The 241,958-nt window shown below is 41.8% G+C and overlaps 4 protein-coding genes across 6 annotated transcripts; 2 read left to right on the top strand and 2 right to left on the bottom strand.

Annotated features, from left to right (window-relative positions):
* Positions 1-23,591: 23,591 nt before the first annotated feature.
* On the bottom strand, positions 23,592-217,650 carry LOC119650888 (arf-GAP domain and FG repeat-containing protein 1). Of its 3 annotated transcripts, XM_038054082.1 has the most exons (7): positions 216,922-217,650; positions 62,930-63,216; positions 62,216-62,488; positions 51,311-51,631; positions 33,913-34,089; positions 33,242-33,603; positions 23,592-24,927 (listed from the first exon to the last, which is right to left on the bottom strand). In XM_038054082.1, the coding sequence occupies exons 1-7, from the start codon at positions 217,092-217,094 to the stop codon at positions 24,889-24,891; spliced, it is 1,632 nt and encodes a 543-aa protein (XP_037910010.1). In that variant the 5' UTR covers positions 217,095-217,650; the 3' UTR covers positions 23,592-24,888. The 3 variants fall into 3 exon arrangements, with proteins under 3 accessions (XP_037910010.1, XP_037909996.1, XP_037910003.1); XM_038054068.1 differs by having other exon boundaries at positions 62,216-63,216; XM_038054075.1 differs by lacking the exon at positions 51,311-51,631 and having other exon boundaries at positions 62,216-63,216.
* Positions 217,651-223,689: 6,039 nt separating this feature from the next.
* LOC119660466 lies at positions 223,690-224,190 on the top strand. Its single transcript, XM_038069039.1, has one exon. It carries the CDS (start codon positions 223,767-223,769, stop codon positions 224,154-224,156), a length of 390 nt encoding a protein of 129 aa, XP_037924967.1. The 5' UTR covers positions 223,690-223,766; the 3' UTR covers positions 224,157-224,190.
* A 5,950-nt stretch (positions 224,191-230,140) lies between these two features.
* On the bottom strand, positions 230,141-230,851 carry LOC119654969 (60S acidic ribosomal protein P1). Its single transcript, XM_038060632.1, has 2 exons — positions 230,653-230,851; positions 230,141-230,476 (listed from the first exon to the last, which is right to left on the bottom strand). Exons 1-2 carry the CDS (start codon positions 230,722-230,724, stop codon positions 230,213-230,215), a joined length of 336 nt encoding a protein of 111 aa, XP_037916560.1. The 5' UTR covers positions 230,725-230,851; the 3' UTR covers positions 230,141-230,212.
* A 5,640-nt stretch (positions 230,852-236,491) lies between these two features.
* LOC119661320 (F-box-like/WD repeat-containing protein TBL1XR1) lies at positions 236,492-238,576 on the top strand. The gene is made up of 4 exons (XM_038070615.1): positions 236,492-236,712; positions 236,802-237,412; positions 237,587-237,931; positions 237,994-238,576. Exons 1-4 carry the CDS (start codon positions 236,655-236,657, stop codon positions 238,492-238,494), a joined length of 1,515 nt encoding a protein of 504 aa, XP_037926543.1. The 5' UTR covers positions 236,492-236,654; the 3' UTR covers positions 238,495-238,576.
* Positions 238,577-241,958: the final 3,382 nt, after the last annotated feature.

Genomic DNA, 241,958 nt, shown 5'->3' with positions numbered 1-241,958 from the left:
AAAGGAATGAACAAATCATTGCTAGAACAAATTGGGAAAACGCAAAACAAAATATAAAGCCAGTCAAGCATGCCATTGAAATGGAAAACTCATAACGATGCTTGAGGTAAAATATTTCCAAAGTCATGTGCAAAAAAATCCTACCGAAAGTAGCCGATAATGGCAAATACATACATATTTTTTTTTTTGTGTAATATCTCGTTAATTCTGAAGAATTAAATTCTCTGTTGCTTTTATTTTGCCATAATTCGAATTCGTAATGTCCCAGATAAATATGTAGTATAAACTTAAACGAAATAATTTGACGATTTTGCATATTTCTCTCTATTGCATATTATTATCGCTGGCAGTTGAGCACTGAACAGTGGCGTTTCCTTTTTCGTCTATTTTTTCCTGATGTATTTTTTTTCTCGGAAGTGGCGTAGGTGAATGCGTTTACGCACAGAGTGTTGGACTCCCGCAACTGTACCCTGTCGGACTACCAACTAAACATCTCCCTGTTATCAGAGAACTAGCTTGGAACCGTTTGACACATAACTTCGGGCTTGCTTTTCCGGCTTTGGAAGCCTTCAATTCAGCGAATCCTTTTCACCAACGGGAAGGGAGTTGTTAGTTCAGGGAACCCTTTGTCATCCGGTCCCTCCGCCGGTCGAGTTCAATCTTCTTCGCCCGAACATAATGCGCAACAAGTCTCCATCTGCCACCGCCCTTTAGCATCTCTCTGACAATGTTGTCTGGAGAGAGCTCCCCTGTGTCTGCATAAAGCTGCTAACAAAAGCCGCCCCACCTTTTGCAAGAGAAACAAGGTGTGTTCAGTGTCGTGCGGCACTCCATTGCAGAATACACAACCAGGGGATTCCGCCTTCTCAATCCTGTGCAGGTAAGACTGAAAACCTCCATGCCCGCTTAGAAGTTGAGTAAGGAAGTAATCAATCTCACCATGCGTTCGGTTCAGCTACGGGTCTAAATTGTCGATGAGCATCGCAGTCCATGTGCCCCTTGGCTGATTTTGCAAAGAAAGTCGCCGGTCGGGCAATCACCTCACCACACTCCGTCGATCACCATCACGCCCGGTTCGGAAACAATGCGATAAGCAGACGCCACTCGCAAAGCTCCTCGTTTCTACACTTGAGCAAGGCACTTACGATGCACCTTCATTTCAAGGGAATCAGCCCATACTTCCGCACCATAGAACAGAACCGACTACGTTGCTTCCATAAGGAGACGTGTAGATATAGGGCCTCAACATTTCATACGCTATTAGCCGACTCAAGCTGAAGCCCTGTCCGCTGCTGCTTTGATTTGCTCGAAGAAGTTCATCTTCTCTATAGTCAACTCGCCGATCGATGTGGGATGCAGGGTCGGGATTCTCCTTCTGGTCAAGATGACTACTTCGGTTTTTTCCAGTGCAAGGCTGAAACCATGAGCAGTTATCCATCCGCTTACATATCGCATCAATATTTCAAGCCTGCTTTGCGCCTGTTCAACACTGCGTCCGGCAACAAGTGCCACAAAGTCATCAGCATGACCGACAGGCGCGACTCTTCTGGCATATCGAGTTTGAGCAGACTATCGTAGGAAGCGTTCTAGAGGTCCGGCCCTAGGATGGATCCCTGTGCTACTCCCGACGTAATTCCTATCCTCCTCCGGCCCTCTAGCGTCTCATAGAGCAGGGAGCGGTCTTTCAGATAATCTCTCGATATCCACAAGAGATAGCTTGGCACGTGGAATGAGATTTCTAAACGCGTCCATACGAAATTGAAGGCATTTTTGACATCACTATCCGTCGAGATCGGTGGCTGTGTGCCTCGATTCGATGAACCGCATCTACGACCTCCATAATAGCATCCACTATGGATCTCCCTGTTCTGAACCTGAATTGCTTTGGGGATAAGTCCTCGGCAGCGCGGATTGCTTCAACGAGTCTACTCCTGATAAACTTCACCAGCACTTTCCGGGCCGTGTCAAGCATACACAGCGGTCGGTATGCAGACGGGAGCTCCGGGTCTCCTTTACCCTTGCTGCAAGTCTTCCAGCGATAAGGAAAAATGCCCTCCTTCAAGTTAGCGTTGAACGCCTCTAGCAGCAAGTCTGACCGTTGGCGGAACAGAAGTTTATAAACTTCCGTCGGGATGCCATCAGGACCTGGCGCCTTTTTGTTTTTCATAGTGAGAACCACTTCTTCGAGCTCCTCTCTCATTGTGAAAAGGCGGCAATGCTCGACGTTTTCCGCGCTATTATCATCAACCCGTACAAGAATGCCTAGGGAATAATGTCCCTACAATGTGGTCGCCACTTTATATATAGGGTTTTCGCAGAACCCCGATTTTCCAGGTGACAAGTATATACCTTAGTCCCCACGGGTCCTCATTCACCTCGTTGACCAGGTTCTGCCAATCACGAAATTTGCTTTTATTTATCGCGCTGCGAAGTCTCCTTTTCGCTGATCTATACTATGCCTTTATGGTACACGCGAACAAGGGCATGTAAACGTTGTGGCAAACGGCGGAGCTTATGACATTCCCTCCTCAGGTCGGCAATTTCTGGCGTCCACTAGTACATAGAAGGCCTATCGCTGCTGGGGTCTCTTCGGTGCATGGAGACCTCACACGCCGTTGTTATCAAGTTCATCAGTAAATTTACGACGGTGTCAGCTCTGGCTTCTCTTCAGTGACGAATAAATCTTTTGCCTGATGTTGTATTAATTTATATCCGAACATTTTTTACTGTGCGTGATTCTACCAAGGCTTTGTAATTTGTTGTTTTTGTGATCGGTCCATATTTATAGTTGTAGTTAATGAAATTCCGAGAAGTTAAACTTGAGCACATGTCACATGTGCACACTCGCACGGTCCTTTTTGAACCGATTAATTGGGAGATTACAAATAAAACTCTGCCGAGAATAGCACAGCGGCACTAGTTTAGACTGAATACTTGAAGAAGATTGGAGGCTCACTAGAACGTCAGGAATTCAGTCCATCTGGTCATACCCCCGCACTTCTGGTTCTTTGTACGCTCCTTCCGCTGCTGCTATTATTGCCAATTCTCGCCTCTTCCATTTATTCTTCTTTTCCTTCGCTCTATTCCTTTGGTCCAACATAGACGATCCTTCCATAGCACTTCTCCCATTTCTCTTTTAAATCCTGCTTTGTGGAATCTCTTATTGACAGTTCTAATGTACACTTTGGTTGTAATCCTGACGACCTGCCAAATCTATTCTTTAAAAAATGTCAACCTCACATTTCCTTTCCCCTTTCTTCTACATTTAACAAGAGTTTGTCCAAGGGTATCCAGACAAGTGAAAGGAGGCTCATATCATCTCTTTACACAAAAAAAAGTGATGCTACACTGGCCGTAAACTACCGCCCAATATCTGTCCTTTCCTCGATCTCCAAACTTTTCGAGAAGTCTGTAAAAGGACACGTTGTGAAGAAACAGCACGGATTTCAATCGAAGTAATCAGCAATCACTAATTTGCTTGAGATTATTCACTTTGAGCTTTTAATTCCTTTGACCATTCTCTCCTTAGCAAACTCCGATAGTACGGCTTCCGGTGAAATGTTCTCTCCTGGTTGCGATCGTATGTGCAGTCTCCTTCAATGGTTCCATCTCGACTGCTTTCTTTCATTTATCCGGGGTCCGCCAAGGATCCATTCTTGTTCGGTCCCTATTTTCATTCTTTACAAATTATCCGCCTTATTTACTTGTCTTCTACATGGCGACGATCTAAAACTATTTTCTGTCGCTGATTCCCCTCCCTGGATATGGTGTTCCTATCACGATTATGACTGCCATGCCATAGAGTGAATTCAAAGGAAGTTCTCTCGTTTTCTTTTCTTCAAAAGAAGCTTCCCTACACATTTTATCCTGGTCGCCAAATTTTCCTTAATATGGTATTTCTACAATGCCGAAGAACTTTGACAGACGCTTGCATCCTGTTCAAGCCTTTTAACGGTCTGATAGACTGTGCAATAGTCGCCGAGATATGTGACCGTGAATCGTTTTATAACATTCGCACCCTTAGAGTTTTCAAGGTTCCTTTCGCGGACCTTTGGTGTTACTTTTATTCTCCTCCTGAATGCTTCGTGACTATAACCGCAGATTGGTCCTTCAGCTTCATCTTTTGCCTGATTTAAAAATAAGGTTATGATGGTTCAAAACCGGGGTTGACTGGTTTCGATCGCTTTCGCCATTTTGCTCGGCCAAAGGCCTGATCTGGATGAAGTTGCGAAGCTTTCCAATCATCATCCAGTGCATCAAGTCATCGTTGTTTCAACCGAGCTTCCTATCGTTTCCTATCGACTTCGATGTTCACATCAATCTTGGCAAGTGAATTCTCGTTAGCGCGAGTTCCATTCCCTACCAACGACAACTGCTCGAAATATTCTTCCCATCTGCCCTTCGCGCCGTGTCGACCAGCAAGCAAAATACAGTTCTTACCATTAACGCAACCGAAGTGTTCAATATCTTGTGTGCATTAGTGTCGACTTTTAACAAGTTGATACAGATCTCCCTCACCGCCCCGAGTGTTGATTTTATCGAGAATAATTATCGCTTTCTTTGTTTCCCGGTTGGCATTCATGTAAATTTGCCAATTGGCCAGTGTTTTATCGACGAGAAACTTATGGTAAAGGCGTTTCTTCTGACGGATTTTTATTTACACATAGTCATTCCAAAGCCAAGTGTCTAGGTTGATCGACCGCTTACCAGGCTTGGTGACCCTATATCACGATTCTTCGACATTCGCAATAATTGGCAATTTCGTAAGTAAGATCATTTCTTCTTTTTTCTTACAAAATCGCCCCCATTTGATTTGCAGCAAATCAGTGCGCTCGTCGCCCTCTTTAAGCGATTTCTTGATTCGCTAGACGGCAATCAGCGGCCGATGTTGAGGTGATAAAATACCGGCGTTTTATTATATTGCCGATTTACCGTTTTCTGTTCCCACTATAAAACGTAGAAAGATAAGACAATCGTTTGATAAACTGTAGTTAAATAAGTTTGATCGAATGCTGGAAAGTTATTACCGCGTTGGATCCTTCAATCTTCCTCATGAAAGCAATGTTTTCATAAACAAATTGCTGTAAACGGTTCAGTCATGATGCCATTTACATACACCAACAGCTTAATTCCATCACGACGAAAGTATTTAAAAAAACCTGGAAAGAGTAATCATCGAATAATTTGAAAAAATAAAAATTCGACCCCAAACTAAACCACCATGTTCCCACTATCGTTCTTAAAATTCGCCATTAAATAAAGTAAGTGACGGCGCTATTCTAGAGGTCAACGTTCAAATTTGGTACAAGTAGAATAACAAACTAGTAGAGCTCACTTCTGTCCGACTGAATAAGTTCCGACCAATACAATACTTTTGCGTCCAAAATACAAGCAGACCTACGATGGTCCGGATCATCATCAAAACGATGGTGTGTTTGAACGCGCAATTTTCATTAGGTCGTCTTGGATTCTGCGAACCGCTCGATCTTCATCAGTAGTTAATGGTCAAGGATGACCAAGTCGATCAGAGTTATGAGTATTTGAATGTCCGTTGCTCCAGGCCGCTTTTTTGAAACTTATTTGAAATAATTAAGACTTGTCTTTTTCTATTTGCTAGTGATGGTTATTGGTCATGCAAAAACCGATATTTCGGGAACCACTTGTTCCCTTCATGAGTGCTAACAAGAATCTTGCTATTTTTGAAGTCCATGTACGCCATAACTTAAAATCTACTGTGCCAATCGTTTTGAAATTTTCCACAGTACTGCTTCTGCCATTTTTTCACCGAATTAACCCCCACCTCCAATACCCAAGATTCACAACATTTTTAGAAGAAATAATCAGATTTTTTGAACTGGTGATAGGTATCTTCCTTCTTAAACGAGAAGGAATGTGTTAACAAGAAAGAAAAGAAGACGATAAAGCAGACCGAGGAATTGTTCGTGTTCACTTTTACACCAAATTTAAGTATCGTTTGCCAGTGAATTTTAAATTGATAAAAAACTATATTTCTTCCTAAGTTTTCCATAAAAAAAGAAACTTAAGGGAGTCATCCTGTGTGAAGGCCATTTTTTCAGAATTTTTTTGTGAAGAACTGGATGAAGATACATATATGAATTTTTGACCATATATTTACCAATGTCTTGAGCATGCCTAGTAATCCAGCCCGATAGCGCACTTCGTTATTGAAATACAGAGCAATTTATATACCCATCTCCAAAAAAGGTGTTTTCCTGCTGCTACGCTAGAGCGCCCTCTAGATCATCTTAAAGAAAAAATTTAAACAGCATTTTAAAGTGCGGCCTTAACCACAGTCCGTAAACTAGGATTATTAAAAAATATTAAAAGTTAAATTTTTGGCGCTTTGTCATTTTTTTTTTTGTAAATTTTGGTGTTTTTTCAAAGCTTCTTTAATGAATACAAAAAAACTACTGAATGAATCGCAATTATCCTAGTTTGCGGACCGTAGAAATATGTTCTGAATAAGTCGTGAAAATTTCAAAGAATTTCGTTGGATAGATTTTGGGCTATGGCGGCAGCCGATTTTCAAGATGCAGTTTCGAGAAAAACGCATTTAAAAAGTTGAATGTGGTTTTGAACCATAAAATCTTAACTGACCATTAATCTGCTATACCTAGTCCATAAACCTTAGGTTTTTTGAAGAAACACATGTACAGCCTTGGCTTCAACTCTTATGGTTTTAGCGAAGTCATTCGAACGTCATTTGGACCGATAAATACGAGCTTTATTATGGCGATTGACATAAATCTGGCATGTGACTTCATCACGTGTTTAACACTATAATTTCCGAACGACTCCTAGACATAATATCTAAATCCATATCTAGATATAATTGATGTCAGAAAAAAAATCGATTCCTCGAATCCAACATACGGGATGACCCCCTTAAGAAATTACTATTAAACTAAACTCAGAAGAAAACAATTAAACCCATTCTCTTGATATCATATGTTTAAAACGGTTTCAAAGAAATTGGATTTTTCAGGGAATCAACTACCTTAACGATTTCAATAAGATTCTCCGTTGCAAGGTAATACGCTGGAAACTTACCATGCAGTCACAATGTGAAGGGCTGTCAAATCTCTTAAGGGGCGAAACCACATTAGGAGGTTTTCAGAATCGGCTTTGGTCATTGCATTGTTAGCTTAACTAACCCAGAATACGCGGCGGAAATTTCAAAGCGAAATTTGTAGTCCTTTGGATTTTATTAGCATAGAATCGAGCGATTATCAGGTACAAGCTCAGGGTCCACTGCCCGGAAAGTAGTCGGTTTATGTCCTTACGAAACCTTGTAGCGACATGTAAATAGTGTATTCATAAATACTTCGCGTCAGTCCCACGAAAAATGCACTCGAGATGGCGCGCGTACTCATATTCGCAAAAAGAGACGACCAGCACCTTATCCATGTACACGAACCGGAAGTCCAAGTTTCGTAGAACAGAATGGATGATCTGAGTGTAATTACGCGGTATTTCTAGCGATTAATTATTAGAAATAATAGAAACTTGTTTTTCCTATTCACTGGTGTTGATTTTTATTTGCAAATAACGATATTTCGGGAACCACTTGTTCCCTTCATCAGTGCTAACAAGTTCTTGATAAGCAAGTTTTTATTATTTCTAAGAATGGATGAATCTCTGGAATATTTGTGTTGCATTGAACAGGTTGAAAGTTATCCTGGTGGACTCGAAGAGTCCGAAACGTGTGCAAATAGTCGTTTTCGGGTGTTACAGGGATATGTTGATACACCTTGGCCAAATCCAAGATCGTGAAAACACGGCAGCTAGTAAGGTAGTGCCCAAAGTCATGGATGAGTGGAATAGAGTATCGGTCGGGAATTGTCCGAGCAATCAGACGCCTGTAATGTCCGCAAGGTCTCCATTCGCCATTAGGCTTAGGGACCATGTAGAGTGGTGCAGATTAACAACTATTGGAAGGTCTACATACACCCTTTCATGAGATCTTCAAAGTCTTTCTTTGCAACAGCCAGCTTCTGAGGTGACAGGGGGCGCACCTTTGAGAAAATACGGGAGCCGGTAGTGTTGATGTGGTGCTGCACATCGTACTACGAGTGCAGTTGTATTTTGTTCGTAACTAAGAGTGATAAATGTCTTCATATCTGAAAAGGGATTTTTCAAACAACTTTTTTTCAGATGCGCTTTTCTCAAAATGACATTTTTCACATTTGCGGAAGTTCTAGCTTAGAAAGCAATGAATCGATTATTAGGGAATTTGGAGGTATAATTTTCCTCAAAATTATGAAGGATATGAATATTTGGAATGAAATCATATTTTTAAGGGTATTTTTTGCATAATTAGTGGAAAAAAGTGGTAAAAATGGAAATATGTTTTTTGAACACCTTTAAAATGTAAGTTAGTGATGTGAAATTAAAAGCTTTTTGATTTCAGATAAAAACTATCACTACACATCCCACCGTTGGAGAACTCTAGTTACAACCTTCAGCGGAAAATTGTGGTGTAATTCTTTCATTTTTGGTTCACATTTTTCAAAAAATTATACGGAAAATGACTAATATAATCTCCAAATTTGATTGAATTCCAACTAATTCTTCCCACTAAAAAAATCTCAAAAAAGTACGTAAAAAAGGCTTTCTAATGTCGTTTCCCTCCTTAAGGGTATGGTCTAACCATCAAGTACATAGTGTAACGATCAACGCTTTAAAGAACACCTAAAATAGATTGTCCATCCAATGGCCTTTTATTCAAAAAACAAATACAAACACGTTAACTGGCCGATGTCTTCCAATTATACAATAAGACTGTGTCGTCAGTGCTTCAAAAGGATCACTTACTCTCGTATTGATAGAAAACTGAAGCCTACCATCAGGTACTCTAATTTTCTAAGTAGTTGGTAAATTGTCTCAGTAGCTAGTAACTGTCTTCACATACCATCAATTCAGTCTTATTTTTCATCATCAAAGGATACTTCTTTCGAAGAAAATTCCGTATAAAAAATACTCAAGGATAATGTAACAATTTTATAGTCTTAAAAGAATCGACAATTTTGTAAAATAAACCCGCATAATGCCGAGCAGGAAGGAAAGCATTCACTTAGTTTTTTATAAACAAATCGTAGATAAATTTCTGATAAACATGAACCAAGTCGCCGATAAATGATTTCACTTATAAAACATATTTTTCAATCATAGTAAATTTAACTTTATCATAATTCGTTATGGATCAGATGGGGAAAACGAGAAAAAAAAAATGGAAAATGGAAATGAATGGGAACATGTATGTATTGCTTGCGTTTATACAAAGTTACGGATGAGATTTATTTTTAAGTCGCATAGATACATTGGAATAGATAAAAGAAATGCAAGAACAAGATATGAATGGAAGACTTGAATTTATTATTTTCTGTGAAAATAATTTGTTTCTGAAAGAAAGAACAAAGTTTATGGGTTTCGAATAATGTGCATTGGAGAACTTTTGTATATGTATGCTGTGTTAATTTTTAATGAGAAAATATACAAAAATCATGCTTTTTAATTGTACAATTAATGGAGAATTAGAGGTAAAAATATATCATATTCACATAACGCACACGTCATAGATTTAATACTGAATGCTTTAGTATGGTCTGATGGGTTGGGCTGCTTTTATTAGTTTCGTTTAGAAAAATACGTTTTATTCAGTGATCAATTCAAAAGAGGGAAAAGACGAAAGAGTTAAGTCTCATTTACGAATTGTATCAAATGATTTACCCCGAACTTGATAAAGTAAAATCGATTTACTCTAAAAAAAAGAATTTATTGTGGATATTGTCTGAAAAAAGGACACTGAGAGGATGAAACCAACAGTTCACTGCCTCGCAGCACTAATATTTAGATAACTGATAGCTAAAAGATGAAGAAAAACACACTAGCGTCCTTACATGAGACCTATACCTCAAAATGGAAGTCCTCCTATATTTGCAAAAGATAGGTCGTGGTTGGTGGAAGTACCTAGGAATTCGACGGTAATAACGCCGACGTAACTTACATGTGGAACCGAACCTCTCACAAACTAAACGTATGCAACTGAAGGAAAGGAGAAAACCAGAAAGAAAGCTGCCACGACGGACTGTATTTTATCTCGATACTTTCCCCAGCTCTAGACGCAACGAAGGTTCCCCCTACCTTGGCATCTCTAATTTTGTCCATTATCTTTGTGTAAAACAAAACCTTATTAATATCGATTTACTGCCTGTCTATCACACGCATTTTCCTCCGAAGCCAAATTTGCTGGGAACTGGGCACGCCTACGTATACAATTAAATCGTTCTACGTGGAATTTAAGGGTCTTTATGCATGCAAAAGGGGGGTGTAATTTCTTTTTCATTGAATATAGTTATGCGAGGTATCAAATGAAAGGTCTCGATTAGTACTTTTCAAAGCTGGTCTCAGGTCTCACATTGAATGCACAAGGAGGAGGCTGGGGGCTGAAAAATGGTCATTTTGTTCAAGGACTCATTCTCAAAACCTACCCAACCGGAAAATCTGCAAAATCATGAAGCTGCCACTATACGGTGTTTTGGCTCCGAAATACTCTCTACACCAATATCTATTCAAATAAAGGTCATGGCAGTATTTTACTATAATTTTTAATAATTAACTGCAAAATCCCAATCCCAAAACCCCACAGTTGAAAAGTCGGATTAGGTAGTAGAATTTCAACCAACTGTAGCTGGTATGAAAATTATTTTGTTAGTCAAAATATCAGGTTCAGGACACATGTCCCATCAAAATATAAGAGCACTTATGCCAATTTCACAGAAGTCCAACTTTCTAATGCCTAATCACCCTAGGCCAGTAGTTGGGTGGACTTGAAGAGGATGTTGCCTCATGCATTGACATCTGCATCGCGGACCACTTTTTCCAGGGCCAGGTTAAAGAGGACGCATGATAGGGCATCCCCTTGTCTTAGACTGTTGATGTCGAATGCTCACGAGAGTGATCCTGCTGCTTTTATCTGGCCTCGCACATTGGTCATTGTCAGGCTAGTCAGTCTTATGGGATATCGAATTCCCTAATGGCCGTATACAGTTTTACCCTGAATTTGCTATCATAGGCGGGCTTAAAGTCAATGAAAAGATTGTGCAACTGATGTCTACATTCCAACAGTTTCTCCATCGTTTGCCGCACAGAGAAAATCTGATCTGTTGCTAATATGCCTGGAGTGAAGCCTCTTTGGTATGGTCCAATTATGTTCTGAGCATGTGGGGCTATCCGGAAGGATAGGAAGAATGTTGAAGTAATCCCCTCTTTTATTGTGGCTTATATTGAAGGGAATGGTCAGATTGCATCAACCGTCTGAATAAATAACGCAGTCCCGGTCCAGAAGAGGCATTCATCACGTTGGTTGCAGTTAAAACCGTTGAGCTGAATGATGCTTCCTAAGGCAAATGTAATACGCAATCAAGGAGGCAAAAGGTGACGGGTACCCTACAATCAGTGGCTAAGGCTAAGGAAAATAACGAAAACTTAAAAATAAAGACCAACATTTCCAGCCCGGGAAATATGTATTATGCTGGGCTACTTAAATAGATGAAAGCTGATCCTCTAAAAGCCTGGAAGGGGAGAATGTGAGGACAATCTAGAAGAACCAAAATGGGAACTCACGCTAGAAATGGATGAACAACACGATTCTGAAGGCTTCTTCAGATAAATATAGAATCTGCTTGGTCAGGATGCGGCGGTAAATGCTCAAATGTATGAGATATCCTTTCAGAAATACCCACATAGCAGTCTTAACAACAAGGTTTACTTGAGGTGTTGATTGTCAGTCAGGAGTTCGCACTGTGTCACACTAGTCACCATTTCTCTAACAGCATTTGCTGGGCGTTTTAAAGTTGAATGAGACAGTCCGTCACCCGTTTGGTGGTCACGATATACCACTATATAGGACCTAGCGTGGCAATCTACGCACCGTCGTATTGAACATCTGGAAATTGGTGTGAATTACGACAATTTCTTACAAGTCCAATATACGGAAACATTTGGGCAGGGTCTAGATGCTTTATGCTGTTCGTATTAGATGGAATCCAAAGGATGACCTTTAGGTTAACTGGTGACGAGGCTATTGCATCAACAGCTTGTTCCCTGGAATCGAAATATCTACCCTAACTCCTCATACAGTAGTCATGTTGGACCTCTAATTTTCCTTCCATGTTGCCCATTGATGGTTGTTTAACTACACCTGAAAATTTCTCGATGAAAAATATAATCCTTTACATGGTATGTTAAAAGTTGATACTCTGAGCTGTGGGCCGCCCTGACGAGAAGGAGGTGGAAAGGGAATCCCCCTGGGCCGGAGTTTTCTCAGGGGCTCAGAATAAAAATTTCAATGAAAAAAAAAGGATAATATGAGAAATTCGCATTATTTTCACCCAGTACCCGTATAATTTTCACTCCGGGCTCCATTTTTCCACATAATTTTCTCTCTTTGGCCCTAAGGTCCTCTTTTGGAAAGATAGAGTGCAACGATTCACATCCTTTTTCCTTCCTTAGCCTTTAACGGGATTCGCTTGAGTATAACGTCTCATTATTGTGCTAATAATTAGATTATAACACTGGTGCTAAAAGGAGGAAACAACATTTCCCTGTTTTCCTTTAAAGATTAGCTTTACCTTGAATAACCGATTTATTGTTCATTAAAATGGCTACATCATTTTCACAGTTCTTATGGGGATGAGTTGATAGAGAAAAACGGACTTCATATCAGATGCTGCCAGGCCTGACGAAAGAGGGATAGAAAGGGGTTGACTCCGACCAGTTCAGAGTATTTTGAGCACTCCTTCTATTTCGGAGTTTTAAAAATGTAGGTTGGAAAGATGAAACCCGCTTATGGAGTGAATGGCATTGTTCTAAGTTGAGTTTCAACGGAAATCTTTCCATATGTGCAAAAAGGAGCTGAAAATGTTTTCCTCGAATACGCATCCTCAAAAACTTTAGATGGAATAAGGGAATAGCGGGAGGTATAGTTTTCACCTCGAATTTTCTGTATAATTTTTACTTCGAGGATATTATACCGTGACCCTTCCAAACCAAAACAAATCGGAATATCGGAAGCTCGGGGCTTCAGGTAAAATGTTTTGTGTTCATCTTAAGTGAACAGCTCGCTATGAATGTTTTCCATTTTGAGCCCTATCTCCCCTATGTTTTACGCAATATATGTAATGAGCCCAGTTTCGAAAAGTACTGTAGCCCTTTCATTTGATACTCCACATGACCATGGGGAGCCACCTTTAAACTTAACCCAAAATGGGGCTTCATATAAAGGGGCACACAGACTATATATTCTCAGCAAATTTCGTAACAAACGGTTTAGCTGTTTCTGAGTAAATCGGGTGTGACAGACAGACGCACAGACAGATATTAAATAGATTTTAATAAGGTTTTGTTTTACACAAAACCTTAAAAAGATCCATTTTTCACTCTATATGACAGACGAGTAGGATCTATCCAATGTCATATAACCTTTGTGTAGTGCTAGTTTCTCTCCCCTTCCTTAGTCCCTGAAGTTATAAAATATGCAAACTTTTTCCAGAAAATTGTGTCAGAATACGGCATTTCTTTAACTGGAAATGTTAAGGAGATCCTTTTTAGAAAAACTCAATCTACCTACTTCATTTTTTTCAGAATTCCATATAACATAACGTTCGCACGACGGTAAAGCATTTTCTTACCTAGATATCGATAATTCCAGAACAATAAAAAAGCATTAGGTTCTGCGTAGGACCTTGCAAGTTGTTGAATATACTCTTATGTATACTTGCTAAGTTAACCAATATTATATGCCTTTCCAACCAGAGGGAAAGATATCCTTCGCAAGGTGTTTGGCATGCTGAACAACAGATTCGGTGGATAAGATCTATTTTCAACGCCGGGCTAGGGTATGGGATGGATATTTCTTGTCCTTCACAGATAAGTGTTCTGTACTCGAGTATCACAAAGGACGGGTAACTTTCTATTTGTTGCCCTTCATTGAAGGTATCAGCTGGGAGCAGAAGGAATCTGATTTTATCGCGTCCACTGAACAAGATGATCGGAGCGCACTTTACACCTTTATAAGGAGTTTATTCTTGACTCTCAATGGGACCTTACTCATTAAAAACTAAAAAAAAAACAACACCGTTTCCTTTACTAAAAATTTTTATTGGTTGCAAATGTTAATATTTCAGCGACTACTTATCGCTTCCATCAATGCTTGGGTTTGAATGGTAAAAGAAATCCAAAATTGTTCTATTCATAGTCATTTTTTATACTCACTCTCTCAGTCACTCTGTTATAATTGTACCTATGAATGCATCTGCTGATGAATTTGACGAATCAGGAGTAACCGTTGCCTTGGTTGCTGTTAAGAAATTCATTTTTTGGTGTCTAGAAATTTGCAGAATTTCGGTTACATCTAACTTCCTCGTATCTCTTACGTACTTCACCAACCTTACGTTCTCCCTGGTAATCTTGTCATTATTTAGGACGATATATTCCAGTACCTTCGATCTGAAGACTGTTGCACTCTCTTTTTCCGCCAACTGTGCATCCTTCAGATGTTCACGTGTTTAGACGTCCCTTTTGTTTGTCTGATGTATATTTTTCTGGAATCGGTGCAGAAAACTTCGTATATCCGGGACTAGTCCATTTGGTCGATTAGATCCTTAGTCAATCCTAGAAAGATTTTGAGCTGGCTTTTCCTTGTTCTCCGACTTTTCGTTTTAACAAAAGGGAAATTTCGTTGAATTCCAAAGTTATTTTCCATCTAAGCTGTTGATCCGGAGTCAGCTTGGTGAGCGTCTGCCGTTGAAGGGACCTCTTTCGTTTGCTGATCAGGCTGTTGATGGTCTGGTCGATGTTTCCATTCAGTTTTGCGATCTCAAAAATATGCTCCGTTTTTTCATCACACCCTCGGAGGAAATGGGAAGCGTTGGATCATGTGGTTGAAAGAGGCGTCTTTGTGCGGTTCGCAGTGCTGGGGATAACTCGTTTGGTGACCGTCGGTTTCCTGTAGATCTCCTGGTCTAATTTCTTTTGCTTCCTCCTCAACAGAACGTCCAAGACAGGTAGGCCTTACTCGTATTTTCATTAACAATTAGCTCGTGCCAAAAACGTTGTTTGTTTTGATTGATTACAAGGTGAACCTCTATCTTCATTCCTTCATGTTCCACTAACCCAACAATTTTACTTCACTTTGGAATTTCATGTTTAGCGGAATTTTTCAAAATCTATGGTAATTCTTATATAAACCTACAACCAGGATCGTAGAGAGAATCGGGATAAAAATTATGTGAACCTCTAAAGTTGTAAAATCAATGCCTAAAGCATCCTTAGGCGTTTAGTGAAACTCCTGTTATCTGCGTTTTAAGAAAAATTTCGACAAATATATTTTCGTTGACCTTTGCGATACACTTGATATATCAGAACACCGATAACTTTTAGTTATCCAACACTTTTCGCTCCTGTCTGATGGCCATTAACAATTTTAATGCAAAGTTTCGTCCTCCCCTTCCACATGAACTAGGCTGAGCCATGCCACGTTTGAAGGCTTATTTTTTGAAGTGTCTTTTAGAATGAACATTCCATTCTGTTCGGATATCTGAGTGGTTAGAGCACAAGGCTGTCGTACGGAAGGTCGTGGTTCAAATCTCACTGTTGGCAATGGGATTTGTATCGTCATTTGACGTCGAATGCCAGTCGACTCAGCTGTGAATGAGTAGCTGAGTCAAATCAGGGTAATAATCTCGAGCAAGCGCAATGCTGACCACATTGCCTCCTAGAGGCTATCCTGTAGTGTACCGTTACGGTCTTGAATGAAGTGCTCTAACACACTTCAAGGCCCACCATCCAATATGGATTGTTGCGTCAACGATTATTATTATTATTCCATTCTGCATTCCAAACATTATCTTCTAAGGCCTAAAGCTTATTGCAGAAAGCAGATGAAGCTATTTCGGGCAAGGTGTTTCGAGGAAAATCCAGAACCGATTTGAAAATCACGTGGCCTAATTTTATTCAAGTCTCTACAACGCCTCTCGCCACCTCCAAGAAAATTCTGAGCCCGGGGACGATCATATCTTCCTCTCACAACTCCCAAGCAAGCTTGGGGTCCTCTCGATAACATTTGATATTCCAAAATACGAACAGTAGAGTCCGGCTCTCATTTTCTGCAACAGAATCCTTTATTCCATTTTCGAAAATTTTTCGCCCTCATTATCAGTTTTGTTGGCAAACAACCAATTCCTTGTTTACTGCCAGCAGGCTGATTTTTAGTGATACCTTTAATGCTTTACTTTAAGTATCTTTTACCAATATTTCGACCCCGTACTGCGGGAATTCAGTTCAAACTTACTTAACTAACTTACTACAAGCATACTCACCTTCAGACATACTTAAGGCTTCAATAACACAAATTCTTCCACCAGATTCCTATAATTTTCATAACAGAATTTATATTACTAAATAAATGTGAAAGCCTCACTAAATATCGACTGAAATTTTACAGGAACAAATTCATATTCAGATAATAAGACGCGCAAGGCCTCTACGAAATAACGAATAAATTATAATGAAAACAAAATTGTGCTTTAAAGATAAAATTGAACATTGTCAGCATTCGAAATGAGCGGAGGATAATGAACCGCCACGTACTCTAGCCGCACGTGGATACGTCGGTATTTTATATCAATTAATAGTATAAATGGAAAAACAATGAAAATGCATAATTATGTATTGTAATTATAATTCATGTGAGAAAATATTTATGTTAGTTCTGCTAGGGTATACTGCTTGGAAAAAGGAGATACATTTTTATGTAAATAAAAAAAGAATGAAATAAATAACGATGCAAGTTTAAATTGCGTATTTTAGTGCTATTTCCGTTTACACAGGAAGTATTGTATGGCAAGAATAGGACATGCAAAATCTTAGATATCATAGAAATTTTCATAGAAGTTTTCTGAATATAGACTTTTTATCCTTTATTTCTGTTTGTTTTCAATTATTCCATCGTTATTTTTATTAATTAATTTATCGAGATATCTTTGTGATATCAAATCATCGCAAGGCAAAATGTTAGTAGTAGAAAGAAGGTTCCATGTTAGATTCAAAGAAAAACGAAAGTGATCAACGAAAAGACCAGGACAATCTTCGTTTCGATTGTATATTTCATGACAACGGGGTTATTCGGCCAAAGAGTGTATCCTAGGTGCGTTTCTTTTTTAAACCTTACCATTTAATTTGGCAATTCATATTTTGTGAAATAAAAAGGAACAGCGATTACAGTGTACGTTCTCTACACCATCACCAGATACCACATCTTTTCTTCAGTACTTACCTAAGACAAAACACAATTATAGTTTCATCAGTTGGTGTTTTTCGGTGATTTCGTCGGCTCTGTCTTTTGAGTCTTTCAAGGATTTTCTAATAAGCTCCAAGGTTATCCATACGGATTAACTGACCTGTCAGTAGGGTGATAACAGGTGATGAGCTATAGATTTTTACTGAAGACCCTGAAGCAAAAGCGGTAGAACCAGGGACTTTTTTCTTTCCCCAAATTAAACAATGTGTTAAAAACTCTCACTGTAGAGTTGTAGAGAACATTCAAGTTTTACAGAGGATAGGTTACTACTCTGTTGTTCGAAAAAATAAAAAGTTTGGTACACAAAAATCTATCTCATTACTTTTTTATTATACCTCGTACACTTCATTCAAATGCTTTTGTAACATACACTAATATGTTACAAAATCAGTTGACAATGCTTCCGTTCGCACGGGCAAAAATACATGTTAGTGATTCTAGACACAAAAAGCGATCTTTTGCTCCAAACCTCCGTCCTGTACGGAGTTCTGTCCTGTATTGAGTTGTACGGAAATATTGTATGTAGGCCTCCTAGTGGGAGCTTGATAAGGGTCGTTGGTTACGTTCAAGCGAACAGAGACCTTCGGACCTCGGCGCGGTGTTACGTTTTGATACGGATGCTGTACTCCTTAGTTCGGTGGAGATTTAGGTAGGTTTTGCATCCACCAGTATGAACGCTGAGCTATTCACCCGGTATAGACTGGTACCGTTGTAGTTTGGTGCATCGATGCTCTGATTGTAGTCATAAAATCAATCCGTGTCTTAAGAAGATCGTGGAATTAAGTCCCCAAGATAGGTACCCATATAAAGCACAGAGACATAATTGTCAGCACAACTGCAGTCGAGGAAGCAATAAAACGAATGAAATCAAGGAAAGTAACAGGACCTGATGACATACCATCTGAGCTCTGGAAAGAGAAGTGCTGGAACCCAACATTGTGGCTCAGTGAATTCTTGAATCGGGTTATTCAGGAAGGTAGAGCACCATCTGACTAACAAGAAAGTAACACAGTTCTAATATGGAAAAAGAAAGGTAGTCCAACAGAATTGTCAAATTGCCGACCGCTCCGGTTACTTTCAAATACCATGAAGATGAAGGTATTCTTGACAACCGTACACGCTGCACGGTTACTTATGGAGAAACACCATGAGAAGCATTACCCTCTTTACGTTGCATTTCTGAATGTAGAGAAGGCGATTGACTGTGCGCCGCACGAACTCATCTGGTATGCTCTATGACAACACTTTGTGTCAGAACAACTCGTGCGCTGGATCCAACTGCTCTACCACGATCCGAAAAGTAAAGTTCGAAGTGTGGCGAAAGTATCAAAACCGTTTCGTGTCACTGTTGGTGTTCATCAAGGAGGTGCCCTAACGCCACTCCTTTTTGTGCTTGCTATGGACACTGTCACACAGGGCATCCAACGTCCAGCGCCCTATACACTGCTTTACACAAATGATGTTTCCCTAGCGTCTAATAGCAAAAATGATCTCGAGCAACTTGTCCGAAAATGGAAAAATCGCCTCATGCAACACGGTTTCAGATTGAATCTGAATAAAACTGAATTTTTGACAACCGATCCTCATGAAACAGGCACAATCACTATCAATGGCAAGACAATGAACGGCATTTTGCGGTAATGGAAATAAAGATTGGTCTGAACATCGAAGTCGATGGTAAGCGACCAAAAGGTCGACCGAAACAACGGCGGCTTGATCGCTAAATGAGGATTTGAAAGCCTCGTGATTGCATCCAGATAAGGTTTCTGATAGAACAAAGTGGCGAAACCGATCACGACGAGCCGACCTTGCTTGTGAACGGAACAACGGCTGAAGAAACAGAAAAAGATAGTTTTGATGTTATTTCTCAAATAGGAAAACAAATTAAGGTTGATTGTCCTTTAGTTTCAAATTAGTAAACACTCAAAAAATGGTTCAGTTGTTTGCAAAATCATTGAGAAAATTAAAAAAAAAAGGGTAAGCTCTAAGGCCGAGTGCAAGTTGAGACACAGGAAAGCAGGAGAAGCGATTGTCTGCGAACAGGTAGAGCAAAATTGAGGCGCAATCCTGCAGCCACTGTATCAAATAATGTACGATATCCCTGCTGATATACATATCATGAATGTTTTTTAAGTTCGAAATCTGATTCCTATTTTGAATATTGAAAAAATTGCAACGATATTCCCTACACTTTCAAGGAAATGCAAATACTAAAAAAAAAATTACAGAGAATTTATCGTTAAGGACGAATTTTCTAATGAAAAATATGAAAAGTATTATTCAGCACTCCATGAAATTCTTTTTCCATTATATGGATTCCTCCAGAATTCAACAGTTGCTAGTTTTAACTCAACGTAGGTCCCAGTCACTAGTGAAAACTGCGGCATGAGCACAAACCATCGAAGCTCACAGACGCTCACAAACGGCGTCACGTCACCTTCCGTGCGAACATTCGCTGTTATATGCATTTCCTTGTTTCACGTGACGTGACTCACGTCACCTCAGCAAGCTGCATCTCAACTAAGCGTTGATAACAAAATGAATCCAATGATAGGATCAATTTCACTCCCTTGAACCAAATTTTTTCAGTTGATATTGCTTTTTTTAACAAACAAGAAGGGTCGATACGCATTTTGTGATTGACAGAGACCTTTGTACAGTAGGATGAAACTTAATAGGATTCAAAGAACCGCGTGTGCAGGTGCTACTGGAGCTCTCTGCCCGACAGATGCTCTCAATGTACTCTTGTATCTCCTCCCCTTAGACGGACATTTTCCACGGACGCAAGTTGAACTTCACGAGAAACTTTGCTATGGACTTTCCAACCAGGGCAACGTGTTGCAAAGTTATGACTCAGTATTCTTTACTGATTGATCAAAGATGGCCTTGGAGTCGGCGCAGGGGTTTTCTCGAATACGGTCGTATGGTCTCCCAGGTTTCGCCAGTGTATTATAAATGTCATGTATTATGTAATGAACTTACATAAATAGGAGGATCAGTCGATCATCCTAAGTGCCAGAAAGCGACCTAGAGGGCAGAGCTATCCCAGAAAACTAAAAAAGTTGGCGAAATTGACCGTGAAGGTCCGCCCGCAATGATTGAAGCTCCATCAAAGTGTTCGCCAAACGTCAAAACGCCACAAATCGCAAGCTATAGCAATCACTTTTTGATCGAATCGCCCACTTTGTTTCTTGGAAGGCATCCTCTTGGATGCAACGATATCCACGAGATGTTCTGTCGCTAAGCAACTTCCTTTTCCTTCTTTTTATATCACTTCTGAAAACCGCGTCCGCCTTCGTAGAATTCAAGAAAAACCCCAACAATCGTAAGTAGACCCACAAGCACGGGCAACTGGTGTGTTTTTGAAGGTCGCTGTGCGCGGAATATTTGTTTCTGAAATGATGTAACCGCCGATGCACCTATTAACTGGCCACAAGAGCGCGCGCCATCAACTCCAAGATACAGTTATTCGTTAACACGACGGGCTCGCGCTAATTCTTAGAAAGTTGGGCGCTGCAGGAAAGCGGCACTGACGGATTTGACAACAAGTAGCTAGAATCGAATTAATATTTACCGCGAATTTCATCACAGATGGTGGAAGTATTTCACGAGTACTCGAAAAATCGAACTAATTCGCAATACGCACTGCTCCCGTCTTTGTTTCCTCCTTCAACTCCGCTTTCTTCGTATTTTTTTTATAAACGCGTAGCGAAACATTAAAACTTCGCTCGAGACGTTCAATTTGTGCCTGTAGTCCTTTTGAAACTTCATTTGAAACAATCTCACAAAGCTGACGTATTATATACAGAACTTTAAGGGCCGCCAATCCCACTGTTCTTCTCCACGCGCCGACTTTTTAACTTTTCTAATACTTTCTGGAATTTTGCTTGGAAAAGGAATCGAAATGTATCGTTGCGAATTTACGCCGCACAAACAAGGCCTTCTAGTTCCCAACTTGTCTCCAACTATCCATCAAATGCATGCGTCGAGGAAACAAGTCTCGACCGAAGTAACTTCGGATAAGATGAACGACATGTCGTGCATTCAATTGAATTCGAAACGCGGCTTTCTCACTACAATATCCCTTCTGTCAACGGCCGATCCTCCACGCGATCACTCTTCTTTTCTTCACCGTCCAAAAGACACAACGGCTGAACTGTCCTTTCCTCGCCACCGTCCAGCTGTTCTTCCCGAGAATCGCTTCGCATGCCGCAACTTTCGCCTTGAACTCTCTTGAGTTCATGTTGCAGCAGCAAGTGCGTGCGCCTACGGATGCGGCAAATCATTCCCCTCTGTCAAGATTAATTCGCCCGAACGCATTCAATAATGTGTAATCTGTGGCGAACATTGGGGTGATTGCACATTATAAAATGCATTATTTGAGCAAATTAATTCAGAAAGAGACGAATGAGATTCCATTCCCGTCGCGAAGCCACGGTCACTACAGTATTCCAAGCGGAAATACTGGCGATACTGGAAGTCTGTCGATAGCTGGAGCGAGATTCGAGCAACAAGCGTAACATAGCTATTCTGACCGACAGCCAATCGGCCATCAAGACCTTTTACTCAGCAACGACAACCTTCTAACCTGGTGGGGCAGTGCAGAGACGCGCTGAACCGTCTGGGCGGCACGCTCAAGGTCGCCCTCCTCTGGATTCCCGGGTTTAGGAACATAGAGGGAAATGAGCGGGCTGACGGATTGGCCAGGCGAGGCTTTGCTCTTGGCAGCTCTTCGGTGAATACAGTCGGTGCTTCACTGGCGGCTGTCAGGGGCGGAGTCTATTCGCACCTAGTAGCCGCGAGCCTTAGATGGCGAAGGCTTACGAGCTGTGGCAAATCAAGGAGAATTTGGCCTGTTTATAACATAGCCCGATCACGAGAGCTCCTGTGCTAGACGCGTGCAAATGCATTCAAGATTACGGCGGTCTGCACGAGGCACTAGCCCGTAGGAGATCATGCTGAAGCTGCGATGAAGGAAGGGAAACCCTCATGCACTTTTTCTGTCATTGCCCAGTTCTAGCTAGAGTTAGGCTACGAACACGGGGTAAAACATTCTTTGGGGACCTCAGAGAGATTTCTAGCTTCAGGGTGGGAGACTTGCTTTTCTTCGTGAATGCTACGGGCTCGCTCTGAAGATCCGAGCCGGCTAGACTCTGTCTCCCTGCTCTCATAACAGCAGTCACGGTCTTAGGAGTTTGTAGCATCAAAGTGGCGCACCACAGCGCTAATTGGGCTCCTCGGAGCGGCCACTCATACCTACCACCTTTATGGGGCTATACGCAAATGTTGGCGAACTTTCGCAATCAATTCCCACAACTTTTTCTTTGCAATTTAGGCTCTAACTACTAGACCTTTATGTCATTCCGCTAATAGCTGCTTTTATTAAGAAATGAAGAAGCTGTTTGACGCAATTGAATTATATTAACCAGCGTATATTTTAAAATGAAAAAAATTAAACACTTTTACAATATATCTTACTCCACAATTATTAAAAACGTTTGAGTATGTATATGTTGGTGTAAAGAGGCCGTTTTTAATACATATATATATAATTTAAGCAATAAAACGTTCGGAAAGAAAAAAAATAGATATAATATTATTAAAAAGTAACATAACCGCTAACTAGCTAACATAATATAAAAATAAAGTATACGTACATCATAATCATATTAATCACTTTCATAATTTTCTTTTCTCATATACTCGACTCTCACATTCTTTAGACGAAACGTGCACAATCCTATTATCCCCCTTATTTTGGATAAATGCCCCATGCGCAATGATGGCGCATTTACCCTTAAAATTAAAATCATTTCTACCTACTTGAGAAATAAGAGTAATATATGATGATATAAGTAGAGATTCGAAATAAAATATTTCTGCCAATTTGCAGTTATTTCACAATACAAAAAATATATTATCTCTTTGTTTTTTGCGTTATCAATCTTTTGGTAAAATATGAGGAACAATAATTTATATCTTTCAATATTTCTCGATTGCTCGGGTTTCGCGCCAATCTTACAAAAATACTAACTACGTACAAGGTGCATTTCGGAATAGAAATTTATTGAGCTGATTGAGGTTGGTGCGATGTAGGCCTTTGAAGAGTTTTGGAAAAGACAGATTTGTTAAATTATGGAGAGATTCCATTGAAAAAAGGCAGTTGCATCATAGATAATAACTGTTTGGTGTGATGATGGAGCTAATTTTTAATTTTCATATAGAAATTCATACAGTAAAAGGAAATCCTCCGCACAAGCGTTATTGAATCGTAGGACAACTATCAGGCTTGAAATCTAAATGATTTCAAGGCCTGGTAAGTAGTAGATACGATTGAATAGATTGAAGGACAACGTGATTGCATAATAACGGCTTGGAAAGAGGACGGATGAGTGTAAAAACTTTGAATGATGCCATTAAAACGAAACTAGGGTTTTGAGAAGATGATGATCTACCCACTAACGTAAAAGACTTGGGCAAATCTTTCTTCTCAAGTCCTCTAATTAACTTGATGTCTGACACTCTTGTTATCCCCAGCCATAATTGCTGTTTATTAAAACATTCAACATGAAGGGAATTCATTTGTAGGTAGCATAACAATTAAACCGAGAATGCTGCCTCTGTATGAATATTTATATGCAAAATTGTGAAGAAACCGTCTGTGAAAATTTGTATCATCAACACTCATACGACGCGAAGGCTCAATGTCTCTATTCCTGATTGAAGCTCTCGTTAAACATTTCTGCAAACTCTACAATTCAATTTACATCTGTTTGCCCTGCTCTCGCTAGAATAAATAAATATATTTTACTTTATTTTAATTTTCTCATACATTACAATACAAATTTAAGGCCAAACATAATTTTTCGAATCTGTTAGAAAATCTTTTAGAGTCGATTTCATAACAAATTTCAATTAGTTTCTTTCCTGCTTAGTTTAAATTAGATTATTTACTTTTTAGTATGTATTCAGTTATGTTTTTGGTTATATATCGATTGATTTTGTTCGAGCATGTGAAAAGTGTGCAGTAGTCCTAATCAATGGTTCAACTACCGCATTTCTAGTAATCTTTCCTAAACACCACTGAGAATCGTTTTGATTTTGAGTTATCTGGATATTGTTTTGCCGTATTTTACACGAAACTTGCTATCACTAAATCCTTGTTCACATCCCCAGTGAATTATCCAATCAATTCCTCTATTGTCCATTGACGGGCTGCTTTCTTTCTATGAACGGATCTCATGTACAATAAATTATTTTCAAACTACAAATATTTTCAAAAAATATACAACAATGTAACCTTCTCTCGGTTTGTTTCATTCGATCTGACCCCGAAGCTTTGAAAAATTGTGTAAACATCTCTTGAAATAGCAAAATAAAACAGGAAAAATATTCGCGTACTTCGTAACGATGCCACTTACTCCTATAGAAATAATTGCAAATAAAAAAGTTGAAGGTATTTATTTCCGCTAGTTTTCACAAGCTGTTCCGCTCCAGTAGTAACGTCTTCATAAAAACGGATTGTTGGAATTGCTGAGAGAGTTGACCTATAACCAGAAGAAATGTATTAGAAAGGGTTGACTGAATAACGTAATTTTATAGTGAATATTGTGAAAAAGTATTCGGTGACACCTATAAAAGGTTTAAAATAAATGCTGGCTTATATTTAATCTTAGATATATTTCAACAGAAGGATTTTCAGGGAGTTCAAAATCATTGATTTTGATGTGATGAATTTGTTCCAATGTTCCTACGTGTTTGTCAGACCATAATCTAAGCCGTCAACTGGAAATTTTGCTTTTACTTTTGGTCGACTTTCGTGAAAGATTAATTGAAATGAACAACATCTACTAAAACCTTGCAACTTGCTGTCATAACGTCCACTAAATCTATTTGGCAATTTCTAACATAATATTCTCAATGAGGCCAGACTAAAAGTAATCTTTTAGCGACTCCGTTGGGAGTGGCCGGTAATCGGGCGAACCCTACCTCGTCACTTCATTTCAAACGTATAAACTAGCAAGAAGCACCCTCGTCACGATCCCTGGTAGTCAAATCAAATCCAGTTTTATAATTAAGAAAGCAACTCACATGATCAATACCATCATGAGAAAAGCTTTCCAGGAAAAGTGGGGAAAGCAGATTTGATCAAACCCAGAAGGACGTTGAGGGCGTACTTTAACTTACTTCTGAAGATTGAAATCGGTACAAAGACACCCTGAAGAATGACATAAAATTGAATAAACGTTCATCATGGAGAGCTCTCGGGAAAAGATTAATTCACTCACAGCAACCTCGGAATTAAAGCGTATTCTGGTCAAAAAGTGTAAGCAGCAACTGGGAAACCTACGATCAGAGAGAAGGAAGCAATGAAAGCATGAAAAAACGGTAAACGATATCCTTAAGGTGCATTTCTTAGGTAGTATCCAAAGCCATATCTCTGAACTGGAAACGGTACACAGCCCTCAGCTCAAAGATTTATCTTTGGCAAAATTCGTTTCACAGACATACCTCATTTCGGCTCTGGTAGTAGAGGCAAGTCCAATACCAGCAAACTCTGAATGGGTAGTCGAGTTAAAACAGGGTAGTAAACATGGGCGAGGGCAATGTTGACCACGTTACTTCCTAACCTATCGTTACGGTCTTGAATGAAGCACTCTAATACGCTTCAAAGCATAGATCCAATTGGATTGCTACACCAACGATTTGTCGAAATCTTGGTCGGATTTTATCTAATACTAGCACTAAGTGCCAAGCAATTAGGCTCGAACGATCCAACCTTCTTAAAAATAAATATAAAAGGGCCTAGACGGCGGTGGCCGATGGTAGGTTAATGGGAGAATCCGTCAAGAACTCCTCACAACATGGAACACGTTTGCAGAATAGTGTATTTCTGCGTGGTTTGAACCAGACTATGTGAGAATCCCAGGACATCAAGAGAAGCCGTAAGAGATTTGGGTACAGTACCTTTAAGTGACAATATTATGGCAACTACAACCACCCTCTCGAGCCACCAAATTTCGCTGATTTCCCGAGCCAGTGGCTCATAGTTCACCTTCTTGTTACCATATTTCCATAAAATATTGCTATTATGGAGGATAGCAATATCAATAATATACGCGGGGTGACTCGTCTTGTCAACCAACAGCACGTCAAGCTTGTTTGGTAGTGTATGGCGTTCAGTTAGAACTTGCCGATACCAATACATGCTGTAAGCAGAACTATCAAGTTCCGCCTGCAACTCATATCGGTATACCGGGCATGTTCTTAGGATCAGTCCATGTTTGTATGTAAGGTGTTGATGAATCACCTTCTATAAAGCTTTATGCCTGTTCGTGTATTGGACCGGCGCCATAATAGTGCAGCCAGAGTGAGATGATCCAACGTCTCTGAAGGCGAACCATACATTCTGCAGTGGTCGTTTTCCACTCGCTCTTTCATTATGAGCGACCACGCCATTCTCGATGGCACACATAAATCCTTCCGTTTCAGCAGATAGGTCCCCAGCACATAGCCATCAGGTGTGCACCGTGCATTGCTTTCGATTTCCATTCAACGTTCCGCTCCTGGTCTGACTTCACCTCCCTCAGACAATTGAAAGATCGATCCTTCAAGTTAAGTGGGGCCAACCGCCATCTGCGTTACAAACAGCCAGATAGAAGCGACTCGCCTGCTCTTTGCTATTTAAAAAAACGCGTAGCATGTTAACTTGGCGGTGATATTGTGCGGCCACCTCATTACCTCCAACATCATAAGGCAGAGTCATCCGTTCCCCCGAATTTGGGTGGTGCATTTGGAATTTGGACATAGTAGTCCGTATCCGCAGCTGGACATTTTCTAAATCAGTTTTCGTCCATGACAATATTCCAAGGTGGTCAAATGGTAGTACAGGTCCCAAGCCGAAAAGTAGATTGGTATCCACGATGGAGCATAAAACCTGGGAAACGTCTGTTGAACCAAGACCAACAGCTCTACTACTAAACCCTATCTCGACCTCCACCTCCACCTCCACGTGGTCATCGCTGGGAAACGGGATAAATTGTATCAACTGGTCCTCCAGGTTGGAGTTGGGTAGGACTGACAACCCTACACGAAAAACCAAAGTCACGAAGCTACGAAAGGAGTCTCGGAAAAGATGGATTTTACAACGACGAATACGGCAACGAAAACGGAATAACGATTTGGGAATTTTCTCATGGCACGTGCGCTCCCTTTACAGACCAAATGCTGCTTAGCAGATAGCCGATACTTTGTCCCAATATAAGGCTGATGTAACACCGTTGCAAGAGATGCGTTGGGCAGGGATCAGTTTCCTACAGAAGAGCCACTACCATATATTATAGTGGCCATGGAATAAATCAGTGGTCGAAGTAGGTTTCTTAGTCAACCAAAAAATGAAAAATGTCAGAACATATAGGGCCAATATAGACTTGGACCACTATCTCGTTGGCATGGTGCTCCGAGCTGGAACAATACCACTTCGAATAACCTTTGAAAATCAGGTGAGGGTGAATACTAAAGCCATTCACAACGCAGCCCTCCGTAGCACTTATAAGGTGGAAATGGATACCGCAATAACCGCAGCTAACAGATGTCCCGGAGATGAAGCATCAACAAATGATCTTCACAATCACCGGAAGAGCATTATCATTGATACGGCCACAAACATACTTGGCCCCTACCACAAAAAAAGTTGGAACGGGTGGTTCGACGATAAATGTAAGCTAGCAACGGAACAGAAGAATGCTGCATATCGGACAATGTTGCACTCTCAAAGAACGCATGCGCGTGTAGAGGTCTGCCTCGAACTCCGTCGCGTGGAGAAGCGACTTCACAGCAAGAAAAAGGAAGCCTGGGAGAAACAACAAGTTTGTGAACTCGAAAAGTACAGGGAATAACCCCACCAGGCATAAAAGGCGCAAGTTTTACCAACAAGTCAGCAGAATGAAGCCTTATACACCTCGATGCTCATCCTGCCGAGACAAAGAGGGAAATCAAATTTCCGGCCGTATGTGCATATTGAAGTGATGGGTTAAGTAGTTTGATGAACTGCTCAACAACCAGCACATCGACGTGTTGGAGGTCCCGCCAACTGAAGATGACGCAAAATACTGCCACCACCAAGTGTAGAAGAAACAGTCCGTGCAACTCATCGGTTTAACAACCATAAGTCGCCAGGAGCCGATGGAATTACAGCCGTATGGAGGCGACCAATTACGCCAAGCGGTTCATCAACTTATGCTCAGCGAATCAATACCTGACGATTGGCAACCAAGCATTATCTGTCTAACACATAAAAAGGGAGATATCACGCAGTGCAGCAATTATAGAAGCATCACGTTGTTGAGTACCATCTATAAGATATTCTCGTTATCTTGCTAGGTCGGATAGCCCCATACACCCAAAACATCATTAGCCCATACCAAAGAGGCTTCACTCCAGGCAAATCAGCAAAAGGTCAGATTTTCTCTCTACGGCAAGCGATGGAAAAATTGTTGGAATATGCACCATCTTTTCATCGACTTTAAGCCTGCCTATGATAGCATAGCCAGGGTCAAACTGTACGCGGCCATGAAAGTATTCGATATCCCGACGAAATTAATAACACTGACTAAGCCTTTGGGGAAGTCCAGATGAAAGCAACAGAATCACTCTCGAGGCCTTTCAACATCAATAACGGTCTAAGGCAGGAGATGCCCTATCATGCGTCCCTTTTAACTTGGCCCTGGCAAAAGTGATCCGTGATGCTGAGGTAAATGCCCATGCTGACGATATCGACATCATGGAGAGAACGACCCGAGACGTACAACCTGCCTTCATCCAAATCAAGCATGCGGCACGAGATCTTGGGCTGCACATCAATGAAGGCAAAACAAAGTCTATGGTGGCAACGTCCGCACCAAAAACCAAAGACCCAACAAAATCAAACCGCACTGGTCAAATGGGAAGAATAAAGATAGGAGACTACAACTTTGAGACTGTTGATAATTTCTCCTATCTATGGATAATTTCGTAACCTATTTAACGAAATCTATGAGTGATATCATAACCGTCTGGTTGTGGATAAAATTCGGCTCAATAGGTTGCGACGGGTGGGTCACTCAATCCGTATGGGTGAGGATGATCCAGCCAGAAAAGTCTATAAGGCCAATATCTATGGTAGAAAAAGAAGACGAGGCAGATCCTGTCTGAGATGGAACGATGGCGCAGGCCAGGACGCCAGACAGATTTTAGAGATATCGAATTGGTGGACTTCAGAGCAAAACCGAGGTGTCTGGAGTTCCTTATTAAGGCAGGCATAGATGGAAAAGAAGTCAATCTTCGCGTCGCTCGGCCTCAATAGGCGATCGCCTTGACGTCGACAGCAACCAGGAATTCTGCAACCTGATAAATAGGAGAAAAGCAGCTCAGGCTCTAGCACTTCAATATTTATCTTAACAGGTGCATTTATCAATGTGAGGAGTCGATGCTCTATGCTGTAGCCTATATTGTTGCAAAATTTTGTGATTATAGGGTGAACTTAAGGAGGGTTTTCCTGTCAATTACAAAAAAATATAGTAAAGTACTATTATTAACTTTATTTGAACAGGTATCGGTATGGAGGGTATTTCGGAGCCTAGGCACCATATAGTGACAGCCCCCTAATTTTTTTCAGATTTTTCGGTTGGGTAGTTTCTGAGAATGGGTTCGTTACAGAAATGACCACTTTCAACCCCCCGCACCCCCCATCTTTTCAACAAATGTCAAAACTAAGACTGGCTTCGCAAAGTACTAATCGGGACCTTTAATTTGATACCCCACATGACTATATTTGATAAAAAAAAAATTTACACCCTCCCTTTGCATGTATGGGGACCCCCCCTTAAATTCGTCGTAAAAGGATGTAACTCACTATATGCGTGAGCGTTCACAGTTCCCACCTTTCTACCAAATTTGGTGCCAATCGCTACAACCGTCTTCGAGAAAAATGCGTGTGACGGACAGACAGACAGACAGACAGACAGTAAACCGATTTTAATAAGGTTTTGTTTTACAAACAAAACCTTAAAAAGGCATTGATTAAATTGGAAAAAGCTATCGACGATGTTGAAAAGTAGCTAATAATGTGAAATAGTAACATAGCTTCACTCGAGCTAGATCCTGATCTACAATCCACTTTAATAAAATCGCAATTTCGAAATTGCAACGAGTAAGTTACGAAGGTTTAGCAAATTGTCCAAGAAGAGCAGTGCTCATTCTGTGTAATGATTTTGGATCCTATGCACAAGACGTGCAACGAATGCTTGTGGAAGATTTTCAACGGCAATAGGTTGATTCGTCCCACTAATTCCCCCCCGCCCTGCAGCCGAAAAAAAAACTGTGGTAGGTGGTTTCACTTTACGCTTGAAACCCGACAATAACCACGCAAATGAGGGTACTCCCGTTTGTTCAATTCGTGGAAATTTAAATAAACACAGTCTGTCGATGTAGACCTGACATCTGTGTTTCAGATTAAAAGCGAGTATTATTGGTCAACTTTATGTATTCACAATATACACACCACTCTAAACGCAGGAACTAAAACGAGCAATTTAGAACCGGAGAAAGGGGAGTTGAGGAAGACTGTAAGCATAAACAACAGGAGGAGAAGAAGAAGAGTATAAGCATTAACCTTCATGACAATCCGCAAGAGCTATCAGTGAATAGCATCTTATAACCTGCCAATAATATAGTCTAGACTTGTCTACCATTTATTTGTTAAAATGTTAGGAAAAAAACGGTCGGAAGCCGCTTCAGCTACAACGGCCAGGCCCAAGACGAGGTTACGTCGCTAAGGACATGACATGGAATTGGTATAATATCACTTGGATATTTTAATTTTTGGGATTATTGTCGAATATTATGAATAAAACAAAGATTAGAGATAATTATAAACAGCCAGATTTATTTCTGACTACCCCCAGTCCGCATTTCGATATGAAGCAAACCTAAAATAGGTCCCTTTTCTAAATGCTATGAGAGCTATAGAGAGAAATAGCGTCAAAACGAAAGCTTTTAAAACTTGTTTCTCCTGAAGTTACGCGCGAAGTCGTGCGTCTCCCCAGGAATGATCACGAATATATTTTTATTCCCTGACATAGGTTTGCGGTCAAAATCTGTCATTTTCTGATCCCAATTTTGAGAGATACTGCCGCTATGAAAAGGAAAACAACTACTTTCGCTCGAGCCAGGCTTCGTATTCGATATATTCTCTTCTTCTTTAGCCTTTGTCCCGTTCAGCAGTGAGATTTATTCATCTAGGTCGGTTTCGCCAAATCTTTTGGTCGAGAACTTGGTATGGCAGAAGTCGAGAGGGTTTTAAATCACCATCTCCTTATCAAGCTATCGTTGCCTTGGCCGACTTTTGAATCGTTTCCCATCGACTTGGATATTCAGGCCAATCTTACCTAGCAAGTTGTTTGTCATCAACATAGATTACATGGCCATACCATCGAAGACGCCTGTCCCGCCACTTCTCCACGATGTGATAAGAGAGGCGTCTTCAATATCTTGTAATCTCTGCTGATGACAACTTGACATGCCAGGATTTACAATACTGGAGACTCTGTAAGTTATTCCGGGTAGTATTCATGAATCAACCTCACTTTATCTGAACTAGTATCTCCTCAGCAAAATGAAACCGAATCTCGGTTGCTGCCGTATGTACTAGGCATGGGAATTAATACTTTTCATAAACTGGCCTAAGAAAGCTGGCTATCCACGTCTGACATTTTTCATATGATCATTCAAATTGCTGCCAAACTTTCCTAGCGGGTAAGACGCTAGGGTTTGGATTCAAATATAATCTTCAACAAATCCAATTGGATGAAAGAAAACATCCTTCTTGTGCTACTTTTCAGCTGGTCAAAATTCATCATCATCAAAGACGCAACAATGTATTCGGTCTAGGCCTGCCTTAGTTAGGAACTCCAGACATCTTGGTTTTGCGCCTAGGTCTATAAATTCAATATACCTAAAAACTGTCTTCTCTCGAATGCGGTCAACAGTTCGCAAATTTTTCTTGGTAAGGACTGGCAAGATCATTGTGAGACGTTTTGAGCAAAACAGTTTTTGTAATATGAAATAAGCTAGTCAATGTTGGTAGGGAAAAATGCAAACCCATCACTGCATTACCAATGCCATTGCAGAATACCTCATTATGTTCCCTACCTGGGGCGGTACCAAACTGTTGTATCCTTAAGTGAAAAGGTGTCAGGCTGAGAGTTTGCCTGATTATGTTCCCTACCTGGGGCGGTGCTGAACTGATGTGGTATCCTTAAGTGAAAAAGAGTCAGGTTGAGAGCTTGCCTGGTTTCAGTCGGTTCCTAGCATACCAACAGGGAATTCTGTTCTCATATTCCTAAGACGGTGAACCGTGGGATCTAAGATTGTAGGTTGAACTACTAAATTTTACTTTGCTCTCTACTAAATTTTAATTTTATCAAGTCAAAGAATACATAGTTTATGAAAAGAAAGGAGAATATCAAAAGCGATCTTTTCAAGGACTTTCTAAACCGTGAAAATGTAACTACCCATCTAATCAACTCTCAGTCACTTTATATTAAGCCTCTTTCACTTCCTTGAAGCAACCAAAATGGGATCAGATAGTAATAAAACATTTTCCTTCAACATCTCAGCTGACCTAATTTGATGAGGGTTTCAACGTTTTACGTGTCTCATAAATTTCATGATAGCAATTTCAGGTATTTCCAAGTAAATCGGCTGTGACAGAACATTGGAACTTTCCATATATGTAGCAGATTGTGTTTACGATAGAACTCTAAAAGTGAGCGGAAAACTGTTTTTACTATGCATTGTACTGTAAAATACATATATACTCACAGTAGCAAAAGGATTCTTTATGTTCGTAATAACTGCATTGCTGCCGGTAGTCATTTGTTGAGGTACATATGCAAGGCCACCGCATCCATTATTTAGAGCTCCACCGTTAGGTAGAATAGTCGTGGCATTCGAACCGCCCCCACCATATCCGTTATTATATCCTAGAAAAGATTGTTGAGTGGCAGTAAACGGTGGACTACTCGCTCCTCCAAATAGCCCGGGCTGACTGCTTGCAGCAAATACATTGGCGGCTGACGGTGTCTGAAATGGATTGCCGATTTGATGGGATTGTTGTGTAGCTGTTCCTGTAATCGCAATGGGCGTTGACTGGGTGAAAGGATTCGGTGATGCTGCTGCAGGAGCTGAAATTTGAAAATAATTTATTTATGGTTGTAAAGGAACTCGACCGAATTCGAGTTATTTAAATTGTCGAAGATTATATGCATGAAGGGCTTACTTCATAGCAGTGGAAAAATTATGCAAAAAGTTGGTTAAATTGAATTTTAAACAATGTCAATATTTTAACAAAAAGGATTTTGAATTGTTGATTTCTGTTGGTATAAAGTTGATGGGAATCTTTAAGCTAGGTATTATTACAGCTAGTGGATGTGAATCATTACAAATGTGGTGAATTTTAAAAAGTTTAAGGGAAAATAGGGACAGAACTTTACCAGGCGAATTGAATGCACTTCCATTTATCGATGTTTTACTTTCACGAAGCTGATCATCAAGATCCTTGAGAGCTGCATAACGATCAGCCGGTGGTGTGGAATTTATCGATGAATTCGAAGTAAATGTGGCACTTGATGAAAGTGAATTACTCGTTGAGTTCAACGACATCGGAAGACCTGAAAAGTGAAAGTAGAGTTGTTCATTAGAAATAATTTCAAGAATAATCAATCCTCGTAGCTTATACGACAAACAAATCTAGCTGGCATTCCACTAACAACTTAAGAACAAACAATAATGTTTCAGTCTAGGGAAACACTCATCTAGCAAACTTGGAAAGCAATTAGAGGATTGACATCGATTTTTCTTTGTCAAATACAACAAAGATGCTTTTGGCACTAAGCATTGAATACATTATTTGTTTTTAAAGGAATTTAAAGCAGAAATAAATCGAAAATAAAATCTACTCATCTCAAATAGGTAAGATTAATTCTTGAAATGATTATAGAAAAAAAAACTAAATTCAACTTCGATACTTATGCTTAACTCGCAACGGCGAATAAAAATATCATGAATATTCTCACTATATTAGTAATCAAACTTTAATAAAGTGGCCGTGGTCCAGAATGAACTATGTTTTAGCGCTAATAAAATAAAATATTTCGTTGAAGCTCTCTTAAAGTTATGGATTTCATACATAAAATTTAAGCTGCTTAAAAACGACCAAATATGATATAAATTGTACTAATACGGTCATAATTAATGAAGAAGGAAAGGACAGGATTGACACCTCCAGGAAAGGCCAAAGTAAGTGAAACTTTTGAAAAAATCATAGGATTCAAAGAGGGACCATAACGTCAATGGACATGATGAACAGTTTATCAATGAGCTACTATTGCTATTCAAGAATGTATAATTTAATGACACCAGACTGTGATTTACAACGAAAAGTGACTTTGTACAACGTGCGTTTGCTCAGATCTTGGACAATAAATAGTTCGCTGAACAACATACACAAGGTCCAACCCCCGACCCATGCTTGAATTTGTATGGTGGAAGAAAATCATTGCAGCAGTGCGCCTTTTTGACTCGATGATCTGCCCCCGTTCTACGCTTTCCAAAACTCAGCTCATTCGTTTGATTGCCTCTCCAACTTCTGCAGTGCTAACAAATGGGATTGTTTGCGGAAGTGGTGAACGAGCAACTTCCACCGTGAAATCTGCTCGAATTCTTCCCATCACCTGTCCGCCGCGGTTTGTCGGTCAGTAAGCAAAGTACCGCTATCATCATTATAGTGTGATATTACTCTGAATGGCTGAAAATTGAGGCATTTTCCCGGATTTTTTATTGAGAGAACTGCTGCTCCAAACGATTGTCTATTAAGTAAGTTATTGAGAATACAAATACTACTTTTCTTTGTACGTAGCCTCAATTAAGTAGAAGAATTGTCCTCGCTCGAAGACTTCAAAAGGTAGCGTAAGGTAGCTGCAGTGGCTTCCGGGAAGCGGCCGGCCTAATTAGGACATGCCTGCAGGATTCGAGACTCCTAGGCACGTCAGCCACGGTTTTCGCATGGTTATGGGTGGTAGCGGCAATTAAATCGAGGTGGATTGTGCAGAAACGCCTGGTGGACCGACGGAACACGGCTATTTCTTTCCTCACATGTTTATTTAGTCTTGCACTTCTGACATGCGATGCACTGTCTGGTCCAAGAATTAATGTTCTAACCAATTCGTTGCCCGAATGCCTAAGTGCGCCAGATCGTGAACGGCGTGAAATACTTCCTTTCGAAGGTGAGGTCTCGCAATATATAGTATACTGTATGTTGAGCCGAAGATAGAAAACTCCCCAAATGTGTATTTGGGATTGGTCTACAGGGTCTGAAGAACAGCGTCGTTTTCTGCGCCTCCACGATTGCCGGAAAACTGACGGTGACCGGAATTTTGTCTTCTGCAACACGTGGCAAAGCGTCAGCAACTACGTTATCTTTTCTAGACATATGTTGAATGTCGGAAGTGAACTGGCTGTTAAAGCTCACGTTTTGTCGGGCTTTTGTTTCAAAGCAAAAGTGAGTGGCTTATGGTCCGTGAACGCTGTGAATGGCCTGCCTTCAAGGGAATACCGGAAGTATTTAACTGCGAAGTACGCGACTAATAATTCACGATGATAAGTGCTTTAGTATCGTTGAAGGCGATTGAGCTCTTTGGAAAAAAATTACAAGAGCTGCCAGATTTGGTTCACTTTTTAATGAAGACGGAAATGTCTGTGGCGACGAATATGGCTAGGGATGCATTTTGCTGAGGGAATGCCAAAAGTGTAACATTCACCAGCTGGTGCTTCTAGGTCACAAACGCCTGGACAGCCTCGGGGGACCACACAATCAGACGGGGGTCTTTGGTATTCATCCCAGACAACTAGGTGTTAAGGATCGACTGATGGTGGGCGACCTCGGGTAAGAAACGACGATTGAAGTTTAAAATGACCAACAACTTTCTCAGACCCTTAATATTTTTCGAAAGCGAGAAGCTCGAAATCGCTTGCACCTTGCTTGGGTCTGGTTGGATGCCTTCAGGGGTAATCGCTGTCAATCATGTCAAAAACACGTTTTCGACATCATCGCTCTTAATGCTTTGAAAGGAAAAAGTCGAGTGATCTTACCTGAATATCAATATAAAACAACCTTTTACCTATTAGTCCTAGCACCCTGGACCATACAGATCGTCTTGCGCGTCCACAAATGCTATTCTCTCATCCTCAGCTTATTGTCTGCCTTCGCACGTGCACAATGCTGAGGCGCGATATGCATAACTCTACTCGTTTTTGGGGGATTTCGTGGCAGTAAATGAAAAGTTTTTTACCTTGGCTTTGGCTGGCTTCACTATCTGGGAGCCGTAAAGGTGACATTTCGGACCAAACTTCCAAATTATCGAATTGAAGCTGTCATCTTGACTTAGATAAGCATAAATTAGCTTGATTGCCTCAAAAACATTGATTGGCAGTTTTACTTCGTACTTGTATGAACGAAGTGTATCAAGCGCCCGAGTTCTTTAACAAGTATATGAGAACTCGACGCGCGCTGGACAGTAATCTTATCGTGGGTTTCTCAGTAGAGCGCTTATGGCTGTCGGCCCACAGAGCTTCATATCATGCCTTTTACGTCCGAGTCCTTTGTCGTCTCCTTTCCTTTTTGGACATGAATAATACAATTCTTCATTAGAAACGTTTTCATCTCTCACATTCTATGTTTTTAAGTCGCCATAGCCGTTGTAATTGACAAGTGTCGGGTAATGTTTCAGCCCGTTGAAAAATGTTTACCACAGGATCCATAGCCCAAACCGGGGATCCGGAGTAGAGAAAAACCAACCCCAGACTGTGATATTTTAAGGTAGAAGCGCCGTTCAATATGCACCGGTCGAACGAGAGCAAATACGACTTAGCCGTTTCTTTCTTCGATCCTGACATTATCCAGGAAATAACCGACATCTTCTTGAATCCTCCAGAAACCCACAGATATGCACACCTTATAACTGCGAACCTCAGCAGACTCACGGATTCATCCGACCAACAGCTCCAAAAATTTCTTACCGAGTTGGAGCAGCCCTCGCAGCTCCTCAGACAAATGCGCGAGTTGGAAGGAAGCGCCATCACGGATGACGCATTACGTGTAAAATGGTTGGACTTTCTGCTCCTACGCGTAAGAAGGCTGCTGAAGGTTTTCAAAGCCTCCAACCTCGACGAGCAGGTAACTCGCGCAGATGAACTCATCTTCATGGACCCTTCCGTCTACGTGGTCGGTGCCCGCCAGCCTCATACTTCATCCTTTGCCCAAATACACGACAACCCGATAGCCAAGGGGCTAGCAGCGATCCATCTCGACATAGCTCAACTTATCTCGCCAACTAGATAGTTGATCCAGAGTCAATTCGCCTTTTCCGCCTATCATCAAAAAAAACGCACAAGATCAAGAGGACAAAGTCTACTAAAAAGTCGTCTCAACTCTCCCGCAGCTAACCCAAGCTGATGCAAATATCATCAAATGTATGGCACCCAAGGATACAGTTGTCAGCCGCCGTGCTCTTTCAACAACAAGAGAAACTAAGGAATCCCCGGACCCAGGCGGAATAGGTCGGTGCTTATAGTCCCTGCACCCAAATCAAGTCCTTAGTAAACCCTAGATCGGTTACTTCGCTATTCACTAAATCAGTTGTTAGGAAGAAGCCTCCCCAGCGTCAGCCCCTCTCCACGTAGCCAACACCTCGCCGAACACTACACGCAATGCCGCTGAATTTAAGCCTGCGACGGCAGTTCATCGTCGCAGACGTACAATCAGCGATTATCGGCGCAAATTTCTTATTGAAGCGCGGATTGCTAATCGATATCCGAAGTAAGAGACTTTCGGGCCCATTAACTGGGCTTGCCATATTTGCCAACTTAGAATGCCCTCCTATCGCTACACCTTCAAGATTTCGGTACACGGTTCTACTCCGAGTTGAACAACTTTTGCTCATCGGTCAGCATAGCCGTCGCGCTTCCAGACTTGCCGGTGTTTCACGAAATACATACAACGGGCTTCGAGGTCTTCGAGGACGCCGGCGGACGACATATGGCAAATAACCGGCGACTACAGGCGTCCGAATGTCTGCACCACCCCGGACCATTACCATCTGCCCATCATCGAAGATGTGTTACAAGAGGCAAAAGGTAAAATCTTCTCCGTAATACGTAAAGCCTTTTACTAAATTCCTCACGCACGTGTGCCGTCGTTATGCCCTCGACTCTCAATCCAGAAATCGTCACCGAAGCCCAGGTCAGCGTTTGGATATTGACGGCCACCCCATCCTAAGCTAAACTTTGACTGGTAGCGTTAGAGCCTACCTACCGGCCACCTTATGTAAGACAGCTCTCGAGGCACTACTTACTCAAAAGTACGTCTGGCTAAGAATGCGAAAAAAATCGCACGATGGGCTCAACGATGTTAGCCGTTCCCACGCTCGAAGGTGCATCGACACAATCGCAGCGCACGAGGGTTCTTCGACACTCCAGACGCGCGGTTCGACCATATCCACGTCGACATTATCAAGCTGCCGCTAGTCCAAAAGATGCAATACTATCTAACGATCATCGAAGATTCTCCAGGATCAACGAGCTGCAACTGTCGCAAGGGCTCAATACGCGCAATGGATCTGCACCTTCGGCTCGCCACTTACGGTCACTTTAGATCAAAGAGCGTAATGAATCAGCGTTTTTATCCTAGGTGACCAAACTCCTCGGCATTAGCCGGATTCAAACAACGCCGTATCATCCGCAATCAAACTCCACTCATATGTAACCAAGACACCGCTTGGCGCAATGTATTGCCTACAGTCCTCATCGGCCTCCGAACAGCATTTAGGAAGGATCTCCAATGCACTTGGCTTTTGCTCCCACGCTTCCAGACTGCATTTTCAAATCTTTCACGTATAGGATGTGGTCTTCGCCTATTAGTTCAATAATTTGAATTCAAAAGATATCTCTCTCAGTTTAGAATGCACCTTCGTTCAGTAATTCGAGGGTTCATTCTAAAAAAGTTGACTCCCATTCTGTTGGCTTTTTCTTTTGGTGCTAGATTATTGTTCAAAGATTGAATTAATATCCTTGTTTCGCTATCGTCAAACGTTACTATATGCTCAGTCTTTGATTTTTAATTTATTTGTCCTATTTATATATCTTTTCATCATTTGAAGCTTTGATTGATTTGGTCATTATTATAGAAATTTCGTTTCGCCTACCTTGGCTTTTGTTCTGATTGAAATTTGAATCCAATTATTTTTATACCGGGAAAAGTTAGAGAAAAATATCTTCGTCGCAATCGAATTCTATATTTACGGTTGTATATTGGAACGTGCGAATTGGAATTTCATATTGCATTCTTTGAACGTATTATAAATAACACGCAAACGGAGATATTAAAATAGACTTTGACGTTGATTGTTGTTATTTATATAGCAACAATTCGCAAATCGTTAGATTATGCAGCACTTAATTGCACCTCGTATTCGATGCCGGGCGCAATTGTGCTGCCATTTTTTCAAACATGGCAATAGGATGTTTCCATTATTTGAACAAGGGTGAAGCCCTGGTATTATGTATGTAAACGTAAGGTTAAAGGCCACTTACTCCAGCATTGTAGATTTTTAACTTTTTTTCACAAGCCGATAGACTGGAAAACATAACAGAGTCTTCATTAGGTAGGACAGTAAAATAGCCTTCTAGACTTTTTGTCTTGTCAATCGCGCATTACGTTCATATATAGTTTCGCCAACAATAGGCATGGGCATCTTTTTACAGCACTCCCATTTCTTCAGTATCTTCCATCAACTTAGCAAACGTCGTTCTGACATCCCCCCCCATACTTCCTTTTCTACTCGTGATTTCCATAAAGAAATTTCTTTCATTTATCGAATGATAAAATCCTTTTTGGTCCGGAGTCCATCCGTTTTATTCACTATACCTAGGAATTTTCTTCGAATCTTCTTTGCTAAGGGAGGTTTTACTAAGTAATCAATGTGTTCATTTGTTTGTGGTAGAGTTGAACCTATTAAAATTATTAGGATTGAACCAGTTGATCAGCTCACCATTTTTTGAACTGGTAATTCTAGCCGTATTTTACGAAGCCTAGATGCCTCCTTCAGGCATAAGGGTAGGACTTATCAGGTAGTTTGTAAGAGAACCAATTAAAAATGACATTTTTTAAAAATCTACTCAACGGACGCGAAAGTCAAGTCTGAGCTGAAACCTATCGATTTCGTCCTCCGTGTTCGAAACTTGCTGCAAACTTATCACTTACGCAGTGTTAAGTCTGTTGTTATTCAAACTGAACGACAAACTTCCGTAAAATTGCAAACAATATTGAAAAGAGACCGTGTGGTTTTTCACGAAAGGAGTGGAATAGGGGATATACAGTGAGCGAAATTGAAATCCTGACACTGTCCTAAGAAATATATGTATGTATTCAGAGAGTGGGTAAATTGAGTTGTCTTTATATATAGGACAAAATAAAACCCTTACTGAGGCCCAGTTATAAGAGAAACTGTATTTTCATAGGCAACATTGATTCGCCAAATCCATGCCATCAAGAGTGAAGGTTGTTTATGATAATAAAAGTCTCCATACAGAGTATTAATTAGTCATTTTTTTTGTGTTTTTAATGTCATTATCACGATTTTGTAGCTCTGTCTGCATTTCAATTTTATACGGTTATCATTTACCCTCAGGTGGCGTATACCTCCTCAGCACACCTATGCGTCATCGTTGGCGGTTATCTGAAAACCCTTTCGGTCCCGCCCACGATTTTTTGAGATGCCTACACTCCTTCTCTACTGTTTTACACCAAGCGCCTTTGGTGCGACCCGTCGGCCATCTCGGGAACATGGATTCCACTGTATGACATAACCAGCAATGCAATTGTCACCTCTCCTTGATATGTGAGCTATCCACTTCCACTTCCGTCTTCCGATCACAGTGTGTACGTGATCTTGGTGCTGAGATAATTGCTTTTTCAGATTTTAGACAAAGCAGCGAAAGCGGATCTACCGCTGTTAATGCATTGGGTAACATCCATACGATACCAACGTCGGTAGAAGCCACGCTTCCTGGAGATACAAATTGATCAATGCTTTCTTTGCTCTGCCCAATAATACAGGAAGGTCGCGGTTCAAATCTCATTGGTGGCAGAGGGATTTGTTATCGTGACTGGATGTTGGATACCAGTCGACTCAGCTGTGAATGAGTACCTGAGTCAAAACGGGGTAATAATCTCGGGCGACCGCAATGCTAACCATATTGCCTCCTACAGTGTAATGTAGTGTACCGTTACGGTCTTGAATGAAGTGCTCCAACACATTTCAAGGCCATGATCCAACGATTATTATTTTTATTAATGCAGATAGGGAGGAGTGTGATTACCCGTCAGACTAAGAAATTCGGTTTTGTTGGTGATTGCCTTCAGTCCAACTCCCCTTGCCCCTCTTTTGTAATCCGGAGTCATTTAAACAAAGTCCATGACCCGATGAGAGAGTAACCAGATGTTATTAACGAGGTGTTTGAGGACTTCAATTTTGTCTATGAAATATCAGTTTTTTTTTGGTAATTGGCCTTCAGTAAGGGCTTTATTTTATTTATTTTTTTCGAAAATTTTCTTGGTAATGTATCCAGCGTTACGTTTTTATAAAAAAAAATACAAAATACAACACTTATATATTTCTTTACACGGTGTCCGATTTTTAATTTGGTTCATTGTATTATATATGAACACCCAATATACATATTCAATGAATGATGATCTTTGAGGATTTTTTGGAAATTCTTAATTAACATTAGAAGTTGATCCTTAAGAACATTAGGGATACCAGGGAAGAATATAGTGAACGATTTGGCGAGAACAAAGCACGGAGAAACTTAACTAGCATCATCAGTGCAATGCTTTGAATTGAAGACACGATCCACAAAGCGGCCTCTGCAACCCTCGGGGTCACCAAGCCAGGTAAGCGATGCATCAGCCAAGATACTTAGCTTTGGGATGACGATGTTCAAATGAAGGTCCATGAAAAGTAACACCTCTACCACAAGTTTCTCAAGGATAAAACGCTCGCCAATTGTCAATTTTTTTTAAGGATGCCACCCTGGAAGTAACGATACCGATCGATGTCATCCGAGCGATTCATTACCAAAATCATTACGATAAACTGGATACTCGGGATGGCCAGAAAGATCTGTATCGATTTGCCAGAAACCGAGACGATCGTACACAGCATATCAAACACTTCTGTTGCGTTAATGACAGGAACGGTACTTTGCTTACCGACCGTCGAGCAGCGACTAATAGGTGACGAGAATATTTCGAGCAGATTTCAACTGAAGAATTTGCTCATCCCCCATTTCCACAAGCATTGCCGACACTTGGAGCAACTCCACCTGCCAGCGCAACTTACACCTACATTCCGGGCAGAGCTCCTCGTAGCTCAAGGGTGGAGTTGCGCTGTAAAACTCGAGGGCCGTACTCTTTAGTTTCGGAAGAGGTGTTAGATAGGCCTTGCATCCACTGGTATGAATGCTAAGCCTGCACTCAGTGTAAATCAGTACCGCTGTGCCAGTCATAGCGGGGCTCTGATTGTGGTCTCCAAATCAATGTGTCTGAAGAGGACCGTGGAATTATGCCTGCACGGCAGGCACTCACATTAAATCCCCCAGATCTTCATTTCAGCGCAATTGAAGTCGAGGGAGCAATGAAACGAATGAAATTGAGGAAAGCAACAGGACCTGACGACATCGCATCTGAGATCTGGAAAGCGAAGAACTTGGACCTAACACTGTGTTAGGTAGACCACCATCTCACTGGCAACAAAGTACCACAGTTCCAATATGAAAAAAGAAAAGTAGTCCAACAGAATGTTTAAATTACCGTCCGATCTCGTTACTTTCCCATATCATGAAGATTTTGAACACATTCTTGACAACCGTGGAACTGCGAACTACTCACGCAATACACACTGCGCGGTTACTCATGGAGAACCACCGTGAAAAGCATCGACTCCTTTACATTGCATTTCTCGATCTAGAGAAAGCGTTTGACTGTGTGCCACACGAACTCATCTGGTATGCCCTACAACAATACTTAGTGCCAGAAGAACTCGTGTCCTGGGTTAAATTGTTCTACCAAGATTGGTCTGAACATCGAAGTCGATGGTAAGCGACCAAAAGGCCGGCAAAAACAACGGTACTTTACAAGCCTCGCGACTGCATCCAGAGCAGGCATTTGATAGAACCAAATGGCGAAAATGATCACGAGGAGCCAACCCCGCCTGTGAACAGGACAAAGGCTGAAGAAAAAGGAGAAGATATAATAGTAGATTATTATTACCGCGTCCTTAAAGAATTATTGTGCCCCTTTTACTGGTTATAGTGTACCTATTGATCATAGTATCTCAAGCAGGCATATAACCGTTAGGAACTTTAGTATGTTCCCTACTTCCAGATCTTTCAGCTTTGCATCTGGTATTAAGTGTTCTCCCAGATGTCTCGACCTACTTTACACAAGTGCCGGACACTGTCCCAGGACGTGTATAGAGGTTTCGTCCCCCTCCTCACAAAACTTGCAGGCAGTGTCCGTAGATATCCCTAGCTTCCCTAGGTTATAGTTCAGCCGACAATGACCAGTGAGAATTCCCACTATGATTCGGAGGTTCTTTTTGGTGAGGTTTAAGCAAGCAGGTTTAGTAGATGGAATTTAATATGAATGTATAAATCTGGAAGAAAAAAAGCAAATCAGAAAAAATCAAGGCATTTATTATCTTTTACTTACATTTTATTATGTAGTTATTTTAATAAAAAGGGGTCAACATATTTCTGAACAAACGGAAAACCCAAAATATATGAATTTGCCATTTGGTTTTATCCCATTTCAACGAAAACACCCATAAAAGCTATTTAAACAAGTGTTTTCCCAATTTTAATAGTGTAGTGAATCTTTAGGAAATTCTCTGACTTTAGTATACGCAAGCATTGTATTTAAGTTGACAAATTTATTTGGATATGGTTATCTTTTACTGCCTCAAAATTAGATTCAAATTTATTTTATTCCACTGTGGGTGTCACCTTGAACTTGACTTAGGTCGTCGTCCGATCTTGTGCATGCAATCTGTGCGATCATTAAATCAACTTTTGTTTTTTTTTTTAAATAAATAAAACTTTCTGGATTTTTCCAGCCGCTTGAATAAACTTTTTGTTTATGTTGAGAAGGTCATAGTGCTGAGATGTCAACGAGGTGAAAACAATTACTGATTCACGTGACAGTGCTGTGAGTAGGCTGCCAAAGGAGTCGTGAGCGTGCGATTGCACTGATTATATTATCTGGAAGAATAGTAGCTGAAAGCAATTGGAAGTGAATGGAGTACAATACAATGAAAAAACTGCCTGTCTTCAAGGTTTCATCGACTCCTCCAGATTTAGAATCCTTCAACTTGCAAAGTTCAACACGTCCTCCTTCAGCCTACACTTTGGATATTGTTGAATTGATCAAGGGAAGCCTCTTATGACTTCAAATATTCTTGAGATTGTTAAAGAAATTTCAATTAAGGATATATTTTATGAAGCATAAATTTTAAGGAGACAACCCACATATTTAGCGAGTTGAAAAAAAAAAATGTTACGCACGGATTTAGACCCGGAATTCAGGATAGAATAATAAATATCTGGAACTTTTAAAAGTTTGTATCCTTTCAGCATTCTTCGATTAGTTTAGATAGACTCAAAGAGGATATGATCTTCGAAGAATAGAACCACAATTTGGTAGCCTATAAGCTATTCGGCGAGCGATCTTTAAAATACGTTGGTACAGTACAGTTGAATAGGCAATAAATTTCAACTAAATTTCATGATGTTTAGATTATGGCCATAATTATTAGCCAGAATTAAAGTCAATTGTCTTGGAGGAGCTGGGCTTCCCAGTATTTATATTCCAAGTAAAAGATTTTGGAAGCTAGTTTCCTTTATTGGTTAATAATTATGTAAAGTAGATACAAATATAATATTTCAAGGACCAACTGTCTCCTTCCTTAATGTTTTATCTGGAAGAAGTGTTCCTCAGTGTTCTATCTAGAAGAAGGATAGCTCAGTGGTTAGAGCAGTAACCTCTCTGATGGTCGCGGTGGAATTTGTATCGTGACTTGAAGTCAGTTGACTCAGCTGTGAATGAATACCTGAGTCAAATTAGGTTAATAATTACGAGCGAGCGCAATGCTGACCACATTGGTTCATTCAGGATACTGCAATCATGTATTGTACCGTTATGGTCTTGAATGAAGTGCCCTAACATACTTCAAGGCCCTGATCCAATTGGATTGTCACGCCAACGATTATTATTATTATTACTTTGTGTAAACAACATTAACTAAAAAATTTTCAGTTATGATTGATGATCTGTGCCCATCATACGAATGTAACTATGATCCCATACTTATAGAACTGCCTGAGATGAAACAATGGCGTAGGTCAGGCCGAGAAATGGGCAAGGTTTCTTGATGCATGGACGGCGTCAGAACGTAAGCAAGTTAGTCCGAACAAAACAAATACGTGGCTGCACGCTAATTATTGGCACCCTAACTGGAAAGACCAAGGAACTCGCAAGAGCTCTTCCAAAAAGGCGCATTCATATCTGCGCTCTGCAAGAAACCCGATGGTGTGATGCAAAAAGCTGCGACAATGAACGCGAACGCGGTAAAAATGGCTATAAACTTCTCTATTTTGGTAGCCCACACACTCAATATGGTGTTGGCATTGCCATCTCAGAGGGTTTCCGTGATGCCATTAAAGAAGTCGAACGATTTGATGATCGGCTGATGAAGCTCACTATTATATCAGCTGATTGCACTATTCACTTATTCACCACATACGCACCATAGACAGGTCGATCTGATGCCGAGAAAGATGCCTTCTGGCAACTCCTCGATGAAAAAAGTTGTCACGTGCCTGCTGATGACTATATCATTATTGCCGGCGACCTCATGTAGGTGAAAAGGCAGACGGTAACAGGTGCCATGCGGGAAAGGGGTTCGGAGCGCGCAATGAGGGTGGCGAGCGTATAATCGATTTTGCGGACACCCATGACCTTGTACTTATGAATACATGGTTCACCAAACGATTGTCTCACCTTCCCACATTTTATAGAAGGAATAATAAAACCTAAATCGACTATATTCTCATAAGGCGCCGACATTTTACCACTGTCACTGATTGCAAAGCCGTTCCCTATGAGACCATCGCGCCTCAATATCGACCGTTGATTGCCGTCCTGCGAATTAAGCCACCGATAAAACAGCGTGAGGAACGCACTGGCCCGCGGCGCATTAAACGTTGGCGATTTCGTGAGAAGAAAGAAGAATGAAGTGGAACCAAATAAAAGACATCATCCACAAAGCGGCCTCTGCAACCCCCGGGGTCACCAAGTCGAGCAAGCGGTACATCAACCGAGATACTTGGCTTTGGAATGATGATCTTGAAATGAAGGTCCGTGGAAAGAAACCCCTCTACCATAAATTTCTCGACGATAAAACGTTGGCCAATTGGCAAAGTTATAAGAATGCCAACCGGGTAGCAAAGAAAGCAGCGGACCATTGCAAAAATCTTTACGATAAACTGGACACTCGGAATGGCAAGAGAGATCTGTATCAACTTGCTAAAAGCCGTAACGAACGTACACAGGATATCAAACACTTCTATTGCGTTAATGACAATAACGATACTTTGCTTACCAACCGTCGAGCCGCAACGAACAGATGGCGAGAATACTTCGAACAGATTTCAACTGAAGAATTTGTTCATCCTCCACTTCCACAATCATTGCCGACATTTGGACCAGTTCCACCTGTCAGTGTAACTGGTGCTCAGAGGTGGCGGCGAGGAAGATGGGGCGGCAACCCTATCGGCCAAACCAAAACCAAGTGGTCGAGGAAAACTTCCATAGTGGTGGCACCGGGAGACGCTGTAATCACTTTGGTTTGCCGGCCGTGATTCAGTAGGCGAATGCTCCAAAGATCTAATCAGGGCGATCAGACCCGAGTCTGCACGGGGACTCATCTGAAGTGGCAAATTGATCACGAAACCTTACCAGGCGTATATTGGTACCATGGGAACCGGGAAAGCCCCTGGACTCTCATACTTCGGGTGAACTCCCGTTGTATGTGAGTACAGCTCGGTTATTTGCGGTTGGCCCCCCTAGTGGGAGTTTCATGGTGGTTGTGGTTGTGCTCAAGCGAGAAGAGACCTTCGGGTCTCGGCGTGGTGTTGCGCTTCAACAAAGGTGCCGTACTCCTTAGTTCGGTAGAGATTTAGCTAATTCTTGCATCCACCAGTATGAATGCTAAGCCATGCACTTGGTATAGACTGGTCCCGTTGTTGCTTGTCTCAGCGGGGCTCTGATTGTGGTCACAAAATCAATCTGCGTCTGAAGAGGACCGTAGGATTAAGTCTCCACGACAAGTACCTACGCTAAACACCCAAGAGCTTAACTGTCAGTGTAACTGAAGTTGAAAGATCTGACGACATCGTATCTGAGGTCTGGAAAGCGAAGAGGTTGCACCCAACACTGTGGCTCAGTGAATTTTTTAATCGAGTTATTCAGGAAGGAAGAACACCATCTGACTGGCAAGAAAGTACTACCACTGTTCCGATATGGAAAAAAAAAAGGTAGTCCAGCAGAATGTTCAAATTACCGTCCGATCCGGTTACTTTCCCATACCATGAAAATTTTACGACAACACTTAGTGCCAGAAGAACTCGTGCGCTGAGTTCAATTGCTCTACCACGATCCGAAAAGTAAAGTTCGAAGTATGGCGGGTGTTTCAAAACCGCTTCGTGTCTCTGTTGGTGTTCATAAAGGAAGCGCATTCACACCATTCCCCTTTGTTCTTGTTATGGACACCGTCATACTGCTTTATGCAGATGATGGTTTCCTCGCATCTGATAGCAAAAATGATCTGGAACAACTTGTCCAACAAGTCGGGAAACCTAGAAGCTAGACGCTTCCGGTATGAAAGGTTTTGTGTATTTCTTTTATAAAGAGATTTGGGTGTGCATTTGTCCCATTAGCATGTAGCACGTAAAATATGCATATATTATGTGAAAATATCCACTTTTAAGTGATATTGACATTCATAGTCTTGAATTTGCAGAGGAGCGACAGTTTTGACTTAGTATATCTTTGTTAGTAATAGTGCAATTTTCACCAAATTTTGTAGATTCATGCTCTATGCTGTAGCCTATCTGGAAAATTTTGTGATTCTATTGTGAACTTAAGGGAGGTTTTCCTGTCAATTACTAAAAAATATAGTAATGCACTAGTATTAACTTTATTTGAATAGGTATCCGTATAGAGGGTATTTCGGAGCCTAGGCACCATATAGTGGCATCCCCGATTTTATTTCAGATTTTTCGCTGGGTAGTTTCTGAGAATAAGTTCGTTAAAAAAATGATCACTTTCATCCCCCCGCACTCGCCACCTTTTCAACAAATGTCAAAACTAAGACCGGCTTCGAAAAGTACCAACCGAGACCTTTAATTTGATACCCCATATGACTATATTTGATGAAAAAAAAATTTACACCCTCTTTTTGCATGTACGGGGACCCCCCTTAAATTCGAAGTAAAAGAATGTAACTCACTATATGCGTGAGCGTTCACAGTTCCCACCTTTCTACCAAATTTGGTGCCAATCGCTACAACCGTCTCTGAGAAAAATGCGTGTGACGGACAGACAGACCGTAAACCGATTTTAATAAGGTTTTGTGTTTACACAAAATCTTAAAAATGGAATGGTGGCCTCGTGCAACACGGTCTCAAATTGACTCTAAACAAACTGAGTTTTTGACGACCGATCCCCATGAAACAGGCACAATCACTGTCAGCGGTAATGATCTGCTCAGAACTGAGTGTGACGTTCCACAACTGGTGTTCTTTGTGATCGACGTATCACCGAACGTCTCAAATCTAAAATTTACTGCAATGTAGTCCGTCCTGTCGCTCTCTATTGTTCTGAGTGTTGGCCGACTATAAAAGACAATGAACGGCGTCTTGCGGTAATGGAGATGAAGATGTTGCGTTGGACTAGTGACGTGACACGTTTTGATCACATCCGAAATGAGGATTTCCGCGATCGTTATGGGGTTTAATTGATCGTGGAAAAATTGCGCAAGAGGCGTCTTCGATGGTATGGTCGCGCAATTCGTGCTAACGAAAATTCACTTGCCAAGATTGGTCAGAACATCGAAGTCGATACTAAGCAGCCAAAAGGCAAGCCGAAACAACGGTGGCTTGATACGCTGGATAGGGATTTAAAAGCCTCGAGATTGCACCCAGATCAGGCATTCGATAGAGCCAAATGGCGAAACCGATCACGACGAGCCGACCCCGCTTGTGAACCGGACAAAGGCTGAAGAAAAGGAAGATACTAGAAAACCATTCTTGGGATCTTTAAATTAAAATTGGGACCCAAATCTAATTTTTGTGGACCTCCATTGGTCTATTCCATTGAGAGCGGCCGGAGCGGTTTAGCATGAGGACCAGAACACAACTATGTCAGAACAATGTATTTCCCCTGATAAGCCACCTTTCGAGTTTAAATTTTACAGTACATGAGACGGTCTGATTTTTAAGCTGTCTGAGAATCCAATTCTTCAAACGAAGGGTTCAATTTTGGACAGATTATAATTGTAATTGAGCTTAGCTCATAAAAGTGCGTCGAACTACTTCACAAAAACGCACAAATCATAGTAAGGACGAGCTATGATCATGGGGTAGGCTGAAGAAGCTCCTGGGATAGACTGGGGCATGCTTCTGTTCACAAGTATATATGTGCAGAGAAAAGAATGTAAGAAAGCAGAACTTTAATTGACGCAACCCTAGAGTATGTGAATATGTCCTAGCTTTCACCGTTTAAACTTTTATCATACTTAAATTACCTAGCCGCAGGTACATAGAGGAAGATGGCGTATCATGCAACCTGATTTCATCAACAAATGGATAGGTAACGATGAGCAGGCAATCTAGAAGCTATTCTGCTACATTTTCTTCTGCGTTTTGAATTGTAGGACGTTGATTAGATACTCAAAATTACTTCACAAGTAGAAAGCATTTCCCTCCCTTTACTTAGTGGTAGTTGCCTGATTTGTTGAGTAGTTAAAAGCATGAAACATGTGTAATATCTTTACGTTCGTTGTTCATATATGATTTACTATGTAGGAAGAGAAGTCTGCTTTATTCTCCTGTTTTATGGGGAGTGCTTTGCCGCGAACGGGCTTCTTAAAATATTCACGATATACCAACATCCTCATATTCTGCTTCGACTCCCTGAAGACACGTGGAGTATTCAATTAAATCAGACTCTTATATTGCAAATAATTTCCTATTTGTTCGGATCTAGATCTCGAACACAAGATTATGAATAATTTATTTAATTGGAAAGGCAAAATGGCGTTACAGCATTCAATTGAAAACAAAACCAAGTCTATCTAGAACATGCTTCATTCGAAAACACTAGGAAACCAGCTTGAATAGAAATTCTGATTAAATAAAGCATCGATAACACACTATCAAAATCAAAAGAAAAACAAAAGTGAAAAGTAAAAAGTAAAAAGCATTTTCAACCAATTAGCGCCAACTTGGAATTTATCAACAAACACAAAAATCGCTCTACAAATTAATAACATGACAGCGAAGAACAACAACTGACTTCGAGGAAGAACTAAACATTTTTCACATCAATTTCTAATCAACAACTCAACTACGAGCAATTTTCAAAATGTCATTCCAACAAGAGGATGTTAACGTACGAAAACGCTACTAAACTTGTCAGTCAACCTAAAAACTTACTCCAACGACTTTGCTCGGGACTTGGTGTTGAAAAAGGCGATTGGAATTGTTGCCAAATATTCCATTGTTGTTGCTGTTGTTGGTGTTGTTGTTGTTGTTGTAAGGGCGGAGGGTAGTTAGTGAAATTGAATCCACTGATGTCGTTGAAAAAGTTACTCGTGGTTTGGACGGTAGAGTTGTTGTTATTGGACAGGGCGCTACTGTTGTTTGTACTACTAAACAGATCTGACCGATAACTGAGATTGTTTGCGAACAAGTCACTAGTGCTACTGGTGTAGTTGTTGTTGATGGTCGCATTCTCGTAAATGCTGGGCTGATAAACTGATAAATAGAATAATTAAAATTAGGGGGTGTTTTTCTCTTGACTGAAAGATGAAAGTCCTAGACCTAGTTACGGTATGTATACTTTCAGATCAATTGAATTATGAAGGATATGTAAAACAAAACCTTCAGGACCACTATTTTATCTAAGGACCGGCCTCGATTAATGAGGGAGATCTATGATTTGATTGAATAACTAATGTTTTTATAATCAATATTCGATATGGTTATTACTATTATCGCCTTTCAGTTCCGTGACTTCGGTGTTCAGCTTCAGCTAGTGTAAAGTTCAGCTTCAATTGTAACTTGAGAGTTGTCCCCGTTGTATCCCCCTAACTGAGAGTATACCTACGTCCTAGGAGGTAGCCTTGAGAAAGCCTCTTAGTGAAGAGCGAACCGTGAGTGGCCGGAACACAGTGGGAGCCAAGGTGGTTGTTATGGCCACAGTATATCTAATAGTCAGTACCCAAACTCCGCTACAAAATTAAACCCGAAAATAAGGAAGCAGAAGTGTCTTCCATTCGTAAAACGAAGGGTGGTGGAGTCCTAGTCGAACTAGGCCCGAAGATAATAAATAAAGTTACGTTCTGTGAAGCATTCAATGGGCTTCTGGGAGAAAAAGCTTTGGTTTCTAGCCTGGAACTCACGTGCTCTCTGGAAATCGGAGATCTTGACTGTCTCACAGAAAAGAACGAGGTAGAAGAGGGCATCAAACGCGAATGTTCGGAGGTAACCAATGCCGGGATTGGTATCACCTCTGTGAACTCCCGAGGCCAAAAACTCGCTGTGGTGGAAGTTGCCGGGCAATCCGCGAGGAAGCTTGTAAACAGCAGGAAAGTAAGGATTGATTGGGTAGTGTGTAGGATACGATCCGGGCCGTCCCAACCAAATGTTACAGATGTTTGGATTACGGGCACACATCTGCAACCTGTCGGGGATCTGACACAAGGGCAACATGCCGTAAATGCGGTCAGGTGGGTTATAAAGCGAACATCAGCAATGAAGGGGAAAGTTGCGTCCTATGCAGGGATCGTGGCGCGACTGATGAGATCGTTGCGCACCCTGCGGGATCTGGGCGGTGTCCAATCTTCAGAGCAGAATTGGAAAGAGCTAGGACGCGGTTAATATGATTCGCATCCTACAAGTCAATATGCATCGGAGTGCAAACGCTCACGAGTTGCTAGCGCAGTTCGCTACGGAGACCGAAACTGATTTAGTACTCATCAGTGAGTAGTACCAAAACAAGGACCCAGTTTCATTGCACTCTGATATATCAGGTACCGCAGCCGGGTTCGGGACGGCACTCTCCTTAGGGAGGCCGAGGAAACGGCTTTGTCTGGATTCGGTGTTCAAGGATAACGTTTTTTGGTGTCTATCTTACGCCGAATGAGACGATGCTGGACTTTCGACGGAGGCTTGATGCTTTGGAGGACAAAAGTGAACACCAGGAGGTTTGTCGAAACTCTTGGAACAGGTGGAGGGTACTCCTAGGGGGTTATGAACCTGATAACGCATGCCTGCGGAGCCTCCATGCCCAGGAGGGCATCGAGACGTGGCAAACCTTCTATGTATTGGTGCACACTGGAAGTCGCAGAGTTCCGGAAGGAATGTCATAGATTCCGCCGCTTAAGACAACGTCTAAACGACCGGGAGGAGGCATGTACCATAATGACGGAGTACAAATCAGTCAAAAAGAGACTCCGACTCCGCGCAATAAACAAGTGCAAAGCTCCCTGTTGGCAAGATCTGGTCGACGAGGTGAATGGGGACCCGTTGGGACTCGGTTACAAACTGGTAACCCGAAAAATCTGAGCTCTGCGGAAACCCTGTTCACTTAAGGCCAATCAGATGGACCGCATTGTAAGGGCACTATTCCCTGCGCACCCTGTATGGAATGATGACGTCGGCGTGGAGAGCACCGAAGACTGTCCACTTTTCTCTATGAAAGAGTTGGAACAGCCAGTCCTCTCTATGAAAAGCCGGAAACTGCGCTTGAACGCAGTATAAAAATGCGTCGATCACAGCAGCGCCCAGCGAAAGGTGCAGCAAGACCTAAAACACCCTGCGAAAATCCAGGATGCCTAAATAAAGAGGAAGTCTTTGAAAGTGATGTCGCTGCCGGTGCGGGGATGGCAGCTTCAGTACCCTCTAGTATTCCTGTTCCAGAAAAAGCCTAGAGAAAATCGCTAGACCTGAGCAGATGGATCTACACACAGGCCGAGTGGGAGTGCAATCCATTGTCCTTGCTAAAGCCAAAGAGGAAAGACTTATTAGGAAATGTGTGACGATGGTGAAGCGCATGTGGTCGGAAAAGTTGCTCCTTAAGAACATCAGCAAGAGCTCGAAAAACGTAATGATGGAACTGGAAGAACTGCTGGATCGCATTTACTTCCACATATGGGCAGCAGGGGAGGATGCCTAAAAGGCAGGAAAACCCCGCTTTCCGTTCATAACACTATAACCGCCACCCCGATCCCAAACAGTCCACTGCAGAACGAACTGGGGAAAAGATGTGGCCAGGTAGGTTACCAAACAAAGACTTGCGACAAAAAAATAGAATCGCGTTCTTTGCAGAGTATCCGGTTAGAGCATTGCACACACTACGGGCTCGGGGCAGTGTCCAGTCTTCAGGGCAGAACTGGAAAGTGCTAACTGCGACTGACTTGCGTCTATGTTATTTATCTTAGCTCTGGAGCATGGTATCCACAAGGGACCAGAAATAGTTAAAGTTGGCAGCGCTATATGTCAGGCGGATTCCTACTGTGAAAGATATACATATTTCTTGAACTCACTGAAATCAACGTTAGAATTAACGAAGAGAAAGTAGAATGCATGATCAATACGACAGAACCTCACAATAAACGACTTCAACTTCAACATTTAGATTAAAACAAACATGTAGCATTTCAGAAATATCGCCAAGCCATGTGACTTCGTGGATTAAGGAGGCAAATTCAATCAAAATGTATACCGTCCCGATATTCTTGAAGCCCTGGTACTTTCTTGGGTCCAGCAGCACTTTGGCGATGCAGAACAGACATTTTAACAAGACTGCATCGACTCAAAAAACGAAACAAATGCGCTGGAGGAACGCTTTCCCAAAATGAACGCCCTCTTCACCGAATCGAAATCAGATAAATGACAGTCTATGGTCGATTTCGGACACTGAAATACGGGCTTACGTTAAGCGTCACAAAGGTTTGAGGTTTCTGACGTAATCTCTCTGTGAGTGGAATCATCTATCGCTAGACGAGTTGTAGCGTACGTGCTCCGGCAGACATTCGCCTGTCTACTTGGTGAGACAGACACAGACATTTGCACAGACAGAGGTGTTTGTCTGACAGACGTTTGCCTGAAATAGATATTTACCTAACCCAGCACAAATATTTATCTGTGTGTTATCTCAGGAAAAATAAAAATTTTTCCGAGCCAAATATAGTAATAACAGTACAGTGTGGGGAATCTGGTACATGACATATGGACACCGCAAGGATTCCCAAATATGCACGAAAAACAAAGCTCAAGAAACTTGAACGGCGGGAAAACTACGAAAATGACGGGGGGATTCATTCATTCAAAAAAGTGTAAGTGATTTGCTTTAGATTAAACTATTGAAACCAAAGAAGAGGACGCTTATTAAACAAACTGAGCATTGATTGCGGATGAATCAATGAGTTTACCTTAAAAACTTGAGGGCATGGGAACGACAAGGTTTTATGTCACATTTCAATGCAATCTGAATAGGTCCCGAAGTTTCGAATCTATAGTTTTTGAAATAACGCCGTTGTTATGTGCAAGAAAGAAAAAAATGAATGATTTAAATTCATTAACTACTATCAAGGAATTATCACGGCAAAAAATACGCTTTCAATTCAATTTTAAGGAATAAACTGTTCCAAACCCCCCGTTCAGATTAAACCCATAAAATTATCTGAGTGAATATTCCATAATATCTAACAATCCTATTGAAGACAATTTGATTCTTGTCTATCAAAGCGAGAATCCATAAAACCACCTGATCAAATTGCTTTGCAGCATCACTTCGATAAATTTGCATCCAAAATGCAATAACCATAACGTTGCACTGAACAGAAGACCGTGAATATATGCATAGCCGCATGGATGTGGATCCTACAATGAAAGGCGCTATTTGCATTCATACATACTCGTACATAGCATATAATAAAGCATGAACCATGCATGCTACAGTTGAGTACCTCTCACATACTCTAAATCCGATGGAAATCACCTTTCCTGTGAATAAGGCAGGAGAGTCCAACTGTTGCTGTCACCATAATTATAGGCAACGGTTGGAACATCCTTAAAGGACAATGAGAGCAAAACTGTGATATGTATCAATCGAGAGGCTCGTTTAGTTTTCAATTAAACGAGAAATGGAGTTTTCGGCCAATTTACATGAAGCAATGTGTTGGAGGATGTTATTTAGATATCGATTTGACTGGGTGTGGAATTCGCACGATTGATTCAAAGATATTTTAAGGATTGTTTATGGCGAGTCTATCAACTTTAAAAAAAGAAGGTGAACTTATGCGAAAATATATTCCCTAATTTTTTTCTGAGATGAGAACCTGTCATATGTTTTGCCAGCTGTCTACTTCAAAGGGGCAAATTGATCCTTAGTAGAACTGTGACTTACACTTATGACCAGATATCTATCAAATGTCGGACTCATATCAGGACTTCGTTGGACTACAACCAAAATTTTAAAGTTGAATCTTTGAAGATTTGCCATGAGTCACTGGAGGGCGGAAGCCTTATGAAGTTAGATTGATAGGTGCGCTGTCCGAGGTGATTCAGCGCTGGAATAAACCAAGTTTTCCGAACTGGTATCAGGAAAACTTCCAGTTTTATTATTAAATATTACTTGATAGTGGCAAGCATGCTACAAGGATGCACCTAGATTCGAATGATTTCAATACTGATTGTACACAAGGAGAAGGTGATCATCTTCGCTAACCTACCAATTAGAAGGAATTTTTTTATATATGATAGAATCATAGGGAGAAAAACCGAGCCCGAAATGAAAATCGTGCTAGCCCGTCCGATATTTTTCGACCCCTCTTTTCGACGGCAAGGCAAGGGGATCGAGAATTGAAAAAAGGCCGCTCAAATGTGTATGATGGTGCGCCTCCGCAGGCCGGGTATCCAGAACGACGCACTCTTTTAGCAATCGAACCAATAAATACGAGCCATACGATCGAGTAGACAACAAAGATTAACATAGTGCTCCGCCCGATAAAGTCAGTGGAACTGCCCTTAGGTTTTGGCAGGCCTGCACGGTCAACTTAGGCAGTTGTCTTCAGGTAGTAGACCCTAAGCAATTCGGCTAATCACTTTGTCCATCTCTTATTTCAAATCTCGGCTAAGCACTCAACATATGGCCCAAGAGTCGCTAGGTTCCTAGCCCAGCCTAAATTTTGTACCAACGAATTGAAGCCTTGGGTAATCGCCTGTTGCAGCTCGTAACTTGGTTTTGGTGTATCAGATAGAGATACATCAATTGCTTTGTTCCCGGGGGAGCTTCATGCGCACTTGGCTTCATCTTCTAAATTTCGGGTTACATGCCTTTCCCCATGAAGTATGTGTTCTTAAGCCCCGTTTCTTCGATATCGCTAGCATACCTCAAAAACTTCTAATTTTCGTGTTTGTCTTGAGACTTATAATCTCGTAATTGCGGAGTGTCATTCTCAGCTGAGTGTTAAGTGATAATTTCTTTGTTCAATTTATTTTGAAGAATTTTGGATATTCTTTACTTTTCGCTAGACTGAAAGGACATATGATATACGACAGATGGAATGCGTAGCCAATTAGCTTAAATGAGCTGTGCCTACCCCGCCTTCAATGTTTCATCGTCACCCTGTTCTCTGATTCTTGAATTCTCACGATTCCCTTTTGTTTGTTTGTTTGATTTGGTTATCACGAAGTATAACTCTATGATCGGGAGCACTTGCCTAATGTCTCTTCTTTCAAGAATGCATCGTTTGCAGGATTTTTTTTGCGCACAAGTGACAAACTTTGGGGTTGAGATGGTACTTTACTATATATGAGCTTTACGGGTTCAATGTATGGAGTTGAATATTTTGGGGGGAAAATATTCAACAAGCAGCGGATTATTTTTGCTGTTCTGTATACTATCTATTCCTTGCATTCATATTGGTGGGCCTCTGATACATCATGAAAACCACAGAAGGAGAATTGTGTCTAAGTTGAACAGAGTTCGTGCCCATTGGGGCCGCATAATCTACCTTCCCATGTGCACACGCAGAAACGCTACACGTGTACCTTTGAGATTCTACGGAAGAATTCCTTCCCAGGATGGCCAATATTTAGTCTCAGCGTCACACTGGAGACTGAATCAAAAATACGGCCGCCACTGCTATCTCATATTTACAGAGCGCAAGATGCGTTAGCTGACTTTGACCGCCATAGATCTTTGTGGGTCCCCCCTCAACAACAAGAAATTCCCTTCATCAGGATAGATACCTCGCCGGCTACTCCATACATTCCTCCTTCGGCTGATTAGATGCCAGCGTATCTAGAAACGCTGGCGTAAGAGCGACTGCATGAAGAGTAGTCAAAGTTCAACTCTCTACTATAAGGAACAAAAAGTAGACCAACACTTATCACTTCTACTGCACAATTGCCAGCCCTTCTGAAGTTACTAGTTCATTCACAAAGCCCACTCACTGTTGGCATATCGATTAGTGTATATCATTCACTCGGAGAATATAAATTTCTCCGGCTAGCCAGTTCTCGTTGAGCGTTTTCTTCTCCAAGTGAAGATCCTCTCCCAATCCAATCTGGTGGTAAATTTCGACCAATTATGCAAGCATGTGCATATGCTGTTTGCGCATAGAGCTTTGGACTACTACCGGAAATACGCGGAATACGCGACCACGCATTGATTATACTACCAGTTTGTTGACAGCCGTCACTGGGAGTATCTGAAGACAACTCTCTGAATGCGTTTTCGGGATCCAATATTAGAGTAAAACGTCTGAGAACTAATCCGGCAGAGAAAACAGACAGGGATGCAGGGACGAGGGATGGAGAGAAGGGATGCTCTCAGAAACGTTGCGAAGAGGCTTATTGTCAAAAACACAACGGGCCACACGCCATTTCCCAGCGACGACCATGTACAAGTTAAAAAGGCATGTGCAATGCTCGGAACTGCACCTTACTCATTTGAAGGAGCTGATTTCTTGGACTGACATTAGATTCATAGAAAACGAATTTGTGGAAGTTAAGGTAGAATAAATCCATCTAAATAACAGTGGCAGAATTGTTTAGGGGAGCGTCGCAGTTTCTGCTAGTTATTGTATCGCCCTTTTTTTTCTCTCTGCGGCAAGCGATGGCACCATCTATTCATCGGATTTAAAGCCGCCTATGATAGCATAGCCAGGGTAAAACTATACACGGCCATGAGAGAATTCGGTATCCCAATGAAATTGATAAGACTGACTAGGCTGTCCCTGACCAATGTGCGAGGCCAGATAAAAGCAGCAGGTTCACTCTCAAGACCATTCGACATCAACAACGGTCTAAGACAAGGGGATACCCTATCATGAGTCCTCTTTAACCTGACCCTCGAAAAAGTGATCCGTGATGCTGAGGTAAATGCAAGAGGTACGATCCTCTTCAAGTCCACCCAACTACTGGCCTATGCTGACGATATCGATACCATGGAAAGAACGACCCGAGACGTACAAACTGCCTTCATCCAGATCGAGCAGGCGGCGCGAGATCGTGGGCTGCACATCAATGAAGGCAAGACAAAATATATGGTCGCAACGTCAGCACCAAAAACCAACCAACCAACAACATCAAACCGCACTGGTCAAACAGGAAGAATAAGGATAGGAGAATACAACTTTGAGACCGTTGACAATTTCTCCTATCTAGGGTCGAAAATCACAACCGATAACAACTACGATGATGAAATCCGCGCACGGTTGTTGTCAGCCAATAGAGCCTATTTCAGCTTACAAAGACTGTTCCGCTCGAAACGTCTCACCATAGGGTCAAAGTTCTTACTGTACAAGACAATGATCTTGCCAGTCCTCATATATTTCTCGGAGACTTGGGTTGTTAACAAGAAAAATTGCGAACTCTTAGCCGCGTTCAAGAGAAGAATCCTCCGAAGAATTTTTCGCCCCCTACATGAAGATGGATGTGAAATCTATGAGCGATACCATGACCTTCAGGTTGTGGATAAAATCCTACTCAATAGGTTACGGTGGGCGGGTCACTTAAGCCGCATGAGTGAGGATGATTCAGCCTGGAAAGTCTATAAGGGCAATATCTATGGTAGAAAAAGAAAACGAAGCAGACCCTGCCTGAGATGGAGCAATGGCGTGGGTCAGAAGGCCAGACAGCGTTTTGGGGATATCGAAATGGTAGACCTCCGCGCAAAACCAGGATGTCTGGAGTTCTTTATTAAGGCAGGCCCAGACCGGATACCGGTTATTTCGCCGTTGATAATGATGATGAAGGTAGAATAAATCCATCTACATAACAGTAGCAGAATTGTTTAGGGGAGCGTCGCCGTTTCTGCTAGAGTTATTATAACGCCCTCAAATACTAATGTGGACGTTGCACCTTATCAAGAAACTGAGGAACTCGACTGGCAGTGGAAGAAGTCAGAGCGTCCAGTTGACACACAAGCGCGGCGAACTGACTACCATAGACTTGTCACTGCCACCGATGATTTTAAGAAAACAGATGCTTTCGACTCCGAGGCCGCTGAACAAGATTGAAATAATATAAAGCGGCCAGAGAAATATTTTCAAGATAGCAGAGGTGATGATTGAATATATTCAAGAGGAATACACGCTTTCGTAAAGTAGCTGTGATCGAAGCACCTGCACCTTATCCAAAGCGCATGAGTTCGATTAGGAGAAATCGAGGGGATCGGCTGATCTGCCCAACAAGAAGGGCGGGACTTATTTTGAAGGACGTCACCGCCTATTGATTTCTTAGTTACAGCCCGAGTTTTGAGATGCTGTAGGCTTATTGGGAATGTTACGAAACAATACATTTCAAAGGAGATGTTTCTCTTAATTTATTCAAAATTAAATTGAACCAAGTAGGTCGTTACTCCAGAGATTCGCTTATTAATAATTTATTTTTTTCTTTGGTTTGTTTTTCTTGTTTATTTTTTATTTAATTTACTCAACGTAATAGTCATACAACAAAAGAGAAGTTCCATCTTCAATAACAATGGCCAGAAAACTCTGATGCAGAGAGGGGACTTCGAAGGTAGCGCTTCATTTATAACTAAGGCAGGAGAGGAATGTAATCCGTCCCCACTTTGATTTGGATAGGTCTACTTTTGTGGTTGTCCATAGCCAATAGTTATCAGTTTGCCCATCCTCTACTTAAACGTTTATTGCAGGATCCCTTTGTAAAGGAAATAGGATTAAGGGAACGCGACCATATATGATCAACCTCGATTTCTTAGAGAGTATGGAAACATCACTTATTTTTCTTGGAAGATAAACACAACATGCTTTTTGTTTAGAGTTGTCATCTTAAGATTTGATGCCATGCCAATGATACAGTATAGAGAATGATCGGTAAAGAGTATTGAACTGACACTATGAGCCAAGTCTATAAGGCCAATATCTATGGTAGAAAAAGAAGACGAGGCAGACCCTCCCTAAGATGGAGCGATGGCGTAGATCAGGGCGCCAGACAGCTATAAGGGATATCGAATTGGTGGGGGATGTCTGGAGTTCCTTATTAAGGCAGGCCTAGACCGGATACCGGTTGTTGCGCCATTGATGATGACGACTATGAGCCAAATTAGTTAGTTCTTTGGGGACTCGGCCAGCTCTTCCATAACATCGAGTAGCTTAGAACTTCCATTCATGTCAGAATGTCCGCCATTGAACAAAGTAAAAGAATAATTTAAAAAGGGCTAAACAAAGTCTGTTGAAATATTATTTTATTCTTGAACCGACAATTTGTTAATTATTTTTCAACACTTCGGAAAAATTCCCCAAGAACTAGGCAAGTACATGCCAATTTTCAAGTTCGACTACTAACCAGCTTATAAAATGCAAGAATCGAAAAATAATATTTTTGCCCCAAAATTCATAATTTTATCACCTTCAGTCACAATGACGATGATATCATGTCAAGATTTTTGTAAATTTGATTTGAATACAGTGAAGTGATTTTTTCGGAGGAAACTACCCAGACCGTTTATCACTTGCATTTTAACAATTTAAATAAATCTAAACGTATCATTGTTGTCCTTCGCTATTTCTGCTTCCTGATTAAGTGATTATTTAAAGGATAAATATGACATGATATTAAAGAAATGTAAATTAGAGTCAAGTTTGTGAATTATTCAGAGATTGTAAAATCTAGTCTAATCTTCTTAGCATGGATGACAAATTTATCTAAATTATTTCGAGTATTTAGATAGATTCAAAATATTCAGTTAGGCTGAGATAACTCACTGGGGAGCATACCTACTATGTAAACTGGAAGAAACATGTGAATATTCGAGAAAGTTGCATAATCCAGTTAATATTCATAAAAAGATAATTCCCTTACCTGCAGCATTATAGATAGACGCATGATCAAAATCTGCAAAATTAGCATTTGCGTTTGATATTGAGCTCGAATTGCTATTTCCATTCACTGTTGGTGCGGCTGCGTTGGCAGTTGTTTCGCCATTACTGAAATTGTGTCCGTTCGTTCCGTTCTGATGAATCTTAAATCCATTCAAGGAATTCGCCTGTGATTTATTAGATGCATTTGCACTGACGGCAGCACCACTGGTAACAGCATTAAAGATATTCGCTGACCCGAAATCCGCAACAAACTCTGAATCCGGTGTGAATTTATTACTTAGAAAATTCGAATTATCTGAATTCTGAACGTTGAGGCTATTCTTGTTACTTATTTGACAATTATTTAGATGATTTGTTAGAGGATTCAAGCCGCCATTTGTTAGGTGACTAGTATTAGAGTTAGTGTTGCCGCCGTTGATTACGTTATTATTGTTCTGTAGCTTATTTGCAGATGATGATGTTGAGTCGAAGAAACCATTTTCATCCGGTGTGAATTGATTTTGAAAATTATTATACCTATTTTGTTGTCGACTACTATTAGTACTACTAGAACTACTATTAATAGAATTATTAGAGAGATGCAGCGTTGACGGCGGCGCTAATGCAATATTCTTTAGATTATTCTCAGCCACTTGTTTCGAACTGTTATTGTTAAGATGAATGTTACTATTTCCATTTAAATGAATTCCATTACTCGTTCCATTTACAGTGTTTCCATTCATCGTAGGCGGTGCCTTCGTTGCAGCATTATTTGTTAACGATTTCAAAGGACTAGCAGGCTCCAAGTAATAACGTTTTCTTTCGTATTTGTCTATCATAAGCTCTCTTTGATCCTGATGAATAATTCGTTTTGGATCCCACAATCCAAGCCATGTCTTCGCGCAAACGTCATTTCCGTGCGATTTTAAGAATTCAATTTCCTCTGGCGTAAATGTTGCCATTGATATTGATTTGACACGATGGGGAGGTGTAAGGCCACGTCTGAAATAAAAAGATGGAAACAAATTTAAGGATATTGCGTATGCTACCAATAGATATGCGAAAATTCATTGGATTTAAGTCTAGATATAATATAGGTTGATACTTATATACATATGTGAAGAAGCTTTGCATCATTATGAAAATTTTCGGCACTTTAACGCTAAACTGCATGATATTAGGACACCCAAGCTTTAGCAGAGTATGGAACTATGGGCTAGAAGGAATACTGAAACAAGGCAACTAAATCAACCATTCAACTGCAGTTAATTTCCCCCTTACCTGATAGCTAAGGAGCCTAAATATTGCTCGTTCATTCCGGCCCATATCTGGGGATTTAGAGAAACACAATGGAAAAACTAAAGCGAATGTATAACGGACAATCTACACTCCACGTCCAAATGTTTTAAGTTAAACGGGCTCTAAGGAAGTGCCAAGCGATGACATTTTTGAAAAGTTTGGGTGCAAGCCCTAAGCGAGGGGTCCGTGGACCAGGAAAGAGGGAGTAGGTTGCTCCCCATTTGGTCTGGTCCAGCATTAAGTTGATGCGGACTTAGGACTCCATCATTCTCAAAAAATATTCTAAGGAAGTGTTATGAATTCAATATCGATACGCACTAGATATACTATCAATATACATACATACGATGATATAATGTTTGAATAATCATTAACGACGAACTGATCCACAGATTCAAAATTGACTCAGACCGAAAACGGGATGCAATCGGGCCATACTCTTCAACCTAGGCCTGGAGAATGTCATAAGAAAAATACCCATCGACAACGCAGCATTACTATTGTCGAACTCCAACAAAAGAGTAGGGTACGCTGATAATATATACATTGCGTCACATTCTATACCTAACGCTACAGTACATTAACCTGGAGAAAGCAGCAAAATAAGTCAGACTTGAGGGAGAGAAGAGAGAAGAGAAGGAATAGGCAAAATATGTCGATGGGGAACTATAACTTGAACAAGTCGGGAAATCGAAAGTTAGACGCTTCAGGTATGAAAGGTTTTGTGTATTTCTTTTATAAAGAGATGCATATATTATGGAAAATATATAATACATTTTCAAGTGATATTGACATTCATAGTCTTGAATTTGCAGAGAAGCGACAATTTTGACCTAGTATAACTTTGTTAGTAATAGTGTAATTTTCACCAAATTCGGCAGGATCATGCTCTATGCTATAGCCTATATTACTGCAATATATGATTTTAGGGTGAACTTAAGGGGGGTTTTCCTGTCAATTACTAAAAATTATGGTAATGTACTATTATTAACTTTATTTGATGGAGGGTATTTCGGAGCCTAGGCACCATATCGCGTCAGCCCCCTGATTTTTTTCAGATTTTTCGGTTGGGTAGTTTCTGAGAATGGGTTCGTTAAAAAAATGATCATTTTCAACTCCCCGCACTCCCCACTTTTCGAACAAATGTCAAAACTAAGACATGCATCGAGAAGTACTTATCAAGACCTTTCATTTGATACCCCACATGTGTTTACACAAAACCTTGAAAACGGAGACTATTTTATTCAGTGAACAGCTCAATCAGAATCGGAAGAATACCATGATAAAATCTAAAAATATGCACCAAAATCTCTATTTGATCTATGTTTATGCACGGATACGAGACGTTGACCTCAACGCAAAGTTTGGAATAAGCTATCTTTATGTTTAAACGAAGTACTACGATGGTGGTCTGAAAAGTTTCCGATCTAACAATGATGCATAGTTTCCTTGCAAGTTTACACATTTCTCCCAGCGATGTTCTCATCTCTTTAACCCGTCCAAATAATACTCGGCGTCTTTCTCTGCAAAATAATTGTTTACGAAGGTGTTGCCCTCCTCATGTGACGAAATTCCCTGTCCTCCGAGTGCAATTTTTGGATAAGGAGTCGCTTGGGGCTAATCTGCTGAATAAGGACAGTGATCAAGGAACCATAATTAGTAAATTTTCGCCATGGCAACAACGCATTTTCTTGATGAAACAGAATTTTTTTTTTTCGAATTTGGCCGTTTTTCCGCAATTTCTGTAATGATACGTGGTATGCTCCTGTAATGGTTTTTCCTGTTTGAAGATAATCGTAAGATAACTCCATGACTATCCCAAAAAATAGTCGCCATCACTTTCCCGACCGAACAAACAGTTTTTGCTTTCTTGGAGCCGTTTCCCCTTCGTAGTCCACTGTTTTCACTGCATTTTTCTTTCCAGCGTAATGTATCCAAATTTCATCTACAGTAATTAATCCTCGCCCAAACTGTGATTTATTGCGCATAAACCAGCGCATAACGTTCATTCGAGCAAACGCGGCACCCAACATGCGGACAGCTTTCTCATGCCTAAATCTTCATTCAGCATGTGGCAAACACATTCTTTTGATATAATCATAGCCTCTACTATCTTCCTCAGTTTAATTCGATGGTCATTTAGCACCATTTGGTGAACTTTAGCGATGTTATCGTCAGTGGTTGCAGTTTCTGGGCGTTTCGAACGTTCATCGTCTCCTAAGTTTGTACGGCCATGTTTGAATTCAGCTGCCTAAAATTTCACAGTGGTAAACGATGGTGCAGAATTCTCCTATACAGTGTCCAACTCATCTTTGATTTGGGTAGGCATATAACCTATCAAAAACAAATATTTAATGGCAGCTTGATACTCGTTTTTTTTCAATTTTCACAAAAACACTGACATCGACTCACTCAAATGATTGTCAAACAACTGCGTGTCCAAAATGGCTGAAATTTTGGTGAGTATCTGTCAAAAGATGCCGAACCACATTCCCTAACTTTTATTGACGAGTGCTGCCACCTTCACGTTGAGGTCGGAAACCTCTCAAACCACCCTCGTACTATGTCCAAAAAATAAGGCCAATTTTTTATTTAAGTTTATTTAGTTGAAGACAAAGCGCTTCCCGGCCGACCATCGACGTCAACTGACGATGTCAAGGCGCTCGGCACTCTAATGAAGTTATTGAGCAGAAGGAGAGAGTGTTGATAATAATGCATGGTCACCGTTTAAATCGAAATATTCTCGAAAACCATCATCGGACTATTTTTCTTCAGTGGAAGAAATATTCAATGACGCGTGCTATCGTTAAATGTTAACACAAAGGTCTGACAAACTCCTATTTTCGACAAGTCGGAATACCAGAAGCTGGACGCTCCAGGTATAAAGCTTTTGTGTTCGTCTTCTGTGAACAATTTCCTATGCACGTTTTTCAATTCATACATAGCTAAAAATTCAAAATATTCCTTGATGTACCCAACTCCGCCGTTCACATGTATTGACTTTATATGATGATGACATCATACGTGCTTTAGAGTGCAATAAATTTATATGAAAGCAAAACTTTGACTTTCTATAACTTTGTTAATAATAGTTGGATTTCCTTCAAGCTTTCCAAAATTGTATATTATATTATTATTTATAATGGTACCAAATTTTGTACTTATAAAATGAACTTAAGGTGGGTTTTCCTACGGATTTCTAAAATATGGTAATATGCTATGATTAACTTTATTTGAACATGTATCGAAATGGGATGTATTTTACGGTCTAGATTTTGTTTAGTCCACCATTATGATTTTTTTCAGATTTTTCGGTTTGATAGGCTTTGAGAAAGAGACCTGCTATACTTTTCGGGGCACACATTTTGGACCTTCACTGCTCAGTTTCAGAAAGTACAAATCAAGCCCATTCATATGATACACCACATAAGCATGATCTGTGAAAAAAATGTACACCCTTCTTTTTCATGTATGGAGAGCCTCAACACAAAATGGCACCACTTGCTATATGTAATATTCTCAGCAAATTTTGTAGCAATAGCCTCAACGGTTTCCGAAAAAATCTGATGTGACAGACCAACAGATAGACAGATATAGAATCGATTCTAATAAGGTTTTTTGCGCACAAAACCTAAAAAAGTAAAGTATATGTCAACAAGCCGAAGACCATTGATGAACGCAAGGCTAGCCTACGAGCCGCATTAGGTGCTGCATGAAAATTTGGCCAATGTTATTCAGAATGCTCAAGAAAAACTGATTCGCGTATTCAATGGAGATGGACGTTTAGTATAGATTGAATTCGAAATTATTTATTATGCTCATTAATCAAAATCGGTTGAAAAATATTAGAATTATTCAATATTGGAATTATGGAAGGCCTAGATGACGCCCCTGTGATTTACCAAAAAATTAAAGGGATAATTAATATAGACCCTGAAAATGCCCACACTGCGTATATAACGCATGGAACTTTGAAAGTTCACGCCAAGATCACGAACCGGGTGCTTCTGAGTCACCAAAAATTGACAATTTGGACATACCCGCAATTACTTCAGCACTTTATGCTTTTTGTGTAAACACAAAACCTTATTGCAGTGATATAGGCTATAATATAGAGCATGATCTTACCAAATTTGGTGGAAATCGCACTATTACTAACAAAGTTATAATACCTCAAATTTGTTGCTTCTTTGAAAATTGAACACTATGAATGTCAACATCACCCGAAAGTGGATACCCTCACATAATACATGGATATATTACGTGCTACGTACTAAGAAATGCACAAAATCTTTCGTGCCTGAAGCATCCAGCTTCCGGTTTCCCGACTTGTTTAGCTTTGTTTAATAGAAGATGAAGTACGGAAACTTTTAATATATCAAAGTGAAAATTTATGGCAGAAGCAATGGTTCATAATCAAATTCAAAAGCGTATAGAAATCGCAAACATACTATGTATCGATTAGGCTACAGCATACAGGGGATTTCTAAATCACTCCAAATTCGTAAGAACGCCATGGAAAAATGGTACAACTCTGAATGAGGAAACTTGAATAATAAAGGAAATAGTTGCCGGTTACCCAAATCAAAATCAGGAGATCTGAATATTAGTCCAAATCAAAGAGCCAGCTCCATCAGAGCCTCCTTATCTTAAGGTGGAAATACAGGTTCGTGCCAAATTCAAGGTTGACAATGATGCCAGTGGATGTGAAGCCTATCTTGCACCTCCGTCATCTTTGGCTTTAATCGCAGCTAGCACAAGGGAGCCAACCGTAAACAATCAAGCCAATCAATCAGAGACAGAGAGGCAGTCATTTTAATGTAGGATGAAGCCAAGGCGCTTGAAGCGATTTGTGAAGAATGGATACGTCTGTCAACTCTCCTAACTTGAAATCCGTTATAAATGTATGAGTTGAATTCAGGCAGAATATCTTTAGAGATCCTAAACTCAAAAACTAGCCAAGAGTTAATTTGAAGTATACAAGACGAATAGAATACAAGCATCAGCCTTTCGATCTCATTACCCCGTGTTCCTTGCTCGTCATGGATGTTTTCATTCGTCTTTGTGCTACCCCGCTTCTGCAGGATTATATATATACATATATATATAGAATTAAATATTTCATCGAAAATCAAAGAGAAAAAAATAAAATATACTAATATGAAAAAAAGCCTGTGCGGAAATTCAAAATTAATGAAACCTGAAGATCTGAGGAATTTTCTCGAATATTTGACGAAAATATATGGAAAACAGAAAAAAACATTTCATTTAAATTTTACACAACAAACATTAAGGGTATACGTTTTGGATTTATTTACCTTGCATACATCCAGCAAATTTCTTCATTTATACAGAATTACGTGATTAAAAATGCCCTCTCAGCAGTTAATTCGTAGAATGTTTCCTTTTATAAAATGAAGAGTGATGAATTTGCTGTTTACTGGTTCAAAGAAAATATTTACATATTAGAGGCCAGTAATTTTTGTTATCCAGCCTAAACCAACGTCATTCAACAATGAATTAGTGAGGGTTCTTTTGGCCCTTTTTACAAGCATAAAAAACGCTAACCCAGCTGACCAGGACCAGGACCTAATCGTATATAGTATAGCATGACAAGCAGCACTGAGACCCTTGATTGCCAATAAATCTGCTCCCCAATGTGATTATTCACCAAGATATTCTTTATTTCCTCCAAAATGTTCAGCCCAACTCCACTTAATATTTGTATATCCTTTTGTGAATTGTGATTCCTTATTGCAGATACCGCCCCACTCCACGGCTGACAACCGCATAATCAAATCTCCAGTTAATTTATATCGTCTAAATCGCTTGCTTTCTTTTATTATCTCGTTACATTTAATGATATAACTTTTCCATTTCAATTTCCCAACAGTAGCTCTCCTAAAGTGACTGCGTGAGTGACACTATCATCCAACGACGAGCTACTATGCTGTCAGCCTTTTATACATTTACGGCTGGATCCAGTCCAACACTGGCCTTAGCCGACACCTACCCCTTCCATAATAAATCCAAAAACCAAAGAACTTGTACAGAAAAACTTTTTCCCAGCGAACATATTGAATGAATGAACGTAAACGCAATAAAGTTTTAGAGCCCCAAGTTAACGACCTACGGTTTGTACTATAGTTGATTCGATTCCGTGGAAGCACATCTTGTATACATTTGAAAGGAAATTCAATTAGATTTCAATTTCATTTGCATGACATGAAAATTCGGTTAAGGTTTTCCGTTGTTGGATGAAATGTGGGACTATGTCGCTTCATCAATTAGAGTTAAGGTCTCCACTTCTGCTACTACATATTTTCTTTTTAAGACTATGCTCCTCGTTGAATGCATTGAAAACCCATTTTCTCAACTATTAATCTACGTAGTCCAGCACACAGTGAACCCTTATAGATAGTAGTAAGTGGACGATTAGTTACGGCAGGAGCAACTACGATGACTATCAATCTTCAGTTTGCTTCCAGATATAAACGTGGATGGGTTCCGCTAGTGGAGAAGTGCTTAAATTAACTATGACTACCCTCAGGGGTCGTTAGCGACCTTTAACGAGTCGCTTACGATACGGGGTGTGACGTCCCCGAGGTACCCGAGTAAGTAATTCTGACTCCCTAGCTGGCAGTATACCTGCGACCTAGGTAGTAGCCTCGAGAAAGCTTCTCGGTGAAGAGCGAACCGCGAATGACCGGTACACGTCGGAACACACTGGAAGTTTCCGGAGCCGTCGGCAACTCCTTGTCAGCGTCGACGGGGTGATGGGAGCGTAGCTCTGCCAAGGTGGTAGTTGTGACGTGTATCAGGAGCCAGCCCTTCGGGACCCTGGTCGGGTAGTGTGCACTGAACCGGTGTTGCCCCGAGTCAGCGTTGATCCGTCCGTGAATTCCGGGATCAGGGAACTGGGGTAGGGGCTGTGTCCCCGAGTGTACACCCGTTTCTGACTATTGCGGCCCGCTCCCTTGTGTACGATGCACTGGTTACATGGAGAATACACATACATTAATAAAAAAAATCGACGAAACAGCAACGAAGGAGGAAGTGCTAAGAGCGTTTGGGCGGAGTACAAAAATGCGACGTTCACCGCAGCGATCAGCGAAGAAGACAGTGAGGGCTGACATACCCGATGTGACACTGGGGGGCCCAAATAAACAGGAAGCCTCATCAAGTGGCACGACTGACCGTGCGGAGATGGCAACTCGAATACTTTGTAGTGCCCCTGTTCCGGAAGTAAGCTCAGTCAGAATCGCTAGTCCTGAGCACATGGGTTCGGACAGAAACCGAGTGGAAGTGCAGTCGACAGTCCTCGCTAGAGCCGAAGAGGAAAGGCTCATCAGGAAATGCACGGCAGTGGTGAAGCGTATGCGGTTGGCAACGTTCCTCCAGAGGAACGTCAGCAAAGGCGTTAAAAACGGGCTGATGGAACTAGAGGAACTATTGGACCGTATCTCCTTCTATAGGTGAACGTGGAGAGCAGCGGAAGACGATTGGAGAGCAGAAAGAGAGCTGAGGACGCTGCTTGCGTCAAACGGACCGCAGATAGCCCACTACAAGGCGAACTGGGGAAAAACAGACACAGGGCGACGTGCAAGAAGGAGACTTTATCGAAGTAGTTTCCAGCACATGCACTGAAGTGCAACCGCTCACCAGTTGCTAGCACAGTTCGCTGCGGAAGTAAATGCTGATCTACTGCTGATTAGCGAGCAATACCGAAACAAGGACCCGTCCTCATGGTATCACGATTTATCGTGTTCTTACCGAAGGCCGGAGGAACGGGTTTGTCTGGATCCAGTGTTTAGAGATAACGTTTTTTTATAGTTTACTTGACGCCGAACGAGACGATGCCGGACTTCCGGCGCCGGTTTGATACTCTGGAGAACGCCGTTTCGAGCACGGAGGGACGAATCCTGGTAGGCGGTGATTTTAACGCCAGGACTCTTGAATGGGGCATGCCTCAGTCAGACTCAAGAGGGAAACGGATTCTGTAAATGGTAGCGAGAACCGGGCTTGTAGTTTTAATCACCGGATCCAGGCCAACGTTTCGCCGCCCAGGCTGTGAAGGAAGCACTCCTGACATCACTTTTTGCGTCGGAATCTCTGGCATCATCGGTGAATGGGTGGCGAGTTCTAGAAGACTTCTCGGCAAGTGATCATTAGTACAACGCGTTCGAAGTGGTTGACGCTACTTGCCGGCAAGCACCAACGCGACGCTCTCCCTGCTTGTGGAATGTCGCGAGGGTGAACATTGAGAACTTTGTCGAAGCTCTTGCTGGAGGGCGCTCCGGGGGATGGTAGTGTCGTAGTTGACACCGTCGTAAATTCAGTGATGAACCTGATAACAACGACGTGTGAGGCTTCCATGCACGGAAGGGGTCCCAGGCGCAATAAGCCTTCTATGTATTGGTGGACGGCAAAAATTTCCGGCCTACGGAGGGAATGTCAGAAGCTCCACCGTTTGGCACATCGTTGACGTGCAAACGGAGGCCCTGCATACTATGTACCGACCAGATCGGTCGCATTGTGCATTTTTCCCCAGACACCCTGTACGGGTTGATGTAAATAGCGTGGAGAGCGTCGAGGATTGCCCCCTTTTCACAATGAGAGAGCTCTAAAAAGCAGTTCTCATTATAAAAAACAAGAAGGCGCCAGGCCCTGATGGCATCCCGGCGGAAGTTTACAAACTGGCGTTCCGTCAACGGCCAGAATTGCTGCTTGAAGTGTTGAACGCTTGCTTGAAGGAGGGCATTTTTCCTTGTCGCTGGAAAGTGGCCACACTCGCGCTGATCAGTAAGGATAAAGGAGACCCAGAGCTCCCGTCTGCATACCGACCGCTGTGTATCCTTGACACGGCCGGAAAAGTGCTCGAGAAGCTCATCAGGAGTAGACTTGCCGAAGCCATCCGGTCTGCTGGGGACTTATCCGGAAGGCAATTCTGGTTCAGAACAGGTAGATCTACAGTGGATGCTGTTATGGAGGTCGTAGATGCGGTTCATCGAGCCGAGGCACACGGATAGTGCTCCTCATAACGTTTGATGTCAGATATGTTAGGTAGAAAACTCATTTCACGTGCCAAGCTATCTCCTGCGGATATTATCTGAAAGACCGCTCCATGCTCTATAAGACGCTAGAGGGCCAAAGGAGGATGGAAATCACGTCGGGAATAGCACAGGGATCCATCCTAGGACCGAACCTCTGGAACGCTTCCTACGATAGTCTGCTGAGACTCGATATGCCCGAAGAGTTGCGCCTGGTCGGTTATGCAGACGACATTGCGGCACTTGTTGCCGGACGCACTATTGAACAGGCGCAAAGCAGACTTTGCATATTCATGCGACGGGTAAGCGGATGGATGACTGCTCACGGTTTCAGCCTTGCGCTGAAAAAAAGCGAAGTAGTCATCTTGACCAAAAGGAGAATCCCGACCTCTGGAATGCTTCCCACGATAGTCTGCTGAGACTTGATATGCCCGAAGAGTCGCGCCTGGTCGGTTATGCAGACGACATTGCGGCATTGGTTGCCGGCCGACCTGTTAAACGGGCGCAAAGCAGACTTTGCATATTCATGCGACGAGTAGGCGGAAAAAAAACCGAAGTAGTCATCTTGACCAGAAGGAGAATCCCGACCCTGCGTCCCATATCGATCGGTGAGTTGACTATAGAGTCAAAATCTGTGGTTAAATACCTTGGTTTAATGCTCGACTTGAAGGTACGCTTCTTCGAGAAAATCAGAGCAGCAGCGGACAGGGCTGCAAGTGGAGTCGCGGCCTAGAGTCGGCTAATGGCGAATGTCGGGGGCCCTATATCAACTAGGAGACGTCTCCTTATGGGAGCAACGCAGTCGGTTCTGCTCTATGGTGCGGAGGTATGGGCTGATGCCCTTGACAAGGAGATGCATCGTAAGCGCCTTGCTCAAGTGCAGAGGCTAGTGGCGTCTGCTTATCGCATCGTCTCCGAACCGGCTGTGATGGTGATCGTGGGAGTGATCCCCGTTGCCCTCCTTGCCAAGAAACGCAAAGCTGTCTACCGCCGTAAGGACGAAAACTTAAGAGAGGTGGTTGTCCGTGAAGAACGTCAACGCACCCTTGCCGAGTGGCAATTCTCTTGACAAAATGAGCTAAGGGGCAGATGGACTGTGCGGCTCATTGACACCCGTGGTTGAACAGAACGCACGGTGAGATTGATTACTTCCTTACCCAACTTCTAAATGGGCATGGAGGTTTTCAGTCTTACCTGCACAGGACCGGGAAGGCGCGATCTCCTGATTGTGCGTTCTGCAATGGAGTGGTGGACGACGCTGAGCACAATTTTTTCTCCTGCGAGAGGAGGGACGGGTTTCGTCAGCAGCTTTATGCAGACACAGGGGAGCTCTCTCCAGACAACATTGTGAGAGAGATGCTTAAGAGCGCTGGCAGCTGGAATCGTATTGTGAAGAAGATTGAACTCGACCGGCAGAGGGATCGGACGGTAAGGGGTTCCTGAACTAACAACTCCCTTCTTTCCCTCTCCTCCCGTTGGTGAAAGGAATTCCCCGACTTGAAGGCTCCCAAAGCCGGGAGAGCAGGAGGGCTAGCCCGCAGGAATGCGTCAAACGGTTCTAGGCTAGTTCTCTGATGACAGGGAGGTGTTTAGTTGGTAGTCCGACAGGGTGCTGTTGCGGGAGTCCAACACTCTGTGTGTAAACGCATTCACCTACCCTACTCCAAAAAAAAACTCTCAGGAGGTTAACTGTTATTCGTTTATAAATCGTACATTTTCCTGGATTATATACGTTGAATATTAACGTAATCCTCGATTTTACTTAAAATCAGCCACTTCGTACTAGTGAAGATACACGTATCTGATTACATTTCAATATAACTTTTGACTACCTTGTCATGACAGCTATTGTAATTCTATATGTGATTCAAGTGCGGTTATGCTGATATAGCAGAAGTTGAATATATCTTCGGGTATTACCATTTAGTAGTGTTCACTACTTAGGATATCTTTCCAGCAAATACATGCACACACATATGTACCTATGTAGTAAAACGTAAAATCTTCAATCGTACTTGATACCCGCAAAACTGAAGAGCTAAGTAAACTTTTCGCCAGTGCTCTTAGCGCTTCTTGCTTTTCGCTAACTATCTTAGATACTTTCTCCGACCTCTATTATAGTGTAGTGATGATGCTGACGATGAGTAAGTTCCTTTCACTTTTAGATGTGTTTAATCTTGTGTAAAAAAGAAGCTGATACCTATCAGATTAAATCGTTCTTCTAAAAAGTATCGCCAGAGGCGATTTAGAGTATTACGGAGTATTTTAATGATCCAACAATTGTTAGTAGAAAATTCTTTCATAAGATATCAATAAATATTGCAAGCCATGTGCGTGTGGAGAGTGATATCTTTTTCAGACATTGGTCAATGTCCGCTATTGACATTGAAAAGGCCATTTCTTAATAAATTCATTCTGATGCAGACGAAGTTGCTTTTCGATGGCAGATAAGAAATGAAAACACTTATTATCAGCAATGTGTATTTTGGACGTAATTTCAGTCATTGCTCCTCTGATAATCGTTTAATCAAGTTTTTTGAAATGTTTTTATTTACTTTTGAAAGTTAGTAAGACATTTATTCAGGTGAGGAAATGTCATTTTAAATGCATTACTTTCTACTAATCCATCAAAGAACATCACACAATGCTGATGTAGATATCAAACAACAATCAACAATCAACAAAATCCGACGAGACTGACACTGTTTGGCAGCAAAACAGACAGATATCTTTGCAGTTCCCCAGCTTGGCATGCAATCAATCAAAAAACGAATTGACTGAAAAATCTGAGTAAACAATCAAATCAAATTTTTTGATTGATTCATATTTTGTTTCCCATAATCAGCGTAAAATGCAATGTTGGATTTTTTGTGCTGTTGTGTTGTTGCTGATAAAATGGAACAATGCACTTTTTGACAGTAAAACTCCACATATTGGCATTTATCAATAACAGAAATTTAAAAAGAGGAAAGGGAAGAGGAGAAACCAGGAAGGTCGTTTTATGATTAGTATTTTTAGTTAGGTATCCCCATGCAATTGATAAGACTGGCTAGGCTGACCCTGACCAATGTGTGAGGCCAGATAAAGCCAGCAGGATCACTTTCGAGACTCATGCGTTGTCTTTAACTTTACCCTGGTGAAAGTGCAAATGTCAATGCAAAAAGCACCATCCTCTTCAAGTCCACCCAACTACTGACCAACGCTGACGATATTGGCATTATGGAAAGAAAAAACCCGAGATGTAATCTACCTTCATCTAGATCGAGCGGACGGTGCAAAATCTCGAGCTGCACATTAATGAAGGCAAGACGAAGTATATGGTGCCAACGCCAGCGCCAAAGAACAAAGAACTAACAACATCGTGCTCTGATGTGTGCTTCAGCCGCTAGCTGGAATCGCTATGCTAGAGTGGAAAAAAATCCACACATTTGTTGGCCAGAAGTCTATTGAGGCAGGATGTCTTAGGGGCTGCTCACAGGGACGGGTTCTCTCTCCGCTCTTATGGCTCTTGGTAATGGATACCCTGCTGTGGCTATCTACGCTGTTGTAGGAAGGGAAGGTTCAGGAAGCGGAGGCCAAGGGGGTAGTCCACACAAGGGAAGCTTTTCTTAAAGAAGAGGGAACGGGTGAATTTACGTTGCACATCAAGGGCAAGACAATCACAGTTACGGGAGGGAGACCAGATCACGGAGCAATATTCGAGGATATTCCTCACGAGGGAATTGAAGAGAGCTAAGGAGGGTTGGATGGAGTCAAAATTAGAGGAGGAACGAAGTATAAAGCCTGACAATTTTGCAGCTCGATTGATGACATCGAGGCAATGGGTGTCAAAGCGGAGCTTATTGTCGAATGTGATTCCGAGGTCTTGAGTGGAATTTAAGCAGGATAAGGAATGCCCGTTAAAAGAGTAGGAGAAAGAAGTGGGTGAGGATTTGAGGGAGTAGCACATAGAGTGACATTTTTTGACGTTTAGCGCTAAACCATTATTCGAGCACCAACGAACCAGAGTGTCAATGTTAGATTGAAGGGAAACACAGTCCATAGGTGACGATATAGCGGAAAACAGCTTAAGGTCGTCTGCATAGAGCAAACAGGGACAAGTAAGGAAGGGAGGAAGGTCGTTAATAAAAAATAAAAATAACAAGGGACCCAGAATAGATCCCTGTGGGACGCCAGAGGAAAGGGAGGAGGAGCGCGAAGTACAGCCATCAAAAGAGACGCGGCAGGATCGGTTAGAAAGGTAAGAGGCAAGCCATAAAACAAGTGGTATGGGAACGTTTAGAGACGAGAGTTTGGATAGAAGTATCTTGTGATTTACAGTGTCGAAGGCTTTAGCGAAGTCAGTGTAAATGGTATGCATTTCTTGCCGTGAATTTAGATATTTGGCGACAATGTTGGTAAAGTTAAGCAGATTAGGGGCAGTGTACCTACGCCTAACGAAGCCGTGTTGTTCTTTCACTATGTGTTAGCCAAAGTAGGCGGACAACCAGTCGCTGACATAGGATTTTGGAACAGGAGGAGAGGAGGAAAATGGGACGATAATTCTCGGCAAGCGTACGATCGCCACTTTTGTGTATGGGGATGATGAGAGCCTCTTTCCACAAGGCGGGAAAATGATTCTCTTCGAGGCTTTTGTTGATAATAAGAGATAGGGGAAGGGAGATGAACTTATCAGTTTTGAGCAAAAAGAGGTTTAGAAAACCATTGTAGCCAGGTCCGACATTGGCATTAAGTTTGCCAATGAGGTACTCGACAAGGATAGGGGTAAGAAGGGGAATGGTAGCCGATGCTGGGCAGGCCACATCCACTATCAGGTGGAATTCGGAGGAAGGAGGGGGAACATAGACTGACAAAAATTAGCGGCACAAATCACAAGATAGTCGGGGGGAGTTACCTGAGAAGCCAGAGAATTTAATGGACGGAGGGGATAACTGCGGGGAGTTCCGAATGTGGGACCAGAAAGGTTTCAGAGTTCCGCGCTTGAATGAATCTTCCACACTGGTCAAATATTCGTTTCTGGACTTACGTATTTAGGATTTAACCGATGAATGTAGAGATTTAAAAAAAACTAAGTCAGAATCGTTTCTAGAAGACAGGAACTTCTTCCTCGCAGCCTCTTTTTGACGTAGTTTTTTGTGAACTTCAGTGGTGGACCAGACGAGGTAAGACCGTAAGCACTTAGGAGAGGAGGGAACGTAACAAGGAAGAAGATCAGATAAAATGGTATAGAAAGTGTTGAGTGCTTGGTCACACGTAAATAGAGAGAGGAGGAGGACTCAGTTGATTGACGCCAGGGCTAAGTTTAGACCTTCAAAGTTCGCCTTAAGAAAGTTGAACTTGGTAGGCTTGCGAGCGACCGGAGAGTGGAGTCGGGATATCTGAACGTCGAACTCGAGAGGAGGATGATGGGCGTCAGGGGCAACGTAAGACGGAGCATGAAGGGATTGGGGAAGACAACGCATAGAAAGGTTAGAAAGGACAAGGTCAAGAGTGCGATCTAAGTAGTTTCTAGAAAGACGTTACAGGTGTACATGAAAGTGGATAGAGGGAGGGAGGGGTGGGTCGAGTTATTAGGAAGGCCAGGAGTAATGGGCCAGGAGAGCATAGGAAGATTAAAGTCGCGACAGAGGATGAAAGGAAGTGAGAGAAACAAACCGGTTAGGACCTCTGATAATCTGTCGAAGAAATCCTCGTACAGAGAAGGCGGGCTTAGGCAGGGAAAATATACACACGATATGATAAAGGGACATACGTTTGGAGGAAAGACACGTATGGTGACAGAATCGTAAGAGGAGGAAGGGGAGGAAAAGATGATTTCGGCGCGGAGAGAGGACGTAACAGCTATTAGGGCTCCTCCGCCAGTTGTCTTGCCAAGCGCAGCGCAGTCTTTGTCAGAACGAAAGACAGAGTAACCTTCGAAGAGCTCAGAATCTAAAATCCTGTCATCCAGCCAGGCTTCAGAAATGCAGATAACATGATGTTGGAATGCTAAGGCAGACAGTTTGAAATCCGACAGCTTGGTCCTTAGACCCCTTACATTTTGGTAAAAGAGTATATAATTGTGGAATCATTCAAGTTCGGCGAGGTAGGCGGGCGGATCGGAAATTTTCACGAAGCTTAGTCCTCTGATAAAGCTTGACGAAGACCCCCTGTGGCCAAAAGGAAGATTAGACGATAGCATCGAAGTCGTGAGGATATGTCACTTTGAAGGAAACAGCAAGAGTTATATAGACTACGGAATCGTCCATCCTCTTTAAGGGACCAAAAATTCTTCGGAGGATTCTTCTCTCGAACATGATCAAGAGCTCACAATTTTTCTTTCTAGGAACCCAAGCTCAAATGTGTTTTAAACGCCCCCCCTGTGTCTCGAGACGATTTCTTGTCAAAGGTCTTGTGATAGGTTGCATTGGTGACCGTGGATATGATCATTGATTTGGAGTAGTCATTTGGTTTACGGTACAAGTCGTAGGTCATTTTGTGCTTGTAACATCTTCCAACGTAGCATTCTTGCCCAAGTTTGATGCTCTTCCGATAAGATTCAGAATTTGCTTCACGAGCCGGCTGTGTAATATCAATCCACCTTTCAATAATTAATCTCCATCAAATTTAGAATTTCTCAATTTTATTCATTTTCTTTCTCCTCCTTTTCATTATTTCTTTAATAATAAGAGACAAAAACATCAATCATGTTGACATAGTAAAATCCCACGCAAGAATATGCAGCCTTTCAAAATTTTGGTTGTTGTCTATTCACAAAGTCTGTGTTTGTCAGGAGATATAGTCTAATCCTAAAGCCTTAAGTCATCAAATTAATTATCAAAAAAATCGTATTATCTGAACCACTCTATAGACAATATTAACAATGCTTCCATCTGTTCACTATGGTGTATTGGATTGTGGTTTTGAGTTCTGTATCTACATATTTGTGACGATGACTCTAAAAAATCAGGGTCAAAAAATAACACTGCTTATGTGACGTCTGTGTTCAGTAATACTTTGTTGAAAATGGAAAAAAATTGGCCAGTTTTCTTAACATTACTACGTAGATTCGGGTAGAAAATCCTGCAATCCTGGAATCTCCCACAATCATATTATCCAGAGTAAAACAGATGAAGAAAAATGTAGCGGGTTGGATGTGAAAAATGAGAAAACTTCAAGGTGAAATTACGGAGAAACAAGTCGTCCACAGAATTTCCTTTCTCCTTGAAATTTTAATTCATAAAGAGGATACGTGTTCCTCCATTTCTGCAGCAAAGGCCTATTGCTGGCTTTTGACTTTCAACGATGAAGCAAAAAGGACGTACCGTAATCCATTAAATCCACGACGGTGTCAATTATTTCTGTTTAAAATGAAATATGGTTGCTCTGGGAGTAAGAAGTAAAAGAAAAATTGGATACAAAAATATCTCTAGGAATCCTATCTCACTGACATATTCGTATGTCATATTTTCCTGGAAGCGACTGGTCTCATATTGTAGCTAATCAAAACGTAATGGCATATCCTGTACGCAGTCCTCTTTCGCAATTTGATAACATGAGTTCGTTGATTACATATGCCCTGAATTTTACATAATTTTGTCGTCAAAGGCTTCATGCTCATGCGGTAACTTTTGAAGCTTTGAGGAACACATAATTATTCCAGTAAGGACGTCATATTCACATCAGGGCATATTAAATATTTCGTTTCACATTCCCTTTCATTAGTGCGCAAAATGTTTCTCATTAAGCTCTAGGAAAATACATTATATTTCACATCCACACCTTTGCCAGTTTACAAACATTCATATGCATACAATCGCCTGGAAATCCTTTTTCTGTTTATTCAGGTGAAATTCTTTAGAATTTAATTCCATACGTGCCGTAAAGATAAGATGAAGAGGAGATAATTTCATTCCTTTGCCTACGGAATAACTTAATAAGTGACACGTGGGATCAAATAGGGTAGCATTTTGACGTGCCCTAGTTTATGGCTTTTTTAACTTCATGAAATTAAATGAGTTGACAGCGTTGACATTGAGGCTTGTTGGCTGCTTTAAAAATTGTCTTGGGAATTATTGATGCGTGAATGACAAAAATTGAAGTATGTGGGAAGGAAGTATCCCTTGTGAATCTAGAATTTTAGTTACTTTTCGAATACTCCATCTCCAAAAGATGTGGTTGATACCTTGGTTAGTGAAGGAAGATTTTGGAGATAGTAGATTTGACCTTCTTCAGAATTAACTAACTTGTCAAATTGGTGGTTCATGGGCAATGAAAACATTGGTTTAGTCGTATATTTGTTAGCCAATACAATACTGATAAGGATGACAACTTGATGGTTAATTTTTAAAGTTTTGTTGAAAAATGGAACTTGAGATTGGTTTGACATCTGCCTGTTTGTCAGTCCAACTGCCTGTTTGTCTCTCACATGCTGTTTCAGGTACTATGCGAAAATTCGTTTTGTCTCCTTTTACCTTTTGAATCCTATTTCAGTGGATGTGAGCACAATTATTCCGAACAATCCTTGAAGGTAGGTAGTGTCCTAAATCAGAATTTAGGGAGAGATTATTGATAACATAATACCCTGAAAGAGTCTGTTTGAAATATGTAGATGTCCTGACAGCACACATGACGCGCTCCATAGTTGACAAAGAATGTTTTCTGAATCCTAGACCCAGTTGCAGAAGAGATTGGGGGGGAGAGTCAATGAGTGCAAAACTAAACTCATGACCAATGCGACAAGCAAATAAAATATGACGAAATCCTGCGTCGAATCCTAATTGTCATATTTATCCGGCTGAGTATTGTTGGATAAAATTTTTATTTAGGCGGTAATGGATGGTTGGGAGTGCTGGAGTTTTTCAACCAACTGCATTTTACGTTCAAATTTCATTTCTGAAATGCCGTTTGGGCTCTAGATGTAAAATCTTTTGAAACAGCATCTTTGATGAAAACCCCATTCTAACCGAAATCCAAAGATTTTTTTCCTGTTGCCTGCTACGCTGTTCTGGATATCTTTGGAGAGAGCCTACTCCTTAAATGTCCAAGAATGAGTTTATTAATTCAGGATTACACGAGCTTGCGGCCGAATGATCCTTCGAACTGTCCTGAATGCGGTAGCGTACCGGTGGATCCAGAATATGTAACGTTTCACTGCCCAAGGTTCATGACGGCGAGGGAAAATCAAAATAAACGCTGAAAAGGATCCTAAGCCCGGAGGGTGTAATTTGTGAAATGATGAGGTCGGGGGGGGAGGGGGGGGATTTATGGTTTCCACCGCAATGTTCAAACTACAGGATGAGCTATTGAAAGTTAGAAGGAGGAGGACCCAAAGGACCAAAAGCATGAGTGCCTCAAAGTAAACCCACCGCGCGAAGTGATACCTAAATGTTGATATCGCGAGGCTGGGTTTGGTTAGATCGAGGGGGGTTTTAAGTGGGTGCGAATCTTAAACGCGTCTTTAAAAATTTTTTATATCTGTTTGTACGAAAAAAAAACAACATACATGCATACATATAATCAACTTTTGACTTTCTTTAAGTTGATCGTGATGCATGAATGCAACTCTAAACTCCCGACATCCTTAAGGTTTTTCACTTTTGAAAATTGTACGCAATCTCATGTCCGCGATTTTACAGCTAACCCAAATTTGTTTCTTGTAGAGCGATAGCGTTAATGTTCCATTTTATCGACTGCTCAAAGAAAACTTTGACCTCCTTTCAAAAAAAAAATTGCAATGCTTATAAAAAAAGAAAAGAAGACAAACGACAAGGAAGGTGGGTAAAGACGAGATGCTCAACTTTGGACCTTGTAATGATCTAGATGATCTGGTGGGTAAAGGGTAGCATAGGTCTCAGGGCGAAACGTGGGTTGGTACCCACAATGGAGCATAAAACCTGAGACACGCCTGCTGAACCACCACCAACAGCTCTATTGCCAAACCCTATGCCAACCTTCACATTGTGACCACTGGGAGCTCTTTCTTAATGAAAAGCTGCGGACGGAGAAGGCTGAAGGCGAGTCTCCCGTGCCTAAAAACGAGACAAATTGTACCAACTGGTCCTCCAGGTTGGATGGAAATGGATGCCGCAATAACCGCAGTCAACAGAGATCCTGGAGATGAAGCATCAGCAAATGATCTTCACAACCACCTGAAGAACGTTATCATAAATACGACCACAAACATACTTGGCCCTAGCGCAAAAAGAGTCGGAACGGCTGGTTTGACGATGAATGTAAGCTAGCAACGGAACAGAAGAATGCTGTATACCGAATAATGTCGCATTCTCAAAGAACGTGGGCACGCGGGATCACTCTCAAGACCATTCGACATCAAAAACGGTCTACGGACAAGGGGATTTCCTATCATGCGTCCTCTTTAACCTGCCCCTCAAGAAAGTGATCCGTGATGCTGAGGTAAATGCAAGAGGTACGATCCTCTTTAAGTCCATCCAACTACTGGCCTATGCATCATGGGAAGAACCACCCGAGACGTACAGACTACCTTCATCCAGATCGAGCAGGCGGCGCGAGATCTTGGGTTGCACATCAATGAAGGCAAAACAGAGTATATGGTGGCAACGTCAACACCAAAAACCAACCAACAACATCAAACCGCACTGGTCAAACGTTAAAAATATAGATAGGAGACTACAATTTTGAGACCGTTGATAGTTTCTCCTATCTAGGGTCGAAAATCACAACCAATAACAGTTACGATGATTAAATCCGCGCACGGCTGTTCGCGGCCAACAGAGGCTATTTCAGCTTACAAAAACTGTTCCACTCAAAACGTCTAACCATAGGGTCAAAGCTCTTACTGTACAAGACAATGATCTTGCCAGTCCTCATGTATTCCTCTGAAATTTGGGTTCTAAGCAAGAAAAATTGCGAACTCTTGGCCGCGTTTGAGAGAAGAATCCTCCGAAGAATTTTTGGCCCCTTACATGAGGATGGACGATTCCGTAGGCTACATAATGACGAAATCTATGAGCGATACCATGACCGTCCAGTTGTGGATAAAATCCGGCTCAATAGGTTACGGTGGGCGGGTCACTTAATCCATATGGATGAGGATGATCCCACCCGGAAAGTCTATAAGGGCAATATCTATGGTAGAAAAAGAAGACGAGGGAGACCCTGCCTAAGATGAACCGATAGCGTAGGTCAGCACGCAGGACAACTTTTAGGGATATCGAATTGGTGGACCTCGGCGCAAAACCGGGATGTCTGGAGTTCCTTATTAAGGCAGACCTAGACCGGATACCGGTTGTTGCGCCGTTGATGGTGATGATGAATGATCTAGAGAGAAGGACCTGACAAATCATTCTCAATTCAATAGGAATGAGCAATGAACAGCAAAACATAAACTTTTCCAGGATGAATCAGCCCCAAGTAATATACAGATAAACGTCATAATCTAAAATAGTGCTGATTTCTCTACGCCATTCGGATTAATTTTTGTAAATCTCATTGCCAAATTGGGTAACTAGTATCTACACACAACGAATAGTTGGCCATACAAAGGAAAAAATTTAAAACTCTAGAAAAACCGTTGAGCAAGTTGGATGACTTGTTTTGTGGATATTCACACGATACAATTTGTCTGATGGCTTGGCTAGTCATCAAATTGGTGAAATCCGTCTAAGTGTTGTTTGTAATGGAAATTTTCCGATTGGCTTTGTTTACTCAATAAAAAAAATTAATCAATTAAAAAAATATATATATATGTTAGGGTGAAGTGGGGTGATGTGCAACACTTTGTTTCGTTGTTCAGAGAAAATCTCCAAAAATTAAATTTTTGATTATGAAATGATTGTATCATATAAAGGAAAGAAAATACTAAATTTCTGCATCATTATTTTTTTTAAATTTAGATTTTTTTGTATTAAGGGGGTCATCCCGTGTGTCGGGTTGGAGAAATCGATTTTTTTTTTTTTGCATGAATTGTATCTATATATAGTGGAGAATATGTGGGCAAAGGGATTTTCCGATATTCCGAGTCCTTCAGAAATTACAGGGTTAAACAGATAAGGAGTTTGCGGCCGCGGCTAGAGTACTCGATGAGAAAGAGCATCGAATCTTTTTTTACCTGTTAGTTTTTTACCTGAGCCTTATAAATTTGAACACAGGTATAAATATAAAAAGATGGAAAACCAATCAATTGTCTAAACTTATTTGCTGTTTGCAATAAAAAGGATAATCCAGTCTAGAGTGAGCACTGAAAGGCTTTCAACCTATACTCAGTTATATTTTGTTGTAAGTATTGTGCTGTTTGTGTGTTCAGTGATTTTTTTAAATGGATCGTACGAAGGGAGATCGCTTTAATGTTCAACGTCATGCTCGCACTAAAAAACGAGTATTTCATGGGAATCGATACTTATCAGAGAAGAAAAAGGACTTCGCATCAATATCAGCAAAGAAACTTTTAGCAAGCATGAACATGGATGTTCCAATTGCGATAAGTTTTGTATATTGTATATTGGATTTTGCTGGAGTTTTCTCCGGTATTTCTGCAAATTTCTGCAAATAATAAAATATACTTAGGAGTAAAAAAGGAATACGTAAGACATATCGAGACAAGAATGGGAACGCGGCTTAGAAATGCAAAGAAGAATCACAAAGGCATTGGTGGAAAAGGGTGTGGAAAACTTACTGATAAGGACCTCACTACATTTTCTGGGCTAGCTATTCGTCGACATGCAAATTCGATAGAAGGAATGAAGCAAGAAATTTGGGAAACTTTCTTCCATATATATTCTACTGACGAAAACCCTCAGCATCAAAATTGTCCAACAGGTGAAGACAGTTGGTGCAAATGGCGCAAAGCGGAAGCTAAAGGAGAACTGGATAGTTTTCACCTCGAGAAGGCACCTTTGACTGAAGAAGTTCAAACAGTCATCAAACCAACCTATGAAGATTTGTCACGAGATGATCTCTTGAACAGATGTTTAGGAGCAGAGACCCAGAATAACAATGAGTCGTTAAATGCATTGATCTGAACTTTCGCTCCTAAACACCTTCATTTTGCGGCCAAGGTCGTAGAAATAGCCACTTTTCTGGCTGTAATTATTTTCAATGAAGGATTCAATGGCATTCTCAAAATCCTAGTGACAATGGGATGTCAAGTTGGTCACATATGTCAGGTTTATGCCGACCGCTGTAATGAAGCGCGAATTTGGCGGTCCGAACGACGATCGACTGACCTCGCTAAAAGAGCCACAATTGACACCAGAGAGCAACAATCGGCCTTACAAGACTTTTTTGAAGAAACGGAGGGTGCTTTCTATGGACCAGGTATAGCAGTTTAATGGTGGGCTAAAATTTTACTGTTGATAATCACATTTAAATTTTCAAATGCGTTTTTCTCGAAACTGCATCTTGAAAATCGGCTGCCACCGTAGCTCAAAATCTATCCAACCAAATTCTTTGAAATTTCCACGGCTTCTTTAGTAGATATTTCTACGGTCCGCAAACTAGGATAATTGCAATCGGACGGGTAGTTTTTTTTTTATTCATAAAAAAAACCGTAAAAAAACACCAAAATTCAAAAAATTAAGTTTAAAAGCCCACCAAAAATGTACCTTTCAATATTTTCTAATTATCCTAGTTTGCGGACCGTGGAATATTGTCCACATTAAAATGCCGTTTAGTTTTTTTTCCTCAAATGAACACAGCGCCCTCCAGCGTGGCAGCAGAAAAACACCTTTTTTTGGAGATGGGTGCATAAATTAACACCTATTCCGAAAATTAGCTACGAAATCAAGCTGAAAAATTTATCACATATACTAGAGATATCAATAAACATATGGTGAAAAAATCACGTTTCTATCTTTATCCAGTCCTCCAAAATAATTTTTCAAAAAAAGGCAAAAAAAACGGCCTTCACACGGGATGACCCCCTTAATTCTGCAAATTTTCCAAAAGTTCGTGTTTTTGGCGTTTTCCAAAAAACGTGGGCTTATTTGCAACACCGATGAAAATCAGGTAGTACATGCAATGATATCTACATAATTGGCTGTAAATATTAAATATGGACTTCTTTAAGAGAAAGTAATCAAATTTTGGTGAAAAAATCTTTAGTATGATGTCATTGAACTTTGAAGAAAAAACCTATTTTGTTGGAATTTTTACTTTTTGTTGTTCGAACATTGAAGAAATTATTCCAAAAATGATTCCCCATCTGAATCGCAATGAGCATAAGTAAAGTAGTTGCGACCTTGTATGCCAACATAGATGATATGAAATGTCGCAAGTGTTGCAGTGAATTGAATTGTTCCGATTCATTTTTTTTTTGGCAAAACTCGTTCGCATGCCGAACAAAAGTCTGCAACTTCTTCATCTGATGATATCTTTCGCCTGCTCCCGCGACGATTGTGTCAACTTTTTCTTGGCCCATTCATCTTCTTCTTTCTTTTGCAAGTCATACCGGTTTTGTGACGATGTCATAATGTTGCTTTTCAACGATTTTCTGCCATGATTGCCTTTCGGTGTGGGAGAAGAAAAACGAACTGGGCCAACAGCAACAAAGCTGCCCGAAGTGATTGGGATGTGGACGTTGCAGTGATGATACAGATTGCTGTTGCAGTTGATGTGCTTGCATTGCTGGCACTTCTCTAGTGCGACCAATGTCCATATCGTTGTCTAGGAAAACCATATTGCATACGTCTCCCTCTTGATTGGGTTCTTTAGCCATTCGATTTTCACTGTTAATGTCTGCCGCAAGAAAATCGTCAGCTGTATGTCAGGAAAAATGCCCGTTGATGCAAAGCCTTTTCGGATATTCAAGACCGTACAGCTCTAAATTAAGGCCTTGTCAATCATTCCATCTCGAACTTTCGCCTGGCATTACTAAGCCACCATTCATGGACGTTCACCGCTTATGACTTTTTGACGGGACCAAAAACAGACACATCGTCGTGCAGCACTTATTAATTTAATTTGAGCAGATATCGATGTGGAGAGGCCTGGGGACAGCGTACAGAGCCTCATGATTTTTTCAGATTTTTCGGTTGGGTAGTTTCTAAGAATGAGTCCGTTAAAGAAATCATCAATTTCGACTCCTCCCACTCCCCGCCTTTTCAATAAATGTCAAAATTAAGACCGGCATCGAAAAGTGCTAATCAAGACCTTTCATTTGATATCCAACATGACAATCTTCGGAGAAAAAAAATTTTACACCACCCTTTTGCGTGTATGAGGAGCCTCCCCCTTAATCGCAACGTAGAAAGATGTCACTCACCGCATGTCTGGGCGTTCAAAGTTCCCACATTTTCACCAGTTTCGTGTCAATCACTGTAGCCGTTTCTGAGAAAAGTGCATGTGACAGACAGATAAACAGACATTGAACCGATTTTAAAAGATTTTGTTTTGCGGTTACGTTGCTCCCAGGTTCGAAACTACTTAGAAACACTCAACTGGGAGATACTACCCCATCCCGATTATTCACCAGACCTGGCCCCATCCGACTATCATCTGTTTTCATCTCGCTCGCTGGGCAGCACTCCGATTTTTACGCAAACCTCTGAAAATGGCTTGATGGCGTGGTTTGTCTCGAAAGATCAACAATTTTACTGGCATGGTATCCATAAATTACCCGGCAGATGGAAAAAATGTGTAGACAGCAAGGACCAGCATTTTGAATAAAGTTTTCTTTGGTCCCTTTTAAAAAAAGTGTTTTTCTTAAAAAAACGGGCGGATTTAGGTTGGGGGAAAAGTAATGACGTATTTTGTCAATAGATGGCGACACTTAACCGTATCTTCTGTTGTACTTATCGCATCGGGCCATACTATACGACCATTTGAAGACGACAATCTGTGCTACAAGTGTCTCTTTGACAGTATTGTGATCGTACGTTTCAGTCTCAAGTTATAGCGCGTCAAAGGTGGAGTTTACCAAGCAAGAAATTCGTCATATTTTGCGTTTTTACTACCTGAGAGGTAAAAATGCCACGAAGGCGGCCGAAAAAATCTGTGAAGTTTATGGGTCCGATACTGTAACGATTCGCACAGCACAGCGTTGGTTTGATCGATTTCGTTCTGGTGTAATGGATGTCGAAGATGCACCCCGTACCGGTAGGCCAATCGTCGTAGAAACCGATAAAATCGTCGAAATCATCCAAGTAGACCGGCATGTGAGCATTCGCTCGATCAGCCAGGAACTGGGTATAGACCATAAGACCGCTTGGAATCATTTGAAGAAGATTGGATTAAAAAAAAGCTGGATGTTTGGGTGCCACACGAGTTGACGGAAAAAAATCTCTTGAACCGAATCAACACCTGCGATGCACTGTTGAAACGGAACGAATTCGACCCATTTTTGGGGCCACCATCTGCCCTGGTAATGAAAAATGGATTACGTACGACAATCTCAAGCGAAAAAATCGTGGCCGAAGCGCGGAGAGACGGGCCAAACCATCGCCAAGCCTGGATTGACGGCTAGGAAGGTTTTGCTGTGTGTTTGGTGGGATTGGAAGGGAGTCATCCACTATGAGCTGCTCAACTATGGCGACACCCTCAATTCGATCCTCTACTGTCAGCAACTGGACCGTTTGAAGCAGGCGATTAACCAGAAGCGGCCAAAATTGGTCAACAGGGATGGTATTGTGTTCCACCAGGACAACGCTCGGCCTCACACATCTTTGATGACCATCTAGAAGCTACGGGAGCTCGGATGGGATGTCCTATCGCACCCACCGTATAATCCGGACCTAGCACCAAGTGATTACCATCTCTTCCAGACCATTCAAAACGCTTTTGGTGCTACTAAGTTGGCCTCAAAAGAGGGTTGCGAAAACTGGCTGTCTGAGTTTTTTGCAAATAAGGAGGGGAGAAGTTTATAAGGGGTGGATAAAGAAATTGCCTTCTAAATGGCAACAAGTTTGGAAACACAACGGCGCATTTTTTATCTAAATCGGATAATTCTAAGTATGTTAAATAAAGCGTCAAATTTCGATCACAAATACATTTCTTTTTCCCCAACCCAATACTATGTAAGCTTCTATTGAATAGAAAATGCTTTGTGGGAAAGTCCTTGTGATTTGTTAAGATTCATTTTGAAAGTTTCTGCTTTTATGGTTGTGAATTCATCGAGTAATTATTAACGCAACAATTTCATTAAAAAAGCGGTGCCATTTTCGGGACATTTTCACGCTTATTTATAGAAAACTGTTCTGTATAGAAGGCGACATTGCAATTGTTACTATGATAAGAAACTGTTACTAACACTAGCAAGTTAATTTTCATATACTGGATTCAGCCACAACTACTTCGCACCACAAAATCAAAGCCATTAAATACGTGCTCTAAATTTCAAATAAAGTTCGAAAGAAATGCAAAAGTTGATTCAACCACAATCGGAGAACGGTTCACTTGATTGATAGCTGAATAATTTATACCACAACAACAATACTGCAATTACAGTAGCTGATTATTCCAAAGAAAGCAACTGTGCAGCACGAATGAATACTTTTATAATATAGGACTCAATACATTTTCGTGGTCTACATATAAAACGCATCAGAATGCTCTGACTAGTTTCATCTAGCCAACATGGAAGTGCTCGTACGTACTCCGCAGATTCAGATCGTCCACACTTTGCAATTTATTTTCTCTTTTATTTCAAAGAAGAAAGTTTTAATTTTCATTACTAATAAAAAGCAAAAGTTGAAAAGAAATAGCTTCACCCACTCAAATATTTTTATCATCGACTCAAGTGAACGTAAAAATAAATAAATCACAACAAATCATGAAATGATCTCATCGCCACCGTCGTCGTCTAAGCTTTCTCATTCGCGGCCAATCTTTTAATTTCGCTCCAATATCTTATTTCCATAAGCAAACACTCAGAAGAATAAATTGGGCATGGAGCACAGAAGAATGCTTTGGCGTCTAAGCAAACAATACACCTTTGTTTGCTTCCACTTGCTTTAGGAGTGAAACTGCATTCAGCCAACAATCTTTTAGCCATTCCAATAGATTTGTGACTAATTTTTTTTCATTACGCTAGCCAAGATACCGACTCGTACGCTACGCTCGTACTTCCTTGTTTAAGAAGCAAGTTTTCTTTGTTTTCCTCGACATCTCTTTATTTCTGCCAATCTGTTTCTCGCTCACCTGTCTAACCATTTCTAGCCGGTTCGCAGATGAAATCGCTTCTTGTTTGACCATCACCTCAATGACCACCACGGCGATATTTGTGTGAATGGTACCATTCAGTATCAGGCAAAATCACAAACGTGAATTAGTAGAATTATACGTCATGACCAAATTTGTGGGGAATGCAGTGTAGCGTAATCGATTAAGATTATGAGGGTATCGGATGTTTTAAAGTAGAGAGGAAAATAGATAAGAGCATGATAGAGTGCGATATCACTTAATGCGACGCTAATAAACCGTTTACAGATAACAATGGGACATTAATCAAAATGGTTTGCCTACGAATTAAGGCGCCATTCTTTATATGTAACCCATCATGCCAGATCTGTTTCATTGAGACTTTAATTCGCTCTCCAAATGCATATCCAATGGTAATAGCTATTGCACATTGTTATTGTACAATGGTCTCCTATTAAGTGGATCCATCTTCATCGATTAGATCGACAGACTGATAGGCGGCGAGAAAATGTCGATCAATTCGGTGATGTGTGTTAATTTTTCACTTTCGATTGCGCTTTTATGAGTTTCTTCTATTTCAATCTATTTTATTATATGCTTGGAGGGGGCAGTGGCGATTTAAGTGGCTCAACAGTAGCCTCTAGATTCTTGTGCTCAGGGTTCAAATCTTGGTTGCGTTATGAAGGTTTGAGAATTAGTCTTTGTTCTTGTCCCCTTGTCTACTTTAGGCAGAACCATAAAACGTGAAATTGCAATTTTTCCTTAGAAATTGAGGAGTCCTAAGTCCGCATCCACTTGATGTCAGACGGGAACAATGGAGTAACTTGCCCGCACCCTTTATGGTCCACGGACTCCTCTTTTTGGGTTTCACGCCCAAAATTCAAAAATTAAAAGAGGATGGTTTCGTACCAAGGCCGAGACAATTCATCAGGCGCTGACTTACCTCTGCCCGGGGAGCAGCGACCAAAGCGGCTTGGGGAATTAGTTGCTCTCCCTGAGACTGACGCGGAACATAGCTCCCCGAGGCCAACCTATCTCTCTATGAGGATGAGCTGTCTCTCCTCTGGGGAGGTGCGTGGCTTTTCAGGGGCCAAGCCTCCCGTCTACCAAGGCCGTTAGTGAGTGGTGATAGCCACACCCTGTACGAGGTGAACCTACTATTAACAAAACGCTACGGATCTAGACCGGGGAGTCGAAAAACGCCTCCCCCAATCCAGGGTGTTATGCGAACCGTGCCCATTGGATAGTTTGTAGTCGGGGGTAACTGACTGTAATCGAACGAACGGAGCCTCACTGATACCTGGTCGCCTCAGTGAGTAAGTTAGACCTTACCGTGCTACGGGGGAGGGGGGGCACAGCGGACCTCCTAACCCTCATACTCGTGGGAACCAAATGAGTACAAACAAAAAAGAAAAGAAAACGAACACCAACAAAGCCGGGCCCTGTACCGCACAAAAACTGGTTAATCAGGCGGAGGCACATCTCCGAAATACTGAGAGCCAGGTGATTACACCCAAGAAGGGAGAAGTTGGGACGTCAAGCAGTGGATTCAATGTTAACATTGGTCTCGGTAGAAAGAACCGAACTCAGCACACAAGACAGGGAATTACGTAAGCTCCAAAGGCTGGCTTGCGTGTGTATCAATGGAGGACATACCCAACGGCATCCCTGGAGGTGCTTCTAGGATTAACCCCTCTCCACCTGCACATACAGATGCAGGCCGAGAGGACAATATTCAAGATGGCCGGTAGTATCAGTGAGGCGGGAAGCTGCCTAACTCGAAGGAAGATTGATATTCTTTGTAGGCGGTATCCCGAATTACTGATACCGAGGGATAACATGACAACGAGGTTTCACTTCGATAAGAAGTTTGGAACATGTTGGAGTAACAAGGCAAACTGGGAGAGCGTGGCTGCGACATCTGGCTTAAACTAGCAACTGATTACTTGGTACACTGACGGATCCCTCACAGCGGGTGTCGGCGTAATGACATGGACTAATGGGTCCAAGGAAAATGTACTTTGAGACAATGGGTAGGCGCACTAGCATAGGGGGGGGGGGGGGGGGCAACCAGGGATGGAGCAGTCCAGGGTGCTTATTGGAGGATACGAACCCATACGCACAAAGGATTGCTTAAACCTCACTAAAAAGAACCTCCGAAACATAGTGGGAATTCTCACTGGTCACTGTCGGCTAAACTATCACCTAGGAAACTAGAGATATCTACGGACACTGCCTGCAGGTTTTGTGAGGAGTATGACGAAACCTCTATACACGCCCTGGGACAGTGTCCGGCACTTGTGCAAAGTATGTCGAGGCATCTGGGAGAAAACTTAATACCAGATGCAAAGCTGAAAGATCTGGAAGTAGGGAACATACTAAAATTCCTCAGGATTATAGGCCTGCTTGAGATACTATGATCAATAGGTACACTCTAACCAGTAAAAGGGGCACAATAGTTCTTTAAGGACGCGGTGTGACTTTCCCTTATAATAATAATAATCGTTGGCGCAACAATCCATATTGGATTAGGGCCTTGAAATGTGTTAGAGCACTTCATTCAAGACCGTAACGGTACACTACAGGATACCCTATAGGAGGCAATGTGGTCAACATTGCACTCGCTCGAGATTATTACCCTGATTTGACTCAGGTACTCATTCACAGACTTTCCCTTAATAGAATAATAATAATAAATTGCTCTCCACTTGGTCCGGTCCGACATCAAGTGAATGCGAACTTAGGACTCTTCAATCCCTAAACAAAAATTGCCTAGCTCCGGGCAAACTTTGGTCCGAATTGTGGGCGGATTTACGTTGGATATAATTCGCACCCTTGTTGCATCTTGTGAATTATTAAAGGAAGCGTATAACACCTGCGAGCCACTTTGGTCAGGCTGCTCCGAGGCAGAGGTGAGGCAGCGTCTGATAAGTTGCCTTTGCCCTGGTACGAAAGCGTCGTCTCCGTCCCTCTTTTAATCTTTGGAATTGGAAATTGCGATGATCGGGCTGTTTGAGGGCAAGCCATTCGATTTCGTGAGCCTGGGTTCAAATCTCGGTTGGTCATGGATGTTTGTTTTCATACTTCTGCTGCCCTGCTGCTGCTCCCGAATCAACACCTACGGGTGTAAGCAAGTGCACGTGAGTCTTGGCTTGCGTAGAACGTTTTCGTGGCGATTCATCCTGGCAGATGTCAGCTTATCCATTTTAGACGCAGACTTATTGTGCCACTATGGGTTGCTGGTGGACTAGCAAAACAAGTCTCTTATAGATCCCAAGACCAACCTTAATTCGTCGGGCCAAATGGCATCTCACCCAAGTAACAATCTTCCGTACTTCCGTACTTTTAGAAGAAGGCCCTCATGTTCAGGCACTTCTCCAAAAGTTCAGCCAGATTACTGCCGAGTGATTGTGCTAAACCAGTCAAGCACAATGTGCAGCACCACATTAACACTACTAGTTCTCTCCGATCTTCTCAAAGGTGCGTCCTCTACCACCCTGGAAACAGGCTATTGCGGAAAGAATTTGAGCAACTTGTTCAGCAGAGTATCTGATGACCTTCAAACAGCTGTTGGTCTTCCCCACTGCATATGGTCCCTAAGCCAAACGGCGGATGGTGTGTGGATTAAAGAAGGCTAAATGCACAGACTGTTCCTGACCGATATCCAATTCCACTCATCCACGACTTTGCACATCACCTCGCAAATTGCCGCATCTTTTCTACCTTGGATTTAGCCAAGGCATATCATCAAGTCCCTGTAGCTCCAGAAGACATACCAAAGACGGCAATATGCACACCCTTTGGACTCTTCGAGTTCACCCGGATGACTTTCTGTTTGTGCAATGCGGCGCAAACCTTTCAAAGGTTCATTCACTCGGTCCTGCGAAACCTCGATTTCTGTTTCGTGTACTTGGATGATGTTTTGGTCGCTTCTTCCACTGAGTCTGAGCACTTAGCCCATCTCGAGTGTATTTTTCAACGTCTCCTTGAGGCCGGGTTAGTCCTAAACCTTGAGAAATTCCTTCAAACGCAGGTGAGATTCCTCGGCCACTTCATTTCCCCTGAAGGAATACAGCCCGACCCAGACAAGGTGCAAGCAATTACAAACTTCCCGCGTCCGAAGACAGTGAAGAAGTTGAGGAGGTCGACTGGCCGACGCTACACTCTTGGCATTTCCTCTACAAGATGCACCCCTAGCCGTTTTTGTTGATGCCTCTTACATCGCAGTAGGTACTGCTCTTCACCAAAAGGTGAATCAGGTCTAGTAGCCGTTGAGCTTCTTCTCCAAGCAGTTGAACCTCGCTCAACGGAACTACAATACTTACGATCGAGAATTGCTCGCCGCGTACTTGAGCATCAAATACTTCCGCTTCTCCCTAGAAGGCAGGCTGTTCACAGTGTTCACGGACCATAAGCCTCTCACGTATGGAACAATGATAGAAAACTAGATAGGAAGGATCCTAGGAGACTGAGTCCGAACAGAGACTACTCTGATAGTAAAGGATCTAGATCCGAGCAAAACAGGATGCAATTTTAGAATCGATGGTGGTTGGGGTCCGGAAAACCGAGTTTCCTCCATCCGAATGATCCCCAGCCCAAGCCAGAAAGCCGGTAGCAATTTGACGCATGAATACATAGAGGCTGCTCAGTAGTTTAAAGGTTTTGATACCTTGTGGATCAGGTATTTCTCCACGACTCTACTAACCATTGCGATCCATTGGAGCGCCGAGGGGTAATGATAGACCCATGCCAGAAACAAGAATGAAGATGGCAGGAAATGCTGTACCGCGAAGAAACTAAAACTATATGTATTATAATCGGACCCTAGCCTCCTTAAAGTAATAGAAAATATCATCAATCATGCAAGGGGCTCTACTCAAAAAAATTTGTTGAAGATTAAAAAACTCATTACACCATCTACACTTGACCCGAAACCGGGCATAATCGTTTCACCCGAAGATTATGTGCTCGTTAGTTTCTCTAACCATGCAAGTGTTACATTTATCCGAATTTATGTTTCCAAATTTGTTGAGAAAAACTTTATTATATTTGAAGACGTGTTTGAAGACGATTCAATAATTTTTCTTCGGAAGCTGTAACGCATACGGACCTTTGACATGCGATATCGCCGAAAAGTCTTTCTCCCACTCTCTATAGGAGTGTTTCTAAATTGCCTTCAGAACATCTACAGGGGTGGGTTCGACCAAACTTGTGGGACTAGAGCCAAGAGCCTTACGGGCCTCTATATGAGCGAGTTCGTTTAATGGGTGCCTCGCGTACCATAGAACTTTTAAAGACTTAAAAAGGGGGGTTATAACAAGGACATGTGACAAATGGTAGGTTTTGGGATTTCTTTCCTTTAATTTGAAAAGTTCTTTGGCTGCCAGGAAGGGCCTTCTGAAACGGAGAGGCGCGTCCTTGGCCAAAGCAAAAATCCAGTGCAATGAGGTGGTTCTGGTCAGTCTCAAGCATCAACTTGTTTCCAAAGTATTTTGGCAGATTCATAGTGAACGTAGCGGCATACTCTATAATGGGCTTCACCACAGATCTATAGAGATTGATGGCCTTACGGAGTGTGAGACCCCAAGAAAAGCCAGTTGAAAAATTAATCAACCTACCTGCCCTTACGGTTTTAGGAATAATGAAGTTGAAGCGGTCTCTGACCGAACTCGTCCTCATTATATCCCTGCCTAAAAAGGTGATGGATTTGACATGAGCAAGGATGAAATTATTAATTTTAATGAACAGGGGTGTTACCCGGCTTCTTTTCAAGGATATAGATTAGAATTTGATTATGTTGATTGTTAGGCCCAATCCTATTTCCAGTTTTTGATAGCAGCATTAGCCGATACTACTTACATCCCAATTGCTGGTTTCGGTGCGGGCATAGGGGAAATTGAACCCTCTTTTGCTAAAGCATCCGAGATTCCATTTCCCTATTCACCGCAATGACCGAGTACCCAGAGTAATTCCACCGTATTGAATCTAAAAACAAAGTTCAATCGATTTCTAGTGTTCTGAACAATTTTTGCAGTAATCAAAGGATTGCGATGCGCCTGCCTTTCAACCGCTTGTCAATCATTCATGTTGCTGCCTTTAGAATCGCATAAACTTCAGCCAGGAAGGCGGTTGTATATTGTCCCAATTCACTTCTCGTTTTTATCTCAGAGGTAAACTTCTGCTCCAGAACCCTGTTCTGTTTTTAATCTATCGAGGTGGAAGACGTCAGTATATTCTGACACGCATTCTTCTGGTTCGTCCCAGTTTTCTGTTCGATTCAAGATAACTTCATATCTGCTACCAAACAGATGTATGGAGGTCCGAGAATCAGAAAGCATTGTGAAAATCTTCCCACGCTTAGGTAAGAAAACTATCTTCACCTTTTGCCAAGAGGAAGGCACGTAGCCCAGATTAAGACATCCTCGAAAATTATTTCTTCTCTTCCTTTAGCATCGCTGGGTAGACCGCTCTCGCAGTGTCCCAATTGCAACACCTTTGTGTCGAAAGGTTTGCAGAAACCGCCAATCCTCTTCCTCCCACTTCTAAGACCTGTTCTCCCGGGTGGTGTACTTCCAAGAGAGTCTATATAGACCCACCTCTGGAGTTCGTATAAGTATCATCCGGTTTTCTAAGAGAGTCCAACTTGGCCGACTCATCCTTATTAAGGGCTCTGCATAGCTAGATAGAAGATTCCCTTTCACCGTCCAGTTTATCACAGTAAACTCTAAAGGAGTCTCGTTTCGAACGTTTTGCGAGCTTCTTATATTCGCGCTATGAGTTTTGGAAGTTTAACTAGTCTTCATCCTTATTACTTTTGCAAGCACCACTTAGAAGTTATCTGGCTGATTTCCTGAATCTTTGGGGTTCTCGGTTCCACCATGGAACCGTTTTATCGCTTTGGCCTTGGAAAACAGGACAAACCTCTTGAAAGCTTTCTAAAAATGTCAATTGATCTTCTACGCCTAATGTGTACTTAGTCGCCTAGGGAGCTTCACCAAGCCAAGAAGTTCATCGAACTTTGTCCAATTCGTTTTCAATGATTCCGTCTTTGTATTACAGACTGTTCTCCTGCAATAGTCGGTCTAAATTCTAAGTAAGGGTGATCTAAGGGTGAGACTCCATCTTGCAGTCGCCAGTCTCTAATCAACTTTTATAACTTTGAAGCGCAGATTGTTAGGTCAATTATAACACAACAACTTCTTGGCCCCACAAACGTAGTGGCACACCTGAAGCTAAAGTGATAAAATCAAACAGCTTCTCTCTTCCAGGATTGCATTTGCTACTGCTACCACAAATATGCTGTACCTTCGCATCACAACTTATTAAGAGTTCAAGATCATCAAATCCTGCATACACTATCAGATCTCTTAGCTCTTGCATCGGCAAAGGACACAAAGGAGGACACATCATTGGGTAAGTAAGCAGAGACAACTATGACGTTTCTCCTTTTATCATTAACATGATTTTGTAAGCTGACTGCAACAAGGTCCTCGGAACAGAATTGACTCAGGATGGTTGCGTCTAATAATTTTGACATCAGAATGCAGAACCTCGATCTCGAGGATCTCTCTTCGAAGAAGTTCCCTTTACTGATCCAATACCACAGATTTTGTTAAAACGAACCTATGGCTCTTGAACCAAAAATATATATAAGGACAATCCTGCAAACTTTGACAGCCTCGCTGCAAGTAGATAAAAAGATGCTTTGGCATGCTGCAGTTTAACTTAACTAACTATTATGCTTGTAGGCATAAGTGTAGTCTAATATAAAAACCGCCGCTAACGGAAAAGTCTGCTGCGTTCAGTGTGGGTCTCAACGGGATTACCAACTTGTCCTCATCTTCCGCCGAAAGTTCCGCTTTCTTGCGTCTAATATCTCTGGATATGATCACACTTAGTGGTGTAGCAACGCCCATGTCCTCATTCCCAAGAAACTTTGCCTTCTTTCGCAGTGCCTTTCGCCGTCGTCCGCTAGGAGCCCTCCCAGGTTCACCGTGTACGGGCTGCATGGATCTGTTTCCACATACCGGAATTAGACCAGCTGCGTTCACAGCATCAGCTCCGCTTTCTTCCGCTTTTCCTGGTAGAGGTGAAGGAGAAGGTTCTGATAGGCAAGCCTGTAGTCCCTTCTCTTTTGCGGCTGAAGTTTCCTTCTGCCGAGCCTTCCCCGCCTGTGTTTTGGAAGAACTAGGCAACAGTGTCACCGACAGGCCGACCGTAGTCAGGTTTTTAGTTCTTCTCATTAAAGGAATTGCTGTACTATGCTTTCTGGCTGACCACGCCGCAGATACCGGGTACAGGTTTTCCACTGAAATGGACTGGTGAGGCTTCCAAAATCCGTGCCCCGGCCACAACCTAATTTCTGAAAGTCGCAGGTGGATTCAAAGTCTAGGATAAAACGCAATTTGCAGAAAGAGTTTTTGACTTTTGGAAAGGAAGGGTTACTCCTTTTACACGCGAATGGTTCAGGTTTTCCCAAAAAAAAACACTTGCTGTACTAATGAAGTCGAATTATTTACTACCACCTGCAAAATTATATAATTTCAGATTCTAAAGTTTGTATAGAAGGTCCCCAACATTGTTTACCATTAATTTTCATGATCCAGTCCACAGTGCGAATACGAAAGTGATAAAATATGGACTATTTGCGTACGAAAATTCTTAAATCAACTGGTAAACAAAATAATCAAAACTTTGAACTTTTCTTTTCATATTTATTTTAATCATTTCATCTCGAATCTGTTGAAAATTAGAAGTCAAATACAAGATATTTGAATTTCAATGTCACTTTTTGAGTTTCGCTTTCAATCAAAGACAACTGACTGCCCACTCATTCACTTTCTACAACTTCAACCTAATTGTCAAGATACAAAAAGCCCAAAGGTTATTCAATTTTCTGACTAATAAAACACACTGGACTTCTTGAAATACAACCAACAAACACTTGACCTTCATTTTTTCTCTGTCGCCCCGAAATCATTAATCAAATTCTCTATCGTTGTCGTGAAGCTGTTGGTTCGTTTAGTTTTTATTTTGGGTAAGAACTTAAGAATTATCCGAAGACATAGAAGCAGAAAGAGATAAAAGTAGGAGAAATATGTAGAGATGTGGTGAGATCTATGGAGGGTTTTGTACTTTGCACTTACTTGGCGGTGAGTAGAAAGTATCTAGACTTACAAGACAGCAGTTCTTTTACTAGAGATAACTTCAAACTTTTACTAGAGATGGCTTAAAACTTCGAAGTTTCAAACGAAAATGTCAAGGACCGAAAAAAGATACGGATAATAGTCAGTACCGAAAAAATAAAATGTTGAATTAGCTACGCTTAGCACCCGACAACGGAATTGGAACTGAACGCGGTGACAGCAGGTGAATATGCTCAATGCACTTCTAATACATATTGGCTCCCCCAATCTGACTTTGGCCCCCAAAAAAATCGTGCATGCAATATTGTTAATTTCAATATTTACTGATCAATTCTCACAACAGCAACAACTTCGTTCAACATCGAAAAATGAGCGACTTCGACGATGAAGTCTCCACCAAGAGACTTAACGCTAATCATAAACATATCACTTTCTTATTTTTGCTTCTGGATGTAATTGTTTCCAAAGTGAGTCTGAACTGCCCCTTTTGTATCTTGAATTTGATCCAAATATAGCTAGATTGATGAAAGTCTCCGAAGTCCACAAACGAACAAATGGGAAATCAATATCTTTAGATACTTTTATAACAAAACCCTAAGAAACAGATCAAAGTTTTGTTTATGAACCAACGCGATAAAGAAGGAAGACCACTTTATTGTGTACACTCCTACTTTGGATACTGTTTGGGTAAAAGCGCTCTAGAGAATGGTTTAGGTCAAGCGAATATATTTACACCATTAATTTCTAATGAAAAGATGTTTTGTACAACAACAAAGAATTAACGGAGAACACTTGAACTCATTAGCTTTTCAAATGAATAAGATGAAATGGAGAATTGTAATTAATTACTGTAGTAAGGAAAGTTAGCAGTATCTTATTTTAAAGCTTATCGTTTGTACAACATTACATGTGATGAAGAATAACTCCACCAGGCGATGAACATAGTATGCTGGTCCCAACCCCAGGTAAAGGAGGAGGGTTTGAGGCAACGTACCCTGTACTATCCTCAGTAAAACAAAAATAAAATGCTGAGAACAGGGAAAGAGATAAATAAAGTATAGTTGGAGTTATTCCACTATGCTAAATCCTACCTGATCTCTCTTGGTAACAGGTCCTGTGACAAGCCGACCAAGAAAATGCGTACAATATCGTTACAAACATGATAATCGGATTGAGTTACAAGCCTCGGAGAAATGCCAGGGCGTCCAGCTCAGTCGACGTGACAAGACGGGCCCCGGTCCTGTCGACAAATGGGTAAGGGTTCTTAACGCATGGACGGCGTCAACACGTAAGCAAGTTAGTCCGAACAAAGCGAACAAAACAAATACGTGTCTGCACGCTAAATGTTGGTACCCTAACTGGAAAGACCGAGAAACTCGCAAGAGCCCTTCGGAAAAGGCGCATTGATATCTGCGCTCTGCAAGAAACCCGATGGTCTGGTACCAAAAGCTGCGACATTAAACGCGAACGCGATAAAAATGGCTATAAACTTCTCTATTTTGGTAGCCCCACTCAGTATGGTGTTGACATTGCCATCTCAGAGGGTTTCCGTGATGCTATTAAAGAAGTCGAACGATTTGATGATCGCCTGATGAAGCTCACCATTATATCAGCTGATCGCACTATTCACTTCTTCACCGCGTACGCACCACAGACAGGTCGACCTAATACCGAAAAAGATGCCTTCTGACAACTTCTCGATGAAAAGACTTGTCACATGCCTATATTATCATTGCCGGCGACATTAATGGTCACGGTCAGACGGTAACAGGTGCCACGGAGGAAAGGGATTCGGAGCGCGCAATGAGGGTGGCGAGCGTATAACTGATTTTACGGACACACATGAGCTTGTACTTATGAATATATGGTTCATCAAACGGATAATCAGATGATGATGAGACAACATCATCTGATCATCCGGGAAGCAAAGAAAGCAGTCGCTGTCAAATTGGACACTCGGGGTGGCGAGAGAGATCTGTATCGACTTGCTAAAAGCCGTAACGTACACAGGATATTGAACACATCTGTTGCGTTAATGGCAAGAACGATACTTTGCTTACCAACCGTCGATCCGCAACAAATAGATGGGGAGAACACTTCGAGCAGATTTCAACTGAAGAATTTGCTCATCCTCCACCTCCACAATCATTGCTGACATTTGGAGCAGTTCCACCTATCAGCGCAACTGAAGTCGAGGAGGCAATAAAACGAATGAAATCGAGGAAAGCCACAGGACGACATCGCATCTGAGCTCTGGAAAGCGAAGAGCTGGGACCCAACACTGTGGCTCAGTGAATTCTTTAACCGGGTTATTCAGGAAGGAAGAACACCACCTGAGTGGCAAGAAAATACCACTCTTCCAATATGGAAAAAGAAAGGTAGCCCAGCAGAATGTTTAAATTATCGTCCGATCCGGTTACTTTCCCATACCATGAATATTTTTGAACGCAATTTTGACAACCGTATTCGCAAAATTGTTGAAATAACCGTGAATCAAGCCGGATTTGTCAAAAACTGCGGAACTACTCACGCAATGTACGCTACTCGGTTACTGGAGAAACACCACGAAAATCATCGCGCTCTTTGCATTACATTTCTGAATCTAGAGAAAGTGTTTGACAGCGTGTCCCACCAACTCATCTGATATGCTCTACGACAACACTTAGTACAAGAAGTCGTGCGCTGGGTTCAATTGCTCTACCACGGTCCGAAAAGTAAAGTTCGAAGTATGGTGTGTGTATCAAAACTGCTTTGTGTCTCTATTGGTATTCATCAAGGAAGTGTCCTCTCACTACTCCTCTTTGTTCTTGTTATGGACACCGTCACACGGAATATCCAACGTCCATTGCCCTACACACTCCTTTATGCAGATGATGTTTTCCTAGGATCTGATGGCAAAAATGATCTCGAACAACTTGTCCAAAAATGGAATGATCACCTCATGCAACACGGTCTCAGATTGAATCTAAACAATACTGAATTTTTGACGACCGATCCACATGATACAGGCACAATCACTGTCAGCGGATCAACGCTAGCAGCCAACGGAGAACTGCGTTAGAAATTGCTTCACGCATTAACGCAACCTGAATGAAGTGGCATTCCACAACTGGTGTTCTTTGTGATCGACGTATCAACGAACATCTCCAATTAAAATTTACCGCAATGTCGTCCGTCCTGTCGCTATCTATGGTTCTGAGTGTTGGCTAACTATAAAAGACAATGAACGACGTCTTGCGGTAATGGAGACGAAGATGTTGCGTTGGACTAGTGGCGTGACACGTTTTGATCATATCTAAAATGAGGATATCCGCGATCGTTATGGGATTGAACCGATCGTGGAAAAATTGCGAAAGAGACGTCTTGGATGGTATGGTCACGCAATTCGTGCTAACGAGAGTTTACTTGCCAATTTTGGTCTGAACATCAAAGTCGATGGTAAACGACCAAAAGGCAGGCGTAAACAACGGTGGCTTGATACGCTGAAGATCGAGATCGAGATTGCACCCAGATCAGGCATTCGATAGAGCCAAATGGCGAAACCGATTACGACGAGCCGACCTCGCTTGTGAACGGAACAAAGGCTGAAGAAAAAGAAGAAGACATATAATGATGAAACTGATATGCAGTCAAAACTGAGACTGAATGCATACTGACAAGGAGTGAACAACAAACATTTAAGTTGAATGGATAATGCTTCTTTCTTCTTTTAATTTAAACTAATTTTGGGAAACAACAACATATCTAAGGAAAGCTTTCGAGTGAAGATAACTACATAAAATCAGAAGCTACCCGAGATCTGAACCTTCCACCCACACTTCAGTAGGTTAGTTGCGTGCCTTCCTTGGTGCTAGAATATCAGTATCCAAAGGTAATTTCCTCATGTTATATTTTTTCCTATTCACCGCCCCAATCCCGAGGATCCACACGAAAAGGACAAATTTGATTCTTCTTTAATGATATGATATGTCCCCTATTATTGCTACAAAGTTTGGTTTTATACAAAGCCTTAAAAACGAAACAGAGTGCCACATACTCTCATAATTATTTATAATCAATAGCTGACGAATCTTTGGCCAAATCAGAAAGAAAGGAGGAAGGATGAGGTATTATTTAAAGCATGTTGAAGGGAAGCGTAAATGCAAGTTCCAATCTTATTTCAATTTGCAACTTCGACTGAGGTAAACTGCTTTCCAAGATTTCCGGACAATCCCCAGGAGCCCGATATTCGGTTCGAAATAGTGGAGGCAAGCTTTGTGAGGTGTAACATAACAGACCCACAACAGCAATATTTCCCAGTCATAGTAGTGCTACACCGCCGTATGCCGCCGAAGTACCCGACATAATTTTAGAGTTGGTGAGAGCTAACTCCTATAGCCACTTACGCGAACAATTAATAAAGCCGTTGAGTGCTAGCCAGGCGAAGAAAACAAGGCAGCGCATGAAGAGCACTTCCATAGGTGACGAGAAACATAATTATCCCGACGTTACCAAAATTCCTGAGCCGCTAAGACGTAGTCTATGGATTAAACGCCTACCATCTACTCTTCAACCGATGATAGTGACGGTTGATGACCAGCTTTTACAAACTGCAGCCGATGTAGCTGGTAATGTCTACGCAACACTTCTTTAGATACTAGGCTTCGCGGAAGCAACGACAGCTATACAAACACCATCACCATCGTATTACCCGACAATACTCCCTGGAAGTATCACCTATTTCGGTCCCCATCGTACCCATCTTAAATTCCACGTAGAACGATATGACTCGCGGTATGCGAGTTCCCAATTATCCACCAAATTTGATGCCAATAGGTGTAACTGTTTCCGATAAAGATACGTGTGGCGACAGATGGACAGACAGTAAGCCGATTTCAATAAGGTTTTGTTTTACACAATCAAGTGCCTTGTTCAATGGGTATGAAGCCTCACTGCGGGATTGCTTCAAACTGGTAGAAGACGCCCCGCCCCCAGGGCACTACATAAAAACAGGGACCTCATCGACGGCAAAGCAGTTGACGAGACGTTGCAAATAAAAACTTCGTCAACAAAATTGATCTTTTCTTTGACTCTTGCCTAGGCGTAACTGCGAAAACGTGGCAGCGGAAAGAAATGGAAGGCTCTAATTTGGGAACGATCATAATGTGGTTAAGCCTCGATACCACGATAAATCCTGTGGAATGTAAGGTGCGGTACGATAGTAGGAATTTTTTTCTTGTGTTAATTTGAAGGTGTTCCTAAGTCTTCCGTTAGTCTGAAGCTGCTACTTCTATCCATTCGAAAATACTAGGAATCTGAGATTTTCCCCACGAAGCGGTAGAAAGGTATGATTGATAGGACCCTGAAGTCCACCTTTAATGTAATAATTTGGAGGGATATTTGCGTGATTCATTGCATTTGCATTTGTATCTTTGGACTTTGGCCATATGGCTCAGCATTTTAAGCATTATTTTTGAACGAAGACTGTATTGAATGACATGTCACTCGATACATTTATAGCGTTTAGTTAGTTTAGCTTAGTGGGGGAGCCGCAGCTTCAAGCACTCAGACCTTTGCTAGGCCCATTTACTATCCCCGGAGATCACCTTTGGCATTCTTCCACTCAAAATTTCATGGATTAGTTTTAGAACGATTCATCAACCAAATATGTACCAATTCAATTATGCAAATATCCGAAATGTAACTCTTTTGATTTAAACGAAAAATTAAAAGGTATCTTCAAGTATTCTAATTTTCACTTAAACAATTTGGTTTCTAGAAGAACACAGGCCCGATCTGTTCTACACCGAGGTTGGAGACAGAAGAAGCGGCTTATTTCCATGCGGTCCTTACTGTCCCAACCAACGGCACTTTCTCACCGCTAATTCTCCACTCCCGTGGCGAGTTCTAAAATGCTTGAGTGGAGGGTTCCGCGCCATCTACCCGTCCGCATCCGCAACATTCGAAATAAATTTCAAATGCTGCGGATCCTGCCGCGCCACACACCTATTCCACGGCCTCTCGCCGACGGCGTTCGCGAATCGGAGAACATTTTCCAGAGACAGAGAATGCGCAGCCTCTTCGTTGAAGGAAACCTCACCAAGGTATCCAGGCAGCTGCATATGGAGTGCAGGGCAGTCACTTCTTCTCGCATTGGCTGCATATGCCTGACACCACCACTCCAATTTTCCTCATGTGGTAGTTTAACGAGCAGTGTTCCGTTAAAAGCCCTGCTAAGGTTTCCATGTCCCAATTTTCAAAGGGCAACAAAAACTAGCGGCCCCGGATTCCTTCATAAAGGTTCTTGCCTGCCGGCATACGTTCAAATTCATCCACTCGGCTGCGTGAATCCTTGCCATTTCTCCCTTCAGAGTAGAATTTACTGTGGATGGCCGGATACCAAAAATTGGTTCTGGCCCCACCATTGTGAATTCAGAACCTTGGCGAGCCAGTCTGTCAATTTCCTTATTACCAGCGATGTTGGAGTACCCTAACACACACATCAGGAATGTTTCGTTCAGTCGGCCAATTTTCAGCAGCACCTGATGATAATTCCACACAAACTGGCTCGATATATCCTTGCTGGGTAATGTTGATAATGCTGCTCGACTGTCGGAAAAGGTTCGAATGGTGCAACCCCTCCATTTACGCCGCACACAATAAAATGGCATATATCTCCGCCTGGAATACAGTCACCATTTTTCCGAGCGGTCGGGCTAGTTCCATAATCGGATTACCCGAGAACACCCCTGCGCCCTATCCGTCTTCTATGACTGAGTTTCCGTTTCACCTCCACGTAGATTGGTGGTAAATTTAGAATAGTTTCGCCTACCAGGGTCGGCATACTACTCATTGCTGCAGTAATATTTAGGCAACCAAGCCTCTGAATTTACATTAGCTCCGTCCTGCTGTTAGCAAAGTCCAGTCTCGGCCACCAGACGATGCACGCATATATCAAAATTTTTTGTATTACAGCTGTATACATCCAATGAATCCGTTTTGTGAAAGTCCCCAGATCGCAGTCCTACAGCACCAGAGCAATCTGCAGGATTTCTGGTATTGTTCCTGGATATGGTGCTTCCATCTTAACTTGGAGTCGAGATGTATTCCAAAATATTTGACTGTTTCTACCAGCTGAATTTCCGACCCTGCTGAGGTGGGTAACGTGTAGCTACTCCATCTGACGTTCCCAATGAACAGAACGAGTGCAGTCTTCCTAGCGTTCACTGGAAATCCATTATGGAGGCACCAACTGTGGATGACATGCAGTGTTGCATTCAGATGGTCACATACTGTACCTACAAACTTTTCGTAATTATTACGGCTAGATCGTCCACAAAAGCACGAAAACCTTTGTGTGCTATAGGATAGCAAGGTGCCCATTACTAGGAGCCATAACAGAGGAGAGAGAACTCCTGCCTGTGGGCAACCCCTAAGACACCGTACCTCAATAAACTCCTTCCGACCAATATGTGGATCTTCCTCTAGTCTAGCCAATCGTTTAAGAGCAGATCGATTCCATGCTGTTTTTCCGGATTATAAATCGCCGCGAATGAGGCATAATTCAAGGCGCTTTCAATGTCGATAAATGCGCCTAAGGCGTATTCTTTATCGGACATTGCCTTCTCAATTTTTGCCCTTGGCTCAAGGAGTGCTGCCTCTGCAGCAGTTGGCTGCGTGTTACCTGCAGCCAACGGGCCACTTAGGGATATATGTACCCCTTATGAATCGATCTGCTAGCCTTTTCAGTACTTGTAGCAGAAAGGAACTTAAACTGATCGGTCGAAAGCTTTTTGCGTCTATGTAGGTGGGTTTCCCTGGTTTGGGAATAAATATTACCTTCGAATCACGCCAACCGGTTGAAATGTAAGCGCGTGTTAGGAAAGCGCGGTATATATTCCGAATGTGTTACTAGAGCAAGAATAATGCCATCCGGACCTGCAGACATGTATCTTTGGAACGAGTTAAATGCCCATTTCACTCGTTTCCGTGAAACTACTTTCCATGCCATTTTGCACCCAACCTTCTGGTTGAGGGCTGTATCTGTCTGTCGGCCTTGAGATGAGATTTTGGATGCTGCCTGGGAAGCGCACTTTAAGCAAATGGTGTACCATTTCCTCAGCGCTTTGTTTACCTCCGGCTCTGTAAACGTAGATAACTCAACTGCTGGCTACGTACTTTGACAAGGATCCGCTTTAGTTTTGAGGTTACCTCAAGAAAGTTGGTCTCCTCACAAAAGCGTCTCCATGACGATCATTTCGCCGACCTTATGCTCTTGTTTAGAGCTCTTTGTACCGAATCCAACCTGCGGCTGAATCAGACCTTAAAGCTCGGTTGAGGGCCACCCTTGTCGTTCTACTCTGCTTCGTCAAATCCGAGTTCCGCCATATTGTTTTACTCTTCTTTGGCATCATGAATGGACAGCTCTCTTCGAAAGCTTCTCTCATGTTGGTTGTAATTATCTGGGTTGTTTTCTCAATTCCAGCAATGGATTTGATGTGTCTTCCAGGGATTGTAACTCGCGCGCTCAATTCTATTTTGTACGTCGGCCAATCTGTTTTACGTGGTTTCCGAAATGAAGTGGGTGAAGGTGGATCCATGCCCATTACGAAATCAATGCGCCTGCGATCCGACAGCATGATATCGTTTGATACTCTCCACTCTCCCACAAGAGCCGCAATGTCAGGAGATGTCACCGTGATGTCGATGGCCTCTTGCCTGACCACGTCGAAGAAAGTGGATTCATTGCCCAGCATATATGGTGGGCTTAACACCACATCCTATTATTATTTCCATGCCTTTAATTTTGGCATATTGGTTAGCTCTGATGAATGTTCTACTGGGAACTTCGTTTACGTCATAAGGGAAATAAGCAGAGGACCATAGAATCTCCTGGACCTCGGCGCAAAACCGGGATGTCTGGAGTTCCTTATTTAGGCAGGCCTAGACCGGATACCGGTGCGCCGTTGATGATGATAGAATCTCCTTGTCTCCCTGTTGGCTTTCTATGGACAATTTGATCGTTGTGGTGTCGCCATCACATAGGTCGTTAACCAAGATAGCTTGGAGGAAGTTTAAGCCCCCAATTTTACAACGTTAGTTCTACTTTCGCTGTTTGGTCTAAAATTTTGTTGAGGTTGTTCGGCACCAATATTCTGGCTGCAAGTGTTCAGTTAATTTAGAGTTACTTTGTTTCTAATCGCCTTTAAATACAAGTTAAGGAAATTGTGAATTTAAGGCAGTGATAGCTTTTAGCTGTACCTGTGTCAGCTCTCGTCAGTGCACTAAGGTGGGTAAATGCTTCTGTGCCTCCAGACAATCGTTCAGAAAAAAAAAATGGTGGAAGTCCGCTACCCAATTTTCGGCAAGAAACTAAAATTGATCATGGATTTTATTCCCACATATTTAAATGGAATTATTTCAGCATTTCTCAGGGTCTAGTTCCTACTTGAAGTAAAAATATGATTTAATGCTCAAATTAATGGATCGGGGAAGCCATAAAGGCAACGCTGCACTGTTATCTCATTTATAAGATTTATTTATGATGCCTGATACGGAGTACTGTGTAGTGTTATTGCCATGTGCTCTATGCATTCCTAGATTGGATATTAAGCCATTAATTGAACAAATCAGTAATGTTTCGCAATATAAACTCAGACCCACTCTATAAGTGAGTGCTCGTACGTCCACATAGTATCTGTGTCGCGGCACACAAACTATCGAAAAGAATTCTTATAGTAAGAAGTCATTAGGCCAGTTGTATGTGCTTTTGCTAAAAATAACTCGCCTTCGGGTAAGGTTAATAGAAACGACACAGATAATGCACGCAGGGTTGGGGGGAGTGGAGCTACTCGGCATAAATAAACAAATATTGGAAGGTAGTGTTCTTTACAAATTGAATTTATGGTTGCACTTAAGTGCAAAACAATCAATTACGACGTAATTCATAATTATCTGGAATTACGAGTGATTCTCGGCATGGAAATTTGAGAAAATTCTATTTCATGGTTTAATTGATTGAATTTTTATGGGAACTTCAAGGAGTTCGCGCTCCAGTTAATTGCTGCAGCGTTTACTTCCTTAGCTGAAGATTTAATGAATTGTTTTTGGTCAAATCAAAATGAAACCATGGCAGCCAACTATGAAAAAACAAAAAAACGAAAACATAAACCTATTAAGCAAACACAGTTAAACTTCGATCGTGACGATCCAACCTCGAGTGAAGGGGCAACCCTGAGCTCATCGATGGAGAACCTGAGTCTAGACTCAGATTCCCCACTTATTCAAGTGAGAACCAATCCAATTGGGACCCAGTCCTCAACGGACGAGCCGAAGCAGGCCCCTCCTGTCAGTACTCCTGATGCCAGGCTCCAATCGGCGCCACCTGCAGAAGCTAAAGTCTTGCCCATGGGTAAGCACCTGCCCACGGACAGCAAACTGCCTTCGGGCAAACAGCCTCCGGGCAAACCGCCTTCGGGCAAACCGCCTTCGGGTAAACCGCCTCCGGGCAAACCGTCTTTGGGCAATTCGCCTCCGGGCAACGCACAACCCAAGAGATGTGCCAAGGTTGAGGGGAAAGGAGCGTTCGAGACACCTGCGGCTAAGGGGAAACCGAAGCGGCAGCGGTCCTCGGACGATCCTAACTCTTCGACACAAAAGGCAGCAAAGGGGGCTCGGCCGGCAACGGCTAGGCCTTCATTTGCAGTCAAGGCTATCGAAGCCGATGGATGGGTCCTGTATGAAGACTCTAATCCATCCGGCTACGATACTGAGCAGTGCGAACAGCTTAGGAGGAAACTCCTCCTAGCTGCGTCCGCGCAAGGCATTAAACTTTGCTTTGAGTCGGTAGGTGTATACCGTAAAATGTTACGGCTGAACTTTGCCGACGAAGACACGAACGAATGGTTCAGGCAGTACTGCTCCTCCCTCAACGATGTATGGGAGGATGCGCGACTAACCTTGAAAAGGGTCTCTGAGCTTCCATCGATCAAAAAGTGCTTTCTTTGGCTTCCAGAAGAAGAGTGAAATGGTGTTGGAACAACTTGGTGTACAGAACAAGCTTAACACTTCCACCTGGTTGCTGCTGGGCAGCAAAATAGGAGAGAGAGAGCCGATAGACCGGGAACCTCTCTCACTATCGGCGTTCCCGAACCCGATGTTAAGGAGGTCCGGGAAAAATCGGGCTGCGGGCTCTACTATGGGCTGGGGACCGTCACGTTGCAAGTGTCGGCTCCTAAAACCATTGAAGGGAACATGCAGCTCCCGGCATCTACATCTGAAACGTAGATGAGGCGCCACATTTATCAAGTAAATTTGCAGCATTGTAAAGCGGCGACTGCACTTATCAGTCGTCGGATTAATAGCTGCAAGACATTTATATACCTCATACAAGAACCATGGGTTGTTAGTGGGGCAGTCAGGGGCCTAAACTTCCAACATGTTGACCTATTGTATGCCAATGGAAGCGATCGACCACGCATCTGCATGGTAGTCTCAAAAGACTTCCAAGCTAACCTGGTTAATGACCTATGTGATGGCGACACCACATCGGCTAAGCTAACCATAAAAAGTCAACTGGGAGATAAAGAGATACTATGGTGCTCTGCATATTTCCCCTACGACGCAGAAGACGTTCCCAGTGGAACATTCATCAGAGCTATCCAATATGCCAAAAGTAGAGGCATGGGGGTAATAGCAGGATGTGATGTCAACGCTCACCACATATGGTGGGGAAGTTCGAACATCAATGCAAGAGGATCGAGACTACTGGAGTATCTAGTAGGAACCGATTTGCAGATCCTAAATGTGGGTAATGAACCCCTCTTTCTTCAACGTGGTCGGGCGAGAGGTCATCGACATCACGGTGGCATCTCCTGACATCGCGGCTCTGATCGGGGAGTGGAGAGTATCAAACGATATCACACTCTCGGATCACAGACGCATTGATTTCGTAATGGGCATGGATCCACCCCCACCCACTCCATTTCGGAATCCGAGGAAGGCAGATTGGGTGATATATCAAATAGAATTGAGCGCCCGAGTCACGATCCCTGGGAAGCGCATCAAATCCATTGCTGAAATGAGAGAAGAGAGAGAGCTGAAGAAGAGAAGACAACCCAGATGATCACAGCTAGCATGAGAGAAGCTTTCGAAGAAAGCTGTCCACTCAAGATGCCGAAGAAGGGTAAAACACCGTGGTGGAACTCGGATTTTGGCAAAACAGAAAAGAACGACAAGGATGCTCCTTAATCGTGCTCTGAAGGGTGAATCAAGCACTAGCTGCAATCGCTATAAAGAGGCACAAAAGGCTCTAAAGAAGAGCATAACATCGACTGAACGATAATCTTCGAGATGCTTTTGCGAAGAGACTAACTCTCTTGAGGCAACCGCAAAGCTGAAGCGAATTCTGGTCAAAGAACGTAGCCAGAAACTGGGCCATTTACGTTTACAGAATGGGAAGTACACAGAAAGCGATGGGGAAGCACTTCCCAGGCAGAATCAAAAATCTAATCTCAGGGCCAACAAGTGCATATAGCCCTCAACCGAGAGACTGGAATCTGGCATGTAAAGTAGTATCACTGGAGCGAGTGAAATGGGCATTTAACTCGTTCCATAGATACAAGTCTGTAGATCCGGATGGCATCATCCCTGCGCTAATAATCGAAGGAATGGATGCCCTGGGACTACACATTCGGAATATATATCGTGCATGCCTAGCACATGCTTATATTCCAATTAAATGGCGGGATGTGAAGGTGTTGTTCATTCCTAAACCAGGAAAACCCACCTACACAGACGCAAAAAACTTTCGACCGATCAGCCAAACGTCCTTTCTGCTAAAAGGACTAGAAAGACTAGTAGATCGGTTCATAAGGGATACACACATTCCTAAGTGGCCACTTCACCATAGGCAGCACGCCTACCAGAAAGACAAATCCACGGAGACAGTACTCCATGAACTTACGGCAAAAATTGAAAAGGCGATGTCCGAAAAAGAATACGCCTTAGGCGCATTCATGAACATTGAAGGTGCCTTCAATTATGTCTCATTCGCGGCAATTTGTGATGCGGAAAGACAGCATGGAATTGAACCGCTGCTAATCAGTTGGATCCTTCACATGCTAGAGTCGAGAAAAATCCACATATCGGTCGGCGAGAAGTCTATTGAAGGAGGATGTCTCACGGGCTGCCCACAGGGAGGGGTTCTGTCTCCACTGTTATGGCTCTTGGTAATGGATACCCTGCTGTGGCTCCTGAAGGGAAAACAAGTCTTCGCGCAAGCATTTGCGGGCGACCTAGCCGTAATAATTACCGGCAAGTTTGCGGACACAGTATGTGACCGCTTGAATGCAACTCTGCATGTAATCCACAGCTGGTGCCTCCGCAATGGACTCACGGTGAACGCTAGGAAGACTGGACTAGTTATGTTCACTAGGAACGTCCGGTGGGGGCAGCTATACGCTACCCACCTTAGCAGTGGCGGAAATCCAGCTGGCACAAACAGTCAAGTACATTTCGACTCCAAGTTAACGTGGAAGTATCATATCCAGGAACAATATCAGAAATCCTGCAGATTGTTCTGGTACTGAGGGAATGCGATAGGTAAGACCTGGGGACTTTCACCTAAACGGATATACTCGATGTATACATCCATAATAAAACCCATTTTGATGTATGCATGCATCGTCTGGTGGCCATGACTGAACTTTGCTAACAGCAGGAAGCTGCTAACGCAAATTCAGAGATTGGTTGCCTAAGTATTAATGGAGCAATGAGTACTACACCGACTGCGGCACTTGAAGCTATCCTAAATTTATCCCCCATTCACTTGGAGGTGAAACGGCCCGCCGAGGGTCTGGATCCCCAATGGTGGGGCCAGAACCAGCTCTTGGAATCCGACCATCCACTGTCAAGTCTACTCTGAAGGGTGAAATTGCAAGGATTCACGCAACCGAGTGGAGAAATTTGGACTCTTGCCGGCAAGCGAAAATCTTTGTGAAGGAGCCTAGGGCCACTAGAGGGGCATTTTTGTTGTCCCTTAAGAAGTGGGACATGAAAACCCTAGTAGGGCTTTTGACGGGACACTGCTCCTTAAACTACCATATGGAAAAGATTGGGGTAGTGGTTTCGGCTGTGTGCAGCCAATGTGAGGAGGAGGAGGAGACGGCCCTGCACTTTTTATGCAGCTGCCCGGCATCCTCAATCTCAGAGGAAGACACCTTCGCAAGATTTTCTTCAATGAAGAATCTGCACACTCTCTTCCTCTGGAGAATGTTCTAAGATTCGCTAAAGCCTGCGAACACCGTAGGCGGGAAGCCATTGAATAGGCAACTTACGGGGATAGTACAATGGGCCTAACAATGGCCGGAGTGCTCGGAGCTGCGGCTCCCCCCAGTTAACTAAACTAACTAACCAGTCAAATCAATAATTCATTCTATTTTTGGTGAATAGAAAAATGAGGTTTTCTCATGATGAATACCAATTTATTTGTTTTTTACTTCACATGGACATCGTCTACAAAAAAGATTGAGGCGCAATATTGTTAGCGTTAGCAAGAAGCAAGAAGTTAATAATAACATTCGCCACTCTATTATCGCCCGCATCAAATTCCAATGCCAGCAGTACATCAAGTTGATGTCTTCCGTATCCAAAATATGTACTGTAACACCATGAAGCTCATATAAGTAACAAAGAATAATGCAACCACTCCTTAAACAAAATTACGCCCCATGATGCTTTTAATATTAACGATATGACCTCATCGCCACCGTTCAGTTTATCGTATTTATCTCACGTTTCCATCATGAACGAACGCTGAGCGGTTTATTACAAGCTCTCGATGTAAATGAATTACTAAATACGAGCAAATGTAAGCCGGACACACAGTCCTCGACATGTACTATATGATTTTATTAAGAAACTTGAGGCAGTATTTATAGTAGAAGTTTCCGTGTGAAAAATGGACTCTGCTATGTTAGCTCCAGCTAGCTCTCTTCTGTTCGTCCCCCGAATAAGTACTTAGACTTTAATATATTACTATGGTGGCAATGATTGCTTGTAACGTAGAAGTAGAATGACATTCGCTTAAATGATTTAGATAAATGACATTTTCAGATATGAGATATGCTCGTAGATAAAATGCGTTTCCGGGGTTTGCCCCAAATTCGGTGGTAATCTGTTGATTGATAAGTTTTTTTCCTATGGTTGGACTTTGCAGGTTAAAAATTATCATTCATGCTTTGATTTCCCAAAAGCCGACTAGATATCTAATTGAGTAGAATGAATAAACCTCCTCGATCAGCTATTTTGTACCTGTTTTCGGAAGCTTTCTCTTCGCGATCCTTCTATACATATATTTATGAGAGCAGCTCACTTCTCACACTTGTAAGTGAGATCCTTATTCTTTCCGAATTGGAAACGTTGCAATGAGTACATACCTACTATTTTTTCAATAATTTTACAGAGCAAAGGAGGAATTTCCTTAAGACAACTAACCAAGTCTTTTGGGCCGCTTATTCGTTCTGGACACAGAAGGACGACCGACCACATCTTTGTGTGCCAACTGGGGCACTCATGTTTCACCGATCCTGGCGTGTAAGTATAAAGGGAGAGGTGTAGCGGAGCTTCAAAGCTGTTTGTGATTACTTTCCCGACGTGAAACAGTCTGTCTTGCCACCGAATTAGAATTGGATCGTAACACTGACTACTCGCTGTTTGTTCTTGAATGTCAAAACCAAGGTTGTACTCCGCAAATTGACACAAGAAACACAATTAGCACTGCCTTTACCTTGCATCTACTCATGTACGCTTTCCTCGTGTGGTGTGCCAGTTTGCACCGTTTAGATTCAGGTTCATTTTCAAAAATCCCCCACTACCAGTCTATTCTGTTTAGAAAATTTGGAACCCTGTTGGTGCGCTTCAGCTACTTCAAAAACCAGCTTTCCATCAACCCCTACCATTCTGATGCACAATTTACTTATCTGCAAAGTTTTCACCAAAATGTGAAAAGGACAGTTTTGATACATCACTTTTTTTGCGTTGACAACCTTTTGTTTTTGCGCTTGGCAACCTTTAGTCAGAATTCCGGAGTACACTTCCCCGTCAACGTCCTCCCGGTCAAACTGAAACTGCTTGTGCAAATGGTAGATTCATTCAAAGGGTAGTATAGGTTCCAGGGTGAAATGTGCATCGGTACCCACGATGAAGCATAAAACCTGGGTAGCGCCTGCTGAACAAACACCAACAGCTCTACTACTACCACCAACTCCTTCTCCACGTGGTAATCGCTGGAAGTTCTTTCCTAAAGCTGCGGAGAAGGATAAAGGCGAGTTTCGGGCACCGAAAAACGGGACAAATTGTAGCAACTGGTCCTCCAGTTTGGGTGTTGGTTAGGGCTGACAACCCTATATAGAAAACCGATGTTACGAAGACACAGAAGGAGCCTCGACCAGGATGGACTTTAAAACGAGGAACCCGGCAACGATAAAGGAATAACGATTTGCGCATTTTCTCACGGAACGTGCGTTCCCTGTACAGACCGAATGTTGCTGGGCAGCTAGCCGATACCCTGCCCCAATATAAGACTGATGTAACAGCGCTGGAGGAGATGCGTTGGACAGGGACCAGTTTCCTGGAGAAGAGTTACTACACCATATATTATAGCGATCATTCAGTAAACCATGTGCTGGGAGTAGATTTCTTAGTCAACCTAAAAATGAAACCTGCTGTTATCGGCTTTGAAAATATAAGCGGATGACTATGCACTCTACGTTTGCGAGGCAAATTTAGAAATATAAACCTCATAAACGTTCACGCCCCTACAGAGTCGGAGAAGGATACCTTCTACGAGGCAGTTGGGCGCACTCTCAAAGCCTGTTCCAAGTATGATATCAAAATCATACATAAATTTTAAAAGTCAAGTAGGGATGAAACCCGTATTCAGGCGATACGTTGCCGGCTCCTAGAGGTTACACAGGGATACCAATGCTAACGAGTTGCGGATTATTCAGTTAGCAGTATCACACGAAATGGTTGTTGCAAATACCTAGTTTGCGCGGAAAGCGGTCCACTTGGCACTTGGCCCCAGCTGCAAGAAAAATCGGAACGGCTGGTCCGACGATGAATGTAAACTAGCAACGGAACGGAAGAACACTGCATATCGAGTAACGTTGCATTCTCAAAGAACGCGGGCACGCGCAAAGAATTATCACGAACTCTGTCGAGCGGAGAAGCGACTTCACAGACGGAAAACTGAAACCTGGGAGAACAAATAAGTCTGTGAACTCGAAAAGTACAGAGAGCGACCGCACCAGGCACGCAAGATTTACCAACGAGTCATCAGGTTGAAGCCTTATATACCTCGATGCTCATCCTGCCGAGACAAAGAGGGAAATCTGATTTCCGACAGAATGGGCATATTGGAGCGATGGGTTGAGCATTTTGATGAACTGCTCAGGTTCCGCCAACTGACGATGACGGACAAATGCTGCCACCACCAAGCATAGAAGAAACAGTCCGTGCAATATACCGGCTTAAAAACCATAAGTCACCAGGAGCCGATGGAATTACAGCTGAGTTGGTTAAATATGGAAGCGACCAACTACACCAAGTAGTTCATCAACTGATCGGCAAAGTGTAGGACGGGAAACCAATGCTTGGCGACTAGCAACGGGCCATTATCTGTCCCATACATAAAAAGAGGAATATCACGCAGTGCTGCAATTACAGAGATCACGTTCCTGAGTATAACATATTACCCAAAGCTTTCACTGCACAAGACAATGATCTTGCCAGTCCTTATGTATTAGTCGGAGACTTGTGTTCTAAGCAAGAAAATCTGCGAACTCTTGGCCGTGTTCGAGAGAAGAATCCTCCGAAAATTTTTTGGCCCCCTACATGAGGATGGACGATTCCGTAGCCTACATAGCGACGAAATTTATGAGCGATACCATGACCGTCTGGTTGTGGTTAAATTTCGGCTCAATAATCCGTATGGGTGAGGATAATCCAACCCGGAAAGTCTATAAGGGCAATAAATATGGTAGAAAAAGAAGACGAGGCAGACCCTGCCTGAGATGGGGCGATGGCGTAGGCCAGGACGCCAGACAGCTTTTAGGGATATTAAATTGGTGGACCTTGGCGCAAAACCGGAGCGTCTGGAGTTCCTTATTAAGGCAGACCTAAACCGGATACCGGTTGTTGCGCCGTTGATGATGATGATCATTCATCGAGTCAGTTGCTGATTTTCGAAGTTCAACACAAAGCAATAAACCGCTGCATGCTAAACCTTAGCGCATCCTCAGAACACATTTCATGGGAAAATGATCCTTACATTCCGCTCTTAGCTAAGGTTCTCTCCCCTTGAGATCGCTTCTAGTTCTTTATAGAATTTTTGCCTCGTTACTTTTATAGCAGGCGTGCAAGTTCACTCTTTGGGTCTTCATCAATGACGATATTCTTCAGACCCTTTAGGTAGATCGTCAATCACCTGGTGCGCGGCTATATTTGGTGAAAAAAATTTACATCCCCGCGCACAGTGCCCATCTTCCCACCAAATTTGCCAACAATCGATGTAATCGTTTCTAAGTTTTTCTGCGTGTGACAGACAAATAGCAAACCGATGTTAATTAGGTTTTGTTTTACACAAAAACTTGCTAAAAACGATTGAAACACCGCAACTGTATAACATCAAAATAAGGGTCCTTGTCACAGTAGCATCTGCACAGGATGGATATCTACATAAGAAGGACAAGACGGGCTTTCATTTGTATGGTGGAGCTATACCTCTCAATAACAAACCCGGAAAAAACTTGATGAGTCAACCTAGTCGAATATCTTGTGAATCAATAGGCTGCAATATGGGACCACGAAACTCGAACCTACAAAGTGTACCTATCCATTCATTCGATTCCATCGAAAACAAAAATCTTCGATAGTTCGAGTACATTAAACTTTTATTGCTATTTCAAACCCAAAGTTCCGAAATCCAGGCATGTCTCAACATACTCATCACAAACGAACTCAATGGCAAGAATAGCATATCATCTTGAGTGCTTCTCAGCGACGATTCTCAAAAAAACATAATGTTTATCACCGCGAATTTCTTTCATAAACCACAAACCGGTTATTTCCTCTTTTTCTCAAAAATGTTGGAAACGTGTACCCCGGCAATTTCGTTAGTTAGATTCGGTTGGCTCAATTCACCACCGATATCAGATAGATTACCAAAAAATGAAAGATCGCAACCGACGTTCTTGGTACAATTAGACTTCACCTCTGAAAAAAATCTCTTCTAAAGGACTTGTCTTGTAGCTCAAAGAGGCGGACCTGATAACAACCGCTCCTCCCTTAACTACCAAGCGTTTTAAATGTGCCGCTTCCACTAACGAGCACCGACGAAATTCGTGAAGCAACAATTCGCTTGGCCATCGATCAATGGCAACTGTCAAAGTTGGGCCAAAGATTGTAACGAGTGTCAAAGAGCCAAAATTAATCTACACATAGACAACTCGAATCAAAGTTTTCAACAACTACGACAAATCTTTGTATTCCCCTCGAACCAGGGAATTCATTGAACACTAAAGGCTGCTGTCAACTGTCATCAGACAACTCTCTCAAACTCAAACTGAAAATAGAAATTTTGATTCGGCATTTCACGAAAAATTTAGTCCTTTCTTTTTGGTTTCTCCTTATTAATACTCTTCACTGTTATCATGGGTATGAGTGCGATCTGATTTGAAGACACCAGTAGAGGTCGCCTTTGGAAAATCAATGTGTCTACCAGGCGAATTGTTGATACTAAAAACAAATACAGTCGACTTTGTCGAGGTCTTGTGGCAACAACTTTAACAAGCTCGTCTTGCTGGAGAAACACGTCAGGGCGAAAATGGCATTTTATTTTGAAAAACCTGACCACCACTTGACCGGATTGAAGCCAATGTTGCAGCAACGGAAGACCATGGTTACTGTGTATTAATTCGCGGCTAGGCTAGTCCTATCCATTACAGCTACCTTAATTCAGAAGAAGCGATCACAATGCAGATGTACAAATGACAAATCGATGAAATGCAACGAAGAACGCAGCATTGGTCAATGGAAAAGAACCGACAGTTCTCGGTCAAAACACACGGTCGCAAGTTGCCAAACTCGTCATAAAGAAGTTGAAAGACTTAAGCTCTTGCACCCGGTGAGCACCATTACTTCAGGCAGGTCATTCTGGATTTAAAGGACTTTGTCCCTTCCAGAATTTCATACAACTTGAATAAATAAAGTTGCTTCATCAACATCTATCGTAAAACTCCGCCATGCTATTAACATAGTATGCTGGTCCCAAGCCCAAGTAAAGGAGGAGGGTTTGAGGTAAGGTACCTTATATAATACTATCCTCAGTAAAACAAAAATAAAATGGTGAGATCAGGCAAAGAGATAAAGAAAGTATAGTTGGAGTTTTCCACGCTATATTTTCTATGCTATATCCTACCTGAATTCTCTTGGTGACAGATCCCGCGACAGGCTGACCATGAAAATGCATCCAATGTAGTTAGATATAAAATGATTGAATCGAGTAACAAGCTTCGAAAAAATGCTAGGCCTGCAGCATGCTTGCTGATGCCTATATCATCATTGCCGGTCTCCTTAACGGTCATGTGGGTGAAAAGGGAGACGGTAACAGATGCCATGGGGGAAAGGGCTTTGGAGAGCTGAATGAGGGTGGCGAGTGTATAATCGTTTTTGCGGACCCCCATGATCATGCACTTATGAATACATGGTTCATCATTTTATAGTGGGAATAGTACAGGGGGCGGCAGCATAACTTCCTTTTTTAAAATGCGCGCCACTTAGTTAGTTGATGTCATAGCGGAGCGCTAGTGGTCTTGTTCAAAAGGGGATACTGTAAAGTTTTGTCCCGACACGGTTCAGCCGCCATCATGCGTTGGAATAGTGAGGAGCGTGCCTTTGCCGTTGAGGTTTACTTTTCAAGCGGATGTTCGGTTATTGCAACACAGCGTGCATTTCGGAATCGCTTTAATTTAGCCCCGTTGGCTCCCGTCCCAGACCGCAAATCAATTGTTACATGGGTCACTACATTCAGACAAACTGCAAGTGCGACAAAAAGAACAACTGGAGTCCCTCGGCCCGTTAGATCACCTGAGAACATTGAAGCAGTGAGAGCGTCAATGTTGCGATCGCCACGGCGTTCTGCGCGCAAACACGCATCTGCCCTTGGACTATCCGATCGTCCTGTGAGAAGAATTCTTCGTGATGATCTTAATTTTCATCCCTATAAGATGGCGATAATGCAGGAACTTTCAGAACGTGACTTCAATTCTCGGATGAACGCGTGTGAGCTTCTTCTTGATGTCGTTCCCGAGGGTGCTATTGTTTTTTTTTAGCGATGAAGCCCATTTTCATTTGTGTGGGTCGGTTAACAAACAAAACATGCGCTACTGGGCTGACACCAACCCTCGAGAATTGCATCAAAAGCCTTTGCATTCACCCAAAGTCACAGTGTGGTGTGCAATTTCCTCAGCTGGAATTATTGGTCCCTGGTTTTTTGTGGAAAATGAGGTTACAGTGACAGTCAATTCGGACCGGTATGTAAACATGCTACAGAATTTTTTTTTCCCACGACTAGAAAATTTGGATTTGGGGGACACTTGGTTCCAACAAGACGGTGCAACAGCACACACTTCAAGAGCATCGATGGCTGTTTTGAGGGAACACTTTCCAGAGCGCCTTATCTCAATTAGAGGCGATTTGGAATGGCCGGCACACTCTCCCGATCTGTCCCCTTGTGATTTTTTTCTATGGGGTTTTTTGAAATGCCGTGTTTATATGAACCGTCCAAGAACCCTACAAGATTTGAAGACCAACATCCAAGATGAAATTGCCAACATAACACCTGCTATGCTGACAAGAGTCATGACAAACGCCAGAAATCGGTTTACACAATGTATGGAGAATGGGGGACGTCACTAACAGATTTGATCTTCAAAACAGTGTAAATAAAAACTTTAGACATGTACCTACATTATAAAAAATAAATAAATATTTTCCGATGCATACAATAGTTTTTATTGAGTTTTGAAAAAAGGAAGTTTTGCTGCCGCACCCTGTATAACGCAAATTCACCATATTCTCATAAAACGCCGATATTTTACCGTCAGACCATCGCACTTCATCATCGGCCATTTATTGCCACTTAGTGCCGGAAGAACTCGTGCGGTGGGTTCAATTGCTCTACCACGATCCGAAAAGTAAAGTTCGAAGTGTCGCGGGTGTATCAAAGCCGCTTCGTGTCTCTGTTTGTGTTCATCAAGGAAGCACCTTCTCACCACTCCTCTTTTTTGTTATGGACACCGTCACACGAGACATCCAACGTCCAGCGCATACATTGCTTTAGGCAGATGATGTTTTCCTAGCATCTAATAGCAAAAATTATCTCGAGCAACTTGTTCAAAAATGGAATGATCGCCTCATGCGACACGGTCTCAGACTGAATCTAAACAAAACTGAAATTTTGATGACTGATCCCCATAAAACAGGCACAATCACTTTCAGCGGCAGTAATCAGCCCAGAACTGAGCGATTTAAATATCTCGGGTCAAAGCTATCAGACAATGGAGAACTGCGCTATGAAATTGCTTCACGCATTAACACAAAGTGGATGAAGTGGCGTTCCGCAACTGGTGTACTTTGTGATCGACGTATCAACGAACGTCGCAAATCTAAAATTTACCACAATGTTCTCCGTGCTGTCGCTCTCTATAGTTTTGAGTGTTGGCCGACTATAAAAGACAATGAATGGCGTCTTCCGGTAATGGAGACGAGGATGTTGTGTTTTGATCACATCCGAAATGAGGATATCCGCGATCGATGAGGTTGCACCGATCGTGGAAAAACTGCGAGAGAAGCGTCTTAGATGGTATGGTCATGTAAATCGCGTAAACGAGAATTTACTTGCCAGGATTGGTCTGAACATCGAAGTCGATGGTAAGGGACCAAAAGACCGGCAAAAACAACGATGGCTTGATGCCCTGGATGGGGAGTTGAAAGCCTCGGCATTGCGCGCGACAAAGGTTGAAAAAAATAAAATCATCATCAATCATCATGACGCCAAAACCGGTCACCGATCTAAGCCTGTTGCTATCGAGATTTTCAGACACCCAGCCTCGCGTCAATATCGATCAGTTTTCTTGACGTTCACAGTAGCCAAAGCCTAGTTCGTCGTTTCTTACCATAGATACTATCCCTTTATATTATGTAATGACATACCACTATGTAGATTTAAAGAAAACGACACCTACAAGTGACATCTAAAATGATGTCAATATCCTATTTTCACCCCAACAAAACTTTCATCTCAATAAAAATGTAGATGACGAGTCAAAATAACACCAACCTAACAGTTTGTGGATAATTTAAAGAAACCCAAATATCCATGTATAACAAGCTCTCCTTCCAGATAGTTCTCTATCTACAATGTAGTTTTCAAAGCAAAAAATTCTTTGTTTTATGCCAATCTGTCTAGGCAAAATTGGCAAAATAATCCCCAATCAGATGAAAGATAAGAAGATATACATATGTACAAAGATATATCGAATGTAATATTGCAATCTCCTCGGAATATAAATAAATCATGGTGATAAGAAAATACATTTCTCTGCTCTTTACTCAAACTACGAAAGATCCCAAAACGAGTCGTCTAACCGGTAAGTATTAAATAAAATATCTACATGTATTAAGCCATATACTCGTATATCTGATTAATAAAAGATACGTAAAGATACTTATATTTTCCCATAGATTCCTACACACTTTTACTTTCTACCATTCAAGGCCGGTGATGTGGAGAAAGCAAAATAATTCTCCAACAACAAAACTGGCCACTTATCTCAAACTATCTTTCTTTACTCAAAGAAATTATTATGAGAAAAGTTTATTTCCCTTTATTCCTGACCCGCCTCCCTTGAACTTCGCATCAGGTAGTGTATCGTGAAAACCATAAAAAGATGCTTGTATCTAGTTTTATTGCCAGAAACGAACGCTTTTGTAAAGTCAACGACTCTGTTTAGCGTCGTAAACAAAATTGAGCTTTTGTTTCTTCCGTTTTTATTTATATTCGCTTATGAAAATTGTCTTTTTTGAAAATGTATTTTTTATTATACACAAATGGAAATCCCGATAAAATGAGCACCGTAAAACCGACTGAATGAACACTCATTCCATTGGTCTGACAAAATAGTCGAATGAAAATTGTATCTTTCTGGGAAATTCAGTATAAAAGCATTTCTTTGACTAACTTACATGGTTGGAAAATTGAAAAGCTTTTCCATGTCTGTAAGTAGACAGTAATTGCTGAAAGAACAGCGATAACAATAAATCATGTAAGCCGCTAGAAACGTGATATGGCAACCGACGTCTGATTGAATATTATGCAGAACCTATTCCCAATAACAATAAACCCCGTCCTAATAGCGCGACCCAGGGCATTGGATTGCGTTGTAGTTTCTGCTGCTTATCGAATTTAATCCACGTGCCAATTAATATTCGGATTACAATATTTTATATTCCGGTCTATCAGACATGCAAATAAAGTGACATATTTTCTGTTCATTAGTAAATACTCGTAAAGCGCAGTCAGTAGAAATTCTGTGCTATTCACATTTCAATCAATGAAATAATGCAAATATTAATCTATCGCAAACGATTCCATCATTTCCAGATACAGCGCAGAATAAATATTATTGTTTGCGCTGATAATGGGAAATTTAATGCAAATATTATCAGAGTAGATCATTTTATTTGAGCTATTCAGGCAGTGAAAAATGTTAAATGTTTGCATTGGCATCTTTGGAATTTTTCTGCAGAAGAGCTTTCCAGAATGTTTGCTGTGATCATGTGTAGAGGATCCGGATTTTAGGCGATACGCTTTCTGTCTCATCCCAAACTGGATTCTATGTCAATGATGTTTGTAACGACTTAAAAATTGGTTGTATGATGGTTAGCAAAGAGTATGCTCAATTTTCATCCTATGCAACGCAGCCCATAACTAAATCTAAACAAGTCGGGAAACCAGAAGCTGGACGCTTCAGATATAAAAGGTTTTGTGTTTCCCTATGTAAAGGGCATAATGCAGCGCATTGGTTGATAGTGTTGACTGGAGATAGTTAAATTGCTCAGTTCTGTCAACGGCAGTGATCTGCCCAGAACTGAGCGATTTAAATATCTCGGGTCAATACTATCGACCAATGGAGAACTGCGTAATAAAAATCCTTTGCGCGTTACGCAACCTGAATGAAGTGGCATTCCACAACTGGTGTTCTTTGTGATCGACGTATCAGCGAACATCTCAAATGTAAAATTTACTGCAATGTCGTCCGTCCTGTCGCTCTCTATAGTTCTGAGTGTTGGCCGACTATAAAAGACAATGAACAGCGTCTTGCGGTAATGGAGACGAAGATGTTGTGTTGGACTAGTGGCATAACACCTTTTGATCACATCCGAAATGAGGATATCCTCGATCAATATGGGATTGTACCGATCGTGGACAAAACTGCGAGAGAGGCGTCTTCGGTGGTATAGTGACGTCATTCGAACTAACGAGAATTCACTTGCCAAGATTGGTCTGAACATCGAAACCAATGGTAAGCGACCAAAAGGCCGGCTGAAACAACGGCGGCTCGATGCGCTAGATGGGGATTTAAAAGCCTCCTGATTACATGCAGATCAGGTATTTGATAAAATAAAATGACGAAACCGATCACGAAGAGCTGATTCCGCTTGTGAACGGGCTGAAAAAAAAGAGGAAGATGTGAGGAGCGATAAGTGCCTTCTATTGGCCTGTATTTTTTAGAAAGAGATTTAAATAAATCATTTGATGGAAAGCACTGTATTGGTAATAGTCAACCTCATACGCTACACACTCGGAATTTAATATCATTAGCTAATGTGAAGAACTTAATCCACAACAAATACAAACAAGTCGGGAAACCGGAAGCTAGACGCTTCAGGTATGAAAAGTTCTGTGTATTTATTTTGTAAAGAGATTTGAGTGTGCATTTGTCCCATTAGTATGTAGCACGTAATATATACATATATTATGTGAAAACATACATTTTCAAATGATATTGATATTCAAAGTCTTGAACTTGCACAGAAGCGACAGCTTTGACCTATTATAACTTTGTTAGTAATATTGCGATTTTCACCCAAATTTGGTAGGATCCTGCTCTATGCTGCAAAATTTCGTGATTCTAGGAGGAACTCAAGGGGGGTTTTCCTGCCAATTACTAAAAATTATAGGAATGTCCTATTATTAGCTTTATTTGAACAGGTATTTCGGAGCCTAGGCACCATACAGTGACAGCCTCGTTATTTTTTTCAGATTTTTCGGTTAAGTAGTTTCTGAAAATGGGTCCGTTAAAGAAATGATCACTTTCAACCCTCCGAACTCCCCACCTTTCCAACAAATGTCAATACTAAGACCGGCTTCGAAAAGTACCAACCGAGACCCCACATGACTATATTTGATGAAAAAAATCAACACCCTCCTTTTGCATGTATGGGAACTTCCCCTTAAACTAAACATAAAAGGATGTAATTCACTATATGCGTGAGCGTTCACGGTTCCCACATTTCTACCAAATTTGGTGTCAATCGCTATAACCATCTCCGAGAAAAATGCGTGTGACGGACAGACAGACAGTAAACCGATTTTAATAAGGCTTTGTGTTTACACAATGGAATGAATGGGATTTTAATACTTCACTTGAATGTCAATTATTCTAGTTAATTATGACATCAGCATCTTATTTGTATGACTTAGGATGCTGTTAATTGGCACAAAATCGATAAGTTCGAACTGCTATAACTTTGACACTAACTATAATGAGACATATTTTAAGGCCTAGATTTTATCTAAGCGGACTACCCTCATTTTTTTCGAAGTTTCCGAAAATAAGTCCTGTCTCACTTTGAGTGCGTACATTTTGACTCCTCACTCGCGCATTTGCAATTCACGCCAAAACTAATGTCAGTTTCGGACTACTAATCGAGACCTTTCATTTAGTACCCTACATAACTATATCCGATGACAATTTTTTTTTAATTCCCCTTTTTGCATATATGGGGAGCCCCCATTTAAACCCCACCTAAATTTATGTCGCTCGCTGTATGCGTGGGATTTCATATTTCCCATCTGTCCAACAAATTTCGTTCGAATCGGTTTTAGCCGTTTTGGAGAAAAGTGCATGTGACAGACAGACAGACAGACAATGAATTGATTTTAATAAGGTTTTGTTTTACATAAAACATTAGAAATGCAAATTTTCTGACAGTAGAACCCAATAAAATCGGTACGATCACTATCAAGGACTATGACCTATCCAGAGTTGAGCGATTTACAATAATTATGGATCGGTGCTGCTAGTCAAAGGTAGACCATGCTTAACATATCAACATAACTTGAATGAAGTGACATTACACTCCGGTGTTATTTTGCGATCTACGAATTAATTGACGCCTCAAATTGTAAGCATAAATCTACCGCAGTATCGTTCGTTCGTCCAATGCGATTCTGAGTCCTGGGTAGAAAGCAAAAACAATAAAAACCATCTCGCAATTACGGAAACGAAGATGCTGCGCAGATCAGTGGTGTAACAGGCTATGAGCGCATCCGAAACGAGGACATCAGTCATCCTACGCGAGAAAATTGGCAAACCCCAAATGCAGGCAAGCTGACCCTCCATCCGAACGAAGCAAAGGATAAAGAAAAAGAGAACGAAAGAAATTTTCTTTTTCATAAATAAATGAATGAGCCCGTTGGACAATTGCTTCGTAATATTAACGACACGGAATTGAAATTTACGCTTACTTGTCATACATGAACCACTATAGGATGACTTGAAGGTGAATTTTGTCACAATAGGTCATCAGCTCGCAAAAGCCGGAAAATCGAAAAACCGATAGATGAGTATGACATTTATTGCCGGAAGCTAAGAAGCTTCGAAGACTAAAAATTAGCATTTCTGTAATTAAGAGAGTAGATCTTTTTTCAAATCGTCTTGTGACGTGACAAGTGTTTTCTTTAGGATGACTGGAGGTATTCAGCGATAGCTAAGATGTGGAGAAGTCACACAACATGCACAAACGACATTTCATCTGCCGCAGATCATGGCTAGTATTGGCCTTGTGAACATGCTATCCACTATTTAAACAACAGAGTCCTTAGGCAGTGAATTTGCGTAATTAGGTCCCTATTTTACAAAATAGGTAAAATCAGTCAAGAGGCAGATGACTGTACGGCTCATCGGCAATTGATATCCATGGTTGAATCAAAAGTATGGTGAGATTGAATATTTCCTTACCAAACTCGGAAAATAAATATTATGCTTCCCTTTCCAGTGGAAAACGCAAAAATTGGTTTTGCTTTTGAAACCTGGCAGCCACCTGGAAACCCAGCATCCTATCTGCCTGCAGGATACAATGGCAAAGTTGATGGAGAGAGTGATCTACAACAGACTCCTACCATCGTTGAAGCCAGCAATGGTTTGTCGGAACCCCAGTTTGGTTTCCCCAAGGAGTACATTGTCACAGCCGGTACTTGGTACCCTATTGTGTAATATCATGTATAATGGGGTGCTTGCTCTTCCCGCCCCAAAGGAAGCTACGATTGATGGCCTTGCTGATGACCTAGCTGTGGTTGTTACAGCAAAACACTCAGATATGGAGGTATACGCGACGGAAATAGTATGAGCGGTAAAGTCCTGGCTAGAAAGACCCGGGCTGACCTTGGCGGACGCAAAAACGGCAGCCCTAACTAGTCCAGGTGTCCATCAACTTCATGGTGGACTCTGGACCTCCTCATAATACTGATTAGAAACATATTTGATATCTTAAAGCAAAGTCGTGGTAACACTTCTGTAATAACAAGGTGAAGAACGTTTTAAGCTCGCAAGAGCGGTTATCATTAATTATCGAAAATACGTTTCCAAGGACAAAGCATACAAGGAAATCTCTCCAAAATAATTCCCCACAAGTCGGAATACAGGAAGCTGGACCCTTCGAGTATCAAGATTTTGTGTTCATCTTTTGTGAGAAATTCCCTATTCATTGTTTTTAGAGATACAAGGTACCCTGATCAGCAAGCGAATGGAAAAAGACACCCTGACTTTTTGGATGGGCAGACTGTTAGAGAGTAGACAAGTCCAGGGTTACGTTGACGACATTTTTTTAATCTAAAGGGACAAATATGAGGATACCCTATGTTATAGAATCCAAATTGGACTAAGGGTTACTAGTGCCTGGCACAGGAAGGCGGAGCTGCATATGAAACCAGTCAAATCTACCACAGTACCATTCACTAGGAAGCGTAAGCTTGATCACCTGAGAGCCATAAGGTTGCATGGCAGGGAGGCAGAAGACGCGTGTCGGAAAGCTACCAGAGCTGCAGGTCCATAGCAGGAAAAAATGGGATTGCACGCCGAATATGCTACTTTGGATATACATTGCAATAGTAAGGTCAATGACTACCTATAGAGCGGTAATCTGGGCAGAAAGAACTGAATTCAACACACAAGCCAGGGAGTTACACAAACTTCAAAGACTGGCCTGCATGCGTATAAATGGGACAATAAGGATATACCTAATGGCATTCCTGGAGGTCCTTCTGAGATTAACTCCATTCCATCTGCACACACAGATGCAGAAAAGGAGGCCAATCTCCAGGATGGCGGGGAGCTGCCTAAATGGAAGGAAGATTGATATTCTTTCTAGGCCGTGCCCCGAATTATTGATACGATTGACAACGAGGTCTCTCTCGGTGAGAAGTTCGAAATACGTTGGAATAACAAGGCAAACTGGGAGAGCGTGGCTATGACATACGGTTTAAGCCAGCGACTGATTACTCGATACACTGATGGATCCCTCACTGCAGGCGATCCAAGGAAATTGTACTTGGAACCAATGGTTAACCACGCTAACATATTTCAGGCGTAAATATATGCTGTAAAGAGATGTACCATCTTGGACCTCCAAAGGAACTATCGGGGGCAGAATCCTCAAAACCGAAAACTTTTTGCCGTATGCAGTCGGTTGCGACGATACGGCGAAAGTCACTCCAGACGTGTCCAGAATGGAACGTACGCGAGAAACCAGCAGAGTTTGTCGAGATTACTCAACGAATCCCAACAGAACATCCAGACAGTACGGTTTTCAATAACGGGAGAGAAAGAATGTTGGGATGAATTTTGGGGTTACCCGCCGAGCACGCTGAGAATGCTGGATCACTGCCGAAGGCACTCGCCATGCCACTACGTCTGGCATGAATTTTGCGGAGTTACCGAAGAGGAGCTTCAACGAGCCATAAACTACTGGAAAAACTGGAGGGGTCCTCGTCTGGATAGGGTGCAGAATTTCTGGTACAAAAATTTATTCGGATATAGAATAAATCAGAACATAAGCCGGCTGGAGGAATTTCCACCCTTCCTCACTGCGGGGATTATCCAGGTTATCCCTAGGAAGGACACGGTGCAGAACCCTGCAGACACAGGGCCGATTACTTACTTGCCAATCCTCTACAAATTTATAACGTCCATTATTTAGTGGAAGGGTTAATGAGCGCCTCGACTCAAATAACATTCTGTCCGAGAAGCAGAAGGGTTCCCGAGTCGGGTCAAGGGGTACAAAGAGCAACTCATTATCAACTCGGTAATTGTAGTATAAGCAACTAGAGGCCTAGTTGCTATATCAATTAAGTCAAGGCTTTCGAAAGCATCCCGCACACCTGGATAATCGATGTCCTATGTCTGTATCGCATTGATCCAAACGCTTTTGGCGACAATGATGGTAGTGTGACGTACTACCTTATCATTGCGAGGTGAGGGTACCAATACCTCAGAGTCTATTCATATACGGAAGGGAATTTTCCAGGGGAATTCGTTGAGTTTCGTTTGGTTTTGCAAGGCATTAAGCCCCCTTTCATGGCTACTGAATCATACTAGAGTGCGCAGTTTCACAATTAAATATGGCCTACGTGTTAAGTGCGAGCTGACACACTTGATGTACTTAGGTGACCACCTTAGAAGTCTGTAGCGAATAGTAGAGATGTTTAGCCGTGATAATCGGGTGGAATTTGGGTTAGACAAGTGTCGACTCCAAGCCATCCGCAAAGGTCATCACGAGCAGCATGCCGGACATAGCATTGGAGACCTCCACATAGAAGCTATGGCGGAGACAAACTTCTACAAGTACCTTGAAATTCTGCAAATAATCCATGCTCGAGTTGGTGATCTGAAGGATGTTCTGCTGTCCGAATTCCTGTGATATATAGAGCTGGTACTGAAACCGCATCTCTCGGGGAAGAATAAAATAAGCATATTGAATATATTCGCTATACATTCACTGACTTATGCATTCGGAATATTGCCGTGAACGAAGACCGATCTGGAGAACGTTCAGCGGCAGATATGAACTACTATGTCCAAATTACGAATGCATCATTCAAATTCTGCCCTGGAGCGGATGAACCTGCTCCGTGACATCGGAGGCAGAGGCGTGGTTGACGTGGCTGCACGCTTATTTATACAGGAAAGAGCCGGTGAGTCCCTTGCATGAGATGGTTTGTAAGGCAGACTGTGCGCGGACTCTACTTAACTTGAAGGATCGATCTTTTAGTCCTCTGAGTGGAGTGAAGTCAAACCAAGAGCGAATCGATGAATGGAAATCGAAGGCAACGCACAGTAAACAGGTGTATTGTCTTTGGCAGCCATTTGTCGAACAGATGGCTGTGTGCTGGGGAGCTCTTTGCTGAGATGGAAGGATTTATGTATGCCATTTAAGACGGCGTGCTCGCCGCCCCAGCTCAGCATTAGAGACGTTCGAACACCTCATTTCTGGCTGCATTGTAATGGCACCGGTGCAATACACCAATAGGCATGACGCTGGCATCAAAACCTTGCATATAAGCATGGGTTGATCATGGGAACATGTCTGGTTTACCGTTATGAGCAGCACTTTATAGTTTTACTTACAGCATGTTTTGGGGCTGGAAAGTTCTAACTGATCGCCACATACCACATAACAAGCCTGACGTGCTATTAGTTGAGAAGACAGGTTGCTCCGACTATATTATTGACGTTGCTATCACGCATAATAGCAACATTAAACGGAAGACGGTGAACTATGAGCCACTGACACAGTGGCGACCAGGTCTCGAGCGGGTGTTTGTAGTTACCATAATATTGTCAGTCGCAAGTATTGTACCTAACTCTCCCACGATGTCCTGGGACTCTCACAAACCATACAGAAACATACTATTATGCATACGTGTTCGATGTTGCGGAGAGTTCTGGAAGGATCTAACCTATCACCGAGTACCACCACCAGAGCCCCTTTATTTTTTAAGTAGATCGTCCGAGCCTAAATGGTTGGCACTTAGTGCTAGTATTAGGTAAAATCAGGCATCTGGCGAGATTGTTATAACTCGGAAATAATAATGACTCTCAGTGTGATCTGATAACGCGAATCCAATGGAATTTTTACAAAAATTTATTTCATGGAACATGGATCCATTATTAACCGCCTATATCCAAAAGATAGCCCACCCAGTGGTTGAACTCAAGTGAAAGCCAAGTGTATGGAATTAATATTCCGCATGCAGACCGCTAATTTTTGGAGTCCACGTGGCAACAATTTTCAGCTTATTTTAAGAGAGAAAAACAACAAGAAAATATTATGTTACAAAGTTGAACAAATTGACCGAAGAAGTCAGCAAAACTCGGCATCAATCAATTGAGAGGTTATACCGGAAATGGAAGCTTATTTTCCAGAGCATGACTGATCATATTATTCCATTGGAATAATGATATAAGATTACTAAATGAAGCGGATTTGACTTCGAGGAGGTTATGCTTAGGAAACAAAATGAATTCAATAGCGAAAATTATTTTATTGGTAGGCTGCCAACTTTGAACAGTATTCAGGATGATACCAGTTATTGTCACTCATCTGGAATTTAATGTCACTTGTACAACATAAATAATTAAAAGGAAGAGATGACACTTCCCCAGGTTTATTCCCATTTAATTCAAAAATAAATACACTTCTGGCAGCTATAATTTAATTAAATCCACTCAAGATAAACCTACAACGAACTCAGTAACGTGGGCATGATTCATTTTCTAAAAATATGAAAAACTTAAATTAGTAGGTGGAGTAATAAAACACGAAAAACACCAACCAAACACCTCAGAAAATACTCGGTCCTCCGCGAATTTTCTCGCTTCACACTTTAAATCTTGTACATATGTATGAGGGCGAATATTGAAATAATAAATTCTCGCAAACACGCCGTGAGTCACGGAGAAAACATTTTCCACAATACAACGATTTTTTCTTTTGTGTAAAACTCACTTTCGCGAAAATTAACTAGTGTTTCTTCTTCAATTTCGAATTAAGTAGTATGAATTGTCTTAGCCGTTGCCATTTATGGTATAACGATCTTTTTTATACCGCGAGGATTGCGCAAATGGTAATTGTAATAATACTTGATGATTGCTGCAAATTTCACGGTTTGCTTAGAAGTGCATTGTAGGCTTGCCCGTATTAAGTCAGAATCGACTAGAATGAATCCATTGGAAAAGCGTACAGCTGTCTGGCATTGCATAATGTTTGTGAATTATTATTTGTTAATAAATGGTAACTTGTTATGATAATTGCAAAGCAAAGTATGTTTATTGTTGATGTCTTGCGGAATTACATGTATTCCGTGTGTTTACACTTCGATGGGAAAGTGATACATTGGTTTCCCCTGGTTTTTTTTCTATGGATGGAGGTGGTAATCTTAGAAAGACGCCGCTGCGCCAGGTTGCACCAGTGTGTGGGATTCGCACCCACTGAAACCACCCCCACTCTTCCGCCGCTCGTCCATGTCGCGTCTCCGTCGCGCCGCCTTCCGAGCTCGATCCAACTCCAGGAGTTTTGTCTGCACCACGGCTACTGCCTCATTTACCGCCATCCAGTTTTCCTCCGACTTCAACATCTCTTCCACCAGGTTGGAGGGCTCGATGTCCGCCCCTAAGATGCTGTTCAACCTCCTTTTCTGCTGCAGAAATCTGGGACAATGGAACATAACGTGCTCCGAGTCCTCGGGTGGAGCACCGCATTCAGGACAGTTGGAAGACTCGTCCAACTCGTAGCGATGCAAGTACTTCCCATAGCCACCGTGTCCCCTAAGGAGCTGTGTCAGGTGGTAATTCAATTCTCCGTGCTTTCGGTTGATCCATTTCTCGATACACGGGATCAATGTATGGCTCCACCGGCCCTTGTCGGAGTTATCCCATCGTTGTTGCCACTTGCGACACAATTCTCTCCTGATGGCTTTTCGGAAATCCACATTCACTTCGGCTGGATTTGCCTTCCGTTTTTCGTAGAGCCAGTGTACCTCGCTGGCTACAAAATCTATAGGGATCATTCCTGCGATGGCACACACTGCCTCCGTGACGCCGTCCTAAATGCGCTACACACCCTTAGCGCAATTGGCCGGTATGCCGAACTTATCTTCCTCCGGTTGACAGCATGGTTCAACGCTCCCGCCCAGACAGAGGCCGCGTATAGCAGGATCGACCTCACCACTCCCGCGATGAATAGCCTCCGACTATACTTCGGCCCTCCCACGTTAGGCATCATCCTTGCAAGAAATGAGCTGGCATTTGCTGCCTTCTCTCGCACATAATCCAAGTGTCCCTTGAAACTCAGCTTGCCATCGATCATCACCCCTAGGTATTTGACAACTGATTTTGAGACGACCTCACGATTACCACCTCGGATTGTAACCGTCTTGTTCTTCCTACGGTTGGTAATGAGGACCGCCTCCGTCTTTTCGTCCGGCAGGTCCAGCTTGGCTATTCGTAACCATGACTTGATGGTATGAATGGCTTCATTTGCCTAAAGCTCCACGTCCTCGGAATGTTTTGCAATTGCAACTACCGCCAGCTCGTCCGCAAAACCAATCAGCATTGTCTCCTCCGGCACGCGAAGGCCAAGCACTCCGTCGTACATTATGTTCCACAGCAGTGGTCCCAATACAGAACCTTGAGGCACACCTGCTGTCACAATGTACTCCTACGGCCCGTCGTCCGTCTCATACCAGAGGAGTCTGTCCGAAAAGTAACTCTCGATTAGCCGAGTCAAGTAGCTAGGAACACCCAGTTTGACCAAAGCGCGCTTCATCCAGCCCCAGTTGGCTGAGTTAAAAGCATTTTTGACGTTTCCGGGGCTTCGGTAGCAACACCAGCTTCTGCCTCTTCCACTGGGCGGGAAATATTCCTTCCGCCATGCACGATTCGAATGTGCTTGCGAACCACCTTGGTCTGGCCTTGACCGCCACCTTCAGAGCCTTGTTCGGAACCCCGTTCAATCCCGGAGCCTCGCTATCCCCAGTACGTCTGCAGATTTCCCGAGGTTCCTCTTCGGTAACATCAGGGATCGAGAAGACGTCCTGCTGAGCTGCCAATTGGAGTTCTCTTTCGTCCTGTTCCTGCTGCGGGAAAAGAGTTGTAATTTTTTGCGACAAGAACCGTGGGCATGTCACCTGAGGTGATTTTTGCCCGCGGATCTGCTTCATTACAACTTGGTAGGCTGTACCCCATGGATCCGTATTAGCCTCCATGCAGAGCTTCTGGTAGCATTCCCGCTTGCTTCTTCGTATGGCCTTTTTAAGGTTGCTTCGCAGAGCCCTTTATTCCTCCTCATGCTCCTGGTGCTCCGGCCTTCCCCTTGTCCTGTGGGAAAGTCTCCTCGCTCGGAGACAAGAGGATCTCAAGGCAGCGTTCTCCGTGTTCCACCAGTAGTTTGGCTTCTTGCCGTGGTGCAAACGTCGTCGTGGCATCGTAGCGTCGCATGCTTCGGTTACACGCTGAGACAGCTGTGTGACCCTTTTCACCGCTGTTCCATCCGGATCATGGGCTCCCTCCAATGCGGCTAGGAATGTCTCCTCGTCGAAAGCTCCGATAGACCAGCCAACCGCCTTAGTCTTTCCATCTCCAGAGCGTCGTTAACTGCTTCCCCGGTTCCCAATGCGGAGGAAGATGGCCTGGCGGTTACTGTGGGTGTAGTGCTCACTCACTTGCCAAGCCGTCTCCCTCACCAGTGAAGTGCTAACAAATGTCAGGTCAACGATCGAACCCGACCCTCTTCCTCGAAAGGTGTGCACGCATCCAACGTTGGCCAGAACGGTGTCCAGCTCGTCCAGTTCGTCGAACGGCTTCCCCACTCACTCCCCCACACGTTGAAATCGCCCGCAATGATTTTAGGGATGCGGTCTCTAGCGTCTAACACCAGACTGTCTAACATCTCCTCATTTTGTGCTAAGGTTGCACTAGGAGGAGCGTAGCAGCTGTAAATATGGACACCGTTGACCTTCACCCTTATAAAACCGGCTGCTGGGAAAAGGGGGGGGCATGATTTCCTGAATGGCCTGTCTTCCGCACGCCCAGATTGCGGCGTTACCAGACGCATCCAACGCCCAAGTCGCACTGCTGTGGTTTCTGTACGGCTCGCAAATAACCGCCACATCCACATTCGACTTTCGAATGGTTTGCGAGAGCAGGTCCTGAGCTGCCTCACAGTGATTGAGATTGATTTGTAACAATCTTATTTGCCTGTGCGGTTCAGCTCCCACCTATATACCGGACATCTGCTGCTTCCCGCAACATGCCCGTCGTCCACGCCCTCTTTCCCACTACATATCATACACCGTGGATCTCCGGTGCAATCTTTGATGAGGTGGCCCTCTTCCCCACACTTCCTGCAACTTCTCGACCTATCAGGCTGGCTAGTGCATGCCGCCGCAAAATGGCCGAAATCGAGGCATCTGAAGCATCTCTTTAGAGATATTTGCTCTCTGAGCCTGCACACGACCCAACCTACTCTTACCTTGCCCGCGTTAATTAACTTAATAGCTGATTCCGCCGGCAAACTAATAATAACGGTCTGTGTGCCGCCATGTGCCTTCTTCATCCTTTTGATGGCACTCTGGTCTAAATCGCTAAGGCTGAACTGTCGCTTTAGCGCAGCACAGATGTCCTCCCGTGAGGTGACTTCATCTAGGTCCTCACATTCAACCACTAACTCCTGTTGCCGAGCTCTTACCTCAGCTTCCTCTCCTAGTACACTTTCCACCTTCCCGCGGTTTACCCTGGTTGAGGAAGCTTTTTCTGAAACAATAGCTTCAGACAAGGAAGCTACTGTTTCCACTGTGACAACGGATGCGATACGAGATACGCAAGGAAACCGGAATTCAAAAGGCTTTCGTGTTCTCTTTGTCCCTACCCTGGTTGCATCCAAACTGGGATCAAGTTGCCCGAAAAAGTAGGTGCATTCACTTCCTCCATAAATAAAACCACTGCAATGACTAAAATGAAAATATGGTTTCCGCTTGTGGACGAAAGGAAAGAACTCTTTGCAATTACGAAATCACAAACCCAAAAGGCCAACTGTTACGCTGAAATCATCAACGGCACCATCAATTGTAGTCAAAGACATCAAAAAACTTCTTTGTTGCAGAAAAAAATGGCTCTTCTCCTTAACCGCATATGGATTACAATGCGTGCCGTATCATCAAGCCAAGGCCAAAAAACTGAAAGAACTGAAAAACGAAAAGAATTATGTCGTTTCCATTGTAGTCTGAATAAATTGAAAGCTAACGTGAAACACAACATGAAGAAACCAAGGAAGGCCCCAATTAGACTGAAACAATCGCAATCCCAGCAAACCGTAAATAAAAGTGTACATAGTGACTTAGAGGTTCACCTGCTGTTGTTTCGTTGAAATGAGATGAGTAATTTTAGAATTGCACATTTCCCCGTAAATGTGTGTTTGTAGTGTTTAAAATTTTCATGGTTTTCGTTCTGTTGATTGAATATGCAAAATGGGTTTTTCCTGCACTGAGGGAAATGTTTCAATTTTCACTAAATATGCACCCCCATATTATAGGTAAATAGGAAAAAATGAATTTTCAGGCTTTATATATTATAGTGCGGTTCAGTGTTCTTTCTTTTAGCTCTAGATTGCCAACCATGAATCCAAATGACTCCTGAAGAATTCCCCACTACTTAATTTCTCCTTCCTGTGAGTCCACAGTGATCCCAGTCTGGGTATATTTTCTCCAATCAGTCGTCAGTGCGCCTCCACTGTTGTAGGGTTATTGGAATCTTCGCTCTTTTTTGAGGTTAGTTCGTTTGAAATTTTGGTAGTCATTTTGACTCATGATTGGCAAAATGTGAGTTATTAGGATGAGTCAAAATGACTCATGGTTGGAGGGTATTTCGGAGCCTAGGCACCATATAGTGGAAACCTCTTCATTTTTTTCAGAGTTTTTGGTTGGGTAGTTTTCGAGACTGGGTCCGTTAAAGAGATGATCACTTTCGACACCCCGCACTCTCCACGTTTCGAACAAATGTCAAAATTTCGGAAACTACTAATCGAGACCTTTCATTTGATACCCCACATGACTATATTTGATGAAAAAAATGACATCCCTCTTTTGCATGTATGGGGACCCCCCCCTTAAATTCGATGTAGAACCATGTGACTAACTGTATGCATGAGCGTTCACAGCTCCCACCTTTCCACAGAATTTAGTGTCAATCGCTACAATCGTCTCTGAGAAAAATGCGTGTGACGGACGGACAGCCAGACATACCTGTGAGGAGTTGCCAGATCTCCCATCAGGCGTGACTCCAGTTAGCGGATAGGGGCACACCTATTGCTGTGTAAATATGTGTCTATGCACTTTCTTTTCTGCCTGTGCATGGGCTAGTGTTCGCTCATCTCTGGTGCGTGGACCAAAATCGCTATGGGAAGGATACCCAGAACACAAAACCACCATGGAAGACGAGGAACTTACGGTGCGGGGGCTCAGAACCCCAGTACCGGCGGCTTTTGGGAGTGAGTAAGCGGGCTCCCGGTCGTCAATATCCCTCGACCACAGTGCCTCGGTGGTGGACAACTTGGCCACCTTGGCATATAACGCTACAAATGATTTGGATCTGGAAAAGAAGGTGTTCAAGCGAGAACCCCAGTAAGAAGACCAAACAAAGTGGTGGACGATAAAAACCGTGATAACACCCACCGCATATGTTCAAGAGGCGTGACAGCAGGACGTGCTCCAGGACCAGGAAAGGGATCCAATCAAAAGAAGCTCGCCAACTATGAGATCCCCACCAATGCCAAAGACGATAAAGGGTAAGGTACAGGCAAGATGAATAAACGTCAAGGATGAAGGAGCGTGTAAAAGGAATAACCCTGTCGTGGCTTATAGTGCGCAGAGTTCAAATCCGAAGGAATTACCCTTCATCCAGCTTGAGGCAAAAATAGTTGTGCTGTCCGAGTTTATCAAGAACAAACACAACGTGCACCAAGCTATAAAGAATATGGTGAGGACTATTAGAGTCCTCTATAATAGATCGCAGATGGAGGAAAAGAATACTAAGCATACACCGAATCCTGCTGTGCCACCAGCGTCACAAGCGACCCGAGTGATGCCAAGCAAAAGTGCGAACTCGCCCAGATGCGATTGTTCTCCCCACTAAGGTCAATCTGTCCTACGCGCAGATACTCAGAAAGGTTGAAGCAGATCCCGACCTAAAAGATCTGAGCGGAAATGTAAACGCTGAACCCAGCCCAAGCCTGGCGTTGGCCGAATTCGAAAACATGCTGGACAGATTGGCTCTGGATGTAAAAGGACGGAAACCACAAATTATCACCGGTGATTTCAATGCATGGGCCACAGAATGGGGAAGTTCACTGACGAATTGTTGTCGCTTGGAGACTTTCGCGTAGTTAGATATCATATTGGCTAACGATGGTCAGGTTAATACTTACCGGAAAGGGGAATTCGATTCGGTTGTGGATCTGACTTTTGTTAGTCTTTCACTAGCTCGCGATATGTTCTGGAACATCAGTGAACGGTATACCCATAGTGATTACCAGGCAATAGTCTTTGACCTGAAGAGCAAATCAACCGGTTGGAAATCTACTCGTCCAAAATGAGGAGAACGTCATGTTGGTCTGCGAAAGCAATTGGCGAGCAAATATTCATAGATGTGTGATTGAACCAGGACACTATACAAGGTACACCATCGGAAAGAGCCGTCCATATCACAAAGTGTATCGCGAAGGCATGCGACTCATCGATGCCGATGCCGATATAGACTCATGGGGGAGCGCCTAAAGGGTTGTGATGGGAAAATTTAGGAGTCAGGTAGCTCCACAAATTACATGTCCCGATCTCTTACTGAAAATTGTTCAGAGTTTGTTCCTTCAGGAGAACACAAGGGGTTACAGTTTATAGACGTCTCTAGATGTGGCCGTAATACCCGCAGTAACGAAGGAAGAAGTACTGAAGATATGCGGTATTCTGGGAGACAGCAAAGCGCCCAGCCTCGACAGCATACCAATCAAAGCCCTTAAGCTGGCCGGTAAGTTGAAGCCAGACATATTCGTAGAGTTGTTTGAAGCATACTTGGCGGATGGGATCTTTCCTGAAACATGGAAAAAACAAAGGTTAGTGTTGTTGCCTAAACCTGGTAAGCCTCCTGGTGAACCATCTTTCTACGGCCAGATCTACGATCGATGCCATCAAACTGGTCATTGGTTTAGCTGAAAATGCGATGCACGGAAGGGGTGGCACTAGCAAGTATTGTGCTGTGATTACCCTTGACGTGCAAAATGCGTTTAATTCTACCAGTTAGAACCTTATAAGGAGGTCATTGGCGGCGATTGGTGTACCAAGTTATTTAACTGCGTTGGTCGACAGCTACTTCACAGATATCATAGAAGGCTCTGATACGACACAGACAATAGAACCAAAAAATACAATATCTTCGCGGGTATTCCACAGGGCTCTGTGCTGGGACCGCTATTGTGAAACATCATGTATAATGATGTCCTCAAAGTCCCAGTTGCTAGCGTGGCCACAATAGTGGGTTACGTCGAGGACATAGCGGTGATTGCTTTTGCAAAAGATCTGGCGAATGTGGAATTGTATTCATCAGAAGCAATCACTGCTATAAACAAGTGGCTGAAAGATGCAAATGTTGCACTCGCGGAGGATAAAACAGGGGCGGTGCTTATCACAAAGCGGCATAAGGAAACCACAGCCGGTATCAGAATGGGGAAGCATATCATCACTTCAAAGTTAGCAATTAAATACCTTGGAGTGATGATAGATGCGAGGCTGAATTTCAAGCAGCACTTAAAAAATATATGCACCAAGGCGTCCAATGTTAGCATGGTCCTGGAAAGGATGATGCCAAAAGTTGGAGGCCCACGATGCATTCGTAGATTACTTATATCTAGAGAGGTGAGTTCTATACTGCTTTACGCAACGCCAAATTGGGCTACTGCATTGCATACCGCATGCAATGGTCTAAAGATGAGCGCGGTATATAGAAAGATTGCCCTAAGGGTGTGGTGTGGTTATAGAACCATCTCGGAAGAAGCGCCCTATGCAGTAGCCGGAATGATGCCGATCGACATTTTGGTGGATGAGATGGCACGAATCTATAATGGACCCGATTCTTCCTCTGATCGGCAAATGAAAAACGCTGAAAGGGAGGAATCCTTAAGCAGGTGGCAGCAACGGTGGGAACAGGCGAAAAAGGGTCAATGGACCCACAGATTGATTCCCAGCATCTAGGTATGGAAGCAAAGAACGCATAGTGCGATAAAAAATAAAGGAAGTACTGTACTTTCTGCGACTACAAAAAGAAGAAGAGAAAATGTAAAAACCAATTTGCGGAGAGCATAAGAAAAATATGTGACTTCAATGCACCTAATTTTATTGTTTATTGTGATTTGTTACGCATCAATAAGTGAGTCTTACACTAAGTATTTTGTTTCTTTTTCTTACGGTTTATTTTTAATTTTTAACAGAAAATATGTATAACATTAATAAGAATCTAAACCCTAATTGTTAAGAAAAATTGACTGTTCTATACTTAAAGTCTGAATTATTGTTAATTAAAAGACTTTTTAATAAATATATATACACATATTCATTCGTTGACTTGATAGTTATTAATCCTCCTCTAATTGAAAAAATGAATTAGCAAATGGTATCGTATGATAAAACGATTAAATTTGATAAATGAGTGAAGTGACTCACAGTTGGCAATATCAGGCAAAATCCACGAGTTGGCAATTTAGGGTTAATAAGAAATATGTACTCTACCTTTTATCGGTAATCGCAGGTTTCAAAATTTCTAGTTTTTATAAAAAATGTGAAGTTAATCTAGTTCCACCCATGATGAGTAACCAAATCTGAAACCATTTACGACGATGGTCAAGACTCAATTATTTCAGGAATACATCTATAATGGTTGAACTATTTCTTCGGAAAATGTTACATTATTCTTTTCACAGTCATGCAATTCATTCATGGTCATGCTCTTTGCAGTGCGGATTTTTGTAACGGCTCGGGAGATAGTATTTAATGAATTGCCCAGGTACTGGCCAACAACCTGGGCTCTTAAAACGTTAAAAAACGCAATTTTCACCGAAATTCTGATTAGCAACAAAAAACAATTTAGGCACACCTGGGGTCATTGCACGATTTTCCGATAACAGAAAAGAGAGAGATGAGAGAGAAATTGGGCCATGATTTCATCACATCATCGGCTCTTTGAATCTACATCTAAATAAGGCGTGATTTCCAAGGACAGAACCGCAAACAAAAAACTAACAGGGATTTTGACGAAATATATTTCCGCCAAGTTAAAGAACTATCTCTTTTCCATTTGAAAACCTGACTAAGATAAGAACAAGTCGAAATACCGGAAGTTGGTGTTTTGGATATAAAGATTTTGTGTTCATTTTATGTGAGATACTTTCTACGCACATTTTTCCATTCGTATATGGCTAAAAACCCAAAATATTCCAATGGTACTTGTTTCAAACTAAAAGATATGCATACATATTACAGACGTAGATATAAATATATAAATTGATCATATACATATTTCCGATTTACTTCGTGCAAAAAAGCATACATATGTTCATATACAGTACGTATTGAATACCTCTGGTTTAATGTACCCCACATGGCCATATTCTGTAAAAAAAAACAGTATTGCACCCCCCTTTCGCAGGTATGGGGAGCCCCCCTTTAAACTCAACACAAAATGGCGCCACTTACTGTACATAAAAGGATTCAGAGACCACACCTTATCACCAAATTTCGCGACAATCGGTCCAGCCGTTTCCGAATAAATGTGACAGGCAGACAGGCAAACAGAAAGGCTATCTACTCCTTGAGCTTAGGCCTGGGGAGGATAAGTTTCACGATCTCCATAAGAAGATCGAATCATCACTGGGCAAAGCCAGGCCTCAATGCGATTGAGTGCAAAGACCTGGATGAGATCACCACAAAAGCGGAGATCTGCGGAGCCTTAAAGGCCCTACTTGGGCTAGATTCGATCCTTGAGTCCAATTTGATCAGGTTACGTAATGCATATGGTGGTGCTCAGACGGCCACAATAGCCTTGCCATTCGAAGCAGTGAAAAAAGCTATTCCCGATAGTAAAATTCGGGTTGCCTGGATCAACTGTCGACTGCGAGAATGGATATCAAATGCCTGGAATTTGGACACCTTTCGAGAAACTGTACAAGGAAGTACGATAAGTCTAAGTTGTGCCGAAGATGCGGAGAGGAAGGGCATATTGCCAAAGATTGCAATGCGAATTCTAAATGCTATCATATGTGAATACTACAAAGATCTCCACAGTGGTATTTTTAAATCAGACAGAAGTGGAAAGCCGGCAATATGGACCTGTGGAAACCGAGCAATCGAAGACACGAACAATAGCCCAGAAGACGGATTCGCACGAACTAAAGTAGGCGGCGGTCTTAAATGAACACACTTCAACGCCCTGATCCAATATGGATTGTTGCGCCAATGATTATTATTAAAGTAGGCGGCACATATTCACTTACTGCGCTGCGTCAAGCCTGTGCTAGATGAATTCATACTAATGGTGGAAAGATTAGCTTCCGAAGCAAATCGCCACGGCTATCATTTTTCAGGTAGAGCATAGGATAGGAACAAAACGTATTAAGAAAGCTGCAATAACTGGTTGGACATCCAAGAAACTTGACAAGCAAATTTTCGAAGAAATACTTCTGCAGGAAGCGATGCCGACAAGAAACGCAGAAGAATAGATGGCGCAGGTTCTTAGCAGGATACAAAAAACATGTGACGCTTCCATACCACGCCGCATTATACGCAAGATATGCTTAAATCGATGAACTTCGCAAAGTTTGCCACAGTCAACGTAGCAGAAACCGGCCTGAGTCTGAAGAGTTGCACAACCGATATAAGAAGGCGAGGAGAGAACTGCAAGCAGCCACCTCTAGAAGTAACACTGAACACTTCAACAAGTTATCAAAGGAAGCCGACTCCGACCCATGAGGACGTGCATGCAAGGCAGTCAGAAGGAAGGAAGCAAACCTCGATAAAGATCAGAATTGGCGAACACTTCATGCATTCGCAACCAACGCTTAAATACCTATGAGTCATGCTGACCATAGACTAAAATTCAAACCTGATATTGAAAATTTAGCAGCAAAGGCTTTCGGGGTTGCTACATTGTTGCCAAGAATGTTACCGAATGTCACCTACATACCCTAGGTAAAGCCGTCGACTCCTTATCTCGAAAGTTGTCAGCTCCATTTTGCTTTATGCAGCTCCAATCTGGGCATTAAAGCTAGAAGCAAAGTGAAGAAAAATCGGTATCGTCCTGAGTCCTGTACCTACCGTCGGCAATTAGCACGAAGTAAAACTATTTTGGAGTAACAAAAAAGATGGGATGATTCAACCAAAGAACGCTGGACTCATAGGATTACTCCAGACGTCTCAAAATGGGTCACACGAACCGTATGGAACCCTTCCTTCCAACGCAAAACCTTAAAAATAAACGAGGTTGCAACTATGTAGAATGAATGAATGCCTCACTTGTTGTTAAACAAATAAGAATGATTTGAGTTTCATGTGCTCTGATAAAGCGGAAACGATTCTGCCATGCCTGGAAAGCACCCTGAAACTCCTCGACTGGAATGCCTCTCAGGAATCATGTACCTCGAGCTTGAATGTTCTCCACCGACTCCCAGTGCTTTCTCTTCAGCTTTTTTTCAGTCGGGGGAACAAAAAAAAATTGCATGGAGCCAAATCAGGGCTGCAAAGAGGGTGGGGCACCACGAAGGTCTTGCTCTGGATCACGAAGTTGGTAACCACGAAAGCGGCGTGGCTGGAGGCATTGTCGTGGTGGAGCTTGAAAACGTCTTTGATATCACGCCTGACGCGTGCAACCCATCGTTTCAATCTCTTGAGCACCTTCAGGTAAAAAGCTGCGTTAACTGTTTGTCTTTGTAGTACAAACTCAAAATGGACGATTCCTCTCACGTCGAAGAAACTAATCAGCATTGTTTTGATGCGAGACTTGTTCATGCGTCCCGGGACCTGCTCCCGACCATCCTTGAAGGCCTTGTGCTAACTTCCGCATTGGGATCTCGAAATGTATCCTTACTTAAAGCCCTCTTGATAAGTTTCCGTTGCATTCTTCCAAGTCGCACACAAAACTTGATCGCGTACCCCTGTTCCAGTGAGCGCTCCTTTACGCAATGACACAATCGAAAAACAGACTTCGCACAAGGACACGTCCTAACACTCTTACTGCGCTGAGCAAACTGAGACAAAGCGTATTTGAAAGGGCAGAATCCCCTCCATAATCTCCGGCCGTTCTGATCGCGTTGCGATGTATAGTTGCGTCATAATAAAACAATGCGCATTACTTTCATAATGCACCCTGTAGATACACCAAGATGAACAATTAAAGAAGAAAAGAAGAAGAAATTAAAGAATTTCAAAGGCAAAGTTTAGATAGAAAGAAGTCATCGCATTACTTACAGGACCTTTGGAAGAAAGCTGGAAACAGATGCAATGTTGGGATCCCTGATACTGGAACATCAGAGTCGTTTCGGCCATATCTAAAGCTACAACAATTACCTGGCGTTGCAGCAATTCAAGGATCAGGGATATCGAATTAGTGGACCTCGGCGCAAAATCGGGATGTATGGAGTTCCTTATTAAGGCAGGCCTAGACCGGATACCGGTTGTTGCGTCATTGATGATGATGATGATTTTGTAGGCAGCAATACACACTTGAGCGACACTGCGCGTAGTTGTTTGTAGTTAGCGCGGCAGCTGGCAATATGGGAATACGTCGTAGCAGTTGTGCTAAATGTAATGTCGCGTCATTATATAGAAATGACACCCGATGTTGCAGAATATTCTCTGCCAGACAACTCAACTGCGTCGCTTAGCTGAATGTCGCGTCGCGCAGCATGGGTCAAGTGTGTACTGCTGCCTACAAAACCATGTTAACATTAAAAACATTAGGCGAGGATAGCTTTATGGTTTTCTTACCAGAGCAGAGGCACATGGTCAGACGCTACCTCACCTCTGCCCTGGGAGCAGCGTGACCAAAGCCGCTCACAGATGTTAAATGCTCCTTTATATATTTCGCAGAACACGGTATGACCACGAATTATATTGAGCGCAAATCCGCCCATACTTTAAACAAGAGTTTGACCAGAGCTGAACATATTCTTTTAAGGATTACGGGGTCCTAAGTTCGCATCCACTTGATGTCGGACCGGACCAAATGAGGAGCAACTAACATGTAGTGCAGTTTGGGGCCGCGTCGTGTTGCGGAGCGTAGATGGGGTCGTACCTTTATACCTAAGTAAGATCTTATAAACCATTGAAAGCCTAGCTTACGCATTTAAAAGTCCAAAAGATCTAATAAAACAAATATTAATATCTGAAGTTAATATAAAGTCACTATACGATTTTTTTTTGCTCTCAAGGATACATAGAAATTTAACTCCTCAGCCTGTAGGAATACAAAACGTTTAGGTAGATTCTTTATCAATATGTATGATGGAAGCAATTAATTCACACTGCCTCCTGGATAAGCAATCAAACAACATTCTATTCAAATTAAGACTAAATAAATTTTCTTGTACAACTGACCAAACGTTAAGTACCTAAATTTCTGTCGATTGCAACGTTATGGTTAAGATAATTTATAACTAGACTCTTAAAGAAAATTCTATGAAATGGTTACATATATGTACATCAACAAAAAGAACCCAAAGATTCAAACAGTATTTGGTCACGACTTTTAGTAGTAATATAACAAAGGCGATGGTTTTTAAACCCCACCGCCCCAAAAATTGCCCAATTTCTCCTGTTACCACCTACTAAATAGGCTACGCATTATGACTTTAAACGAAAACTGTGGACCTCTAGCCAGCCTTCTTCAATATACAAGATTGCACTGCTCTATTCTGGTAGCGAACCAACGTGCTTATAACCAGGTTCCACCAGAACTACCGAATAAAGTCATCATTTTAGTGTATCAGGTATCCAACAGTGAAAAATGGGGTCACCCAAGAAAGGCATGTATGGTAAGTTATTAAATTGAAATTAAGATCTCATTTTACGGAAGTCCAAATGCATATACGTAAAAAATTTGAACTAAAAACCATTTCACAAAAGAGTTTGCATAAAAAAAACCCATTGCAAAACGTAATCGGAGAATTGTTTGCAATCCACTTACAGAACTTCTTAAAACACCTTTAGCTCAACGACGACACTAATCACATGTGCGTCATGTGCAGGTAAAAACAAATATGCTAGGCGGCAGCAGGTGATATCACTTAATGACATTCTACATACTCGTCTGCATATGTGTGCTACGTTTTTAGCTATCATGAGCGCCATGAACACGCTTTATTGTCCATTGGCCTACAGTTAACTGTTATTGACCGCTTTTAGTATGCTTCTTTGTGAAGTCTCTATTCCCGTGCAATGTGCAACGAAAGATACAAGATACACTCACTCACAAGTATGTTAATTATAGATAGTTTCTTAAATGCTTTTTACTGTATTCCGAACACAAATTTCTTTGCGATGACCAAAAGTAATGAAATATGCATTCGTTAACACGATCAGCTGCCTGTCGTGATGTGAAATACTCTTACGGATAACGTTTTTCAATGAGTTTTATTCATTGTTTAGTGATTTTAACAGGAAATGGTCATATGTAAACATGGATGTGGATAGGTATTGAGCGCAGCGGATTCAAATAAGTTACTATGCACTTTCCTGCATGCTTATGCATTTTTATGCTAAGTGGAAACTTTGAAATGGACAATATCTTCGCTACCGCCAGATGCATTTGCATGGCGTAGCCCAGCTATAAATTTTTTGCAAACTTTAAAAAGCACTTCAAGTTTACAACTTGGAGTGTGATGAACTTTTTCGGAAATTAATCTGGGCTATCATTGGCGTTTAGGTTTTTAATTAGAAACAAGTCGGAATACCCGGAAGCCCGCGGTTCGGGTATAAAGGCTTTGTGTTCCCCTATGTTTCACCCGATATCAAATATGGAAACAGTTTCGAAAAGTACTAATTGAGCCCTTTCATTTGATACCCCACATGACTACATTTTATGAAAAAAAAATGTTGCACCCTCCATTCACATTTAGCCCCACACAGCCCCTCTTAAACTTAATATAAAATGGCGCCACTTGCTGTATGCAAACGGAACAACAGATCACACACTTTCGCCAATTTTCGTGACAATCGGTCTAGCCGTTTCCGAATAAATCGGGTGTGACAATCAGACTTGGGCCCTAGAGTGAGGTAGTAGAGAATCAAATGCTAGGGGCGCAGTTTATTAGAAGCTTTTGCGCAGATGGACATAGTTTTGACTAACGAAGGTGCTGAAAACACCTTTCAAAAAGGGGGTCAGGCTCGGTTGTAGACCTGACCTTTATCAGGCCTGCGCTGGCGCGTGGTATGCCCTGGTGCGTCAGCAAACGCTACATCCACAGCGATCACCAGGCAATTTTCTTTGAGACATGTATCGAGTCACAGGGCAAAGAGCTATCATGCCCGAAACCGAAAAAGATTTCAGGCTGGTCTGCAAACTCTTTGGATGAGCAGACCTTCGTAGAGGTGTGGTTAGATCAACCTGATAAAGCAGGCGCCTCTACGGAGAGAGCCGTCCACCTGACTAAATGCATCGCCAAAGCATTTGACGCGTCCATGCCTAGAAGGTGTTCATTCCCCCGTAGAAAACCAAACTACTGGTGGAATGATGAACTGACCGGCCTTCGATCAGCCTTCCACCGAGCCAGAAGAGCGGGTCAGAGGGCGGCAGGTAGAGTCGATCAGGGGCAGAAAGAATGCGCCCGCAAAACCCTCAAGCTCTCCATCCAACGAAACAAGAGGAAATGCTTTAAGGAGCTCTACTCAGAAGCGGACGTAAACCCGTGGGGGAATGCCTTCAGAATCGTGATGGGACAATTCAGAGACTGTTCATCTCCGCAGATCACGTGTCCCACCCTCTTGTTGAAAATCATCCAGGGGTTATTCCTCCAGCAATAGGAGGGCACCAACACATTCCAACCACCTCTGAATGTAACGGCCATTCCGCCAGTCACCAGAGACGAGCTACTGGAGATCTGCGGTAGAATAGGAGACAATAAAGCACCGGTCCTGGACGGAGTACCGAATAAGGCTCTTAAGCTCGCGTGAAATCCAGGCCGGACATGTTTGTTGAGGTATTCGAAGCGTGCATGTCCGAGGGAATGTTTCTAGCGGTACGGAAGCGGCAGAAGTGGGTACTTCTGCCTAAGCCTGGTAAACCTCCAGGTGATCCATCCTCATACCGAAAATCTCGCTCCAGCCATCGACAGACTTCCATTATCGCCAGTACTTCCGCTTGGAATACACCGGCGACACTGGCAGACCATACGACTTGGATACACTTGTATTCAAGAAAACCCCCGCGCCGACTCCACAGGCGATCTTTGATCCATCGGTAAAGAATACTGAGTCAAAACCCTGCAACACGCTGACGGTCTGTCACTTTGCCCTGGTTGGGAAGAGCACAGCAAAGTTTCTCGTGAAGCTCAGTTTGCGTGTGTCCGTGGGGAATGCCCAGACTTCCCGAAGTACTTCGTCTAGGATGTTACTGTGGCCGTATGACTTCGCTGCACAGCATCTGGACTCACGTAGTCTGACGGCACTACACGCTGCAACCTATTTAATGTGGTCTAGGGGGAGGAGATGCAGGAATACATTGAGAGCATCTGCCGGGCAGAATTGCAGAGCCCCAGGAGCACCTGCCCACGCAGTTCTTTGAATCCTATTGAGCTTCATCCTATTGTATTTGTTGCTCAAAGCCTGCCACCATACAATAGAGCCGTACGTTAGGATCGAAAGCACTACAGCGGTGTACATCCAGAGAACCATCCTCGGCCGGAGACCCCATTTCTTTGCAAAGGTTCTCTTGCAGGCATAGGAGGCTATACAGGTCTCCTTAACCCTCAGTTCTATGTTCAATTTCCAATTTAGCTTTGGATTCAGGATTACACCCAGATACTTTACATTAGAGGAAAGGACCAATTTTTGTTCATTCGGCGATGGTAAGTGGAATTCAGGTATCCTTGGCTTGGTGGTGAATAGCATCAGTTCCGTTTTGGTTGGGTTTATGCCGAGCCCGCATCTTGCAGCCCATAGGCACACCTTTCGCAACGCTCCTTCCATGATATCGCTCATAATATCACCAAGTCGTCGGCATACGCCTACCTTCACCCCGTTGCTGTCCAATGTTCGTTAAATTCCCTCCATTACTATTAACCAGAGTTCCGGAGAGATGACGCCACCATGGGGCGTGCCTTTGTTCACAGCTCTGGTCAAGTTGGTTGCCACCCAGATCCGAGTGGATTATCCTGGTATTTAGCATGGCTATAATCCAATGCGTAAAATACCCCTCCAATCCAATACTGGTCAAGGCTTCTTTGATGGCATGGTACTAACGTTGTTGAAAGCTCCCTCTATATCCAAGAAGGCAGCTAGGGTATACTGCTTGTACTGCAGCGACCGCTCAACCGTGCCAATTACCTCGTGGAGGGCGGTTTCGATGGATCTTCATTTGAGGTAGGCATGCTGGGACTTAGAGAAAGGCGTTCTGTCTATAATAATAATAATAATTGTTGGTGCAACAATCCACATTGGATCAGGGTCTTGAAGTGTGTTAGAGCAGTTCATTTAAGACCGTAACGGTACACTCCAGTACACTGTAGGAGGCAATATGGTTTATTACCCTGATTTGACTCAGGCACTCATTCACAGCTGAGTCGACTGGTATCCGACGTTAAATCACGATACAAATCCCACTGCCACCAGTGGGATTTGAACTGCGACCTTCCGCACGAGAGCCTTGTGCTCTAATCACTCAGCTATCCGGACATAATCGTCCTTAATTGGATGTCCAGGATGCGCTCTAGGGTTTCCAGCACGAAAGAGGTCAGGCTGATTGATCGAAAGTCATTCGCGGACTCATGACCGCAACTGCCTGCTTTCGGTATGAAAACTACGCGTGCCCGAGTTCAGGACTGTGGTACGTATCCTAAAGGGATTCAGCTCCGGTAAATCTCAACAAGCCACGGCACAACCCTTTCCTGCTGCTTCTGTAGCATGACTGGCATTATGCCATCTGGGCCTGGAGATTTAGATGCGGAGAAGCTATTTACAGCCCAGCCGATCTTATCCTCTGTAATTACCGATTTGATAGTCTTGCACAGCTGGGTTGGCAGCAAACCCTCCAATCAAGGTTCTAACTCATAGTCCTCCCCGCTGGCGAGAAAATGCGTTTGAACCAGCAGCTCCAAGGTTTCACTATGAGATTTCGACCAGGAACCTCCGGCTTTTTAAGAAAGGATGGGCTCTTATGTTCCTTGTACAGAATCTTACTGAGCCTCGCGGATTCACTGAGGTTTTCGATGTTCTGACAATAGTCCAACCAAAACCGCCTCTTGGTGGTCCTGATGATCAACTTGTACTTCTTCAGGCAATCCTTGTATGGCTGCAATCCTTGTATGCTCCTTGTATGCCTGTAGCAAATGTTCAAGATTTGTCTGGTCAGCTTCCTGAGGCTGGAGAGATCTTGGTTCCACCAAGGTGGCAGTGTCTTTTTGCTGTACTTAGTAGGGCACGAGACTTTAAAGGCGGTCTCGAATGCCTCTTCCAGAGCCCCGACCTTTGAATCCAGTTCGCCTATCGTGCCAATCTTACCAATTTGCGCACCGGAGAGTTTGTTCTTAATTACTTCACCAAACTTTCTCCAGTCGATCCTCCTAGGTTCTCTGAAGGGTTTCGAGACCTCTGCGGCGAGATCTAGATTGAAAAGTATCCAACTGTGATCCGAGAAGGATCTCTGGTCAGACACTCTCCATTCCTCCACCCTAAGAATCCCATTGTCGGTTATTAGGGTGATATCAAGGACCTCCTCCCAACCGTCACAGTTATCCGAGCTGGGGAAACGGAAGGTTTGAGTACTGCCCGTGCTACACACCCAATGATTTGAAGTAATAATAAAATCACATCTAATAGGACAAATCCTGGAAACACCATATATTAGTAATCAGCGCAATGAAAAATTATTAAGGGACCTGGTGGGGTTTAACAGTTTAAGAGTAAAAAGGTGGCGTTGTCCTGTTTGTCAAAAATATTTCGTTAAGCTGCGGAGGTAATAGATATTGAAGGTTATTTTCAATAGGGAACTCCACATGACTATTTGAAAGTTCACTTGATAATTTTTCAAGGAACTAAAAAATTTAAAAATTCCAGAGTTTTACATACCCCTTCCGGGGCATCGTGATATCTTAAATCAGGGACATGAATTGCCAACAGGACCTCAAATTTTGGTCTTCCCGTATCCTAATAAGACCCAAGCTTCCTTTTCTTTTGTTCGCGGTTTATTTTACATCTATTATATGCTCGATTAGTGCTTAATAATTTAAACGAAATTCAGTAATCAATTATTCAATAGAGTAGAGTAGACTGGCGTTGAGAACTAATCAAGAATAGAGACGGCCATTGAATAGTATACAACTGAGTGAGGAAAGAAAGTCAAGAGCCGAACTCTCGTGGCCGCAGAGCCGTGATCAACGGAGAGATCTATGACAGATTGCATTCTCAATCTCCAATTTCTTTAGACTCTAGGTATCTATGAGATATGAAACGCGAAGTGCGTAACAAAAGCAATATTAAAAACAGCATTATTCAATTTCAAAAAGGATAAAGGTCAATCTTCCCCTTGTTAAGATTTCCATTCTTTCAGAAGGCAATATCCCTTCATTTCCCTTTACACAAATCATCGCACCTAATGAAACCCTAATTAATTGGATTGGAAACAGAATCAAAATGAATCCTTTCAGCTTCCAATATCCATTTCGAAATAATATCCTTATACCGTATTATTTACGCTCTTTCAAACTCTGTCATGTAAAAATTTCAATTATTTTTGATGAAATTAATACCCAGAAATGGATCTAAACTTTCGGAAATTGCAACCCGAAAAGGGTGTATAGTTACAAATTGATTTCCCTTGTCAGCAGACCCAATTTGCTTTGAGTCCTCAAGCATATGTTTCGATATTGTTGTTAAGTATGAATATGGATCCAGCCCATTCTTCTAATTTGCATGGTCGACATATCATGGGGAACATACTGTCATTCTATTTGCGCAAATTCTACAAATTCGCTCACGAAATAGATGCGTATGGCAGAAAGCATTCACCGTGTAGGTGGACTGGTTGTTGGCATAAGGCCAATATTACTGGAAATGGCATTTACTATCACAACCGATTTTTACGTGCAATACATGTATGTATGGTCGCAAAGCCACTTTGATTAGAAGCCATAAAGCTACTGAAAACCGGGATACAAGGTGAAGCGAATTAATCAATAAGTCCATTAGAGCCCGTGGCTTAGAAAAGAGGTTTATTATGTTTTAATACAATCAACGCCCTATCGCATGGAAACTATAAATGAATGCAGTCCAGGTGAGTTCGATTGCGCGTAAGAAATGGCGGTGGGTTGCTAAGCACAACAGTCAATAAAAAGCAAATTGTAGGGGAAATGACGTTGCTTTTGTCGTAATTAGGAAAGGTGAAAGTAAGCATTAATCCGAACTCTAACACGAAAAAGGAGTTATGGAGTTTCCCTATGCCAAGGTTGATGAATTACGAGAAGTAAACAAACTGTTTATGTAGGAATAGTTTTCATTTCGGAGACATTTTTATTGGTCTAGACGTTTGCTTTGTCATAAGGGAAGCCGATATAAGATCTTTATCTTTATTCCTTACATGGAAAATGGACTGGCTCTCTATGATTATCTTTGTTAATCGATCGTTCAATCTTGTAAGTTGTAGTGTAAATCTGTAATGCCACATTCCTCAACTAGATTTATTTCGGATGTTATACCGTAAACGTCGCTGTATTCTATAAAAGAAGAGACCGAACTCTGACGCGCAGAGCCTAAAAATTTGAACCTTAATCAACTCCACAATACCTGAGCACACCTACTAATGTTCATCACATAAATATATGTTAAAATGGGATATTGAAGTATAAAGATATAATACTAGTGCAATAATATTAAAGCTCTTGGGTCTCTAGAAGAGTCTACCCATTTTTATAAATCACCGATGATTACATTCACAGATTCCAGGGATTCCATTTCTGGAGCGGTATCTAATTAAAATCTATGAAACCAGTGTTGGGGCAGGTTAACATGACCTTTCTAGGAAAGGCAGGGTAAGTTCAAACCCACGCCGATAAGACTCTCTCTCCATTTTCCTTGTTAAAACATCAAAAAAATTGGTTAAGAACCATATGAGGGAGAGTCTGATATCCTCCCTCTGCGTAGAAACCAGAATCCTAATTAATTCAGAAAATATTGTAGGACGTTACTATATCAACTAGTATCAAAAATTGCTACCGCTGCAAACAACAAAGGAGAGGCTCTCATAGTTTTGATGAATTTATGATAGCATGCGAAGACAGACTGGCTCAAGCACATCCAGATTCAGTACGCCGTCATTTACAGAGGTTGTCCGTAGAGAGAAATCCGATCAATCTACTTTGCAGCCTTGCAGTACGCGAGCGGCTAGCCATATTAAATGGAGGGTAGTATCTTTTCCTAAACCATATTGATGGCACCAGCATACTCATTTCGGGAAAATTCATGCAAACAATCTCAAAGCTGATATAAGAAGCTCTGAGTCTAATCGTAGAATGATTCAGTCAGTCAGTCAGTTCGTTCAGGCCAGAATTACAAAATCCTCAGTATAATAACAAACCCAACCCTCGAAATGGGTAATGATTTTATACCACTCGATTTCAAAGTAGAAATCACGACAATCATTTGAATGATAACCATCTGAGGAACTTCATACTACGATACGCAGATAGATATAATACATAAAAACGGGGCTGCGAGTACGTGAGATACAACATGTCACCATCCCTAGGTAAACATTCGATTGTTTTTCAGGTGGACGTGTGTGCAGGAAGAATATACGGAGGAAATACGAACATGCTCAAATGGAAATATTCATTAACAGTCAAATGACATTAAAAGCCGCCGAATCACCCCACACCAGATCTAAACTGATATAGGAAATTCAACAAAACCTCAAAGCCCTCTCTAATGTTTGTAATGATCTGTTCTGTTGTCGATGGTCAGGCGACCATCCTGCGCGGCCGAAGAAGACCTAAATAGAAGAGCTATCTCAAAAACCTAAAAGAAAATGGCTAAATTGACCGTGAAGATCCGCCCGCAAATACTGAAGCTTCATCGAAGTGTTCCGGCCGCGTGCTTGCACGCCTCTGAGCTGGCCAAGCTCGGGAAGATAGGGCTCCTTTCGATCCCTCATTATTCAAAGATTCACGTGCCCTTGCCGGTGCGTGAATCCGCACCGACTCCTGAAAATAAATACACAAACATGGGGATTCACGCGAGCTTAACAAAATAAACAACGCGCAAGCTAAAATTTGAAAATAAAAATAAAACAAGTCGGGATATCGGAAGCTGGGCGCTTCAGGTATAAAGGTTTTGTCTTCATCTTATGTGGAGCACTCTCTATGCACGATTTTCCATTCGTACATAGCTAAAAATATAAAATATTCCGTGATACAATATATCTTCAAATGTAGCATGGGGCCGTGGATATATTATCCTATGTTTCCTATTCACTCCTCTGTGGAGTATAGGGCATTCAGCCTTTCTTTCAAATTTGTTTCTCAATGGTCTCAGGCTTGAGTTTCGTTGTCATGCCACTTAATGCTGCGCAAGCGATAAGCCTGCCTCAGCGGAGCAGCACGAAGATGAACATAAACAACCATGACCAAGTACAACGATATGATATAAAACACACTCCGCTGATCACATATGGAATAGGGTTCACGTGGCTTTGTAAAAACCATCAATTCGCCTTCTGTTTTTTCGGTATAAATAATATAATATAATACCCAAAAAGATAGCCTTAAATACATGCACATTTAGATATTTTCGGAACGCCTGGCGGGAATTTGTTTTATTCTAACCAGTAGAGGCAGAAATCTCTTAGGAATTAGTGGCCTAATAACAGCCTTTGGATTAAAAGTTGGATCCCAATATTCTCGCCCGATCCAACAGAACATAAAACAATGGGATACTTATCGACTTATGTACATCGCAACTTTAGTGTTTCGAGTTCCGAATGCACAATTTGTTTTGACTGAGTTTCAAAGGGTTCATTCGGCAAAATTAAACCAGCAAGTTCGATGATAAGGAGAATCATTCTCCGCTTCACTATGTAATAAGCGCTTCGCCGTGGTATGGTCATATAATTCGTGCTAACGAGAATTCACTTGCCAAAATTGGTCTGAACATCGAAGTCGATCGTAAACGACCAAAAGGCAGGCCGAAACAACGGTGGCTTGATTTATTATCCTGAAGAATTGAAACTACGGTGTCTGTTCCTATTCCTTTCACAAAGCACAAGACACTGAGCCCCATTGAGTATTCTGTGATTAGCCAATGTCCTGAGATGACACCTTTATGTAAAACAACATTTTTTGATTTGTCGTCGATAGTAAAGTTTTATCTAAGTCGTTTTATACCATCTTCTCACTGTGCTGCCAAAATACCTGTCAGAGTTTTTTCTCAGAAGCGCCTAGTAATGTTTAAAGCACCTGAAATAAAGTCCAAGTTTGTGTTCGTTCTTCACTAATTTACTTGGTAGATATGTAAACTTATTCACATTATCTGGATAATAGTCTATAAATGGCAGTATTAGTTGGCATCTGTTTTCTCGTTTTGGTTATGATTTCAATTTTGTAGCATTTTGCCCCAACGAAAGGGTTCAAAGTGATCTTCATCATCATGCGCCACAACTAGCATCTAAAATTTTCTTCTCATCATATTACGTGTTACAGACGCAAATTAAAAAGCATAAAAACCAAACCCGTCCCCCTGTTTAAGACCTTTCCTTTCCTTCTATGGCGCTGCAGTCCGATGTCGGTCCCTGGCCCTCCGAAGTCTTTGTCTTCATCAAAATGGCACACCACGCGCTAATTGGGCTCCTCAGAACGGCCACTGATACCTGCCTACCCCATGCTCCTCGGTCCAGTGACCGCATCCTCCAAATTCGGAATTGGAGCAGCATGTAACCTGTGGGGGTTTCCTAGTGGTTAATTGCTTACTAACTTTTTTTTGAGTAGTCATCAGGGAATCCTTCTGTCGACCTGTATACTGGAGCTTTCGAATTTTAATATGCATCTCAGCAAATGAAATCTTTGATGAAATCCGCACATGGTTGTTGTCAACCAACAGAGGCTATTTCAGCTTACAAAAACTGTTCCGCTCGAAACGTCTCACCATAAGATCAAAGCTCTTACTGTACAAGACAATGATCTTGCCAGTTCTCATGTATTCCTTGGCCTCTTGAGTTCAAGAAGCAAGAAAAACTGCGAACCCTTGGCCGCGTTCGGGAAAACAATCCCCTGAACAATTTTTGGCCCCCTACATGAGGATGGACGATTATGTAGCCTACATAACGACGAAATCTATAAGTGATACTATGACCGTCTGGTTGTGGTTAAAGTCCGACTCAATAGATTGCGGTTGCCAGGTCAGTTAATCTGAATGGATAAGGATGATTCAGCCCGAAAAGTTTATAAGGTCAATATCTGTGGTAGAAAAAGAAGAGGAGGAAACCCTGCCTGAGACGGAGTGATGACGTAGGCGAGGACGCCACACAGCTTTTAGGGATATCGAATTGGTAGATCTCGGTGCGAACCCGGGATATCTGGAGTTGCTTATTAAGGCCTAGACCGGATACCGGTTGTTGCGTCGTTGATGATGATGAGTAATTCAAAGAAAATCCGAAAAATATCCGGTGGATTTCTTATTTAAAAGGATACAAAATCAATTGTGTAACTCAAGTGCCGACACCTCAAGGTTTAATCTAGTACTGCATGAACCTGGATAGCCTTCTGGAAAACAAATTTTTTTTCGAAAATCCTTTTCTAGCCAGGCCTTATACGTTTGGTTCCCTTATGACGGTTTCTAATTAACTGTGGTTGATACCCCACATCGCAGGAAAAAGCTCGTTCGGCCCCACACAGAGTGTCTTTTCTTCTGGCTAGGTCTCGCTTTTTTGGAATGTATGACCAGCATAAGGTACTTTCGGCTTATGGATATCTTCCTATTTTGACACTTCCATGCACAATTGAGTTAGGTTTTTTAAGTAGAGATTTGCCAAAAATCTTCTCTCTTTGTCACTTTGTTTATGTTTATGACCAGAGACTATAGCAGAATATTTCGTCTACAGACGAATAAGAGTAGTATGAAACAGAAAGAGGATGATCTCTGATCCTTCCTCTCATATTTACCAAATATTTTTTAATCTAAAATATATCGATTCTGCCAAGAAAATCAGTTGTCAGTCAATCTGTGAATTTCCGAAAAAAAAATAGTTTTCATTTTATACGTCACTCATCATCTGGAAAACCATGGCAATGCGCAGATAAAATCTTATACAAATCTGACCTATTTCGAAACAAGTGTTTTGAGATCACATATTAATTGATGATGATAGAATGGATGGGGAAAGGAAACCCGAGTTTCATTTTATGAAACTACATCTGCGTATTTAATTTATGGTAATAATTTTCAAGAATCACGATCCCGATAAAAGTGGCTTTTAGACAGGAAGACTACATACAGGAGATTTACCTCCCGGTATATTGCTTGGATTTGTATGGTGGAAGAAGATCATTGCACATGTTCGACATTCTTCAATTATCTGCACAAGAAGAATTCTGCGCATCGTTTTGATGGCGTTGATGTCGTGTATGTGATGCATAGTATACGGAAAACCATTTAGGCGTTATCGACACATGCGCCAGTTAACCACCACGTACCTTGCCCGTATATTTGTCATCGCAATCGGGGCTGTCTAGAAACTTGATTTACTTTTCCTGTATGGTGTCTTCTTGCTTTTAGAAATTAGGATTAGGATAAAGAGAAGGACAGTAAATTGCAAACGTATTTATACAGCATCAATTAAAGGCAAGGTATAAATATTTGTACAAAGACCTTGAAACTGAACAATTATATGCATTGATGACGATGATATGCATTTTGACTCAATGAAACTCTGGTGATGTTTTGTGTAAAACAAATCGATTTACTGTCTGTTTGTCTGTCACATCTTATATTTGAGAAACGGTTACTCCTATTGATCCGAAATCTATTAGAAAGGTGGGATCTGTCAATCCTATTGCATGAAGGGAGTAGCATGGTTCCACGCTGAGTTTAAGAGGGGCAATAAATAATGGTTTTTGGGGGGGTTTCGACACATGTAAAATAGAGATGTAAATTTTTTTTCAACGAGTGTAGTCATGTGGGGTATCAAATGAAAGGTATGATTAGTAGTTTCCGAAACCGATATTAGTTTTGACATTGTTTGTAAAGGAAAGGCATGCGGGGGTCCAGTTATTTCAACAACCCATTTCAGAAAATACTGAACGCAACTATCTAAAACAGTATGGTGGTCCATGCACATGGCATTTAGGCCTCAAAATATTCTCCATACTAATACCGGTTTAAATAAAGTTAATAATAGTAGATTATCATTTTTATTATAAGTATATTCTTTAGAAATTGACTGGGAACTCCCCTTAAGTTTATCCTAAAGTCATTAATTACTGTACTATAGAGCATGATACTGCCAATTTTGGTGGAAATCGCATTATTACTAGCAAAGTTATAATAGGTCAAAGTTGTAACTTTTGCGCAAATTTTGTGCATTTTAAAGCCAGTATTATACTAAAGTGAATGATCTGACAAAGGAAATTGCATAAATGTTGCGAGGTAGGTAAAAATGGGACGAATGGCCACTCAAATGTGCTTACATACCTGAAGCGTTCAGCTTCCGCTTTTCCGACTTGTTTCAACCGCTAACTTCGACACGTTGTTGTCGAGACTCCTGCGGATGTTCCATTATGAAAATTTGCCCCATTCAACTCAATGGCACTAACCAACCCCACACTATCAGCTTCGAACAGGCTAACTGGGCGTTGACCAAAATTTGGAATACGGCAAACTTGTTAAGGAGATCCTAAAGGAGCACATCGGCGCACTTAAGTGTAATCATTGCGAAAATTCAAGCTCCATCGTGAAACTTTGCTGAAAGATAAATAGCGTCTAGAAAATCTGCCTAAAACCTTCCTCTTGTGAGACATCTAGATTGGCGATAAACGGCATAGAGTTCATCAAAGCCCTGCGCGACGATTCGTAAATTAAAATGAAGGCCGATATAGAACAAACATTTCAATAGCCGGGCCAAGGAAACAAATCGAATCATCGCTTAATTAAAAACCTTCAATGTCTGCAAAGTCTCAAGCTCAATAGAAGAGGTCATCATGTGTCATACTACACACCCACAGATTAGCCTGATTTCCCTTCCTCAGTATGAAATTTTCAGACGATAAGCTGATTTCCCATATACTGAATATGCAGAAGTGCAATAAAAACTTTTAGTCAGGAAAGGAAGTGTCTACTTTTGATTTACATTTATAAATAGGTCAAGAGACCGACTTCATATATAGCGACATTTCGTTGAGAAATGAAGCTCTTTTTAGTCAAGGAATACGCAAAAAATCTTTTATACTTATTCAAGATTCTGCATGCCCATTAAGTAAATACGTTAATAAATTAATTGATTGATGGAAATTGGTTTTAAAATGATATCACAAACCAAATGGTCTGGGGGCCCTATGCGCCACACTGCAGTAAGTTTCATTCATGAAACCACTGCAACATGTAGAAGACCATCAGCAATGGTGAAATTAATTGCTTTGATTGTACAATATAATTGAAATAAAAAGATAACATAATCTACATGTTCTAAAAGCAAAACTTCACTGCCGGCCCTCATCCAGAAGGCAATCTATATTGGTTTATAATTAAAATTAGCTGCTGGAAATTTTCTTGTTCATTAATTTGATAAAAATAAAATTATTGATTGCCGGACAGTAATATTATCACGCCAACGTTGAAATTCAATAAATTTTTTGTACTTTGATTCCAGACCAACGCAACGACTGCAAATCTATTTTCGTGACTTCAATGAAGGGTTTGATTTATGGAAGTAGACCCTCTTTGTACTGAAAATAGTTCTCTTTTTCCATAGATTCATGTGATTACCGCGATATTAAATTGAGCTTCATTATTGTAAGTTCAATATAAAGTGCTTTGTGGCTGTAAACAACCAAATGGCGCCAAGCACGAGATATGTAAATTTACTGCAAAAAAATTACTGGTAATAAAGGCATAAATATTCATTTATGTACAAAGAAAGTTGAATGAGAAAAGTGAACTGGATTATGAGGTTATGAAGAGCATACTGATTAAAATCAAATTTAGGTTTTAATTTCAGCTTTTACTCACGTCTCTTTGAAAATTGTACAAAGTATCGCAATTAAAACTTACCTGAAAGAAAATAAAAGATATTAAATTATGGATAGTTTCTATGAATAGTCAATGAGTAAAGACAGACAAGAAGTAAAATAAAATGGAAATTTCATTTAATCAATACTTTAGAAGTTGGAATATTACAGGATATTAATATTTATATATTTTTTACAAGTAGAAGCTGAGGCAGTTCTAAATATGGGCCTTCAAAATTTCTGGTAGCCGCTTAGTCCTAGACTCTACTTTCGGCGTGAAGAATTCCGTAAATTTTTTCAATGCCCTCAATGCAGCTTGTGTATTGCTACAGATTGCGAAGCGTCTGCCCTTCAACCGCTCGTCAATCTTCCAGATTGCAGCCTTTAGAATCGTATACACTTCAGCCTGTATTGTCCCAAGGGAAGAGCCCATTTCTCGTTTTTATTCGAGAGGTAGACTCCTGCTCCAGTCTTTGAGACACCGGTGTAGAAGATGTCAGTATATCCTGACACGCATTCTTTTGATTCGTCCCAGTTTCCTCTCCGTTTCAAGATAACATCATACCTTGTACCAAACAGATGTATGGGGATCTGAGAATCGGAAGGCATTGCGAAAACTAAATTTATTTCTCCCACTGACTCTTCCAATGTTTTGTGCTCCCCACGTCCATTGTCATACATCTAATCGAATTAGTCTATAACCCGCTCTCATTCTAGTGCTCTGAATAAACAAATCCAAGGACTGCAAAATGAGTAATGCATTCAGAGCTGCGCCGGATGTGGCGCTCATGGCACCGGTGATACCCAGACACATAGTTCTTTGCAGTGTGGCTAGTTTACAGCGAAAGCCTTTCTGTTTCACCTTAACCCATCACACTACGGATGCATAAGCGAACATCAACCTAACGATAGCAACATATATCCACATTACTACCTGAGGCCTAAGTCCCCATGTCGAGGCAAAAGTCCGCCTACACAGCCCATAAGCTGTGCGAGCTCGTTTCATTTTTACCTCTACATGTTGTTGCATCTCTGGAAGGTAAAGACCGTTCAGTTTCCTCCTTTTTGTAAATAATACCATTGTGGTTTTATTTGAATTTACTGAAAGTGCAGACCTGAGACGCCAACTGTCAATTAATTCAACGGCACGTTGTGTATTTCTACACACCATTCCGAGATCTCAACTAACAGCCAGTACAGCCACGTCATCTGTATAAACTTGATGGTGTATTGGCAGATTTTGCAGTTCGTAGAGTAGTGAGTTGATCAGCATACTCCACAGAAGTGGCGATAGCACACCTCCTTGAGGGCAGCCTTTCGTCGCTTCCGTTGTTAAGTAGCGATCAACACCCACTTCAGCACACAACAATCTCTGCGTTAGCATAGCGTAAATCCACTTTATTAGAGTTTCGTCAACACCATGCTCTCTGGCGGCATCACAGAGCTTTGAAGGGTGGACCTGTTCTCCCGGGTGGTGTACTTCCAAGAGAGCCTGTATAGACTCAACTCTGGAGTTCGTGAAAGTACCATCCGGATTTCTAAGAGCGTTCAACTTGGCCGACTCATCCTTTTAAGGACTCTGCACAACTTGGAAGTTTTCCTTTCACTTTCCAGTTCCTCACAGCACGATTTAGAACCTGAGTGAAATTATGCGGTGTTTCCAACGATTAATTAATTGAAATAATAAAAACTTGTTGTTTCTTTTTCGTTGGTGTGGAATACTAACGAAAAAGAAACAACAAGTTTTTATTATTTCAACGATTTAGAAGTCGTCTGGTTGATTCTCTGAGTCTCTGCAGCTCTCGGTTCCACCATGGAACCGTTTTATCACTTTGACCTCGGGAAATAGGACAAGCCCCTTCAAAGCATTTTTAGTGTGCGGTTCAGAGTTTTCAATTGATCTTCTATCGCCAAAGGAGTCCTTAGTCGCCTAGGGAGTTCAATTTTGTCGCCAAGAAGTTCATTGAACTTTGTCCAATCCGTTTTCCTAGGATTCCGTCTTTGTTTTACAGGCTATTCAACTGTAATAGTTAGACTAAATTCTAAAGAACGATGATCTGATTGTGAGACTTCATCTAATACTCGCCAGTTTCTAATCAACTCTAACAACTTTGAAGTGCAATTGATACATTCCATTGATTTAGTAACGAGCGGGGAATTTCACACAGGATTACCTGGACAAACAGAAATGTTTTTGAACCCTGTATAATGTACGAAGATTGTTCTCGAAACTGAAGGATTCAGTATGCATCCTCAACCATACTAATGTGACATATACCGAGGCAACCCAGCGAAACGTCGAAAGAATAAAGATTTAGATACGCGTCTTATGCAAAATCTTGCGGTTTCGTGACTCAATTTCACGTCACTTTGTGGACTTTGGAAGTTATGATTTAATAATGATCACCGAAATATGCTAGGACGTTCACTTCATCTACCGAAAGGAGGGGGCCTCGGGCCAGCCAAGAAATAAACAAGGATCCTTGAAACGATAAAAGAGCATAAGCTATTTTGAACCGCTAAAAGGAGACATAGAACCTGAACGTGATAAAAGTTAACTGTAAATACTTTTACTTTGGTATCCCACGCACTGAAGATAGTGTCAGTATTCATATCTCTAAGAGTTAAAGAAATCAAGCGATTCTATGACCGGTTAACGAAGTTCATTATCATTTTAGTTGATCGCACGACGTATTTTTGTATCACTTAACGGTCAGGTCAACCTGGTGACGCAAAAGACGCTTTATACAACTATTGGACAAAAAGACCTTTAAGGTGCGTGCTGACGGCTACGTCAATATTGCTAGAGACCTCAACAGCCATGTCCGGAAAAACGCAGACGACAACCGATGACATGGATGTAAAAGTTTCGGCACAAACAATGAGGGTGCCGAGTGTATCGTCAACTTGGCTACTAACCATTTGTCAGTACATGGTTCATCAAACGACTCTTCCTCCTCTCTTTATCCGTTATCGTTTCACAGTGACTGACATCAAAGACATGACTTACGAAATTGTTGATTTGCTCATCAAACCACCGTTAAAACGCGAATTAAATGACAGCAAGAAAAGGAATAATATCCTTTATATGACTACCAACCACCACTAGCGTCAAAGAAATATGAAGTCGAGCCAAGAAAGCTATCCATAAAGTGGCCTAAACAACCCTCGGAATCACGGAATCAACCAAGCATTCGGATTCTTCATTAAAGAAAACTTTCCTGATTTAAAGTGCAGAGTCGTTTTCTCTTATTTACATTGGCTACATATGGCTGTGATTATCACCCCATTTTTTCCATGTAATAGTTTAAGAAGCAATGTGGTGATTTGAGGAATAGTGGCCCGTCAAAAATTCCAAAAAAAGGTTTTCATGTATCCCAAGAATGCCGCTCCGAGAAACTTAGGTTCTTTCATAAAAATTTCTACTTGCCGCCAGGAATTCAATTTTCTCTTTCATTCAGTTGCATGGACGCTTGCAGCTTCACCCTTCAGAGGAGACATATCAGTAGATGGTCTAACCCCAAATCCAGACTTTGACTCCACCACTGTGGCGCCTCCTCATTACTAACGATACCCCCCTGACAGCCTCACACCAACTGGCTTGATATGATGGGGTATATCTTCGCCATCATAATTTTTCAAAAGGATCTGACAAGTTGCATGATCGGATTATCCGAAAACAACGGCATTTATCGAGTAAACTTAGAACATCTCCGAGTCCGCAGATGACACAGCTCATTAATGCATACATCCTATGTGTGCCAATTAAGTGAACCCATTGTTGTGAAAACTTCTAGATCTTATTCCAATACTACCGCCCCGGAGCAATGAACAGTATTTCTGAAATTGTTCCTGAATATGTTTACGCGTTATTTTGAAGTTGAAATGCACTCCTAAGTGTTTTCTATTTATACTAACTGGATTCCAACCCCATGTAACATCCACTTAACGTTCTAAGTGAACATAAATAGCCTAACCGTTCCTAGTGAACAAAACTAGTTCAGTCTTCCTATCATTGACTGCCACTCCATTGCGGAGTCACTAACTATGAATCATTTGCCACATTCTGTGTTCCCAAACTTTTCGATAATATAAAAGGCTAGAACCCTCGGAAATGTTTGTACAAAAACCTTAATAACAAGCACCAACGATATATATTCCGAATATATATGTATAGGCCCAAGGCATCCATTCTCCTTGTAACTAAAGCAGAAAATGATGTTATCTGTGGATTTACGTCTGTGCCTATTTATCTGGCTCAAGTGATACATTTTTTCTCAGAGCTAAACGGCTGTCGAGTCTAAGTTTTGAGTTTATAGCTGCCTGGGAATGGCAATTAAGGTAGATAGTTTGTAGTTTCTGTAAATTACCCAGCTGCTACCTAAATTTTTCGCCAAGAATCCGTTTCAGCTTCGAGCTCAGAGGAATGAGTCTCCTGGTACCACCTTTTATATGAGCTTGTGCTCTTTTTTAAAGGCCATTTGGGCTCCTTTCCTAGAATTCAGTTTAAGACTCCTTTGCCTTCCTTGGCATACTCAGAGGACGGCTGTTTTCAAAAGCTTTTCTCACACTGATTGTTTTCTTAATTCCGACAATGGATTTTTTGAAATGGCTTTTACAGATTGCGACTCACATGCCCCTGCACTGGTTTGAGAATAAAAAGATGTAGATCGTTCTATGCCCATTAAAAAATCAGAAGTATCGATCGATCATCATCATCAACGTATCCAGTCTAGGCCTGCCTTAGCAAGGAACTTCAGACATCCCGGTTGCGCGCCGAGGTCCACCAATTCAATATCCATAAAAGCTGCCTGACTGGATTTGCCACATTTTCTTTTTCTATCATAGATATTGCCCTAATAGACTTTCTGGACTGGACCATCCACACCCATACGGAGTAATTGACCCGCCCACCGCAACCTATGGAGCCAGATTTTATCCACAACCAGACGGTCATGGTATCGCTCCCAAATTTCGTCGTTATGTAGGCTACGGAAATGTCCATCCGTCCTTATGGTGGGGCATGTAGAGGGGTTGCCAACAGCCGTGGCGGATTTCATCGTCGTAACTGTTATCGGTTATGATTTTCCACCTTCGATAGGAGAAATTATCAATTGTCTCAAAATTGTAGTCTCTTTATTATTTTCGTTTGACCAGTGCGATTTGATGTTGTTGGTTCTTTGGTATTTGGTACTTATATTGTCACTATAGATTTCGTCTTGCCTTCATTGATGTACAGCCCAATATCTCCCGCCGCCTGCTCGATCTCGAAGGCATATCGATCGATACCCGACATTTAACGAGAAGAGCTACCTTGCCAGGGGTTGCCACTGCGATATGGATAACTTCTTACCTGGTCGTAATAATGGGTCAATTTCCAAGTTGAGGATTTGCGTTTCGATCCCTACTAGATACATGTAATTTCGTAGAAATAAAATTAATTGTAGTAGGAAAGCTACTGGTCTTTTTAAAACTAAAACTACAAGCAAACGGGAAACCAAAACTACCTCTTGTTGATGTTAGCACTTCCTCGACAAATTTGATGGACAATAATCCTGCTATTACCCTATACCGTTTTGCCAAACTAGATAGTTTGTCGACATTTTAGGGAAATAAGCAACGGACCGAAAAAAATCAATATCTCCCCCGTTGACTTTTGATGGTTTATTTGACCGTTGTGGTTTCTCCATCAGACATTTTGTTAACCGGAGCTCCGTTGGCATACAATAAATCAGTATTTCGACGGTTCAAGCCCATAATTTTTTCACCAATAACCCACGGTTCTTAGATGAAGTATATAAATATTTTACGACAATTGATAGGCACTTAATAATGCGTCATTTGAGAAGTGTTTCACCTTATCATCATGCACATCATCTTCACTGGTTTTGAGAGCTGACACGGTCCCAGTATCGGAACCGTCCTAGGAAAACCAAGAGGCAGTCCCCGAGCTACCAGATCTTTCTTCCGTTCTGTTTCCTAGCCCTTCAGCGTCATTTCGATCCTCCCGCCAGAAAGCCAAAGAAGGTTCATTGGCACTTTTCAGAACTAGCCGTGCTCCCTCCCACATATTGCTGAAGGAGCAGCAATTCTACGTGAACCAATTGTTCGGGTTTTGATCGGCAAAGTTCAGATGAACTTACAGCAAGCTTGACGTCTTACGGTGGTCTTTATGGCTAGGAGGAGTTTCCCCGATTCGGTTCGCCCCACTCACTTTTACAAGTTTCGCATGAAACAAAACCTTATTAAAATCGATTCAATGTCTGACTTACAGTCTGTCTGTTTGACACACCCGATTTTTGTGAGCCCCAAAAAGTGACACAGGTCTGGTTCTTAGAACCTATCCAACTGAAGAATCTATATGAAATCTAGGCCTCAAAATACATCCCCCCATTTTAGAAATTTTCGTGGAAATCCGCTCTAAATACATCCGAGACCTATATTTGTCACCAGTATAATAACATATAAGGCATAATTCTGGAAAATTTGAAGGAAATCCAGCTATTATTAACAAAGTTATAGAAGGTCAAAGTTTGTAAGTTCACGTTAATTTATTGCACTCTAAGATGTGTGTCACGTTATCATCCTATAAAGTGTGCTGACAGAAACGGCGAGAGGCATAGGAACATTTTAGTTTTCCATTTTTAGCGTCTTAATTATTTGTATATCAGCGTCAATGAAGCCTAATTAACGAATTTACGAGTATGTATGTATATTTAAAACGTAAATATTCAGATGTGTTTGATAAATTTAGATGCAATATATAAATATGGGAAGCGATGCATGTTCCATAAGGAATTATGTCAGGTGACAATTCAATTCTCTATTCTCACGGGATAAGTGTATAGTTTCAACGGCTTTTTCCCAAATTATTCCACCGTTGCTGGCATCTTCTAAACATCTTCTTCTTAGTGATTTTTGCAGTTAGCAATTACAACGCCGTTTCAAAAGCAATTATTAGATATCTGGAGATAATGATCGATTCCAAGCTGAACTTCAAGGGGCATTTGGAATATGTGCGAGAAAAGGCAGCAAAGGCTAGTTCATTGTTAGCTAATGATAGCTAATATCGGAAGAGTAAAGTATATTTGCCAGCTACTTATCGCAGGGGTAGTGAAATCTATCCAACACATCGCGCTGAAGGTGCGTGGCGCATAAAGGACAATATCAGTTGAGGCAGCATGTATCATCGCAGGAATGGTTTCCTTGGACCTTCTAGCGAATAAAGCACACTGTTTCTAACACATGCGCCTGACGAAACTACAGCTTTGGTAGCCTTGTTTATAAATGAAAACGTTAAATCGGTCGATCAAGCCTGGAAATATGAGTTAGTATCCTGATGACCCCTGCAGCTTCGGTGGATTATCCACAAGTGCGATGTTAGCCACAGCGGGTGACACCGATTGGAGCCTAGTCTCAGGAGTATTGATAGAACCAACTTACTCCCGTTAGTCCGCTAAAGACTGGATCCCAATTGGAGTGGTTTTCAATTGGTTATACATGGTGAACCTGAGCCTAAACTTGAATTTGCCGATGAACCCACAGTTGATCTTTCATTCAGGGTCGTCACGATCGAAGCTTAATTTGTGTTTTGCCGCGTTGAAGTTGAAGGTGCGGATCACATAATACCTACAGAACTGAAGAATGAAATAGGATCTGACGATTATAGCTGAAATGTGGAAAGCAAGGAATTGAGACCCAACACTCTAGCTCAGTGAATTCTTCAATTAAATTGAAATGTAGAATACCACAATTCGCCCGCAGTGTTCTGGGACTCTATAATATTCCAAAAGGGTTGAATTTGGAGATTGATTCTGGCTCCTACTTAAATATCTCTTACGCTCAAATAAACTCGGATTCCCACTTTCAATACGCTTCACCTAAAGTGAATTTTGTTTCGTTTTGTATGACAGAAACTAATTTCTCGAGATAGTATGGTAATTATTGTATGAGAACATGTATACCAAAGATTCCGAAGAACTGCAATCTTTCCAGTCAGACAGAACCGATAGCTCTATTATAGTCGAACTGAATCAACAAATCTTCGGGCCAGAATTCCAGTTCAAGAACGGAATACATATTATAATTTAGTAGACTGTATAGTTACCACCCACAATTTCAACCAGGACATCTTATGAATAATTTGCAGTCGACAAACGTACCCCCCATAATTTGGATGTTGATCGCAAGTAAACTGCATCAATGGAATAACCCACACCCACAATGATTCAAATCTCAGAAGAATTCAAGACCTGGCTCCAGCCATTCGATCAAAACCTGCATAGCTAAGTAACTTACGTGTCGCCAACGAGCTACACCAAACGTAAGATAACAAAGAAAGCGGTACAAGGCAACTCTAATTACGTTTGCGGAGGTGGCAAATGCAAAGTGATTTTCTTTGATTTTATAGGTAAACTTCTCAACATTCTCATATATGTACACCTCAGGTGAATATGTACAGATGAATGCAGGATATGCATGTCTTGGGCTGCATTGGCTCGGTTTTATACTGATTATTTTCAGATTCGCATGGAAGTAGGTTAAAAATTGAATTCCTCTGCGGCGGGATTGCATTTCCACGCCAAGAGTTCAAGAAAAAGTTATGAATTATTTCTTTTCATGGATATGCATTTGAAAGTAGCATGTTCGGTCTGATTTTATAAGATTTCGTAGTTGCTGTAATATCTGGAGCAAGTTGACCGATTGGAGTAGAAAGTGCAATTGTTCAAGTGGAAAGCTGTAAGGGCGTTTTATTTTTTTGAATTATTAACTATCGAACAATTGCAGCTCTGAGATCTCCGGCAGCGCAATGGCGAATGGATTTGGAATTTATACTTTCGCTATCGATGACTCAACTAACATACGAATGTGGCCAAAATTGTTGAGAGTTTTACTGCAAATCCAGCGAATTCAAGATTTCTCAGGAAGTCTATCAAACATATTGACAAATCATGGAAATTTTTTGCGCCATGAATGAAAACCTACCAAACAAGAAACAAGTAAACAAACAAACAATTCTGTGAATAAAAATGTTATCAGCATTTTACGCATCTACGAATTTCAAGCTAAAACGTAATATAATAGAAATACAAACAAAGACAAAGTCTTAACACTACTCAAAAGGCTGAGCATAAGTTATTATAACTCCTATCGAAAAAATCCAACAGGAATTCCTTGATGATATGCATTGATACCCCCTTATATAAACTTTTCATTCACACACAACTTTGGTGGTATCTTAATAGCGAACATAAAGGCGTTTATTCTTTGGCATTTAATCAAAACACGAGCCAGTTTTGTTTATCAATAGTGCATAAGATTTCCGCAAATTATGTGATTATGTTTTTAGCAAATCACATAGTCCATTCATAAACTCCCACATCATCACAAAAAAAAATTCTGGAAATAAGCGGAAAGTGGAAAAACTGATATCTCAAATAAAGTTTAAACAAAGGCAATGGTTTAACCACACGTTTGCATATCAGAAACGAAGTGTGTCTTTAGAGTCTAATGTCGTTTCTATTTTTTAAATAAGTGCATGATGTAATTTCTTGCGTAAATAAAAACTGAAAAAAAGTGGAGATGATCCCAAACTCCGTGCACGAAAAATGAAGAATTATGGCCCAGGCAGCAGAAAAATGTTTAAACGCCGCACAGTGAATTTAGGAATAGAGCGCACGTGAAGCTGAAGTCAATTCAATGGATAACTCACTAAGATCAAACAAATACCAGTACCCCTTCAGAAACAGATTATTAAACACAGTCAATGATCCAATCCGAAGCGATGCAAGTACTCCCTGTATTCAACGTGTCCCGTAAGGAACTGTGTTCCTCTCTCAATACACGGGATCAGAGTATGGGTCCAACAGCCATTTTCGGAATTATCCCACCATTGCTGTCATCTTCCATCTTCTGTACAGCTCCTTCTTCCTCCCTCAGCGTGGTTGACCGGCATACCGAACTTACCCTACCCTGGTTCACTGTGTTATCCAGTGGAGAATACCTGCTGGTACAACATATTCCTTCATCCCGTCGTCCGCCTCGTACCAACGAAGTGTCTCCGAATGGTAACTCTCGATTATACGAGCTAAGTAACCAGGTACACCCAGTTTACCCAGGGTACCCTTAATCCAACCCCATTTGGCCGAGTTTAAGGCACCCCTGACATCCAACGTCACCACCGCGCAGCACTTGCCAACGGCCGATGCCTCCCGGGCCAAGTCCACGACCGTTGCTATAGCATCGACCATGGACTGCGCACTGTAAAACCAATCCTCCCGCTCCGATAGACTACCGGCTAGCTCGACGAACGGAAGCAGCTTGGTGTATATCACCCACTCCAAAATCTTCCCTATAACGTCTAAAATACAGACAGGGCGATATGAAGAGGGTGCACCCGATTGTTTTTTTGGGGCTTCAGTAGAAAAACCAACCCCTGTCTTTTCGACTGAACGGGAAATAATCTTTCCAGCATGCATAATTCAAATGTATTTATGAATCTTGAGGTCCTGATTTTAGCAGCTAGCTTCAGTCCTTTGTTCGGAATCCCGTCCAATCCCAGACTCTTATTGTCAACAATTTGTCAACAGATTTCGCGTAGTTCCTTTTCCGTCACCCCGGGGATTGACAAGACGTCCTGTTGAACCATTGGCAGAGGTCCATTTTCTTCCTCCGATTATTCTGAATAAGAGTCGCAGGCATGTCACTTGAGATGATTTTCGCCCACGAATTTTACTCATTACCACCTTGTAAGCAGCGCCCCACTGGTTCGTATTTGCCTCAAAGCGCAACTGCTTGTATCAATGCCACATAGCCTACCAAAAGCTACTTCGAAAATCGCGGCATTCCTTCTCCAACTGCCGATGTTCTGGCTACCTTCTTGTCCTCACTCGCAGACACGATGCTCTCAACAGCAGATTCCTTGATTCCACTAGTAGTTTGGTTTCCTACTGTGATGGAACTTCCGTCGCAACATTGTAGAATCGTATGCCTTATTTACCTGTTGACATAAGTGGCTCATTTTTTCCAGCGCCTTTCCCTTCGGGTCGTGACCTCCTTCCAAAGCCGTCAGCCGGAATGTCTCTTCCTCGAAAGCTCCAATGGACCACCCAGCTATTCTGGTTTTTACACTTCTATTGCTCACTCGACTGTCGCCTCCTCTGTTTCTGACATCGAGAAATATGGCCTGATGATCACTGTGGGTGTGGGTGTTCACTCACTGGCCAGACCATCCCTCTCGCCAACTACTATATATCACCTATCACAACTACTATATATTACCTTAGGTACTAAGGTAAATCAGATCGACGATTGAGCCTAGCCCTATGCCTCGTAAGGTGGGTACGCATCCAATATTGGCTAGTACGATGTCCATTTCCGTGAAGGTTTCAAGCAGGATTTGGCCTCTGGTGTTTGTCACTCAACTTCCCCAGTCTCTGGTCTCTAACATACAACACCAAGCCATCTAACATCTCCTCATATTGTGCAAATGTTGCACCAGGAGTGGCGTAGCAGCTGTATATATGGACGCCGTTGGCCTTTGCCCTTACAAATTCGGCTCTCAGGAATGCCATTGTTTCTTCACTGGTTTGCCGTCCACATGCTCATATCGCCGCGTTCACGATTGCCTCGCAATGCTTGAGGTTGATTTGTATCAACCTCATTCAGCACTGCGATTCAACTCCCTCCTGTATGCGGAACACCTACCACCACTTGCAACGTGTCAATCTTCCACTCCCTTATCGTGGATCTCCAATGCAGTCTTCTCCACACTTCCTGCACCTTCTCGATCTATCGTGCTCACTAGTACATGCTGCTGCAAAGTGATCATTAAATACAGTAAAAAATCGATTTGAATTTGTGCTTCTGCAACTCTTCGATAATCAGAGTGAAATTATGCGGTGTTTCCAACGATTAATTAATTGAAATAATAAAACTTGTTGTTTCTTTTTCGTTGGTGTGGGTATTTATTCTTGCAAATACCGATATTTCGGGAACCACTTGTTCCGTTCATCAATGCAAACAAGTGCGAAACGGTATTTGCAAGAATAAATACCCACACCAACGAAAAAGAAACAACAAGTTTTATTATTTCAATTTTCTTCGATAATATTATTGAGGCTATCGAAGAATACTTATCATTTTCAGACATACAGTGAATTTAAAAGATATAAGTCAGAGTTCAAAAGATATCATTACTTAGGTAGGACGCGGTCAGATAGCGACGACCCGACTTCAGACAGGGAATCTAACTGCAATACGAGCACAGCTTTCCTCAGAAACGGTTATAGCTATTAACACCAAATTTAGTGAAAAGGTGGGAACTATGAACGCAAATGCGTACAGTGAATTACATCATTCTACGTTGAATTTTTTCTCCAAACATAGTCATGTGGATTATCAAATGAAAGGTACTTTCCAAAACTAGTCTTTTGTTTGAACATTTGTTGGAAACGTTGGGAATGCGGGGGTCTAAAGTTATTATTTCTTTCACAGACCCATTCTCAGAAACTACCTAATCTGAAAAAAATCAGGAGGATGCCACTATATGGTGCCTAGGCTCCGAAATACTCTCCATAACGATATCTGTTCAAATAAAGTATATTACTATATTTTTTAGTGATGAAAAATGCTGAGATCAGGGAAAGAGATAAATAGAGTATAGTTGGAGTTATTCTACTATGCTAAATCCTACCTGATCTCTCTTGGTGACAGGCCCCGCGACAGGTCGACCAAGAAAATGCATAGAATGTCATTACAAACATGATGATCGGATTAAGTCACAGGCCTCGGAGAAATGCTAGGGCGTCCACCTCAGTCGACGCGGCAGGACGGGCCCCGGTCCTGTCGAGAAATGGGCAAGGGTTCTTGACGCATGGACGGCGTCAGGACGTAAGCAAGTTAGTCCGCACACAACGAACAAAACAAATACGTGTCTGCACGCTAAATGTTGGTACCCTAACTGGAAAGACCGAGGAACTCGCAAGAGCCCTTCGGAAAAGGTGCATTGACATCTGCGCTCTGCAAGAAACCCGATGGTCTGGTTCCAAAAGCTGCGACATTGAACGCGAACGTGGTAAAAATGGCTACAAACTTCTCTATTTTGGTAACCCACACACTCAATATGGTGTTGGCATTGCCATCTCAGAGGGTTTCCGTGATGCGATTAAAGAAGTCGAACGATTTGATGATCGGCTGATGAAGCTCACCATTATATCAGCTGATCGCACTATTCACTTCTTCACCGCGTATGCACCACAGACAGGCCGACCAGATGCCGAGAAAGATGCCTTCTGGCAACTTCTCGATGAAAAGACTTGTCACGTGCCTGCTGACGATTACATAATCATTGCCGGCGACCTTAATGGTCATGTGGGTGAAAAGGCAGACGGTAACAGGTGCCATGGGGGAAAGGGGTTCGGAGCGCGCAATGAAGGTGGCGAGCGTATAATCGATTTTGCGGACACCCATGACCTTGTACTTATGAATACATGGTTCATCAAACGATTGTCTCATCTTCCCACATTTTATAGTGGGAACAATAAAACGCAAATCGACTATATTCTCATAAGACGTCAACATTTTACCACTGTCACTGATTGCAAAGTCGTTCCCTATGAGACCATCGCACCTCAGCATCGGCCGTTGATTGCTGTCCTGCGAATTAAGCCACCGATAAAACGGCGTGAGGAACGCACTGGCCCGCCGCGCATTAAATGGTGGCGATTTGGTGAGAAGAATGAAGAAACGGTCTCACTCATACGATTGCCAACCATTACGAATGTGGAAGAATCATGGAACCAAATGAAAGACACGATCCACAAAGCGACCTCTGCAACCCTCGGGGTCACCAAGCCGGGTAAGCGGTACATCAACCGAGATACTTGGCTTTGGAATGATGATGTTGAAATGAAGGTCCGTGGAAAGAAACGCCTCTACCACAAATTTCTCGACGATAAAACGCCTGCTAATTGGCAAATTTATAAGAATGCCAACCGGGAATACTTCGAGCAGATTTCAACTGAAGAATTTGCTCATCCTCCACTTCCACAATCATTGCCGACATTTGGAGCAGTTCCACCAGTCAGCGCAACTGAAGTCGAGGAGGCAATAAAACAAATGAAATCGGGGAAAGCAACAGGACCTGACGACATCGCATCTGAGCTCTGGAAAGCGAAGAGCTGGGACCCAACACCGTGGCTCAGTGAATTCTTTAACCGGGTTATTCAGGAAGGAAGAACACCATCTGACTGGCAAGAAAGTACCACTGTTCCAATATGGAAAAAGAAAGATAGCCCAGCAGAATGTTCAAATTACCGTCCGATCCGGTTACTTTCCCATACCATGAAGATTTTTGAACGCATTCTTGACAACCGTATTCGCGAAATCGTTGAAATAACCGTGAATCAAGCCGGATTTGTCAAGAACTGCGGAACTACTGACGCAATACACGCTGCGCGGTTACTCATGGAAAAACACCGTGAGAAGCATCGCCCTCTTTACATTGCCTTTCTGGATCTAGAGAAAGCGTTTGACCGTGTACCACACAAACTCATCTGGTATGCTTTACGACAACACTTCGTGCCAGAAGAACTCGTGCGCTGGGTTCAATTGCTCTACCACGATCCGAAACGTAAAGTTCGAAGTATGGCGGGTGTATCAAAACCGCTTCGTGTCTCTGTTGGAGTTCATCAAGGAAGTGCCCTCTCACCACTCCTCTTTGTCCTTGTTATGGACACCGTCACACGGGATATCCAACGTCCAGCGCCCTACACTCTGCTTGGAATGGAATGATCGCCTCATGCAATACGGTCTCAGATTGAATTTAAACAAAACTGAATTTTTGGCGACCGATCCCCATGAAACAGGCACAATCACTGTCAGCGGCAGTGATCTGCCCAGAACTGAGCGATTTAAATACCTCGGGTCAACGCTATCAGCCAATGGAGAGCTGCGTTATGAAATTGCTTCACGCATTAACGCAACCTGGATGAAGTGGCATTCCACAACTGGTGTCCTTTGTGATCGACGTATCAACGAACGTCTCAAATTTAAAATTTACCGCAATGTCGGCCGTCCAGTCGCTCTCTATGGTTCTGAGTGTTGGCCGACCATAAAAGACAATGAACGGCGTCTCGCGATAATGGAGACGAAGATGCTACGTTGGACTAGTGGCGTCACATGTTTAGATCACATCCGAAATGAGGATATCCGCGATCGTTATGGGGTTGCACCGATCGTGGAAAAGTTGCGAGAGAGGCGTCTTCGATGGTATGGTCACGCAATTCGTGCAAACGAGAATTCACTTGCAAAGATTGGTCTGAACATCGAAGTTGATGGTAAACGATCAAAAGGCAGACCTAAGCAACGGTGGCTTGATACGCTGGATGGGGATTTGAAAGCCTCGAGATTGCACCCAGATCAGGCATTCGATAGAGCCAAATGGCGAAGCCGATCACGACGAGCCGACCCCGCTTGTGAACGGGACAAAGGCTGAAGAAAAAGAAGACTATATTTTTTAGTGATTGAAAGCAAAACCCCCCTAAAGTTCGTCCTACACAAAAAAAAAAATAAGATAAAACATAGAGCATGATCCTGCCAAGTTCGGTGAAAATCGTGCTATTACTAACAAAGTTATAGTTGGTCAAAATTGTCGCTTCTGTGCAAATTCAAAACTTCGATTGTCAGTATCACGCGAACATGGATATTATCATATAATATATATATATATTACGTATTAGGTACTAATAGGACAACTGTCCATTCTAATGTTTTTATAAAAGAAATACACCAAACCTTTCATATTTGAAGCGTCCAGCTTCCGGTTTCGTGACTAGACATGATTTAGATGGGTTTTATTGTTGAGTTGCTTTTTAATTATTCGAAACAAAGTTTTCTCCATAGCGAGTAGAACTAACTACTGAAGAATAGTGTTTTTTTGAGGCACTCTTTCGTATCGACTCAACAAAGTGACCGAACGAGTAATTATCCCCCCTTTGTCCTCCCTACTATCACTCAAAAGCACGGACATTTCTTGAATCTTCATCTAGGAAGTCTCATCGAGATCGCCCTTCCAAGAGCAAAAAGCAGACATAAAACGGCTCAGAGAAGAGAATTTATGACAAATTTTAAGGTCATGGGCTTTCCTCGACCATGATGGTCCGTAGAATTGGTGTACGTCCTACATCTAAATAATTGCGCATTTGCCATTTTTGTTCTGATTTAAATATTCGTTCGAAATTTATTATTTATGAACACAACCCTTTTCCCCCAGATACCTTTAAATTTAGAAGATTTCTGAGTGCTTGAGTGGTAGTTCATATGTGGAGTATCTCAACTGAAACCGAATTTTGCATGGCCTTATTAATTCCACGTGTAATTTTCGTCTAAAAATGTCGTTGTCTGTTATGATGGTTGAAGGGAGAGAGAGGAAAAAGCATCAATTCTCCCATGCCAGGAGTTTTAACGGCGACCTGGAATAGGGATTTTATTTTGTTGTTGTGGTCATCGGGGTACTCTGGCCTAACACCCGTGAACGTGTTGCCCAGAAATCGGAAGTGGCAGTGAGTAGGTCACTTTTAGAAAGGACGACAATTTCTTCACGGGTTTTGCCATGCATCGGAACCCACCACCCGCTTAGCCGGTGAGTGGATCACCCTAGAACTGAGTGGCCTTGAACAGTGGAGGCAAGATGAGACCATCTCTTAAAGGTGTGGGGAAAACGGAAGCACATTGTGAAGAACCGGTCCCGATGACATGTAGATGATGGGCTATGAGCCCTTAAATGTTAGAAAATGCCGTAATATTACTCAAAATCTAAAAAGATGATTCTTATTTTCCGTTTCTATGGATTTTGAGGTAGCCCTATCTCAACATGTCAAAAGCTAGCACTTAGCTTAGAAGTTTCTGTTCACGATTACGAGAAGTGATACATTCGTCAAATTCACAAGTATTCATCGGATCCAGCTAAAAACTCACAACTAATAATCCCATCGTCGTCATTAATTTGACTGGTCACCACTAATTGGATCTTCATGTGAATTTTGGAAGCTGGCAATTAGCGCTTCACAGAAAAACACAAAGTTTACATTACGACCTCGGTTTACTCCGAACCACTTAACTGTGTTAACCCAGAGATAAGCTAAACAAATTTATTGTTTAATTAGACGTTGTAGTAATACAACAAAGAAGTAGCGACTAAACTTGAAAATATATACAGTAAGCTTAATATTTCGAAAATGTATACAGAAAAGTCAATAAACGCTTCAAATGTATACATTGGAGACAAAAGCAATATTCAAACTACTAAGCCATAACCATAAACCGTAAAGAAAATACACAAAGTTGGTGAATTTGTGAGAAACGATTGAGTGAATATTTGGTAATGACACTGAACGTTGACCTCATTATTTATTCGTGCAAGATGTCATCCATCCTACACTAAATATATTTTTGGTTATTACCAGCAGGAAAATTCAGTACCGTGGAGTCAAACGATATTTTAGACAATGCATACAAATGGATCCGCCTTCATTCTATGGAACTTGGCGATAGTGATGTCATTGCTGACATGTTCGTTTATTTTGTTCCAAAATGCGGGAGGATGAATACTGGAATAATATCTCCTCCATACTGTTCAGTAAACAAACACAAACAATTATCCTGCATTGTGGTTCATGAATTTATCTTAAAATAATATTGAAGATATCTCAGCGGAAAAATCTGAAGATATTCTACTTAAATTTGCGTCAAATTCAAACGCTCGATTGATTTATTTCGGTCCTTTTCGAAGTTACAAGTCTGCAATTCCTTATAAATCTGCAATTCCTTTTTGATTGTTAAGTTGTAGCTACCGCTGCAATGCCCTTTCAAATGTCTGCAGAAGTCAAGAAAGATCGAAATAACTACAACGAGACTTACTGAAGAATTTTCGACAATGGCTTGACCTTACCGTGATCTTCTAAGTAAAAAACCTCGCTCATCAAAAGCTGACCTAGATATCTTCTCTTCTAATTAATGCATATATACATATAAATTAGCCCTGTGAATTGGAAAGAAGTCTTCGCGGTTCGTCGTACGAGGTGACTAAAACGATACAAATCTGTGGGCCAGCAACCTGCAAATTTTGAAACTTTATTGCTACTGTAACGTCAACAATGCCATGATTGATTTCTGGAATGTGCACGCACTCCTCGACAACACTAGCGAGGCTCCTCAGAACGCTCACTTTCTGGAACTTAATTGGGAATTCCAACGATTTAAGCTGGACATTCTGGGCCTAAGCGAAGATGGTGGAACTCTGGAGCGTACAATTCTCGCTCTTGCGGCAAAGTACTTTTGCACTCTGGAAAATCAAGTGGTAAGAGACGAAAATCCGATGTCGGATTGTTTCTGGCGGATACAGCGCCCTCTTGACCTGGAAGCCGCTTTCTGACAGACTTTTAGAAGCAAGATTCCGACCCAGGTTAAATAGCATCACACATTATTCGAACACATAGCTCACCATAAAGTCAGTTGGGTTTCAACTGACCGACGCCGTACGAGCAACCAGATGGACCACTTCGCAATCAGCAGTAGATTTAGGAGTTGTCTCCTGAATGTGTATTATATGATAACAAGACAGGTGTTGACATCGGCCTCGCAGAGGATAACCATCTGATGGTCGCTTACCTTTGCTTGTGTGTTCCGTACGCCACTTAACGCAGGGTTGGGGAGCTGAAACCCCCTAAGTTCAACAGCGACCGCTTGTATGACCTAGCTGTCGCTCGACAGTGGGAGAACTATCTTACTGATCGGATAGCAAATATACTAAGTAACGCACCTGAGAATATCCATGAACATTGAGCCACCATCAAAAATGCTCTTTTCTCGGGTGCTATACCCACGTCCCGAAGGAGCGTCATAAGAGCTGGCTGACTGCGGAATCATGGAAGCAGATCGACGAACAGAAGGTGTTGAAGGCACCACTGACCGTTGCGAGTGATGGCAAAATCCCGAGAAGTTCAGCGTAGTGTACGCCGTGACAAGAGAGAATTTGCTATTACGCTGATCAGGGAAATGGAAGATGCCGCAGATCGCAATAATTTCAGAAATGTATACCGCATCACGAACAGCTTGCATGTGGTCGCAAATCCTGCAAAAGTCGTTAACGGACAACTTCTTATCCACGAATATGAACAACTGAAGGGGTGGAAAGAACACTTCACTAGAATTCTTAACCGTATCACATCCGATATAGTTCCCCACCATGTGGGTGAAATTGCTAGTCACCGTAATATGCAGATACAAACTGCCCCTTCAGGCAGAAGAGAAATTATTTCGCCATTAATGCAATCTAACGGAGTAAAGCCGCTGAACTTAACGGTCTCCCTGCAGAGTTATTTATCAATGCACATCCGGTTACTGCAGACCCGCTACTTCCACTCGTACGGAAATCTTGGAAATCGGACACAAACCTTGAAACAGTTTTGAATGGTCATCTGTGTTTATTGCATGTAAAAGAGAAATTTTGTGCTCCCGTCTTTTTTCAATTGCATCATCCGCAGGCCAATTCTGGTTCCTTTTTATTAAAATCGGTTTACCGTCTGTCTGTCTGTCCGTCACACGCATTTTTCTCGGAGATGGTTATAGCGATTGACACCAAATTTGGTACAAAGGTGGGAACTGTGGACGCTCATGCATACAGTGAGTTATATCCTGTTACGTCGAATTTAAGGAGGGGGTCCCCATATATGCAAAAGGGGGATGTAAAATTTTTTTTCATCGAATATAGTACTTTTGAAAGCCGGTCTTAGTTTTGACATTTGTTGGAAAGGTAGCGAGTGCGGGGGGTTGAAAGTGATCATTTCTTTAAGGAGGCCATTCTCAGAAACTACCAAACCGAAAAATCTGAAAAGAATCAGGAGGTTGCCACTATATGGTGCCTGGGCTTCGAAATACCTTCCATACCAATATCTATTCAAATAAAATTAATACTAGTATATTACCATAATTTTCAATAATTCTCTGCAAAGCCCCCTTAAGTTCATCCGAGCACCATGAAATTTTGCAGTGATGTAGGCTATAACGTAGAGCATCTTATGGAAATCGCACTATTACTAACAAAGTTATAATACGTCAAAGTTGTTGCTTCTTTGAAAATTGAAGACTATGAATGTCAATATCACCCGAAAGTGGATACTCTCACATAATATATGGATATATTACGTGCTACATACTAAGAAATACACAAAAGCTTTCGTACCTGAAGCGTCCAACTTCCGGTTTCCCGACTGGTTATAGTGTTACAATCCAATGTCAATCCTTGCCCTCGTAAACTCTTCGTCTCTACTTCTCTTTGAAAGAAACTGGAGATATAGAAGGTGGTTGTGTACAGAGCAGTTAACGTGCATAGTCACAGAGAAAGCAACTCTGCCGTAATCCATGATTTCTCGTTGGATCGAAGATGATTACACGTGCTTTAAACGTGCTGGATTTGGCTGATTACCTCACTTCGTCTAACTCTCTTTCTTTATTAGTTTCCCTTCCATGACACTTCTCATTCTTACAAGACATTGTATCCTGTGGTTGCGGAACGGAGGAGCAAGGGGATCATTAAAGGGTGACTTAAATTAAGGGGTCATTCTCAGAAACTACCCATCAGAAAAATCTGGAAAAAAACCTGATGATTCCTTCATATGACATCTGGGCCACCATGCCGACAGCTGTTCAAATAAAGTTAGTAATAATATCTTGTAGATACCCCACACTCCGCAAAGGATTGAACAGGGGATATGAAATTATTGAGACTTCAGTGTATCCACAAAGATACGTGCATATGTTCTGATTGTAAATCTTTGAGAAATATTCTGCATTATTTCATGCAGTTTAGGGAACGTCTAGATTTTTAATACGCTTTATCAGGCCGCTGCAAAAGAATTGTACCTTTTCGCAAGTTCGGCTTCCACTGAGTGAATGCAGATTTTTAAAAAATGTACTGCCGCCGGAATACATAAATATTTTCCAGACAATTGTACCACTTAAAAAAGTGACAAGAGCTTTAAGGCCCTGCTCAAAGCTGAACTGTGCTATGAAATCGATTGGAAGTACAAACCATTTTCAGGAATCCTTTCTAAGATAATAAAGATATTTTTTAGCAAATACATAAGACCTATCAGATAATCCAGAAAGTAATCTAGATTTCTCCAAGCAAGAGACTGATCCAAATCATTTTTGACGTCCTCATAAGATGGCAAAAGTTTTGCCTTCTTAGTGAATTTATCTAGAGAGAGATTCCGAAAATATTGAGGGTATATTAATGCATCTCTTTGAAGGTGTAAAAGTTTTTTAGAGCTGCTTAGTTTCTACTTCCTGCATTACCTTAGTCAACCACGATAAGTTTACTGTAGATCGATACTGGCGCTTTCGGTTTGAATGATTCACGCAATTTGGACATGAATGAATCATTCCATTGAAATCCGGAAAATGTCTAGAGACACAAAATAACATTCTTTATGTCATGCATTGATTAATTTTTTTACTCCATAATCGTTTAACGCAGTCAGCATATAATAATTAAACTGACATAACTTTTATTAGCATTTTTTATTTGTTTTTTTTTTGTTTCTTTAATTGTCGTTAAAATAAAAGAATTATTTTGTCCAAAAGGTCACAAAATGACATAAGACATACCATACCATACCATTCTCGAAAAATAGCCTTCAATCTTTCGACTGTGTCACATTATTTTCGTTGATAATTTGTGCCCTGCCCTGTCAAGTAAGCCTTAAGATAAGGCTGACATGACAGCACATGAAGTCTGTAAAAACTTTGCCGCCCGAGAATACCAAATTTTTCAATTTGAAGTTTATAGTGCCGTGGAGAGAAATTCATGGGGAAAACGGGACCCCGGAAGAAAATTATACGGATCTGGGGTGAAAATGATTTGAGCCTCCTAATATCCTTTTGTCCGGGTGCGGAAAATCGCAACAAAAGTTATTTGAGCCCGGCCAGAGACATATTTCTTTCTGTTGCCATGTCCTTCACCTAGGGTATCACCACAGTCATTCAACGCGAATATAGCGATTGGATTTATTTTCGGGGCTCTCATAAAAAAAAATAGGGTCACATCACATCCCCTTCGCTGCTTACCATCCACAAATTATAACTAAGGCGGGAAATTTGACTTCTTCAATCAAATGAATGGGAGTTTTCAACTTCACACAGCTTTCTGGTATTCTCTCTTTTCCTTTCTTCCGGTCTAGGCCTGCCTTAATAAGGAACTCCAGACATCTCGGTTTTGTGCCGAGGTCCACCAATTCGGCGTCCTGACCTACGTCATCGCTCCATCTTAGGCAGGGTCTGCCTCGTCTTCTTTTTCTACCATAGATATTGCCCTTATGGCCGTTTATTAGCTTGAACAACGTACATAAAGGTACAATTCACAGCGAATGGAGCAAAGGAATTTACACTATACACCGACTTTAGTGGGAGAAAGTCACTTATAGGATGGGAATACCCCTGCCGAGAAAATTGTTAAATAGATTGATGGAAATTTGGATGAACCCGCCGTTCAGTGAAGAAAAAACCTAGACATTTTGATTCTAGATGAAGAGGCTGAAATCATTTCACCCGGGAGTTCATTTTTCAGGTAGTAAGGCAAATCTGTTAGAAACTGATAATTCAAACTACGGCCACATCTGAAAGGTAGAATAGATTTCCAGTTGAAAGATCTCGTTTGAATCTTACCTTTCTTGTTATATCAACTGATCACTTTGATTACAAATTAGGCCACTTCTAGCAATTGGACAAATTTGAAATACATTTTTATATATGTACATGCATCCTCGCAGGGCTTTAAGCTTCGCTTGGAGTCGGTAGGTGTATACCGTAAAATGTTACGGGTAAACTTTACCGATGGAAACAGGAACGAATGGCACAGACATTGCTACTCCTCCTTGAATGATGTGTGGGAGGGTGGTCTCCCACCTGCCATCGTTCAAAAAGAGCTTTCTCTGGCTTTCAAAAGTGGAGCGTAATGTTGTTGAAGTTTTGGAACAACTTGGTGTCCAGAACACTCTCAACACCTCCACTTGTAGGAAAGAAAGCCGATAGATCGAAAACTTTCCTTACCATTAAATTTGCAACACAAATTGCTTAAGCTTGCGACATGCTGACCTATTGTATACCAATGGAAGCGATAGACACCGCTCCTGCATGACAGCCTCAAAAGACCTCCAGGCCAATTTGATTAATGATCTATGTGATAGCGACACCGCAACGGTCAAACAAACCATAAAAAGTCAAAAATAAGGAGATTCTATGATACTCTGCATGTTTTCCCTATGACGCAGAGTTATACAATATGCCAAAAGTAAAGGCATTGGGGCAATAGCAGGATGTGATGTCAACGCTCATTAGATATACTGGGGAAGTTCCAACATCAACGCAAGAAGATTGATCCTAATGGGTCATATACCCTATTTCCTCAAAGTGCAGGGGTTCTCTCTCCTCTGTTATGGCTCTTGGTAATGGACACTTTGCGATGGCTCCTAGGGGATACAGAGGTCTTCGAACAAGCATTTACGGACGATCGAGCCGTAATAATTATTGGCAAGTTTGCGGATCCAGTATTTGACCACTTGAATTCAACTCTGCATGTAATGGTTGGCGCTTCCGCAACGGGCTCACGGTGCACGCTGAGGAGACTGGACTAGTTATTTCACAAACGTAACGTAGGTGGGGCAGCTACACGCTACCTACTTTAGCAGGAGCAGAAATCCAGTCAAGTATTTAGGAGTACATCTCAACTCCAAACTAACGGGGAAGCACCATATCCAGCAGCAATATCAGAAATCCTGCAGATAGCTCTGGTGGTGTAGGACTGCGATAAATAAGACCCGGGGTTTTAACTACAACGGATTCATTGGATATATACAGGCAGGAAGCAGCTGACGCAGGTCCAAAGGTTCAATTGTTTAAATATTACTAAAGCAATGAGTGCTACGCCTACTACGGCACTCGAAGTTATCTTAAATCTACCCCCTAATCATTTGGAAGAGAAAAAAGCAGCCAACAACGCATATAGATTTGATGCCAAGGTGGTAAATCATACGGTCAAGCGTCCATCTGGAAATTCCTTGGCAAACAACCGGTGGCTCTGATGCCAGCCGATCATATGATTTCCAGATTAGTTTTTGAAAAGACATATATTACTTTGTCAGAATCACCAAAAGAGAAGATTGGTTGATAAATGGCCATAAGTCTTTTCGGATTACGGACTTAATGATTTTTATTCGACAGGTCGTGGAAGGCGGATCGGGTGCAGAGGTGTTCCCGGGAAATCTGATCATGGAACTGGCCCGACACCCCGGAAAAATGACGACCATATTCCAGAAGAATACTTGTGACAAAAGTGGCGGTATCACGTCAATCAAATCTGTTTCGGCAGTCGGGCAGCGTTATCAGCACACTGCATATCAAGCCAGTTGGTGTGGAGTTACCATCAATTGTTGCTGAATTTTGGCTGGTTAAACGAAACATTCAAAACATCGCCACATCCAGCGGGGCTGGATTCACAATGGTGGGTGATTCTGGCATTTTGGCAGCCGGCCATCCTCCTTCAAGTCTATTCTGAAAAGCGAAATTGCAAGGATTCACGCAGTCACGTGGAGAAATTTGAATTCTTGCCAGCAGGACAAAAACTTTTGCGAAAGAACCCGGGGCCACTAGAGCGGATTTTTTGTTGTCCCCTAAGAAGTGGGACATGAAAACCCTAGCAGAACACTGCTCCCAAAACGACCATATAGAAAAAATTGGGGTGATGGTTTCGATTATGCAGCCAATTTGAGGAGAAGAGGGAGACCGCCCTGAACTTCATATCCTAGACGAAGACACCTGGATAAGGTTTACTTCAAGGAAGAATCTGCGCACTTTCTGCCTCTGGAGACTGTTCCCAGATTCACAAAAACCTTTGAACGCCGCAGGCGGGAGGCCATTGAATAGGCGATTTCCGCGGATAGTTCAATGGGTTTAACAAAGACCTGAGTGGTTGGAGCTACAGCTTCCCCAAAACAACAGCAAAAAATATTCGATTTTTTTTAAGTAAGCAACCCCCTAAACCAATTTGTTGCTGTATGTAGGACTCTTCCTAAATAACAATGTTCAAAACCAAATCAAGCAGCATTCATTACTCAATCTTAACATTAAAGGCAAATCCCAACTAAATTCAATCAAATGCATTCTAAAGTCGTGATTCATAAAACAAATCACCATGGAAAACAAGGTGTGTCCCATATAGCATTTTATCTTACAACGCCAACGCTAAAGAGCATGATCTTATACTTGGGCGGCACAGTTTCAGTTGATTTTGCTGCACACGTAATGCACCAAGGGATCACCTCAATTGCAAATGCTGTTGAAAGAGGATTTTTTTCTTAGAGCGAATGACCTTTTCCATTCTTAATCTACATCGAGTGCAAGGAACTACGGGAGCCATTGAGCTCGCTCAGGTGGAAAAGTAGTTGGGGTAATTGACTTTGCAACTGGCTCTATCTTGATATAACTTAGTTAAGTCAGCTTCCTCATAAAATCATAACGTGATTGTTTTCTCATTGCGTTCTCCCATAGAAAAGATACTTTTACTACTAAACTAGGAAGACGAAGAAACATAAATAAAGTTATCATATTATACAAACAGTCATTAGTTCTGACTCAAACTTGTTCAGTTTTAATCTTCAATTTGATATTCTCCGAACAAAGACAAGAGTTCATGGTTCTCTGCCCATACCTGAAGAATCCAACAATAAGAGATGAATCCGAACTGGATATTATGCAAATGGTCTTACTATGGATGAAATCCTCTTCTACGAAAAGCTCATAAAGTAATAATTAAGCGTGCAACAGGAAGCATGTCCGGCATAGAACTTGAGGAATTCCATCTTTGATGACAGCATTGTCAAGAAGGCTTTGCATTGGGAGATATTTCCATACGAAAGCATTTGTGCATGACCAGATTCAGAGCTGATTGCACTCCGATGTAATACCACTTCCCTGACCATTAAAGAAGATATTTCAGTACAATTACTAAACACTGCACAGTGCTCATTGCATTCTCCTAGGTATATAGTGACGCTAAGTGAAATTTTTACAATCCTATAAAAAAGTGAAATCTCTACAGCGGAAGTGTGTAAAATTTTATGCTTTTTTGTGGCAAATTTCTCGCTAAAAGCAGAACAATTCGCTATTACACTCGAAGCGAAATATCCCCAATGTGAGCTCGCTTCATATGTTTGACTGTGAAATTCATGATTTCGTCTGTTGCTTATGTCTTTTTATATTATGTTTGAAAATAGCTATCGCAAGTTTGAGAGAATGGGAAAAATTGTTGATAAAATTCCAACATTTTCAGAGCCAACAGAAATAAATGCCAACTACGTTGTTTGTCGTTAAATGTTCATTCCCATCTTTTCCTGTGCAATTCTCATACACATGAACATGATAATTTGCCAGTAGTTTATAGCTAAGTCATTGAACAAGTGCAATCAGAGATTTTCCATTTATTTCCTTGTTCCCAGTTTTTACTGTCGCCACTTCGTAGACTAATAATTCAGTTCAATGTTGTTGATGTTTCTAATGCTCTTTTGTGGTTTACTTAGTTTTTTTCTGTTTGTTCTGCGATAACACTTGTAATTTGTAATGCATATGCCTTGAATTATGCAACTGTTGGGAGCCAAGCGGCCGCTCGTCAATCCGATATGCCCTAGCGCAAATAAACTAAATCATCATTTTTGCAACGCTCACATAAATCAAGTCACGATTTGTGATGTAAATTCCCACTGAATTCTAATCCTTTTAGCTGTGAGCTATTTGCGGTTGAATAAATCACGACACTGCTTAAAAACTGAATAGAATAACGCGAAAGGTTAGATGATGGACGTCCAGAGACTTCCCTTTAATGGAAGCGCCACTTTTGTTATTGAATAAATTTTAGATTTATGAATAAATGTGAATGAGCTTTTATCTGTCGGCATTCCGATTGGATAGATGCCGCCAATCTCCTAATGAGACAAGTATAGGGCGTTGATAATGTATACGCAACATAGTTCTCCAAATTTTCCAGAAAGCTTCGATTGCATTCAAATTGTTTTGAGCCACGCATCATTTTTCGAAGTTTGGGGCTGTTTTTAAATATCGAATCCCGAACGAGTTGAATATTGCTCGCCCAGAGTTCTTGTGGTTGAAGTGAATCGACTTCCATCAACCATTCCAACTTTGACTTCTTCATTGTTCCCAAATCGGTCCTGTTCTGCCCTCCTAACGTCAAAACCGCTTTGTGGTACCTGGCATCATATAATAAAAAGATGACGTCTCTAATGTGATCACCACGAACTTATTTCTGTAAACGGCATTCACTGCACTGGATCATGTGAAAAATCAACGTATAAAACTCTCAACCGATTGTTGTCGAGGCTTAGTTTTCCCTTCACCAGTGCTTCCCCGTCATTTTTGATGCCGAAATATACTGAGGGACACAGGCTTCATAAAGTAAATGTGTGACTCAGAAACTCTACTTACATGGCGTAATCGATGCTACCTAGTTTGCAATCTGACTTCGGGTTTCATCGAATATAAACTTTTCGAAAATCAGGATGCTCTATCGGGACTTCATGGGCACCTGCATGACCGCTAACAATATCTGAAGCAACTTTATCAACAATAAGCCATTGGTTGCCTTCGATAAACTCAGGAACTACACGGATTCAGAACCTTACATTCTCTAAACTTCCTTACCTTCCTCAAAACTCACAGGCCCAGTCAAGCACTTGGGAGCAAGACAAGATAGCATCTCTAAGATACGCCTTTAACCGAATCAAGATTTTCGATGCCTTAACACATTCGTTTATTTATCTAACGCACAACGAACGATGAAACCTCTTAATTGTGCATAGTTGTACTGGGGAAATACTAAAGAAAAACAGCCTTCGAGCCGCAAACTCCGCTGGCTTAACACTGACAGCCCTTTTGTTACCTCAACGACAGTAATCTCTAAACAATCCAAAGCAGTGCGCCAGAGACCGTGAGAGCCGAGAGCTCTGAATTGCAAAACAGTGCCCAATGGTCTTCCAAATTAGAGGTTGTCTAATAGGCCGACAACCTGGTCGCAGAAAACTGATTGTCATTGAACTTGAAACTGATCCTGAAAATTTGGTCTATGAATTCCGAACTTGCAGCGCAAGTGGTTCAAAACTGGGGTTTTCATATCTCTTATCGAACAAATCGGTCAATATGAGATCGATAATTTGGTGAACCAGAAAACGAAATGATCAATAGACGAGTTTCAAAGAAGAAACGCAAACGGGTAAATAATGACATCGGCAAATTGGAGGAGAAAATGGTTGCCGTTCCTCCAAAATACTGAAGAAAGGAGTGAGGAGCTCCCAAAACACGTATATTCATATAAGAGGAGGATAGGCTACAGGTTTTTATTATTAAATTGAATGGTAAGGAACGACCGAAATGGGTGAGAATAGAATTTCAACCCAGAACCAACTGATGAAAAAACGTAACCTCTGTTACGCTATTACGAGAATATTATGAGAAGCGGAAGCGGAGGATCAGAAATCCATAACTCCAATACTTCGAGGAAATCCTTGACATCACGCACACTCCGTGATGCCACGTCGAAGGACGAGATACATTTCCCGCCAACTACGCTAAACAAATTATTAAAAGTTGGATTGGCCCATCTCTTTCGTTTTTTTCGTGTGTTAAGCTGACGAGAGAGAGCTACTCCGATCATGTGATAGCTTCCCTACTCCAGATGTTGTTAAGATAAGAATAAATTTGGGTGAAATTTCAAAGCCACTCGCTTATCTCGCCAACCTGTGTAAATTAATCTTTGTGAGGAAGGAGATCCAATTCACTCTGCCCTGGCTTTCCAGCAATATGTTATGTAGTTAACGGAAATCTGCTGCTTTTCACTGTAACAGAAACTAGAATGCGTTAGAGAATTCCGCTGTAAAGATTGCCTTGATCACAATTAAGCTGCCCATTCAAGCTGAAGCCATTTTTTTGTCTTCTACATCCTTTCTTTATTTGCTGCATATATTTCCCCTACTCCAACCTTGCTCATCCATTTGATGAATTCTTCGGTGGACCCCCTTAAGCCTTAACTTCAATGTTCCCGTACCAGCTCCTTCATTATTTGTAATGACTTAAATTTACCCTTTTTAATTACTTCCCAAAATGTTCCTCTCATTTGTTTCTATCCGTTTTGATGATAACTTGTCAAGTCGATTGAATCTCAATCTTATCTACTCCAATCTGCCTGAGCGCCATTACCCGACTCAAACAAAAAGCTTAATTTCGATGATCAGCACTTATCCTTGGCAACAATCAGCTGCATTCACATTCAAACTTCCTTAAGATAAGCACATACTGTCAGTGCCTACGATCTTACTCAATCTAATGAGGATTCGATGGCCAAGGCGCTGGAGGTGTCAAATTCGCGATCTCCTTTCGTCTAAAAGTGGTTAGATTGTATAATGCATTTACTAAGGACCTGAGTGCTGGAGCTACAGTTCCCATTTTCTTATTATACACAATCTGATTCAGAGTTGAGGTCTAGGAAAAACTTTACTTAAAACAAGCAGCAAGGAAAACATTATAATATCCGTGAAACTTCGTTTCTCTGTTAAGTATTTTATGAATAAGTCACGGATGTAACGAAAAGTCTGTGTCAAGGTCACTTTAGAGCACCGAAACTTCAAAATTGTATGGTTTTATATTCGCAATTCCCATAACTTCGAACAATCCACTTCACTTTTCCTAAATTACCTGGTCCTATTGATTACTCCTTCAATTATTCGTCATAAACTTTACAGTTATACTTCTAGGTGTACATCGTCCTCTTGCCATCTGGGAGAAGGCTACTACATACCATCTCCCACCATTCTTGCTTCTTCCTAATGGAGTTGCTCATTGATAATCTTGATGCCTATGTGGGCATTATTTGGGAATAATGGTTATATTTCTGCTAAGTAATCAATAGTCATCTTCAGCTCCAGATTTCCAGAAGGTGAATTGGAAACTCATTAAGCTTCTTCTCTTTCTTCAGACTTTGTTTCGTTCACAAGCGGGGTCGGCTCGTCGTGATTGATTTCGCCATTTGGCTCTACGAAATGCCTGATCTGGATGCAATCGTGAAGCCTTTAAATCCCAATCCAGCGCATCAAGCCACCGTTGTTTCGGCTGGCCTTTGAGCGCTTACCATCGATTTCGATGGACCAATCTTGGCTAGTGAATTCTCGTTGGTGCGAATTACGTGACCATACCATCGAAGATACCTCTCTACCAGTTTTTCTACAACCGGTGCAACCCCATATCGATCACGGGAATCCTCATTGCGATTCATTAAAAACAGACTTGATCCACTCCTGCTTTTATCCAATGAAACCACTAACCAAACGGTCCGCCAGTATACTGAAGTAATCCGGCAAGTATAACAAAGACAATTCCGGCCCGTCTCCTCAACCGTAATCCTATTTCGCTCCCCAATGATATTATTGACGACTCAAATACAAAAAGACCATTGGAGACTATTTAGAAATATATACTCTATGCAGTCCTTTCATTTCATTGAAGGAGTATTCAACAATTCTTCAATAAACTTGACCAATATTAACACAACTCCAACATTGAACTGTACCCTGGCATGTTCAGGGACATCAGAAAAACTTGACTTCGTCTGAGCAAAATACTCCAGCAAATCGCAATCTTCCCTTAAAACGTTTTCCCATCCGCAATAGCGAACATCTTAGCAAACCACTTCCTCAAAACTTCCGACTTCAACCGATCAACTTTCCGACTTCAACCGATCCCAACCTTTTATTGCTTCCAACTCAAAGAAAATATCTTCGTGCATCCTGTCAACCGACAGAATCACACTAAACATCGTCACGTGACGGTATGTCTGAAACTATCATGACAAAATCCCAAACATTTCCACCTTTCCCATATTATTAACCACTGCCTGCTTATTCCCCTTCCGATTGGAAAAGTGCTCGTATAACTCCCATCTTTAAAAAAGCCAAACCCTCTTATGCCCGCTAGATACAGGCCTATCTCTTCCTATATCTTCTTTCACCAAGATCTTCATTCTATTATCGTCGACCGCTGTGACTCCAATTGCACATTTCCCCATTTTCTGTTCTCCAATCGACCTAATCACTCGGACAAATACATGCTTCTTACCCTTAAAACGGGTATTCTTCTCGGTATCAACCCGAAGACTGCAACCATAGCCTGTCTCCTAGATATTAGAAAAGCTAACATTCCTAAACCAAATCCTAACCCTAATCCTATTAAAATTTAACACTACGGGGATGACCTGATCCCTTACACTTCCACCAAAAATATTGGATGCAAAGAAGCTCGTCAGCTTTCCTAACTGGACAAGCTTTATTGACACTTAATCTGGTAGAAAGTAATGTGAAACTATTTTGTCCCGTAGTAACATGATAATGACGCTGAAAATGAGGAAGGATATCGCCGCACGTTCCCTCATAATTCATCCGTCTTTCAAACATATTTCATGTTTCGAAAGCACTGAACCATGCAAAGTCTGCAAATCTCTGTACCCTATCCTAAAGTACAGTAACTCCCCAGAAAATGAAGCTACAGTTAAGCAAGTTGATCACCATTTTAGACTTTATCCTTTGATCCAAGATGGTAGTTCCTCTTTGCATCAACCCAGTTATCACCCAGAACATACAGATTGACAACGTCGAAGAGAACTTTCTCCGATATCAACTCCCTACAATCCCAAGACGGCCTTTTCGATCCCCAAGTTAGAGTAACATCCTACACCGGTAATTACTCCCTGGCTCAATTTTCGAAACAAAAATCATTGTCTTATCTTAATCCTTAACACTTGCTGTTAAATCCTCGAAATATTTCATGACTGGATGATCACGTGCTAGGCCAGAAAGCAACACGGCTTACAAAACCAATGTAACTGACATCATTAACTTTGCACCTAAGTGCCTATATTCTTGGCAGCCAGTGCACGTTGTTTACTCATATTTTTGTTCGGCCTTTTACACGATAAATTACAAGATACCTGGTATATACGTCCATTCTCCATCAAACATCTTCCATTTTGACTTGCAAGTCTGCACTTGATCTACGCTGATGACCTGAAACCGTTTTCTTATGTCTAGCCATTAATGGACTGTGTCTTCCTCCAATGCAACCTAAATATTTTGCCTGTTCAAAACCGCGATTACCACTCTCTTACTGTACAATCTTTATCCCAGCTCTGTAGAAGGTCGAGCTTATTGTTTGTACTTCTTCTGACTTTCAATCGATGCAACCCCACTTAATAATCTTCAACTCCTTTGTTAGAAAGGTCCAAGAAAATTATTCTGTGATTTGGTCTCTCTTCCGTACTTGTGACTGGACGCTTTTTTGAAAAAGATAAATTTTCTTCCTCTTCTCTTCTTTAGGACTTTCGTGTCATCCAACTTATGCGCCTCATCTTCTTCAATCTTTCTAACCGACAAGTTAGTGTGACAAGAGAGGGGAGGAAAAGGAGTGATCCCTCCTTCCCTGTGGAACCCAAGGAACCGAAATAGAAATTTTAGTAATTTTCATCGCGAACATAAATGTTTTTTACGGCCCTGATGTTATACCGTATACTGTTCCAAAACATTGGGATCAAATTTTACGCCCTGAAGAATAAGGATGTGATTTGTTAATTCTCAGAATTTAAGATAAGCGTCGTATGACAGTACGACGTTTATCCATTTGAAAATTGGTCCTATAGTAGAAATAAGGACCACAATCTGCTAAGCATCTTGAAACTTACCATGAGTCTGTGTAACTTTCTAACTGGTTCAAGGTGACTTACCTTGCAACTTTCCAGCCAAAGTGATAATATTGACTGCTGTGCGTGCTCTGAGTAAACTGAGCAACAAATCTAGCTTCAGCACCACGCTTGGTTAGAAGAGGAGTGGAAGAGTTGATTTTCAGTTCTTCTTTTTGGATTTTGTCTAGCCTAGAGGTTTGCTGTTAATATTTTCAGACCCGAAATGTTATCTTCAAGAAGCAGATTTGACGAGGACGCGAGCGAAAAAACGTGGTTTTGTTCGGGCTCGGAACAAGCATTCTCTTCCCTAAATTTAAAACTGTGGATTAAAAAGACACTCCATACTTCAATTATTAATTGAATCCCAGGCAAATAACGTAATCTTTAAGCAAATACGACTGACTTCCCAGAAAGGCATTGTTGTGTGTTTGGTAAGCGCACACATGTTCTAAAAATGCTATATTTCGGGGATTAGTTGCTTTTTTGACATTTCTGGCTACGAAACTACTCCAAAATGGCAAAAATGACACCGTCTTGATCATTCGGAGCGAATATTTTTTCAGGGGCCGTAACTAAGAAAAAAATCAAGTGTCGGCAAATTTGAAATGTTTCCAGACACAGTATAGAATGCGTATTTTACGTCCCCCAACTATCACCTATCGCGTTCCAACGCGCACCTTCTTCATTGGCACAGCTCCAAGCACTCAGGCCTTTGCTAGGCCCATTGTACTATCCCCGGATATCCCCTATTCAACGACGGCGTTCACGGTCTTTCGCGAATCTGAGAACATTCTCCAGAGACGGAGAGTGCGCAGACTCTTCGTTGAAGAAAACCTTACCGAGGTATCTTCATTTGAGGCAGTCGGGGAGCTGCATACAAAATGCAGGGCCTTCTCTTCATCCTTCACACATTGGCTGCATATAGCCGAGACCACTGCTCCATTTTTTTCCATATAATAGTTTGAGGAGCAGTGTCCGTTAAAAACCCTACTAGGGTTTCAATGTCTAGCGGCCCGGATTCTTTTACAAAGATAGATTAGGTATACCTTCGAGAGCCGAAGTCGGCGTAGTACTCATTGCTTCAGTAATATTGAGGCAACCGGGCCGCCAATCTGCGCCAGCTGCTTCCTGCTGTTAGCAAAGTTCAGTCTCGGTCACCAAACGATGCATGCATACATCAAAATGGATTTTATTTTGAATGTGAACATCCAATGAATCCGTTGTAAAATCCCCAGGTCTTACCTACTGCAGCTCTACAGCACCAGAACAATCTGCCGGATTTCTGATATTATTCCTGGATATGGTGCTTCCACATTAACTTGAAGTCGAGATACTCTCCAGAATATTTGACTGATTGTATCAGCTGGATTTCTGCCTACTAAGGTAAATAGCGTGTAGCTGCCTCATACGACGTTCCTAGTAAACATAACTAGCCCATCCGGTCGTCCTAGCGTTCACCGTGAGTCCATTACGAAGGCACCAACTGTGGATTACATGCAGAGTTGCATTCAAGCCGTCACATACTGTGTCCGTGAATTTGATCATAATTATTATGACTAGGTCGTCCGCAAATTCTTGCGCGAAGATTTTTTTGTCCTCCAGGAGCCACAGCAGGGTATCCATTACCAAGAGCCATAACAGTGGAGAGAGAACCCCTCCCTGTGGGCAGCCCCTGAGACATCCTGCTTCAATAGACTTCTGTCCGACCAATATGTTGATCTCTCTCCACTCTAGCTTGTGAAGAATCCAACTACTTCCAAATGTTTTGCCGCGTCACAAATTGCGGCAAATGAGGTATAATTGAAGACGCCTTCAATGTGTATGAATGGATCTGAACCGTATTCCGCTCATGGAATTCGGTCTCCGTGGATTTGCCTTTCTGGTAGGAATGTTGCCTATAGTGAAGTGGCCACCTAGGAATGTATACATCCTTTTTGAACCGATCTACTAGTCTTTCCACCTCCTTTAGTAAAAAGGACATTAGATTGTCTGGTCGGAAGCTTTTTGCGTCTGTGTCAGTGGATTTCCCGCGTTTGGGAATAAATAGCACCATCATATCGCACCAGTTAATTGGAAGGCATGCACGGTATATATTTCACATATGTAGTCCCAGGGCATCCATTCCCTCTAGTACTAGCACAGGAATGATGCGATCCGGACCTAAAAGCTTGTATCTATCGAATGAGTTAAATGATCATTTCCCTCATTCCAGTGATACTACTTTGCATACCAGAGTCCAATCTTTCGGTTGAGGGCTGTATGCACCTGTCGGCCTCGAAGTGAAATTGTAGATGCTGCCTGGGAAGTGAACTTTAGGCAAATGCTTTCCGTGTACCTCCCGCTCTGTAAACGTAAATAACACAGCTGCTGACCACCGTTTCCGACAAGGATCTACATCAGCTTTGAGATTGCCTCTAGATAGTTGGTCTCTTCGCAAAAGCATCTCCATGAACATCGTTTAGCCGACCTTATGCTCTTCTTTAGAAGGAAGCCTTAGAATACGTAGGAATGTAACCAGAGTGTTGTTCAAATTTGCCATATTTGGAGCGAGTAAATACCATATTTCTTGAATCAGCTGTCCCTTTCTTCGGTGTTCATTCCCTCCTTCTTAAAAAAAGAGTAAAAAACTGACATATGGTGAAGTAGATATAACAGGGAGTTTATCCTTTATATGATGGAACAGAAGCTGCTTTCCATATGGAGATTCGAAGGCTCTGGTGGACAACTTACAAAACCATTTCAACAAAATCCTAACAATCAAAAGGATAGTCGGCTGGTCATAGGGAATTATTATTCTGTTAAGGGAATGTCGCACCGCGTCCTTGAAGAACTATTGTGCCTCTTTTACTGGTTGTAGTGTACCTATTGATCATAATATCTCAAGCAGGCCTATAAACGTTAGGAACTTTAGTATGCTCCCTACTTCTAGATCTTTCAGCCTTGCATCTGGTAGTAAGTGTTCTCCCAGATGCCTCGACCTACTTTGTACAAGTGCCGGACACTGTCCCAAGACGTGTATAGAGGGTTCGTCCTCCTTCTCACAAAACCTGCAGGCAGTGTCCGTAGATATCCCTAGCTTCCCTAGGTGATAGTTCAGCCGACAATGACCAGTGAGAATTCCCACTATAATTCATGGAGAGTTAATAGAGTTATGAAACGGAGGCTGCGAAGAAGACAAGGAAGCAAGAAGAAGACTCAATCCATGCAAACTAAAAACGTCTTTAACAACTCATCCAATGGACCGACCTCACTGGCAGCCACGCACCTTGGAGGCTCGATTTGGGCTCTCGTGACATTGGTGATAATGGATAACTTCATCTGTGTAGCAATACCAGGAAACGCAAAAGTCATCACTATACCTTTTTTCATGAGGCTAAATCAATTTTTTCCTGACCACTTTTTTTCTCTCCTGGATACAGCTACATACGTAAGTGGTATCAACACTGAAACGGTCTATTCACTGGAATATGATAAATTGATTTCCCCTTAAAACCTGTTATATTGATTTCAATTACATAAGTTGGTGGAAAACGTTCATCGAATACAAGAAAAAAACTCAATTATTCTTTCATTCTTGGAATACAGACCAGCAAAATAATTACATCAGTACATTGAAAGAAGCTCCTAGACGATCCAGAAAAAAACTAGACAAGCAAGTGATTCTCTTAAAAACTTTTAAGTAGTTTCTTCACTAAAGTATCGGAGCTGTCTGCGCTTGAATATCACAACCCACTTGCTAGTTGCCGGGGCCATTTGTAATGGCCCCGCAAAAAGTGCCGGTAAATGGATTTCACCTAGAGACTCAAAGAATAACTAGCGTTTCCGAGCGTCCATACTCTACAACAATCTTATCTTATGCAATCCATTCATTTTGTAGCTGACATTTAATCAGAATTCTGTTGAAAGTTGGTTGGATGCCGACCCAAAAGAAAAAGTCACTTTAAAGCAAGGCAAATGAACGTCGTGCTAGACGCTTATGTGCAACCGGCCTCAAAATATGCATCATACAAAAACTTGTCAAACTTAAGAAGCAAAATTTAGCAAGAAAAGAATACAAGAAACGATTGCAGTTAAGATATAAGAAGGCAAGGTTGGGGAGCCGGAGGAAAAATCACAGACAATTCCGAATTCAAGGAATGAAGAATGAAGCAAAGTCTATGGTTCTTTTTGCACTATTCGAGATGGATCGAGTCTGCAATTATGATGTCATATACAGGTTCTGGTGATACAGTCGAGCGCAGCTGAACCAGCCATGTGAGACGTTCACAGGGTGGCGTGAACCGTGAATGGATAGCATAATTATTTTATCAATATCTGCGAAGCTAATTTCATCTCCCAAGTTTTTAAGTTTAATACCCCGCTTCAAAGATGTCCTTTCCTTATTGTCCTTGCTATATGCATATAGTTATATTATCGAGGGAAATCTTTCCACTGTCCTCCTGTTTATTCAACTCAGAAGCTCCACTCTTTTCCATAACTCCACTTGCTTGATGGTGGGTGATACCTCGAAACTCTGTCCACCAATCAAACTCCCGAAAGTTATAATTAATTTCTTGCACAGAGTTTGTGGTAACATCCCCAACTTTGGAGAGCTAAAGATATTAAAAGTCGTGAACTTTTCCATAAATGAACTGTGACGATCTAATTAGATTTACAAAACCAACAAAGCCCGAACCAAGTTCCGAAGCACGTCGTTAAATAAGTCAAGGAATAAAAGGAGCCCAAAGACTTGTTTACAATCCCTCATAATTCCTTTCTCTGAAGCGAAAGCCCTAGGAGCTCACTCTATTTGCCAATTTCAATATTGGGTTTCGACCATGTGGTTCAATATCCTCCGCCCACATGACCGTTTATGAACTAGGACCGTCAAAGGAAATGGCTCTCCAATTGACCTGCGTCATATTCTACATCACCCAGTACCACTTGATTCCCGGAACATGAACCTTGCAGAACATCAAACTTGTGGAATGTCTTAAAGGTCGTTTGAACGTCGACGAGCTTTTGTTCGAATAACGTGTCAGAAAAATCTTGAGGAGTTATAAAGATGATACCCACTTGCAGCGAAACGAAGCTCTTTACCTACTGCTCCCGTTTGTTGTTGGTGTTCTTGCTTCCTCCATTCTTTCCTATAAATGTGTTTTCATCACACAATTTCCAGTGTATATGCACTCAGGTGTACATCAGCTCTGGATCCGAGATGATGGCAATGACGGTGATGATGATGATGGTGACGACATACCACCAAGACGTTAAGATGAGGAAACAGTAGCAAAACAGCTACAAACATACCCAAGTGCACTACAGCCCACGTTTTGAAGAAAAGGAAAACGTTCTTCATAGTCTTCTGAGCTCTTGAAAAATTGAATGAATTCTTGATGGGATATGAATAAGTTGTTTTTGTGTTGTCGTGCTCCTTTGTGTTTGTATTTTCGGAGCTGAAGATGTTTGAATTGCAAACTGCCGGGAATATGGAGCCGACTTCCTCTATGGAGACTATTTGGAATTCATTTAAATTTTATTTTTCCGGTCACGTTCAATTGGCATCGTAGAAGATTTCAATTGAGCCGAATTGAAGTGAAAGGACTCGTCGATTGGTTCCAGGGACATGGCTTCGACATTCCATTGTTTTTACGGTTTTCTGACCTGTCACATCCACTTTGCTCAGGAATGGTTGAATCTATCACGAAACGTTTTGCGCGTGGGAAATATAAAATCGAGCGCTCCTTGCGTTGAATGGCATGATTTGACACTATTTCAACCGTGAAGAGCAAGAAGGGATGTGAATCTTCCACATGTGTTATTTATTGAGTTAAGGATTTTTCAGGACCCAACAATATGTTGTAAAATCTTACAATATGATTTCTGGGTACTGAACCTTACCGATCTTCAAAATGTACCTCGTGAACAAAATACAATTACAATGTTGTTAAATTACAGAATATCCTGCCTCCAAAAGTTTACTTCCTCTAGATAACAACTATTGTGGTTAACAATACATACAACACATATTAGCGTGGTGGCAGTCAAAAGGAAGAAAGTATCTCGGGGGAGAAACCAAATATCGCACAAATACTGAAGAGAGCGCACTGAAATGTCATCTGCTCCACTATCAATGCTAGGTCCATTTCCACAGACCACGCCTACCTAGGTAACCAACAAGAATGAATCATACTTTTCTGAATTGTTTTAGGAAGCTGATTAGTAGTACTAGCTGAGTTCTTTATGCTTTTGCGGGCTTACTTACTTGAATTGGTATCGCTCATATAAGCTAAGAGCACTGAGTCTTGCTGCCATAGTCATCCCTAGGATTGTCCATAAATTGCGTCTTGCCAGACCCAGATACTTGCATATGAAATGTATAAGATCCTTTTTCTTCTTCACAATTGCGTTAGTGCGGAATAATTTGACAGTAGGAAAGGAGGGAACTTCTACTCCTTCTGACTAGCTTGTCAGCAGGCCATGTCCTTGAAATCAGGAACCCAGAAAACATCCCCCGAAACTGTAATTGACACGCTTCCAAGATTGCTAACAGTGCTAACAGCTCTGGCATGAGTCGGAGGTTAAACGACTCTCAGAAACCATACGACTTCGAGTAGACTCCACAATGCATTTTTAATCCACAGATGAAGACCACAATGTCAAAACCCTTCTACCACTCCATCAATCTTCCACATCCTCTTAGTTGAATTTTTGTTAATAAAGTACCGAAATGATCTTCTAGTTACCTAATTGCCAGAGGGTTAGGTAGAACAATCACTCGGTAGAAAGGAGAGTCTACCCACATTCTGAGAACCACAGTGAGAAGCAAGTCCGATATTACAGATCCATGCAAATAAACATATTAAGCTTCTCAGAATTTATATTGCCAACCAGTAACTTTAGGTGGTAATTGCCAAAATGAAGTAGTCAATTCCACAGTTTTTTGGGTATCAGTTCCAAGATATTGCTGTATCCATCAAGTTCAGCCGTCAAGCACTCAGATTGTCACGATCAAATAGGACTGCAGGCTTCGATATAGTAGTAGAGCGGGAAGAAGTGCAATAAAATATTAAGAGAGGGTAGGGTAGGGTACGACCGCAAATTATTCGTAGTACTAGTTGATGATAGTTTCTCTTTTAAATTTCTTCGTATCGTAACCTTTCCTCACCGTTAGGCATCTCACAACAGAGCCATAAACGATGACTGTATGGACTGTGGATGTATACATCCTATCCTATCTTAGGTTACAGAACCCACTTTCTGTTGATAGTAGTTTTCTAAATAAAAGTATACTGGCTTTCTATGTCTACAGTTCCATCTTGTTTCCTGTTAAATTTTTTATCAAAAACTACATTAATCTATTTCGGACTAGAGAGCAGTCAGTGAGGTCGCATGAAGTCCGGTATTTTAAGTTTCGTGGTTAATAACACCAAAACTATTTTACTTGGATTAACCCTGAGGCCAAAGTCCGCTGTTCACAACACACCTCATACAAAGTATCCTCGTTATCTCACCGATGACGCAAGGGAGCAATCCTGAAACTAATATCACAACATCGTCTGCTGCTATACTCTCGAATTTATCAAGTTTCTTTAAGATTTTCACCAGAACTATAACCCAAGAATAGGGAAAATGTCTCCGCCTTGGAGGTTCCTTGCATGGTTCTTTTTGTAAGGTGAACAAGGGTTGTTTATAGTGTATTGTTGCTCAGGTCAATCGCTTTAAAGAAATCTATTTCAGTGCATCTTCCTTCGATATGGGCATACTTACTTAGCAACAGTCCTTCTAGTGTCGTTCAAATTTTAGATCCAAAGTAGTGGAACCTACCTACCTAGATTTTCAGTACAAAGATGGTGGGACTTTTAGGTCTTAAACTTTCACGGAGTGGAGTGAAAACAACTCGTGTTCATCTCCAGGATTATAGTACACTATTGGTCCAAATATGGCCTCCAAAGGTATCCTTTAGTCGCGGGACTAGCGCTCGTATCTGTTCTTACATCATAATCTGTAGTATGATTACTAAAAGCTCTTGTATTTCGCCAGGAGATTCTGTTTCGGTCCCGTCGAATTTCCTTAGAAAGGGTGCAGCTTTGTGTTCTGTAACCAGAATCTTAATGGGCCATGGTAGACAAAATTTGTGCCTATATCAGATATTAAAAATGGCCTTGATCAGTTTTCTGCAGTCAGAAAAGCCTTTAGTACACCACATTCACAGGGTTTTCCACCTGCATTGTTTTGGGGCAGGCAACGATATAAGCAACACTGAAGACTTCAATACGGAAATCCGAACAGCAAAAGGCATCATCGTCTGCAAGATAAAATATTGAAAACTGGGTACCATTTAAGTGAATCTGCAGCAAGCAATTTATGTTTGTTTCAGGATCTGTCAAAACGTTAGTTAAGGTTCACATTGTTATCATGGCGAAGTTGATGAACAAATAACGATTGGAAATTATTAAAAATTACTACCGAATCTCTAGCCGTACCTTTAAGGACGTTTACTCCAACCGATAGATGTTCCTGCGTAAGAAAGACAATGCATCGATCAAAGTATATCGCAACCGCTAATGCGCTTTGGATTCCTTACCAATTACAGGATCTTACAAACGTTTTTGTCGTATACCCAAATTAACTCCAAAACAGAAGTCTCTTGAGCGTTTGAAGTGCCTAAATTTCTCCGATTGGGCTCTGCACAGTTTAGGAAAACCGTAAATTTCGTCACAATGCCTTTCATCTCTGAAACCTACTTTAATGGCTTTATCAATGTACAAAATACACATATTCTTCAAAAAACTCCATTGTACTCACTCACAAAAGTGACCCATTGACGTGGTTCATGTCAGAGGTGTGACTGGCCTTATTTGTTTGTTGTTGAAAGTCATTACCACGTTAGGATCAATGCAATTATGCCAAGATGATTTTTAGCCCCAATTAGGTGGACGAACAAAATGGTACCAAATAGCTCAATTAATTTGTCTTTTACTCAAATACAAAATTGTTATGCCCTCACCCAAGAACCTATTAGGTCTACCGCAAAGTTCTGTCCGTTTTTATAACAAAGCAAAATAATAAGTCTCGAGGTGACAATATGGCATTCTCCTTACGATCACCAATTATATGCTCTACTGCGATGACTCGATCATTTAAATTTTTTTCACTTAATTCATGTGGCACCCAACTCGAATATTTCTACATCAATCTTAGTTTCCGGATATGGTGCGAAATTATTTGTTGAACTGAATTGAACCTTCCTACGATCTCCAATGTTGTCAGAAAACTATTTTCCTCTAACATGATTTTGAAAGCATCGTCGTCAATCGATGATAGTCGCGCAAACCGTAGCTTATCGGAAAGGTCAATATCACTTACTTACTCATTTTTTCGAATCATCTTGTACATGTTCTGTCAAAAGCTTTTAAATTCACCAAGCACTTTCAATAATTTTTGTCTATATACTTTCCAAGCATTTCTTCCTTATTGAAATTCATATAAAATACAATGGCGTAGTGTTCAAGGCAGTTTAATTCACCAACGGAAGGGGGTAGGAGAAGGAGAAGTCCAAGAATCTCTTGCCACCTTCCAAAAAAGGACAACTGTGGACGGCGTGGTCTATCAGCCCATTGCAGAACACACAGTCAGGGGAGAGGACAGTCTTCCGATCTTACACACATAAAACTGAAATCATCCATGCCCACTTAGAAGCTAGGAAGGAAATAATTAGTTTTCGATGAGCTACGCAATCCATTTGCCTTTCAACTCATTCTCCCAAGGGAGTGTTAATTTACAAATTCCGATATTTCGGGAGCCACTTGTTCCCTTCACCTCTAACAAGGACTTGTTAACTAACAGTACTAACAAGGAATTGAATTTAAAACAGCAGCCTCTCCCGCACCCGAAGCATTCTTCAGATTGGCTCTGCCTGTAAAAAAAAGGTTCGACTCTCCCAATGTTTATGTACACGAGAATGCCAGACTAGGGTACGGCGAGAGTTTGTTAGTAATAGTGAGATTACCACAAAACTTAGTAGCATCATGCTCTATGTCGTAGCCTACATTACTGCTGGTGCTAGGATGAACTTAAGGGGGGTTTTGCAATCAATTACTAAAAATTATAGTAATATACTATTATTAACTTTATTTAAAAGGATATCGGTCTGGAGGGTATATCGAAGCCTAGACACCATATAGTAGCAGCCTCTTGATCTTTTTTCGATTTTTCGGTTGACCAGGTCCTGAGAATGGGTCCGTTAAAGAGATGATCACTTTCGACCCCGCGCACTCTCCACCTTTTCAACAAACGACCGGCTTCAAAAAATACAAATTGAGACCTTTCATTTTTTTCACTAAATATAGTCATATGGGGTATCATGACTATATTTAGTGAAAAAAAATGTACACCCCTCTTTTCCATGTATGAGGCCCCGGCTAAATTCTACGCAAAAGGATGTAACACACTGTATGCGACAGACGGACAGACAGACCGACATTTATTTCAATAAAGTTTTATTTTACACAAAACCTTAAAAAGGAGCGGCATTTATAAGGTCCTCTATTCAGAATGTCCAATGGTTGGTTACTAAGCGGTGCACAGAACTAATTAGGGAAGCTGAGATATTAATAGAAGGAAGGTTATAAAATTCATGGTAACCAAAACGCATCTTGAAAGATGGCCCGTAAGTGCTCAAGTAGACAAGGAAAGCAAATAAACTTGACGCTTATGACAATTTACGATTAAAATAAATACCAAAAATTTTGAAAAAACTTACATTTTGTTAGAAAAAAGAGTAAAACGTTTGGTCTCCCCTTAAACAGTGTTTGGAGTCAAATAGGATTCACACTTTAAAAGAACTGGCACAATCGCCTGACTTGAATTCAATCTAGCGTCTGTGAAAACGGAATTCGCTGAATTGGCAGTGGCATTGATGAACGAGTGCCAAAAAACAGCAATAGACTGATTGGCTACGTTAGTCGTGTCGCAGCCATGATTCGTCGAAAAACTACCTAACCAATTGTTGGGTTTTTGTTTTTATTTTAAAAATTTATTTTTTCATTTTAAAAATTTATTTTTTCATTTTAATTAAAAACACAAAGAATAAATTGTTTTGAACAATGAAAATTTACACTCACGGACGAGTTTTGTAGAACAGATACCAAAAGAACGTTCTTTTTCTCTAGTTCGTTTAGAAACGGAGTTGTCTTGTCTGGGTTGAATTTTTTTGGACCGGAGGCTTCATCCGGATGGGGTAGGAAGGCTCTCAAATCACAACCTACCGTATCAAACCATCGCTGCTTCGGACGGCCTTTGGGTCAATTCCCATGAACTTCAATGTCCTCTTAGCTAGTGAGTTCTCGTCAGCACGAATTACATGACCATATCACTGAAGACTCCTCTCTCATAATTCTCCCATAATAAATCTTTCCTAAACTAAATCGTATCTAATCAATATTCACACCAATCTTTTGACTGTATGAGCTACTAAAGGAGATCAATATTGAAAGGGCCTTCATTTTCAGATTGCCCATCACCTGTCAATGATATAAAATTTTGAAATATTTTCACGTCAACCTCTTGCATAATTCTTAACACTAATTCAACATGATTCGTTCAATGAAAGAAACAACACAACAATCCCACTTTTTCCATAATTGACTTAAATTTGTCTGACTTTGCATAATTGCCCAAGTATCTTGTCTCGAGACTTGGTAACCAGTTTACCCAGCTGAAAATAATTCTTGTAATCTAATAAGCAATTCAAAGCAATGTAAAGTTATGTACCCTTGAAAACCGTAAATAAAGTAGGAAAAGATTTGTTTGTTGAAGTTGTGATAAGTTTGCCAACGCCATGATAAGATGTAATGGAAGACACAGATAACAGCCTGGCGATATCACCTAAAATCCAGCCATTGTCATATAATTGCAAATTTATGTGCTATAATTAAATCAAGGCATGCAGCCCGGAACATACCAGAATATGCGAAACATCATCCGAGATACAATAGGATAGACTCCATCATGACAACATCCGTTTCCAGAGAATCTCTTAGTCACTATTTGAGTGATTCAGATTTTATGTTAATCAAAGCCATAAACTGGGGTAGCTACGCTGATTTTTGATGAGGACTTTCATTGAAGCCTTTGTGTAATTTGAGCCATTTTTCAAAGTAACGCACTGTGCGGTTTGCTTATCACCGAAGAACATAAATCGCTGAAATAAAAATCTGTGCTCCTAAGATACATTTACACTTCCGAAGCGACAACTTATCGCCCAACCAAAACTATTATTGGCGTGCGTCTGCTCCATGGAGTAGCTTTTTTGAAATCATCTTGAAAGCATACTTTTGTTGTTATGGTCAAGGTAATGCGCACTTTACCTTGAATCTTTTTTTTTGGCTTTGAAATCTAAAAGATATTTTTTTTTCCGATAGTTACGTTACAATACGGTTTAAAAATAGATGCGATAGGAATTCCTGAAGAGTGTTGAGTAGAAATCATCTAGTGGACGCGTGGATGCAGTGTTTAGAATGATTTGTTTTGTACCGATAAAAGATAAACTATTGGAATTGAACGGTTGCAGAATGTTAATCGACCCACGAAGTTGTGTTTATACTCAAATGTATGTATGTGTTACGCAATGAAGTCTAATTTTAGCCTTGACTTCGTGAATCGTATTTTCTTCACGGAAATAGTTTAGCTGTAGAATCACACTCGCTGCAACAGTAGTACATAGTTTCATGTGGTTTTTTTGTTGTTTTTCTTTTAATGAAGACAGGAACACAGAATAACAAATTTTACAGTTGAATGAAGTCTTAGCAAAGCCAATGATCAGGTAATCTAACATCTTACACCGTTCCTTGCAATAAATATTGACCACCCTAGCTGAAAACATATTTTAAGAATATGGTGAATGTACTGAAACTACCTATTTGTTTTTTTGCTAGAAAATAACCGATACTGAAGCATAAATAATTCCATCAGAAAATTTTGTTGCTGAACATATTGGCTGAATAGGCAGCTTCGTGAGAAGTCAGCACCCAATTGTCAACCATCTTCGGGCGGACATCATTGCTTTGCCCACTTTCTAAAGGAGTACCCCGCCACATCCCCTTTTCGTCAACACGTCCACAAGAAATCTGACCCATATGGCCCTGAAGTTCCTCATTTATCATTATCTCAGACCAGAATACCACAATAACACGCCGCAGACATGAATTGATGAAAGTTTTTTAGCTTCCGAGTAACAATAGTAGTCATTATTTTGTTTGAAAATGGAGGAGTCCTAAGTCCGCAAGCAGTGGATAGAAGACGTCGTTCATTGTCTTTTCTAGTCGGCACTCAGAACCATAGAGAGCGACAGGATGGACGACATTGCCGTAAATTTTCTATTTTCGTTGATATGCCGATCACAATGAACACCAGTTGTGGAACGTCCTTTCATCCAGGTTGCGTTGGTGCGTGTAGCAATTTCATAAACCAGTTCTCCATTGGGTGATAGCATTGATCCGAGATATATCAATCGCTCAGTTGTGCCGCTGACAGTGATTGTGACTGTTTCATGGGAATCGATCGTCAAAAATTCGCGTGCATGAGACGATCATTCCATTTTTGAACAAGTTGCTCGAGATCATTTTTGCTATCAGATGCTAGAAAAACATCATCTGCATAAAGCAGTGTATAGGGTACTGAACGTTGGGCTGAAGACTGAAGAGGAGCGGTAAGAGGGCGTTTCCTTGATGAACACCAACAGAGACACGAAACGGTTTTGATACACCCGCCACACTTCGAACATTACTTTCGGATCGGTGGTAGCATACCAGATGAGTTCGTGTAGCACACGGTCAAACGCTTTCTCCAGATCCAGAAGTGTAATATAAAAAGGATGGTGTTTCTCCATAAGTAACCGCGCAGCGTGTATTGCGTCAGTAGTTCCACAGTTCTTGATAAATCCGGCTTGATTCACGGTTACTTGAACGATTTCGCGAATACGGTTGTCAAGAATGCGTTCAAAAATCTTCATGGTATGGGGAAGTAACCGAATCAGACGGTAATTTGAACATTCTGCTGGACTACCTTCCTTTTTCCATATTGGAAGAGTGGTACTTTCTTGCCAGTCAAATGGTGTTCTATCTTCCTGAATAACCCGATTAAAGAATTCACTGAGCCACAGTGTTGGGTCCTAGCTCTTCGCTTTCCAGAGCTCAGATGCGATGTCGTCAGATCCTGTGGCTTTCCCCGACTTCACTCCTTTTATTGCTTCCTCGACTTCAGTTGCGCTGACAGTTACGTCTCTATGGTTTTACGTAGGTACCTGTTATGGGGACTTAATCCCACGGTCTTCTTAAGACACAGACTACGGATTGATTTTGTAACCACAATTAGAGCCCCGCTGCCACAAGCTACAAACGTACCAGTCTACACCGAGTGCATGGCTCAGCATTTATGCTGGTGGATGCAAGACCTATCCAAATCTCTACTGAACTAAGGAGTACGGCTCCCGTGTTGAAACGCAACACCATGTGGAGGCCCGAAGGTCTTTGCTCGCTAGAACGTAACCAACAACCTCCATGAAGCGCTCACTAGAGGGCCAACCGCAACAACCGAGCTGAACGCACATACAACAGGAATTCTCTTGAAGTATGTGATTTCAGGGGCTATCCCGATTTGCATGGTATCAGTATACCCCTGGTAAGGTTTCGTAACCTATTGACACTTCAAATGAGTCCCCGTGCAGACTCGGGTCTGATCGTCCAAATTAGGCCTTTTGGAGCATTCGCCTACTGCATCACGGCCGGGAAAACAATGGGATACAGCGCCTCCCGGTGCCACCACTATGGAGGCTCTCCTCGGCCACTTGAATCGTGTCTTTTATTTGGTTCCACGACTCTTCCACATTGCTAATGGTTGGTAATCGCGTAAGTGAGATCTTTCTTCTACGTTCCTCACGCTGTTTTATCGGTGGCTTAATTCACAGGACGGTAATCAGCGGCCGATGTTGAGATGCGATGGTCTCATAATGAACGGCTTTGCAATCAGTGACGGTGGTAAAATGTCGGCAACTTATAAGAATATAGTCTATTTGCGTTTTACTATTCCCACTATAAAATATAGGAAAATGAGGCAATCCTTTGATGCACCATGTATTCATATGTGCAAGGTTATGGGTATCCGCAAAATCGATCATATGCTCCAAACTCTTTTCCCCCATGGCACCTATTACCGTCTGCCTTTTCAACCACATGACCATTAAGGCCGCCAGCAATGATGACATAGTCATCAGCATGCACGTTACAAGTCTTTTCATCGAGAAGCTGCCAGGAGGCATATTTCTCGGCATCAGGTCGACCTGGCTGTGGTACGTACGCGGTGAAGAAGTGAATAGTGCGATCAGCTGATATAATGGTGAGCTTCATCAGCCGATCATCAAACTGTTCGACTTCTTTAATGGCTCACGGAAATCCTCTGAGATAGTAATGCCAACACCGTATTGAGTGTGTGCAACATGCATTTTCTTGATCGGCCTGCCGCGGGAATAATTGGAAGCGCGTTTTTAGGTTTTCAAAAATATTTTTTTTTTTTTAAATATTATATCAAATATTTTCCATCTGTTTCGATGACCTTTTGCCATGTTTCGGGCAAAAGTCGACAAAATTATTGGTTTCTGAGTAGTTTTTAAAGTGCTGGTCTTATAAACCGCTTTGCCTAGATCAGAACAAATGATAGTCCAAAGGTGCAAACGTCCGTACAGTTGAGGTACGAGTGAGGCAAAACTTCGCAGCCAAGCAACTCCAACGTTTCTTTTACGATTTTCGCAGCATGAGGTCTAGCCTTATCATCAAGCAAAATCACGTTCGCATGCCTTTCAACCCAGTCAGGTCGTTTACTGTACAATGCTCGACTTAAAGCGATCTTTTGCTCTCGATATAGTTCAGCTGTCACAGTTTCATTCGTTTGAAGCAACTAGTAACACAGCACACCTTGCTGGTCTCACCAGATACACAACATAAGCTTCTTGCCATTTTGGTGTCGATGTTGACGGTTCACCTGGTTCCACCCTATCTGTTTTCCGCTGAAGATTGTCATAGTGAATCCACTTTCCATCAACAGCAATTATTCGATACAAAATTGACTTCTTTTTGTGTCTTTTTCGATGAATCCAAGCTTACGTACGCGTTTTTCAACTGTCGCTGAATCAACATTTAACGCTTCTGATAATTCCTTAAGGAGTTTGACACGGATAACCTTGGAGAAACATTTCCAGTTCTCCGTCTTCAAACTTTCTTGATGCACCAGAGCGTGGTTGGTCGCAAACGTTAAAATTACCACTTTAAAATCGACTAAACCATTCCCTGCATCTGCTTTCCAATATACAATTTTGCAGCTTGACTTCTCAATAAACTGATGTGATATGTTTGTGTTATCATTTCTACAAAAAAACACTGTTGCCGCTCAATCTCGACCGGATTCTCGTGCGCCTAGCGAACACAGTAAATATTAATTCGACACCGGATTCACGTTTGTTGTCGACAGGCTTGACAGCGTACAATGGAACAATAATGCTGGAGGGAGGGTAATGCTCCCCAGATTATCACCATCTTACCTCATTTAACCCCAAAATTTTCAATCTATATCGATGAAGATCACAATCAAGATCACAAATCACGACACATAGAATGCAACCGCCTATTGGATTGCACCATGTGAACTGAACTGCTCCAAAACACTTGGAATGTGAATGACAGTGGCATACGATGCTTCAAGTAAAGGAATGTTCACAAGTGGTATAACCTCTTCCAAGAAGGCCGAGGTGATATTAATAATCAAACTCGCTCTGAATGCTTCATTTCCAGGCCTGGTCAGCAAGTGATGAAAACATTGAAAAGTTGGGGAAGATAGTGTTGAAGGCTCGTCCAATCACAATTAGAAAAGTTACTGACCATGTCAGCATCTTGTTTGATTCGTTAAAAATAATTTTAACGGATGCTTTGGGCATGAGACGTGTATCAGCACTAGCAGCTAGAAGAACCGTCGCAAAAGCACCGCTCGGGAGCCGATTCGCTGAGAAGGGTCACCACCTTTTCTGTTCTCAAAACTAAAGCGGTCGATGAAAGCATGGGAATTCGCAACGTTTGAGGACATAAAGACTTCATCGCTGGAAGAACTCAATGTTGTACCAATAAGTGCCTATGAGAAGATTTTGGAAAATGGAAAAAGTGCTGTCACAAGTATATTGCATCTGAGGAAGATTACTTTGAAGAAGACATAAATATTGAACCGCTTTTTTTTTAAAAAAAAAATAAGTCACCTTAATTTTTGATAACACCTTGTATTTGGTTTGGACCGAACCAACTGGGGAGCAACTTACTCCCTCTTTTTTAAGTCCACGAACAGTTTTAGGCTTAACACCCAAGCTTAAAAAAATATTAAGCGAAAACGCAGAGCATTTAACATCTGCGAAACGCTTCGGTCACGCTGCCCCAAGTGCAAAAGTAAAGCAGCTTCTAATGAGTTGCTTCCGCCCTGATACGAATCCGTAACGCAGTGTTCGCTTATTATTTCTTTAACAAGAGGGACCTTTGAAAAGTGAAGGACGAGTAGGTAGATGCGAGTGGCCGCTCCGGGAAGCCCCATTAGCATGTATTAAGGTTATGGCTCCTGCGGTAAGAGCAGGGGGAGGGGAGGGATCAGAGTACAGCCGACTCAGAAATTCAGAGCCAGCCCGTAGCATGCACATGCTCTCCCGCGCGTCAACTAGAGATCTTCTTTAGGTCCTCAAAAAATAGTTTACTTAATATCCGTAGCCTGGCTCTAGCCAAACTTGGAAATTGCAAAGAAAGTGATTGACGATTTCTAATTCCTCTTCACAGCGCCGTCAATGCCAATTCTAGGTTATGCCGTGTCTGTCGACATGGTTCTTTATAGGCCAGTGCCCCATTTAGACCACCGTAATCTTTTATGCATTTGCATGAGTCCGACGCTAAGTAGTACAAGTAGATTCCCCTCCTGACTGTGCCCGCCGAATAACTGCCGAGAGCGTAGCCCCGCCTATGTTCCTACGACCGGGAACCCAAAGAAGGATGACTCTTTGAGCGTGCTACCCAGACTGTTCAGCGCGTCTCTGCAATACACCATCAGCCTGGAGCATGTCGCCACTGAGTACAAAGCCTTAATGACCGGTTGACTGTCGGTTAGAATGGCTATGTTACGCTTGCAGTTCGGATTATGCCCCAACCATCGAAGGTTTCCAATATCGCCATCACTTCCGCTTAGAATGCACTGGCAAATTCTGGCAAAGAGTAAGACTCGGCTGGGCTGTGTGTGACCGCAGTGCGTGCGGGAGGCACAGACTATATTTGATCTGTCGATAAAGAATACTGTGTCATAACTTTGCAACACGTCGCCAGTCCTCCACTCTGGTTGAAAAGTGCACAGCAAAGTTCCTCGTGAATCTTGACTTGAGTGTGGCGTAGTCCATTTCAAACGGTCAGAGATCAGAGCTACTTCATCTAGGATGTTACTAAAGCAGTAGGACTTCGCTGTACAACATCTGGACTCACGTAGTCTGACAGTATTGCGCGCTGCAACGTTTTAATGCGGAGGTCCAGTGGAAGAGGTGTAGGAGCCCCTTGATAGCATCTATAGGACAGGACTGCAGAACCCCGGTAGCACACACGGTTCTTTGAATCATACTAAGCTTGGATCTATTATACTTTTTGCTCAGTGCCTGCCACTACACAATAGAACCGTACGTTAGAGAAAATCAGAGAACCATTTTCTTACAAAGTTCCTCTTGCAGGTTTAAGGCTATACAGACCTTCCCAATCCCCACTTCTACGTTCAGACTCCAATTAATTTTAAGGTCCAGAATCACACCCAGATACTTTACATTGGAGAAATGAATCAATCTTCGTTCATTTAGCCTCGGGAGGTAGAATTCGGATACGCTTGTTTTGGTGGTGAATAGCATCAACTTGTTTTCGACTGGATTTATGCCAAGTTTGCTCATAGGCACACCTTTCGCAACGCTCCCCCGATTATTTCACTCATAACCGAGGGAAACACGTCGCTGCCACAAATATCACCACTTCATCTGCATTAGGCATCATTTTCACCCCATTTCGTCTATCACTATCATCCAGAAGATCTGAGAAATTGTGGCGCCCTGGGGTCTACTTCACTGCTACTACACAACTCTCTCTCACATATCAGACTGGATGAACCTATTCTTTGTATGGATACTATCCAATGCATAAGATATCCCTCCAGTCCTATTCTGGTTGAGGCTTCCTTGATGGCGCTGGTATTAACGTGGTTGAATGCTCCCTCTATATCCCGGAAGGCAGCTAGAGTATAATGCTTTTACTGTAACGACCGCTCGCCCATGCTTTTTGCCTTGTAAAAAGCGGCTTCTGTGGATGTATTTTTAAGGTAGTCATGCTGAGACTTGAAGAAAGGCGATCACTCCATAATCGTCCTCAAGAGGGTGTCTATGGTGTGTGTGTGGAGGAGAAGCTACAGCTTCTGAACACTCAGGCTGTGTTGACCCATTGTACTCGCCACCTCCATCTAACGGAATATTCCGGATTCGTTAACGTATCGCAGGATTTCCGTTAGTGGATATGATGCTACCCGTCGCAACTGGAGAACATCGGCGCCAAAGATCTGATGCCTGATGCGTCCTTAGGCGGGACATTCACATAGGAAATGCTCCGTAGATTCCGCTTCCTCATTACAGGAGGGACATGTATCATCTTGAGTAATTCCTATTCTGAACATATGCCAAGCTTGTGAATTATGGCCTGTCAGAATGCCTACAATACTCCTGTAAGTCCTCCTGGTTTTCGACAGGATAAACTTTGCGGTACGCATGTTCGGTTCTGGCAGGAAAAGTTTGGTGCGTCTAGAAACATTTAGGCTCTGCCACCTGTCATGGTGGGAAGCTTGTTCCCAGTTTTTGAAGACAGACTTAGCCAATGCTACTGATACTCCAATTGCTCGTTCCGATTCCAGCAGAGGCGAGATTGCCCCTCTTTCGCTAAAGCATCCGAGATTTCATCTCCTTCTAGGCCACAGTGACCAGGTACCCAGAGTAGTTCCACCGTATTGAATCCAGAGATAGAGTTCAAACGGATTCTACATTCTTGAAAAATTTTCGAGGTGATCAAAGGACTGCTCAACGCCCTCAAGGTAGCTTGGCTATCACTGCAGATTGCGATGCGCCTGTCCTTCAACCGCTCGTCAATCACCCAGTTTACCGCCCTTAGGATCGCATAAACTTCCGCTTGAAAAACCGTTGCATATTGTCCCAAACGAAAAGTCCACTTCTCGTTTTTATTCGAGAGGTAGACTCCGGCTTCCGAACCCTGTCCTGTTTTTGAGCCATCGGTGTAGAAGACTTTCCGCCACGCATTCCTCTGGGACTTCTAAGTTCTACGCTTCAGGGTAACTTCATATCTTCTACCAAAAAGATGTATGAGGTCACGAGCTTCGGAAGGCATTGATGTCTAAGGTGCTTTATAGAGTCTTCAACACGAAAGAAGTAAAGCTGAGTAACCGAAAGCCTTACGCGGACTCATGGCCACACCTACCCGCTTTCGATATAAAAATCAAGGAGGTCAGTGAACAAAATTTCGAACGGAAGAAAGCGTCATTATAAGTTCTTGGAAGCAACTGCATTTCGAAACCAAAATATTGATTTTTTTGAGTAAAGTCCTGATTCCTCTAAATGAAAAAATGAGAGAGCCCAGCCCACAAGCTAAATTGTGTAGGAGAAAAATATATTTTTCAGGAAATAATGCAGTCGTTCCATAAAAAGCTATTTTCCAGAGAGGCCAATATAACTCATAAATTCTGAAATTATTGCCTCTAAATAACTCGGAATCTGCTGAAAAGTGGCTCTGGAGATAACAGCATCAGATGGAATTTCTTAAAAATTGAATTTTTACTGCTAAGACATTTCATGGTTTGACTTCCTCGGGGTATGTTGGTGAATATTAAATTATACAGAAAAAAAAATAAGCAGGAACAGCAATTTCCACACAATAGCTTATGCACACAAGCCTTAGGTGGCTGAAAATTACAATATGGAAAAATGAAACTTGATTGAAACTCCAACATTTGCATATGAACGATGCTAATGAAATGAGTTGCGTGAGGGGTAGGGAGAGGAGTACAAATGAACGTCCAGAGTGAAGTCGTTCTAAATACATTTCTGCATTTCTCCGCATGCACTCGTATCGTCATAGAAACCATGCATTAAACATGCACCCCAACCGCATTCACTCCCTACCAACAACTCTAACGTTGCATTTACAGCTTGAATGCGATTTAGTTGCAACCTCGAGCCGCCTGGATATGTTCGCTATGAAATGGCAAAACTCGATACCAAGGAATCTGGAGACGCCTCCAATTGCAATCGATCATCTTTGTTTTGCTGTGGCCGGTTTTCATGCTAAATCGGATTTACGTCAATTGGCCGAGAATCACAACCAGTTTAGCTTGACTTGGGTAGAATGAAAGTTACATAAGTTTAGGAAATCCCTGACTGGGGCACAAATAATCAACATTTCTGGGGTTCTGTGCAGTATCGGCCACATGAGACTCTAGTAATCATCGCATGCAAATCGCAGGGCAACGATAGCGGTGATGACTTGATTTGAGGTCGCGCATTACATAAGTAGCGCAAACCCAACGAATTGCATGATTAGAGGGAAGCTAAGCGCTCTTTTATTGCTGAGAAATCTCATAGGGATTGAAGCCACTCTAATCTGGCCCGTAATCAATCCCAACGCATCATAGCCTCGTCTGATCAGACCCGAGCCGACCCAGTCCAGCGAGAACCGTAGTTCGGACTTAACAATTTAATTAAATTAAAACGCAAAACTGGTTGAAGAGTGCTAACAAGTCGCACACAGCAAGATAAATCTGAGAAGCGTTTGAGTGGCGTTGCACTCTGGGGGCAGCAGGGGCAGCTCTAGATGGGATAAACTCAATGTCGTTTTTGTTCGCTGGAGCTATGAATTGTGGGGGCTGCTCTGACGGCTGACGGGCTGCAAAGCTGGACTTACTTTTCACTACTTGCGGCAGCGGAGCGATACGAGCTCCGAGCGCTGGCCTCGTCCTATCAAATGCAATGTCCGGCCGACAGTAGGCTTGCACTAGAGTGCTTGTGGCCTGCATGTTGGTGTAACTGGAGATAATGAATGTGAGAAGCTGCAGAATACTCGGCAGCACTAGAAGGGAGAGTTCGTCAAGGCCTCGTCTTGAAGAAAGCTGCTGTTTGTGCGGCACCCAGAACAGTGAGTGCGCTAGGCTTAGCCAGTCAAGGGAAATTTGGCTCGAGAAGAAAAGTAGAAATCCAATTGCTAAGTGGAAATGAGAAATGTGAAATCTTGTAACAGACACTTACAGTACTCCGGAACACCGGGTGCATACAAATGAGCCGATTGTCATGTTGACATACGTGGGCCCCTTCTGGCCGCAATCGAAGCACTGGCGATTCCCCCCGGAGCCTCCGCTGGTCACCAGCTCCCGGAGAGTTTTCAGATTCTTGTCGTCTTGTTTCTTACGCACCACCGCCATGTTGCTGCTAGGATTCTCTGTTCTCTGTTGTTGTGCTTTCACTGTTTTGATCGCCTTTTACACGCTGACTGCTACCCTTCTCCTTGGCTCGCGTAAACATCTAAATTTCCATCGCCCAGCGAGCTGGAAAATCAAAGCACCACCGGAAGTCAAACGGCAACGGCAAGCTCACCGCAATAAGCCCCCAAACGATTTTCTCCTCTTTGTAGTTTCTAACTGCAATAGCAGCCACTCACAAGGACAGCCCACACACCAAACGTTTCAGAGAAGGCAATTTTAATTCGCAAGATTTCACCGTCACTGGACAACTGCACTTGGTATTTCTTCCTCAGACAATTTCAAATTTTACGACACTCACTAAATTGCACAAAATCAGAACAATATGAAATTTCTTCGACAATCAAAAGAATGTACGCGGACAGCAAACGGAAAACTGGAATTTTCGGGCAAGTGGAACCTTCCCTTTTCGTTACTTAACTCGAGAAAGAAAACAACTCCCGACAATTTACACTCGACCAGCTGGAAACTGACGTCTCCTCAATTCACCGAATTTCCCTCGACTGACGTTTTCTTTCGGCTCCGCGTCCAATTCGCCTCTATTCGCCGCAGCGGGGTAGTGCTGCCTTGTGGAAGAAAGTGCATGGGCAGCTCGTGATTTATGAAGTGGAAAAATGTGATGGATCAAGGGGAACTGATTGGATTGTTGCATTTACAAATATAAGGACGCCTGAGCAACTTTTGTTTAGTAGGTTGTTAAAGAAAAAGCTAACTTAACTCAGCTATGAATTAGTTTGAAATTCTAGATTTCATTGAAAACAAATAATTAAATTTTTACATAAAATTCAAATGCCTATAATTGCAAAAAAAACATCATTAAACAATATGACCAAAGGTAAATCGTCGGAGATTGCAAATTAAGCTGTAGAACGAAGGAAATTTTCGACCAAGCCAGTGGCAATGACGTAGATAAATGGAAGTCATTGATAATAATTCATATATTCCTAAGCGTACACTTATCCGAGGAAAACCTATTAAAGCCTCGATCAATGCCGGCCATCTACCAGTTTCTTAAACTTTCGGGAAAGCGGCATTTTGTCCTGATAAGCATAAAAGGTACCAACAGTAGAACTGTAAAAAGTTCATTTACATTTTTTAAGAGAAACACAATGCTGCGCGTTAGAAAACGTCATTAAATTCTGGAAAATATAAAGAAACCAACGATAGAACTCCAACAAAACCATTTATCATTTATTTCAACCAGGCAGTTAAACCTATACTGCACTTGGTCCAGTTGATTTGCTTCTGGCAGCTAAAGTCTCCGCTTAAATAATTTCGGATGACATATCAAAACCCTACACGGTGCACAAAAAACTAAGGCACCAAGTTTCATTGAGAAAACGTAGTTACGTTTCTCTGGCAAATATGGATCACCAACTCAAAGACTTGTGGGCCATGGACACTAACAATATAGCAAGATCTTCGAATAAAATCTACTAGGTGCAACTGCGACCAACCCACTCAGTGGATGCAGACGGATGATAAGTTCTTCAACTATCGTTCCGCGATATGAAAAAGGTTAAGGCGGTAAAAACTAAAAACCTTAAACCAAGAAGTACCCCAGTTTCCACAGGAATACTTAGTCTTAGGGACATAGCTCTTTACTTGATGGTCTTGCTTCGACGAGGATTGACTCTGATTTGTATTAGGCTAATCTTGTGGTCTTGGGCAAAAATTTTACCTGATTTACGATAAATTGTCCTCCGCTGGAGGAAACCTCGTTATGCGGGCACCAGAAACATTTTCAAGCGAAAAAGTGTTGGCGAGAATCATCGAGATTTTCTTCCTTCTCTACGGGGACCTCAGAAATATATATATAGTACTGTAGAATCCCGATAATTCGTATAGTCAAGGGACAGTCAATTTGGTACGAAATATCGGGATTACCAATTATCGGGAGTGCAAAATATTTTTTTATTTTGCATAGTAACTTCGAGGACTGTCAAATTTGTACGAATTAGCCGGAAATACGAATAATCGATGTATGAATTATCGGCATTCCACTGCATATGGTTGCCATTTTCCCCCTGGTGCGATATAGCTCATGAACCCCACCTGCGCGCTATCGTTCGCGGTTACTTGAAATGCGCTTCAACTCTCTCACGATTTCCTGAAACGTCTGCACTCCTTCTTTATTGTTCTGCGAGCCACTCGTCGATCTTCTTAGAAGAGTGGATTCCACTGCATGGTGTAGCCAGCATTGCAAATATTACCCCTCTTTGATGTGTTACCTATCCACTTCCACTTTCCGATCACATCGAGTACAGATGATAGGCCAGTGCGCCGAGCAAGTTTTTCGTTTGAAATAGTGTTAGGCCAGCGTACTTCGATGATACGACGCAAATGTTACGAGCAAATGTTTGGAGCTTTTAAGTAACAGTGGGGGACACTTTCCCTGTGCTACTCCCATATAGCAACACAGAAAGAACACTTGCACAGAACAGTCCCTACTTGATTTATATGTTGAGATAACCGCATTTCCAGATTTTAGACAAGGCAGCGAAAGCAGATCTAGTGCTGTTAATGCGTCGGGTAACATCCAATTCGGTGCCACCGTCAATTACTGATTAACGCCTTCGATGTTCTGTTCAGTAATGCAGATAAGAAGAGTACGATCAACCTTCGGAGTGAGAAGCTTGGTTTTGTTCGTGTTTATCTTCAGGCTGACTCTACTTGCCTCTCTTTCCAAATCCAGATCCATTTGACCAAGGTCTATGATCCGGTGAAAGAGCGAACAGACGTCATCAGCGTATTTGAGGTGCTTGAAAAAAGATATCATAGTCAATTGAACTCCTCCACGTCCTTCGGACAAGGCAGGATGAGGAACGTCACAGATAACAATAATATCGGTGGCAGGATATAACCCTTGCGGACTCCACTTTGGACCTTAAAATCCTCCAAGATTTTACCTCGATGCAGCACATAACATTTTGCGCTATCATATGTTGCTCTGATAATGGTTATCAGTTTCTTCGGAATGCCCCTCCAGCATAGAACACTCCAGATACATTCTCTGTTCACATTGTCGAAACCTTTTTCGAAATCTATGACAAGCAGATGCAGCGAAAATCTAAACTTCGCGCACTGTTCCAAAATGATCCGTAGAATGCTGATGTGGTCAATGCAGGAGGATCCACAGCGAAAACCAGCTTGCTCTTTGTCCATCGAGGATTTCGAGATGCGTTCCAATATTATTTTAGCTATTATCTTTGCGACGGCAGAGAGCATGTAGATACCCCTCCAATTATTAAACTCAAAACGGGTTCCCTTCTTTGGAATCTTAGCGATCATCCCCTTCTCAGACTCTCTGGAAAGGTCTCGGACTTCCAAAATTTCCGTACGTGTAGAAGCAGCAGATCAGCAATAACTGCGACAAATAACTCTGCAGAAAGTTTATGGTCTTTCTGCCCAGCGGCGTTTGGGTGCATTGATGACCGAAATGATTTGTCTTCTGCTTTGGGGAACAGTCCGCATTCGCATGTTAGGATGACTAGCCATTTCAACCACAAGAAGCGAAACTTCTCCCGATATGATGCGGTTAAGGACTGTGGTGAAGTGTTTGTTCTCACCAATTTCAGGAGGTTTACATGATTTTCATCCCAAGTCAGACTCTGACATCGCGTTATCATGTTTAAGAAAGTCTGTGGAAAAAGTCTCTGTATTAACTTCATTTTTATTTTACTCTTAGACGATGGATGAACTAAAACAACATTTGAAGAAGACGGCAAACGTCCATCTAGTGTGCAATAAAGACATATCCCAGAAATTAGAAACCCCTGATAGTAGATAAATTCGGAGATACCCGATATTTTTTTATTTATTTTCAGACAATAAGCAGAGTAAAAATCAATCACAGCTACAGGAGGCTGATCAGATCACGAAGCAATACTCGACGATACTTCCCACGAGGGGAGTTGAAGACAGTTAAGGATGGTTAGGTGGTGACAAAATCAGAGTAGGAGCGAATTATAAAACCCTAGAATTTTTCAGCCCGGTTAGCGAGTTCAAGGCAGTAGGTGCTGAAGCGGAGCTTATTATCGAAAGTGATTTTGATTTGTCAAGAGTGTAGGAAAAGGAAGTGCATGAGGATTGAACAGCACATAGGGTATCAATTTACCAGAGTGCCTAGATTTGATTAGAGGGAAGCACAGTTCATGAGCAATGATATAGCGGAAAACAGCTTAAAGTTGTTGGCATAGAGCAAAAAGAGTTGTTGGCATAGAGCAAAAGAGGGCCCCCTCCCTGACAAAGGCATCTTGGGATTTATATTGTCAAAGGCTTCTGCAGTGCAGGTAGTATGCACTTCCTGCCGAGAATTTAAACATTTGGCCACAAAGTTGATTAAGTCGAGCAAGTTTGCGCCAATAGAGTTTATAGGAATAAGACTGGTTTCCACAACTATTCATTCAAACAAAGGTTGAATCGCGGTTGACGGCAAAATCATTTAGTATATGGCTTCACTTAATTATGCACATTTATTATAAACGGGAAACAAAAAATTTTACTGTTTATGAACAACTGCACCGTTCATAATTCCTTAAATCGTGTACAATTGACATCTTCCCCGACAAAATAGTGTCAACCACTGGACCAGTGCTCAATCTGAAATGTTAAAACCCTCTACCCCAGAAAATTTTCTTTTTCCATTTGCGATAGATAACACTGAAGAATGTAAAAACGAAACCAGTTCTGGCCTCTACAACCATGAATGATAAGACCTGTAAAGGTGTCTGCCCTACTGCGTTTTATAAATGCTTTAGAAAGTGCGTGCTTACTATACAAACGGGAAAGGAAAACAGTCATCAAAATTGCTAGAATTCACGAATTCTTTTCCGCCCGATTCAGGACGGTGTATTCTACATAAATAGGCACCGAGGATCGCTAATTCTACTCAGTCCCGCCTGAAAAAGTCAGTGTCGATCTTGGTATAATAAAAGAATAAATAAAGCAGCATCTGACCACTACTTACGGCCACGCCGTTATTACATCAGATGTGAGACAACTTCTCAAAAGTGACATCTACAATCTACTATACTATCAAGGCCCAAGCAACGGATATCCAGTCTAGGTCTGGCCAGATATCCCGGTTTTGCACCAAGGTCCATCAATCCGATATCGCTTCTCCAACGCTATAGCTAAAAAGAAACAGAGGTTAATCTTGTTTTTCTTTAGAAAGGGGGGGGGGGGGCATTGCCGACTTTATGCTTAAGGGATGTATATGAACCCGCTACTATTCAGACTTAGATTAAGATTTGTAAGACCAACATCATATGCTAACGTCTCCTACACAGTTTTTACATCACTTGTCATTGATAATGTCCCAAAGCAAAGCGTTAGAATAATCTAAAAAACACACCCTAGTATCTAAAAGATTTGATATTGTCTGCTATTTGTAGTCTAGCGTAAAATTGATAATAGTAGCTTGAAAAATAAAAATTGTAGTTTGGAGGAAGCTACCGGTCTATCAATTTTACACCCTAGTATCCCGAAAGAAAAGCAAAACAAAGTGAAATGAGACACCACAAAATAATTTTACGGTGACAATACTCGAACCGAAGTTGCAGAAGGCGTCACGGCATAAGTGAAAGTACTGAAATGGAAAGTCTGTTTCAGTCACTTAGGATCCGTTAACCCTTAAACAAACATTTTAACTAGTATTTAAGTTTAGAAATGTCAAAACCAAAATTCTATTCTCTTCGAAGCTAGACAGCAATCTAGACTCGATGAAAAATTTACTAGTGGTCAAACCCCAAGTAATCCATTAATTTTTATATTGCCACCGAAATCATCCATACGATAAGTTATTATTTAGTTGACCCACTTACTTGTTGCATTACTCCAATCGTCACATTTTTCAAGCATTAAATTTGGAAAAATTTCTCAATTTTATTAAATAAGTAGAAGTTAGAGAATGATTCCCAAATAGAAGTCTTCTTCCTCGGCGGCAGGTACCAAAAATGGGAGTTTTCAGATATTTCAACAAACCTGGCCCAAAAAACTTACCTGAACATTGACGCTTTAATAATTATGTAAAATACAGGATTTACTTTACTTTACTTTAGAAAAAGCTGAATGAATTGTGTTGGTCGTGGAATACCAGTCGACTTAGAAGGTTTATATTTGAAATTCAATTTTGATGTGAAAACTACTTTGCTGGACTCTCATTAGTTTCATTTATGTTTGTTAACTCGCCATTTATTTGCTTGCATTCAATTCTCTTTGATAACGTAATAAAAAGTTCCGGCTATTGTGCGCCTTGCATTTTCCCAGCTTCTATTAAGTTTTTTTTTCGAATAAAACACGCAACTAATACATATTTTTTGAACCCTTATACATTTTTTAAATAAAAGAAAGCTCTAGGTTTAGGGTTTACTGATTTTTTTCTATTTCCTTCCCAAAGTACTTGCGCTAAAATTGGCACATTTAGAAACAGGTGAAATGTTCAAATAATCAAATTTAAGCCAAAATGTTTTATCGTTTGCAAATCACATCCATGGAATTTACTGTCAAAAGGCTTACTTATCTGGCAATGACACACTACCTGTCAAAATGACATCTCCTAAATCCATATTTGTTTGTCACTAAACTAACCTAATTTTAAATTATCTCTCAAGGATGGACGAAACAAAGCCGGCTGTATTCGATCGCCTCTGTAGTGCGGAAATCAATGGGGTCCACACCAACTTTGTTTTCCAACAATTTCAAAACAAAATCTTCCTTCTGATCACACAGAACCGGAAAATAGGAAATGTGTTCACGGTGCGCTTTGAGGCCGAGAACCTGGAGGACTACCCTTTTGGCGAAACACCGGCCGTTACGCCTCCTCTAAATATAATTCATTTCTTTGGCGAGGATACAGACGAAATCCGAAGTGCAGTGCAATTCATAATTTGCAATTCCAAGTTGAAACGAAGTACGAAGGAAGTGATGATAAGTCTTGGTCTGAATGAGATAAATGGAAAATGTCTGAAGGAAATAGTGGAATTTTTGGAGAATTTAGTATAATTTGGATTAATAAAAGCTTTTTATAGGCAAAAAATTAGTTTGCTTTTGCATAGAAGCTTTCATTCCATTTAAAACCGTTTGTGCTGAATAATTGCTTAGGATGTGTAGATTTTGTTTAAGATTTTCGTTGTTTTTCTCGGAACCTTGGGTATCTTTGGTGGAAACTCTAGGCATTTGGTGATATTTTCGTTGACTGCTCTGCAGTTGATCAGCATACTCCACAGAAGTGGCAAAAACACTCCTCCTTGGGGACAGCCTTTCGTTGCTTATGCTGTAGCGATCGACACCTACCTCAGCGCACACCAATCTTTGCGTTAGCATGGCATGGATCCACTTAATTAAAGCATCAACACCTTGCGCTCTGGCGGCACCAAAAGCACAATCAAAAGGCCCTTCAATGTCCACGAACACCCCCATCGCGTACTCACTATTCAAAGTTGCATCCTCTATCTTTGTAACCAAAGAATGAAGAGCAGACTCACAAGACTTTCCACGAATGTGACACTGCGCCAGTCTCTGCAAACCTTTCAGCAAGAATGAAGTCAAGCTAATCTGTCTGAAATTCTTTGGATTAGAATAGTCATTTTTCCCAGGTTTCGGTATAAAGACTATCTTAACCTTTTGCCAAGAGGAAGGCACGTAGCTCAAAGCAAGACATCCTCGAAAAATATTTCTTAGCGGTTGCTCTAAGTGCTCCATACCCTCGTTTAGTATTGCCGGATAGATGCCATCCATGCCAGGTGATTTGAAATGTTCAAAGGACAGTATGGCAGCTCTGACCTTTTCATGGGTAACAACCGCTTTCGCATTGTTCCAGTTCCCCTTACAGCACTTGCGTGTTGAAGGGGTTGCACGAACCCCTCAACTCTCCCCCTGCCACTTCTCTCACCCGTTCCCCCGAGTGGTGAACTTCCAGGAGGGTCTATACTGAATCCAGTCTGGACCTCGTGAAAGTTCCGTCAGGTTTTCTTAGAGAGAGTCCAACTTGGCCGACTCATCCCCCTTGAGGACTCTGTACAGCCTTGAAGTCTCTCTTTTGCTTTCTAGTTCCTCACAGTACGCTCTAAAGGACTCTCGTTTCCAACACCTAACGAGCCTCATATATTCACCCTGTGAGCTTCTGAAATTTAATCAGTCTTCGTTCTTATTACTACAAAAAGTCTTTTATTTTTGATTCAGAAGTCGTCTGGTTGATTTTCTGAGTTTTTGCAGTTCCTGGTTCCACCAAGGAACTCTTTTACCGCTTTGGCCCCAGGAAATAGGACCAGCCTCTTCATAGTACACTAAAAGTGTACAATTCAGAGTTTTCAATTCATCTTCCAGCGCCAAAGGAGTCCTTAGTTGCCTAGGGAACTTTATTTTATTGCTAAGAAGTTCATTGAACTTTGTCCCATCCGTTTTCTTAGAGTTCCGTTTTTGTACTACAGACTGTTCGCCCGCAATAGTCAGATTGAATTCTAGCCATCGGTGATCTGGACCTCGTCTAGCGCTCACCAGTGTTAAATCAACCCTAATACGTTTGAGGTACAGATTGTTAGGTCAATTACTACGCTTCTTCTCGGTCCTACGAAAATAGGGCCGCACCCTACGTTTGCAGTCATAAGACCAGCTGAAGTGATGAAATCAAATAGCTTGTCTCTTCTTGGATTGGATTTGCTACTGCCCCAACAAATATGTTGAGCATTCGCAATGCAACCTATTAAGAGTTCGAAATCATTTGATTCTGCATACGCCATCAGATCCTAGGCTCTTGCGTCGGTGGAGGAGACAAAGAATCATAGGGTAAATAAGCGGAGGCAACTATGTTGCTTTTCCTCTCGCCATTTATCTGATATTGTACGATGACCGTAACTAAGTCGTGGGAACAGAACTGCCTCAGCATAGTTGCCTCTAACCGTCCTGATATCAGGATACAAGCTCTCGATCTTGCGGATCTTTCATCGTAGAAGATCTTAGCCCCCTTTACCGACCCAATGCCACAAATTCTGTTAAATCGAACCCACGGCTCTTGCACCAGAAAAATGTAGGGGAAGTCCTGCAGCTTTGTCAGCCTCGTTGCCAACAGATAGGAGGAGGCTTTGGCATGCTGCAGGTTGATTTGACCAATATTTATGTTTTTCGATATAAACTTAGTTTAGTGTGTTATGGAAAACACTAAGAAACATATGCCACAGCCCGCTTGTGACAGGGTTTTCCCCAGACCGTGCCGCCAGAGGCTCGATCCCCTCGTGTTTGATTTCTCTGAGAAAAGCCGCACTTGGAGGTACCGCAGTTTCCATGTCCTCATCCATGAAAAGTCTCATCTCATCCCGCAGAACATTCGTCTGTTTTCCACTTAGTACCTTGACTGGTTTGTGGAGTCCCATTTGCATAGATTCGATCAGTAGAACAGCCATCAAGTCAATTCCGTTCACGTCTCTGGCTGCCCTTTCTTCCCCTGTTCCTTGTAGCAGAAGTTACTAGCAGGTAGGATTCACTCTGTAGTTCCTTCACCATTGCGAACCTCCATACGGGGGTTCGGTGCGCAGCTCCATTGTGGGAGAACGCACATAGTCGAAGACTATCATTGCTCTTCGCTCTCAAAATGGAGATGATGCCCTACAGTTTCCTGATATAATTGAATTTAAGTCTATCTAGGAAAAAGTGGAGCACCATGTGGTGACTTCTCCTGAGCAGACTCTTTTGGTCCAGTTCGAATACCAAGTTGACACCCTCCACGTTTGTAGATTTGTCCTTCCTGGCATTCATGAATTTTACCCTCCAGTATCCAAAGTCCATGCCCGGATTATGTTCACCCAGTATGCGGATGATGTCCTCTGCATTCGTTCGAGAGCCCGGTAACCAACATCCGAAATGTTCTGTCCTGCATAGCTCAGTGTTCACAATAGTGAACTTGGACCGACCTCCGGAACTCAAATCCGGAATTCCCTGCCGGAGCCACTTTAAAGCAGCCTCGTCAGTGCACTCCAAATGGAGAAGCCCATCACGAAAACCTTGATTGTAAAATCGTGGCTTCATTCCAGGCTTCAGCATTTTCTTCCACAGGCATTCCCGGAGGATGGTAAATTGTCCCTCTGACATTTCGCCATCCTTGGAGGAAACTCCCACGGCAGCAGTCAGAACAGAGGCTGCAGCTTGCGCATACGTCCTCTTTCTTCCCGCCTTCGTGTCCGTACTCCTATGAGAGCGACCAGCTTCATTGAGATCTCTCTCGCTGATTTGATCAGCTCCAGGCGCACCAGTCCTAATCTCAGCGGGACGTGTGGATGTAAGCCCTGGTGCGGAACATAATAAAGCGTTGGCCACGGCAGATGTGTTGGTCTTACGCTTCTTGCGCGCATTACCGCTGACAGAAGAGTCTGGTGCGTCCAGTGTGAATCTCACCGGGGTTTCCACTTTATCCCCATTTTCCGCCGGAACTTCCGCTTCCTTGCGTCCGATTTCTCTGGACGTTACCGCACCGAGTGGTACAGTCACAGTCCTCATTCCCAAGGTGCTTCACCTTACTTCGCAGTGCCCCTTTCTGCCGCCGGCTTGGGGCCTTTCCAGGTTCACGGTGCCCGGTTCGCTTGGATCCATTTCCACATACCGTGTCCACTTCATCAGCTTCCCTTTCTTCCGCTCTTTCCGGTAAAGGTAAAGGAAAAGGTTCTGACAGGCAGGAGTATGTAGTCTCCCCTCAATCAGTGGCCGAAGTTCCCTTCTGCCGAGCCTTCCTCTGTCAACCAATGATCAAAAAGCTACCAGTAAGAACAAAAACCAAAGCAGAAGATATAAATTTCCGTTTCAAACAGATCTTTGGGAATTTAAGTCGAGTGATGGTTAGCTTAGCCAGTTTAAAAACAGATAAGGAATTTGAAAATTACTCGTGAAAATCTACCTGTAAACAAAAAATTGATATTTCCGTTTATATTATTTTGAAATAAAAAGAAAGATTTGAATTTATCGGATCATCAAATCTTTACTTTGTCCAAGCTCGACTCCTCTAAGCTTTGTGTAATTATTATTATATAAGAAAAACAATGAAAAGGAATTAAACTTTCACATTTTCCCTATAGACATTTTATTTTGTACGCTTTTCCGAGAGATTAGTATAACGGAGTCGAGGCGGATGGAGGGAATTGGATATGATGCGACGTAAGAAACAAAAACAAGTCGGGAAACCGGAAGCTGGACGCTTCAGGTATGAAAGGTTTTGTGTATTTCCTTTATGAAGACATTTGAGTGTGAATTTGTTCCATTAGTACGTAACACGTATATATTATGTGAGAATATCCACTTTCGGGTGATATTGACATTCAAAATCTTGAATTTCCAAAGAAGTGACAACTTGGCTTGATACGCTGGATGGGGATTTGAAAGCCTCGAGATTGCACCCAGATCAGGCATTCGATAGAGCCAAATGGCGAAGCCGATCACGAGCCGACCCCGCTTGTGAACGGGACAAAGGCTGAAGAAAAAGAAGTAATAGTGCGAGTTGCAACAAACTTGATAGGACCAAGCTCTATATTATAGCCTACATTTCTGCAAATTAAGGGGGGTTCTGCAGCCAATTACTGAAAATTATAGTAATATATTATTATTAACTTTTTTTGAAGGTATATCGATATGCAAGGTATTTCGGAGCCTAGCCACCATATCGTGGGAGCCTTTTGATTTTGATTTTTTCAGGTTTTTCGTTTGGACAATTTCTGGTCCTGTTAAATAAATGATCACTTTCGACCCCCCGAACTTCCAATCTTTCCAAAAAATGTCAAAACTAAGACAAGCTACGGAAAGTACTAACGGAGACTTTTCATTTGAAATCCCACATGACTATATTTGATGAAAAAAAAAAATTTACACTACCTCTTGCATGTATGGGGACCTCCCCCCCCCTTAAATTCGACGTAACAGGATGTAGCTTAATTTATGCGTGAGCATACATAGGTCCCACCTTTCCACCAAATTTGGTGTCAATCGCTGCTAGTCTCCGAGAAAAATGCGCGTGACGGACAGACAGATAGTAAACCGATTTCAATAAGGTTTTGTTTTACACAAAACAAAAGGAAAAATTCTGCGAGAAATGAAATGAATCCTTGCATTAACCCGACGCAAAACAATCATCATTTCCATGTCTCGGAGCCGGTGAATACCTCGAAGCGCCAGATCATAGAATTGCTACAATTTTGTGAGGCCAGGTGGCCACGAAATTCCTCGTAAAATTAATTAATGATAATAATAATCGTTGGAGCAGCAATCCAAAGCGTTTTAGAGCACTTCATTCAAGACCGTAATGATGCACTACAGGATTATAGTATTCTATAGGAGGCAATGTATGCAGTATTGCGCTCGTCCCGAGATTATTACCTCGATTTGACGCAGGCACTCATTCACAGCCGAGTCGACTGGTATCCGACGTCAAATCGCGTTACAAATGTCACTGCCACCAAAGAGATTTGAGAGGCAATGATTCCGCCAAAAAGATAAAAATTTCTGATAATTGTTTGTCGAGGAATCAAAGGCTTACCCAAGAACATCCCCTCGGTCAGTTCACTTTCTAATAACGTCAAATCCCAGAGTCTGGGTTAATAAATGCAGCTTGGAATCTGCTTGTAATGTCCACGTTAAGTTTTTCATAAACTAACTTAGTAGACTTTGAGGCGTAGACGAATTCCACGCATAGCTGAGACTAGGGATCTGACTTCTTCCTGGTCTAATGCACTGATAACACTATTTTGTTTGGCTGAAATCAAAAATCGACGAGTCTATTTCGCTGATAGAAACATGATCCGCTCAAATGGTAGCCGAAGTTCTGGATTGCAATTAACAAACACTGCGAAGGTAAATATAGAAAGGACCTCATCTTTCCAACATTTCATTCCCCAGATAGAACGCGGTGAACTGCATTTTGGCGGGTACTCTGACGCCTCTTGTCATCGAAAAGACACATGTTCACGTCCACAACACTCCCAATGAAAACACATCGAATTCGTTTTTATAAAAACGTGTTTTTATTTTTGTACATTAAAACTGTACAGATTGGAATTACGTCCTCCCTGCACCTGGCATCCTTCTTAATCGAAGAGACCGAAACCCATGTCATCGTCAGATTGTTCATCTTCGGATTCCTTCTTCTCTTCCTTCTTGGCTTCTGGAGCAGCTGCGGCGGCAGCGGCTGGGGCAGCAGCACCTCCAGCTGGAGCGGCACCAACTCCGGAACCAATGCTGGTGATCAAGTCCTTAACGTTGATACCTTCCAAAGCCTTGGCGAAGAGACCGGGCCAGTATGGCTCAACATCAACATTGGCGGCCTTCAAGATGGTCGAGATTTTTTCACCCTAGAAATCAAGGAAATCCTATTAGGAACACTCAAATATCGTCTGCGGCTTATAATGTGCATTATGAAGCATAGTTTAACACTACTCTATTCAAGGATGACGAGATATAAACCAAGAAGATTTTAGATATTCGAAATGGCGCACTTGGCACTAGTGGCGGTCTGAAATTTACTTACAGTTACGGCAATATCATCATCGACAAGGATGAGGGCGGAGTAGACGCAAGCGAGTTCAGCCTTGGTAGACATGTTTCAATATAATTTGTTAATATTTACTCGGTGCAAGTTGCCAAAAATCGGAAAAAAGGCCTTAGCTCGGTATCGAGGACAAGCACACTTGACAATTGTTTGAACCGGAAAGAGAGAAGAAGTCAACGTGACAGTTGTACAATGAAGTTTGCTATTAGTTCGTAGTGTAATTTTATTCCGTGAGAGGTCAGTTGAATGGGATTAACACGAAGAGCGCTGCGTGGTTTATGAAAAGACGGTTACTTAGAAAAAAGTCGTTTCTTATAAGCTTAGCTCGTTATTGAATTGATTTGCAGTGTTTTTCGGTTTTGATTATTGGTGCCACGGGCACATTTTTCTAACTTTTATTATTGAAGTAATGCTGATAAATTTTTGGAACCATTTTTGGACTTTTTGAAAGAAGTTCATGTTTTCAAACAAAATTCGTTTCTTAATTATTATGATATGGACAAAAGTAGGTAGCTACTGATAGATATAGGTGGTTGACCTCTTTTTAGAGGAAAGAAATTTTGTTTCGATAGTAATATTTTTACTTTCTGCTATGCCCTTATTATCTCCTTTCAAACCAATCTGCTGAAGTCCTATAACCCCCCTGCCCCCATCGAGCAAACATGTCTTTTGCTTCAAGGTTCCTAATTTACACCAAAACGAATTATTTATTGATCCGATCCGCATATTAAAATCAAATAAGGATCATTTCTGTAATGATTCAATGATTCATTGAAAAAAAATGGGATAATGCTTCATTTTAGGTTAATATTCATAAAATTTAGATTTTGAGTTAGCTTTGGCCCCGGAAGCATCTTCTAGAGGGAATTTTCAAGTTGTGCTTCAAGGGAGACGTGTTTTGGAACAACATTTTTTTAGATGCAATGCTCCTTTTCCTGTCAGGAAATGTAAACACTTGGTCTGCAGCACAAGAAGGGAAATTGTATCACGACGATTTTCCAACCTACGTATGAGCTGTATTGCTCATTCTGGACTGATCAGACTCATATTCCAGAGTAGGCTCGTTTGCTTCGAAGATTGCCTTTGGTCGGGTGCTGAAATCAAAATGTGGATTGTGACTGTTGGCCTGGTTTTATACGGCAAAGGCTTATTGCAACATTGCTGATTAACTTACTGATTTGTCTGTTGACGAATTTGAGTCTTTTATCGATTCACAGAACTTGCACACATTTGCCAAGATGTTGTGTATGAATTCAACGGCCACCGTGCGCGCTTGATGCTGGTTTGTTGCTGGGATGACTTCTTATTTGAACCAGTAGAATTTTCACTTCCTTCCTTCAAGCCATACTTAAAAACTTTCTCCTTTATTTTAGTTAATGGTTGCTTTGATTTAATCCTTATACTTATTTCGATCAATCAATTGCTGCGTTTCCTGTGCAACTCTCTTCTTTCTTCCTTAGAAATTTAATTAAATTGTCCAATCGAAAACTCACGACTGAATTCTCGTATCTAACAATTTTTGTTTAGAGAATAAGGGATCCTAAGCCCGGCAAAGGCGGAATTTAAGTTCGGTGCCGTACCTTCGTTGGGGAAAAACTCAATAAATAATTGAGAAGCTGCGCCATACAAAAACTCAGCTATTGACAATCCAATGAATCCTTATGAGCAGGTTGCTGAATTAAGTAAAATCAAGGGTTGATGTCGACCCACTGTTGAATGTTGTGGCACCTGATTGCTATTTTTAGTGAGTGGGGCCGTTTTTTATTTATTGCATTTGTAACTGAGTTATACGTTGTCGTGTAGGAATTTCGCTGCCCAACATTTTCAACAGTGCTTTTAAAGGACAGTCTCACATTCTGTTCTTCGCTCTGCCGTTATTATGACTAGGGCTCCTAAACGGATAGTCTATTGTGTGTAAAGTGCATCGCACGTAGCTTGAGTTTCAATGTTCTTGATTCAAATTGCTTCCGGCTATTTTAAGTATCGATGATTATTGTATGTAACGACATTTTCTTGATGTTTGCAGCAGCTCAAAGACGAACGTGACCAAAACGTCTGTCTGGGACAGCGTTATATTAAGTAGTGAAAAATGTGCGTGACGAGCTATCATGGTTTTGTGACAGGAGAGGCAGGTACGGGCCCAGTCTTTGATATTCTTCCTCACTCTTGACCAAAGGAACTGTTGCCGGGTCATTTTATTCGTAGCACATCCACTTGGGTAGGAAAGACTATGTCCCATGTCGACAACTTCCTTTTGCTTTAGCCCAGAAACGTAGAGCCGTGCCCATAGACGTATCGCAATAGATCATTCTGTATGAAGATCCAGATCTGTCCTTTGCGATAGTAAAAACTACATCGTGTTCCCCAGGGCAAGAGCTTCAATGGATGGAAAACGTTGTACTACCCTTAGGAACTGGGTAACTAGGAAGGAGTCATCGTTAGTAAGGTACTCCTAAAATCCAAAGAAGTACCCGTTGATGGGATAATATCATTATCATCCACGGCGCAACAATTGGTTACTGCTCTAGTCGTGCCTTAGTATGGGACTCCAGGCATCGCAGTTTGGCGCCCAGATCCACCAATTCGATATTCCTAAAAGCTTTATGTCATGTTGGCGTACGTCATCACTCGACCTGAGGCAGGATCTATCACGTCTTCTCCACGTCCAAGTTGGGGGGGAGTGAAGAAATGAGGAGGGTATGTAAAAGCAAAAAGAGACTTCTTCTTCCCTAGCACTTTTGTAGATTAGTCCTTTAAATAGGCATGGGACCTCAAAATGGGGCTACTTTAATGTCATAATGGTAGTTAACTTTGAAGCTTATGCTCAGAAGAGGTAAAAGGAGGTGTTAAGAACTCCATCAAAAATCTCCCCTTACAAACTGACGCTAGTCCAAAAAGGGGCTATTTTCAGGTCATTAATGAGTTTGATGTTAAGGTAATTGTCGCCACGATTTGCAAGAGAGCATTTAGCAGAACTGTCAACCGAGAACCTTTCTCTCCTCCAGCATAACTTTTCATCCACTGGAGTAGGGTTGATAACGCTAATGTTACCATGGTGGTAGCACACTCCTCTTTTGAAGCGAAATCATTTTTCAAGGAGTGCGACTTCGTTGATATTTTAAAAGGGTTGAAGAGGAACTCCCCCTTTGTCCCTTTTTACTCACTCCGAGGATTGGGTACAAACTTAAATTTTACCTTCATGACATTAAAAACTTTTTATGCTATAGCGTTCAAAGGTGGAGGGGGTGATCGCCACAATTATCTAACAGTTTTTTCTTTTTCCCAGATGCCCTCCTCACTCCCCGGGAGTACGGTGGAAAATTCAAACTTTAATATGATATTAGCAAAAAATCCCAACTTTAAGAGACAATAACAGGAATTCACCTTTCCACCTACAAATTTAAAATGCGTTGTGATGAAAACGTTCACTAAATTGCGGTCCTGTCGAGAAATGGGCAAGGGTTCTTGACGTATGGACGACATCAGGACGTAAGCAAGTTAGTCCGAACAAAATGAACAAAGCAAATACGTGTCTGCACGCTTAATGTTAGAACCTTAACCGGAAAGACCAGCGCATTGATATCTCCGCTCTGTAAGAAACTCGACGGTCTGGTGCCAAAAGCTGCGACATTGAACGCGAACGCGGTAAAAATGGCTATAAACTTCTCTATTTTGGTAACCCATACACTCAATATGGTGTTGGCATTGCCATCTCAGAGGGTTTCCGTGATGCCATTAAAGAAGTCGGACGATTTGATGATTAGCTGATGAAGCTCACCATTATATCAGCTGATCGCACTATTCACTTCTTCACCGCGTATGCACCACAGACAGGCCGACCTAACACCGAGAAAGATGCCTTCTGGCAACTTCTCGATGAAAAGACTTGTCACGTGCCTGCTGACGATTACAGAATCATTGCCGGCGACCTTAATGGTCATGTGGGTGAAAAGGCAGACGGTAACAGGTGCCATGGGGGAAAAGGGTTCGGAGCGCGCAATGAAGGTGGCGAGCGTATAATCGATTTTGCGGACACCCATGACCTTGTACTTATGAATACATGGTTCATCAAACGATTGTCTCATCTTCCCACATTTTATAGCGGGAACAGTAAAACGCAAATCAACTATATGCTCATAAGACGCCGACATTTTACCACTGTGACTGATTGCAAAGCCGTTCTCTATGAGACCATCGCACCTCAACATTCACCGTTGATTACCGTCCTGCGAATTAAGCCACCGATAAAACAGCGTGAGGAACGCACTGGCCAGCGGCGCATTAATTGGTGGCGATTTCATGAGAAGAAAAAAGAAATGATCTCACGCGATTACCAACCATTACGAATGTGGAAGGATCGTGGAACCAAATGAAAGAAAGGACCCACAAAGCGGCCTCTGTAACCCTCAGGGTCTGTAAGCCGGGTAAGCGGTACATCAACCGATATACTTGGCTTTGGAATGACGATGCTGAAATGAAGATCCGTGGAAAGAAACGCCTCTACAAGAGTCTCGACGATAAAACGCTCGTGAAATTGGCAAGCTTATAAGAATGCCAACCGGGAAGCGAAGAAAGTGATCGCTGTCACCTGAGCGGACCATTACGAAAATCTTTACGATAACCACTTGTTCTCGAAATATTTGCAAGAATAAATATCTACACCAGCGAAAAAGAAACAACAAGTTTTTTTTATTTCAAATAATTAATCGTTGGAAACATGGCATAATTACACTCAGGTCAGTTAAGGTTTTATGGCTAAAAATCGCATTCTACTTTTTAAATGCGTTTATCTCGAAACTGCATGTTGAAAATCGGTTGCCACCATAGCCCAAAATCTATCTAACGAAATTCTTTGAAATTTTCACGACTTATTCAGAACATATTTCTATGGTCCGCAAACTGGGATAATTGCCATTCATTCAGCAGTTTTTTTTTATTCATTGAAGAAGCCGTAAAAAAACACCACAATTCATAAAAAAAAGTTTAACACGGCACCAAAAATGTAGCTTTTAATATTTTTTAATAATCCTAGTTTGCGGTCTGTAGTTAAGTCTGCACATTAAAATGCTGTTTACATTTTTTCTTTAAGATGATCACAGGGCCCTCTAGCGTGGCAGCAGAAAAACACCTTATTTTTGGAGATGGGTGTATAATTGCTCTGCATTTCAATAACGAACTATGCGATCGGACTGGGAAAATTACTATGCATGCTCAAGATATTAATAAATTTATGGCGAAATTCTTATTTGTATTCTAAGTTTCTGAAAAAAAGCGAAAAAACGGCCTCCACACGGGATGACCCCCTTAAGTTTTTTTTCTCCTTATTTTTGGATTTGCATTTTATACCTGATTGCCAGGTGAGGCGATAGCTTCCTCTGTGAGTAATCTGCAAGATCACAAAGTTCTTTCACTGCCTCATTTATCCGCTGAAGCGGTAGACTGAAGCTATCCATCTCTATTCCTTTGACAACTGGGTTTGGGCCAGCTACCGCGGAGCTTAGTTTTGTGATTATAATATGTTTACTCCTGATAATTTTCGTAAATGCTCATTGCTTTATATCAATCGAAATTTTACTTTTATTTCATTTTTCCCGAAGGATATTAATTGTTAGCAAGAAATTTTCGGCAGATGTCACTTGATTTATTTTATTACTAACGTAGTCTTTCTTATCGTCCATTGAAACTTTAGAAAAAAATAGAAAAATTAGATAACAACACCAGCAAATATATCCGAATCCGTTTTTGTCCATCAACCTCACATTTAGCTACTCAGTCAAAGCAATCAATCGAAGCTGCTGAAGAATAAACAAGAAGAAGAACTTCAATATGGCAGCTAACACCAAGTGTCAATGATCTGTTTGTGTCTAATCTCTCGCATTATAAGAAGGTTGTTGATAGCAGAGCGTGTTACACGGAGCAGTTTGCAGCCAGTTTCCAATAGAATAATCCTTTAGGCGTGTTTTCCGAATAACAAGGAAAAAATGAGTTTTTCGAGCGACGAAGTGAATTTTCTCGTCTATCGCTATTTACAGGAATCAGGTTAGGATATTTACGATTCTTTGTGCCCACGGAACAGTTGCGGGTGGTATCTGTGTGATTTTCATGTGTTTATTTCTTAACGCTTTCAGGTTTCCACCACTCGGCCTATACGTTCGGTATCGAGTCGCATATTTCGCAAAGCAATATAAATGGAGCTCTGGTGCCGCCGGCCGCGCTCCTGACTATTTTACAGAAGGGGCTCCAGTACACAGAGGTGGAGCTAAGCGTCGGCGAAGATGGCCAATCCCCGCGCCAAATTGAAGGGCTAAGTCTTATCGATGCCGTCATGCCCGAGATAAAGTGTCAGAAATTATCGGTGAAGTCGGAGCCAATCAAGGCAGAGCCGGTGAAAGCTGAACCAATTAAAACTGAGCCGACGGAAGCGAATGGCGAAGAGCCCACCGTTGCTCCGTCGCCAGTTTCAACCACTACCGCCATGGAAAATATGGACGTCGATCAGAGTATTGAGATTCCCGCTTCGAAGGCGACGGTTTTGCGTGGACATGAAAGTGAAGTCTTCATTTGCGCATGGAACCCAAGCAGGGATCTGCTGGCTAGCGGCTCGGGAGATAGCACGGCAAGGATTTGGGATATGTCGGACACAACCACGAGCCCAAATCAGTTGGTTTTGAGACATTGCATTCAAAAGGGAGGGGCTGAAGTGCCAAGCAACAAGGATGTCACTTCACTTGACTGGAATGTGAGTAATTTCTTATTAATGTGGGGATTCCCCTTTATACACGAAAGCCACGTTTGGACAATTTTGTGGAGGGAATCTATTTTTTGACACTCAATATCGTACTTATCACGTGTATAGCATTAAATATGCGACTAAAGAAGTGACTAATGGCGTATTTTGATTCTTTTTCCACAGTGTGATGGTTCTTTGTTGGCAACAGGTAGTTACGACGGCTACGCTAGGATTTGGACGACTGACGGTCGCCTTGCATCCACGCTAGGCCAGCATAAAGGACCCATCTTTGCCCTAAAGTGGAACAAGCGGGGCAACTATATCCTTTCTGCTGGGGTTGATAAAACCACTATCATTTGGGATGCATCAACTGGTCAATGTACCCAACAGTTCGCATTCCACAATGCTCCGGCGCTGGATGTCGACTGGCAGACAAATACCTCGTTCGCCAGTTGTAGTACCGATCAAAGGATCCACGTGTGCAAGCTGCATGAGAACAAACCAATCAAATCATTCCAAGGGCACACTGTAAGTACTCCCCCATTGTGACTAAAACACGCAAATTCTGATTTAATTTTTATCCTTTTCAGAATGAAGTCAATGCCATCAAATGGGATCCTCAAGGATCGCTCCTGGCGTCCTGTTCTGATGACATGACTTTGAAGATCTGGTCGATGAAGCAGGACACCTGTGTGCATGACCTTCAAGCCCATTCCAAGGAAATCTACACAATCAAATGGTCACCAACTGGCCCAGGAACTCAAAATCCCAACATGAATTTGATTTTGGCCAGCGCCTCGTTCGATTCCACAGTCCGCCTGTGGGACGTTGATCGGGGAGTGTGCATCCATACCCTGACGAAACACACAGAGCCTGTTTACTCAGTCGCCTTCAGTCCCGACGGTAAACATCTGGCTTCCGGCAGTTTCGACAAATGCGTTCATATCTGGAGCACACAAACAGGTCAACTAGTTCACAGCTACAAGGGAACCGGCGGCATTTTCGAGGTTTGCTGGAACTCGAAGGGCACGAAAGTTGGAGCGAGTGCTTCTGACGGGAACGTTTTTGTGCTTGATTTAAGGAAGTTTTAAGGTTTTTTGTATTTAATTTTATAATGCAATAATATTAATTTATTAATAAGTGAAAGGTTGGATCAAACCTTTGTCTAGTTTACATTGCATAGTTTAGATTTAAGGTATTCTCTTCAATTTTCGCCTGGTGCAGAAATAGCGCGTAGTCTAGCGCCTAGAGTGTTCAGCATTTAGACATTCAGATGAATTGTGTAGTTTTCTAATTAAGCAAGTGGTATCCAAACAGTAGGTACGAATGTAGAACATTGCTTCTGATGTGAAATGCATTTCTGTTTCTGTGAATTACAACCAACATGGTGTACCCGAAGATTTGTAAAAATTCGTTTTCCTTTTAGTAAAATAAAACTGACATTCGCTCGAGAAGACGTTGCGTTTTATTAATTGTAAACTTATCATCTGCACAGCATTAAGTGTGATGATAATTGAACTGAAGCTCGGTCTCATTGCAAAATCAAATAGGAAATAAATGACAACACTAAAAGGAGACCATGTGAGTGAACAAGAGACATCATTACTTGTATTTATCCTAAATGCAATTCATCTTCAACGCCGCAACAACCGATATCTGGTCTAGGTCTGGCTTAACAAGGAATCCCAGACACCCCAGTTTTGCCCCGAGGTCCACCAATTCGATATTACTAAATGCTGTTTGGCGTCCTGATCTACGCCATCGCTCCATTTCAGGCAGGGTCTACCTCGTCTTCTTTTTCTACCATAGATATTGCCCTTATAGACTTTCCGGGTTGGATCATCCTCATCCATACAGATTAAGTGACCCGCCCACCGTAACCTATTGAGCCGGATTTTATCCACAACCTGACAGTCATGGTATCGCTGATAGATTTCGTCATGTAGGCTACGGAATCGTCCATCCTCATGTGGGGTTCCAAAAATTCTTCGGAGAATTCTTCTCTCGAACGTGGCCAAGAGGTCGCGATTCTTTTTGCTAAGAATCCAACTCTGAGGAATACAAGAGAACTGGCAAGATCATTGTCTTGATCCTATGGTGAGACGTTTCGAGCGAAACAGTTTTTGTAAACTGAAAAAGGCTCTGTTGGATTTCATCGTCGTAGCTTTTATCGGTTGTGGTTTTTGACCCTAGATAGGAGAAATTGTCAACGGTCTCCAAGTTGTATTCTCCTACCTTTATTCTTCCCGTTTGACCAGTGCGGTTTGATGTTGTTGGTTGGTTGGTTTTCGGTGCCACCATATATTTTGTCTTGCCTTCATTGATGCGCAGCCCAACATCTCGCGCCAAATGCCGCCTGCTCGATCTGGATGACGGCAGTTTGTACGTCTCGGGTTGTTCCTTCCATGATCACAGATCACTTTCTCTAGGGCCAGGTTAAAGAGCACGCATGATAGGGCATCCCTTTGTCGTTGACCGTTGTTGATGTCGAATGGTCTTGAGAGTGATTCTGCTGCTTTTATGTGACCTCGCACATTGGCCAGGGTCAGCCTAGTCAGTCTTATTGATTTCGTCGGGATACCGAATTCTCTCATGGCCGCGTACAGTTTTACCCTGGCTATACTATCACAGGCGGCTTTAAAATCGATGAATGGATGGTGCAACTGGTGTCCATATTGCAACAGTTTTTTCATCGCTTGCGCAAAGAGAAAATCTGATCTGTTGCTGATTTGCCTGGAGTGAAGCCTCTTTCGTATGGGCCAATGATGTTCTGGGCGTATGGGGCTGTCCGGCCTAGCAAGATAGTGGAGAATATCTTATAGATGGTACTCCACAACGTGATACCTCTATAATTGCTGCACTGTGTGATATCCCCCTTTTTATGTATGAGACAGATAATGTCTCTTTGCTGGTCGTCAGGCATTGATTCGCTGTCCCATACCTTGAGCATCAGTTGATGAACCACTTGGTGTAACTGGTCGCCTCCATATTTAACCAATTCGGCTGTAAGTCCATAAGCCGATGAATTGCACGGATTGCTTTTTCTATACTTGATGGTGGCAGTATTTGTCCGTCGTCTTCAGTTAGCGGGACCTCCAACTCGCCGATGTTCTGGTTGTTCAGTAGTTCATCAAAGTACTCAACCTATCGCTCTAATATGTCCATTCTGTCGGAAATCAGATTTCCCTCTTTGTCTCAGCAGGATAAACACCGAGGTGTGTAAGGCTTCATCCTGCTGACTTTTGGTAAAACTTCCGCCCCTGGTGCGTCCTGACCTACGTCATCGCTCCATATTAGGCAGGGTCTGCCTCGCTTTCTTTTCCTACTCTAGATATTGCCCGTATAGACTTTCCGGGCTGGATCATCCTCATTTATACGGATTAAGTGACCAAAGTTTTGGTAAAACTTTCGCGCCTGGTGAGGTTGCTCCTTGTACTTTTCGAGTTCACAGACCTTTTGGTTCTCCCAGGCTTCCATTTTCCGTCTGTGTAGTCGCTTCTCTGCTCGACGGAGTTCGTGATAAGCCTCTGCGCGTGCTCCCGTTCTTTGAGAATGCAGCATTACTCGGTATGCAGCATTCTTCTGTTCCATTGCTAGCTAACATTCATCTGAGTGTAATTATGCGGTGTTTCCAATGATTAATTATTTGAAATAATAAAAAAACTTGTTTTTTTTTTACTTTTTCGCTGGTGTAGATAGTTATTCTTGCAAATACCGATATTTCGGGAACTACTTGTTCCCTTCATTAGTGCTACGTCAAGTCAAGACTATGCTGATGTTAAATTCTATGATGTACTCCTTGGATGAACTTAAGGGGGGTTTCCGGTAAATTTCCAAAACATGGTAATATACTATTATTAACTTTATTTGTGCAGATACCGTAAGGGGATGCATTTTAAGGCCTAGATTTCATATTGTTACATCGCTGTGATTTTTTTCTGATTTTGCGGTTGTTTACGTTCTGAGAACGAGACCTGTTTCACTTTTTGAGCACACATTTTGTGCCCTACCTCCCTTAGGTTTCACCCAATATCAGAAAAGAGATCAGTTTTACTAATTGAGCCCTTTCATTTGATACCTCACACGACCATGTTCTGTGAAAAAAAATTTACACCTCTCCTTTCGCATGTAGCCCCCTTAAAATTCAGCTGGTGGTGGTGCCATTCGCTGCATGTAAAGGTACACATATACCACATGTTATCATCAACTTTCGTAACAATCGCTTCAGCCGTTTCTGAGAAAATCGGGTGAGACAGGCAGAAAGAACCGATTTTAATAAGGTTTTGTGTTTACACAAAACCTTAAAAAGGACTCACCTAATAGAAGTAAAGGGTAAAAGGGTTGGGGAGAAGTAACATCTTCATATATGAGACTAATATTTCACTGGAATGTCAATTATTTTCGTTAATTATGGCATCAGCATCTTATTTGCGTGGCTTAAGATGCAGTAAATTTGCCCGAAGTTGGTAAGTTTGAACTGCTATACCTTTGGCATTAATGGCCGGATTTCCATGAAACTTGGCTTGGGTATTCACGATGCTGTCTATGCTGGTGC

This window comes from Hermetia illucens, chromosome 1, assembly GCF_905115235.1.
Source record: "Hermetia illucens chromosome 1, iHerIll2.2.curated.20191125, whole genome shotgun sequence".
In the NCBI taxonomy this organism is placed as follows: domain Eukaryota; kingdom Metazoa; phylum Arthropoda; class Insecta; order Diptera; family Stratiomyidae; genus Hermetia; species Hermetia illucens.
The sequence above is the reverse complement of the archived record's forward strand: the minus strand, read 5'-3'. Positions and strand labels throughout refer to the sequence as shown.

Excerpts from the sequence above, each read along its gene's own strand:
- LOC119654969 (XM_038060632.1), bottom strand. The coding sequence starts at position 230,724 with ATGTCTACCAAGGCTGAACTCGCTTGCGTCTACTCCGCCCTCATCCTT. Across the intron at positions 230,477-230,652 it reads ATGATGATATTGCCGTAACT|GGTGAAAAAATCTCGACCAT; the intron begins GTAAGTAAATTT and ends CTTGATTTCTAG.
- LOC119650888 (XM_038054068.1), bottom strand. The coding sequence starts at position 217,094 with ATGGCGGTGGTGCGTAAGAAACAAGACGACAAGAATCTGAAAACTCTC. Across the intron at positions 63,217-216,921 it reads ACCCGGTGTTCCGGAGTACT|ACGTGGCCTTACACCTCCCC; the intron begins GTAAGTGTCTGT and ends TTTTTATTTCAG. Across the intron at positions 34,090-51,310 it reads TCCCGAGCAAAGTCGTTGGA|GTCTTCCGATGTCGTTGAAC; the intron begins GTAAGTTTTTAG and ends TTCACTTTTCAG.
- LOC119660466 (XM_038069039.1), top strand. The coding sequence starts at position 223,767 with ATGGACGAAACAAAGCCGGCTGTATTCGATCGCCTCTGTAGTGCGGAA.
- LOC119661320 (XM_038070615.1), top strand. The coding sequence starts at position 236,655 with ATGAGTTTTTCGAGCGACGAAGTGAATTTTCTCGTCTATCGCTATTTA. Across the intron at positions 237,413-237,586 it reads TCACTTCACTTGACTGGAAT|TGTGATGGTTCTTTGTTGGC; the intron begins GTGAGTAATTTC and ends CTTTTTCCACAG. Across the intron at positions 237,932-237,993 it reads AATCATTCCAAGGGCACACT|AATGAAGTCAATGCCATCAA; the intron begins GTAAGTACTCCC and ends TATCCTTTTCAG.